The 243,793-nt window shown below is 39.8% G+C and overlaps 3 protein-coding genes, 1 long non-coding RNA gene and 3 pseudogenes across 7 annotated transcripts; 3 read left to right on the top strand and 4 right to left on the bottom strand.

Annotated features, from left to right (window-relative positions):
• Nucleotides 1-796: 796 nt before the first annotated feature.
• LOC109026233 (large ribosomal subunit protein eL39-like) lies at nt 797-1,213 on the bottom strand (annotated as a pseudogene).
• A 114-nt stretch (nt 1,214-1,327) lies between these two features.
• On the top strand, nt 1,328-28,725 carry PP2D1 (protein phosphatase 2C like domain containing 1). Of its 2 annotated transcripts, none has more exons than XM_063703650.1 (3): nt 1,328-1,534; nt 11,498-12,303; nt 27,789-28,725. In XM_063703650.1, the coding sequence occupies exons 2-3, from the start codon at nt 11,526-11,528 to the stop codon at nt 28,589-28,591; spliced, it is 1,581 nt and encodes a 526-aa protein (XP_063559720.1). In that variant the 5' UTR covers nt 1,328-1,534; nt 11,498-11,525; the 3' UTR covers nt 28,592-28,725. The 2 variants fall into 2 exon arrangements, with proteins under 2 accessions (XP_063559720.1, XP_018879775.3); XM_019024230.4 differs by having other exon boundaries at nt 1,330-1,534; nt 11,498-12,564.
• On the bottom strand, nt 5,338-10,983 carry LOC134758037 (uncharacterized). The gene is made up of 3 exons (XR_010132772.1): nt 10,857-10,983; nt 10,229-10,370; nt 5,338-5,498 (listed from the first exon to the last, which is right to left on the bottom strand). It is a non-coding gene; the product is annotated as an uncharacterized lncRNA (long non-coding RNA).
• Nucleotides 16,676-16,798, bottom strand: LOC115934074 (uncharacterized; annotated as a pseudogene).
• Nucleotides 28,726-28,803: 78 nt separating the features above from the next.
• Nucleotides 28,804-73,547, bottom strand: RAB5A (RAB5A, member RAS oncogene family). The gene is made up of 6 exons (XM_031009326.3): nt 72,988-73,547; nt 69,433-69,688; nt 38,270-38,421; nt 37,850-37,972; nt 35,614-35,707; nt 28,804-30,273 (listed from the first exon to the last, which is right to left on the bottom strand). Exons 2-6 carry the CDS (start codon nt 69,593-69,595, stop codon nt 30,158-30,160), a joined length of 648 nt encoding a protein of 215 aa, XP_030865186.1. The 5' UTR covers nt 69,596-69,688; nt 72,988-73,547; the 3' UTR covers nt 28,804-30,157.
• Nucleotides 73,548-77,355: 3,808 nt separating this feature from the next.
• LOC101144535 (heat shock cognate 71 kDa protein-like) lies at nt 77,356-80,261 on the top strand (annotated as a pseudogene).
• A 3,884-nt stretch (nt 80,262-84,145) lies between these two features.
• Nucleotides 84,146-141,353, top strand: EFHB (EF-hand domain family member B). Of its 3 annotated transcripts, XM_055383263.2 has the most exons (14): nt 84,146-84,336; nt 87,058-87,293; nt 99,976-100,038; nt 100,567-100,710; nt 102,129-102,309; nt 105,135-105,245; nt 114,770-114,899; nt 121,342-121,425; nt 122,004-122,071; nt 124,013-124,167; nt 132,227-132,434; nt 136,247-136,459; nt 138,129-138,310; nt 141,021-141,353. In XM_055383263.2, the coding sequence occupies exons 1-14, from the start codon at nt 84,174-84,176 to the stop codon at nt 141,192-141,194; spliced, it is 2,112 nt and encodes a 703-aa protein (XP_055239238.2). In that variant the 5' UTR covers nt 84,146-84,173; the 3' UTR covers nt 141,195-141,353. The 3 variants fall into 3 exon arrangements, with proteins under 3 accessions (XP_055239238.2, XP_004033760.2, XP_055239235.2); XM_004033712.5 differs by lacking the exon at nt 84,146-84,336 and having other exon boundaries at nt 86,030-87,293; XM_055383260.2 differs by lacking the exon at nt 84,146-84,336 and having other exon boundaries at nt 86,091-87,293; nt 136,247-136,437.
• The last annotated feature ends 102,440 nt before the right edge of the window (nt 141,354-243,793 follow it).

The following is a 243,793-nucleotide window of genomic DNA, read 5'->3' as shown; positions in this document are numbered from 1 at the left end:
AGATTTGGGAACTAAAGATATTAGTCAGGAGTGAAGGCAGGGGAAAGAGTGAAGGCAGTCCAGTCAAGATCTACAACTCTCAGGCAGTTACTTGAGACAGCAAGATGGGGTGGGCAGGCTCTACAGAGCAGATAGAGGAGGTGTCCTAGAGAGATGGCATGAGGTGCTGTAACACTGGGTGGGAAGACATCCCATCTGTGCAGTAAGGATAGTCTCCTAAAATGGCTATTTGAAAGTGCCACAAATTATAAAAATAATTGACAGTCACTCCTTTTACATTTTCATTTCTACTACATAGGCATAAGACAGTTTATTTATTTATTTTAAAGACAGGGTCTCGCTCTGTCACCCAGGCTGGAGTGGAATGGCACAATCATAGTTGACTGCAGCTGACTGCCTCAAACTCCTGGGCTCATGTGACTCTCCTGCTTCCGTCTCCTGAGTAGCTAGGACTACAGGTGTGTGCCACAATGCTCAGCTAATTTTTCTTTCCTTTCTTCTTTTTTTTTTTTTGTTGTAGCGATGGGGTCTCGATATGCTGCCCAGGCTGGTCTTGAACTCCAGGCCTCAAGCAATCCTCCTGTCTTGGCCTCCCAAAGTGCTGGGATTACAGACATGAGCCCCTGCATCCAGCAGTAAGACAGTATATATATATACTGTCTATATATATACACTATATATATATACTATGTATATATACTGTCTATATATATACATATATATGTGTGTGTGTGTATATATATATATATATATATATATATATATATATGCAGAGAGAGAAACGAAAGACCTCACATATTTATTACTGAACCCAGCCAACCAGTGCCTTCATAGCACACACAGAAAGAAAAAATATAGTCCCAGTGAAACATGTCCAATTGTCCAGATAGTGGTAACATTTTCAGCTTGATATGGTAAGGTGGTCGTGATCTTCACACAACATAAATATGTGCACCATCTCATGTGGAATTCCTTATAGACCCAGCTTGGTTCTTCTCCAATGTCTCCTTTTGAAGTTCTACTGATTTTATTACCAGTTTTCATCCAAATCCACCGGGGAATGGGATGATTTTGCTTTTGTTTCTTGGCCAGGAAACGCTTAATCCTGAAGGTTTTGTGAGAAGACATGGCGAGAAGCAGAGTCAAGCACACACCATGATGGCGGAGAAAGGAAGAGTAAGTAAGACGGTATATTTAACAAATGCTCCTTCTTTCAGAAATTCCAAAGTTTACTTCATACAACTTGTGATGTTATTGCTTCACAGTCCTTCTGAATCATAAAGTGAGTTCTGACTGAGGTTCCAGGTGATGTAGTGAACATTCCACACAGGGAGCTCTACCATCAAGTCAGGGGAATGCCCACCACCGCTATCATCACTATCACCACTACTTCTGCCACGGCCATCACATTCACCTCTACCTCCACCATCACCATCACTACTCAAGTTGGAGAAATAGAGGCCAGGGGAAGGGGATAAAGAGAGGGCAAAGAAAGGTAATTCCAAAGGAACATAAGCACCAATAATGCTTTAAGGTAAACTTTCTTAAATCTTTTTTGGATAATACGTATAGCCAATGAGTAATTATATCTACAGTATTTTTTTCTTCCACTTTCTTAATTATCAGATGAAACCTTGGCTTCCTGTTAAACTGTGTACATTGAAGAGTGATATATCCCTCTGCCTTATACGAAAGAGGAATTCCATTTGTCTCTATGCTCTTATTCTGATGTCTTTATAGTTAATTAATTAATTAATTAACTTCTTTTATTTATTTATTTATTTTGAGACAGAGTCTCGTTCTGTTGCCCAGGCTGGAGTGCAATGGCGCGATCTCGGCTCACTGCAAACTCCACTTCCCGGGTTCAAGTGATTCTCGCACCTCAGCCTCCTGAGTAGCTGGGACTGCAGGCGGCTGCCACCACGCCCGGCTAATTTTTGTATTTTTAGTAGAGACAGGGTTTCACTATGTTGGCCAGGCTGGTCTCGAATTCCTGACCTCAAGTGATAGGCCCGCCTCAGCCTCCCAAAGTGCTGGGATTATAGGCATGAGCCACTGTGCCCGGCCTATTTAATTTGTTATTATGAATGAATGAACATATGAATGATGCAATACATTCTAAGAATGGCCCACGTGTGATAGAGCTGTATTATGGCTGTCCCCGGCGTATGGAAAAATGAAGTTCTGATACAAGTAATTGACTTCGAATCAAAACACACTGTTGCGGTGCTTTATATATTGTCCCAATAGTCCATCAAGGCTCATAAAACTACATCCTTTACATGAATATTACCAAAAAATAGCAATTAAAATATTTTTATATATTTTGGCCAAAAGCACTCAAAGGCCTTGACAGACCCAGTTTCTTCCCCTACTTCTCTGCTTACCTGTCCATTTCTTTTGCTGGGTCCTCTTGCTTCTTCTGCCGGCTAACTGATCATTCTCTTGGATATTGCCTTGGACCCCTTGCTAATATGTCTCAGCTGTGAGTTTTCCTAGGTCATTTTCTTAGGTCTCATTACACCATTCCTAGCCAGATGAAGGGCTAGGTTCCCGGTTGGGCACAATAATGGGGCTTTGTCCTTGGCTCCACCTGACCTGTTTCATTCTGTTATTAATGACCTGGATGAGCATATGGACAGCACTGCAAACTTTTTCCCTCATAGCTTCAAGGGCAGGGTGCATCCTCATCCATCTGTGCATCTCAGCACCTTGCACGGTAGCTGGCCTATTGTAGGTATTTTTTATTTTTATATATTTATTTATTTATTCATTTATTTTGAGATGGAGTTTCGCTCTTGTTGCCCAGGCTGGAGTGCAATGGCATGATCTTGGCTCACCGCAACCTCCGCCCCTGGGTTCAAGCAATTCTCCTGCCTCAGCCTCCCCAGTAGCTGGGATTACAGTCATGCACCACCATGCCCGGCTAATTTTGTATTTTTTTAGTACAGATGGGGTTTCTCTATGTCGGTCAGGCTAGTCTCGAACTCCCGACCTCAGGTGATCCGCCTGCCTCGGCCTCCCAAAGTGCTGGAATTACAGCATGAGCCACTGCGCCTGGCCTTTTATAGGTATTGAAGAAGTCATTGGATTAGACTGTTGAGACTGAAGTATTTATGGGTGAGTTGATATGATTTGGAGATTGGCATTAAAATACTCCAGCAAAAATTGTGATAAAATTAAATAACAGGCTGGGCACAGTGGCTCACACCTGTAAATCGGCACTTTGGGAGGCTGAGGTGGGCAGATCACTTGAGGTCAGGAGTTCAAGACCAGCCTGGCCAACATGGTGAAACCCAGTCTCTACTGAAAATACAGAAATCAGCTAAGCATGGTGTCAGGCACCTGTAGTCCCAGCTACTCGGGAGGCTGAGGCAGAAGAATTGCTTGAACTCGGGAGGCAGATGTCAGTGAGCCGAGATAGCACCACTGCACTCCAGCCTGGGTGACAGAGCAAGACTCCACCTCAAATAAAATAAAATAACATAAAATAAGGTGGATGGGGATATAGATGAAACAGGAGTAAAAAAATATTGATGACAGTCGAAGCTAGTGATGAGTGTATGGGGACTTATTATACTCTATTTTGGTGTAATTTTTAAATTTTCCATTAAAAAAGGAAAAAAAAATCGTTGGTGAGGGAAAGCCATGAAGGCTTCCCAAAATTCAAATAGTTCTAGAAGTATTTATAATGTGGACATTTGTAAATAAAATTTTACTACAGGGATAAGTAGCTGTATCCAATACAGTTGTACGCTTCATGGAATTAAATACAAATAAAGTGGCAAAACATTTCAAATTTATCAGAGTTTTGCTTGCTTCTTTAATTTTTATTTATATTGCCATGTGTAAATCATGTATGAAGGTTGCTAAAGCCCTTTTGCCTATCATATAGTGCACTATTATTTATCATTTATCATAGAAGGCTTTCCTTCCTAGAAGTGATTTTTGCATAATTTACAGGATTCAAATTCTACTGGCTAGCATCTTAAAGATATTTACCCTGTTTTCTATGGACATTACATTATTTTCCATTCATTTTTAATTTACATGTATTTCTTCTAATTGTTTTATTTATACAGCTCACATTTTATTTTTAATTTAATATACTTTTTGTATTTTTTTGAGACAGGGTCTCAGTCTGTCACCCAGGCTAGAGTATTGTGGCACTATCATAGTAGCTCACTGAAACCTCAAAATCCTGGGCTCAAGCAATTCTCCCCGCTCATTCTCCAAGTAGCTGGGACTACAGGTGTGCACCACTATGCCCAGTTAATTTTTAAGTTTTTTGTAGAGAAGGGGTTTCACTATGTTGCCCAGGCTGGTCCCCAACTCCTGGCCTCAAGCAGCCCTCTTACCTCAGCCTCCCAAAGTGTTGAGACTTCAGGTGTGAGCCACTGCACCTGGCCAAGTTCATTTTCTCTTAAACCATGTAACATAGCTGTAACTAAGTGATGATATAAACAACTTACCACAACATCTTAGTAAATATGCATTACACAGTTCTCAAATACAGGTCGTTAAAACAATCCTCTCCCATTAATCTGATTGTTTCTTAATTAATTTTACATAGAACACATTTCTCCCTAAGCATTGTAATTTCATGCCTTTATGTAATGTATTTTTATCTGGCATAGTTCTCAGTGTCCTTTTCACTTAGGGCAGAATGAGCAGGCTTTTTTTTCAGTGTCCCCTAGGTACCACCAACTCTATCACCATTTACCTCATTTGAGGCTAAAAGCAACCTTGTGCATTTTACAGATAAGAAAGCAGAAGCTCAGAGAGATTAAATGACTTGATTGAGGTTATTCAGTTAGTAAATGAATTTTTTTTGTTTAAGAGACCTGGTCTCCCTCTGTAACCCAGGTGGAGTACAGTGGCGCAATCACAGCTCACTGCAGCCTCAACTTCCTGGGCTCAAGCATCCTCCAGTGTCAGCATCCCTGAGTAGCTGAGATTACAGGTGTGAGCTACAGCGCCCGCCCAGGGACAGTTTTTTTGTTTGGTTGTCTTGTTTGTTTTGAGACAGAGTTTCGCTCTTGTTGCCCGGGCTGGAGTGCAATGGCATGATCTCGGCTCCCTGCAACCTCCACCTCCCGGGTTCACGCGATTCTCCTGCCTCAGCCTCCCGAGTAGCTCGGATTACAGACATGAGCCACCACTCCTAGGTAATTTTGTATTTTCAGTAGAGACGGATTTCACCATGTTGGTCAGGCTGGTCTCAAACTCCCGACCTCGTGATCCGCCCTCCTCGGCCTCCCAAAGTGCTGGAATTACAGGCGTGAGCCACCGCGACCAACTTGTTTTTGTTTTTATTCAAAGTCTGAGACCGTAGGAGAAAGATGGCTGTGGAGTCGCACATTACCCAGGAGGAAATTAAGAAGGAGCTTCAGAAGCTGATCCCCACAAGCAGACAGGCCCGCTGCCGCCAGTAACAGCCGCCGCCACCGAATGGTCGAGTTCTCCCGATGAAACATACCGTCCAGCGTGCTGGCGACCTACACTTGGATAGATGCAACCTTGAAAGAACTGAGCTTAGTAAAATAAGTCTATCCAGAGGCTAGAAAGAAGGGCACACATTTCAATTTTATAGGTTTTTACAGATATTAAAAGATCTGGCTATCGAGTTAAGGAGATTGGCAGCGCCACGTCTGGCAGAAAGGGAACTGGTGATTCCACGACCCCTGCAGTCACAGAAGTTACAACTAGGAGATTATTCGGACATAACGATTACTCCCACTCCTTCAGGGTTCATGAGGTCGTATTATATTCTATTTCCTATTTCTTTTATTCTCTCTCTTTTTTTTTTTTGAGACGGATTTTTGCTCTTGTTGCCCAGGCTGGAGTGCAGTGGCATGATCTCGGCTCACCATCACCTCCGCCTCCCGGGTTCAAGCGATTCTCCTGCCTCAGCCTCCCAAGTAGCTGGAATTACAGGCATGCGCCACCACGCTTGGCTAATTTTGTATTTTTAGCAGAGACGGAGTTTCTCCATGTTGGCCAGGCTGGTCTCGAACTTCTGACCTCAGGTGATCCGACAGCCTCGGCCTCCCTAAGTGCTGGGATTACAGGCGTGAGCCACCGCACCCGGCCTCTATTTACTATTTCTTGAATGTATTTTTCAGTCAGTTATGTAAAGTAAACTTACATGCTTTTTCCTCCCCTGAAAAAAAAATCCTAAGTCTACATTTTTCACAACAGAGTCAGTCCTCCATATCTGAAGGTTCTGCATCTGTGAATTCAACCAACTTTGGATAGAAAATATTCCCAAAATACCTCCTAAAATAATAATACTAATAAACCAATACAACAATAAAATAATACAAATAAAAATACAGTATAAGAACTATTTACATAGCATTTACATTGATTATGTATATTCTATCAAGAGATGATTTAAAGTATACAGGAGGGCCCGGGTGCGGTGGCTTACGCCTGTAATCCTAGGACTTTGGGAGGCAGAGCTGGGCGGATCACTTGAGTCAGGAGTTCAAGACCAGCCTGGGCCAACATGGTGAAAACTCATCTCTACTAAAAATACAATATATATACGTGTGTGTGTGTGTGTGTGTGTGTATATATATGTGTGTGTGTGTGTATACATATATATGTGTATATATATGTATATATATACACACATACGTATATATATATTAGGCGGGCATCTGTAATCCCAGCTACTTGGGAGGCTGAGGCGAGAGAATTGCTTGAACACAGGAGGCAGAGGTTGCAGTGAGCCCAGATCACACAACTGCACTCCAGCCTGGGCGACAGAGCAAGACTCCGTCTCAAATAAATAAATAAACAAGTATACGGGAGGGCCGATGCAGTAGCTCACACCTGTAATCCTAGCGCTTTGGGAGGCTGAGGCAGGGCGGGTGGATCACATGAGGCCGGGAGTTCGAGACCAGCTTGGCCAACATGGCGAAAACCCATCTCTACTAAAAATGAAAAAATTAGCCGGGCGTGGTGGTGCACGCCTGTAGTTACAGCTACTATGGAGGCAGAGGTGGGAGGATGGCTTGAGCCCAGGAGTTCTAGGCCACTGCACTCCTGGGTGACAGAGTGAGGCAACATACAAGGAAGATGCAAATACTACGCCATTTATATCAGGGACCTAAGCATCCTTAGATTTTTGTATCCATGCATGGAGAGGGTGGTCTTGGAACCAATCCCCACAGATACCTAGGGATGATGTATATTGTTTTGTTTTTCCACATTCAAACTTCCTGTCCATGACCTAGCATTTACTGAAAACATCAGATTTTAGGATGGTATGCAAAATGGGTCCCTACTTGCCTTCAGAAAATATATTTGTTTATTTGTTTGTTTTTGTTTTTGAACAGTGTCTCGCTCTGTCGCCCAGGCTGGAGTGCAGTGGCTTGATCTTGGCTCACTGCAACCTCCACTTCCCGGGTTCATTCAATTCTCCTGCCTCAGCTTCCCGAGTAGCTGAGATTACAGGTGTGCCATCACACCCATCTAATTTTTGGGGTACTATTAGTAGAGACAGGGTTCCACCACGTTGGCTGGGCTAGTCCCAAACTCCTGACCTCAAGTGACCCACCTGCCTCGGCCTCCCAAAGTGCTGGGATTATGCGTAAGCCACTGCACAGGGCCAGAAAAGATCTTATATTCAAATTTATATTTGGAAAGATAGATAACATAATTACTATTGGGGCTGGGGTTTGTTGCCCAGGCTGGAGTACAATGGCTTGATCTCATCTCACCGCAACCTCCACCTCCCGGGTTCAAGTGGGGTGGGAAGACAAAAACATTCTTTTGTTTTCTACTTTGTATCCTTCTGCATTGAACTTAAGAACATGACGATGCATACCTTTTATAATAAAATATATTTCATTATTATTATTATTATCATATTGTCATTATAATTAAATGGGTTAATTTCTTATCTAACTACCAACTATCTATAGAATATCAATAGATACTCAACTGTTGAATATCTATTATGTATCTGAGATGTTTTAAGTACTTAGAGGCTCCAAGTATTCTTAGTGTCGTAGGCTCCATCCCTCATTACTCTAACACATTAAAAGGTACCCATCTCAAATACAATTTATATATGAATTGAGTTGAAGTTGACTAGTTTTTGTAATGTCACATTTCATAAATATTTATGGCTGGGCACAGTGGCTAATGCCTGTAATCCCAGCACTTTGGGAGGCTGAGGCAGGTGGGTCACCTGAGGTCGGGAGTTCAAGACGAGCCTAACCAACATGGAGAAACCCTGTCTCTACTAAAAATACAAAATTAGCCAGGTGTGGTGGTGCATGCCTGTAATCCCAGCTACTTGGGAGGCTGAGGCAGGAGAAACGCTTGAACCCGGGAGGTGGAGGTTGCGGTGAGCCGAGATTGCGCCATTGTACTCCAGGCTGGGCAACAAGAGTGAAACTCCGTCTCAAAAAAAAAAAATTAAAAAAAAAAAATATATATATATAAAGTTATTTATTTATTTATTTTTGAGACAGGGTCTCGATCTGTAGCCCAGGCTGGAGTGTCGTGATGCAATCATGGCTCACTGCAGCTTCCACCTCCCAGGCTCAAGAAATCCTCCCACCTCAGCCTCCTGAGTAGCTCGGACTACAGGCATGCATACCATCACACCTGATTTTTTTTTTTAATTGTTAATAGAGACGAGGCCTCACTATGTTGCCCAGGCTGGTCTCAGACTCCTGGCCTCAAGTGATCTCCCTGCCTTGGCCTCCCAAAGTGCTGGGATTATAGGTATGAGCCACTGCACCCAGCTAACTTTGATTTTTATCAAGTTTTAAAATATTTTGTAACCAAAGTATTTTTTTTTCTGACCTCTAACTTTTCATAGGCCCTTGAAAATATCTCATGCCCTAGAAATTGTACATGAAATGGATAAAAACGGCCCCAGGTGCCAAATACAGTGCTAGATGTTTCTGATAGGAAGGCGTATAAAATGATGCCTGCTTTCCAGAAATCTATCATCCAGCTCTACATCTTTTCTTTCCTATCCTCGCCCCGTACCTCTTTGTTGTAGTTTTTTAAAAAATTCTGTCCTTACTATCAATTCTTTTTCTTATTCTGCTGGGTTTTGGCATAATCCATTCATTTTCTTGTGAACTCTCTAATTAGAACACAAGTGTTTTAAGGCAGACGAAATGCAGTACAAAAGTAATTACAATCATGCATCATTTAACAATGGGGATACTTTCTGAGAAGTGCATTGTTAGGCAATGTCGCTGCTGTGTGAACGTCATAGAGTGTACTTACACAAACCTAGATGGTGCAGCCTACTAACAGCTAGGCTATATGCTATAGCCTATTGCTCCTGGGCTACAAACCTGTACAGTGCGTTACTGCAGTGAATACTGTAGGCAATTGTAACACATGGAAAGTATTTGTGTACCTAAACACAGAAGAGGTACAATAAGACATTGTACAAAGAATAAAAAATGCAACATTTTAAAATAGGGGACTTACCATGAATAAAGCTTGCAGGACTGGAAGTCCCTCTGGGTGTCAATGAGTGAGTGATGAGTGTGAAGGTCTAGCACATTATTGCACACTACTGCAGATGTTATAAACCCGATACACTTAGGTTACACTAACCTTATAAACAATATTTTTTCTTCAATAATAAATTGATCTTAGCTTACAGTAACTTTTTACTTTGTAAACGTTTAAATTTTTACAACTTTTTGATTCTTTTGTAACATTTGGCTTAAAAGACAAAAACATTGTACAGCTGTACAAAAAGTACTTGCTTCATATCCTTATTCTAGGGGCTTTTTTCTGTTTTTAATTTTTTGATTAAAATTTTAACTAAAATTTTAAATTATTTATTTATCTTTTGAGATGGAGTCTCACTCTGTCACCCAGGCTGGAGTGCAGTGGTGCCATCTCTGCTCACTGCAGCCTCCGCCTCCTGCCTCCTGGGTTCAAGCAATTCTCCCGCCTCAGCCTCCCAAGTAGCTGGGATTATAGGCATAAGCCACCACGCTCAGCTAATTTTTTGTATTTTTAGTAGAAACGGGGTTTCACCATGTTGGCCAGGCTGGTCTCGAACTCCTGACCTCAGGTGATCCACCCGCCTCGGCCTCCCAAAGTGTTGGGATTACAGGTGTGAGCCATCGTGCCCAGCTAAATTTTATTTTTATTAAAAAATTAACTAAAATTATTTTTAAATTTTAAAACTTTTTAACCTTTTTTTTAAAAAAAACAAAACTAAAATACACACCTTGGCCTACACAGAGTTGGGATTGTGACTGTCTTTCACCTCCACATCTTGTCCCACTGGAAGGTCTTCAGGAGCAATAACACACGGAGTTGTCATCTATGTTAACAATGCCTTCTTCTGGAATACCTCCTGGAGGGCCTGTCTGAGGTTGTTTTACAGTTAATTTTTTTTTTTAATATAAGGAGTTCACTCTAAAATAACAATAAAAAGTATACTATCATAAACACATAAGCCAGCCACATAGTAATTTATCATTATCAGGTATTACGTTCTGTACATACTTGTATTTGCTATACTTTTTTTTTTCTTTTTGAGATGGAGTCTTGCTCTGTCACCCAGGCTGGAGTGCAGTGGCACCATCTCGGCTCACTGCAACCTCCGCCTCCCAGGTTCAAGCAATTCTCCTGCCTCAGCCTCCTGAGTAACTGGGATTACAGGCACCTGCCACCATGCCCAGCTAATTTTTTGTATTTTCAGTAGAGATGGGGTTTCACCATGTTGGCCAGGCTGGTCTTGAACTCCTGACCCCGTGATCAGCCCGCCTCAGCCTCCTAAAGTGCTGGGATTACAGGTGTGAGCCACCGTGCCCGAACTAGTTTTTGTATTTTTAGTAGAGACAGGGTTATACCATGTTGGCCAGGCTGGTCTTGAACTCCTGACCTCAAGTGATCCGCCCACTTCGGCCTCCCAAAGTGTTGGGATTACAGGCGTGAGCCACCGTGCCTGGCCTTGTATTTGCTATACTTTTATTTGACTGGCAGCACAGTAGGTTTGTTGACACCAGCATCACAAAAACATAAGTGACATGTTGCACTTTATGACATTGAGACAACAATGATGTCACTAGGCAGTAGGAATTTTTTGGCTCCATTATAATCTTTTGGTACCACCGTTGCATATGGTCCATCATTGCCTGAAACATCATTATGCAATACATGACTGTATGTCCATATTAGAAATCAGAATCTCAGGTCTCAAATACATACTTTCGCATGTCTAAGGTAAAATACTGTGCTGATTTATCTGATCATTTGCTTAGATGTCTAGCTGACTTTTTGGAATTTTTGCCTAATTTATTTCAGGGAGACACAGGTCAATCACCAGTTAATTGAGTACTTACATGTTTTTTGAGAAATATGACTCAGAATATTTAATCCCAGGCTTATATAAGATGTGAGGAGCCAAATCAAATTGCAATGATAACAGCCTGCTTGAAGAGATTTTCGCTGCATCATCCTGGCATGTAAATATCTTTCATCCTGTTTGCAGAGTGTTTTGGAAATCAAGAGAATGGAATATGAAAACATCAACATTTGATTCAGATGAGGATATTCTACTTTTACCCAAAAGAAAACGTTTTAGAAAGAAAAAGTCAAGACCAGCAAGACACACCAAACGCCATGAAGAGGAGCAGGTCTATGAGCAAGGGACCACATTACCCTGTTCCATATGCAAGCACGAAATTGACCTAACTGGTATTTTTCTCCATAAGAAGCAACATGTAGCTCTGGCCACGCTGGGTTTCCAATGGATGGGTAGAAAGAAACCACAGCCCTCAGTGATTGCTGTTCAGAGACAGTTCATGATTTCTAAACTATTGTCATCTTTTATGTTCACTGAAAAAACCCTACAGAGCATTAATAATGCTTTTGAGCTGCTTTGGAAAAAACAAATACCAGCATACTATAAGATTTTTGATAACATTGACAGGAGTGTCATATATTCTCAAAAAATATGTCATCTGTTAATTAAAGGAGTGGGCATTTGTGAAGACAGGAATTCTACATGGAAAGCTGACATGAATGATAAATTCACTGTAGTGAGTAATTTTGGTAATAAACCTAATGTGTGTTTTTTTGGTTTGTTTGATGGACATCACGGTGCCTCAGCGGCAGAGTTGACATCAATGGAACTCCCAGTTTTACTTCTCCATCAGCTTTCCAAATTTGATCCTTCTTACCAAATGACAACTGATGAGCAACAAATAATCAATTCCTTTTACACTGTGTTTAGAGAAGAATACACAGCAATAGAAGACCTCTTTTCTGCCATAAACAAAACAGAAGCAGTGAGGTGTGAGTATGAGGACACACACAAAGCCTTTGCAAAAGCATTTTGGAGAATGGATAGGCTTTTAGGTCTTGGAAGAAAAGAAGTGTCCAGGGTTCAATGGAGTGGCTGCTCTGCAGTTACTTGTATATTGGAAGGCAAACCTAAAAGTCCTTATGCTCATAAGAATTGGAAAAGAAAAAATACCCATGATGGGTTGGCAGAGAGCTCCCCTTCCCAGGCGATGCCAAAAATAATTTCTGGAATATTACATGTTGCAAACACTGGTATGTACATTGAATAGCACCAAATAACACCTTTATGTTTTTGGTTCCTTGCAGCAAAACCCCTCATGCTTCCACAATTTTTTATTGTCTATTATTTAGTGACTTAGTACCTAGAAATTGCATTGATCAATATAAGAAACAACAAATAACCACAATTTAAATGCAGATTGCAGGCACAAAAATAATTGTAATTATTTTTTAAAGAGGCACAGATATGATATAATGTGACAAATACGTTAAAGTTTCCCAAAGGGGTAGCAACAGAGTTGTTGATAAGGATGAAAAGCAAAGTTACTACATATGCTTAAATCTGAACAAAATTAAAAACATTTTGTACACTTCCTTTTTTCAGAAAAATGGAAAGTTGTTTGCTCATTGTTAGTGTAGTTGTTTAAATTGGTCAGTTACTCTGATAACTGTATTTGCAATAGGTCATTCTCATGCTCACTGGCTAAGTAGCATCTATTTCATCTCAGAGAGAATAATAGTTCATGCCTCAGTTTTATGAGCGTGTATTCTCTTCTTTAAGAAGTTACCTGTATTGTTTAAAGGTTATTTCAGGGAGTTTAGGAACTCGCCAAAATGGAAAGCTCAGAGGTAAAACTTTTTAGCAAAATTGACATGAGTTCCACACTGAGTTCCATGAGATACTTAACTACAGTTCTACTACCCTTTTCATAGATAAAATTATCATTAATGATAGTGTCCACTTACTGAATATTGAATACAGAGTAATTTCCTCATCTAGTCTTACAATAACTTTGATATCTAGTGATATCTAAGTATTGTTAACCCAATGTTTCAGATGAGAAATTAAAGCTAAAAAATGTGAGATAATTTGTTCAAGGTCTCAGAAGTAATAGGAATTGGAGTTGGAAATCAGTCCTACCATATCACGTTACCTCTTAAGGGGATTGTTTCCAAAGCCTGAGGAGGCTGGGCCTCCGCGAGTGGGACTTTGTGGCAGAGACAGTGTTGCAAGGCCAGATAATCACAAAGAATACTACAAAAAATGTCAAGGTGCCAGAAAGTCAGCCTGTTTCTGATCCAACCTGGTTCTGAGCCTGAAATGTCAAGGGCTCCAGACTAAACAATACCAAGAAAGCTAAGTGCATGTCCACTGCCTCACAGTCTGTCGTTTCTCAGGCTCTGTGCTGAGGTTCCAAATAGTTCATAGACATAATCATTACAGATTTAAGGCCAATCTGTGAACTGACCCATATTCTTGGAATTGGGACCCCTATAGAAGATATCATTAATTATAAGTCTTTGTAAATTAATATGACAAATTATGACATATTCAATAAGTGGATACTGTCATTAAATGTCTAGACACAGCTGTGGGTGGTGGCTCACGCCTGTAATTCCAGCACTTTGGGAGGCCGAGGTGGGTGGATCACCTCAGGTCAGGAGTTTGAGACCAGCCTGGCCAACATAGTGAAACCCCGTCTTTACTAAAAATACAAAAAAAAAAAAAAAAAAAAAATTAGCCAGGCGTGGCAGGCGCCTATAATCCCAGCTACTCAGGAGGCTGAGGCAGAAGAATCGCTTGAGCCTGAGAGGCAGAGGTTGCAGTGAGCTGAGATCACACCACTGCACTCCAGACTGGGCAACAAAGAGAGACTCCGTCTCCAAAAAAATAAAAAATAAAAAAATGGCTGGGCACAGTGGCTGACGCCTGTAACCAGCACTTTGGGAGGCCAAGGCGGGTGGATCACGAGGTCAGGAGATCGAGACCATCCTGGCCAACCTGGTGAAATCCTGTCTTTATTAAAAATACAAAAATTAGCTGGGAGTGGTGGCGCATGCCTGCAATCCCAGCTACTCAGGAGGCTGTGGCAGGAGAATGGTGTGAACCCAGGAGGCGGAGGTTGCAGTGAGCTGAGATCATGCCACTGCACTCCAGCCTAGTAACAGAGCAGGACTCTGTCTCAAAAAAAAAAAAAAAAAAAAAAAGTCTAGACACACTGCTGATTGGTTGGTTCTAATCTCCAGGTCAAACAGTTGGATTTAATTTCCAGGCCTATACAATGGTGTTAAACTGTTTGCATCTAGGCATGTTGCATTTTCATAGAAAGACACATGGGTGAAAACAATTCAAATTGTAAAAGAGAGAACCTGAGGTCATGATTTAGCTACAAAAGTGCTTCTGTAAGAAAGAACTTTAAATGACTTTCAGCCATAAGAAAATAATTTTACACAAATTTTTCAAGAATTATTTTGTATTTTATAGAACAGGATTAATTATAGCAAGGGAATTAGGTTTCCTTGTTTAAAATTCATAATATATCAATGTCATCATGACTCTAGAATTTAAAAAAATTATTACCTTATAATGAAATATGAGTTCAATGATGAAGCCATTGAATACATGTTGAATTTGTGCATGTAGAAAAAGGTACTGCCAAACTCACATTCTTTTTAAAAATGTTGATCTATTTTATTGATACATAATAATTATAAATATTTATGGGGTACATGTGGCATTTTGATATATGCATATAATATGTAATGATCAAATCAGAGTATTTAAGATATTCATCACCTGAAATGTGTATTATTTCTTTGTGTTGGGAACACTTCAACTCTTCTAGCTATTTTAAGATGTACAGTGAATTATTGTTAACTATAGTCACCCTAATGTGCTATCAAACACTAGAACTTATTCCTTGTCTCTAACTGTATGTTTGCACCTTTTTTTTTTTTTGAGACGGAGTCTCACTCTGTTGCCTAGGCTGGAGTGCAGTGGTGCGATCTCGGCTCACTGCAATCTCCGCCTCCCGGGTTTAAGCCATTCTCCTGCCTCAGCCTTCTGAGTAGCTGGGATAACAGGTGCATGCCACCACGGCTGGATAATTTTTGTATTTTTAGTAGAGACAGGGTTTCACCATGTTGGTCAGGCTGGTCCCGAACTCCTGGCCTCAGGTGACCCACCCTCCTCTGCCTCCCAAAGTGCTAGTATTACACACGTGAGCCACCGTGCCTGGCCTATTTTTGTATTTTTAGTAGAGACAGGGTTTCAACATGTTGGTCAGCCTGGTCTCGAACTCCTGACCTTGTGATCCGCTCATCTCAGCCTCCCAAAAGTGCTGGGATTACAGGGGTGAGCCACTGTGCCTGGCCTGTTTGTACTTATTAACCAACCTTACTTTATCTCCTCCTGCCCCATCCCCAACCTTTCCCAATCTTTGGTAACCATCATTCTGCTTTACCTCATTGAGATCAACAATTTTTAGGACCCACATATGAGAGAGAACATGTAATGTTTGTCTTTCTGGTCTGGCTTATTTCACTTAACATAATGCCCTCAGTTCCATCCATGTTGCTACAAATGACAGAATTTCCTTCTTTTTCATGGCTTCATAGTATTCCGTTGTGTACATATACTACATTTTCTTTACCCATTCATCTGCTGATGGACATTAAGTTGACCCTGTATCTTTACTATTGTGAATAGTGCTGCATAAAACGTGGGGGTGCAGGTATCTCCTTGATATCCATTGGCTACATACTCAGTAGTGGGATCTGCTCACCATGACTCAAACATCTATCAGAACCCATCTCCAACATTGTTGATAAAATTTCAACATGATGTTTGGGGGGAACAAAAATACATACCATAGCAGGGCCTTTATTATGTTGAGATATGTTTCTTCTATGCCTAATTTGTTGAGAATTTTTATCATGAAGAGATGTTGAATTTTATCCGAAAAATTTGGGGGGCATTTATTGAGATAATCATATGGTATTTCTCCTTCATTCTGTTGGTAATGTGTCATATTTATTTTATTTTTAATGCTTTCTGTATTACAAGTCGTCACGGTGGGCTATTTATCATACTCAGTAGTGGGATCTGCTCCCCATGACTCAAACATCTATCAGAACCCATCTCCAGCATTGTTGATAAAATTTCAACATGATGTTTGGGGGGAACAAAAATACATACCATAGCAGGGCCTTTCTTCTGTTGAGTTATGCTTCTTCTATGCCTAATTTGTTGAGAAGTTTTATCATGAAGAGATGTTAAATTTATCAAAAAAATTTTTGGCCATCTATTGAGGTTATCATATGGTATTTCTCCTTCATTCTGTTGGTAATGTGTCATATTTATTTTATTTTTAATGCTTGCTGTATTACAAGTCGTCATGGTGAGCTATGGGGAAAAGTTTTCAATTAGCAATAATCACAACGTGGCTAAACCTCACTGGCTATGATACTGCCTCTGCACAAAGCTTCACATTTGTTGATTTCTGTGTGAACCATCCTTGCATCCCTGGAATAAATCCCACTTGATCATGGTGCTTTTTTTTTTAAAAAAAAAATATGTTGTTTGATTCAGCTTGCTAGTATTTTGTTGAGGATTTTCACATCTACATTCATCAGGGATATTGGCCTATAGTTTTCTTCTTTGTTGTGTGTTTTCTGATTTTGGTATCCAGGTAATGCTGGGCTCATGGAATGAGTTAAAAAGAATTCCTTCCTCTTCAATTTTCTGAAACAGTTTCAGAAGAATTGGTGTTAATTCTTTTTTTATAAGTTTGGTAGAATTCAGCAGTGAAGCCATCTGGTCCCGGGCTTTTCATTTGGGGGACTTTTTATTACTGACTCAATCCTGCTACTTGTTATTGGTCTGTTCAGGTTTTCTATCTCCTCCTGGTCCAATCTTGGTAGGGTTGTAAGTGTCTACGTGTTTATCCATTTCCTCTAGGTTTCCTAATTTGTTAGGGTATAGTTGTTCAAATAGTCTCTAATGATCTTCTGTTTTTTAGTGGCATCTGTTGTAATGTCTCCTTTTTCATTTCTGATTTTTTTGGGATTTTCTCTCTTTTTTCTTGTTTAGGCTAGCTAATGGTTTATTGACTTTTAAAATCTTTTCATAAAAACAACCTTTTGTTTTATTGCTCCTATGTGTATTTTTTAGTGTCTACCTTGGTTAATTCTGCTCTGATCTTTATTTTTTTTCCTTCTATTAATTTTGAGTTTGGTTTGTCCTGGATTTCCTAGTTTCTTGCAGTGCATTGTTACGTTGTTTATTTGGAGTTTATTACTATAAATTTCCCTATTAGTATCACTTTTGCTGCATCCCATAGGTTTTGGTATGTTATATTTTGATTTTCATTTGTTTCAAGAAGTTTTTGATTTCCTTTTTAATTTCTTCACTGACCCTATGATTGTTGAGGAGCATGTTGTTTAATTTCCATGTATTTGTACAATTTCCAGTGTTCCTCTTGCTATTGATTACTAGTTCTATTCCATTGTAGTATGAAAAGATACTACTTTTAAAAAATCACATATGTCTCTAACTTTTGAACAAATGGCATACAGTTATAATAACTTATATCCATGCCTGCTAATTGCAACATCTGTGCCATTTTGGAGTTGGTTTCAATTGATTGACTTTTCACTTATCGTGGGTGTTATTTTCCTTCTTATTGGCATGTCTGGTGTACTAGTTTCCTAAGGCTGCTGTAACAAGTTACCACGAACTTGGTGGCTTAAAACAGCAAACATTTATTCTCTCATGCTTCAGGAGGCCAGATGCCTGAAGTCAAGGTGTTCACAGGGCCATGCCTCTTCTAGGGTAGAATCCTTCCTTGGGTCTTCCAGCTTATGGTGGCTCCAGGCATTCCCTCACCCACAGCTGCATAATTCCAGTCTCTGCCTTGATTTTCACATGGCATTTTACTGTTCCACCCATGTGTCTCTACTCTGTGTATCTCTTACAAAGACATTTCTCATTGGAATTTGGGCCCGCCTGGATAATCCAGAATGGTATCATTTTGAAATCCTCAACTACAACCGCAAAAACTTTTTTTTTTGCCAATAGGAACACATTGACAGGTTGTGGGTGTTAGGAGTAAATGTGTGTTTTTGGATATATGGTCTTCAGCTTTGTTTTGGGATGAAATTACTTGGAAATAGTTTGATCCTTTTAGATCCTGTTTTTGTAATTTATTAGGCAAGTCCAGGGCAGTGTTGAGTTTGGTCCAATTATTCTCTACTACTGAGGCAAAACATTCCTAAGCATGCTACCTAATGATTCACGAATTAATATCTTTTCAGTCTGGCTGGTTGGAACAGGAATTATTCTCCAGCCCTATGAGTCCTCAGCAATGCTCCCTCTAATCCTTTTCAAATGTTTCTTTTCCCAGTGTTGTGGAGTTTCCTCACACACATGTATTCACCAGTACCCATCTAAACACTTGAGAAAGACTCACTTGAGAAAGTCCCTCGAAAGATATCTGGAATACTCTGCCTCTCTTTTTTTTTTTTTTTTTTTTTTTGAGACGGAGTCTCGCTCTGTCGCCCAGGCTGGAGTGCAGTGGCGCGATCTCGGCTCACTACAAGCTCCACCTCCCGGGTTCACACCATTCTCCTGCCTCAGCCTCCCGAGTAGCTGGGTCTACAGGCGCCCGCCACCACGCCCGGCTAATTTTTAGTATTTTTAGTAGAGACGGGGTTTCACCGTGTTAGCCAGGATGGTCTCGATCTCCTGACCTCGTGATCCACCCGCCTCGGCCTCCCAAAGTGCTGGGATTACAGGCGTGAGCCACCGCGCCCGGCCTCTGCCTCTCTTTTCTCTCTGGTATTCTGTCCTCGGCAAGCTCTAGCTGCATTGGTTTCCCTGGACTCTTGGCTCTGTCTCTTCAAAACAGATGAAAGTGTAAATCCAGTCACTGTTATTGTATCTTGACCAGAAAGATAAGAAATTCCATATAATATATGTTTAGGGGAATTATTTGAGAGATGTGTCATCCAGAGTACTGCATTTGCTCCTGCCTGGTGTCTGCCTGTTGACACTATCAATATGTACTAAGTGATCCATTTGAGGCTTTCAGACTACAAATACATGAAGGTTGGTGGTTTCACATTCTTTGTTTTGCAGAGATGGGGTGTTGTTATATTGCCCAGGCTGGTCTCGAACTCTCGGACTCAAGTGATCCTCCCATTTGGCCTCCCAAAGTGCTCTGATGCTTTGATGAGCTTTAATCTTCTAATGTATTAAACATGTGATTATCCTTTCCTCACAGGATTACAGATGTGAGCTATAATGTCAAGCCAGTTCCAAGTTCTTTGTAGCTTCCTTTCTTCCCTCTTTCTCTCTTTGGTGTAATTTGAAATAGTCATTTTTTCTGTAGTCTGTGTGGTGGCAACAGGCATAGGTTTATTTTTGGTTCACTGTTTCAGTGAGGCCATCATCCTCTGGGGTCCTAGCTTTGTTGTGGTGACCCATTTAGTCTTCCCCATCTTGGACAATCCCTAGGTTTTGTCTCCTGTTTCATAAACCTGTGATTTTTTTTTTTTTAAGACAGAATTGGGCCTGGTGCAGTGGCTCACTCCTGTAATCCCAGCACTTTGGGAGGCCGAGGTGGGTGGATCACAAGGTCAGGAGTTCAAGACCAGCCTGGCCAACATGGTGAAACCCAATCTCTACTAAAAAATACAAAAATTAGCCGGGGGTGGGCACCTGTAATCCCAGCTACTTGGGAGGCTGAGGCAGAGAATTGCTTGAACCTGGGAGGTAGAGGTTGCAGTGAGCTGAGATCGCACTACTGCACTCCAGCCTGGGCGACAGAGCGACACTCCGTCTCAAAACAAACAAACAAACAAACAAACAAACAAACAAACAAACAGTCTTGCTCTGTTATCCACACTGGAGTAGAGTGGCTCGATCTTGGCTCACTGCAACCTCCACCTCCCGGATTCAGGGTCCAAGTGATTCTCCTGCCTCAGCCTCCCAAGGAGCTAAGATTACTGGCATGTGCCACCATGCCCAGCTAATTTTGTTTTATGTAAAGACGGGGTTTCACCATGTTGGCCAGGCTGGTCTCAAACTCCTGACCGTAAGTGATCCAGCTGCTTTGGCCTCCCAAAGTGCTGGGATTATAGGTATGAGCCACTGCACCTGGCCACCTTGTGAAAATTTAATGTGGATTCGGCTCAATACATGGTCTCAGGTAAAAGCTAGTTTCTGCTCTTGGTATACCTGAATTTAGTCATTATTCGTCTTGAGTATTTTGCACTTTCTGCTATATTATCCAGGATATTTACTTGTTCTCAGTGGAAGGGTCAATCTAAGACCCAGACTGCCCCCATTACTGCTCCTTTTTGAGTGCTTTAGTGTATCTGTTATTCCAATATCTTTATGTCTAGATTGTACATTTGTTAATAATTCTTTTTAATGAGGCCCTGTAAACTACTTTTATTTCTAGTGTCCTAGCTTTCTGTCTCATAAGCTCACAGTAGATTCAGAGACCAGGCACAACTTTACCCACCATTTCACAACTTTACCCACTATTTCTCTATTATTCTTTTTCTTTTTCTTTTGAAATGAGGTTTTGCTATGTAGCCAGGAGTGCAGTGGTTATTCTTAGGCTCACTCAGAGGATACTGCAGCCTGGAACCCCTAGCCTCAAGCGGTCCTCCTGCCTCAGCCTCCCAAGTAGCTAGGCCTTCAGCCTCCTGCCTCAGCCTCCCAAGTAGCTAGGCCTTCAGCCTGCGCCACCACAGCTGGCTATCACAATTTTTAAACTGGTGGCCACCTGAAGCCCCCTTCCCTTCTCAAGATTGCCACGTGACTCCTTTCATCTAATCTTCAAAATCTGTGAGGAAAGGATAATCACATTTTTAATATATCAGAAGACTAAAGCTCATCAAAGCATTATACAAGGTTATATAACCAGCGAGTGAGCCAGGACTCCAGTCTTTCAGGCTTGAAGTCTGGTTACTTCAAATGAACAGTACTAGCTTTCTCCTGTTTTTAGGATATCTTCATTTTTATGTGGACCTTTCTGTCTTCATTCATCACTAATGCGGTATTTGCAAACCTAAGTTGTCTTTCTTTTCTAGATGTGATTGTTTCCATGGGTGTGAAAATGTGTTCATTTGGACTAGTTTAATAAGTTGCTTTTAAAATTATCCCCATCCCTACCGTTTTCCCCTAAAGTCTAATTCAACTCCAGAATCTCCTTCAATTTTGTGCAGGAAAAAAGCCAAATTCTTAACACTGACATTTTATATACCTTCCCTTCCCCTTCTCTGTTTTTTTTGACGGTGGTGCTGAGGAACTCTCACATGTTTACAAACCTGATTCTGAGAACACATTCAACAAATATTTCACACATAGTTGAGACTTGTGCGTAATATAGTTAGGCTTTAGGGGTACAATGGTGAGCAATGAACAATGGACATGAATTTCATGATCATACATCTATAAAACAAAAGGACATTTTGAACATCCAATGAAAGCTAGTTCAACATGAGTAAGACTCTTATGCTAACCATTCTTAGGAAGTCACAAAGCTCCTGTCCATGCATAAAATTAAACAAATTCAGCCTCTTTTGCTGAAACTACAGCACTGAAGAAAAACTGGATACAGACTGTTTCCCCTAACCTTATTTACATGCAATCCTAATTTACTTATGCTCCTTTACAATTGTAATTTTTCCTTTCCCCAGTAACTATTTCAATTTTCCCTAAGTTCCAAGTTACCACTGCCTACTGTCTTAAGCCTGTAATTCTACTTCGTATTTTCTTATAATTCTTTTATAAATGGGTCTGAACTGAAACATTTTTCATTTCCCCTCAATTTCTTTTGAACAGCCTCTCTACCTGCTTTTCTCTTCTTGGAACACTAAATAACCTCTAAGTGTCTACCTCTTAAATTAGCTTATTGAGTCTCACAATAACTTTGACAAATAACACTGCAGGTGAAAACCTGTTACTTAGTGAAATAAAGTGACCTAATGAAGGCCACATAGACAAAAGTTTGGGGTTAAAGTCTGACTGTCAGGCTCCTAAATCCTTCCACTCCCCATACTGTTTTTCTACACCAAACTGTCCTTATAACCCCTGGCAACGTTGTGCATCCTAGGTGTGTTTTTATTTTTCCTGCTTCACCCATCACGTATATAGGTATGTCTTTTTCTGACCACCACATAAAGTTTCTTTTCCTCTTCTCTCATTCTTTCTTTAAACTCTCTTGCTTTAATCAACACTAAGTCACCTTTCTGGCTTTATCTGAGAAAAACGTTGATATTGCCTACTCAGCTCTAGAATTCCCTGGTTGGGATTCCAGAGTTCACTCTGTAAGTTTACTGGACTTTTCCTTTTCACAAAAGTTGGTGATAACCCAGTAATTGCAGGAGGCAGCCACATCATTACCCTCTGCATAAGAAACACTGTACCTGACTATGCCACTTTAAAAAGGCTTGAGCATCATCTCAAAGCGGCTCTTTTTAATCCCCAAGATTATTGTTCCTAAACACGTTGCTCTTCCAGTAATCCTGTTCCATTTTTGTTCTGATAACATTTTCTGAAGAGCGCAATCTCTCCAAATACTGAAAGCTGTTACCTTTGTCTAGGAATTCATTTATGCTTAGATTAAAATTGTGTAGTGGTCTTCAACACAGTTCATTGCTTGGTTAGCTTTTCGCATTTCCTCCAAACAGATGTTACCAATAAACTTTTTTAAAAGCCAAATTGTCCTTTCTCTTAAACTATTGAAGGCTGGTTCCTCTCCACTTCTTCAGACTATGTGGACATAACAGTGATATTTAATAATCTTCCTCTACTTGCAGTGAGCCGAGATCGCGCCACTGCACTCCAGCCTGGGCAACAGAGCAAGACTCCTCAAAAAAGAAAAAATCTTCCTCTAATTTCCCATCTTCATGGGAACCTTTTGGTCATTATTCTGTTCAAGCTTTCAGTTTAATATAGCACTTGACTTCAAACACCCTGTTTGTAGCTGACAGCATATGCCACTCATTGTTACAAAATGAAACTATTGACTCTGCACATCTAGTTTTTTAGTTCGTTCCATTAGTAGTCTTCCTGATGAATCTCACCCTCTGCTTCCTGGGTTATATACACAAATAAGAAACGCTGGCTACTTCTTCTCCTTCACTTTTTCTTTCCTTCATGCACCATTCATACAGGTAAAGAATGTGCTGCTGGGTGCAGTGACTGGCACCTGTAATCCCAGCATTTTGGGAAACCAAGCATTTTGGGAGGATCGCTTGAGCCCAGGAGTTTGAGACCAGCCCGGGCAACATAGCGAAAGCCTGTCTCTATGAAAAAATGCAGAAATTAGCCAGGTGTGGTGGAACATGCCTTTAGTCCCAGCTCTCGGGAGGCTGAGGTGGGAGGATCACCTGAGCCCAGGGAGGTCAAGGCTGCAGTAAGCCGCGATCATGCCACTGCACTCCAGCCTGGGTGACAGAGTGAAACCCTGTCTCGCATAATCTCCCTTTTTAACAGGTAGAGGAAGAACTGCAACCAGGATTTAATGTCCTTTCTCCTAGAATATTTTATTGTGCTGAATCCAAAGGATGTTCACAAGTAATAAAATGGGCCAACATGTTATGTCCTACTCTGTAGCACAGGAAAAAAAAAAAAGGCAAATAGTGCAAAACGCTACACTTGTCAAGCTCTCTGCAGAGGTAACTAAAATAAAAATAACCTGTTTACCATCCTTCCATTGTAAGTACATATTTCTATTAAATTCTTTTCAAATCACATACTAGGAAAATAATGCTTTTTCTTTTTGCTAAATGGCCTTTGACTTGCCACATGCAAATAAACATTTACAAAGTCAATGGATTTGACTATTGTGAGCCAAACTATGTCCCTTTCGTTTTCAGAGCTATGGCCACACAATTCATATGTATGTACACACGTAAAAATTTTTCTCATTTAAGAGGTACTGAACCATATGTACTAACAATTCCATTTACTCAGTTGGCACATTAAGTGCCACTTCATGTTGTCTTGCTGATTCAGTAATAATTTATAATCCAGCAAGTCAAGATTTTACTGACTTATGTTCTGCAAAATCTAAGTCGAATAATCAACAGTAAGACAAGTTAACACACAATATTAATAACCAAACTATAAAGAAATGAGGGGCCATATAGCCTTTAGAACCACGTGTGTAAAGTTTCCAAAATGTTTTTCACAAACACCATCTTTTAGTCCCAATCCAGTAGCTCAGCTATTAAAAATTCCTATTATATAAATGAGACAACAGTTTCTGTCTATATCTGACACTAATGCTTTACCAATTTAGGCTTTTTTTGAGTCTCACTCTGTCGCACAGGCTGAAGTGCAGTGATGCGATCTCGACTCACTGCAACCTCTGCCTCCCGGGTTCAAGCAATTCTTGTGCCTCAGCCTCCTGAGTAGCTGGGATTACAGGTGTGCACCATCATGCCTGGCTAATTTTTGTATTTAGTAGAGACAGAGTTTCGCCATGTTGGCCAGGCTGGTCTCGAACTCCTGGCCTCAAGTGATCCTCCTGCCTCAGCCTCCCAGAGTGCTGCAATTACAGGCATGAGCCACCACACTGTGCACCAATTTAGGCTTTCCAATTATACCACTATACTAGTTGCATGGACCTCAACCTTTTTTTTTTTTTTTTTTTTGAGAGAGTCTTGCTTTGTCACCCAGGCTGGAGTGTAGTGGCGTGACTTCGTATTACTGCAACCTCCACCTCCTGTGTAGAGGCGGTTCTTGTGCCTCAGCCTCCCGAGTAACTGGGATTACAGGCGTGCATGTGCCACCATGCCCTATCGGGGGAACCACCCCCAATATTTCACGTAGGTTCTTTCCTATTTCCCTAAGTGTTGGTCAGTCTCAGAAATAAAGGGAAAGAGTACAAAAGACAGAAATTTTAAAGCTGGGTGTCCAGGGGAGACATCACACGTCGGCAGGTTCCGTGATGCCCCCCCAAGCCACAAAACCAGCAAGTTTTTATTAGTGATTTTCAAACGGGAGGGAGTGTACGAAGAAGGTGTGGGTCACAGAGATCACATGCTTCACAAGGCAATAAAATATCACAAGGCAAATGGGGGCAGAGAGAGATCACAGGACCTGGGTGAAATTAAAATTGCTAATGAAGTTTTGGGCATGCATTGTCATTGATAACATCTTATCAGGAGACAGGGTTTGAGAGCAGACAACATGTCTGACTAAAATTTACTAGGCGGGAATTTCCTCATCCTAAAAGGCCTGGGGGTGCTACAGGAGACTGGGGCTTATTTCATCCCTTATGTGCAACCATACAAGAGACATTCCCAGAGCGGCCATTTCAGAGACCTCCCCCTAGGAATGCATTCTCTTTCTCAGGGCTGTTCCTTGCTGAGAAAAAGAATTGAGCGGTATTTCTCCTATTTGCTTTTTTAAGAAGAGAAATATGACTCTGTTCCGCCCAGCTCTCAGGCAGTGATACCTGATGGTTATCTCCCTTGTTCCCTGAACATCGCTGTTATCCTGCTCTTTTTTCAAGGTGTCCAGATTTCATATTGTTTAAACACACATGCTTTATGAACAACTTGTGCAGTTAACGCAATCATCACAGGGTCCTGAAGCGACATACATCCTCAGCTTACGAAGATGACAGGATTAAGAGATTAAAGACAGACATAAGAAATTATGAGTATTGACTAGGGAAGTGATAAATGTCCATGAAATCTTCACAATTTATGTTCAGAGATTGCAGTAAAGACATGCGTAAGAAATTATAGAAGTATTAACTTGGGGAACTAATAAATGTCCATTAAATCTTCACAATTTATGTTCTTCTGCCATGGCTTCAGCCAGTCCCTCTGTTCAGGGTCCCTGACTTCCCGCAACAATGCCTGGCTAATTTTTTTGTGTTTTTAGTAGAGATGGGGCTTTGCCATATTGCCCCAGCTGGTCTCAAACTTCTGGCTTCAAGTGATTTGCCTGCCTCAGCCTCCCAAAGAGTGGCGATTACAGGTGTATGCCACCATACCTGGCCTTGGACCTCAACCTTCTAAGCCTAAATACGTAAAAAACTGTGGGCCTAGAATTGAACTCCTACAAGCAACTAAATGATCCCAGGTACAATATCATATTTAAAACCAGAATATTCTATGTAAATTTGGCTTCCTATTCCAGGAATTTTAAATCTCAAAGATGTTATAATATTCAAATATCATTAACCCCATCTCAGAAGTTTAATAACTTTCTATAAATCACAAATGATTTAATATCAAGAAAAACAATATGTAATTATATGTAATTTTAAAAATACGTAATTATATTCCTAAAAACTTGGGGAAAATCAATTTTTCCTAACTAAAAAAATTCAGTGGTTCTTAAAAAATACACCAAAAAAAGTTACAGTAATATATAACCACCCTGCAATCTGTTCAGATCATGTTTAAACTGTAAGATTTCAATGAAGCACACCATCACAGATTCATTTGAACCACGGACAAACTACAATCAACTTTTAAGATTTCAGTTTCCAACCAAAGGGTTTAACGTTGGCTGCCTATTATTCATGTAATACATTAATAACATATTTCTTCACAGGAATGATTTTTTTTTTTTTTTTTTGAGGCAGATTTTTGCTCTTGTTGCCCAGGCTGGAGTGCAATGGCATCATCTCAGCTCACCACAATCTCCACCTCCCGGGTTCAAGCAATTCTCCTGCCTCAGCCTCCCAAGTAGCTGGGATTACAGGCACATGGCCACCAGGTCCAGCTAATTTTTTATATTTTTAGTAGAGATGGGGTTTCTCCATGTTGGTCAGGCTGGTCTCGAACGCCTGACCTCAGGTGATCCGCCCACCTCGGCCTCCCAAAGTGCTGGGATTAAAGGCTTGGGCCACCACACCTGGCCGATTGACTTAAATTTTAGAATCTACACATTATAGCAACCTAGTTAAGACTAACATTAATAGTGACATTCTAATTTTTTCATCACCCATGACCTAAGTACATTCAAGTTTTAACTTGTACTGGTTACACAACTGTCATTCTGTTTTTTTTAAAAATCAAAGTTCGTGTTTTAAATTGAAAAAGCATTTATCTTAAAACATTTAAAAATCTGCTAGATGGAATATATGTTGGCTATAAAAAAGTTCAACTCATGACTCTGCAATGTGAGTAATATTAAGTCATTTCATCTCAAAATTTAGAAGTTACTTTGCATTATCTGTAATGTTAATACTAAATGTAATAGTTTCAAACACTAAAAGTTGCTTAACAATGAGGGATAAATTGACCTGTTTGAAATCTGTATTTACTGTAAATCATTCAGTAGTGATATACTACACATATTTAAACAGTACTTTTACATAGCCTGCTTTCTGTTTAGCATTGAAACACAGAATTTACTAAAGTTAGCAGTAGATTTTGATACAATTGGTTATCTCTAGGATAAAAATTTCTTCTTTTAAAAAATAATCTTTTAGGTAATGTGCAAGCAGTCTTATGCAGAAATGGGAAAGGTTTTTGCCTAACCAAAGAACATACTACACGAAACACAAATGAAAGAAGAAGAATACTTCAGAATGGAGCAGTCATTAGTTCAAACGAACCATACGGGCTTGTAGAGGGGCAAGTAAAAACTACACGAGGACTTGGATTTCATGGAAATCTCAAGCTGAAAAAATCCATTATCCCAGCACCTCAAACTATTTCTGTCCCTATAGATGACCTATGTCAATTCCTTATTTTAGCTACTAATGGACTTTGGGAAGTTTTGGATAAAGAGGAAGTTACTGCCCTGGCAATGACAACATTTCACATGTATAAAGAAACATACTGTCCTATCATACCTAACAAATCACCATCCAAAGGGCCTCTGCTTTTTTCAACCAGTGAACCAAACCTTACTAAATCACAGAGTAATATCCACGTATTGTTTCAGTATAAATCTGTATCTGAAGTATGTGTGTCAACTACAAATTCCAAAGAAAATTTATCCGATTCAAACTATTCTAAATACTGTATTTATAACCCTGAGAATGTAGAAACATTTCCAGCAGAAACGACTCATCGTAAACCTTGCAGTGAAAAAGTAACTGACAGACCAACTAGTGTAAATGATGTGGCAACAAACGAAAAAGAATCAGACACTAAGAGTTTCTATGAAGGCGCAGCTGAGTATGTTAGCCATGAACTTGTAAATGCTGCTTTACTGGCTGGCTCCAGAGACAACATTACAGTTATGGTAATATTTCTCAATGGAAGTGAGTATCAGCTTCTGACATAAAAAATAAAGTTCCAATTATCCAGAGCACCAAAATATAGTAACATAAAGCGATTCTTCAATGATCCAGCTATTAGGATGATTCATCAATACCATGCAAATAATTTTATGAACATAGTAAAGAAAATATAAAAGCGGATACTAGGTCATATAGTATCATTTATATATATTCACTGTTTTATGCCAAAAAAAAAGGAAAAGAGAAAAGCCGATACTTGCTTTTTATACCACTTTATTCCAACCTGAGCACCTCAATATAAAACTAAACACTGGTGAACCGTTTTCCTAATTCTGCATTATCATAAATGTACAAGTTCTCCTAGCAGTCCAACACTTAAATAGATTAAATCATCTCTGACACATGGTAGCTTTCATATAATGAAAATACCTAAAATAATTAGTGCAATATACTGAACTGATCAAAATAAAATGAACTTTGGAAAGGAAGGCTGCAAGATTGTTACTAACATATTGCAATACTTTATGTTACAAATTACGGGTACATTGTTTATTATGGTTCTAGCCATGGAGGAACAACTGAAGCCCCTTCCTGTCAAAGGGGGAGGGAGAAATAATTAGCTGTTTTAGTAACAGTACATTTTGTATACTTTTAAGCAACTCTTAAATATTACAGAAAAGTAATACAGATATGGAGACTACAATGCAGTACCCTATTTACAGTACAGCTGAAGATCGAATTTAAAATAATCAAGTTTGAATATACATAATTGTTAGTGCATTGACTATATTATGTCAAAAGGGAACAAAAGCCCCCTCCCCACCCCAAACAACAAAACCTGTGTAATGGCCAGTGGTGATTAATTAGAAATCACAGACACCTGGTTTATTTCATTTTTGTTAAAGAACTCACGTTTGAAAGGAACACTGTCCATTAAGGTGCATTTATTAGTTCTCAAAATTCCTAAAACAAGATGGGGTTGCATTTGATTTTTACCCCATTTAAAAAAAAAAGAAAACCGGACTGGGTATAATTAAGATACCATTAATACTCTTCCCCACCCCTGACCTTGTATATGTGGGATTATTTTCTTGTGGTTAATTTATTAAAATGTGGAATGTACATTTTAAATACAGGTACCAGGAGAAATGAACATTTGCCTGAATACTATGGCTAAGCATCATAAATAACTTTAGAATCTCCTTCTAAACAAAGAATGTTTTTGAAAAGCCCAAATTAGTAAGTTCCAATTTTTTTTTTCACAGGTGACTACTGTACCAGTGTGGAGAAATGGGCTGGTTAACTGTGTGGGTCCAGACAGTCATTTGTCTATATTCCTAGTGATGAGAAATTATTCCCCCTAACCTTCCAATGAAACAAGTGTCCACATAGTTCTCATTTTTCCCTATTGTTGAAACATTAGTGAGAGGGACCCATGCATGTTATTAAAAATTAAGTTCAAAACACTTAAAATAATTCTGTATTAGAAACTTGACTCTATCATAAGTCTCTTCTTTTGGAAGTCATATTGGGCTGGTTAAATGCTCCAATTCCATTGTTATTAACATTTAGGAAGCAGAAGACTATTCCAGCTAGTTCAAACTAGAGGTTTAGTTACTACAACACTGATTCCTGGTTGGTTGTGTGGGTTCGGTAAGGTCTACTCCTCTTCCTCTGGCAGAATTTGCTCCTGGATTTTGCGGTTCATTCTTTGGCAATTTTTTAGCTGAAAGAAAATGATCAAATAAATAGAATATTTGAATACTCATATTAATATCAGTTTCACCTGCTTATTTATAATTTTTCTTTCCAGTTAGGTTACCCCCAAAGTATCATATAACCATATGTTCATTCTTTTCAAATGTTTACTGAGTATTGAACGCCAAAACATTGGTTGCTGTCTTAGGGAGTTTGATTTCTGGGGTAATTGTGTTGGGGGAAGGGTAGATGGGGACTGGTTGTAGATACAATTAAAACTTAAGCCTAACTAGTGCTTTATGTAATTCTCTATACCGATTCACTCAATAATACCAGAAAAGTTCTATTTTATTTTATACTCATTATTACTTCTTTTTTTTTTTTTTTTTTTTTTTTGAGATGTAGTCTCACTCTGTCACCCAGGCTCACCTAGGTTGGAGTGCAATGGCGTGATCTCAGTTCACTGCAACCTCCACCTCCTGGGTTCAAGTGATTCTCGTGCCTTGGCCTCTCGAGTAGCTGGAATTACAGGCATGCCCGACCACACCCAGCTAATTTTTGTTTTTTAGTAGAGACGGGGTTTCACCATGTTGCCCAGGCTGATCTTGAACTCCTGACCTCAGGTGATCCACCTGCTTCAGCCTCCCAAAGTGTTGGGATTATAGGCGTGAGCCATGGCACCTGGCCTCATTATTACTTCTATTAAATAAAATCTAAGTCAATAAAGATGATGGCCAGCCAGTAAGTTTATAAAGAAGCTCAGCTCATATCAGCGTTCTCTAGACTGCCACAAACATTTTTTAGAACAAGTCAGGATACAAATACCTTTGCAATCATCACCCCAACAAAACTTGTCCTCTACTGTGCAACTAATTATCACCCTGAATTGTGATAGATCATATCTACTATTTCCTTCCTGGCTTCCACAGCCTTTGGCCTTAAAACATCTATATACATATTCTCTCTCTCTCTCTCTCTTTTTTTTTTTTTTTTAAGAGACAAGGTCTCACTGTGTCACCCAGGATTAAGTGCAGTGGTATGATCATGGCTTACTGCAGTCCTGAGTTCCAAAGTGAGATGGGGTCTCACTTTGTTGCCTAGGCTGGTCTTGAACTCTTGGGCTCAAGCAACTCTTCCGCCTCAGACTCCCACGTGCTGGGACTGCAAGCATGAGCCACCATGCTCGACCGCTTAGTTTTTAAAAGAGAAACTTACACCTTGCAGAGTAACCATCAGCTGCCTTCAAATAAAGGGGAAATAGATAGAGTTGCATTTTTGAGAATGAACAATTATAATCTATGCTTTGGGCAAAGGAAGGACAGATAACACCCAAGTTAGATGCCTGCATGTGTCAAAACTTAGCATACTGGAGGAAACATACTCACACACAAACATACCTTAGCATGCTAGTGGAAATACACTTAGACACAAACATATCCACATACATTTAGACATACTCAACACTTTGTTGTGATCTTAGTTTGAATGTAGCCTGCAGCCATACTTCTTTTCATTTTGGAGACAAGGTCTCCCTCTGTAGCCCAAGTTAGAGTGTGGTGCATCAATCATAGCTCACCGCAGCCTTGAACTCCTGGGCTCAAAAGATCCTCCCACCTCAGCTTTCCAAGTAGCTGAGACTACAGGGTGTGCACCACCATGCCTGGCTTTTTTTTTTTTTTTTTTTGGTAGAGATAGGGTCTTGCTCTGTTGCCCAGGCTGGTCTAGAACTCCTGGCCTTGAAGATCATCCCACCGTGGCCTCTCAAAAGTATTGGGATTATAGGAGTGAGCCACCTCAACCAACCTCATTTTCTCCTTTTATGGGCTGATGAATCCTAATCTGACTGACCAGTAGCTGTACCTAATCCAAATAGAATTATCCTGAAGACCTCATCTCCAAAAACTATTTCCTAATTTTATTTGAGTCCGATGAGTGTGGCTTGTCAAATTCAGACAACACTCTCAACTAGCAGTTACGGCTTTACTTCTGCCAAGCTCTATACAGCTAGTGGCTGTTCTCTGGAGTGTGCTTCCCACTGATTAAAAAAACTTACCTGCTGGATATACAGATGCTCCTTGACTTACCATGGGGCTACATCCTGATATATCCATCCTAAGTTGTATGTTTTTGATTTATGATTTTTTTTTTTTTTTGAGGCGGAGTCTCGCTCTGTCACCCAGGCTGGAGTGCAGTGGCACGATCTCAGCTCGCTACAACCTCTGCCTCCTGGGTTCAAGCAATTCTCCTGCCTCAGCCTCCCAAGTAGCTGGGACTTGGCACATACCACCACACCCAGCTAATTTTTCTATTTTTAGTAGAGACGGGGTTTCGACATGTTGGCCCAGCTTGTTTCCTGACCAACTCCTGACCTCAGGTGATATGCCCGCCTTGGCCTCCCAAGGTGCTGGGATTACAGGTAGTGAGCCACTGCACCCAGCCTGATTTATGATATTTTTAATTTATGATGGGTTTCTGTATGTAATCCCGTAGTAAGTTGAGAATGTACTAAATGCATATCACTTTCACCCCATCAAGTTATAAAATCGTAAGTCAAACCACTGTAAAGTTGGAGATTGCTGTAGTTTGTTTTAATCCATAAGATCCTTGATGTGCTAAATTCATTTTTTGAGGGGAGGCAGAATATTAAAGATGACTAAGAGTACTGATTTTAAGAGTGGCTGCACACACTGATCTCTATCAATCTTGGGGACAGACCACTATGGTAAGACTCTAACTTTACCATAGCTTTGACTCAGGTTACTCAGAAATTGAATACACTCTGCTTTGAGATCGGATTGCCTAGTTGCATTGTGGACCTTTTATCCTTTATTTGTTCTACACATTCCATTCTACATCAGCATCAATCATTTTTAGAATCCTAGATGCTGGGTTGGGCAATGGATTTGGGAGCCAGGAGCACTGAAGTTCAGAAAGAAAGCCTTCAATTGGGCCACTTCTCTGGGACTGGCTCTGGGCTGGTAGCATAAATAGCATTATAATGGTAAATCTCCAGTCAAATGTATTTACAAGCAAAGCCCCAGAAATGTTGAACACTGGTACCTGGGACACAAAATAGCATTATATATTGTATATAATAACAACTTAGGTTCCGGATTGAGTAATCAATCATGTATCCCTTTAGCATGTTTCCCTAAGTGTTTAAATCAGAGGTGAGTGAGATTAAGAGGATGAAGGAGGTAAACTAGAACGAGTAACTTTTTAGTCCTTGCATTGATTAGAGTTGTTATGAGTGCACTGTGTGATTTAAGTTACTAATCTATCAAAGTATTCCTTCATAACAAAAAAAAAAGAAAAAAAAATTTTACTAACCTAGTGAAGGAAATGGAAAGGCCACAATTCCATTTACAACATAGATTTTCTTTTAAGAAGTGAAACATTCTAATTTCAGAAAAAAACAAAAAACTAAAATATGTAGGCTGCTTTCTAACTCGAAAAATGACTTTATTAGCATGTTTGAATAAAAAGGTACAAACTAAAGCCCATCTGGTAGAGTTTAAATATTGTGAGAAAGGTTTACAGTGCAGGCTGATTTGAGAGGCCTATTATCTCATTGTTTCCTCTAACTTTTCAGATGTGATTCTGGGTGTCATCTGTCACATTTGTAAAATGAGTATATTATCACACAATCCTTCGCAACTGTGCCAGCACTTCCCTAGCAAACTGCAAACTTGAGTTTTTCAGGAAAACAGTTTACATGAGAAAAGGCAAGTCCTTTCCCATTTCGAATGAAGTACCATTAAACTCTGTCACCTAGTGAAAAATAATAAAAATACTTGCAACTTTTACTGGATTTTCATTATTCTCTGATTCAGCTATTAACTATTTATTTATGAGTTCAATTTAAGAATATTTCTTACTTGGGGTTAGGACTGTGAACACCCCAGTTAAGAATCAGTGCTGTAAAATGAAAGGTGTTATGGGATGAGAAGAGTGCTGGGCACATGAAAACCACAGATGGCAAACTTTGAGAACCACCAAAACAGACCCTTCAGGTAGAATCTATACATTAAAACCACTGGAAAGAGGAAAGGGTTAAAAAAAAAAATCCAAAACCAAAAAACAAAACCAACCTTTATTTTTGTTATAGAAAAAAGGAGGCTTATTACTACTCCAACTTCATTACTTATAACTGAAAAGCAATAACCATCAGTTAAAAGTACCTTAGGGCCAGGGGCAGTGGCTCGCGCCTGTAATCCCAGCACTTTGGGAGGCTGACGTGGGCGGATCACAAGGTCAGGAGATTGAGACCATCCTGGCTAACATGATGAAACCCCGTCTCTACTAAAAATACAAAAAAAATTAGCCGGGCGTGGCGGTGGGTGCCTGTAGTCCCAGCTACAGGAGAGGCTGAGGCAGGAGAATGGCGTGAACCCAGGAGGCGGAGCTTGCAGTGAGCCGAGATCGTCCCACTGCACTCCAACCTGGGTGACAGAGCAAGACTCCATTTCAAAAAAAAAAAAAAAAAAAAAGTACCTTAGGCTGGGTGCAGTGGCTGACGCCTGTAATCCCAGCACTTTGGGAGGCCGAGGTGGGCGGATCACGAGATCAGGAGTTCGAGACCAGCCTGACCAACATGGTGAAACCCTGTCTCTACTATAAATACAAAAATTAGCTGGGTGTGGTGGTGTGCACCTGTAATCCCAGCAATTCAGGAGGCAGAAGCAGGAGAACCGCTTGAATCCGGGAAGTGGAGGTTGCAGTGAGCTGAGATTGTACCATTGCACTCCAGCCTGGGCGACAGAGCAAGACTCTGTCTCAAAAAAAAAAAAAGTACCTTAAAGCAACAGCAAGAACATTGTCTAAGATCAAATGACCATCTGAGGTAATACAAAGTATGGATGTTGTTTTGTTTTCCTCTTTTCTCCTTACGCCTCTATGCTTTGAAATCATCGTCCTTATAATGTTTACATTAAAATAATTTGTCAATCTGTATACTTATGTGTCATGTTCTTCTGAGTTATATTTACCAATAATTTGATTTTTAAAAAGTATAATCTAATAAAAAAAACATATTTATCCAAATTTCCCAGCGAAACCTTTGCAAAATCTGTCTGTCTGAACTATTAGGTTAAGGTTAAGGCTTAACTCACCTGGAAGAAGCTGCCTAAACTGACAGTATTACAACCTAATAGGTAATCATCTTTCAAAGTTAACAATATTACCAACAAAATATTGTTTTGTGGAAGGGACTTAGAAAAGTGGTATAATCTCTCTCTCTCACACACACACACACATAAACATACACACAAACCCACCCCCAAAAATTTTTTAAAAAAGAGACAGTCAAACCAAATATGCTTCACACTGTTTTGCTTATATTGATCATTTAAAAAGATATTAATCTTACCTATTGCCATGAATATTTCATTTACATTCATTGATGTTTTAGCGGATGTCTCCATGAATAATAAACTATTGTCATCTGCATAGGACTGTGCTTCCTGTTTACAGAACAAAAAATGAGATATATGAGATATATCTCTTGGAAATACACTACACCTGCTTTAAACTTGTTATAGAAAAGGAGACTTTCTTATTATTACAATCTGATTCCTATAATCATCTATAATCAACAACTATATAATAAGCTACAACAGAGGTAAGAGCACTGTGCAAGATAATTTTATAATGGACTATTTCCTTTTTTGTCTGAAATTCTTGCATTATCCCACCCTGATTAATCTTTTCTTACATTAAATCTGCTTTCAAATACTGAGTTCCAGAGATGGGGGAGAATTATCTTATTCTAAATAAAACTCTCTTTGATCTCAATGGCAATGTTTATTTGCACTTACTATCTGCAATGAAGACAAAGGGAAACCAAATATCTAACACTGGCTTCAAACACTAAATGACACCCTCATATTTAATTTTCAATGACTTCTACAGCAATATTATAATCTTGAATATATCATAAATCATTCCTTTGAAAATTACATCACTGCCCTACATTTTTGTCATGCTTTTACAGTTTACATATATTATTACTTTTGATCCTCATAGCTGTTGTGAGGGGTAACCAATGATCTTTCCCACTGGACAAAGAAACAACTGAGGTTCCTCTGAACTGTTATGTGACAGGGCCACTTCTGACTGTAATTTAAGTGTTTTCTCTGCCACTCTTGTGCTGGGAAGGCAACAATTTTGGAAAGAGTAATGGATGATACTACATCTCACATCGTTGTCCTAAGAATTAAATAAAATTACAAATGTAACATGCCCAACTTAATACCTAATAGTGCAAGAATACATGGATTCCATCTACTGTCATCAAAAAAGAAAACTATTCCATCACTGATATATACAGAACAGCCACAACCGCCCTTCTAGTAGAGAAGCCAAAGAGCAAGAGAACAGGCACAGTTTTAAAAGGTCTAAGTATGCCGGGCGTGGTGGCTCACGCCTGTAATCCCAGCACTTTTGGAGGCAGAGGTGGGTGGATCACAAGGTCAGGAGATCGAAACCACCCTGGCTAACACAGTGAAACCCTGTCTCTACTGAAAACATACAAAAAATTAGCCAGGAGTGGTACTGGGCACCTGTAGTCCCAGCTACTTGGGAGGCTGAGGCAGCAGAATGGCGTGAGCCCAGGAGGTGGAGCTTGCAGTGAGCCTGAGATTGCGCCACTGCACTCCAGCCTGGGCAACTGAGCAAGACTCCATCTTAAAAAAAAAAAAAAGTCTAAGTAGAGGACTTGCTTTGTTTTTAAGTGATTGCACTTGCTCTATTTTGCAGCAGCAAACATTCTGAATTAGCAATCGTAACACAAAACTGGATTTTCTCAGCCTTAAAAAAATTTTTTTTAATTATTAGTTTTTAGCTTATTATTTTCCAACTCCGGATACAGACTGGCAGAACCTTTATGTTTGAATGCCCCTTTAAGAACAACCACATAAGTGTTTGCGTATGTACATATGTGGGGTACACACATGTGCTGATACATATTTGCACATGAGTAGAAGAGGGTTAGGACATAAAGTATGTGTGGGATGGAGGAATTAGGGCAGGATACAATCACTTTCTGCACTGTGAACAATGACTACATTTACTGTTTTTCTTTTTTATTTTGAGACGGAGTTTTGCTCTTGTTGCCCAGGCTGGAGTGCAATGGTGTGATCTTGGCTCACCACAACCTCCGCCTCCTGGGTTCAAGTGATTCTACTGCCTCAGCCTCCCAAGTAGCTGGGATTACAGGCATGCACTACCATGTCCAGCTAATTTTGTATTTTTAGTAGAGACATGGTTTCTCCAAGTTGGTCAGGTTGGTCTTGAACTCCCAACCTCAGGTGATCCACCCACCTCGGCCTCCCAAAGTGCTGGGATTACAGGCGTGAGCCACTGAACCCGGCCTTTATTGTTTAAGTCTACAAAATCTTTGGGTCAGTTTATATATTACAATAATCTATTTAAAAATTTAGGTTTATCAGAACCATTTTATTATATGTAGTACTTCATATTTGTTTTAAAAATCAGTATTTTCTATTACTTGCATGGTTTTAACATTATAACTAATTCAAGTGTTGACATGAAAGAAAACATACAGGAAAAAAGTGGCTTTCAAATGAGAGTTAAACTTAACATACCTGGAAATCTACTGCTCTTTTATTTGCTAGGTCGGCCTTGTTTCCTGATAAAGCTATTACAATGTTAGGACTTGCTTGCCTCTGAAGTTCTTTAACCCAATTTTTTGCTCTTGCAAAGGACTCCTGTTAAACAAAGAAATAGCCATTGGGCATAGGCTCAAAAAATGGTTAGGAAGCATCTTTGTGATACAAGGCTTTAAAAGACTGTCCAAAGTGACTGTGGGAAAGAAATTATTAGGACTATTGTATTATGAGACATTTTCATTTTTTTTAAAACCAGATTTTCTAATTCACAAAAGCTTCGGCAGAAAGGTCATGATTGACTATCAAAAAAAGATTTTCCAAAACATTTAATCAAAATTCTGAACACCAAAAGTGGGTACTCAAATTAGTTTCACTGTGGAATGCATCCATACTTACCTCATTTGTGATATCATATACAACTATGGCTGCTTGTGCTCCTCTGTAGTACATTGGTGCTAGGCTATGGTATCGTTCTTGACCAGCTGTATCCCATATTTCAAACTTTACTGTAGTGTCATCAAGACATACAGTTTGGGTTAGAAAAGCAGCTGAAAGAAAAGGACTACAATAAGTCAATCATTTTTCTCCAAATGTTTTCATAATATAGAAAACACCTGCTTGTATACATCTATCAAAATGTCACACTGTACCCCATAAGTATGCACAACTATTATGTGTCAGTTAAAAGTAATAAATGAGGGGGGAAAAAAAAAAGAAAACACCTAGAAACTTGACAGATTGCATACCCACAGTTGATAATAGCTTTAAATACTGGCAAACCTGTGCTTCTAAGCTATTTACATATATGCTTACATATAGGGCCTTTGAAGTGAAATCACAGATTGAAAAACTTCTGCATCTTAAAAAAGCTTGTTATAATACTAAATAAACTTAAGACTACATTTCTTTTCCTTCTTCTTCTTCTTTTTTTTTTTTTTGATACAAGAGTCTCAGGCTAGAGTGCAGAGGCGTGATCTCAGCTCACTGCAACCTCCGCCTCCCGGGTTCAAGCAATTCTCCTGCCTCAGCCTCCTGAGTAGCTGGGACTACAGGCATGCACCACCACACGTGGCTAATTTTTGTAGTTTTAGTAGAGATGGGGTTTCACCATGTTGGCCAGGCTGGTCTCGAACTCCTGATCTCAGGTGATCCGCCCACCTTGGCCTCCCAAAGTGCTGGGATGACAGGCGTAAGCCACCAAGCCCAGCGAAGACTGCATTTCAAAATTGCTCTACAATTAAAGAAATGCACTGATAGTCTTAAAAAATGAAGTTGGGGGAAACCCAGTGTGCTTAAAAGTACCATCTACACTGCCGACACGTCCTGTTCCATTTTACTAGTTTTTATTGGCGCACACTGGCAATTTAGTCCCAGTTCGTTACCACCATTGTTATATTATCTTCTTTTTCTTTTTTTTTTTTTTTTTCCTGAGACACAGTCTTGCTCTATCTCCCAGGCTGGAGTGCCTCCCAAAAGTGCTGAGATTATAGGCGTGAGCCACCGTACCAGGCCTCTTGCTATATTATTTTTTAAAACATTGTGACACTTTAATTGTGGTAGTCATTATTACCTTAACCTAGATTTAATTTGTTCAGTTGATTCAATATTTGCTCCTACCTTTCATTCCCTGCCATAAGAATTTTTTGGATCTGTACTTTCCCTGATTCTAATTTTAACACTAGGAAAGTAGCATTATAGGCCAGGCGTGGTGGCTCATGCCTGTAATCCAAGCACTCTGGGAGGCTGAGGCAGGCAAATCACGAGGTCAGGAGATCAAGACCATCCTGGCCAACATGGTGAAACCCTGTCTCTACTAAAAATACAAAAATTAGCTCGACATGGTGGCGCTCGCCTGTGGTTCCGGTTACTCGGGAGGCTGAGGCAGGAGAGTCGCTTGAACCCATGAGGCAGAGGTTGCAGTGAGCTGAGATCGCACCACTGCACTCCATCCTGGCAACAGAGACTCTGTCTCAAAAAAAAAAAAAAAAAAAAAAGTAGCATTATAAAATGATACAATATCGTTAAAATTAAAAGACCCACACACAGCCATTAGACCGCCCTCTGCTGCTGCTCTATCATTCACTGTAAATTGGTATGCTCCTCCCTTCCTTCTACGTTTAGCTCAAGGTGTGATATTCAAGCCCTATTTCCAAATTGGTATGCACTTGAATTACAATTTTCTAAAACTGTCATGTTATGCAAAAGAATTATGATATATTTCTCTAAATTACAGGAGTTTATCTAGTGATGTTGATAGAGATGTACTAACCAGTATCAAATGTGCTAAAGAAACAAAGTCTAATGAGATATATCTCTTTTACGTTACACATAACATTTATTTTTCATGCTCTTTTAGGTTAACTAGTTGCTGGCTTTAGTATCAACAACTAAAATCTTCTGAATTTTGCAAACAATACTGTAAACATCTTCATTTGGACCTAGATTCTAATTAATAGTTTTATGAATTCTCATTAATCACATTGTAAATATATTCTAATCCAGTTCAAACTTTTTTTTAACCAACAATTAGCAGAATTGTCCATTTTCTAAAATACTGTATTTATGGTAAAGGATATCCAGACAGCACTATGTCACTTTTTGAAGGTCACGAGAGGTTCTCCTGTAGGATCAAAAAATGTTTTTAAACTAAAATTTTAAACTAAAATTAAGTCCCTAAGACAGTACTCTTACCAAAAAGGAAAAGAGGAAAATAAGTCACAATACATAAGCCTTTTTTCAAGTATAGTTTGATGCAGACTTGCAAAAAAAAAAAAAAAAAGGAATTAAAATGTGCACAGACTGTTTCATTTTTCAGACATACTATGATCACAAAGTATACTAGTACTAAAAACATTCACTTATACGTCCATAAGTAAACTTCAGGCTCAGGGAAATAACTATAGTCGTCCCTCAGTATCTGTGGAGGACTGTTTCCAGGACCTCCCCATATATCATGAAGGACTGGTTCTAGAATCCCCAATGGATAACAAAATCTGAGGATGCTCAAGTCCCCGATATAAAATTGCAAAGTATGTGTATATAACCTAAGCACATCCTCCCGTATACTTTAAAGCATCTCTAGATTACTTATAATATCTAATACAATGCCTGCACATCACGTCATCCACATACATTCAACATAGTATTAAGTGTGTGGCAAATTTAATTTTTGCTTTTTGGAGCTAAGTTAATTTTTTCCTCCTTAATATTTTCAACTTGCAGTTGGTTGCATTTATAAATGTGGAACTTACAGATTCAGAGGGCCAACTGTATTAGAGATGTTGCCTTAAAGAAAATATGATACAATTCTCAAGCCAGTTAAAGACACAAGAGGCCACCATACATGTACACCATACATGTACAAAAATGCCAAATACAAAGAAATTGCAACAAATACATTAAGACAAACAAATGCCCATGACCAAGTACATTCTTTCAGAAATACAAAACTATTACATTAACAGGCTAATGAAGAAAAATCCATTTTATTTAAACAAATTACAAAAAGGCATTTGAGTCAATATCCATTCCTAATAAACACACGAGATTCTTCCTTATGGCAAAACAGGGCATCATTCCTAAATCTAGGAACAAAACCAAGGGAAATCATGCTGAACAGGAATGGATCCCATTCAGATTAACAAAGAAGATAATCAATTCATTCCTCAACTCTGCTTAGAAACCTTCCTTCATTCCACCCTAGTTAATATCTCCTACATCTGTGCTCCCAGAGTTCTCTGTGTAATAACGTTTCACACCTTTGATAATCATTGGTTTATATCTTTTTCTTCTCCTTGATTGGGAGTTACTTGAGCAATGACCACAGGTTAAGTATGCCTTATCTGAAATGCTTGGAACCAGGAATGTTTTGGATTTTTAAAGATTTTGTAATATTTGCATAATGAGATATTTTTGGGAAGGGATCCAAGTCAAAACATGAAATTCGTTTGTTTCACATAAAGCTTGTACACATAGCCTGAAGCTAAAATAATTTTGTGCATTAAACCAAGTTTATGTACACTGACTCATCAGAAAGCAAAGGTGTTAAGTGTGGAAACTGTTCACTTGTGACATCATATTGATGCTCGAAGAATTTGGGAGCATTTCAGACTTCAGATTAGGGATGCTCAACTTGTAGTAGCTCCTCTCTGTACCAACATTTAATATAAATCCTTGTTCATACAGATGTTCAAAAATGTCTACTAAAAGAAGGAAGTTCAAAAAGATACATGGAACCATTTAGAGGCTACTTCAGATAACATTTGAATGTAGAGAGAGGCAGCTCCCAAATGTGAAAAAATAGATATTTCACAAGGTATCTACTCAAGTTGTAACACAACCTCAAAAACAACATCAAGATATTTTTCACCTGATAACACTGTACTGGGCCAGGTGCGGTGGCTTCCGCCTGTAATCCCAGCACTTTGGGAGGCCCAGGCAGGTGGATCACCTGAGGTCACGAGTTTCAGACCAGCCTGACCGGTATGGCGAAACCTCGTCTCTACTAAAAATACAAAAACAATTAGCCAGGCATGGTGGTGCATGCCTGTAACCCCAGCTACTCGGAAGGCTGAGGCAGGAGAATCACTTGAACTCGGGAGGCAGAGGTTGCAGTGAGCTGAGACTGTGCCATTGCTCTCCAGCCTGGGCAACAAGAGTGTAACTCTGTCTCAAGACAACAACCACCACCACCACCACCATCACCACCACCACCACCACCACCACCACCGTACTACTGTTCATGTGGTATGATAAAGCATAATTTTGGGGGAGAAAAAGACCAACATTAGAGGCCAGGGAAAATCAGTTTTATAACAGACTTTAAAAAATGAAAAGTGCTACAGTACTACATGAACAGAAATATTACTGGAATAGTGTAGCCCAGTATAATAAACTCTTGATATACATAATACACCCTAAGACGTTCATGATTTCTCAAAGTCCTAAAGTTTTAAAATACTACTATAGTGTTTTTTTTTTTTTTTTTTGAGATGGAGTTTAGCTCTTGTTGCCCAGGCTGGAGTGCAATGGCGCGATCTCGGCTCACTGAAACCTCCGCTTCCTGGGTTCGAGTGATTCTCCTGCCTCAGCCTCCCGAGTAGCTGGGATTACAGGTGGCCACCACCACGTCTGGCTAATTTTTGTATTTTTAGTAGAGATGGGGTTTCACCATGTTGGCCAGACTGGTCTTGAACCCCTGACCTCTGGTGATCCATCCACCTTGGCCTCCCAAAGTGCTGGGATTACAGGCATGAGCCACCACACCTGGCCAAATTCCACTACAGTGTTTAATTTCCCCTATAAAACTCGGTGAAGTGTAACTGACATTTAGGTGACATCTTCAAATCCTCAGTGCTCCTAAAAATACATTACTAGTAATTTATAGTTACGTAAACAAATTCTGCCACTGAAAAGATAAAACTACTACATCAATACTGTAGCAACATTAACCAACCACAAACTTACCTGAATCTGTAAAACCACTTTAATTTATCCAAAACGTCTATTTTCTGGCTAAGAACCATCACTCTTAGACCGCTTCATTTTCTCTTCACTTCCATCACCAGCACTAGCAGTTGGTTTTCTTTTCGGGCCCATATTTCACAAAGAAACAGCTTTTATCACTTCGAGAGTTACTGTGTACGCGATGACAAGTAGAGAAAAACAAAGCTGCGTTGAGATGTGGGTGCTGGCCTGTCTGATAGGCTCCCTCTGAGCTACGTGATCAGCTCCTATTTGCAAGCCTGGCAGCAAGCAAGTAACATTTCAGCCTCAGCAAAACTACAAATTACTTTACCACAGACCCTGGAATCAGGTGAGAATAGCTGAAGCTTTAAATGTCAAATCTGCAAATACCAAAGGCCTATTATAATATGCAAGACTTAAACAGTAAGCCAGGGGAAGACACTGTAACACACTCGGCAAGGGAAAGGATATCCAAATTGATGGCATTAAACCAAAGATTAATAATTAAAAAACAAAGTGGCCGGGCATAGTGGCTCACGCCTGTAATCCCAGCACTTTGGGAGGCTGAGGTGGGTGGATCACAAGGTCTGGAATTCAAGGCCAGCCTGACCAACATGGTGAAAACCCGTCTCTACTAAAAATACAAAAATTAGCTGGGCATGGTGGCATGAGCCTGTAATCCCAGCTACTCAGGAGACTGAGGCAGAAGAATCACTTGAACCCGGGAGGCAGAGGTTGCAGAGCCGAGATCGTGCCACTGCACTCCAGCCTGGGTGACAGAGTGAGACTCCGTCTCAAGAAAAAAAAGAAAAACAAAGTAACTGCCACCCCATAACTAAAATGATTCTACATGAATTAAACAGAAAGAGGAAAGATACAAAAACTGAGAAACCATACAACTTCAAGCCCAAACTTATTATTTATCAAAATTGACAGGAAAGAATTGCTTTATTAAAATTGACCAAAATTCTATATAAGACTACAGATTTGATTACACAAAACTATGAAACTTCAGGTTTGCAAAACTTGTGTCATAACATCCATAACAAAGGGGCAAACCTAATGAGAAAAATTTCTACAATGGATGCTAAGTGATTAGTATTTTCAATGTGTAGAAAGCTATTATAAATGTTTAGAAAAACTTCAGAACCTCAGGGATAAATGTGTAAAGACAATTCACAAAAGAACAGAAAAGGAGACCAGTAGTCAATGAAATCATCCACATAGTAAAAACAATTTTTATCTCCTAAATTAGCATAATGAAAAAATAAAAATACGGCACGCATGGTGGCTCACGCCTGTAATCCCAGCACTTTAGGAGGCCGAGGCAGGTGGATCACTTGAGTTCAGGAGTTCAAGACCAGCCAGGAACATGGTGAAACCCTGTCTCTATTAAAAAATACAAAAATTAGCCGGGCGTGGATGTGGGCGCCTGTAATCCCAGCTACTTGGGAGGCTGAGGCAGGAAAACTGCTTGAACCCAGGAGGCGGAGGTTGCAGTGAGCCAAGATCGTGCCTTTGCACCCCAGTCTGGGCAACAAGAGAGAGACTCCATCTCAAAAAAAAAAAAAAAAAAAAAAAACCAAAACCAAAAAACACCAATTTGCAAAAAACCCAAGCACAGCTCGTGATTTCATACAACTCTGTTGGAAACGATTTTGGCAACATGTAGCAAAGGCATGAAAATGCTAATACTTTTTAACCTAATAGTCTCACTAAAACTCCAAAAGATAGTGTGAGGGCAGGAGAGTAGGTAGAACAAACTTTTATGCTCAAAGAATTTAAAACTATTTAATAATTAAAAACAACCTTGTTAGTGAAATGAAATCCATCATCAAGAATTGGAAGTAAGGCCGGGCACAGTGGCTCATGCCTGTAATCCCACCACACTGTGGGAGGCTAAGGCAGGAGGATCACTTGAGGCCCAGAGTTTGAGACCAGCCTGGCCAAAATGGTGAAACCCTGGCTCTCAATTAAAAATACAAAAATTAGCTGGGCATGGTGGCACGTGCCTGTAGTACCACCTACTCAGGAGGCTGAGGCATAAGAATACCTTAAATCCTGGAGGCGGGGGTTGCAGTGAGCTGAGATTATGCCACTGCACTCCAGTCTGGGTGACAGACTGTCTCAAAAGAAAGAATCAGAAGTAAAGTAACTTGTGGGGAAAGAATGTAAAGAAAACACTGGGTAGTTTGGCTAGAGCATAATAAATCAGATTTTCTGGTTTTCAAAAATTTGAATTGCAGTAAAAGGAAATTTCGATGCGCTATTTTTTTCAATTTTTGGTAGTAAATAAATGTGTATAGAGAAACAATAATATAGACTGTCATATTTGAGTACCTTTAAAAAAACAATCCCAATGTGTAAGTGAAAAAAATTACTAGTAACTAAGTATTAAGTAGCAATTAAATTAAAACTAAAAGGAAAGGATGCATGCAGTGACTACAGAGGGGAGAAAGGGTCTTGTTCAAAATTTCAGAAATAGAATGAGGCTTTGTGATAAAAAAAAAAATTCAAGTTAGAGATGGTTAGAATCAGGTACTAAAGTTATCAGTGAAGACAGAAATTGGTTCACTGGGAAAATGAGTACTAACAGCAGTAATCCGACATAACAGATTTTCTCAGACAGATAAGCATTAACTTCAGATGATAAAATTACACACAGAGAATAATAATACATAGCCGAAAACAGGAAAAATAAAAACTGAGGCCATTTTTATTTCCTATGAAAGTGTGTGTATACAGGAAGCACCCAGGGAATGGACTGCAGAAGCGACAGTCGTGAGGGTAGTTAGGGAAGAGTTACATTTCAATTAATGTGAGGAAGAGTAAGAAATAAAAGTAGAATAGGGCTAAGTATTACTCAGCACCCAGGAGGGAAAAAAGAAAAAATAAGGCACAGTAAAGCATACACACTGTGAGTAAATCCAAAAAGAAAATATTCCAAAAGCCTAACAACAAAATAAAAAATTATTATGTAGATAGCATACAGAAAGACAGCAATCTTCCCAAAATTAATCCATCTTAAGAGGTGATCTATACTAGTTTATCTACAATTCACTCTTAAAAATCAATGAGCATCTGATAAGGGACTGAAAGCTAGAATATATTAATGTAAGGAACTCCTACAACTCAGCAACAACAAAAAACCTGATTAGAAAATGGACAAAGGGCCGAGCACAATGGCTCATGCCTATAACCCCAGCACTTTGGGAGACTGAAGTGGGTGGATCACCCGAGGTCAGGAGTTCAAGATCAGCCTGGCCAAAATGACGAAACCCTGTCTCTATTAAAAACACAAAAATCAGCTGGACGTGGGGGCGGTTGCCTGTAATCCCAGCTACTCTGGAGGCTGAGGCAGAAGAATTGCTTGTACCCAGGAGATGGATTGGAGGTTGCAGCAAGCCAAGATGGTGCCATGGCACTCCAGTCTGGGCGGCAGACTGAAACTCCATCTCAAAAAAAAAAAAAAAAAAAAAAAAATGGACAAAGGACTTGAATAAACATTGATCCAACGAATATACACAAATGACCAATAAGAGCTGGGCACAGTGGTTCACAACTGTAATCCCAGGACTTTGGAAGGCCAAGGCAATAGAACTGCTTAAGTAGGCGTTCAAGATCTGCATGAGCAATATAGTGAGACTCTGTCTCTATAAAAAATTTACATAGCCAGGCATGGGGGTATGCGCTGGACTACTTGGGAGGTACAGGCAGAAGAATCACTTGAGCTCAGGTCAGGCTGCAGTGTGCTGTGATCATGCTACTGCACTCCAGTCTGGGTGACAGAGTGAGACCCTATTTCAAAAAAAAACCTAAATAAATAAATAAATAAATAAATAAATAAATAAATAAATAAATAAATCCAATAAGCACATGGAAAGATGTTCAATATCACCAATCATTAGGGATATGCAAATCAAAACCACAAATTACCACTACACTGCCACTAGAATGGCTATGATCAAACCAAGAGAAAAAGGTAAAGTGTGGGTGATCACGTGGAGAAACTGGAACTGCTTTGCAGCTGGTATGGAAAACTGTATAGAGATTTCTCAAATATATTAAAGATAGAATCACCATATGATCCAGCAATTCCTCTTACGGGCATACATCCAAAAGTAGTGAAAGCAGGAACTTAAAACACTATTTGTACACCAATGTTCACAGCAACATTATTCATAACAGCTAAAGATGAAAGCAACCTAAGTGTCCAATGATGGACAAGCAAGATGAAGTATATACACACAATGGAATATTATCCAGCCTAAAAAAGTTTTAGGGATATAGGAATAGCTCCGGTCTACAGCTCCCAGCGTGAGCGACGCAGAAGACGGGTGATTTCTGCATTTCCATCTGAGGTACCGGGTTCATCTCACTAGGGAGTGCCAGACAGTGGGCGCAAGCCAGTGGGTGCGCGCACCGTGCGCGAGCCGAAGCAGGGCGAGGCATTGCCTCACCTGGGAAGCGCAAGGGGTCAGGGAGTTCCCTTTCCAAGTCAAAGAAAGGGGTGACGGATGCACCTGGAAAATCGGGTCACTCCCACCCGAATATTGCGCTTTTCAGACTGGCTTAAAAAACTGCGCAACAAGAGACTATATCCCACACCTGGCTCAGAGGGTCCTACGCCCACGGAATCTCGCTGATTGCTAGCACAGCAGTCTGAGATCAAACTGCAAGGCGGCAGCGAGGCTGGGGGAGGGGCGCCCGCCATTGCCCAGGCTTGCTTAGGTAAAGAAAGCAGCCGGAAGCTCGAACTGGGTGGAGCCCACCACAGCTCAAGGAGGCCTGCCTGCCTCTGTAGGCTCCACCTCTGGGGGCAGGGCACAGACAAACAAAAAGACAACAGTAACCTCTGCAGACTTAAATGTCCCTGTCTGACAGCTTTGAAGAGAGCAGTGGTTCTCCCAGCAAGCAGCTGGAGATCTGAGAACGGGCAGACTGCCTCCTCAAGTGGGTCCCTGACCCCTGACCCCCGAGCAGCCTAACTGGGAGGCACCCCTCAGCAGGGGCACACTGACACCTCACACGGCAGGGTATTCCAACAGACCTGCAGCTGAGGGTCCTGTCTGTTAGAAGGAAAACTAACAAACAGAAAGGACATCCACACCGAAAACCCATCTGTACATCACCATCATCAAAGACCAAAAGTAGATAAAACCACAAAGATGGGGAAAAAACAGAACAGAAAAACTGGAAACTCTAAAACGCAGAGCACCTCTCCTCCTCCAAAGGAACGCAGTTCCTCACCAGCAACGGAACAAAGCTGGATGGAGAATGATTTTGACGAGCTGAGAGAAGAAGGCTTCAGACGATCAAATTACTCTGAGCTACAGGAGGACATTCAAACCAAAGGCAAAGAAGTTGAAAACTTTGAAAAAAATTTAGAAGAATGTATAACTAGAATAACCAATACAGAGAAGTGCTTAAAGGAGCTGATGGACCTGAAAACCAAGGCTCGAGAACTACGTGAAGAATGCAGAAGCCTCAGGAGCCGATGCGATCAACTGGAAGAAAGGGTATCAGCAATGGAAGATGAAATGAATGAAATGAAGCGAGAAGGGAAGTTTAGAGAAAAAAGAATAAAAAGAAATGAGCAAAGCCTCCAAGAAATATGGGACTATGTGAAAAGACCAAATCTACGTCTGACTGGTGTACCTGAAAGTGATGCGGAGAATGGAACCAAGTTGGAAAACACTCTGCAGGATATTATCCAGGAGAACTTCCCCAATCTAGCAAGGCAGGCCAACGTTCAGATTCAGGAAATACAGAGAACGCCACAAAGATACTCCTTGAGAAGAGCAACTCCAAGACACATAATTGTCAGATTCACCAAAGGTGAAATGAAGGAAAAAATGTTAAGGGCAGCCAGAGAGAAAGGTCGGGTTACCCTCAAAGGGAAGCCCATCAGACTAACAGCGGATCTCTCGGCAGAAACCCTACAACCCAGAAGAGAGTGGGGGCCAATATTCAACATTCTTAAAGAAAAGAATTTTCAACCCAGAATTTCATATCCAGCCAAACTAAGCTTCATAAGTGAAGGAGAAATAAAATACTTTACAGACAAGCAAATGCTGAGAGATTTTGTCACCACCAGGCCTGCCCTAAAAGAGCTCCTGAAGGAAGCGCTAAATATGGAAAGGAACAACCGGTACCAGCCGCTGCAAAATCATGGCAAAATGTAAAGACCATCGAGACTAGGAAGAAACTGCATCAACTAATGAGCAAAATCACCAGCTAACATCATAATGACAGGATCAAATTCACACATAACAATATTAACTTTAAATGTAAATGGACTAAATGCTCCAATTAAAACACACAGACTGGCAAATTGGATAAAGAGTCAAGACCCATTGGTGTGTTGTATTCAGGAAACCCATCTCACGTGCAGAGACACACATAGGCTCAAAATAAAAGGATGGAGGAAGATCTACCAAGCAAATGGAAAACAAAAAAAGGCAGGGGTTGCAATATAGTCTCTGATAAAACAGACTTTAAACCAACAAAGATCAAAAGAGACAAAGAAGGCCATTACATAATGGTAAAGGGATCAATTCAACAAGAGGAGCTAACTATCCTAAATATATATGCACCCAATACAGGAGCACCCAGATTCATAAAGCAAGTCCTGAGTGACCTACAAAGAGACTTAGACTCCCACACATTAATAATGGGAGACTTTAACACCCCACTGTCAACATTAGACAGATCAACGAGACAGAAAGTCAACAAGGATACCCAGGAATTGAACTCAGCTCTGCACCAAGCGGACCTAATAGACATCTACAGAACTCTCCACCCCAAATCAACAGAATATACATTTTTTTCAGCACCACACCACACCTATTATAAAATTGACCACATAGTTGGAAGTAAAGCTCTCCTCAGCAAATGTAAAAGAACAGAAATTATAACAAACTATCTCTCAGACCACAGTGCAATCAAACTAGAACTCAGGATTAAAAATCTCACTCAAAGCCGCTCAACTACATGGAAACTGAACAACCTGCTCCTGAATGACTACTGGGTACACAACGAAATGAAGGCAGAAATAAAGATGTTCTTTGAAACCAACGAGAACAAAGACACAACATACCAGAATCTCTGGGACGCATTCAAAGCAGCGTGTAGAGGGAAATTTATAGCACTAAATGCCCACAAGAGAAAGCAGGAAAGATCCAAAATTGACACCCTAACATCACAATTAAAAGAACTAGAAAAGCAAGAGCAAACACATTCAAAAGCTAGCAGAAGGCAAGAAATAACTAAAATCAGAGCAGAACTGAAGGAAATAGAGACACAAAAAACCCTTCAAAAAATCAATGAATCCAGGAGCTGGTTTTTTGAGAGGATCAACAAAATTGATAGACCGCTAGCAAGACTAATAAAGAAAAAAAGAGAGAAGAATCAAATAGACACAATAAAAAATGATAAAGGGGATATCACCACCAATCCCACAGAAATACAAACTACCATCAGAGAATACTACAAACACCTCTACGCAAATAAACTAGAAAATCTAGAAGAAATGGATAAATTCCTTGACACATACACTCTCCCAAGACTAAACCAGGAAGAAGTTGAATCTCTGAATAGACCAATAACAGGAGCTGAAATTGTGGCAATAATCAATAGTTTACCAACCAAAAAGAGTCCAGGACCAGATGGATTCACAGCCGAATTCTACCAGAGGTACAAGGAGGAACTGGTACCATTCCTTCTGAAACGATTCCAATCAATAGAAAAAGAGGGAATCCTCCCTAACTCATTTTATGAGGCCAGCATCATTCTGATACCAAAGCCGGGCAGAGACACAACCAAAAAAGAGAATTTTAGACCAATATCCTTGATGAACATTGATGCAAAAATCCTCAATAAAATACTGGCAAACCGAATCCAGCAGCACATCAAAAAGCTTATCCACCATGATCAAGTGGGCTTCATCCCTGGGATGCAAGGCTGGTTCAATATACGCAAATCAATAAATGTAATCCAGCATATAAACAGAGCTAGAGACAAAAACCACATGATTATCTCAATAGATGCAGAAAAAGCCTTTGACAAAATTCAACAACCTTCATGCTAAAAACTCTCAATAAATTAGGTATTGCTGGGACGTATTTCAAAATAATAAGAGCTATCTATGACAAACCCACAGCCAATATCATACCGAATGGGCAAAAACTGGAAGTATTCCCTTTGAAAACTGGCACAAGACAGGGATGCCCTCTCTCACCACTCCTATTCAACATAGTGTTGGAATTTCTGGCCAAGGCAATCAGGCAGGAGAAGGAAATAAAGGGTATTCAATTTGGAAAAGAGGAAGTCAAATTGTCCCTGTTTGCAGACGACATGATTGTTTATCTAGAAAACCCCATCGTCTCAGCCCAAAATCTCCTTAAGCTGATAAGCAACTTCAGCAAAGTCTCAGGATACAAAATCAATGTACAAAAATCACAAGCATTCTTATACACCAACAACAGACAAACAGAGAGCCAAATCATGAGTGAACTCCCATTCACAATTGCTTCAAAGAGAATAAAATACCTAGGAATCCAACTTACAAGGAATGTGAAGGACCTCTTCAAGGAGAACTACAAACCACTGCTCAAGGAAATAAAAGAGGATACAAACAAATGGAAGAACATTCCATGCTCATGGGTAGGAAGAATCAATATCGTGAAAATGGCCATACTGCCCAAGGTCATTTACAAATTCAATGCCATCCCCATCAAGCTACCAATGCCTTTCTTCACAGAATTGGAAAAAACTACTTTAAAGTTCATATGGAACCAAAAAAGAGCCCGCATCGCCAAGTCAATCCTAAGCCAAAAGAACAAAGCTGGAGGCATCACACTACCTGACTTCAATCTATACTACAAGGCTACAGTAACCAACAGCATGGTACTGGTACCAAAACAGAGATATAGATCAATGGAACAGAACAGAGCCCTCAGAAATAACACCGCATACCTACAACTATCTGATCTTTGACAAACCTGAGAAAAACAAGCAATGGGGAAAGGATTCCCTATTTAATAAATGGTGCTGGGAAAACTGGCTAGCCGTATGTAGAAAGCTGAAACTGGATCCCTTCATTACACCTTATACAAAAATCAATTCAAGATGGATTAAAGATTTAAACATTAGACCTAAAACCATAAAAACCCTAGAAGGAAACCTAGGCATTACCATTCAGGACATAGGCGTGGGCAAGGACTTCATGTCCAAAACACCAAAAGCAATAGCAATAAAAGACAAAATTGACAAATGGGATCTAATTAAACTAAAGAGCTTCTGCACAGCAAAAGAAGCTACCATCAGAGTGAACAGGCAACCTACAACATGGGAGAAAATTTTCGCAACCTACTCATCTGACAAAGGGCTAATATCCAGAATCTACAATGAACTCAAACAAATCTACAAGAAAAAAACAAACAACCCCATCAAAAAGTGGGCGAAGGACATGAACAGACACTTCTCAAAAGAAGACATTTATGCAGCCAAAAAACACATGAAAAAATGCTCATCATCACTGGCCATCAGAGAAATGCAAATCAAAACCACTATGAGATATCATCTCACACCAGTTAGAATGGCAATCATCAAAAAGTCAGGAAACAACAGGTGCTGGAGAGGATGTGGAGAAATAGGAAGACTTTTACACTGTTGGTGAGACTGTAAACTAGTTCAACCATTGTGGAAGACAGTGTGGCGATTCCTCAGGGATCTAGAACTAGAAATACCATTTGACCCAGCCATCCCATTACTGGGTATATACCCAAAGGACTATAAATCATGCTGCTATAAAGACACATGCACATGTATGTTTACTGCGGCATTATTCACAATAGCAAAGACTTGGAACCAACCCAAATGTCCAACAATGATAGACTGGATTAAGAAAATGTGGCACATATACACCATGGAATACTATGCAGCCATAAAAAATGATGAGTTCATGTCATTTGTAGGGACATGGATGAAATTGGAAATCATCATTCTCAGTAAACTATCGCAAGAACAAAAAACCAAACACCGCATATTCTCACTCATAGGTGGGAATTGAACAATGAGATCACATGGACACAGGAAGGGGAATATCACACTCTGGGGACTGTGGTGGGGTGGGGGGAGGGGGAGGGATAGCACTGGGAGATATACCTAATGCTAGATGATGAGTTAGTGGGTGCAGCGCACCAGCATGGCACATGTATACATATGTAACTAACCTGCACAATATGCACATGTACCCTAAAACTTAAAGTATAATAATAAAAAAAAAAAAGTTTTAGGAAGGAAATTCTGGCACTTGCTTTACAATATGGATGGAACGTTGAGGACGTTATGCTAAATGAAATAAGGAAACCACAAAAGTACAAATACTGTACAATTCTATTTATGTGAGGTAGCTAGAGTAGTCAGAGTCAGACAGAAAAAGGTGAATGGTAGTTGCCAGACACGGGAAGAAGGGGTAGTTATTGTTTAGTGGGTGCAGAGTTTCAGCTAGGTAAGATAAAGTTTTGGATAGTTACACAACAATGTTAAAAGTACCTAATACCACTCAACTGTATATTCAAAAATGGTTAAAATGGTAAATTTTGTGTTACAGATATTTTACCGCAATTTTAAAAAGAAATCTGGGTAAGGCGCAGTGGTTCACACCTGTAGTCCCAGCACTTTGGGAGGCCCAGGCGGGTATGCTGCTTGAGCCCGGGAGTTCGAGACCAGCCTGGGCAACATGGAGAAATCGTCTCTACTAACAAAAATACAAAAACAGGTGTGGTGGCGTGCACCTGTAGTCCCAGCTACTGGGCGGGGGTGTTGGTGGGAGAGGTTTGTGGCTCAGGCAGGAGGATCACCTGAGCCTGGGTGGCAGTGAGACCCTGTCATCCCATCCCCACCCCAACCCCTGCCCCAAAAAATAAAGGAAGGAAGGAAACAAATAAAAAAATCCATGAGCAACATCTAAAGGTAATAGTTGTGAAACGATTTAAAATCCTGAAGAATATTAATGATACACAGGGAAGATCCTGCATGAAGTCAAGAGTGAGGTAAAGAATAAAAATTAGCATTTCTCCAACACTGTCTAGGGTAAACGATATTGAGAAGTCAATGCTTTTTACTATCACAGCTTGACAGCAACCCTTACAGGACACCCAACTCTAAGGGAATCCACTAACCAGTACATAAGACAGTCAGCCACATGTCACCAGCTGAACATCGTCGCCCTAAGTTTTTTTTTTTTTTTTAAGACAGGGTCTCCCACTGTCACCCAGGTTGGGGCAGTGGTGTAATCATAGTTCACTGCGCCCTTGAACTCCTGGCCTCAAGCAATCCTCCCAAGTCAGCCTCCAGAGTAGTTGGGACTATAGGCCCACACAACCACACCCGGCTAACACTAGGTATTTCTAACATACTGATGCACATTGTTTGAAAATTAATCTTAGGGACGGGCACAGTGGCTCACACCTGTAATCCCAGCACTTTGGGAGGCCGAGGCGGGTGGATCACTTGAGGTCAGGAGTGGGAGACCAGCCTGGCCAACATGGTGAAACCCCATCTCTACTAAAAATACAAAAATTAGTCGGGCACGGTGGCATGCACCTGCAATCCCAGCTATCTGGGAGGCAGAGACAGGTGAACCCAGGAGGCAGATGTTGCAGTGAGCTGAGATTACACCACTGCATTCCAGCCTAGGGGACAGAGAGAGACTCCGTCTCAAATAAATAAATAAATAAAGTAAGTAAGTAAGTAAATCTTAGGAGTTTTGGCTAGGCATGGTAGCTCCCGTCTGTGTAATTCTAGCATTTTAGGAGGCCAAGGTGGGACCTGAGGTAGTTCAAGACCAGCCTGGCCAACATGGTGAAACCTTGTCTCTACTAAAACTACAAAAATAAGCCAGACGTGGTGACATGCGCCTGTAGTCCCAGCCTCAGGAGGCTGAGGCACAAGAATCGTTTGAACCAGGGAGGCAGAGGTTGCAGTGAGCCAAGATCACGCCACTGCACTCCACCCTGGGCGACTCCGTCTCAAACAAATAAATAAAATAAAATTAATCTGGCCGGGCGCGGTGGCTCACGCCTGTAATCCCAGCACTTTGGGAGGCCGAGGCGGGCGGATCACGAGGTCAGGAGATCGAGACCATCCTGGCTAACATGGTGAAACCCCGTCTCTACTAAAAACACAAAAAATTAGCCGGGCGTCGTGGCGGGCGCCTGTAGTCCCAGCTACTCAGGAGGCTGAGGCAGGAGAATGGCGTGAACCTGGGAGGCAGAGCTTGCAGTGAGCTGAGATGGCGCCACTGCACTCCAGCCTGGGCGACAGAGCCAGACTCCGTCTCAAAAAAAAAAAAAAAAAAAAAAAAATTAATCTTAGGAGTTTGTTAGTATTAAGTTAATGCCCCAAACCTGATCACCCTAGAATAAACTGATAAAGTCAGTATGAGCGCCTTCAGGGCTAAGACCCTGTGATTGCCTCACCAAGTGGCATAATCCTAAGAAAGTCTCTGCTCACCAGATTAGATTTACGTAACAGGAACGTACCAAAACTGAATTGGGAAGAAGAATGAAAGAACACATTACAAAAAACAAAGGGTATTTTTAAAAAAATGACAGGGTACGAGTTATTAACTAGAATCAGATAAAGGCTACCAAACAAGTATCAACAGAGAAAAGGTTAATGAAATTAGCTTAGCTTTAAGGGATATATAGATACAGATATATAGATATCTACAGGTAGGTAGATATATAGATATCTACAGGTAGGTAGATATATAGATATCTACAGGTAGGTAGATATATAGATATCTACAGGTAGGTAGATATATAGATATCTACAGGTAGGTAGATATATAGATATCTACAGGTAGGTAGATATATAAGTATCTACAAAAGACATTTTATCTATAGGCAACAGATACTTTACTGAACAGTTCAATAGTACTTCACTAAACTTGTCAAATGTGCAAGGATAGCGCCCAAGCTATTTTGCATACCAGGATTCCTTCCCTTCTTCTTAGTGATACCCCTTTTCTCCTGGTTCAAGAACCTAGCACATAATGCTTCCTAGCCCTCAAGAGAATCTTCCAGACCTTTAAAACATTACTGGCCTTCAAAGTGATTCTTTCATGCTTGGCAGTAAGCTTACATACTAAATGAATTTAAAAGTTCTAATATTTGGCTGGGCACAGTGGCTCACACCTGTAATCCCAGCACTTTGGGATTCCTGTCTCAGGAAGATTGCTTGAGGCCAGGAGCTCAAAACAAGCCTGGGCAACATAACAAGACTCCATCTTAAAAATAAATTAGCCAGGCATGGTGGCACATGCACACGTAGTACCATCTACTTGGGAGGGTGAGGTGGGAGGATCATTTGAGCCCGGGGGTGGAGGCTGCAGTGAGCCATAATCATGCCACTGCTCTTCAGCCTGGGTGACAGAGGAAGACCTTGTCTCTCAAAACAAAAACAAAAGTTCTGATATCTGAGAATTTTACAACATAATAGAAAAGAAGACTAAACAGCGAGGGAAAACTTTAAACTCCTATTAACAGTTAGAGGAAACCTGTAATCCCAGGATATAATTATCTATGCCAACCCCCAAAGAAATTGGGTGTATCTCTAACGGATAAAAAAGGATGAAGATTAGAATTCTTTCGATCCTACAAAACAATTTTATTAGGATAAAATTCCTTTGGGTTCAGTAATCACCTCTAGAAATTGATCTTACGAAAATAAGTCGGGGTGGGGGGTGAAATTCTAAGATATCCCCTATTAGGTGACTACCTAAAACAGCAAACAAAAAAGCAAACATTAAATGCCCAACAATGGAACAGTTAAAAAATAATAAAAAGAGAAGATTGCCAGATACTAAAATATGACAATATAGATGTACTGAGAAATATTACCATTAATAAATCAAATGGAACACAGTAGTGTGACTATTATAAAGAAATCTACATAGAAATAACATGAGGTTATGAATACTTCACAGAAAAACTAAACACAGGCTGGGCATGGTGGCTCATGCCTTTAATCCCAACACTTTGGGAGGTCAAGGTAGGAGGATGGCTTGAGGCCAGGAGTTTGAGGCTACCCTGGGCAACATGAGAACCCTTCTCTACAAAAATTTAAAAATCAGCCAAGTGTGTTGGTGCATACCTGTAGTCCCAGCTATTTGGGAGGCTGAAGTGGAAATATCATTTGAGCCCAGGAGTTCAAGGCTGCAGTGAGCTATGACAGCGTCACTGCACACCAGCCTGGGCAAGTGACACCCCGATTCAAAAAAAAATCAAAAAAGAAAAGAGAAACCAAACACAATGGGCTCTAAAAATATATACTGCAGATATACTGAAAATATGTGAGAAATTACTGCTTACTGTTATTTAGTACAGTACTATTACAGCCAAAGATATAACAATGTGCATATCTAAAACTAGAGAACTGATATTACTAATATGACCCATGCAAGGGAATACTGTTACAGCCAAAAAAAATGCGGATGTTCTTTTGATATAGATAGGTCTTACGGCAGACAGTACTTTTTTTTTGAGATGGACTCTCGCTCTGTTGCCCAGGCTGGAATGCAGTGGTGCAATCTCAGCTTACCACAACCTCCACCTCCCAGGTTCAAGCCATTCTCCTGCCTCAGCCTCCCGAGTAACTGGGACTACAGGCACGTGCCACCATGCCCGGTTAATTTTTGTATTTTTAGTAGAGAAGGGGTTTCACTATGTTAGCCAGGCTGGTCTCGAACTCCTGTCCTCGTGATCTGCCCACCTCAGTCTCCCAAAGTGCTGGGATTACACGTGTGAGCCACCACGCCCAGCCTGTAGATTGTATTTTCTAAGGCAGCTGCAACAAGACATTCTACACCACATTCTTCTTACAGTGTGATGTTGACACTCTTCCCTTGAATCTGTACAGGCCTGTGACTAGAATAGAACTGATGCTATCTATCTATGTGACTTCTGGAGCAAAGTCATAAAAGGCTACTACATGTAGGTGTGTTCTAGCTAACAGCCCCATCTGAGGTCCCAACCAATAGCCAGCACCAACTGCCAGATGTGTTGAGATGATTCTTGCCCCGTAATGAACTGCAAGAGCAAGGAAAAGATCAGAGTGAGAACCACCTACTAAGCCCACTCACCAGAACCATGGAGATGACAAAATAATTTTAAGTCTCTACATTTTGGAGGAGTCATTTGTGTCTCAGCAATAGATAACTAGAACAGCATTAAAGTGAAAAATAAAAAGTGTATTACAGCAGATCTGACATATTTCAAATTTTGTAAAAAGGGAGACAAGAATATATAGATTTGAGTATAGTAGTAACTTTGCAAGGATATATAACAAAGTAACATCATCTTTGGGAAAAAGAACTGAGTGGGCTAGACAGAAGATGAGGGGGAGATTTTTCACTGTAAATCTTATAAACCTCTTCAATTTTGACTCACATGAACAAATTAATGCATTTGATTAAAGTCAGTTAAAATACAGCGTGTGATACATGATGATGGCATAAAAATGAAAATGGTGGTGATAATTTAGGAATATGGACAATTTAAATAATTGTCTTATATTCTTTTGTTCTCAAAATACTTTCACATTATTTTCCTTAAGTGATACACAGCAAGAAGGCCCCTACCTGTCAAATACTACATATTATTTAACAGAACACTTGTCATGTGTACTCTAACTATGAGCCAAATTTTCTAGTCTGATAGGTTCTTGCAAGGAGAAATACACACATACACAGTACATTCCAGAACATGAATGGCATTTCAGAAAGATGTCTTTAATCCCAGCTGTCACCTAGTTGCAAAACTTCAAGCATATACTTAACCTTTATTGCTTCAGTTTCCTTGTCTATAAAATTAGTACCTCCCCATATAGCCATGGTAAGGTACAGATGAAACTTGTGAAAATCCTGTTTAACTTCTAGGAATGTATCGCATAACAAGTAATTACTGTAAGTGTCCTATCTTTAAATTATCCTTTATTTCCTAGAAGTCACATTTTTCTAAAATTTACAAATTACTTATGAATGCAATAGAGGAGAAAATTCTATTCATGTTATACCTCAAATAAAAATGATAGTAACTAGGTGGAATATATTCTGGCTCTAGTTTTATGCAAAGATAAAGAACAGTTTTTTGACTGAGAAAAGCTGAAGGTGTCTGATAATTATGCAGTGACTAGTCACGTATCAAGATTACCCACTTCTTCTTTGGGGCCCAAAGAATATCCAACAACTACTACTGCAAACACTTAAGGCTTAAAAAACCATGAATAACTAACCGGTTCTTCATCCTGCTTCTACCTTTCCTCAAACGGAGGATGAATGCTGTTTAGCAACACTTACTTCAGATATTCTGATTTGTAGAGCATTCTTATTTTCAAAGTCCAACATATGACTTCAGTAACACTTAACTTTCATTTTGAAGAATTTAGCAACTAGGTAACTAAAGTTTACATATACATCAAGGTAGCCAATGAATTAAAAGACAAAAAATGATGCCTGAAAAAGTGGCTTACGCCTGTATTCCCAGCACTTTGGGAGGCTAAGGCAGGTTGATTGCTTGAGCTCAGGAGTTCGCGACCAGCCTGGGAAACATGGAGAATAGCCATCTCTACCAAAAATACAAAATTAGCTGGGGGCAGGGGCACACATGCCTGTGGTCTCAGCTACTCAGGAGGCTGAGGTGGGAAGATGGCTGGAGCCCAGAAGTTGAGGCTGCAGTGAGCCATGATCATGCCACTGCACTCCAGTCTGGCACAGAGCGAGACCCCATCTCAAAAACAAACAAAAACCTTTAGAAGTACTCTTATTGCTTTTCTTACTCTCACACATCTTTATTCTCCTTCACAAAGAGGTTTGCTGAAAAGGCTTTTGATTTAACTCCAAATGATACTATCCTATCATAAATTTACTCAGCATACTTCATAAACAAGATTATGTATATGCAATGTCAGGTTATTATGGTATATGACCTAAAAAAGGGAGAAAGAAACAGTTTGCCAAAATTTCCCATGTTTCTATTAAGTAAGAATTCTTATTCTATTCTAAAAGCAAAATTTTAAAACACTTGCCATCCCACAGCCTCCACCAATTATTATTCAAAACCAAGTGTCTCTCATGTGCCTCTGAGTGTGTCTCCAAAAAGATCAATTATCTGGAAACCTTATATATTCAGAACACAGCCTAGCGCGGTGACTCATGCCTGTATCTCAGCACTTTGGGAGGCCAAGGCAGGAGATCACTTGAGGTCAGGAGTTTTAAGACCTGCTTGGGCAACACAGCAAGACCTCGCCTCTACAAAAATTTCAAAATTAGCCAGGCATGGTGGTGCACACCTGTAGTCCCAGCTACTTGGGAGGCTAAGGTGAGACGACTGCTTGAGGGGGCTGAGGCTGCAGTGAGCCATGATCGCATCATTGCACTTCACCCTGGGCAACAGAGCAAGACCCTGCCTCAAAAAAAAAAAAAAAAAAAAAAAAAAAAATCAGAACACAACCAGAAAGCTAGCAAAAGAAGAGTAAATGCAGCCAGAATAAATCTCACAAAGTCCATGCACTAAAGGTTATGCAAATTTACAGATTTCCTCGGAATGTAACTGAGACTACTTTCTATGTATATCTTCTTTCGGAGATTGATTTATATATACATATATATATATATAAATTAGTACATAACAGGAAGATCAGTTGGAGATTTAGGCTTAATTTTTAAAAAGTGGCATATAATATCACTTTTAAAAACCTTTAATATATAGCACCAGATTACAATGTTCACTCAATCTGTCTCTCAAACTATACCAAGAAGTCGTCCCTGATTTCTAGTTTTAGAATCATCAGAGATGATTTCTGGTTTTATTTTGATTTGCTTTAGACAACCTAATATTTCCCATATATAACAAATAAAAGCAGTAAATTAGTGAATCAGTAGCAGTTCACTAAGAGCTATTTGGCAAAATCATTCTACCAAACAGCTTGAATACTTCCAAAGCACCAGAGGACATCAACACATTAAGCACGGCAAGGCAAAAACTGATGCTCATAATGATTCCAAATCTTGAAATACATTTTAAGAAAACAAAAGTTAAATTGTATTGACTGTATTGTTTAATAAGAAGAGTACACAGTTTATAATAACATCTGCTCTACAAGAATCCTTTTTTCTTTTTTTGAGACAGAGTCTCGCTCTGTCACCCAGGTTGAAGTGCAGCGGTGCGATCTCAGCTCACTGCAACCTCCGCCTCCCAGGCTGAAGCAATTCTCATGTCTCAGTCTCCCCTACCTCAGCGCCCTGTCACCCAGGTTGAAGTGCAGTGGTGTGATCTCAGCTCACTGCAACCTCCGCTCCCAGGTTGAAGCAATTCTAACGCCTCAATAGCTGGGATTACAGGCACATGACACCACGCCCCACTAGTTTTCGTATTTTTAGTAGAGACAGTGTTTTGCCATGTTGGTCAGGCTGGTTTCGAACTCCTGACCTCAGATGATATGCCTGCCTCAGCCTTCCAAAGTGTTGGGATTACAGGCGTGAGCCACCACACCTGGCCTACAAGAATCCTTACCTAGTTCAATACTCTCGTGTTACAAATGTGTAAACAGAGTTCACATAAATGCTTATGAAAGCATGTGAGGATTAGAACCATGCATACTGACTCCCAGCTCACGGGAATGTTTAAGTAGCCACATATGATAATATTTTAACCTAAGAAATTGGGGAATAATTAAGACTACCGAAAGATTTTTTTAGGTTGTGATATAAATTTGAAATATCAAATCTCTACCAACTTCTCTGGGTAACAACCTCTCAAATTCTGAATACGTACTTTTTAGGAGAAAATATGATGCACAAAGATATTATTATTTTGCTTGAAACCAAATGATTAACTTCCACAAATTTTAACTATCAATGTATCAGAAAGTAGAATGAATACTTCAAACACACATTTTTTCTCACGAATCAAAAACCACAAGCTGGTGGTTTGGTCTCTAGGTCTTCTAACCTTTCTCAAAAGCACTTTTAACAATGTGCACATGCAAAAAGGTAAAAGCACATTAAATAAATGCACAGATTATAATTATACAAACAAGTCATTCTGAAGGCTAACAAGTGAAGGGCAATGGTAGAAAGCTTTCTACTACTGGAAAAACATGAGTTATTTGGATTTAAATTTTCTGGCTAGCTTTTCTGTTTAGGAAGTAACTTTATTCCCCCCAGCTTTATTAAGGTATTGTTGAAAAATAAAAATTGTTACGTATTTACAATATATACTTACGTATATTAATATGATGTTTTGATACATGTACACATTGTGAGGTGACTAAATCAAGGTAATTCAATATTGATCACCTCGCCTACTTACCTTTTTTTTTTTTTGAGACAGAGTCTCACTCTGTTGCTCAGGCTGGAGTGCAGTGGTGCTATCTCAGCTCACTGCAACCTCTGCGACAGAGTCTCACTCTGTTGCTCAGGCTGGAATGCAGTGGCGCTATCTGGGCTCATTGCAACCTCTGCCTCCTAGTTTCAAGCAATACTCATGCCTCAGCCTCCCGAGTAGCTGGAATTACAGGCGTGCGCGACCACGCCCAGCTAATGTTTGCTTTTTTTTTTTTAGTAGGGATGGGGTTTGGCCATGTTGGCCAGGCTGGTCTCAAGTGATCTGACCACTTTGGCCTCCCAAAGTGTTGGGATTACAGGCATGAGCCATGCGCCCGGCACTTACTATTTTTTAATGGTGAGGACATTTAAGAATTTAGCAGTTTTCAAGTACACATTATTAAGTAGTTACTGGAAAAAACTTTCTTTAATATATGCACACGTGTAGTACTTTAGCCCTGTAATTTCTCCCTCTGAGAAACTTTCACAAATAACACAGTTGGGCTGGGCACAGTGGCTTACACCTTTCATCCCAGCACCTTGGGAGGCTGAGGTGGGAGGACTGCTGTAGCCCAGGAGTTTGAGACCAGCTTAGGCACCAACAGTGAGATCTGTCCCTACAAAAAAATAAAAAATTAGCCAAGTGTGGGGTGCATGCCTATAGTCAGTCCCAGCTACCTGGGAGGACCACTTGAGGCCACGTCAAGGCTGCAGTGAGCTTTGACGCCACCACTGTACACCAGCCTGGGCAACAGAGCAGGCTGTTTAAAAAAAAAGGAAAAAAAACCACAAAATTTTTCAAATCTTCAAATTTTCTAAATCAAACGCTATGCACTAGGTGTAACAGCTACCATCTCAAGATAATACTATGTCTTGAGTATTAAGACATACTCATATTAAAACAACAAAAATATCAACAATGACAAAACGATTCAGCCAAAAGTTAACAGTGGTGATGGTAACTGTAATAGCTATAATTTAATAAACCTTTTACTGTGCCAGGCATTGTGGTAAAAACTTCAATCTGGATACAGTCTCTCTTAACCACAATAGTTTATTCTTTAGAATGACTTGGCCATAAATTGTTAGGTAAAATAGTATGTTAATAACTTTGAAATAAGCCTTGTTTTTCTTCATTTTAACAGTAACTTTTATTCCTGTTACAGGTTGTTTTAGAATAAAAACAACTAGTTGGCCATGCTAACCAATTTAGATGGATGTTAAGTATGTAAGTAGAAACAGCACTTCACTTGGAGTTAATAATTGCACTAAATTTCCTTTTTTTTGAGACGGAGTCTCGCCCTGTCGCCCAGGCTGGAGTGCAATGGCACGATCTTGGCTCACTGCAACCTCCGCTTCCTGGGTTCAAATGTTTCTCCTGCCTCAGCATCCTGAGTAGCTGGGGTTACAGGCACCCACCACCACGCCTAGCTAATTCTGGTATTTTTACCATGTTGGCCAGGCTGGTCTCGAACTCCTGACCTTGTGATCTGCCAGTGTGCTGGCACCCTCCCAAAGTGCTGGGATTACAGGCATGAGCCACTGTGCCCGGCCTACACTAAATTTCTTAATTAATTTTGTGTATTATCAGGCCTTGATCATTTGTGACAAGAAAGGAGAGCAGCAGTGGTACAGATGACTGAAAACTATGGGTACTCCCTAAGTAGAGAAAAAGCAGAATACTCTTGATTGGACAGAAGGATCATACTTTCCTAAAGATGTCTGGCAGGTGGCTAACAGGAAGGCATTCTCCTATAAAGAGATACAGATAACATGTAATGTGAGCAGTACATAATACATGTAATTCCCAAACTAGGTTAGTTGCATGAACAATTTTTTTTTTAAGACGGAGTCTCGCTGAGACACCCAGGCTGGAGTGCAATGGCATGATCTCGGCTCATTGCAACAACCTCCTCCGCCTCCTGGGTTCAAGCGAATCTCCTGCCTCAGCCTCCCAAGTAGCTGGGACTACAGGCGCACGCCACCATGCCTGGCTAATTTTTGTATTTTTAGCAGAGACAGGGTTTCATCACATTGGCAAGCTGGTCTCGAACTCCTGACCTCGTGATCCGCCCGCCTCAGCCTCCCAAAGTGTTGGGATTACAGGTGTGAGCTACCACGCCCAGTCAACGTTTTTAAAAATCTGACAAATACCACACCTCAAAAAAACCCCCCAATTATTCCATGTATGGGTGAATCAATGTTAGTACCAATGTAAAATCAACTGCTCAAACTTAGCATGCCATTAGAATCATCTGGAAATCTATATTAAAACCTAGATTGTTGGTCCCACCCAAATGTTTTGATTCAACACGGGATTCTGCATTTTAACAAGTTCCTAGTTAATGCAGCTGCTTCTGGAAGTGGGAATGCTCTTTGAGGACCACTGTTCTAAGCTAATGTACAAAAATCACAGAACCAGCAAGAGGAATGTTATCTTCATGTACAGTTCCATCATCTAAACTTTAGAGTTTATAACACATTTTTTGATTAGTGCATACAAAACTGTAACTGTGGTATGAAGCACTTTTCTCAGAAGATAAAAAAAGGATTGTCTGCTTGCTATTTCACTGCATATTCTAACCACTGAGGATTAATTTGTTTATACATATCACATAAATGTCTTCTTAAAAATAAGTATTTTTTGAGAGTATTTACTGAAGAGCTACCAAGCCTAGAGATGCAGTACCAAGTAAAGAAGGAAGACAACTCTCTGAGCCTACTGCTCCCTGCTAATCTCTGGGCTAACTTTAGACCAACAATAGAAACATAAATGTCATGCAAACTTTAAACCCATACAAACAAGCTAGAATTCTCTAAATTGCTATACCTACGGCACGCAATTTCATCAGAAGTGCTATAGGGGTAGGATGCATGAAGTATGGTGAGGCAACACGGATTCTTTTTTTTGTTTTGTTTTGTTTTTTTTTTGAGACAGGGTTCTCACTGTCACCCAGGCTGGAGTGTGGTGGTGCAGTCTCGGCTCACTGTAACCTCCGCCTCTTGAGTTCAAGCAATCCTCCCATTTCAGCCTTCTCAGTAGCTGGGACTACAGGTGTGTGCCACCATGCCCGGTTAATTTTCGTATTTTTTGTAAAGACGGGGTTTTGCTATGTTGGCCAGGCTGGTCTCAAACTCCTGGACTCAAGCGATCTGCCCACCTCAGCTTCCCAAAGTGCTGGGATTACAGATGCAAGCCACCGCGCACAGCACAACAGGAATTCGTAAATCAAGTTATTGTATTTAGGAAGAACCACACAAATTACAAAAGAAATCTTGATATTCTTAACGAATCCAGAATCCACAAATCAAGAGTGTAACATATGATATCCACCTTCGAACACAATCAAATAGAGATTAAAATTTTGAGTGCTTCAGAACAATAACTCATGTTAGGAGATATAAACAGTAAAGTGAAAAATTAAACAGTTGAGGCCAGGCGTGGAGGTTCACGCCTATAATTCCAGCACTTTGGAAGGCCAAGGCAGGTGGATCACTTAAGGTCAGGAGTCTGAGACCAGCCTGGCCAAGATGGCAAAACCCTGTCTCTACTAAAAATACAAAAGTTCACTGGGAGTGGTGGTGTGGGCCTGTAATCCCAGCTACTCAGGAGGCTGAGGCAGGAGAATTGCCTGAACCTGGGAAGTAGAGGTTGCAGTCAACCTAGATCACACCACTGCACTCCAACCTGGGCCACGTAGTGAAATTCCATCTCAAAAAAAATAAACCAACAGTTGAAATGCAAAAGAGTTGGTTGGCTTCATTTTTCAGGTAACTTCTACCACATGACAGTCAAAACAAAAATACGTATTACCTACAAGTTATGGCCCTTTCAGGTTGATCATGAAATAGCTCAAACCTTAAAATTCTTAAATGCTTTACATATACTCTAGTTCCTAAAGGTGAAGAGCTATGAGTACAGAGCATAAAAGAATAGTGTCCACAGCTATAATCATAATGGTACTGTCATACCTCCTGAATAGTATTCACATGGGGTCAGCACAGTGAAAAAGTATCCAATAAAGATTAACAGAAAGCTGGGCCAGGGGCAGTGGCTCATGCCTGTAATCCCAGCACTTGGAGAGCCCGAGGCAGGCAGATCACTTGAGGCCAGGAGTTCAAGACCAACCCAACCGACATGGTGAAACCCCATCTCTACTAAAAATACAAAAATTAGCCAGGAGTGGTGGCTTGCGCCTGTAGTCCCACCTACTTGGGGGGCTGAGGCATGAGAATTGCTTGATCCTGGGAAGCGGAGGTTGCAGTGAGCCAGGGCTACACCACTGCACTCCAGCCTGGGCGACAGAGACCTTGTCTCCAAAAAAAAAAAAAAAAAAAAAAAAGGATTAATAGAAATTTGGATGCAAATTCCTTTTTGTTTTTAAACAGGAAGCTCTACACATAGAAATGAAAATCTTTATGAAAAATTCATTAACGAAATCTAGACAATCTAACTGGTGTTACATGGAGATTATATAGAGATACACACATATCAGAGATATATTTATGATACACAGGATATGGGGTTACATTTTTCTTTTAAACATCCTTCTTGAGCTATCATTAGGAAAAAATAAACTTAGAAGTGCATTATCCAAAACAAGATAAAAATTCTAATCTTAAGCTCTTGCAAAGCTCCCCAGGAATTAAGTCCTATACTACAGTACTTCAGAGTTTTTATTGTTTTAATAAAATAATAAAGAGAGGGGAGAAGAGTAGCATATAGTAAGTCCCAAACCTATGTGGCCCAGGTATTTAACCCAGAATGCATATATACTTTGGGAAACGCTTCCATTAACAGTCAAATAAGTGGGTGGACATGATCTAGCAGTCTTTAAACTTTCCCTACTAGATGGGACAGTTAGCTTTGACCAAATCACTTCTGGAGGAAGCAAAACCTTCTTGAGAAGTAGTATTTCATTATTAAACTGGATATAATGTATTAACAATAACAACAACAACAACAACAACAAAATCACATGTGGATGTACTTTCAGGGAAAAAAAAAAATCACAAAGATGTCTAATATATTGTGTATTAACATTTTTTAAAATGCCAAGACTTCTGACTCAAAATAAAAGTTCCATGATGCTTTCTGATGCTCAGCCATTAGAAAAAACATAAAACATTCTAATATAACATTTTAACAAGATATACAAAGGCCAGGAGGTAGTAGACTTCTGTAACTTATCTTACTAGAATGGGTCTAAGATTATGAATAACATTCTCAAGTATATTTGCAGAAGAGCATTCACTAAATGCACAGTATAAAGTTTTGCTTCTGAAAGACAGATTCCAAGAAGTTGCCACATGCCAGTTGGTATCTACCTGTCTTATTTCCAAAGTTTGACTTTAATTTTACAGGATGGGGTTAAAATATATACACGAATACTTTAGAAAACAGCATTGCTTAATTATATATCACTTGCAAAATATTGTGAATCTCAAACCGTGTGGCTCTTGCCACACATCATCTAATTGAAAAGCATCATTTCACAGATGAAACACAAGCCCAAAAGAGGCTATCTTGTCCCACTGCTATGTAATTATAGGTTTCTTTGATTAAAGTCAATTTTTCTTAAGAGATGGGTTCTCATTATGTTGCCCAGGCTAGACTTGAACTCCCAGGCTAAAATAATCCTGCCTCAGCCTCCAAATACCTGGGACTGCAGGAATGCACCACCATGCCCAGCTAAAATTCAATTTTCCCATTTCACGTCCTCTCTTGACGATACTGTACTGTTTGTTGTCTCCTTTTCACCCTGCATCTTACCTTCCCCTCGTCTCTGTCCCACCATAACCACCCTTGTCAGTGCCTACTCTTTCCCTTCTTCTTTCATCTTTTTCTTCAGGTTCCATTTTCCTGTTATGTCCCTTTCCATTAATCACTTTTTCTCTTCCCTCAGCTTAGGAGCATTCTTACATGTGCATCTCAGCAGGGAGCACCTGTAATCACAGCTACCTGGGAGGTTGAGGCTGGAGGCTCACTTGAGGCCAGGAGTTCAAGACCAACCTGGAAACACAGCGAGACTCGACTCTTAAAAAAAAAAAAAAAAAAAAAACTTGCCTGGCATGGTGGCATGCACCCTTAGGTCCAACTACTTGGTGGGAGGCTAAGGCAAGAAGATCATTTGAGCCTAGAGTTTCAGGCTGCAGTCTGCAGTGAGCTATGATCCGGACACTGCACTCCAGCCTAGGCGACAGCAAGATCCCATCTCTTAAATACCAAAAAAAAGTACATCTAGCAGTATTTAATTACATTTAATTTTACAAATAAGTATAATTATTTACAAATACTTCAGTTATATAGATTAGAATTTAAGATTACCTTTTTTACTATTCATTTTAAACCAATATAATTGAGCACAAACATGTACTGTATTAATTTGAAGAAGCTTCTAGTTGTTAGCTAGAAACAGGTATCAGGTCAAATGTTATTACTTGAGACACTGATTCTACTCATGTTTTTTATCTGTATTTTAGCTACAATATAACCACAAGGGATTAACCAAACAATCAAATATAAAAACACATCATTTTAACAAAGATAAAGGCAAGTTTTAAAGCTAAGGTAAGCTGAACAGCTCTTCTTCACTCTATGACTTATTTAGCTATTCATAATCACACAATTGGAACATCAAAATATTTTCTGTCAATGTATGATTTGATTAAATGAAGCAGGGAAAAAAGAAAATCTCACCCCCAATGGTACTCTCTTGAAATTCATGAAATTGGCCTTTCACAAAACGAAGCACTAGGCTTGATTTGCCAACAGCGGACTCTCCCAGAAGTACTAGTTTGAACTGGCATATTTTATTTCCAGTATTTGGCCCGTTGGGTCTTGTTGCGCCTCGACTAGCCATGTCCAAATTTGAAATAAGTCCCTAATTTCAGACTCTTCAATGAACTTCCAGAATTCAAGGGGCCAATATTCTTCTTTCTGGAGGTAAAGAAACCTGTAAAGAAACAATTATGAATTAAATATACAAACCAGTAAAGCAAATTTACTATTAATCACTTTAAATTTTGCCTATAGCATGATTATCTTAAACTCTACTAGACCTTCAATGCCCTTTAGATTATGTCACTATCTTTTAAAGGAAATTCAAAGGTATAGGATGTGAGTCCAAAATTACTTTTTTTTTTTAAAGGCTAACCTCAAAGCTTCAACTTTGTGCCAGGCAGTGCTTTAAGTACTTAACTTCTCAACAATCCTATAAAATGAGATATTATTACAATCCTTATAAATGAGGAAACAAGCACACAGATATTAAGAAGCTTAATTGAGGTCACACAGTTATTGTCACAGAAGTGACAGAGCCAAGTTTCAAACCCAGGCAACCTGAGAGATGACTCGAGTTCAAGTTCTGTAGCCAGGCTACTTGGATTAACATTGTTTTAAGAAAAATTATGTTATTAATAAATGGGAAACTTTTAGAACAGATCCTAAAATTTAGTATTATTTGAAGTTTTCTGTTAAACGATGCATTTTTCATTTAATTAATCGTAATTGTGGACAACAAATATTTTCAGTCTCCCAGGTTTGTGTGCCTAACGGCAGACTTAAAACTGTTTCCTCATCTGCTCAAGCATACCATACACAGAAATGCTAACAGTTGTTCTCCATGTGGTGATTATTACTGACTTATTTACTTACACTAATTGTAACTTTTTTGTAGTCTTTAGATGAACAATATACATGCCATTTTTTAAAAAAATTTTTTTGAGAAAGGGTTTTGCTCTCTCACCCAGGCTGGAGTGCAGTGGCGTGGCCACAGCTCACTGCAACCTAGACCTCCTGGGCTCAAGCAATCCTCCTGCCTCAACCTCCTGAGTAGCTGGGACTACAGGCGCTCAGAACCATGCCAGGCTAATTTTTTGGTAGAGACACTTAACTGCTATGTTGCCCAGGATGATCTTGACAACTCTCGGGCTCAAGCAATCCTCCTGCCTCAGCCTCGCAAAGTGCTGGGATTACAGGTGTGAGCCACCACGCCCAGCCTGCAGGCCATTATTTTTTATTTAAACAACACATTAAAAAAATCTAGCCTGAATGGCGACTTCTATGCTAATTTTTAATCTCTAAGGAATTAGTGAATATTTGAAGAACCTTTTTCAATCCACTCACAAACCAATCTTAACAGTTTCCTTCTATCTTTAATCAAAATCCGAATACATGCTAATATATTAAACCTGATGATTCCCTCTCTAAAAACCCTGCTATATTTCATTTAGCTATCTCATATAAGAAATACGTCTTTCACAGTGGACACAGTGGCTTATACCGGTAAATCCCAACACTTTGGGGGTGAGGCAGGAGGACTGCTTGAGACCAGCCTGGGCAACACAGTGAGACCCTGTCTCTATATTAAAAACAAAAGAAAGAAATATGCCTTTCCCATAAAATGAGCTTATAATACGCTCTTCATAATGAATTCCCTAACATGTCCACGAGATCTTAGTTCTTAAGGCAATGAAACTACCTCCTTGCCTTAACTAAACACCAGCTTTTTAGAGTCCTTATCTTTTACCATTACATACTGAAATATTTACAGATTAACTGACGTAATATCTGAGTTGCTTCCAAATAACAAGATATAAATAAAAATGCCCCCTCCCCCACAAGCATACCAGATTTGGGGGTGTAATCCTGGCTATACCAATTTCCGTCTGGGCAAACTCTTTAATTTCCAAGTTTCTATTCCCATAATATCTAACTTGCATAGCTGATGTGACAATTAAATAAAACAATACATGTAAACAATCTCTAATATACATAGTAAGGATTGAAATTGCCAATAATGTGCTCCTTTGATAAGAAAATGATAAAATATCAATAGAACATCATATATACTGAAAATGCACCAATACATCTTCAGATATTACACACACAGTATCAATTAAAACATTTTCCATTTGTCTTTTTAGCTAAGAAAACAAGAAATTACTTATCAAGGACAATATGCTCCAAATTTCCACGGCACTTCCAAAATTTCAGGGAAAACATCAGACTCCCATTAAAAAAAAAATCAAACACGATTCTGATTTCACTTTGACTTTTAAGGTGTAAAGCTACTTAATTGTGGCTACTTCCCCTAAGGATCTCAAACAGGAAATAACTAAAGTTAATGGTAAATATACACTTAGCATAACACTAAGGTTAAAAATTACGTGCATTCATTTGTATTCACTGCTTACTGAAACTTGTTTTGCAAAACAAGAATTTTGCATAATATACATTTGTAATCTTTTGAAAATAACTGTTATTCATTCTATAGTTAAAATCCTTCTAAGGGTTCTTTGATCAAAAAATTGACTGGGCACTTATTTTGTGCCAGGCACTGTTCCATGTACTTTGCTTACACAAATGCTGAGTTATCATTTCCATTTTACTTCAGGAATAAAGTTTATGAGCAGTCTTGAGTATTCCCAGAGGTGTACAAGTGTTTTTTTCTTATTATGTGAAAGGCAACTGATTGAACGCTTTGATTCCATTTAAGCAAGACAAAAACCAAGTATGTGAACTACGACGTTCAGAACTTAACAAGTTTGAAAGTCTCAGAGGTAAGCAGCTTCCAGGGAAGATAACGCCAGAGCAAGTTCCATGGTCTCTACCCAGTGAAGGAGTTCAGCGGTCCTGTTATCTTGAATTTATTTAACGCTGTAGTTCACTACCTTCCAAACAGAAAACAAGTCTCTAGACAGCCTATTTTGACGAGCCTCCCACCCACCAACACTACTCATCTTTGGAAGTTGAAGGTAGGCGGAGCTCCCCACATTGACACCTGCAGTAGGCCCAGGTTCCTGCTTGGAGAGCACCTGAGTAGCTAATAGCCAACTACAGATCGCCTGGATAAGCAGCACTCGCCAGGTCCCTTGGCCTTTCCAACCTCCTCCCCCGAACCTGCCTTGCTTTGACCGAGACCCCCAGGACTGCCAGGACAGGGACCAGGCGGAACCGCGGCCTCCAATACACTTTCCACGGCGCCATCTTGAGAAGGAAAAGGGTGACACCCGTCGCTCCCTCAGTCAGTCCCCAAATCCCGGTCTCCAGAGCCCCTTGAGGATGAGTCACCAGGGATGGCAGAACAAGACGCCGGGTTCGATAGTTCTCTGGTCCAGGGCACCGCTGCGCGTGAGGGAGAAAGGGTGGGGGGTCTCAGTACCGGCAGGGCCGCGGACAGGCTGGGGACCGCGGATAACCTGGGGTCCAGGCCCCCGCTGCGCAGGGGGAGGGGCGGTTCGGTTCGGTTACCTGAGACCGCAGCAAGCCGAGCTGCGGGGCCGAAGCTTCCTGGCAGCAAGGCCCAGGCGTGGCCCGTAGGATGAGAGTGTATCTATGGCGGTGGTGGTGGCGGCGGCGGCGTCGCCTGCTCTTCGCGCCGCTCCCCTCACACTGGACTGTGCGGGGCTCGTGCCGTGGTGCCGCCCCTGTCGGGCTCCGTCTCCGCCTCTCGCCGCTCCGCCTTCCTCTTTCCTTTCTCCTCCTCCGCCGCCGCCGCCGCCGCCGCCAGCGCTGGAGTTCCGACTAATTCTTTCTCCTCCTCCTCCCTCTGCCTCCTCCCCCAAGGCCAGCCGCCGGCTCCTTCACGAACCAAAACACAAACACTCAAGTCCCACCGCCGGAGCCACTTCCGCTGCCCGGTGCCGGCCCCGCCGCCACGTCGCTGCACGCAGCGAACTGCGCCACTTCGTCACTTCCCATCATCGCCAGTCCGCCCGCTCCTTCCGCTTCCCCGCCCCTGCCCGAATCCCTCCCCGCCCAGGTTTGTTCGCGGGGCGGGAGGAGGCAGGATATCACGTGACCCTGCGAGTGGCTCAGATCCGAACTGGCCGCCTTTCTCCCCTTCCCCCACCCCAGGTACGCGGGGCCACGCCCTCTCCAGCGCCATTGTTATTTCGGCTGGGGGTCTCTGGGCTCCCGGCGGCCGGGGTCGGGGGAAATTCCTTTACTATTCTTTGGGGGAAGATCAAAATAACTTGTGTTTTTTTGTTTGTTTTTGTGCCCAGCCCTTGTGGGAGCGGCGAGGTTCCCTCACCCCAATCCTGGCATCTCGGCTAAGGGGCTTTATTAGAGGGAACTTGTCTAGCACGAGAGAACCTCCTCCCACAAAATGGCCCTGGGGTTGGGTAGATCGGTAAAGGCTGCTAAATCGCATTTACCCCAAGGAGGAAGAAAGGACCCTCCCTATCCCAAAAGCCGCCTTTAGGCGCCTGACAATAATAAGTCGCTTCTGTTAAGAGTTTACGTGGTTTTGGTAGGGGGCGAGGAAGGCCAAATCCTAAAATAGTGTCTACCTTTTATTCAGAATTTCCCTTCGCTCTTTACTGTACTAAACGCTTTACAGGAATTATCCCATTGAATTCTTACACTCGAGTCTTTCATTCTGAAACTAACTTGTTAATCGTCTGTTCCCTACATTCGAATTTTAGCTCCCCTTGGTGGTCCTCACCGCTGTAAATCTATGTCTAGCCCAGTGCCTGGCAGCCAAGTCTTCAGTTCTAGTTGTAGATATTTTATAGGTAAAGAATTTGAGACACAAGAGATTGAGTAACTTGTCCGAGATCACGGCTGTGTGGTGCAGAAGCTGGATTCTGATCTGCGGCGGGTTGGCTCCAGAACGTGAGTTGTTGAACACAATTCAGATGAAAGACAACCCAAGACGTTCGTTACCCTCCAGGGGGGACCTACTGAAGATGTGCTGCTTTAGTTGAATCCCACACCACAGTCAGTCTCCGGCGAGGCTTCAGCCACCACCCCCTCCCCAGCCTCCGCCAAAAAAATTGTTTTGATAATTTGGTGGAAGAATATTAAATTGATTTTCCTTCAGAATAAAGGCTACTTTTCAGTTTGCAGTTTACAATGTATAGCTCTGTTGTAAGGGCGAGAATATTGTCTTTGAAGTGTACCGGGTTAAGGTATCTTATGGGCGTACAGTCGGCGGCATTGTGCAATTAAGATGATTTGAACTTTGAACAGCCCGTCTTTCAGATCAACTACCTAGTTGCCAGAAGAACGTAATGTGTCATACGTAAATGATACCTGTGGCATTTTATTCTCAAGGAGTTGTTCAATATGAACTATTAATCATGGTAATAGCTCTGGGACAATCCCAGGAGGAGTCAGGAAATAGAATATGTGACATCAGTTTTGTCATGTCAACAGTATGCCCAAAACCAAACCTATTCCACTCCAAACCTGCTTCTGCTTAGAGACTGGCATTAACATCCTCCCAGTCACCCAGACTTGGAACTGCAGAATCAGCTTCACCTCTTTCTTCTCCTCACATACCATTGTTCATTCTATCAACAAATTATCTAATCCCCAAATTTGAAGTCTAATCCCAACGCCTGGTCCATGGTAGTGTTTATATAAACTGAAATTAATGCATACTGCTGCTCTTTCTGTCCATTCTTTACACTTTAGCCACTCTACTAAAAAATGTTCAATGCTATGTCATTACTTGACAGTCTAAAGTTCTTTAACTCTAGTCCCAACCCAAGTTTCTTTCATTCTATTTCTGTAGAATTCCTCTCCCCATACTCTTTATTTGTTCCCTGATCACACGTATCTAGTCTGTGTTCCCTGAATATTGCCTGTGTGTTGCCATCTTGGTATCTGATCACTTTATTTTCTCCACCTGGAACACTATCATTGCCCATAACTGCTGGCTCCATCTTAGCCAGGACACCAGTTCTTTTGGACTGCATCTGCAGATACTTCTACTGGATTCAATTATTATTTTTTCTGTAATTTCACAATACTTTGCCTTACTCTGTATAATGGCTGTCTTAAAATCTGCCTTATTTTAATAGCTAATGAGCACCTGGACTTTTCTCCTTAGCCTTTCATTGAATTATAAGGTTTTTAAGGGCTGTGACCATCTATTCATCATTTCAGTTCTTCACAGAAGACCCTTGACTGCTATAATAGGGACCCCCAAAGTATTGGTGAACTTAATTACATTTAGAATCACTAACATTAAGAAGACCTCACAACGAAAACATTTGATGCTGAAATTTATAAATTGCAAAAAACTCCCTATTTCATCGTTCCAGTATGTTGCTTCTTCACTCGTTCCTGTTTAGTGATTTTGTCTTCACCTCCTTCATGAATACTTTTCACAATATTTTACAGTTTAGTCATAATGTTTGCCTGGAAGAGTGCTGCCCTGGTGGCTGGCATTTCTAAAGATCCGGTAGTAGTTTTAGAGAAATTGAAATGCCACAGTAAAGCTCTGTTGTTTTACTGCCACTTGCAATATGTCTATGTTTTCTTTTTCATAGCCCCAGATAATTGAGGAGGACTGATAATTGTATATATTTTAGTGTCAAATGTGGAGTCCTACCAGTTGATAGAACTTGTTAAGGAAGGTACAAAATGGATAAATAATCACGAAGACTTAAACACTGTCTTTGATGCTTATACTGCCCTCAAATCTCTAAATACTCAATAACAAATTCCCAGTGGCAGGTGTCTCTCTACCACTCACAGGATCCCATAACCTTTTCCTTCTCTTCCAGGAAATCTTTCCACCCTTCTGTAGCAAAAGAATGAATCTTTGCATAGATGATAATGAATGGTTACATTTACTTTTAATTGGAACTGTCTGGAGACAATTCAAAATTTTTCCTGGAGACAAACCAACGGTAACTCTAACATTGGTGTAGTAGCAAGTCAGTGAAAAAAAGGCTGTGAAAACTTAAGCTAGTCATGTTTCAAAAGCTTGTGTCTTTGGAGGGCATCATTCAGGCTTCAGCTCAAATGTCATCTACCTAAGGGACTTCTAAGCCGACTAATTCTAAAGTGCTTTGTTACATATCGAAGTAGTCTGTTGTCTTCATAACAGCACTGTTTGATATGATATTATGCATTGTCTTCATAACACTTGGCACCATTTGATATGATATTACACATTGTTCCACTTAATGGTTATCTATCCCTACTAGAATATAAGCTCCATGAGATAGGGGTTGGGTTATACAGTCAGTCCATCTGCTGGTGATTGGTTCTTGGACACTCCCTTATTCCCCCACCATGTGGGTACCAAAATTTGCAGATGCTCTAGTCTCATGTAAAATGGTGTAGTATTTGCATGTAGGCTATTCTGTATGCTTTAAATCATCTTCAGATTACTTACAATAAGTAATACAATGTAAATGATATGTAAATAGTTGTATTTTTTTAATTTGTATTATTTTGTGTTTTTTTCATTTTTTAACTCAAATACTTTCTATGGAATACAGAGGGCTAACTGTATTCCCAACACTGACACAAAATAGGGAGGGACTCAATACCTGTTTGTAGAATGAATGAATGAATTGAATGAGCCCTTACCTGGATTTACATACTGCAAAGTCATTTGAAGAATTTATGGGGATTTATTGAATGCTGTGGCCACTTTTGGGGTTCCTATGTCTTTCTTCACAATCCAATCCGGCCTACATGCAAACAACCCTGTTTAAGGGATTTGCAGTTGGTATTCATCTTGGCACCATCTACTCTTGTGTGGGTGTTTTCCAGCATGTAAAAATAGAGGTAATTCCCAATGATCAGGGAAATTGAATCACTCCAAGCTATGTCACCTTTACTGATACCGAACAATCGCTCAGTGATGCCACAAAGAATCAAGTTGCAATGAACCCCATGAACACAGTTTTTGATGCCAAATCTGATTGCTGATTGGACACAGACTTGATTATGCTGTTGTCCAGTCTGATATGAAGCATTGGCCCTTCATGGTAGTGAATAATGTTGGCAGGCCCAAGGTCCAAGTAGAATACAAGGGAGAGATAAAAAAAACTTCTGTCCAGAAAGGTGTCCTCTAGGGCCATGGACTGGTACTGGACTGTGGCCTGTTAGGAACTGGCTGCCCAGCAGGAGGTGAGTGGCAGCAAGTCAGTAAAGCTTCATCTGTATTTACAGCTGCTCCCCATCATTCACATTACCACCTGAGCTCCCCCTCCTGTCAGATCAGTGGCAGCATTAGATTCTCATAGGAGTGTGAACTCTATTGTGAATTACACACACAAGGGATCTAGCACTTCTTATGACAATCTAATGCCTGATGATCTGTCACTCTCTTCCATCACCTCCAGATGGGACCGTCTAGTGGCAGGAAAACAAGTTCAGGGCTCCTACTGATTGTACATTATGGTGAGTTATATAATTATTTCATTATATATTACAATGTAATAATAATATAAAGTGCACAATAAATGTGCTTGAATTGTCCTAAAACTATCTTCCCCCCATCCTACCCCCTGCAACTTGGTCTGTGGAAAAATTGTCTTCCATGAAACTGGTCCCTGGTGCCAAAAAGGTTGGGGACAGCTGCTCTGTTATTCTGACAAAGATGAAGGAAATGGCAGAAGCCTACCTTGGAAAGAGTGTTACCAATGCTGTGGTCACCATATCAGCTTGGTTTAATGATTCTCAGCATCAAAGCTACCAAAGATGCTGGAACTATTGCTTATGTCAATGTACTGAGAATTATCAATGAGCTAACTGCTGCTTCTATTGCTTATGCCTTAGGCAAAAGGTTGGAGCTCAGTGAAATGTGCTGATCTTTGACCTTAGAAGTGGTACTTTTAAATTTTTATTTATTTATTTTTTTGAGATGGATTCTCGCTCTGTCACCCAGGCTGGAGTGGTGCGATCTTGGCTCACTGCAATCTCTGCCTCCCAGGTTCAAGTGATTCTCCTGCCTCAACCTCCTGAGTAGTTGGGATTACAGGTGCCCACCACCACGCCTGGGTAATTTTTTTTTGTATTTTTAGTAGAGACGTGGTTTCACCATGTTGGCCAGGCTGGGCTCAAACACCTGACTTCAGGTGATCTGCCCCCCTTAGCCTCCCAAAGTGCTGGGATTACAGGTGTGAGCCACCATTCCTGGCCTTTTTTTTTTTTTTTTTGATGGAGTCTCACTCTTGTTGCCCATGCTGGAGTGCAGTGGCGCAATCTTGGCTCACTGCAACCTCTGCCTCCCGGGTTCAAGCGATTCTTGTGCCTCAGCCTCCCGAGTAGCTGGGATTACAGGCATGCACCACCATGCCCAGCTAATTTTCGTATTTTTAGTAGAGACGGGGTTTTGCCATGTTGGCCAGGCTGGTCTTGAACTCTTGACCTCAGGTGATCCACCTGCCTCAGCCTCCCAAAGTGCTAGGATTACAGGCGTGAGCCATTGCGCTTGACCTAGAAGTGGCACTTTTAATATGTCAGTCCTCACTGTTGAGGATGGAATCTTTGAGGTGAAATCTACAGCAGGAGACACCCACTTAGGTGGAAAAGACTGACAACCAAGTGGTACACCATTTTATTGCCGAGTTCAAGTACAAGCTTACAAAGGACATCAGTGAGAATAAGAGAGCTATCTGACATCCCCATACTGCTTGTGAACATGCTAAGTACACTCTTTCTTGAGCAGCCAGGCTAGTATTGAGATCCATTTTCTCTATGAATGAATTAATGTCTATACCTCTTACACATGCCCTATTTGAAGAACTGAATGCTGACCTGTTCTGTGACACCTGGACCCCGTAGAGAAAGCCCTTCAAGACACCAAACTAGACAAGTCACAGATTCATGATATTTTCCTGGATGGTGGTTCTACTTTTATCCCCAGGATTCAGAAGTTTCTCTAAGACTTTTTCAATGGAAAGGAACTGAATAAGAGCATCAGCCCTAATGAAGCTTTTGCTTATGGTGCAGCTGTCCAAGCAGCCATTCTGTCTGGCAACAAATCTGAAAATGCTCAAGATTTGTTGCTCTTGTATGTCATTCTTCCTTCCCATGGTATTGAAACCGATGGTGTAGTCATGACTGTTCTCATTAAGCATAATACTACCATTCCTTCCAAGCAGACAGACCTTCACTACCTACCCTGACAAGCAGCCTGATGTGCTTATTCAGGTTTATGAAGGTGAGCATGTCATGACCAAGGATAGCAACCTGCTTGGCAAGTTTCAACTCACAGGCATACCTTTGGCACTCCAAGGTGTTCCTCACATTGAAGTCACATTTGATATTGATGCCAATGGCATCTTCAGTGTCTCTGCTGTGCACAAGAGTACAGGAAAAAGAATAAGATTACTGTCACTAATGACAAGGGCCATTTTAGCAAGAAAGACATTAAATGTGTGGTCCAGGAGGCTGAGCAGTACAAAGCTGAAGACGAGAAGCAGAGACAGGTGTCATCCAAGAATTCCCTTGAATCCTATTAATTCAACATGGAAGCAACTGTTGAAGATGAGAAACTTCAAGGCAAGATTCACGATGAAGACAAACAGAAGATTCTTGTCAGGCGTAATGAAATTATTAACTGGATAGATAAGAATCAGGCTGTTGAGAAGGAAGAATTTGAACATCAGCAGAAAGAGCTGGAGAGAGTCTGCAATCCCATCATTACAAAGCTCTAGCAGAGTGCAGGAGGAATGCCTAGGGGATTCACTGTTGGTGGATCTCCTCCCTCTGGTGGTGCTTTCTCAGGGCCCAACACTGAATAAGCCAGCCCAAGTACAGATGTAGCATTGTTCCACACACTTAAAACACTGAAGGACCCAAATATGTAGCAAATTCTGTGGCAGTGTTTTTTCTTTTTTGATCAGTCAATGTAGTTTAATTTTTCCCAGTTAAAATTTGCCTAAAAAGGCCTGTAATCGCATAAAAAAAGAAGTACATAGAAAGTAAGCCTTTAAAGGAATTGGAGAGATCATTCCAAACTGGGGCAGGAAATTGAGTTGTCTTCATGAGGAAGATGGTGTTTGAGAGATGTCGGAAGATGGCTGAGTCAATAGGGGCAGTGGGCCTTAAACTCCTGTAGAGGAGATACAATCAAATCTATAACACAAAGTTGTTGGAGGGTGCCAGAGTGTCATCCATGCCAGTTCAATATCAATTGTTCAGTTTTACAGTGGTTTATCAAAGCCTTTTTTAGATCAGACCCTGTGCATTCTATTAGAAGACTTGCTCTTCAAGGAGCGTCTAGTTTAGTACACAGACATGGAAACCCACATAGGTCATAGTAGGATAAATACTGTGTTACAAATAAGTTTGAGGTGCTATGGGAGCATGAAAGAGGGAGACCCATGGGCCGGGCGCGGTGGCTCACGCCTGTAATCCCAGCACTCTGGGAGGCCGAGGCGGGCGGATCACGAGGTCAGGAGATCGAGACCATCCTGGCTAACACGGTGAAACCCCATCTCTACTAAAAATACAAAAAATTAGCCGGGCGTGGTGGCGGGCGCCTGTAGTCCCAGCTACTCTAGAGGCTGAGGCAGGAGAATGGCGTGAACCTGGGAGGCGGAGCTTGCAGTGAGCCAAGATCGCGCCACTGCACTCCAGCCTGGGCGACAGAGTGAGACTCCATCCCAAAAAAAAAAAAAAAAAGGAGGAGACCCAACCCAGTTTGAGTGGCAAGACATGCTACTGGGAAGAAGTAATCCCTGGGTTGAGTCTTGAAGAGCATTTACCAGGCAAGGAGGGCAGAGGATGAGTTGGAATAAAGCATTCCAAGCAAGGGGGACAACAGGGGCAAAAGCAGAAAGTCATAAAGTAGGCTGGGCATGTTGACTCATGCATGTAATCCTAGCACTTTGGGAGGCCAAGGCAGGTGGATCACCTGAGGTCAGGAGTTTGAGACCAGCCTGACCAACATGGTGAAACCCTGTCTCTACTGAAAGTACAAAAATTAGCTGGGTATGGTGGCGGGTGCCTGTAGTCTCAGCTACAAGGGAGGCTGAGGCAGGAGAATCGCTTGAGCCCTGGAGACAGAGGTTGCAGTGAGCCAAGATTGTGTCACTTCACTGCAGCCTGGGTGACAGAGTGAGACTCTATCTCAAAAACAAAACAAAAGCAAACCAGAAAGTCATAAAATAGCCCAGTGTGTGAGTGGAACTACACGCCCTGGGTTGAGCTGTAGTACAGGCTGCAGTAAGGTGGCAAGCGTCAGGGATAAAGCTGAAGAGGTTGACAGAGACTGGATCACGGAGGTCCAATTTTTGCTTCTGAAGGTTCTCTCTGGCGATCCTTGGGGTGAGGAGAGACTGCAGTGGGCTAACATGAAGGCCAGTGTAAAGGTGATAGCAAGATTCCAGTTAAAATGTAATGAGGTCTAAATCAAGTCTGTGACTGTGAAGATACCAGAGATGTTGACCCACATCTCTTATTTTTTTCCTAACATTTTATGATGAACATTTTCAAACATTCAGAAAATCAAAGTAATTGTACTGTGAACACCCATATATCTACCACCCAGATTCTACAATTAGCATTTTACTACACTTGGCTTTATCACATATGTCCAGCCATGTATCAACACTTTATGCATTTCAAAATTATGAGCATGTGTACACATTCCTTTAAACATTTCATCATGCATGCCATTTACTAGAGTTCAATATGTGAACCTTTTTAAAGTTCAAATATCCATAAAATGAAGTAAATGCAAGCGTCTTAAGAGTATAATTTCATGTTTTGACAAATGTATATACCTGTGTAACCCACATCCCTATTGAGATACGGAACATTACTGTAATCTCAGAAAGTTGCCACATGTCCTTTCCCAGTCAATCACAGCCCTTTCTCCTTTCAGAGTTGGCCTTGAGTTTGGAATGTGTGAAAATAGACATTCCAGGTGAAGGGAACCTAGGTGGCTCCCTCTCCAGCAAAGGCATGGAGGCAGGTAACTAGGGAAGAACACATAAATGTTAGTAAACAAGTTCGGATGGATGCCCTTCAGTCTTCCACCTCTCTCCCTACTAAGCCCCATCTTTTTGGGTCAAAGCATAAAACATTGAAGTAGAGAGGAGTTGAGTCAAGGGACTGTCAGGCCCGCAGGAGCTAACAGTCTTCAGGGGAGGAAGAGACAGAAGCACTGACAGTCACAATTTAGTGTAACAAATGTTGAATGTTATCTTGTACCAGGGTCAGGGCTATAACCAAGGGAAGGGCAGAAAGTTAGGTAAACTACCACAAATATGCCACAAGCGTTTGTTGTATGTGTGTATGTCTGAGAGAGAGAAGTGATAAGGTGAGTGACTCAGACTCTTGGTACTGGAGGAGCTCAAAGGAAAAGAGAGAAGAGTATTTACCAGCCATGAAAAGTTTTCTGGAGGTAAAGTCTTAAGGGATGTTGACTGTTAAGTGTGGTAGACATAAAGATGTTTCAGTTACAGATAACAGAAAATGTGAGTCAAGCAGGGACATTGGCCCATGTGACTGGTAAGTCTAGAGTTATGTGAGTTTTAGGTACAGTTTGATCAGAGCTTTGGTCCTGATGATCTCAGTGCTGTCCTATTTTGTGTGTGTTAGCTTTGTCTTCAGAATACTTCTTCATGGTCACAATATGACTGTCTGTAGCAGTTTAAAAATTGAGCTGCTATAGTAAATTCTTGGGCATTCTCAATACTTGAGTATGGAACATGTGCATGTGGAAGGAAATAACATTGCACTTTATAAACACTGTATTGCAAATGGAAAATGCAATGTCTTAAATAAAACTATTTAAATTTGGCACCATAAAAAAAGAACTAAGGAGAAGAATATTTATATTAACCTTCTAGAAAGTTGTAGAAAATAGTTTTTTGTGTTTTTTTTTGAGACAGTCTTATTCTGTTATCCAGGCTGGAGTGCAGTGGTGCGATCTCGGCTCACTGCAAACTCTGCCTCCCCGGTTCAAGTGATTCTCCTGCCTCAGCCTCCCGAGTAGCTGAGATTACAAGTGAGCATCACAATGCCCAGTTAATTTTTGTATTTTTAGTAGAGATGGGGTTTCGTCATGTTGGCCAGGCTGGTCTTGAACTCAAGTGATCCTCCTGCCTCAGCCTCCCTAGTATACCCTTCTCACTTTTTATTTATTTATTTATTTATTATTTTGAGATGGAGTTTCGCTCTTGTCACCCAGGCTGGAGTGCAATGGCGCAATCTTGGCTCACTGCAACCTCCACCTCCCGGGTTCAAGCGATTCTCCTGCCTCAGCCTCCCAAGTAGCTGGGATTACAAGTGCCGGCCACCATGTCCAGCTGATTTTTGTATTTTTAGTAAAAAGAGGGTTTCACCATGTTGGTCAGGCTGGTCTTGAACTCCTGACCTCAAATGATCCACCCGCCTAGGCCTCCCACAGTGCTGGGATTACAGGTATGAGCCACTGCGCCTGGCCTTATTTTTTATTTTTATTTTTTGAGACAGGATCTCACTCTGTCACCCAGGCTAGAGTGTAGTGGCATGATCATATCTCACTACAGCCTTGAATTCCTGGGCTCAAGTGATCCTCCCACCTCAGCCTCCTGAGTAGCTAGGACTACAGGCATGTACCACTACACCTGGCTGATTTTTGAAATTTTTTGTAGGGACAGGTCTCACTGTGTTACCCATGCATGTCTTGAATTCCTGGACTTTTTTTTTTTTTCAGTCTGTCGCCCAGGCTGGCATGCAATGGTGCAATGATGGCTCACTGCCGCATAGACCTCCTGGGCTCAAGTGATCCTCCCACTTCAGCCTCTCAGATAGCTGAGACTACAGATGTGAGCCACCACGCTGGGCTAATTGAATTCTTGGTGTTAAGCAATTCTTCTGCCTTGGCTTCCCAAAGTGTTGGGATTACAGGTGAGTGACTATGTCCAGACTCCTACACACTTTTAAAAAAATATTTTTGGATTTTAAGGGGTTTTCATAGAGTTCTGGAATCCTGTAAATTCTTTTCAAATTCTGTTTTGCTTTTTTTCTTTTTTTTTTGAGATGGAGTCTCACTCTGTTGCCAGGCTGGAGTGCAGTGGTGTGATCTCGGCTTACTGCAACCTCCGCCTCCCAGGTTCAAGCGATTCTTCTACCTCAGCCTCCCAAGTAGCTGGGACTACAGGCGCCTGCCATCAGGCCCAGCTAATTTTTGTATTTTAAGTAGAAATGGGGTTTCACCATGTTGCCAGGATGGTCTCGAACTCCTGACCTCGTGATCCACCCACCTCTACCTCCCAAAGTGCCGGGATTACAGGCATGAGCCACTGCGCCCGGCCATTTTTTGTTTTTTATTTTTAAATGGAATCTCACTCTGTTGTTCAGGCTTGAGTGTCGTGGCACCATCAAGGCTCACTGCAACCTCTGCCTCCGGGTTTAAATGATTCTCTTGCCTCAGCCTCCTGAGTAGCTGGGATTACAGGCGCCGGACACCATGCCCAGCTAATTTTTATATTTTTAGTAGAGACAGCGTTTCGCGATGTTGGCCAGGCTGGTCTCAAACTCCTGACCTCAAGTGATCTGCCTGCCTCGGCCTCCCAAAGTGCTGGGATTAAAGGTGTGAGCCACTGTGCCCAGCCTAATTCAGTTCAAATTCCAAGCTAGGTGTTTCATATCCTATATGTGTAGAACATGACAAATATTTACCAAATATACTTTCATTAAAATCTGAAAGGTGAAACCTCAATTTAAAAAAAAATCTCCTACTTAAAAACAATGAAGTTTTAGTTTGCCACATTATCTTTAAAATACAATATGCCTTATTGTGTAGCATATCTCAAACTTTAAAATATTTAATTTAGGCCAGGCGCAGTGGCTCACGCCTGTAATCCCAACACTTTGGAAGGCCGAGGCAGTGGATCACTTGAGGTCAGGTGTTTGAGACCAGCCTGGCCAACATGGTGAAACCCCGTTTCTACTCAAGATACAAAAATTAGCCTAGCATGGTGGCTCATGCCTGTAATCCCAGCTACCCGGAAGGCTGAGGCAGGAGAATTGCTTGGACCCAGGAGGCAGAGTTTGCAGTGAGCCCAGATTGTGCCACTGCACTCCAGCCTGGGCGACAAAGGGAGACTCCATCTCAAAAAAAAAAAAAAAAAAAAAAAAAAAAAATTACTTTAAATGTGATTTAAAGCCTAGTTGTTAAAGTGTAAGTGTTCTCAAGGACTTTAAGATGTCTTTATGCCACAGTTGTCAAATATAATATTTCTAGAATTTAAAGTCGTTTTTTAGCACTAAAATACATGCAGGGCGGAGGTACTTGGACAAGGAAGGACCTAAAAAAAGTGTTCATCACCAGAAAGTTTATTTGTTGATCATCACCAACATTAAGAGGCCAATGGCCAGGAAGAAGCCAGTTGTTGAAACCATTCTAAAACGACTGCGTTGCTTGGGAAACCAGAGAAGTTGGTGAACATTTGATGCGCCGAGAGCCACATCACTCAAATTTTCTCGCCCTCCAAATCTAGCAAAGAAAAAGAGAGAGGAAGCAGAGATAGAGGGGAAGAAGGGGAGGGAGGGGAGAAAGGGAGAAAGGAGAGAGGAAAGGCAAGAGAGAGAGACACACAGAGAGAGAGGGAGAGAGAGAGGGAGAGAGAGAGGGAGAGAGAGAGGGAGAGAGAGAGGGAGAGGGCAAAGGAGAGGAGAGGGAGACAGAGGAGAGAGAAGGGTAGAGAGAGACAGAGGAGAGAGAAGAGGGGAGAGAGAGAGACAGGAGAGAGAAGAGGGGAGAGAGAGAGAGAGAGATTGAGAGAGAGAGAGAGAATGAGAGATGGGCAGGGATCTGTCCAAGCAGGACTTGAGCGCCAAGCCCCGCCCCTGTTTCCCAGGTAACCGGATAAACAGACTCCATCTTTTCCTCTGTGAACTCGGCTAGGTGTTAAGAGGCAGGCAGGAAGCAATGGACAGGGAGTCCGAGTGAGGTTGTGCTCTTTCCTGAGAGAGGGGTTCCGCAAGGGATTGGAGGCGTCCTTGTAGCCAGGTACAGCTTTTCCCTTAGAGATGAGCGCTCTTGGAGAAATGAGAATGGGGAGAAATCGTCCATGAACATGGAGATTGGACATCCCCACGAAGGAAAGGATGATTTAGGAGACAAGAGGGTCATCATGGGAACAAAATTTCCCATGGAGTTGGGGATCAGAGTAGGATTAGGAAAAGAAGATTCCCGATGCGGGGAGAGCCCTGTGGTTAGTAATAAGTGTGAGGGAAGGATGGCATCACCAGAAACAAAATTTCCATTGAGCAAGGGGCTTGAAATGGGATTAGAAAGACAGAATATTTCTAGGACTGTCATGCAGAGGGGTAGTTTAGGAGTCGACAGTGTCTCAGCCTCACAGGGAACAAAACCTTCTCTGTTGCCAGGAAGAATGGGGTTAGAAAATGAGAGTCTTCTTGCAGGATATACCCATGAACGGATAATACAGCCTCCTTTGGGCAGGGTGTGTGGAAGTTCACAGGCTGTAGGGAGCAGGAGAGCTGCTTTGGCTAGTGGCCCTGAAGGGGTAGAGGAATTAGTGGGAAAGCCTGCTTTGGTTATGGAACCAAGACAGGAAATGGAAGAAGAGTCTACCTGTGTTTTAATGAAACCCAACACAGAGATTAAGCCTCCTGTGGAGGTGGACATTGGACTAACCCAAGCCGAGGGGCCAGATGAGACTAAGAATACAGAGCCCCAAATGGGCTTGGTGATAGAACCTCCCCAATGCCAGTTTGCCCAACAACCTGAACAGAGAAAGGAGGCTGGAAACATTGAATCAGGAGTGGAACCTCCAGATCTCATCAGACCCATATACTCTGGGAAGTTTTTTGATCGGACCCCTTGCTGGCCAAGTGTAAGTTTTTTTCCACTTTCCGTAGGAACTAAACTGTATATAGCCATGTCTTTATTGAGATGATAAAGTGATAAAATTTGTTTTGGTTTGAAGAGACAAATCACAAAGATTTCATGAGATTCCTATATTTCTTGCCCCACTGGAATCTTTGCAGATGTTACTTAGATTTCTGATTCTCTGCCTCCCTTCCTAGATGTCAGCTTTGTTTTCTGTGCACACCGGTGGTTTGTTCTGATTTCTCTTTTCTCCTTTAACCTTCATTTCATTTTCCTCAAGCCTCTCACATATTGAAATACATGAAGATACATGCTGTGTCCTAATATTCATACTATGAATGGAAAAGAAAAGTGTTTCTTTTTCCATTCACTGTTTAGTCTGTGAGTTATTTGTTCTTTCAGCAAAGACTTGTGGTAGCCATTGTGCCAGGTACAGGACAAACTAAAATGAAAAGTACATGATCCCTACCTCTAGGTTTAGGCTCACTCCAGTAATGGAGACAGATAACTAAAGGAATAGTATACAGTTATCTAAATGAATAAAAACACATATGATTCTTCCTTCATAGAAGTACACTCTGAATACAGAGCTCAGTGTAAAGATTGCACAATTCTGTTTAGAAGAGATAGGAAAAGCTTAATAGGGAAAGTAATATTTGCGCTAACATCGAAAGGTGTCAGTATTTGTCTGAAGAAAGAATGAGGTTAGAGCATTTTGGGCATAAAAAGGTATAGAGCACAACCAAAGCTTCCTATGTTCGAGAGGCATAAACAGTTGTATTCAGCCAGCAGGGTGTTGAGAGATGAAGGTGAAGAAGAAATATGTAGAAGACATCTAAAGGCCCAGAATATAGGGATAAAACATATGGACACAGTATCAATGGTGGATCTTAATAAGGGTAAAAATAAATAAAATTTGCCTTTTAGAAAGATAATTCTGATATCAGTAGTTATGATGGACTGGAAGGGGGAGATACTGAATGACAAGTAGGTAGTTAGAACAACATTCCTAAGTTCTGATGGACTGGAATTAATGTAGAGTTAGAAAGAATAGAAAGGAGACTGCACTTTTGAGAGGTTTTTAGATGACATTTTAAAAAATTGCCACTCAGTTGTGGATCTATGTGGTGAGTAAGGGAAGTTGGTGGATGACTCAGGAGTTTCTGTGTTGATAATGATCTCTTTGGGTTTGGTGGCAAATGAATGTCCAGTGTTGGCTATCTTCAATATGAGATGACAGGTAAAGAAGCCAGGGAAACACTTGGTAATATGAGACAATTGATGCCCCATGGGTGTGAATGGGAGAAGAAAGTCAAGGCAAGAATCTTGGGGAACATTGACATGAGGTGGTCAGTGAAAAAGATGTCAATAAGGTGAGTTCTTGAGGGCAAGGACTATATCTTGTTCATTGTTTACCTTCATGTCATACCACAATACCTGGCTTATGGTGGTCATTCAATAAATACATGTTTGATAAATAGAAGGAAACCCGGATGATTAAATGGGAGAAAGACCAGTCGGAGAAGAAAAAAGTAAGTCTGAGACATTGGTATTGAGAAACATAAGAAAGTGTCCTTAAGTTATAATGTGAGTAAGAGATTCCACACACTGAAATTTGAGAATAAAACTCAGCTGAAGAGGTCACAGGGCTTCCACAGAATTTTGTCTGGGTTTGAAGACTTTTCCCCTTCAGACTCAGAATGTTCTTTTCTTCTTTGTCTCACATTGCTTTCTGGTTTCCTCTTTGGGTTTTCCCAGCCACTTTACTTGACCACACCGGTTCCCATTTCTGGATTGGTTCTGCAGTTTACAGCTTCTGATCTGATCTGATCTCACACACATGCAGACACCAGCTTCCAGTTTCCAGCACAGGCAATTCTAAAACCTCTGCTTCCTCCCACTTCTCATACCTTCCTTTCTAAATGTGATAGGACAAGAAAGAGAGTGTCAAGGAGAGAGTGACCAGCAGTGTTAAATCATCTCTGATAGGCCTTGTGCAGTGGCACTAGCTGTAATCCCAGCACTTTGGGAGGCTGAGGCAGGAGGGTTTTTTTGTTTTGTTTTGTTTTTTGAGACAGATTCTCACTCCATCACCCAGGCTGGAGTGCAGGGGTGGAATCTCAGCTCGCTGCAAACTCGGCCTCCCAGGCTTAAGCGATTCTTGTGCCTCAGCCTCCCAGTAGCTGGAATTCTAGGAGCATGCCACCACACCCGGCTAATTTTTTTTCCTTCTTTTTTTTTTAAATTTAATTTTTGTATTTTTAATAGAGAAGGGGTTTCGCCATGTTGGCCAGGCTGGTCCCCTACTCCTGACCTCAAGTGTTTGGCCCACCTTGGCCTCCCAAAGTGCTGGGATTACAGGCATGAGCCACCACGCCCAGCAGGCAGCAGGATTTCTCGAGGCCAGGAGTTTGTCATCAGCCTGGGCAACATAGCAAGACTCTGCCTATACAAAAAAGAAAAATTAGCCAGGTGTGGTAGTATGTGCCTGTAGTCCTAGCTACTTGGGAGAGGTGCGAAGATCATTTGAGCCCGGGAGTTCAAGGTTCCAGTGAGCTATGATCACACCACTGCATTCCAGTCTGGGTGACAAAATGAGATCCTGTCTCTAAAAATAAAGTAAAAATAAGATTAATTAACTTTAGACATTAAGAAATTACCAACATTGTTAGAACGACATAATAGAAAAATAATTCAGATTATAATATACTGAAGAGCGAATGGGTTATTAGAATCGGAGAAAGCTATCATGAAATTTTTTTCTGTTAAGAAGTATGACAGTGAAGAGAAAGAGTAAATATTCCACTTAGAAATCTTATTATTTAGTGAATCAGTGGAGGAGTTTGAGATAACACAAAGGAAGAGAATGGGTGGAACCAGATTCTAGATGAGTGGAAGGGAATGGAATTAGGATTATAGGCAAGAGGAGGGATTCTAACTTTGTTAGAAACAAGGCTTCATTTAAAAATAATTTTTAAGATGTTAAAATGTTTATTTTGATTATAACACAAGAATAATAACATTATAGAAAATTTAGAAAACAGGGATGAAAATGCCTATAATCTTATCACCTTCACACAATGCCTATTAGCACTTTACTGTTTCACGATTATTAATATTTATTGGTGGCTCACTATATTAATATGGCTATTCATAGACCTTTGCAGGTATTAATTCGTTTGCCCTTATTGCAACCTGTGAGGCATCTACTATTACTAAATCCTATTTTACAGGTAAGGAAATGGAAGCAAATTTAGGTAATTCGGCTAAAGTCATATAGCTAAAAAGTGGTGGGATTTGAAATCTCAAATTCCTATTTGAGAGCCTGAGTTGTTAATTACTCTATACTTTTTATGACACTTTTATCCAAATGCACTTTTATGTAGTTGTTATTATCGAGTGCAAAATTTGTTTTGATTTTTCATTTGTTATTTATAAGATTTAACTATTACTACAAAGACTTCAAAGAGATCTTTTAATGACAAAAAATATTTAAGCCAATTCTTTTTTTTTTTTTTTTTTTTGAGATGGAGTCTCACGCTCTCACCCAGGCTGGAGTGCAGTGGCACCATCTCGGCTCGCTGCAATCTCCGCCTCCTGGGTTCAAGCAATTCTCCTGCCTCAGCCTCCTGAGTGGCTGGAATTACAGGTGCCTGCCCCCACACCCGGCTAATTTTTTGTATTTTTAGTAGAGAGGGACAGGGTTTCATCATATTGGCCAGGCTGGTCTTGAACTCCTGACCTCGTGAAACACCCACCTCAGCCTCCCAAAGTGCAGGGATTACAGGCGTGAGCCACCACACCTGGCCAAGCCAATTCTTTAGTTAACTCTTTCCCTCTATTGTTGGGTATTTATTTTTTATTCTTCCAGAATTTTCTATAAAATAGTTTGTCAGCCAGGCATGGTGGCTCATGCCTATAATCCCAGCATTTTGTGAGGCTGAAGTGGGAGGACTGCTTGAGCCCAGGAGTTTGAGATCAACCTGGGCAACATAGTGAGACCTTGTCTCTTAAAAAAAAAAAAAAAAAAAAAGTTAAAAAAAAAGTCTTTTTATGTGTATTGGAATATTTCCTTAAGGATAGAGTTTCAGCAGAAGCCAAAAGCATGGGTCTTTTTCTAGTTTCTATTGCCAAATCTCTTCCTAAAAGATTGTAGCAATAAATTTTAAAAATCATAATAATTTGTTAGGCATTATTTTAATTTATGTTTCTTTAACTTATAATTAGATTGGAAATTGCTCCATATGTTTGTTTTTATTTTTTATTTTTTGTCCTTGTGTGTGGTCACCTTGCTGAACTCTTATTAGTCATAATTGCTTATCATTATTTCCTTTTTTAATGACTATTTTGCTTGTGTATGGATATTTTAGGTAGACAATCATATTGACACTTTTGTCCTTTTCTCTTTAGCATCTATACCTTTCATCTATCTCTATTTCCTACCTCACTGCATTGGCTATGATAAGAAAAAAAATACAATATTAAAAACAATGTCTTTTGGCCGGGCATGGTGGCTCACCCCTGAAATCCCAGTGCTTTGGGAGGCCAAGGCAGACAGATCACCTGAGGTCAGGAGTTTGAGACCAGCCTGGCCAACATGGCAAAACTCCATCTCTACTAAAAAATCAAAAATTAGCTGGGTGTGGTGGCAGGCGCCTGTAATCCCAGCTACTTTGGAGGCTGAGGCAGGAGAATCACTTGAGCCTGGGTGGCGGAGGTTGCAGTGAGCCAAGATCACACCACTGTCCTGGGCGACAGAGTGAGACTCCGCCTCAAACAAACAAACAAACCAACAACAAGGTCTCTTTTCTGATTTTGATGGGAATGATTCTAATGTTTCACTATTACATGTGATTTTGTGGGAGATTTCTGATATTTAAAGTTAAGAACACTTGTATCCATTTCCAGTTTGCTAAGAAAGTTTAAAAATCAGGACTAAACAATCTGTGAAAAGCTTTTCCCACATTTATTGAAATATATATTTTTTCTGAATTAAAATAGTTCATTTTCTAAGGGTAAACCATCTTCATATTTTTGGCCTAAGCCCTCCTTGTGATATATTATGTTCATAATATATCCCTGGATTTGACTTGCCAGTGTTTCGCTAGGATTTTTGTATTTGTGGTTCTCTGTAAATTTAGACAGTAGTTTTTCTTTTTGTGCTTGGTATTAGGGTAACGCTAGTATATAAAAAGAATTGAGAAGCTTCCCAGCTTTCCAACTGTCTTTATGCTTTCTTTATATGTTATGTATAGTATTAGCTACTATATTATTTACTATATATATAGTATATACTATATATATACTATAGTATTTGTTTATATATACTACAGTATTTATAGTATTATTTACTTCTTGTAAGCTTGGTTAAACTCAAACAGCTGAAAAAGGAAGAGAAGGCAATCCCTAACATCCTGACCAGGGGATGGGATGGTAAAGTATTTGATGCCCCTGAGTCTCAGAGTAGGAAGGAAGTGCATTTGGGTGAGGTTGAAACCCAGTGTCAAGCATGGCTGTGAGGAGAGTTTAGATGAAAATCCCCATTGTGAATAACCTGCAAGATCAATGCTTGAGGATAATCACTTTGCATCAGGGTGCATTCAGGGAACTGGAAGAACTTACTTTAATGAGAGATCTTTCCAGTTTTGAGCAAGGAAGAGCAGATACACCTTATTTCAGGAATACTCATCCTATGGTTTGAAGTTGCTGCCCAAAGTTGGTGTTTAGTTGCGGGTGAAGGTTTGCTCTGTTGGATTTATGAGACCCATCAGGCAAGTTCTTCTAGTAAAACAGTCATGGATGTGGAACCAGTGCAGGAAGGAAAAGTTTCCAAGACATACTGGCCTAAGGAGAGATTTCTGGTGTGTCCTTAAACAATCAAAAAGATTCTTGTGAAAGGAGGTCCTCTGTGTGGAGGCCTGGTAGCCCTTGAAAGGGCACTTGACTTTTGAAAAACACTGTCAGAGATCAAAATCTCTACAATGGTTATTTTCTAAGCTATCCCGAGACTGTCCCTTGATTTCCATCAATGCACTGACTATGGCAGAAACCTGGAGTTATTAAGACAAAACATCTGAAGCATACAAAGTGCATTGGTAAATGATATTGAGCCCTGGAATAGAAAGACGAAGAAGGAAGGAAAGCTTCAAGGGAAAGTTTACAAAAATTATAGTGTCCATGATAACATAGGGCTATGGGAGGTTGAGGCTGCAATGAACTGTGATGGTATCACTTCACTCCAGCCTGGTTGACAGAGTGAGATCCTATTTAAAAAACAAAAACAAGTCTGGGCGGAGTGGCTCATGCCTGTAATCCCAGCACTTTGGGAGGCCGAGGCGGGTGGATCACCTGAGGTTGGGAGTTCGAGACCAGCCTGACCAACATAGAGAAACCCCGTCTCTACTAAAAATACAAAATTAGCCAGGTGTGGTGACAGGCGCCTGTAATCCCAGCTACTCAGGAGGCTGAGGTGGGTGAATCACTTGAGCCCGGGAGGCCGAGGTTGCTGTGAGCTGAGATCATGCCATTGCACTCCAGCCTGGGCAAATGAGTGAAACTCTGTCTCAAAAATAAAAATAAAAAATAAAAAAGCAGGCTGGGCGCGGTGGCTCAAGCCTGTAATCCCAGCACTTTGGGAGGCCGAGGCGGGTGGATCACGAAGTCAGGAGATCGAGACCATCCTGGCTAACACAGTGAAGCCCCGTCTCTACTAAAAATACAAAAAATTAGCCAGGTGTGGTGGCAGGCGCCTGTAGTCCCAGCTACTCAGGAGGCTGAGGCAGGAGAATGGTATGAACCTGGGCGGTGGAGCTTGCAGTGAGCCGAGATTGCACCACTGCACTCCAGCCTCGGCGACAGAGCGAGACTCCGTCTCAAAATAAATAAATACATTTTAAAAACCCCAAAAAACAAAAAAAACCTAAAAAACCCAAAAAACCCATACACGAATAAACGCTGGGGCCACATAGATGAAAAATTACATAGTACCTGCATTCAAGGAGCTTAGAGACTGGAGACCAATAGACAAATGACTTTATGATATGACAAATGTCATGCAAAGGGGTGCCTTGCTTTTTCCTGTTCTATACTAGTAGAACCTGACGGCTATTTTGGGAATAGGTGGAGGGAAAGGTGCCACCTGTTAATAAATCTTGTGGGACCTTGCTAGTTATGCAGGCCCTGGTATTGGAGAAAATACCAGGTAAAAAGATTTACTTTGTATGAATTTGCAAAGCTAATCTCTGCAGAATTCTGGGAATTGGATGTTTTTATTTGCATAATGGATTCAGTGTCTTCTGGGCAGAAAGGGAATGGGTACCATCACTCCTAATTCTCTCTGAGATGTTTAGAATTGGGGATCTCTCTGAGTAAAACAGAGGGATCTTGACCAAGGGCAAGTGGGAGAGCTGTAACCATTAAGCTAACCCACATTGAGTTTGAAGAGTGGAAGGTGGTGTGATGATTATGGGTCTGTGGGTCTTGAGCAGCTGAAAATGGTCTTATATCAACCTTCCTGAGTTGACTTGAATCTTGGGACTCACTTGTATGATAAATGAAAGAGGTACTTGGCCATTGAAGGCTGTAACACTGGGGGTTGAGTGAGGAGGTGGCCAAGCAAGGTGTCTCCGGTGTTGTTAGGGACTGAGCAAAGAGGCAGCTGAGCAAGGAGATGGTTGGTGCAGTTTGGAGTTTGGTTACAGACAGAAAGCCTAAGCAGATAAGTAAATATATTTAGGACAATAATGCCAGGGTTATTTAGGACAATAACCCTTTTCTCACTGACAGAGAAAAGTGTTATAAATATGGAAAGGAGAATAGAATGAATCCTGTTGTGTTGGATTGTGATTAGAGGTATTCATATACATTTATGATATATCTATGTATCTATGACCATGGATTCTAACTACACACATTTAACTAGACAGAATATTATAGGATCAATATACATGCAAGTGTGCGGGGGTGTTTGTCTATTCATACATTTCCTAACTCTATTTTTGTTTTGAGAAGGAGTCTAGCTCTGTCGCCCAGGCTGGAGTGCAGTGGCCGGATCTCGGCTCACTGCAAGCTCCGTCTCCCTGGTTCACGCCATTCTCCTGCCTCAGCCTCCCGGGTAGCTGGGATTACAGGTGCCGGCCAGCACGCCCGGCTAATTTTTTGTATTTTTAGTAGAGATGAAGTTTCACCGTGTAAGCCAGGATGGTCTTGATCTCCTGACCTCGTGATCCGCCCGCCTCGGCTTCCCAAAATGCTGGGATTACAGGTGTGAGCCACTGCGCCCGGCCATCCTAACTCTATTTAAGAGAGCTTAGAAGTGGTATTTCTCTAGTAGCAAAGAGCACACCAAAATCCAGATCTTTATTTCTTTTTTTTTATTATTATACTTTAAGTTTTAGGGTATATGTTCACAATGTGCAGGTTAGTTACATATGTATACATGTGCCATGTACTATTCTCTTTGAAAAGAAATTAAGCTCCTTGGAGAAATGGCTGACTCTAGGACTTGCACAGGCAAGTACAATATAAACATGGAACATCCTCGTGAGCAAAAAAGTGAGAAGAATCCTAAAGAATCATGCAGATATAAAACAAACTTGAAGAAACAAGGTTGATGAGTCTTCCCCTAGACCAAACTGGTGTACATTGAGTATTGTATAAAATTACCATTGAATAAAATAGAAATCCACGAGTACATAGGGATGTAAATACATAAATGTGTGAATAAATAGTGAGAAAAGGCCTGGCGCAGTGGCTTATGCCTGTAATCCCAGCACTTTGGGAGGCTGAGGAGGGAGGATCACGAGGTCAGGAGTTTGAGACCAGCCTGGCCAACATAGGGAAACCCCGTCTCTACTGAAAATACAAAAATTAGCCGGGCGTGGTGGCATGTGCCTGTATTCCCAGCTACTCGGGAGGCTGAGGCAGGAGAATCACTTTAACCTGGGAGGCGGAGTTTATAGTGAGTCAAGATCACACAACTGCACTCCAGCCTGGGCAACAGAGGACAACTCTGTCTCAAAAAAAAAAAAAAAAAGAGAGAGAGAGAAAAGAAAACTTCCTTGCAGTATAATGCAATTAATAAATATAGAAAGAATGCTAAAATTAGAAAGTCCTCATTTGGCAACCATCATAGGAATAATGATTTAGGAAAGAATCATCACTAGTTATTATTTTTTTTTAAAGAGATAAGGGTCTCACTTTGTTGCCCAGGCTGGTCTTGAACCCTGGGCTCCAGCAGTCCTCCTGCCTCAGCCTCCCAAAGTGCTGGGATGATAGGCATGGGCCACCATGCCCAGCTCATCAGTACATATTAAAACAATAGGTGAAAAGTAGAAATTTTATTTAGATTATCATATTTAAATTCTAAAGAGTTATTTCTTCTCAGGTTGTCTTTTAAAATTTCTAATATAGTTTTATAAATGCAATAAATGCAACATCTTATATCTCTCAGGTAATCTCTTTTGTTTATTTACATTTTCCTATTCCCTCTATGTTTGTGTATGTTTTTTATTAGCTTGTTTTGCCCCTCCCTTTCAAATTGGAGTCTAATAATTCATATTAAAACATTAGGCAGGCTGGGCGTGGTGGCTCACGCCTGTAATCCCACCCCTTTGGGAGGCCAAGGCGGGCAGATCACTTGAGCTCAGAAGTTCAAGACCAGCCTGTGCAACATGTCAAAAACTCGTCTCTACAAAAAAAATACAAAAATTAGCTAGGCATGGTGGCCCACACTTGTAGTCCCAGTCACTAGGGAGGCTGAGGTGGGAGGATGGTAGAGGTTGCAGTGAGCTGAGGTTGAAAGGCAGAGGTTGCAGTGAGCTGAGATCTGCACCACTGCACTCTGACCTAGAAGACCAAATCAGACCCTGTCTCAAAAACAAAACAAAACAAATGAAACATTAGGTACTACAAAGAAAATTAGTAGCTGTGTGTGTGTTGCATGGCTTGTTTACCTTGGGGCTTTTTTTTTTTTTCCTTTTGAGACAGAGTTTCACTCTTGTTGCCCAGGCTGGAGTGCAGTGGCGCAATCTCGGCTCACTGCAACCTCCGCCTCCTGGGTTCCAGTGATTCTCCTGCCTGGGCCTCCCAAGTAGCTGGGACTACAGGCATGCGCCACCATGCCTGGCTAATTTTTATATTTTTTTGTAGCAACGGGGTTTCATCATCTTGGTCAGACTGGTCTTGAACTCCTGACCTTGTGATCCACCCGCCTTTGCCTCCCAAAGTGCTGGGGTTACAGGTGTGAGCCACCGCATCTGGCTGGGGCATTGTTATAGGGTGATGAAGAGATGAGGCAGCCTTTATTTTGGGAGAGTCCCGGATATTAATTTTTTTCTTCTAGGTTATTCAGATTTTCCAGAGAATAGTAATGTAATAATAGTTGAAACTTATATAGCACATAGCATGTGTGGACACTGTTCTAAGCATTTTATATGTATTAACTCATTTAATTCTCACAATGATCTCTATGAGGTTGGTACTGTTATCACCATCTCCATTGTGAGCAAATTGAGGCTGAGTAACAGGGTGACACAGCTTATTTATTGGCAGATATTTGAACCCAAGCAAGCTAGCTTCCAAATCTCTATTTATATTCATGATGCGCTACTGCCTTTCCTATACACTGCCCACTGGCTAGAGGGCTGGCTTAACTCCTGGCTGCTGGCTTTCCAGGGCCCAGTGGGAGAGGAAGCTAGAGGAAATGCATTACAGAAAGTATACTTTTACTTATTAATGCTCCTATTAATGCCCCGCTACCTTACCTTGGGTTTGATGTTTCTGGCTACAAAACCCCTTTGCAAAAACAAATCCACAGTTTGGCAAGAGGGGTTGAGAGTTTGTGTGAAGACAAGGATAACATAGGATGAAGAAGAACTGGGGATACAATTGCCCTGAATACACACTTTCAACCAATCTTTCTATTTTCATATCCAAGCTTTACCACACCTTCTTCCAAGTGTTGAACTCTTCCTGTATCTGTTGATGCTTAACTGCCTTCAGCTCAGAATAATCCATATGCAAAAGTGGCATATTTTTGGACAGCATATTCTGATTCCCTTCATAATTTTATTTTTCTTTTTTTGAGATGGAGTTTTGCTCTTGTTGCCCAGGCTGGAGTGCAATGGCATGGCCTCGGCTAGTGAGCCGTGCAACCTCTGCCTCCTGGGTTCAAGCAATTCTCCTGCCTCAGCTTCCCGAGTAGCTGGGATTACAGGCACGCACCACCATGCCTGCCTAATTTTTGTATTTTTAGAAGGGACGGGGTTTCACCATGTTGGCCAGGCTGGTCTTGAACTCCTGACCTCAAATGGTCCACCTACCTTGACCTCCCGAAGTGCTGGGATTACAGGTGTGAGCCACCTTGCCTGGCAGCCTTCATATTTTTAAAAATGACTTGAGTTCCTATCCTAAGTGTAGAGAGAGACAATATTCCCTGGTATTAGTGAGATTTCTTATAACTTCCAACTGAATTAAAAAAAATCTCACTATATCTCTTCTCCATCTTCTCAGTCTTGCTTTTGCCCAGGTTAGAACACAGAACACAGCTCCTTTCTTTTTTTACACAAAGTTCTTCTCACACAATGTAATTGTGTGGGTAGAATTTACTGAAGATACAGCATTAAGACTGGGCTGCTTCTTACTGTCTTATTTCCCATCTTGGCCCCCCCAGCCTCTCACCCTGTTGCTAGACCTTGGACTCCACACACTTTCTCAATTTATTTGTCATCTCCTTGATTTTTCCTTCTTAGTGTATCTAATCAGAAGTTGTTTTGCCCCTCCCTTTCAAACTGGAGTCTAATAATTCATATTAAAACATTAGACACTACAAAGATCATATTTTCTCCCATTTTTTTTTAACAAAGCAATTCAGTTTTCTGCCTGGCTATGTCTGTGGGCTTCCTCTTTTATACCTAGAGATGTCAGCAAGACAGTCTCTTAAACCCTAAAGACTCTCTCACTAAAAGGAATTCCACACTCAACACTTAAGATAATAATAAACTTTCACCTACCCGTATGTATTTATTCATATGTTCACCCACATCTACTCATTCAGCCATCCACTCCACTCCATTCTCAATTTCTCTGCTTTTGTCTGTTTGTTCTCTTTCTTTCTCTGTCGCTCTCTACTCTTTCCAGAGACCCAGAACACTATGGGAAGTTAGTTTCTTTCTCTCAGTTTTAAATTTTATTTATTTATTTATTTTCAGAGGCAAGGTCTTGCTCCATTGCCCAGGATGGAGTACAGTGATGTGATCACAGCTCACTGTAGCCTCGAACTCCTGGCCGTGAGAAACCCTCCCTTCTTGGCCTCCCAAAGATCATACTTCTATTTCACTGTTATATAGAACAATGAATAATTAACCAGTGATCTATGAGAAGTTTGTTCTGAAGGTTGAATTCCTCAACATGTCACAGAATTCCTGTAACTGGATGAATCACTAACAATGTTAGTGCTGTAAAAATATATGCTTACAATTTTATAAATGTTTATAATATATACATAGCATTTAATGTTTGTTACGTATGAAGATTGCTTTACATTTACTATTTGTTCTTCCTTTTTTATGTTAGTCAAAAGTAACTTTGTAGCCTCAGAGGCATAGGACAAGTTTGAAATAAATTTCATTCTTCAAAATGCTCCTCTTCCACCCTGACAATGATCAACCCATTTTTTTGCCCCAAAGGCAGGAAAAGTTATTCCAGTTGGTTACAGAGTTGCAACCTGCTTGACTGAAAAACTTCCCAGGGTGAGCACTTTCAATATACCTTTATATTTCTATTTTTACCTTCTATGTGAACATTAAGGAATAGGCAATTCAACGTTCCTTATGAAAGTGGTATAAACTTAATGTGGTCAATTTGGATTCTTTGCTGTATTTTGAGGCCTTCTATTGATTTTGTCCAAGAAAGTGAAAATCCCAGGCTTACAATTTCTAGCTCTACAGGGATTCAATTACAGGGGATTCAATTTATTTCAGTGGGAATAACAGTATGCTTTGTAACCTGGATACTTCCTGGTTGTTTTCTAAATACAACATTTAAAATATGTTGTTTAGGACACATGTTCTCAGGATCTGTGTCATGGAAAAAAATGTTGTTTACTTTCATTAATAAATAAATACATTTTAGGGGGATGTTTGTTATTTGGGGCTGTAGTTCCAAATGCATTTACTACATACATACACTTAAGGTTGTTGGTTGATTGGTATAGATCAGTCCTGTTAATATTTTTAGAAACTGTACTTAATACTATTTTCTTGCCTCACTCTTTGTAGCTAATTACTCCACCTGAGGCAAAAAAGTATTTCAACTTCAGATATCCACCTGCTGGAGTAGAAAGAGTATTTTACGGAAGAGCAAATGATCCCCAGATTGCACCTTATTTGACACATGGAATTAGATCTAAAATTTCAATACCGGTAAGTTATTTTCTTTTTTTCCTTGTACATTATTAATTTACCAAGGTGAAAATGCACAAATCAGGTATTAGTGAAATTCATCAGTTCCAATCTCCTTCCCACCCATATTTTTACTAGCCTTTTCTCGATCTGTCTTCCAAAAGCATTTATCTTGAGCAGTAAAAAAAAGCCAAGCAGCAGCAGCCAAGACAGTGTGAAGAAATTAATAGTTTAAGCCACAAACTATCTATTGTCCTCTCAAATGATAAAAGCCTAGTTGCATTCCATTTTCTCACAATAAAGAGAAATGCTGTCAGGCTGTGTTAGACAATAAAGAAGACTGTTTTGGCAGGGCATGGTGGCTCATGCCTGTAATCCCAGCACTTTGGGAGGCCGAGGCAGGAGGATCCGCTAAGATCAGGAGTTTGAGACCAGCCTGGCCAACATGGCGAAATCCTGTCTCTACTAAAAGTAAAAAAAAAAAAAAAAAGCAGCTGGGGCATGGTAGCAGGCGCCTGTAATCCCAGCTACTCGGGAGGCTGAGGCAGGAGAATCGCTTGAACCCGAGGGGTGAAGATTGCGGTGAGCTGAGATCATGCCACTGCAATCCAGCCTGGGCAACAGACCGAAACTCCATCTCAAAAAAAAAAAAAAAAAAAAAAAAGACTGTCTTGGTGACTTGCCTAGAGGCACTATAGAATACTTATATGGACATTGAGTAGAGGTGGAGTCAAAATGTTGGTTATCTGCTATTGATTGAATGGACAGTCTAGATTCAGAAGACCTGATCTCTATATCTGAAGAGAACTTTTGGAAGTCAAGTGGTTCTTGTGCTTTTCATTTTCACTTTTCTTTTTTTCTTTTTCTTTTTTTTGAGACTGAGTCTCACTCTGTCGCCCAGGCTGGAGTGCAGTGGTGTGATCTTGGCTCACTATAACCTCCACTTCCTGGGCTCAAGCCATTCTCCTGCCTCAGACTCCTGAGTAGCTGGGACTACAGGCGTGTGCCAGCACACCCGGCTAATTTTTTTTTTTTTTTAGTAATTATGGGGTTTCACCATGTTGGCCAGGCTGGTCTCAAACTCCAGACCTCAGGTGATCTGCCCGCCTCAGCCTCCCAAAGTGCTGTGATTACAGGCATGAGCCACTATACCTGGCACCACTTTTCTTAAATATTTGAGTCAAGTAACCTGGAAGCTATCATCGTAAACCTTTTAGTATCACTGAAACCTTTTAACTCATTAGAAAGTTCTTGTAGGTGTGTTTAAACTTCATAGCCAATTCTGACAGTTCATTTGAAGGTGAGCAAAGCCAATAATGATAATGAAATGTTTTCCCACAATTGTACAGTCTCCTCTCCCCAGCTATTGATTAGGGTTTCTGTTTTCAGATTTATACTTTTTTTTGTTGATATATTTGTGCATTGTATGATTTCTTTAGGCAAACACATTGATAAACCCACAGCCTATTACCACATTTCAACAGAAAATTAAAGATAAAAAAGAATCTATATATCTTAGCAATCGACGAGCACCATTAGGAAAATCTCATGATCAAGCACCAGGATTACCAAAAGGCATGGACACAATCAATACGACATTTGGGACAGCAGTCATCAGAGGTAGTAAAAAAAAATAAGGGGTGGGAAGGGGCTGGTAAAATAAGTCTCTTTGGAAAATTTGATTAAATATCTTATTTGTATGATGTTTGGTGATGGTGTAAACGATGACTCAAGAAGGAAAGATGGGATTGTTGCAAGAAAGTTACTCTCAGAACCAAAATCCTTGATGTGTATGTATGCAGAGGCAGGAAAAATTCAGGTATTGGAGTCCAGATACAGTGAGCATAGTAGGCATGGTGTAAAGACAGGAAAGAACTCAACAAAAATTGGCTCTGGGGCTAGCTAGAGAACTACAATCCCTTTGCCTTGGACATCCATTTGTGTGTTTTATTTCCATCAGTGCTTCACATGTGTTCATGACTCTGAACTCTTTATGCAACAGAGTTCATGGCACAGATAAGTATGGTAAATGCTGTATACCGCACTCCATTCATGCAGATCCGTGAGGTCTACCTGCATACTAACCAAATACAGAGCAGAGTGCATAGCTGACTTCCACTCTGATTTTGAGAGGGAGTAGAGTACCATCATTCAACAAATAACTCATTAGAGTTGATCACAGTCCATTCTTCCTTCTGAAGACCCAGGTTCCTGCCATGTTGTTGGGTGCCTTTCTTTACACCTTTCTCAGATTTCTCTCCTCTACTCTTTTTCAGGTTATCCCCTCCCTCTAGGAGTCTTACCACAGGAGATCTCAAATTCCATCTTTCTTTATTTTGTGGAGAAATTCTCTCTTTGTCTTTCCATACCCATTGAGGCTCTCTTCCAGGAACCTTAGCTTTGTTCACCGAAAGGCTCATTTGATTATTTTCCTTAAGGTAGTGACATCTACTCTGAAGATAGATTATACTTTGGAATGTAAAATCTGGAGTTGTACCTTATTGCATCATATCTGAAGTTTTTAAAAATATGACACATGAAAAATGTATTTTAGAGTAGATTAAATATCCTTTCCTTTTTATGTTTCTATATATATGAAACATATATATTTATATTTATAAACTATATATATTTATATTTATATAGAGGCTGGGGTCTCACCATGTTTCCAGGCTGGCCTCAAGCTCCTGGACTCAAATGATTCTCCCACCTTGGCCTCCCAGACTGCTGGGATTACAGGTGTGAGTGACTATTCCCCGCCTCTTCTTTTCGATAGGTTTAAGAAATCCGATGTATATGAACTGTTAGACATGGCATTATTTTAGGATTAGTTTATTTAATGTGGAAAGTATTCTCTAAGTGTGCCTCATTTAAATATATAAAAGAAACAATGTTTCAAAACATGTATATATGTGTATTATTAAGTGTAATGTTCATATATCAAAAAGAAGTTCTGCTTTACAGGATTATTTTGATTGGAATCATCTTCTGGTATTCTTAACTATTCGTTTATATAACTCAATTCTTAGCAGAAAGGCCAAAAGACAGGAAATTTCTTAATCTATGTTGTTAGGTCGAAAGGGAAGAGTGAAATTGTAAATGGAGTTACATTTACAAATTATTATCTAAAACAGTAAAAACAAAATTATTCACTGTACACAAAACTGGGTACCACTAGTCATGGGAATGCAGCTATTAAACAAACATCTTTTCCAGATTTAGGACCAGTAGAAGAATTTCTCCCTTATTCCAGTGATTTCCCTGGTACCTCTGGCTACATTGAGGATACAGATTCATTTTTTAAATTAATTAATTAATTAATTAATTTTTTTTTGAGACGGAGTCTCACTCTGTTGCCCAGGCTGGAGTGCAGTGTCATGATCTCGGCTCCCTGCAACCTCTGCCTCCCAGGTTCAAGCGATTCTCCTGCCTCAGCCCCCCGAGTAGCTGGGATTACAGGCGTGTGCCACCACGCCTGTCTAATTTTTGTATTTTTAGTAGAGACAGGGTTTCACCATGTTGCTCAGGCTTGTCTTGAACTCCCGACCCCAGATGATCCACCCACCTCAGCCTCCCAAAGTGCTGGGATTACAGACCTGAGCCACTGAGCCCAGCCTGGGAATACAGATTCAGATCAAAACAGACACAGGATGTATGCTTCCATCTAAAACTGCCAAAATTTACACCATGGCTACCCCACAGGGCATTAGGGGTTCTAATTTGTGGTTCAGATTTGTTTAGATCATCTTGAGAAGTCTGCAGCAAACTAAAATAAAAATTGTACAGAGATTCTCAGGATCAGGAATTTAACTGTGCTTGGAGTATGGCTTACCACAACTAAACAGTTAACTGATAATATAGTTTTTTTTTGAGATGAAAGTTTCGCTCTGTCGCCCAGGCTGGAGTACAGTGGTGCCATCTCGGCTCACTGCAACCTCCACCTCCCGGATTCAAGTGATTCTTCTGCCTCAGCCTCCTGAGTAAAGTAGCTGGGACCACAGGCACGTGCTACCACACCTGGCTAATTTTTGTATTTTTAGTAGAGATGGCGTTTCACCATGTTGTCCAGGCTGGATTTTTTTTTTTTTTTTTTTTTTTTTTAGTAGAAATGGGGTTTCACCATGTTGGCCAGGCTGATCTCGGACTCCTGACTTCAGGTGATCCACCCTCCTTGGCCTCCCAAAGTGCTGAGATTACACACGTGAGCCACTGCTCCCAGCCAGTGATAATAGAGTTCTAATATGCTCTGACTTCTAGGGGATGAGCCAGGTCAAGTGGGCTTCCCTTTCTTGATAAATCATTTATGTTGGCTTTGTGATCTCTCGGGATGTCTATGTAGCCTTGCATCCAGCATACCTAATTTCTCATTTGTTCTAGTCAATATAAACGTATTATAAATAGGTTAAAAAGTGACTTGGAACTGATTTTATTAATTCTTCCTTCAGAATACTCTGCTAAAGATGTGGTGAATCCACCAAAATCCTATGAAGAAGTATTTCAAGAAGGAAATGAAGGACATGATTTGTATGTTGTTTCTCACAATGATTATTATGCAGGTAAGTGTCCTCTGATGCAAAATGGGCCTGAGGATATGGGACTCTCGGATTTGTGAAGAGGAATAAAGGAAATTAGTACATAAAGTTAAATGCCTGCCATGTAATAGGTAACTAATACAATATTATTCATAAGGTCATAAACCATGATAGCTGGGAAAACCTGTACTGCATATACTTACAGTTTTTAAAAAATTTTTATTTAAATTTTTTTTTTTAGACAGGGGTCTCTGTTGCCCATGTTGGAGTGCAGTGGTATGATCATGGCTCATTGCAGTCTCCACCTCCTAGGCTCAAGCAATCCTTCCACCTTAGCCTCCTGAACAGCTGAGACTACAGGTGTGCACCACCACGCCTGGCTAATTTTTTGAGTTTTTAAATAGAGATGAGGTCTTCCTATGTTGTCCAGGCTGGTCTCAAACTCCTGAGCTCAAGCGATCCTCCCACCTTGGCCTCCCAAAGTGCTGGGATTACGGGCATGCACCACTGCACTCAGCTCAAGACTTATTCTAAATGCTTAATTTTATATTAAGAATATTGGGTGATGGTCAAGTTCACAAATTTTTGAATCAGATCAGGTTCAAATCCTAGCTCATCCATTTACTATCTTTTAAAATTTGGGCAATTTACTTATTTGATCATTATATATTCTTATCTCTTAAATGGGTATAGTAATATAGTGAGGATTGAGTAGATGTCAGATGCTTAACATAGCACCTGGAACAGAGTTAAGTGCTGATAATTATTAGCTATTATTATTATTATTATTAGCAATCTTGTCTTAAAGTTTCATGTCTAGTAGCATATTACTAGAATTATTCCATAGCACAACTAAAAAGGCATTAGATGTTTATAGTGCTATAAAATAAAACTCAATTGCCAGTATGTTGATGCTAAGTAAAGTCTTGACATAATAAAGGATTGAGAAGTAGACTGATACATGTCCTGAGAAAGCCCTATGTATTGTGCATGGTTTATAAACTCAGTCTTGTGAAAATATTTTATTCACGTTTGAAAAAGTTTCATGTCTATTGCACAGTCTAATCCAATGCTCTTTAATTGTTTTAAAAGAACTTTGGTCTGGGTGTGGTGGCTCACGCTTGTAATCTCAGCGCCGGATTGTTTGAGCCCAGGAGTTTGAGACCAGCCTGGGCAACATAGTGAGAATCTCTATCTACAAAAAATAAATTAAAAAATCAGTCAGGCATGGTGGTGCGTGTCTGTAGTTCCAGCTACTTGGGAGGCTGAGATGGGAGGATTGTTTGAGCCCAGTAATTCCAGGTTGCAGTGAGCCACGATTGCACTACTGCACTCTAGGCCTGGGCAGATGAATATCCAGTTTTCCCAGCACCATTTATTGAAGAGACACTCTTTTCCTCAGTGTATGTTCTTGGCACCTTTGCCAAAAATGAGTTCACTCCAGGTGTGTGGATTTGTTTGGATTCTTTATTCTGTTCCGTTGGTCTATGTGTCTGTTTTTCTCCTAGTACCATGCTGTTTTGGTTACTATAGCTCTGTAGTATAATTTGAAGTCAAGTAATGTGATTACTCTAGTTTTGATCTTTTTACTTTGGCTATTCTGGATATTTTATGGTTTCATATACACTTTAGGGTTTTTTAAAATATTTCTGTGAAGAATGTCATTGGTAATTTGGTAGGGATTGCATTGAATCTGTAGATTGCTTTTGGTAGTATGGACATTTTAACAATATTGATTCTTCCAATCCATGAACATAAAATAGTTTTTGATTTTTTGGTGTCCTGCTCAATTTCTTTCATCAGTGTTTTATAGTTTTCATTATAGAAATCTTTGATTAAGTTAATTCCTAGATATTTAATTTTATGTGTGGCTATTGTGTTTAATACATGGGATTACTTTTTAAATTTCTTTTTCACATCATTCACTGTTGGTATATAGAAATGCTACTGATTTTTGTATGTTTATTTTGTATCTTGTAACTTTACTGAATTTATCAGTTCTAATAGTTTTCTTATGGAGTCTTTAGGTTTTTCTAAATATAAAATCATATCATCTGCAAATAAGGGTAATTTGGCCTCTTTCTTTCCAGTTTGCATGCCCTTCATATCTTTCTCTTGTCTGGTTGCTCTAGCTTGGACTTCCAGTATGAAGGAAGAACTTTCAGTCTTTCCCCATTCAGTATCACACTAGCTGGGGTTCTGTTGTATACGGCTTTTATTATGTTGAGGTGTGTTCCTTCTATATCCAGTGTGTTGAGGGTTTTTATTATTACAGGCATTAGCCACTGCTAATGTTGAATTGCTACTATTATTATTACAGGCATTAGCCACTGCTAATGTTGAAGGGATGTTGAATTTTATCAGATGCTTTTTCAGCATCAATTGAAATGATCATATGGTTTTTTACTCTTCATTCTGTTGATATGATATATCCCATTGATTGATTTGCGTATGCTTAAAAATACTTGGGTCCCAGAGATAAATCCCATGAGACTTGCAAATATTATCTTAAACCCATTATTTTAACCTGATAACAACTTAACACTATTTGCATAAACAAACAACAAAGAAAAATAAAATAAAACTCTATGCCTTAACTTTCTCCCCTTAACTTTTTAACCCTATTGTTTCTATTTATATCTTATTATAATCTCTATGTCTTGAAAAGTTGTTGTAGTTACTATTTTTGATTGGTTCATTGTTTAGTCTATCTACTCGGGATAAGAGTAGTTTGGATACCACAGTTATGGTGTTATACTACTCTGTGTGTTTCTGTGTGCTTACTATTATCAGTGAGTTTTGCACCTTCAGGTGATTATTCATTGCTTATTATTATTATTTTTCTTTCTGATTGAAATTGAAGTACTCCCTTAAGCATTTCTTGTAGGACAGGTCTGGTATTTATGAAATCCCTCTGCTTTTTTTTTGGCCTGTGAGAGTCTTTATTTCTTCATCATGTGTGAAGGATATTTTCAGCAGATAAGATATACTATTCTAAAATAAAAGTTTCTTCTCTTCAGCACTTTAAATATGTCATGGCACTCTCTCCTGGACTGTAAAGTTTCCACTGAAAAGTCTACTGCCAGATTTATTGAAGCTCCATTGTATGTTGTTTCTTTTCTCTCACTGCTTTTAGATTCCTTTCTTCATCCTTGACCTTTGGGAGTTTGATTATTCAATGTCTTGAGGTAGTCTTCTTTGGGTTAAATCTTCTTGGTGTTCTATAACCTTCTTGTACTTGGATATTGATATCTTTCTCTAGGTTTGGGAAGTTCTCTGTTATCCCTTTGAATAAACTTTCTACTCCTATCTCTTTCTCTATTTTCTCCTTAGGGGCAATAACTTTAAAAATAAAATTAAAAAATAAAAAATAATAATAAATTTAGTCTCACTATGTTGCTCAGGCTAGTCTCGAATTCCTGAGCTCAAGTGATCTTTGCACCTTGGCCTCCCAAAGTACTGGGATTACAAATGTGAGCCACCATGCTTGGCAAGGCCAATAACTCTTAGATTTGCCCTTTTTAGACTATTTTTCTGTATCTTTTAGTTGTACTTCATTCTTTAAATTTTTTTTTCTTTTGTCTTCTCTGATTGTATTTTCAAATAGCCTCTCTGCAAGCTCATTAACTCTTTCTTCTGCTTGATCAATTCTGCTGTTGAGAGACTGATGTACTTTTCAGTTTGTCAATTGAATTTTTCAGTTCCAGAATTTCTGCTTGATTCTTTTTGTTTTTGTTTGTTGTTGTTGTTTTGTTTTTGTTTTTTGAAACGGAGTCTCACTCTGTTGCCCAGGCTGGAGTCCAGTGGTGTGCTCTTGGCTCACTGCAACCTGTGCCTCCCGGTTTCAAGTGATTCTCCTGTCTCAGCCTCCTCAGTAGCAGGGATTACAGGCACTATCACGCCTGGCTAATTTTTATATTTTTAGTAGAGATGGGGTTTCACCATGTTGGCCAGGCTTGTCTTGAACTCCTGGCCTTAAGTGATCTACCGACCTCGGCCTCCCAAAGTGCTCAGATTACAGGTGTGAACTACCACGCCTGGCCTTTGCTTGATTCTTTTTAATTATTTCAGTCTCTTTCTTAAATTTACCTGATAGAATTTTGAATTCCTTCTCTGTGTTATCTTAAATTTATTTGAGTTTCCTCAACACAGCTATTTTGAATTCTCTATCTGAAAGGACATATAGCTCTCTTGCTCCATGATTGTTCCCTGGTGTCTTATTTAGTTTATTTAGTGAGGTCATATTTTCCTAGATGGTGTTGATGCTTGTAGATGTTCCTTGGTATCTGGCATTGAACAGTTAAGTATTTATTGTAGTCCTCACTGTCTGTGCTTATTTGTACCCATTCATCTTGGAAATGCTTTCCAGATATTTGAAAGGACTTGTGTGTTGTGATCTAAGCTGTATCTGCTTTAGGGGGCACCCCAAGCCCAGTAACACTGGTTTTTGCAAACTTGTAGAGGTACTGCCTTGATGGACTTGGACAAGATCTGGGAGAATTCCCTGGGTTACAAGGCAGAGGCTCATGTTCTTTTCCTTTACTTTCTCCTAAACATACAGTCTTTCTCTCTGTTCTGAGCCACCTAAAGCTGGGGGTGGAGTGACACAAGTACCCCTGTGGCCACCACTGCTCACTGTATTGGATCAGACTTGAAGCTAGTGTAGCATTTGGTCTCACCCAAGTCCTGCTGTACTCAACCTCTGGCTGCAGCCTATGTTCACTCAAGGTCCTGGGGCTCTACAATTAACAGGTGGTAAAGCCAGCCAGGCCTGTGTCCTTCCCTTCAGGGTGGTGAGGTCCCCCAGGCCCTGGGTGGGTACAGAAGTACTGTCTGGGAGTCAAGGACTAGAGTCAAAAACTTTAGACGTCTACCAGGTATTCTACTGTATTGCAGCTGAGCTGGCACTCAAACCACAAGATACAGTCTTTCCCACTCTTCCCTCCCCCTTCCAAAGACAGAGGAACCTCACTGGGTAGCCACCGCCACCTCAGGCCATGAGGAATACTGCCAGACTACCACCAATGTTCTCTTAAGGCCCAAGGTCTCTTAAGTCAGCTTGAAGTTAATGGCCTGGGACTTACCCTTCAGGGAAGTGGGTTCCTCTATGGCCCAGAGCAGGTCTAGAAATGCTATTCAAGAGCCAAGTCCTGGAATCGGGAACCGCTTGGTGCTCTGCTCCGCTGTGGCCATGCTGGTACCCAAGGTGTAGGACAAAGTTCCCCTTACTTTTCCCTCTACTTTTCTCAAGCAGAAGGAGTTTTGCTCTGTAGCTACCACAGCTGGTAATGTGCTAAGTCTCTTCTGAATCCAGGAAGTCTCAGAGGCTTACCCAAGGCCCTTGATATACTACCTGGGCCCTGAATAACTGCAGCTGGTTATTCAGGGCCCAAGAGCTCTTCAGTTAGCAGGTGATGAATGCTGCCAGGATTGGGTTCTTTCCTTCAAGGCAGTGAAGGAAAGACACATCCTTTTGGCCCCGGATGTGTCTAGAAATGTCATCTGCAAACCAGGGCCTGGAATGGCAGCCTCCTGAGTCCCACAGTGCCCTATCTTGCTGTGGCTGAGGTGGTGTCCTAGATGCAAGGTGAAGTCTTCCCTGCTCTTCCCTCTCCTCTCCTCAAGCGGAAGGAAGGGGTCCCTTTTGGAGCCATGAGCGGAGCTGTGCAGCCTGGGGTTAAGGGAGGGGTGATGCCAGCATTCCCTTGGCTGCCCCAGCTGGTGTCCCAGTATGACATGTATCTCGCCACCCACCCCACCCCCAGTCCACTGTCTCTGGGCCTGGTTCTGCTCTGGGAGTCGCCTAAGAGTTCCAGTCCTTATGGCCTAGACTGCCTTTCAAGTTTACTTGGAGACACAGAGTGCTGTAGCCCTTGGTGGCGAGGTTTGCAGGCACTCAAGTTTGGACTACTGGGATTGGCAATTCCTTTTCTGGTGGGGCTGATTTAAATGCTGCCTCTGGGGACAGGCATCAGCTGAGTTTCGTTCAGTTTTCCATTCTGCTCTAACAGGAAAGCACTGAGTTTGATACCTCACAATTGCTGTGTTCTCCCTGCCCTGGTGCCAGGAGAAGCTCTCCCCATCACTCTGCTGCTGCCGGGGTTGGGGAGGGGTGGTGTCTGTGATTCAAAACTATTTTTTCTATCTCTTGAGTGCCTTTTTTTTTTTCAGTGCTATGAAGTTAAAATCAGGTACTATGAGTTGCCCACCTGATTTTTGAGATGGGCACTCATACCTGTGTAGATAGTTGTCAACTTGGTCCTTGTGGGGGGTGGGGGGCGGGTGTGGGTCTGGGACACGGGACTGGGACATGATCAGTGGAGCTTTCTATTCTGCCGTCTTGCTCCACTTCCTCTCTCTGAACATTTTTTCTAACCCCCATCCATTCAGCCATTAAATCATTAATCATTAAATAAATGGGATAATACTCTCCATGCTTTTAGGGAGCCTGCTCTATATATTTTAAATTTTTTACTTAAATAATATGTAGATAGCAATAAATATGGACCTACAACATTTAAAATACACTTAATACTTCAAAATAACTTAATTTTAATCATTACTAAAGTGATAGATAATTTTATAAAATGAAAGCTATACAGAAATATACAATATACAAAAAATTCCCACAATTCTCTATCTCACACAGAACTTTCTTTCTTTCTTTCTTTCTTTCTTTCTTTCTTTCTTTCTTTCTTTCTCTCTCTCTCTTTCTCTCTCTCTCTCTCTTTCTCTCTTTCTCTCTCTCTTTCTCTCTTTCTCTCTTTCTTTTTTTGAGATGGAGTTTTGCTCTTTCGTCCAGGCTGGAGTGAAGTGGCCTGATTTCGGCTCACTGCAACCTCCGCCTCCTGGGTTCAAGCAATTCTCCTGCCTCAGCCTCCCAAGTAGCTGGGATTACAGGCGCCCGCCACCATGCCTGGCTAATTTCTGTATTTTTAGTAGAGACGGGGTTTCACCGTGTTGGTCAGGCTGGTCTCGAACTTCTGATCTCAGGCGATCCATCTGCCTCAGCCTCTTAAAGTGCTAGGATTACAGGCGTGAGCCACTGCGCCCAGCCGATGATATGTTCATAGATGTTTTTCTTTGCACTTTTATATATATCAGTATGTATGTTCATTTTGTTCCACATCGTATATACATTTTTCCTTTTGCTTTTTTTGTCTTATGAAATATTTTGGAATGTCTTTTCATGTCAGTATCTACATTATATTTTCACTATTACAAAAACATATTGTTTATATACCTTTGTAAATGTGATTGGCTATTTCCTTAAGTTACATTCCTGGATTTCTGAGAAATTTTTACTCTTAGAGCCAAACTGTCAGCTCAAATTACTGCCCAATTTGCCCTTAGACCCAGAGTATGAGAATATCCATTTCTCCACACCCTTCCCAATAATGAGCTCAGCCAATCTTCTTTATTTTTGCTTAACTAAGAGACAGTTATAATTTCTTGTTACTTCAATAACAAGACATTTACTGTTTTTATTTACATTATTTGAGTTACTAGTGAGGCTGAATATCTTTACTCCAACATTTCTTACCCTCTTGGTTGTTCTCTAGTTTCAGTCCTACTTTCTTATCTCGAAATAGAAAACTAACACCACATCAAGACTTGAAAAGAAAAAAGCACAGTATTCAGTTTTAAATAAAAAGACTCCTCTGTTGGTTTCTCAGCTCTCAATCACCCTTTGAATGTTTCTAATATGAGGTAAATGAAATATGAGGGTCGCAATGTTCTGATGATCGCACCAAATCTCAGTGAGAACAAGTGCAAAACACCAAACCTCTCAAATCTTAGCATAGTGGAAAGTGCTGCCAGAGACCTAAATCATTGCCATACCTCCCTTGATCTTCAGGATTTCCATAACAATGGTGGAGACCCTGCAGTTTTTCATCATTGATATCTCTTTTTCCCATACAATGTCCTTACTTACTTTCTAAATATTAAAGTTCTTCACTCATTTTAAGAATTGAGCTACATATTTTCTATAAATTTTGAATATTAACCCTCTATCAGATACATAGTTTGCAAATATTTTTTTCCCAACTTATAGGTTGCCTTTTCATTTTGGTGATTGTTTCCTTTGCTATGTAGAAGGTTTTTAATTTGATGTAGTCTCATTTATTTATTTTTGCTTTTGTAGTCTGAGCTTTTGTATCTAAGACATCATTGCCAAGGCCAATGTCAATAAGTTTTTCCTCTATTTTCTCTTCTATGAGTTTTATGGTTTCAGGTCTTAACGTTTAGGTTTTTTTTTTTAATCTATTTTTAGTTGATTTTTGTGTATGGTGTTGCATGTGGAAATCAGGTTTCCCAGGACCATTTATTGAAGAGACTATCCTTGCGTCCTTGTTTCTTCTTGCTGCCCTTGTTGAAAATTAGTGCATTGTGTATGTTTGGATTTATTTCTGGGCTCTCCATTCTGTTCCACTAGCCTGTATGTCTGTTTTTATGCCAGTACCATACTGTTCTAATTACTACAGCTCTGTAATATAATTTAAATTTAGGATGTGTGATGCCTCTAACTTTTTTCTTTTTCCTAATAATTACTTTGGCTATTGAGAGCCTTTTGTGGTTCTATATAAATTTTTAAGATTTTTTTTTCTATTTCTGTGAAGAATGCTATTGGAATTTTGATAGGGATCACATTGAATCTGCATTTTGCTTTGGGTAGTGTGAACATTTTAAGAAAATTAATTATTCTGATCAATGAACATGGAATGAATATCTTCATTTTATTTGTGTCCTCTTCAATTTCTTTCATCATTGTTTTATAGTTTTCAGTGTACAGGTCTTTTACCCCCTTGGTTAAGTTTATTCCTAAGTATTTTTTTATGCTATCATAAATTGAATTATTTTCTTGATTTCTTTTTTGTCTAGGTTGTTATTTTTTATAGAAATGCCATGGATTTTTATGTGTTGATTTTGTATTCTTTGACTTTACTTAATTCATTTATTAGTTCTTTTGTTTTTTGAGAAAGAGCCTCACTCTGTTGCCCAGGCTGGAGTGCAGTGGCACGATCTCGGCTTACCACAACCTCCGCCTCCTGGGTTCAAGCGATTCTCGTGCCTCAGCCTCCGAAGTAGCTGGGATTACAGGTGCATGCCATCACGACCAGCTAATTTTTGAATTTTTAGAGAAGACACGGTTTCACCATGTTGGCCAGACTGGTCTCGAACTCCTGGTCTCAAGTGATCCACCAGTCTCGGCCTCACAAAGTGCTGGGATTACAGGCATGAGCTACTGTGCCCAGCCAAATTCATTAGTTCTAACGGTTTTTTGATGGAGTCTTTGGAGTTTTTTACATATGGCTTTTCAAATATTAACACAAGGTATTGTTGTGTGTAGCATCCCATCAGTCTCCCAGCTCACATGGGGGAATGCTTCTGTCATCTGTAGCTAAATCTGTGCAGTTTCTGCACTGTTACAATTTCATTTTTTGTTCCATTCTCATTTTCAGTGTCAATGAGAACATAGTGTGCATCGTGCACAATAAGGTTATTCGTGTTGCTTAAGTCATAAGTCTTCCTTTCTTTTTCCACAGGAGAGGCAAAGAACCGAAAGTATAACCCATCAAGTTTCCGTAGGTGTAGTGTGTATGGAGTACCAACACCACATTTTAATGATGGACGAGCCATGGCAAAATCTCTATATTGGCTCCATGAACTACAAATGTAAGTTTAATTATACTGTGCCCAGGAACAAGTATTAGACATTTGGACTTAAAGAAAAGTTGATTTTTAAACTTTATTTTTTGAAGAGGTAATAAAATGATATGGTTCAAACAAGATGATTAGAAAAAAATAGAAAAAACAGTGTAATGTATTTCACTTCTGACACCCATCCTATCTAGTTCCTACAGAGGTAAAAATGATACTTTTTTTTTTTCTATCTTTATTCCAAAGTTGCAAGCAAACATAAAGACATATATGCGTGTTTTAACTCTCTGGGATCAACTTTATTTGTGTTTCTTAAATATAATGGACTTTCAAAACTCTACCAAGACAATTGTAATTGACTTGAAATTTATTTATTTATTTATTGAGACAGCATCTTGCTCTATTGCTCAGGCTGGAGTATAGTAGGGCCGTCATAGCTCACTGCAACCTTGAACTCCTGGACTCAAGCTATCCACCTCAGCCTTCTGAATAGCTGGGAATAAAGGCATGAATAACCATCCTGTCTTGACCTGATATTTGTTATTCAGCTTTGTTGAATAGTTATTTGGGCACCTGAGCATCACTCAAATTTTTCAAATTGTGACCTTTTTATGTCTTCATTCTGTAAAGACTACTTCCTTAGAAAACAAAATTGGGTCATTAGTTTTTCATTTCCTGCGTTATATTTTATATCCGAGCCAACACGTAAACTTTGGAAGATTGCTCATAAAAGTCTAGATATCTTGTTATGCTTAAAAAAATCAGAAGATTGTGGATACTGGTACCATGGTTTGAACGTTGTAAATACTGGTGCCGCCCTGCCCTCCACAAAAAGATATGTCTATGTCCTGATGCCCAGAACCTATGAATGTTACTTTGTGTGGAAAAAGGGTCTTTGTAGATGTAATTAAGGATCTTGAGATGAAGAGATCATTCTGGATTATCTGAGCGGATGTTAAATCCAATGATCAGTATCCATAGAGGGGAAGAAGAAAATTTGATACACAAGTGGAAAAGACATGCAGAAGGGAAGGTATGTGAAGATGGAGATAGATATTGGTGTGATGTGCCTATAACCAAGGAATGCAAAGTAATGCCAACAGCCATCAGACTTTGGAAGAAGGAAAGAATGGGCTGGGTGTGGTGGCATATGCCTGTAGTCCCAGTGCTTTGGGAGGCTGAGGTGGGAGAATGGCTTGAGCCCAGGAGCTTGAGGCCAGCCTGGGCAACATAGCAAGACACCATCTCTAGGGAAAACAACAAAAAAAGCAAGAAATGAATTCTCCCCTAGAGCTGTTAGAGGAAATGTGGCCTTACTGACACTTTGATTTAAGACTTCTGGCTTCTAGGACTGTGAGAGAATACATTTTTTTACACCATCAGTTTTTGGTAATTTCTTATAGCAACCACATGAAACTAATGCATGGGCCTCGAATTCATATTTGTCAATGATAGGGGTAGATTTGTTCTGACCTCTGCCCTCTTTAAAGGAGACAATGGCCCTCTAGGTTTCCGTAGGCCCAACATGCACACAAACTTAGCATTACTGCAGGTATCCAAGCTGCCTCACTCTTGCCTATTTTGTCTCTGTGACAATAACAGCTCTCAGTTATAGAGGCAAAATTCTGAGCACTTTATATATTATTAGTTTAATTCTACTAAGAACTCCACAGGATAGGTGTATTATAACTTTTATTCTTCCCATTTTACAGGTGAAAAAGCTGAGGTACAGAGGGGTTAAATCATTTGCCTAAGATCATGCAGCTCAGACGTATCAGGGGTAAGAATGAAACCCAGGCAGTGTTGGCTCTAGAGGCAGCCCTAACCACTGCACCAGATCTATAGGCACTTTATTCTTGATCACCTCTTTATGGGCTTCAAAAATGATTTCCATTCCTCTTTCACTCCTTTATTTTTTTATTTTTATTTTTATTTTTTTTTATTTTTATTTATTTATTTTTTTTTTGAGACGGAGTCTCGCTTTGTCACCCAGGCTGGAGTGCAGTGGCGCAATCTCGGCTCACTGCAAGCTCCGCCTCCCAGGTTCACGCCATTCTCCTGCCTCAGCCTCCCGAGTAGCTGGGACTACAGGCGCCTGCCACCACGCCCGGCTAATTTTTTGTATTTTTAGTAGAGACGGGGTTTCACCGTGTTAGCCAGGATGGTCTCGATCTCTTGACCTCGTGATCCGCCTGCCTCGGCCTCCCAAAGTGCTGGGATTACAGGCATGAGCCACCGCGCCCGGCTCACTCCTTTATTACATGAGTTTCTGATACTCGAATTATTCAAAATAAGGATGGTAAAACACACACATAAAATAAATTTTTACAGTATCATAGTAACCCTGTATGAGATAGTTTTTATTTAGGATATGGATGAAGCATTTACATAATAAATATTTCTTAATTATTTTTATTAAAATGGTTAAACTATGTGTAAAGTATGAAGATATTATTTAAATATTTAAGGACTACAGCTATTTATAATTAAATATAATAAATAAATTGATACTTGAAAGGAGACAAATATGGTTTATCCATTTTCAATGGGTTAGAAATATAAACTTGCTATCAGTTTGTAAAACATATGAGGTAAACACATTAACGACAATGTGGTCCTCAAGAACATCCTAAGAGCAGAGCAAATATCAGTGATTTAGTGTTGCCACAGAAAAAGACACAAAGTTTATAAGGGCAAACAGTGTGCAGTGCATGCTTCCCTCCAACTTGTCTCTACTCCCAAGAGGACACTGTTTATGGAACAGTGTTTTATTTGATCATACATTTTGTATTTTTTTTTTTTTTGAGATGGAGTCTCCCTCTGTCACCCAGACTGGATTGCAGTGGCATGATCTCGGCTCACTGCAACCTTTGCCTTCTGGGTTCAAGCAATTCTCATGCCTCAGCCTCCTGAGTAGCAGGAATTACAGGTGCGTGCCACCATGCCTGGCTAATTTTTGTATTTTTAGTAGAGATGGGGTTTCACCATGATCGTCAGGCTGGTCTTGAACTCATGACCTCAGGTGATCCGCCCGCCTCAGCCTCCCAAAGTGCTGGGATTACAGGCGTGAGCCACTGCGCCCAGCCCTTTTTGTATTTTGAAACTTAATTGGAATGTTATTGCTAGCAGTAGAGAAATTCTTTATTCTTTTGGTTGCAGTTTAAAAAGAGCTCACTACTTCATTCAGTTTGATTTCTGTTACAAACGTGGAGTCAAGAGTGTTAGTTTACATTTTGAGGCATCTAATTTTATATGCACGATTTAATGTAAATTTGGTTTACTCTCAACTTTTATGGGATATATTTCCTCTGTAAAAGAGGATCTCTATTGGCTGGGCATGGTGGCTCATGCCTGTAATCCCAGCACTTTGGGAGGCTGAGGCAGGCAGATCACCAGGTCAGGAGTTCAAGACCAGCCTGGCCAACATAGTGAAGCCCTGTCTCTACTAAAAATACAAAAATTAGCTGAGTGTGGTGGCACGCACCTGTAGTCCCAGCTACTTGGGAGGCTGAGGCAGGAGAATCGCTTGAACCCCGGAGGTGGAGGTTTCAGGAGCTGAGACGGCGCCATTGCACTCCAGCCTGGGTGACAGAGCAAGACTCTGTCTTAAAAAACAAAAACAAACAAACAAACAAAAACGATCTCTATCTATATTTTGCTTGTGACCTTTGGTTTGAATAATCAAACCAAAGTCAAATCAAACTTTGGTTTGAGTCATCAGATGTAGGCATGCATGTGCGAGTGCATGTGTTTGTGCGCATGTGTGAATGAATGAATTCACTGGCACACAAAGAGCTTTATCTGAGTTGGTTCGTGAATGCAACTCACGATTGTTGTGTAATGATGTTGCAGTTATTGATATTCTGACATACATGGTTGCCCACAGATACTTCCTGATTGTTGCAGAAGCATACTCCAGGCAGTTCTTGACTAAAAAGAGTTGGCTCTGTGCCTTACAGTTCTTTTTCTTATCATCTCTGCATGTTCCTAATTACGTACCTTGGAGCTGATTTTTTTTTTTTTTTTGAGACAGAGTTTCACTCTGTTGCCCAGGCTGGAATGCAGTGGTGTGATCTTGGCTCACTGCAACCTCTGCCTCCTGGGTTCAAGCGATTCTCCTGCCTCAGCCTCCCAAGTAGCTGGGATTACAGGTGCCCACCACCAGGCCTGGCTAATTTTTGTATTTTTAGTAGAGACGGGGTTTTGCCATGTTGGCCAGGCTGGTCTCGAACTCCTGACCTCAGGGTGATCCACCTGCTTCGGCCTCCCAAAGTGCTGGGATTACAGGTGTGAGCCGCTGCGCCTGGCCTGGAGCTGATTTTTAGATTGTTAACTCTGTTTGTTCAAGTTATAGCCCTAAACTGCATTGATTTATTCTGACTCCACCTACATTCTTCCCCCTGCCAACAAATGGGAAGGAAATGAAGAAACGAGATGAATTACTTACGTTTCTTCTTTTGTTCCTCCACAGAGTGTCACTCTTCTCCAGAAATTTATTCAGCTCAGTAGTTCAATAGTACAGGAGATACTTTGAAAAGCAAATGGAGTTTTAAGAATGTAATGTTCATTGTCTTTAGTCTTAGCAAAACAATAGAGAATTTATTAATTTTAATGTTATTAAATAGTAGTGTTGTAATTTTACAGGTTTCAAAAGAAATTTTATTCATTTAATCACAACAGTAGAAGTAACAAAATTATTTTACAGAAAACTGGCAAAATAAAATTGCTCATAATCCTGTTCACTTTAATTCAACCATTATTATCATTTTAATGTATTTTTTCCTAGCGTGGCTCCCTATGTAGATTTTTGCATAGTTTTTACCAGAGTGCAATCCCATTTTATATCCTGTTTTCCACCTAACATAAAATAATTATATATTGCTGTATATGCCAGCATTGAAAATGCATGCAGTGTATTCTTATTAATGTGACAGAATTTAATTACCCCCCACAACTGAACATTTTGATTCTTTTCTTTATTCCGTTGTCATCAATGAGGCTACAAACATTTTTTATACATATAACTTTTCTACATTTTTTTTTTTTTGAGACAGGCTCACTTTGTTGCCCAGGCTGGGGTACCGTGGCATGATCTTGGCTTACTGCAGCCTCTGACTCCCAGGTTCAAGTGACTGTCCTGCCTCAGCCTCCCAAGTACCTGGGATTACAGGCGTGTTCCACCACACCTGGCTAATTTTTGTAGTTTTAGTAGAGATGGGGTTTCACCATGTTGGTCAGGCTGGTCTTGAACTCCTGACCTCAAATGATCTGCCCACTTTAGCCTCCCAAAGTGGTGGGATTACAGGTATGAGCCACCGTGCCCAGGCTCTTTTCTACATTTTTAATTGCTATCTGGATTATATCATTATTATTGGTTCCCAGATGTGGATAAAAGGGCATGAGTGTTTTTATGCTTTTTGATTCATATTGCCCAATTATTTTCAAAAGAACTGTAGGAATTTGCACTAGCAATCTGTAAGTGTTTTACCATATTTTTTTGCCAAAGTTAGATATTCTTTCTCTCTCAATATGCTTATATATATTTGCTTGTTTACTAGGTTAGAAGTGGCACTTTGTTATTCTTTTATTTTACATTTATTTTATTACTAGAGAGTATTATAAATTCTCCATGTATTTGCTTACTAGATGTGAGTTATTTGTTTATATCCTTTGGCTATTTATTTATTTGATGCTAAATTTTTTTTTTTATTTTCATTTTTTGTAGAGATGGGATCTCACTATGTTACCCAGGCTCGTCTCAAATTCCTAGCCTCAATTGATCCTCCAGCTTTAGCTTCCTAAAGTAATGAGATTACAGGCATGAACCACTGTGCCTGGCCTGATGCTTAATTTTCTTCTAGCAATTTTACGAGTTACACTTACTTTATTTTATTTTTTTTGAGACAGGGTCTCACTCTGTCACCCAGGCTGGAGTACAGTGACGTCATCTCAGCTCACTGCAACCTCAGCCTCCCAGTCTCAAGCGATCTTCCTAGCTCAGCCTCTCGAGTAGCTGGGACTACAGGTACATGCCACCATGCCCAGCTAGTTTTTGTATTTTTTTAAGAGACAGGGTTTCGCCATGTTGCCCACGCTAGTCTCAAACTCCTGAGCTCAAGCCATCTGCCCACCTCAGCCTCCCAAAGTGTTGGGATTACAGCAGTGAGCCACTGTGCCCGGCCAGGAGCTACACTTACAATAGTGATATTAACACCTTGTTTTATTTACTAAAAATATTGTTTGCTTACCTTATTCATTAATCAAGGTTTATTTTATTTTAGTGTAAATGAAAGAAAAATGAACACATAAAACTTTCTTTTTAGCAGAGAGTTTCTTTTGAAACTACATTTGTTCCTTGAAGGCCTAATGATACTATGGTATTCTTCACCTTATGTGTATTTGGCAGCCAAGAATACTTTAGGTAATAGAGATACCTGATAATGTTCTAATTTTGCAGGAAAAGAGGAGCTAAGTTTGTATCCAAAAGAGCAGATGATTTCAAAGAAAAGTTTCAACATAAACTTGGAAGAGTTTTAGATCCGTAAGTTAATGATTAACTTCAAATTGATAGTTTCTTTGCATAGAATTTAAAAAATACTCTTGTGGTAACTGTTGGTGTGCCTATTAGATTCTATCTATTAAATAAGAAAATCATTATTTTATTGTTAATCAGTTAATCTGTTAATATCTATAGAATTTGGGATTCCAGGAAAGCAGTGAGTTCTCCAAAATGCAGAAGGCACTGGAGAAGAGAGAGGGATAATTTTGCATAAAGCATTATTTCTGTGATATCAGAGATTTAACTTACTGTGTTTATATTTTTCTTTGTCTTTCCTGTCTGTCTGTCTTGCTCTCTATTTATACTTCGGTAATTTTGCTTTGAATGTGTTCTGTTTTTTCTTTGTAATTCTGGGCTCCTGAAAGAGGGTGAAAACATTCAGTCATTGTTAATGCAAGTGGAAGATCAGACAAAAGATCTATTGGAGAACTTTTGTTTGATCTTCATAATTTGGTTATGAGATAAAATATGGTCTACTAAGAACATATGGCAAACATATTTTAAATTCCAGAGATGCCATGTGGTGGGTATTTTAACTAAGGATTTGTTTTCTTTGATAGCATTGCAGAAACAATGAATGTTCCCCCAGACTGCACATTTGGAGCTTGTCTCCGTCCTGAGGAATATGGTAAATATACACACTTTCTCTGTAAAAAATCCCAAACAAACAGCAACAAAATCCCCACAAAGTTATGCAGTTAAGCTCACCATCTCCTTATTTCAAAGCTCCTAATTTTAAAGACTTAAAATGTTGCATTAACATTAATGAGAAAAGTGTATAACACAGAAATAAATTTTTTTTCATATTATGTTTGAAATAGGTACAGTTGGAAGCCCTTGTAATAAGTACTGTAAGTGTAGTTAAGGCTTTGAATTTTATTTAGGAAAAATAAATATGGCCTATATTAAACAAGCCAAAGTGAAATGGGGCAGCTTTTTAATTAACTTGGATATTGTCCTAGTCCTAACTTCTCAAAGTGTGGTCTGCAGACTGCCAGTATTGGCATCCCCTGGGAGCTCCTTAGAAATGCAGAATCTCAGGCCCCATCCCAGAACTATTGAATCAGAAACTGCATTTTAACTATATTTCCAGGTGAATTTTAAGCACATTCAAATATGAGAAAGCACTGTACTCTACAACCACATAATTAAGAACCACTCTTTTCCTACCAGCCAGCCCTAGCCAGTCAGTTGATCAATCAATCAATACATAAAGTAGCAGAAGAAACTTACTTGGATTTTGTCTTTATTTCTAGGCAATCTAAACAGCAGATATCCAAAGGGAAACATATGCTACAGCTTATCAGGATTGGGCTGTATATCAGTGGTTTTCAAAACATGGGCTGCAGACTACCTGCATTAAAATCATCCAGGGAGTTTATTAAATCTGCACATTCCTGGGACCCATGCCCTAGATATTCTGATTCAGTAGGTTCTTATATACACTAACGTTTAAGAACCACTATGAAAAATGTTTTGGCTAAAGTCAACTCATTGACAGGTAGAATAAATATTTATTGAGCTTATGCAAGACAGTGGTTTGGAGCACCATTAATTACTACATTAGGAAATTGTATTTGGGTTCTGTTTTTACACAAACTACTAATGTTTGGTGGATGCCTATCCATCTTAGAGGCTTTAATATCTTTTGAAGAGGGTAAGGGATGATTAGGAAACCATCAATTAGCTTGAAAAAGAAGTAGGTAGTCATGGTAAATTCTGCCTGTTTGAGGGCAAGCTTCATGCTGGTGGGTGCTCTGTCTTGCTGTCTGTTGGATCCTCAGGGTCCAGCACATAGGACATCTTTCATCAATATTAATAGCATGAATTGATGAATTAAAAAAGTAAGAGAAAGCTGAGAGTCCTGGCAGAAAGATGGGAGATGTGTGTAGGCCAGGGAAAATGAACAGAGGCAGGAGGTCTCCTCTGGCAATATCCACCGAGCCGCCACATCTGGAGCAGCATGGTCAACTCTAGTTGGGGTGTGGGTCAGGACTCTTAGTTAATGGAGCTGTGAAGGGAGGCAGGCCTCTAGTGCTGGTGGTGGCATGAGTGGAAGCAAGGCTGAGAAATGGGAACTTGGTATGCAGACTGACGGCCAACTGGAAACTCACATAGGAGAGGGTAGATAATTTGAGTTTAATTTTTACAAGGCTCTCCCAGTTTAGTCAGTTCCAAGGCACACTGAGTGGTCCCCACCTGGAATCAGCCTTAGCTTTCAGATCCTCAGCACTGTAGACAAATGGCCAAGAGGTAGTCAAGCAAGAACTTCACTGTCTAGGGAAAAGACTTGACAGTTGAGTGCGGTTGGTGATGTCCACACAAAATTCATTCTTTTAGATTTTCTTCTGGAGCAGAGAGGTAACATAAAACAGGAATATTAATTTTTATCAATTAATTTATGTACTTTAGAGTACATAAGGATTTTCTGACATGCTGCATAATCATGTCAGAGTTAGATGTTTCTTTCATTCACAGAGGTTGCTAGATCTCTCACTTTTTTTAAAAGATAGAAATAATATAGAAACACTTTAAATTTATGTAAAAAACTTTTTTCTCTCTTCAATAGGAGTTGGTGATCTCATCCATAATAGACTTCCAGATGAATATCTTCGAGGCAAGGATAGACAGCGAGCCCTGATTGCAGCAGTTCGGCATCACCTGAAGAAAGTTAATTACCAAAAGTTTGACACTTTGCTGGCAGCCTTCAGGCACTATGACAAGGCCAGTAATGGGGGAGAGCTTTTTGGTAATGCATGGGCTTACAGATCCCAGCAGTTTGGTGTAGATCAGGGGTCAGCAAACTATAGCCTGTGGGCCAAATCCAGCCCACTGTTTGTTTGTGTCAGTAAAGTTTTACTGGAACACAATCATGCCTGTGTTGTTTTCAGTATTGTCTGTGGCTGCTTTTGCACTATGAATGCAGAATTAGGTAGTAGCAACAAAAACTGTATGGCCTTCAAAACCTAAAATATTTACTATTTTCCCCTTAACAGAAGACATTTGCTGACCCCTTTTGTAGATTATTGGTTGTCAAAGTGTAGTTCCACTACCACCATCACTATCACGTGGGAACTTGTTAGAAATGCACATTACAAGGCCCATTTCAGAAAATACTGAGTCAGGAACTCCGGGGTGGGACCCAGCAATTTTTGCAAGCGCTGTAGTGATTCTGATGCACATTCAAGTTTGAGAACCACTGTTATGGATTATTAAACTGCAGTGTGCTGGGAGCAAGGGGCAATGGGTAGCACTGGGGATCCCTGGGGAAGACTTGACAATCTACACCTAAATCTGAATATGTACACAGAGTACCTGCATTCTAGGTCCAAGTCAAGCTTAGAATGTGTTTTCCCTGGGGAGCAGGGTGTGGTTTTAGTTTTGAGAGTGTAAGATCATTCAATGTTCAAGCTACTCTAAATTTTATTCTTTGAAAAAAATCAGATCAATCTAGGGCTACATAATTGCCTCGCATCATTTTAGGCCATCACAGAATTGTTTTTACCGAGCTGCACTGCCTTTAGCTTATGCTGAGGAGCACTATAAGAAACTGCCATTGAAACGTGGCATATTTTTTGTTAGTATGCCCATGAGGCTTTTATTTTTGTCAGATGCATCTTCCTTATAAGAAACTCAGTCTTGACAAAGGAAATAATTGCACTTCATCTAAGTATCTGATGACTGGTTTTTATCTCATGGATAGCATGTATTTTGTATTGATTATGCACACCTTTTTACTTTGGTTACCAGGAAGCTTGGAGCCAACTCAATAAATAATGGTAGTCACATGAATAAGAGAACCTGCCATAATACGTAGTGCCCTGCTTTTAAGAATTCTTCATTTTAAATGTAATTAAAGGAAAGATGATCATCTTAATAGCTGTTGATTATCTAAGTAAACCACCAGGCATATTCCTTTTTTTTTTTTTATTGAGACCGAGTCTCGCTCTGTCGCTCAGGCTGGAGTGCAGTGGCACCATCTCGGCTCACTGCAAGCTCTGCCTCCCGGGTTCTCGCCATTCTCCTGCCTCAGCCTCCCGAGTAGCTGGGACTACAGGTGACCGCCACCACGTCTGGCTAATTTTTTTGTACTTTTAGTACAGACGGGGTTTCACCGTGTTAGCCAGGATGGTCTCGATCTCCTGACCTCGTGATCCACCCGCCTCGGCCTCCCAAAGTGCTGGGATTACGGGCTTGAGCCACCGCGCCTGGCCCAAGCATATTCCTTATGATAAATTAGGCAGGGAGGAAATTACTGAGAATTATTTAATGCTGATATGCCATATATATATATATATATATGCTTATATATAAATATATGTTGATATATAAATATAAATTATATATATATTTATATATTATTTATAATATATAGATATAAACATTTATATATAAAAACTATATATATATATATATATTTTTTTTTTTTTTTGAGACAAAGTCTTGCTCTTGTCCCCCAAGCTGGAGTGCAATGGCGTGATCTTGGCTCACTGCAACCTCCGCCTCCTAGGTTCAAGCGATTCTCCTGCCTCAGCCTCCCAAGTAGCTGGGATTACAGGCACCTGCCACCACACCCTAATTTTTGTATTTTTAGTAGAGACGGGGTTTCACCATGTTGGACAGGCTGGTCTTGAACTCCTGACCTCAGGTCATCCGCCTGCCTCGGCCTCCCAGTGTTGGGATTACAGGTGTGAGCCACCGCGCCTGGCCTTGATATACCTTTTAATAGTTAACTCAATATGCACAATGTAGCATTCAGTCACCGTAAGGAGCTTTTTTTCTGAGAGGGTAATAAGATGTGGGTCTAGTACAGCTGTAGGTTAATTTTTGATTATTTAAATCTTATATTATTGGATGCCACATTTAATTTAATGGAAAAACAAAACACAACAGAGCAAATAAACTATGATTTTCTAAATGAATCTTCTTGGCTTATGAAATTAATTCTGTTATTTATTGAGTAATCATAATACATCAAGCATTATTCCAGATAATGTGTAGACATTCCATTTAGGGAATGGAAAATCTAGAGGGAGAGTTACACATTGGGTAGCAGTAGCGTGCTACAGGTGGCTTGAGAGAGCATACTGTTAAATTTGCAGCAAGCTTACAAGCCAGTTGACATCACAATGGTAGCTAGAAATTACCATGATGAGAGTATGAACACCATGGAAAGCAGCCCCTGCTACAAATCAGGGCTTTTTTCCACCACACTGCCAAAAAGCCAGTTGTTGAACATATGTAACACAACACTGAAGTAGAGTGAGGCCCAAGTACTATGATAAGCTCAGAGTTGCAATCAGGGATTTTCGCTCCTAGCTATCATAGACTATGTAATTCATGACAGATGTTCTTAGCAATGCAAGTCAGCTGATGATTTTCTCTTTTAATTAATTGTCTAATTAAGGATGTGTAGATTTGTGCTCACTTAAGCAGCACATTTGTTGTCAATATGTAAACATTGTTAACTTAAAACTAGAATAGTTTCCTAAAATAAATTTTGCTGCTAGGCTATAGGATTCTCAGTTAGGTTCAATAATTGTGTATAGTCCTTGTTTTTGGAGGGGCTGCATGAGGTCAGTAAGTCCAACCTCCTGTCTGTCCACGCCACCAGCTGATGGTATTTGCTCACCTTGTGGAATGACTGCAAATGGGGCTGGGGAAGATACCCAAAGGTGTTCAATGTGGAGGTGCAGGAACTAGGGTCGCTCTCTGCTGTTTCCAATAGATTTCTTGGTAAAGTTGAGGTGGATGTCATTCAAATTGTGGTCAGAACTGCCTGGCAGTCAGTTAAAACTAAGGTGTCACCAACAGTTTGAGAGAGCTGCACTAAGGCATTTTTCTTTATGATGCAGTCTTCAGGAGTGGGCTAAAAAACAAAATATCATGATGTCCCTCACTCCCCTGAACATCCTGGGTCTAAAGTGTTCTCTCTCCAAGAGCTCGGTTGCTGCTCTCCCCCTATTGCCACAAAATCAGGGTATCCCATTCCAGTAGCTATAACTTCACCTTTTTCCCATTTACCTCCTGTTTTCACCTAGAACTTTTGTCTGGAAAGGTCAGGCATAAAAGAGAATAAAACAGATCTCTGGAACTTTTCTAAGAAATCCCTGGTCCCTCTTATATCTGACCTTTCCTAACAAAAGGTCTAGGTGAAAATAGAGAATATGGGCTGGGCATGGTGGCTCATGCCTGTTATCCGAACACTTTGGGAGGCCAATCACCTGAGGTCATGAGTTCGAGACCAGCCTGACCAACATGGCGAAACTCCATCTCTACTAAAAATACAAAAATTAGCCAGGTATGGTGGCACATGCCTGTAATCCCAGCTACTCGGGAAGCTGAGGCAGGAGATTGCTTGAACTTGGGAGGCAGAGGTTGCAGTGAGCTGAGATCACACCACTGCGCTCCAGCCTGGGCAACAAAGTGAGACTCCATCTAAAAAAAAAAAAAAAAGAAAATAGAGAATATGATTGGGAAAAAGGTGAAGTTATAGCTACTGGGATGGAACATACTGATTTTATCTTATTATTTTATTTTATTTTATTTTATTTTATTTTAGAGATGAGATGAGATTCTCACCTGTTGCCCAGGTTGGAGTGCAGTGGCACCATCATAGCTCACTGCAGGCTTGAACTCTGAGCCTCAAAATGATCCTCCTGCCTCAGCCTCCCATGTTGCTGGGATTACAGATGTGAGCTACTGCTCCCAGCTCTCACACTGATGTTTGAGAGGTATACTCAACCAAATGGTTATTATCCTTATGATCAAGGATTATGTAAACCCAACAAGAAAATCAGGAGGCTGAAATAGAATTAAATTTGAACCTCCTAGAATCCTTTTTATGCCTGGTTGCTACCAAAAGGGCGGACCAACCCTACTGGCCCGGGATTGCTGTTGCATGGTACTGTTGCACCATGTCCAGGAATGGTCATGGAAGTAACGCCAATTTTCAAAATAAGTCTTTATAACCCCTGCCCCTTTTATTCTGATTATTATTCAGGAAGCAGCTGAGATAGAATGAGTCCTTTCTGGGGACAGCTGCATTGAGTGACCAAACAGCTTTACTAAGATGTGGGCACCAGGAGCTGGTGAGAGAGGTAGACAGTTTTTGAGAAGGCCATTCCAATGCGCAATAATACCATATGACAATGGATGGTAGGGAGTAAGAAAGCTTCATTGAATACCTTGACTAATAGCTCATTGCTGAATAGCTTTTGTGCTATAGGGTGCACCCCATTGACAGACTGAAAATGTTCCAGAAAGCAAAACGCACAACCCAGATTAACTTAACTTTATGGGTCCTACTGTTGGGACTAGACCCATATGATTGGACTGGAATGGCAATTCCATAACTTGAATGTGTCAATATTGGTGTGGCACCACCAATAGCTCTGAGGAGGGAGGGGTCAGAGGTTCACTGTAGTCAGTCTGTCAGGAGCATGAGGGAGATCCCTATGTGTGATGTGTCCTCTCTCACCGTAAGACAAATGAGTCAACTTCTGGCAGTCACAAGTTTGGCATGTAGTGGTGGCTTCTGCATTCGAAACATGGAGTTCTTTACCTTGTGCTCTGTGTGTAATGGGGGTGTGTTGCCATGTATGTACAGGCAGCAATGTTGGCAATCTGGATGGTTCAGGCTTGATCAGCAGCTTGATTCCAATCATTCCCATGCTTATGGTGAGTATCTACATGAACTACCCAGATAGTTCAATCAGTAGCCATAATTTTTGTCCTATAGTTTGCAGTCCCTTAAAGGGGTGTCTTTAATCTGCTATTTTATTGTTTTCCAAGTGGCCAACCAAATAGGTAGGCCACAGTCAACAGCCCAAGAGTCAGTAAAAATATAACAGGTTTATCAAGGGGAGTATTTGCCAGAGCCATGAGAATGGCCTTTAGTTTAGCTCAGTGAAGACCACCAGGTTTCAGCTCAGCCAGACTATAAGTGAAACAGGCCCAGGCATTTAGAGGAGGTTCTGTGAATTGAGGGTCCTCTTGAGCCAGTGGCTTTGCTTCAGGTGACAGAGTGGTGAATAAATTTTTTTTTCTAAAGGATCACTTCTCGGCTGAGTGTGGTGGCTCACACCTACAATTCTCGCATTTTGGGAGGCTGAGGCAGGAGGATAGTTTGAGGCCAGGAGTTTGAAACCAGCCTGGGTAACATAGTGAGACCCTATCTCTACAAATAAACACAAATAATTAGCCAGGAGTGGTAGTGCCAGCTACTCAGTAGGCTGAGGCAGGAGGATCACCTGAGCCCAGGAGTTTGAGGCTGCAGTGAACTATGATTGTGCCATTGCACTCCAGCCTGGACAACTGATTGATAGCCTGTCTCAGCAGCAGCAGCAGCAGCAGCAGCAGCAATAACAACAACAAAAATATTGCTACTCTTTTACACGTAAAGCTGAGATGTTACTGGGGTTGGGCTGGCTGCATTCTTGAATATGCCATTTCCATTTGACATATGAGGCTTGTTTGCTCCTTTTTCATTTTGTTAGTCATTGAGTCCAAGTTGGCCGACCTCAAAATGATTATTGGCTGGAGAGTCAGAAGGCCTCCTTGGGTCCAGTGTTCAGTTTCCAGAAGAGCTCAGTGACAGGCTAATAGCTGCTTTTCAAAAGAGGTCTACCTGGTAATTATGTTAGGGAGGCAATAAGTCCTAAACTTCACGGTGCACCTCCAAGTGAAGGTTGCCTTTCTTTTCCAGAGGCTCTAATTGGCAAAACCACCAGTTATAGACTTGTAACTCAAAGGAGTCATTAGGGTTATGGGGTCCCAAAGGTAATAACAATTGTCTATACCTGGCTCTTCTTGATCAGGATAATCCACTCTGTCACGTATGAACATTCACTCTACAGACATGGAAAGCATCAATACCAATTAAACATTCAGCCTTGGAAGCCGTAGCAATAATACATGGTTATCTTTAATTCTTCTCTGCAAACTCTGCCCAAACCCCATTAACTGAATTCGGACATCCTTCCCTACCATCCTCTCCCAGGACTGACTATGATGATGACTTTGGGAACTGTATCCAAACCATAAAAATGTGAGAATCTCACCCCACTGAACAGATGCATCCCTCTTGAAGACCTGGAGCCCTTGGTCCTACTTCTAATCATCTTTCTCCCTAAAGCAGATGAGATCAGGGCTTGGGGGAGGGAGGGATTAAGGATGCAGAGGGAGAGAATGGCTTTGCACTAGTAAGTAAGAAATATTTACTTTGATTTTGAGTGGCATGGTGGTGGCATGGTAGCTCCATGAAACAAACCACCAGTGTTTTCAGTGCACACAAAGCCCTGCATATTAGGCGGTAATTTATCATTGACAGCATCTGTTTCAGTTTTGGGGATCTCTTGATTCAACAGCCACATCCCACATTGCTTTTCAGCTAGGATGAGTGTGGGTTTGCATTTTTGGTTGTAGTAGAGACTTTTGTTTGTTTTTGAGATGGAATTTCGCTCTTGTTGCCCAGTCTGGAGTGCATTGGCGCAGTCTCGGCTCACTGCAACCTCCGCCTCCTGGATTCAAGCGATTCTCCTGCCTCAGCCTCCCGAGTAGCTGGGATTACAGGCATGTGCCACCACGCCGGCTAATTTTGTATTTTCAGTAGAGACGGGATTTCTCCGTGTTGGTCAGGCTCCCAAAGTGCTGGGATTACAGGCGTGAGCCACCGTGCCTGGCCTGTAGTAGAGACTTTTATAAAGGAGTCTGCTTTAATCCAGGGCATTTGCAGCTGTATTGTCAAGATCATATGTTTTACGTTCTCATTCTGTTTGAATACAAGGGTTAAGTAGGGAAGTTTTCCAGGGCTGTGGGTCTGACTGCAAGAATTTATAATTCATCGAGTCAGTTTCTCATTCTCCAGGGGATTGCCTCCATCAGCATTGTAAATCCAGTCCTGGGCAGTAAGAGCTTAAATACTACGCAGTGACTCATTTATGATTCCTCCTGGGAGTTATTTCCTCTCAGGGAAGTCTCTGTGAGGGGGCCAAAGCTCCCTTATAGCAGGCAGAATCCACTGCAGAAACAAACAAGAAAACTGGGACCTTTGCCATCATCTCTGAATGGATTTAAGGTTGGCTTGATAGACTGCAGGAGGGACTGAGTGCTAAGATGTCCCAGCTGTTGACATTCTTCCTTAACGAACATTGTGTGCTCTGCCCCTTCATCTCCCAAGTGAATCAGCCAGTTTCTGCTGAGAGCCCTTACACATTTCCCTCTGTTCATACTCAGTGTAGGTACTTCTGTCTTTAACTGCTGTCTGAAAGGAGGTGAGACTTTTTCCCTCCACCCTCCTCCCCCTACTTACCAGAATGAATCTTAGTGTTACTTGTTTCAATGGGGCTGACCATCAGATTGGTAGCATTTCCCTCTTGCCCACAGGAGTGTTATGAAAACCAGACCACTGTCTCTGAACCCACCTCCGTGAACTTGTCCTGCAACTATCTCCCCAATTTCTCCTTAATAACAGGCAATGAAATGAAGGGCCATTTATTGCCAGGTTAAAACACAGAAGGTATTAAAAACTTTGTAAGGATAAAAATTGTAGAGAGCTGTCAAAAGTACACACCTATTGGTCATATGAAATTTCAAGCCTGTATCATGGTAATAATGCTCTACCACGGTCTAACCAGCGTATTTGACTCCTCTTCTGTGAAAATTGAGACAAATTTGAATTTATGTGATGAAGCTATTTCTTTTTTCTTAAACTAAATAATGTTGCCTACTCTGCTCTTGAAGACAACTCCCATTTTATGTTCTTTTGCTTCCTGTATAACAGAAGGGAGATGGGATGATAGATAAAGCCGAGCTGCAGGAAGCTTGTGACCAGGCCAACTTGAGTTTAGATGACAAGCTCCTGGACCAGCTATTTGACTACTGTGATGTGGATAATGATGGCTTCATTAACTATCTGGAATTCGCAAATTTTCTTAACTGGAAAGACAAAATGCTTCTTAAAGAGTATGAAGAGAGGGTCATTATTAAAGGTATTTAATTTTTGAAGGTTTGATGAATTATTTTTTTTAAATTTAAAATTTATTATTATTATTTTTAATACAGACGAGGTCTCACTATGTTGCCCAGGCTGGTGCTACTTGCCCTTGAACTCCTGGGTTCAAGGGATTCTCTTGCTTTGGCCTCCCAAAGTGCTGGGATTATTGGTGTGAGCCAGCATGCTTAGCCATTTGCTGAATTCTTAAATGGACTTCTGTATTTTAATTTTTCTAAGAGCTCAGCTATATTCAACTTTAATATTATATGAAAAATAAAAGTATACATTTATACATAGTTTTTATTTGCTTGTTTATGCATAGAATATCTGTAGTAGTGTAGGAAAGAATCAATAATGTTTATTATTTCCAGGAAGAGGCAGTTGGATGGCTGAGGGACAGGGTGGCAATGAGATTCACTTTTTAATCTATATTTTTGTATCTTTTGAGTTTGGAACCATGTATTATTTATTCAAAAAAATTAAAAGCACAAAACTTACACTGAAGCTCAAAATATAAAAGACAGTTTCTCAGAAACCTGTTTAAAAACGATTATCTGAGTAGTTAGTTCCCTTTCCCAGGAAACATACAATTTGACATAAAATTAGATTTAAAAAATTTTGTATAAAAAGGAAAAACAGCATAATCTTTACTTTTGATTCAAATGTTATAATGTTTACATCAAGCTTGTCCAACCCTTGGTTCAAGACAGCTTTGAATGCTGCCCAACACAAATTTGTAAACTTTCTTAAAACGCTGTGAGATTTTTTTGTGATATTTTGTTTTTAAGCTCATCAGCTGTCCTTAGTGTTAGTGTACTTTATGTGTGGCCCAAGATAAGTCTTCTTCCAGTGAGGCCCAGGGAAGCCAAATGGTTGGATACCTCTGGCCTACATTTTATCTTTCTGTATCATTACATATATAGATATACATATATACATATGTGTATATGTATATATTTTAAGCATGTCTAAAATAACACTGAACATACTATATAAGGCTTTTCAAAATTGAACTTTCGCATTTCTCTTCTTCTTCCTTTTTTTTTTTTTTTGATAGGGTCTTGCTCTGTTGCCCAGGCTGGAGTGCAGTGGTGTGATCTTGGCTCACTGCAATCTCTACCTCCCGGGTTCAAGTGATTCTCGTGCCTCAGCCTCCAGAGTAGCTGGGATTATGGCAGGTGTGTGCCACCATGCCTGGCTAATTTTTTGTATTTTTAGCAGAGACAGGGTTTCACCATGTTGCCCAGGCTGGTCTCGAACTCCTGGCCTCAAGTGATCCTCCTGTCTTGGCCTCCCAAAGTGCTAGGATGACCGACAAGAGCCAACATGCCCAGCCAGCTTTCATATTTCTAAGGAATGAAGAAATGCTTTTTTGGTTTCTATGAACTACATTTCAGTTCCCTCATGCTGACATATTATGATTTACTAAACCATTTCTTCACTCTATGAAATTTAGGCTGTTTCTAGATATTTTAAAAGTGATATGCATAATGCTATAATGATCATATCTCAAACAGCTTTTTATTTCTCATTTCTTATGAATGTTATTATTGTCTCAGAAGTAACTCTATTTTCATTTTGCTTTTCTAAATGATTTTACTGATTTGCAATTTTATCAGCTAAGTCTGTGAGGTTTTACTCCAATCTCACTACCATTGAGTGTTATTTCAAACAAAAATTCTTACATTGTTGTACTTTAGTTGGTTTATAATAATACCTCATTTGCCTTGCTTTTTTTTTTTGTTTGAGACAGTGTCTCACTCTGTTTGCCCAGGCTGGAGTGCAGTGGTGCAGTCATAGCTCACTGCAGCCTTGAACTCCTGGGCTCAAGTGATTCACTTGCCTCAGCCTCTTGAGTGGCTGTGTTGCCCAGGCTGGTTGTGAACTCCTGGCTTGAGGGATCCTCCCTCCTCAGACTCCCAATATGCTGGGATTACAGGCATGAGCCACTGCATCCAGCCTACCTTAATTTTTGTATCTTAATTAGTAGAGGTTCAACTTTTTAAAAAGATATTTACATTTTTATTTCCTCTCGGGATGTCTCTCTTCTAAAAAGTGGAGATACTACTATTTTCACTTTTATTCTTGGGTCATGCCTTTCTGTGAAGTCAAAACCAAATTTTGGTCTCTCTTGATGATGCGAGCCCTTATGGGTTAGCCTTTCTATTCTACCCACTAGGAAAGCATCAGAATCTTCCCTACCTAATGAAGCTTTTTATAGAAAACAGCTCTACTCCAGCCCTTTTATAAACAGGGGTGACAGAACTTCCTTCTTGGCACAACTCATGAAGTAGTGTTAGAAAGCAAAAGCTTATTTCAGACCAGATAATTCTTCAAATTGTTTCTGGTTTTTGGATGCTGATTTCTTCAGCCATTTTAAATGGAGTTTTTGAGGATTTTCATCTTCTATGATTTTAGGGTAGAAACTGTCAAGTTTGTAGTCAGTAGGTCTAGAGGGGGCCCAGGAATGTTCTGCCAAAATTTTTCTGATATGAAATTCTATCTTACTGTTGACTTTTGGAGAAAAGTGGGTAAGTAATCTTTCAATTTTTTGAGAAATTCTTTTTCAAACTTTGTCCAGATTTCTACTTTTGGTGAGGTGGAGGGTTAGAGGATCTGGAACAGTGGGCCTGAGAATTTTCAGAGCAGCAATTGGCAGGAACTGAGTGTGGGGAGAGGTGGGGTTGCGGTGAGGAATGTGTTCTTCAGAGAGGTAAGTCTTTTCTAGTTTGCCACGGTATCCACCCTTCTCTAATACCAGCAGGTCACTTGCCTTTGCAACCCTTACTTGGGCTCCCGCAGAACCTTTAGAATTTTTCTAAAGATGGAAACACCACAGCGCTCTCTAGTGGTATATATGTAGTAACCAGCTCTGAAAAAGATAGCAGGAATTTATTCCTAAATTTCAGAATTGGCTCAGCAAAGCAATCTGCAAAAGAGGACAGAGTCTTACAACTTCAGTTCTATCTCAGGGTTTTCTTTTGTACACTGACTTGTCAGGAGTTAGTTGTAGAAACAGTTCTTGAGCTCACAGTGAGTTCTTATCATCTCTCTTGATGTTGTAGTGCATGCTCCCCCCAGTCAAGTAGATGTGGAATTTTCCACTACAAGCATGTCTTGTCTTATTTCTCCCTAGTTCATAGTGCTAGGAAAAACTCTGTAGTTCAAGTTAAATATTAAAATACGCTTTTTTTTTTTTTTTGAGACGAAGTCTCACTGTTGTCCTCCAGGCTGGGGTGCAATGGCGCAATCTCGGCTCACTGCAACCATTGCCTCCCTGATTCAAGTGATTCTCCTGTCTCAGCCTCCTGAGTAGCTGGGATTACAGGCGCCTGCCACCATGCCTGACTAATTTTTATATTTTTAGTAGAGACAGGGTTTCATCATGTTAGCCAGGCTGGTCTCGAACTCCTGACCTCAGGTGATCTGTCCACCTCAGCCTCCCAAAGTGCTGGGATTACAGGTGTGAGCCACCGTGCCTGGCCGCTCTATTTTTTTTTTTTTTTTAAGAAAAGAAATGAATGGATTCTATGTTTACATTTGGTCTCTCATATTTCAAAGCTTTATTCTAGAATAAAGTGAGTGGAGTAGCAGAAGAAAACATTAGGCCATGTTCCGATTTCCTGGCATATGACATTGGCCTGAACTTACTCTTCCACAGTTGGGTGTTGGGTCAGTGGAGGGGTCATGCCAGCTGTTTCCATTAGCAAGAAGAGACTAGATGGGAAAACTTATCCTGTTACAGAGCAGCAAGCACTAAGTAGTAATGTATTCCTGCATTTTTTCTTTCATTTATTTTCCTTAAAGGTAGAAAACCAGATTGTGTAAACCCTACTGAGGCTAATATTGAAGAACCTGAACCAACTCTCCTCATAAAGCCAGAAGATATTGTCTTAAAAGAAGCAGGAAGCACAGAAAAGACTCTCCGGACACTTCTGAGACCAAGTGATAAAGTTTCCAACTACTATAAGACAACTTCTTCTGAGATCAATGCAATTGTAGGAGCCATTCCTTCTACTTGTATGTCACTTATTTGTCAAGTTTTAAAAGCATCAACAAACTGTCCTCTGTCTGTCCTTGCATTGTCCCCTGCCTTTCTCCGTTAGACTAAGTTTCCCAAAGCTTTGTACCTTGCATTTAATTCATATTCTAACTACCTGGGGAGGAGAGGCCCACATATAAATGTTGACTGAACGGAATTGCCAATGATGACCAAAGTAAAATGATTCTTTATATATTAATGAAATGGAAACCATTATAGATCAGAACATTGAATGTTATACATTGTAGTAATTCAGACTCCACCAAGTATTAATATTAGACGATTTTAAAACCATATGATTCTTAGCTCCATACATATCTGCCTTCGAATATTTAAAGAGCTTTTACATAACATTTCTCTGCATATTCATTCCCCATGTGTTAGTTTGCTGGGGCTGCTGTTTCAAAGTACCACAAACTGGTGTCTTAATAGAATTTTATTGTCTCACAGTTCTGGAGGCTTGACGTGCAAGGTGTCAGCAGGATTGGTTCCTCTGGTGGATTGTAAAGGATAATCTGTCCATGCCTCTTCCCTAGTTTCTGATGATTTGCTGGCAGTCTTTGGCACCACTTGGCTTCTTCAGCATCACCCTGATCTCTGCCTTCATCTTCACCTGGTGTTCTCCCCATTTTCATGTCTGTGTCCAAATTTCTCCATTTTACAAGAACTCTAGCCATATTAGGTTAGGGGCCCACCATACTCCAGTATGACCTTATCTTAATTAATTATACCTGAAAAGACCTTATTTCCAAATAGGGTCACACTCTGAGTTAGTGGAGGTTAGGACTTCACCATATAAATTTTGGGAGGAGACAATTCAACCTATAACATCCATATATCAATATGAAGCATGATGAATATTGGTGATTTAGAAAAACTATTTTATGTTGATCAAGATCACATCCTTGGAATAAGGACATGATTGAGGATTTACATATTTTTCTCAACTGGATTTTTATAGACATGCTATACATTCTAGAGTAATGAAATCTTGTTACTCTCGTTAGACTGTGTTGTCCAATAGAAATAAAAGTGAAGTCATCTATGTATTTACAAACTTTTTAGCGTTAAACAAAACCAGGCTGGGCATGGTGGCTCATGCCCATAATCCCAGAATCTTGGGAGGCCAAGGTGGGAGGATCAATTGAGGTGAGGAGTTCAAGACCAGCCTGGGCAACATAGTGAGATCCTGTCTCTGCAAAAAATACAAAAATTAGCTGGGCATGGTGGCAAACTCCTGTAGTCTCAGCAACCTGGGAGGCTGAGGTGGGAGGATCACTTGAGTCCAGGAGTTCAAGGCTGCAGTGAGCTGTGATCATGCCACTGCATTCTAGCCTGGGTGACAGAGTGAGACCCTGTCTCAAAAAAGAAAAAGAAAAAGAAAAAAAAGTCATGTTAAAAAAAAGAAACAGGTGAAATTAATTTTAATACTATATATATTCAAAATATTATCATTTCAATAACTAATCAATATAACAATTGTTAAATATTTTCCTTTTTTGTACTAAAATGTTTGAATTTTACATTTGGAATACACCAAAATTCTTCCTAGCTACATTTTAAGTGCTCAGTATGCACATGTGACTGGTGGCTACTGTGTTACACAGCTTTGTTTTAGAATGTTTTCTTCCCTCATCAATGACCTAGGTTACCCCATTTGTGGTGTTCCAACCATTCGATCTGACATTCCTGCTCCCCGAATTCGTCGCATCAGTGACAGAACTAATTATGGTGAAGAAGGTAGTGCATATTCACTACTATATCCTACCATTTTCGCCCAGAAAGGAGTGTTTGAAAGAGACTTCTTCAAGACCAGATCAAAAGAAGAGGTATAGCATATAAGCATACAAAAATGGAAATGTTTTCTCTATCAACAACTACTATTTTAGACTTTTAAAAACTTGAGTTTTTATATTTACAAAAGTCTACAGGATCCCCAAGTATAGGATTCTTGATGAATAATCCTCAACTTGGTTGTGACATCTGGTACAATTCTTGAGGTAGAATTTATGCTGTGACAGAAAGAGCAAATTCATATTTTACATTCAATATGGTCCACGTAAAGAAGAAAAATATTTTTCTAAAACATTTAATACTATTCTAGTTGAGAAAAGGAACAGGATCAACCCCTTCCTTATGTAAGCATCCTGATGGCCTTGGGCCTCTAGAACTAAGAGTGGGCATGAGGATGATCACTTTGCTACCCTTCTTGTCCACTGGTATCATATGTCTCAGATTATCTGTGACAAGCATTGATTTAAAATATTCTGTCTTGTTGCCACAACACAGGTAAGGTAATACATCTGTCTTATTTATTTATTTATTTATTTATTTTTGACTCAGAAAACATGATGCCCACATCCGAGATGTTCCTCTTCCTAGATGAGTTATAAAGCTAGGGTTATAAAACCAGCTAGGTCTGAATAGCCACTGGGGTGCTGAGGGCCAGAGATTGATAGCAGTGCTCAGTTAGACTAGCCTGTCTACATCTGTGCTTATGGAAAGCAGGTGTAATTCAGGGAGTACTTGCTTCTTCAGAACCTTCATAGCTGGAGCTAGAAATGATATAGGAAAAGACATACGATGTCTTTTCGGACTTCAGATGAAGGGTTGATGGCTTGGAAATGTATTAAATACTAACCGAATTAATGGCAGATGCATCCCAGCAATTCTTTCACACAGAGGCAGGACAGAGAGGAAGGAGAGACAGAGGCTGTTGTTTGCTTACTGGCCCCAAAGTAGGAACTTGGTATCCTTCCTGCGGGTCAAAGAAGAAGACCTTCAGATTGTGTTTTCACTTTCCTCAATCACTCTGAAAGGCCTATGAAATAGAACTTTAGGGTTTCCAAAAGAAACGGAAATCTCCTGCTTGTTTCATAACCCCTAAAGGAAGTCATCCTTTAGGAAGTCATCCTTTTAACTAGGAAGTCATCTTTTATCCCACAATTCTAGACAAAAAGTAAGAAGTCAAAGACCTGCTTGGAATAATAATGTTGACTTGAGGATGGATAGATTTCAGTAGACATGTTAGGTAGTCAGCATACTACTGATAGAATGCCAAACCACTGGAGCAAAGCCTCCAAGGAGTGGGGAAGGAAGCAGGGGAGAAGGTCTGGGATGCTCAAGACTGACTCAAACCATTCCTGAGCTCACTCTGCAGGGGCCTTTTTAAACTACCAGTGGGTGGGGAAAATAGCAGCTATGCATAGGGGTATTGTGTTTTTGCTTTATAGCTGCAGTTGCTAGCAGCTCTGCTCTTCTGAATTTCAGAATTTGATTTGTATTTGAATAGTACTTAATTTGTATTTAATTACACTAATTTCCCACAAGGGTACATCATTTCTAGGGGATTTTTTAATTGTTCAGATTCTGTTTTAATAGATGTATTCTGCAACTATTTTATTTCTTTGGCTATTCGCTTCTAACCTTTTCATTTCCCTTTTTGTTTTTTTTTCTGAATGCTTCATAGTAAATGCTTCTTTTAAATTTAGTTTCATTTTAAAATTTTGTTTTCACATATTTTATTCCCACTACTCATTCTATTGTTTCTTCCCGCTACTAGTTCTTACTTTCCTTTCCTATATTTTTCTTAAGACATAAGAAGCATGTTTTCCCCCGCCTTCATCTGTTTTAATAATTATCACTGTAGAGAGATTATTTGTAACCAAAGGTTGCTGGTTTTCAGTGTGCTTGGCTTTTAGTGTCCTCTCTTAATCATGGGTACACTATCTGCCATTTGCACACATAGTTAAAGTTCCAACAGGCCATTTATAAATGTTTGTATTTTAAAGAATACAAAACTTGGCCATGCCTAAAGGCTCATGCCTGTAATCCCAGCACTTTGGGAGGCCGAGACGGGTGGATCATTTGAGGTTAGGAGTTCAAGACCAGCCTGGCCAGCATGGTGAAACTTCATCTCTACTACAAATACAAAAAAATTGGCCAGGTGTGGTGGCACACACCTGTAATCCCAGCTACTCAGGAGGCTGAGGCAGAAGAATCGCTTGTACCCAGGAGGCAGAGGCTGCAGTGAGCCAAGATCACACCACTGCACTCCAGCCTGGGCAACAGAGTGAGACTCTGTCTCAAAAATAAATAAATAAATAAATAAACAAAACTAATGTTCAAGTGGCTTAGGTGACATACACAAGACCAAAATGACAATAAATGACTGAAATGGAACTCAAACCTAGCAAGTCTTCTTTATTTTTTTCACTCTTTTTACTTGAATTTTGCTACCTCTCCTTAAAATAATGAGACATTTAAAGTTGAAAGTAACTTTATATATTGGCTAGTGTATTTGAACAGCCTCATATTCATAATAACAAAATTATTCCTGAGCTGACAGTATTAGAATTTTGATATTTTCTCATTGTGTATATATACAAGCACATGCACACACACAAATACATACACACACATACTTTTCACACATACTTTTTTGGAAAAATATCCATAGTCTTAGATGTTATAAAGATATTTTTCATTACAAGTTTTAAAACATATAAATCATGGTCTATTTTAAATGCCTTTTTCTAGATTGCAGAGATATTGTGTAACATTGGTGTCAAACTTTCTGATGAAGAATTTGAAAATGTATGGAATCTTGCAACAAAAAAGCATCACAGAGGAGAAGTTTGTGTTGAGAACATCAGAAATGTTCTAGATGAGCTACGGCATGCAGACCGGATCAAGTATAAAACACCCATGTGATATTTTTGGACTTCATTCATTCAAGCAAAAGAATTATTAACTCTGTGTTTATCTAAAATGTTGAATCCATTCTGGTTTTAGATATTATGTTAGAGTTCACAGTGGTAAGACTCATATGCCTGTATGTGTTGCTAATAAATTAGATTTTGGATTTTAAAATTTATTGTTTTCCATAAAGCACCTAAGAGCTTGACAAGTGATTGAAGAGTTAACATTCAGCCTCAGCAAAGACAGTTCAGAATGATATTAGAAGTTTTGTAGGCCTAAGAATTCCATCCATTTTAGTTGGCCGTCTGGATTCATAGTGTGATTTGTGATGCCAAGTTTAATTTTCTTTGTTGGTTAAGCCAATTTGAACTGCAATTTCTGTCACAGGTGATCAAAATGTAGTAACACACCAAGAGTAAGGAGATTCATGTTTATGTAGTGGACTAAAAGCTAGATCTTGTGCATGGAACTACAGGTGATTTTTTTTTTTTTTTTGAGATGGAGTCTCACTCTGTCACCCAGACTGGAGTGCAGTGGCGCAGTGTTGGCTCACTGCAACCTCTGCCTCCCGGGTTGAAGCGATTCTCCTGCCTCAGCCTCCTGAGTAGCTGGGACTACAGGTGCGTGCCACCATGTCAGGCTAATTTTTCGTAGAGACGGAGTTTCACCATATTAGCCAGGCTGGTCTCGATCTACTGACCTTGTGATCCGCCCTCCTCAGCCTCCCAAAGTGCTGGGATTACAGGTGTGAGCCACTGCGCCTGCTACAGGTGAAAAATTTTAAGAAAAAAAAAAAAGGGGATCTTGACTTCCTTACATTTCCTTTTCTATTAAAAAGTTACTTGTCTTTTAAAAATTAATTCTTTAAAAGAACAAATGAAGAATACAGCTAGAGGAGCTCTTTCCATATATTAAAAACCACAAATTTAAAGCTTTTAAGACAGCAAAAACAAGACAAAAGAAAACATTATAAGGTTTGGGGAATAAGCAGTCTTTTCCAAATGATTTCTAAACTCATGCTTTCTTAACACATTTGGCTTAAGTCATCAAACTATGGTCAAGCAGGCATGGGGCCGTTGCCCTTAAGGGAGGAGATAAGCCATCTTTCAGGATGGTCCTGATTCACTTTCCTAAATCTACTCTAAAAGTACCAATTGAGGTTCCTTTGTGTATCCTCCTCCTACCACTGGTGGATTCTTTATATTTTGTCCCTGGTAGGCTATAAAATGGGTCAGAACTGTACGTTTTCAACATCAAGGAAACTCCATTGACAAATAAAAAAGTTATCATTTTATTCTATTTCTCATTCCAACTTATGCCCAGTCATGTTGTCCAACATAGTGTATAAGGGATTCTACAATGAGAATTCTACAATGAGAATAAATGAGATACTCTGGTAATAAAATGTCAACATAAAGATGATAAACATGAAGATGATAAAATCTGAATAAACTTTCTAGTGTCAAATTCACAGGAATAAATAATACCCAAATGTTAAATTTCCTTGCCAGTTAAAATCTGAAGATAAAATTCAAAGTAATTCAAGACTGAAATCAAATTATCTAGTGTCCAGTGAGTTAAAAATCCAAGGAAATTCTCTCTCCCTTTTTTCTGCTTCTGCCTAGTTTCAGCCAAGGTGTTTGGAAGACCTGGGGAGAGGTGTGTTTCCTTTAAGCAGCTGCGTCTTGAGCTGCTTCTCACTGGGAAGACCATAGGTCCATCCTGGCTCTTAAACTCATAGTCACTTAACTGAAGTGACTCAGCGGGCTGAGCTTCAATTTTAGGAAGTCAAAGATGTAACAAGGCATACAAGATTTCATAGCTCCCACCAAATTTAGGAAATAAGCCAATTCTTAGCTCTGAGAGCAGTTATCTCAGAGCAATTTTCTCAGTGAAAATTGTGTTTCTACAACCCAGTATCTGTATGTCACTGAAGCCATAGAAGAAATTATGTGATATCTGAGTGAAGGAGAGAAATGGAGGAAACCTTGATTTGAAACTTACCAGGGTGCTCATATGTGTACATTAGCTAGAATTTATGACCTATGGACTTAAACTAATTTGGAAGAAATGAAGTTAATTTTGATACTATGCATTTACTATATCTGGCCTAAAAATCTACTTTATGTATACTGTCTTCTCTTATTGGAGCACGACATTTGAAACATTATTTCCTTCATGCAATTTAGAAATTTTGGACGGAAGCCCAGTCATTACTTTTTTTTTTTTTTTTGAGATGGAGTCTCTGTCACCCTGGCTGGAGTGCAGAGGCGCGATCTCAGCTCACTGGAACCTCTGCCTCCCAGGTTCAAGCGATTCTTGTGCTTCAGCCTCCCAAGTAGCTGGGATTACAGGTGTGTGCCACCATGGCAGGCTAATTTTTTGTATTTTTCGTAGATATGGGGTTTCACCATATTGGCCAGGTTGGTCTTGAACTCCTGACCTCAGGTGATCCATCACTTTGGCCTCCCAAAGTGGTGGGATTACAGGCGTGAACCACTGTGCCTGGCTGGTCATTACTTTTTATTATGAAGTATCTGTCTTCCCTACTCAGCCTATTCTATACTTTTCATTATTCTTTGAGGTGCTAGGGACTGAATAGAGTGCAGGTGCTGTTTAGCAGTCTATTGTCAATATTCTTTTCAAGTGCACCCCTTCAATTCTGTGCCTAGGAATTGCTTCCATTGCTTCTTGTTTCGGAATTGCCTAGGATTCAGAAACATACCTCTTGTTGAAGTTTTTTCTATGAGTTAAACCAGCTAGAATCAAAGTGGCACAGGTGATGGAAGTGATCCTTGAGCCACATGAATTTAACTTTAGCTGATTGAGGGGTTTGCTCCCTGCCCTGAATGCAGGATGGCTTTGGGGCAAGGGACCTAGTGCTGCTTATCTGGGCAAACCCTGTTTAAAAGTTTGAGCCTTTTAATAAAAATTAGGGTAGCTAAACTGACATCATTTAAAAGCTTCACCTCTTGTTGTCTAGAAGATATGGATACATGGGGGCAACCCCCTTTGGGTCCCCTCCCTTTGTATGGGAGCTCTGTTTTCACTCTATTTTACTTTATTAAATCTTGCAACTGCACTCTTCTGGTCCATGTTTGTTACGGCTCCAGCTAAGCTTTTGCTCGCCGTCTACCACTGCTGTTTGCCACTGTCGCAGACCCGCCGCTGACTCCCATCCTGCTGCTGACTCCCATCCCTCTGAATCTGGCAGGGTGTCCCCTGTGCTCCTGATCCAGCCAGACTCCCATTGCCACTCCCGATCGTGCTAAAGGCTTGCCATTGTTCCTGCATGGCTAAGTGCCTGGTTTCATCCTAATCGAGCTGAACACTAGTCACTGGGTTCCACGGTTCTCTTCCATGACCCACGGCTTCTAATAGAACTATAACACTCACCGCATGGCACAAGATTCCATTCGTTGGAATCTGTGAGGCCAAGAACCCCAGGTCAGAGAATACGAGGCTTGCCACCATCTTGGAAGCGGCCCGCCATCATCTTGGAAGCGGCTCGCCACCATCTTGGGAGCTCTGTGAGCAAGGACCCCGGTAACATTTTGGCGACCACGAAGGGACATCCAAAGTGGTGAGTAATATTGGACCACTTTCGCTTGCTATTCTGTTCTATCCTTCCTTAGAACTGGAGGAAAATACCGGGCACTTGTCCGCCAGTTAAAAACAATTAGCGTGGCCGCCGGACTTAAGACTCAGGTGTGAGGCTATCTGGGGAAGGGCTTTCTAACAAACCCCAACCCTTCTACTGGGGACGTTGGTCTGCCCGGAGCCAGCTTCCACTTTCAATTTTCTTGGGGAAGCCGAGGGCCAACTAGAGGCAGAAAGCTGTTGTCCCGAACTCCCGGCAGTAGCCGGTTGAGATCATGGCACAGCCAGAAGTCTCTACTCAGCAGTCACCCATGCGTGCGCCCCTACCTTTCCTTCTGAACCATGCCTCTTGGGTCCTGACTGGGACTTTCTTGAAAGTGTAGCCCCAAAATTCTCCTTACCTCTGAATCTACTTCCTCTGATCCCTGCCTCCTAGGTACTAATGGTTCAGACTTTCATTTCCTCTAGCAAGTTGTATCTCCAAAGGGATCTAAGGAGGCGCTACGCTGCGTCCTTAGGCACCTAGGCTATAACCCAGGGAGTCTTATCCCTGGTATCCCTTCCGATTTAGGTACACAGCTCTCTCCATGGGCAGTTACGTGGGACCCATTCCCCACCACCCTTGCCAGGGCCCCAAGTTTGTAAGGCTGAGAGAGAGAGACGGAGAGAGAGAGAGATGGAGAGAGAGAGACAGAGAGACAAAGAGGGAGTCAAAGAGAAAAAGAAAGAAAAACAGAAATAGTAAAAAAAAAAAAAAAAAAAGTGTGCCCTATTCCTTTAAAAGCCAGGGTAAATTTAAAACCTGTAATTGATAATTGCAGATAATTGAGCCAGAAGCCCGATCTGTTGTTGTCAGTGTAAATAAGGGCGTAGCAAGTCCTTAACCCAGTAACCCGCGGATGGGCCAAGTGCATTCAGTCGGTAGCGCAACTGCTTTGCTAAAACCAGAAAAGTAACTGTTAGAGGAAACCTCGTTGTGAGCACACCTCATAGCCAAAAAAAAGCAAAAAGGTAGCTTACTAACTCAAAAATCTTAAAGTATGGGGCTATTATGTTAGAAAAGGATAATGTAACTCCAACCACTGATAATTCCCTTAACCCAGCAGATTTCCTAACAAAGTATTTAAATCTTAATTACCACACAAAGGTCCGACCAGACCTAGGAGGAACTCCCTTCAGGACAGGACAGTAGATGGTTCCTCCCAGATGATTGAGGAAAAAACCACAATGGGTATTCAGTAATTGATAGGAGACTCTTGTGGAAGCAGAGTTAAAAAATTGCCTAATAATTGGTCTCCTCAAGTGTGTGAGCTGTTTGCACTCAGCCATGCCTTAAAGTACTTACAGAATCAAAAGACTATCTTAATCCTGACTCAAAAGGTTAGCTACACCCTCTCTGAAATGAATTTGCATAAGAACTGTTGTTTATGGGAGTGCATCTTGATGGGGCAGCTGGGTTGTTATGAAATACTCAGGAACCCAGCCCAGCTCTAGGACTCACCCCTGAGTGCAAAGGCAATGTTGGCCATGCTGGTAAAGGACCACTAGAATCCAGCAGCCCAGACCGCTTTCCTTGTGGTCAAGAAAGGCAGGAAAACAGATGCAGGACTGCTACATTGGTGAGCGTAACTAATCCGATAAGCAGAGGTCCATGGGTGGTTACGCACCCTGGAAAGGAACTCACCTCTGAGCACAAAGGCAATGTTGGGCACGCTGGTAAAGGACCACTAGAATCCAGCAGCCCAGGCCCCTTTCTTTGTGGTCAAGAAAGGCGGGAAAAGGAGTGCAGGACTGCTACATCGGTGAGCGTAACTAATCAGATAAGCAGAGGTCCGTGGGTGGTTATGCACCCGACTCTCTAGGACTGATGCTCATCAGAAAATGACTAGGGGTGCTGGCATCCCTATGTTCTTTTTCCAGATGGGAAACATTCCCCCCAAGGCAAAAATGCCCCTAAGATGTATTCTGGAGAATTAGGACCAATTTGACCCTCAGACTCCAAGAAAGAAACGACTTATATTCTTCTGCAGTACTGCCTGGCCACAATATCCTCTTCAAGGGGGAGAAACCTGGCCTCCTGAGAGAAGTATAAATTATAACACCATCTTACAGTTAGATCTCTTTTGTAGAAAAGAAGGCAAATGGAGCGAAGTGCCATATGTGCAAACTTTCTTTTCATTAAGAGACAACTCGCAATTATGGTGTATGCCCTACAGGAAGCCCTCAGAGTCTACCTCCCTATCCCAGCATCCCCCCGACTCCTTCCCCAACTAATAAGGACCCCCCTTCAACCCAAACGGTCCAAAAGGAGATAGACAAATGGGTAAACAATGAGCCAAAGAGTGCCAGTATTCCCCGATTATGCTCCCTCCAAGCAGTGGGAGGAGGAGAAATTGGCCCAGCCAGAGTGCATGTACCTTTTTCTCTCTCAGACTTAAAGCAAATTAAAATAGACCTAGGTAAATTCTCAGATAACCCTGATGGCTATATTGATGTTTTACAAGGGCTAGGGCAATCCTTTAATCTGACATGGAGAGATATAATGTTACTGCTAGATCAGACGCTAACCCCAAATGAAAGAAGTGCCGCCATAACTGCAGCCCCAGAGTTTGGTGATCTCTGGTATCTCAGTCAGGTCAATGATAGGATGACAACAGAGGAAAGAGAACAATTCCCCACAGGCCAGCAGGCAGTTCCCAGTGTAGACCCTCATTAGGACACAGAATCAGAACATGGAGATTGGTGCCACTGACATTTGCTAACTTGAGTGCTAAAAGGACTAAAGAAAACTAGGAAGAAGCCTATGAATTATTCAGTGATGTCCACTATAACACAAGGAAAGGAAGAAAATCCTACTGCCTTTCTGGAGAGACTAGGGGAGGCATTAAGGAAGCATACCTCCCTGTCACCTGACTCTATTGAAGGTCAACTAATCTTAAAGGATAAGTTTATCACTCAGTTAGCTGCAGACATTAGAAAAAAACTTCAAAAGTCTGCCTTAGGCCTGGAGCAAAACTTAGAAACCCTATTGAACTTGGCAACCTCGGTTTTTTATAATAGAGATCAGGAGGAGCAGGCGGAATGGGACAAACGGGATAAAAAAAAAAAAAAGGCCACCGCTTTAGTCATGGCCCTCAGGCAAGCAGACTTTGGAGACTCTGGAAAAGGGAAAAGCTGGGCAAATCGAATGCCTAATAGGGCTTGCTTCCAGTGTAGTCTTCAAGGACACTTTAAAAAAGATCGTCCAAGTAGAAATAAGCCGCCCCCTCGTCCATGCCCCTTATGTCAAGGGAATCACTGGAAGGCCCATTGCCCGAGGGGATGAAGGTCCTCTGAGTCAGAAGCCACTAACCAGATGATCCAGCAGCAGGACTGAGGGTGCCGGGGCAAGCGCCAGCCCATGCCATCACCCTCACAGAGCCCCAGGTATGCTTGACCATTGAGGGCCAGGAGGTTAACTGTCTCCCGGACACTGGTCTGGCCTTCTCAGTCTTACTCTCCTGTCCCGGACAACTGTCCTCCAGATCTGTCACTATCTGAGGGGTCCTAGGACAGCCAGTCACTAGATACTTCTCCCAGCCACTAAGTTGTGACTGGGGAACTTTACTCTTCTCACATGCTTTTCTAATTATGCCTGAAAGCCCCACTCCCTTGTTAGGGAGAGACATTCTAGCAAAAGCAGGGGCCATTATACATCTGAACATAGGAGAAGGAACACCCATTTGTTGTCCCCTGCTTGAGGAAGGAATTAATCCTGAAGTCTGGGCAACAGAAGGACAATATGGATGAGCAAAGAATACCTGTCCTGTTCTAGTGAAACTAAAGCATTCTGCCTCCTTTCCCTACCAAAGGCAGTACCCCCTCGACCCGAGGCCCAACAAGGACTCCAAAAGATTGTTAAGGACCTAAAAGCCCAAGGCCTAGTAAAACCATGCAATAGCCCCTGCAATACTCCAATTTTAGGAGTACAGAAACACAACGGATAGTAGAGATTAGTGCAAGATCTCAGGATTATCAATGAGGCTGTTTTTCTTCTATACCCAGCTGTACCTAGCCCTTATACTCTGCTTTTGCAAATACCAGAGGAAGCAGAGTGGTTTAAAGTCCTGGACCTTAAGGATGCCTTTTTCTGCATCCGTGTACATCCTGACTCTCAATTCTTGTTTGCCTTTAAAGATCCTTCGAACCCAACGTCTCAACTCACCTGGACAGTTTTACCCCAAGGGTTCAAGGATAGCCCCCATCTGTTTGGCCAGGCATTAGCCCAAGACTTCAGACAATTCTCATACCTGGACACTCTTGTCCTTTAGTATGGGGATGATTTAATTTTAGCCACCTGTTCAGAAACCTTGTGCCATCAAGCCACCCAAGAGCTCTTAAATTTCCTTGCTACCTGTGGCTACAGGTTTCCAAACCAAAGGCTCAGCTCTGCTCACAGCGGGTTGAATACCTAGGGCTAAAAGTATCCAAAGGCACCAGGGCACTCAGTGAGGAATGTATCCAACCTATACTGGCTTATCCTCATCCCAAAACCCTAAAGCAACTAAGAAGGTTCCTTGGCATAACAGATTTCTGCCGAATATGGATTCCCAGGTACGACGAAATAGCCAGACCATTATATACACTAATTAAAGAAACTCAGAAAGCCAATACCCATTTAGTAAGATGGACACCTGAAGCAGAAGCAACTTTCCAGGCCCTAAAGAAGGCCCTAACCTAAGCCCCAGTGTTAAGCTTGCCAATGGGGTAAGGCTTTTCTTTATATGTCACAGAAAAAACAGGAATAGCTCTAGGAGTCCTTGCACAGGTCCAAAGGATGAGCTTGCAACCTCTGGCATACCTGAGTAAGAAAATAGATGTAGTGGCAAAGGGTTGATCTCATTGTTTATGAGCGGTGGCGGCAGCAGCAGTCTTAGTATCTGAAGCAGTTAAAATGATACAGGGAAGAGATCTTACTGTGTGGACATCTCATGATGTGAATGGCATACTCACTGCTAAAGGAGACTTGTGGCTGTCAGACAACCGTTTACTTAAACATCAGGCTCTATTACTTGAAGGGCCAGTCCTGCAACTGCACACTTATGCAACTCTTAACCCAGCCACATTTCTTCCAGACAATGAAGAAAAGATAGAACGTAACTGTCAATAAGTAATTGCTCAAACCTACGCCACTCGAAGGGACATTTTAGAGGTTCCCTTGACTGATCCCGACCTCAACTTGCATTCTGATGGAAGTTCCTTTGTAGAAAAAGGACTTTGAAAAGTGGGGTATGCAGTGGTCAGTGACAATGGAATACTTGAAAGTAATCCCCTCACTCCAGGAATTAGTGCTCAGCTGGCAGAACTAATAGCCCTCACTTGGGCACTAGAATTAGGAGAAGGAAAATGGGTAAATATATATACAGACTCTAAGTATGCTTACCTAGTCCTCCATGCCCACACAGCAATGTGGAGAGAAAGGGAATTCCTAACTTCCGAGGGAACATCTATCAGACATCAGGAAGCCATTAGGAAATTATTATTGGCTGCACAGAAATCTAAAGAGGTGGCAGTCTTAAACTGCCGGGGTCATCAGAAAGGAAAGGAAAGGGAAATAGAAGGGAACCACCAGGCGGATATTGAAGCCAAAAGAGCCACAAGGCAGGACCCTCCATTAGGAATGCTTATAGAAGGACGCCTAGTATGGGGTAATCCCCTCCGGGAAACCAAGTCCCAGTACTCAGCAGGAAAAACAGAATAGGGAATCTCACGAGGACATACTTCCCTCCCCTCCAGATGGCTAGCCACTGAAGAAGGAAAAATATTTTTGCCTGCAGCTAACCAATAAAAATTACTTAAAACCCTTCACCAAACCTTCCACTTAGGCATTGATAGCACCCATCAGATGGCCAAATTATTATTTACTGGGCCAGGCCTTTTCAAAACTATCAAGCAGATAGTCAGGGCCTGTGAAGTGTGCCAAAGAAATAATCCCCTACACTGCAGGCCATACATTTCAATCCCTGTATCTTTAAGCTCCTTGTTAAGTTTCTCTCTTCCAGAATTGAAACTGTAAAACTACAAATCGTTCTTCAAATGGAGCCCCAGATGCAGTCCATGACTAAGATCCACCGCGGACCCCTGGAACGGCCTGCTAGCCCATGCTCCGATGTTAATGACATTGAAGGCACCCCTCCCGAGGAAATCTCAACTGCACCACCCCTACTATGCCCCAATTCAGCAGGAAGCAGTTAGAGTGGTCATCGGCCAACCTCCCCAAAAGCAATTGGGTTTTCCTGTTGAGAGGGGGTACTGAGAGACAGGACTAGCTGGATTTCCTAGGCCAACTAAAAATCCCTAAGCCTAGCTGGGAAGGTGACCGCATCCACCTTTAAACACGGGGCTTGCAACTTAGCTCACACTCAGCCAATCAGAGAGCTCACTAAAATGCTAATTAGGCAAAAACAGGAGGTAAAGAAATAGCCAATCATCTATTGCCTGAGAGCACAGCAGGAGAGACAAGGATAGGGATATAAACCCAGGTATTCGAGCCGGCAACGGCAACCCCCTTTGGGTCCCCTCCCTTTGTATGGGAGCTATGTTTTCACTCTATTAAAACTTGCAACTGCAAAAAAAAAAAAAAAAAAAAAGAAGAAGATATGGATACATGGAAATACTCTCTTCTTTAAAATCAGATTTTTACCTCAGCTGCTTTTTACTGGGTCATGGCAACCTGCCATTAGCTCAGGTCACTGCCATCCACGGAGTATACCTAGTGCTCTAGCTGCAATTCACAGTTAAGTTGCAGCAGGCAGCACCCAGAAGTCTCCTCTGCCTGTTGTAGGCCTGCTGGCTGGCATTGGCTGCTAGATGTCTGCCTGAGAACTTCACCAAAGCCCTCTTGGATCTTTATGAAGGTTGTCTTTCCTAATGTTTGAGCAATTGGTAGCTTTCCAGTTTATCTTTCGTTAAGGCTAGCATCTCTGCTGTTTACTTGACGTTATTTACATACACCGTCCTGTTACGGAAGAAGCAGCCTTTAATGTGTGAACCTAGCTACCATAAGCCACAGTCATCCTTGAGCAGGGCTCAGCAAAAAGCCAGTGGTCTCTGAAACCAGATGCACTGCACCACATAGACTACTGAAAAAAAGAGTTGTATGTCTGAACATGGTGCTAAGGATGTTGAAAGGTGCATGATGCTAGCAACTTTTTTTTCACATAGAATATCAACATCTTGTCATTTACATTTCTTACCTTTGGCTGTGTTAATAAAGTGTGAAGAATGGTAATTTCAATCAAGTTTCATGCTTCAGTGATTTCTAACTCATCATTTCGTTTTTTCTATTTGCTATGATACCTCCTTCCCAAATTGTATCACATCATATACGTAATGTTGATTTCTTGATTCCCATTTGCAAAAGTTGTAGTTCCTAGCATGATGCAGTCTTTCAGCCCTCATACTTACTTAGTTAAATTGCAAAGTGCTTAGTAATTATGGATCACCAATCAGACCCCTCCTGAGAAGCAAACTGAGAGCATTTTGAGTAATAAATTTGTCATTCACTGACTTATGACCTTATAAAGACATCTAACCTTACAAAGCTGTGGCTTTTATATTTATAAAATGGAGATAATGGCTGCCTTTTCAACTTGTAAGTTTATTTGAACAGTTATGGAGATAATGGATATGTAAGTACCTAGCACCGGTTTAGCTTAGTAAATATTAATCAAGGCTCCTAGTTCAGGTCTCAGCTCATCTCATCCACTTCTAAGTAACAGTGTTTCTCCATCTATTTATATAATCATTACATTGACCTCTTGTTTTTTTTTCTCATCTCCATAATTCCTGTTTTTCTTAATTGGTTGTCCTTTGTTGATTTTGATAGATTTGACAATTCCCATTGGCTTATTGCTATCATGGCATTTCTATCACTTGTTTCAGGCTTTAAGCACAGCCTCTCATTCTATTTTTTTTTTTAAGCATGCACACAATCTGCTGGGATTTTTATTGTGATTGCATTGAATCTAAAGATCAATTTGGGGAATTTTACTTTTTTTTTTTAAAACAATGTTTTGACTTCCAAACACTAAATATGGTACATGTATACATTTATTTAGCTTTTCTTTATTGCTTTTTAGTTTTCAATGTTGAGATATTGTACCTCTTGCATTCGATTTATTCCTAGGTATGTTTTTGATGTGATACATTTAAAAATTGTGTATCAATTTTTAAATAGGGTTATTGAGGTATCATCTATACACAGTAAAAAGCACCCTTTTTAGGGTGCAATTCTAAGAGTGTTGACAAATGCATATAGGTTGTGTAACTACCATCACAAACAAAATGAAGAACTGTTCCATCACTCTCTAAAATTCTCTTGTGCCTTTTTGTAGTAAATCTCTTCTTCCCCATCCCAGCCCGTCATAACCACTGATCTGTTTTCTGTTCCTATTGTTTTGCCTTAAAAAGAAGCTCATATAAATGGAACCATGGAGTGTGTAACCTTTTGAGACTGGCTTCTTTCACTCAGTACATGTTTTCAAGATCCATCATGTTATTGCATGGATTAGTAATACATTCTTTTTATTGCTGAGTAGTATTCCACTGCATAGATATACTACAGTTTGTTCATCTACTTACCATTTAAAGATGTTTGGGTTGTTTCCAGTTTTGGGGAATTCTAAATAAAGCAGCTATAAACTCTCATGTATATGTTTTGTATGACCATAACTTTTCATTTCTCTTGAAAAAATACCTATCAGGTGGGATTGCTGGGCTATATGTTAACTTTATAAGAAATCAGAAGATGGTTTTCCAAAACAGCTGCATCACTTTGCATTTTCACCAGCAATTCATGAGTATTCCAGTACATCCTTACCAGAATGTGGTATTGTCACATATTGTCAGTTAAAAAAATGTTTTAAGCATTCTGTAGGTACACAATAATAGCACATAGTAGTTTTAATGTGCATTTCGGTAATGACTAATGATGTTGAATGTCTTTTCATAAGCTTATTGGCCATGTACCTGTCTTCTTTGGTAAAATTTCTATCTTAGTATTTTGCCATTTTTAAAACTGGCTTATCTTCCTATTACTGAGTTTTGAGAGATATTTCTGTATTCTGGATACAAGTCATTTATCAGATATGTGTTTTGCAGATATTTTCTCCTGTCTTTAGCTTGGATTTTTATTTTCTTAACAGTGTCTTTCAAAGAATAGAAGTTTTAAATTTTGATGAAGCCCAATTTTTCATTATTTTCATTAATGGATCATGCTTTAGCTTACTTCAAAATCTCATAGATTTTTTTTTTGTGAATGTTGAGTTATTTTAGCACTATTTTTTGAAACAGTTATTCTTACATTGAATTAATTGCCTTTGTACCTAGGCCATAAATCAATTGGCTATATTTGTATGAGTCTATTTATAGACTCACTATTTTGTTCTATTGATTTATGTGTTTACACTTTCACCAGTACCACACTGTCTTCATTACTATAGCTTTAGAATATGTCTTAGAATCAGTGTGAATCCTCTTTGTTCTTTATTTGGAATTATTTTGGTTGTTCTAGTTACTTTGCTTTTGTTTTATTAGTTTTAGAATCAGTTTATTTATGGCCAGGTGTGGTGGCTCACGCCTGTCATCCCAGCACTTTGGGAGGCTGAGGCAGGCAGATCACGAGGTCAGGAGATAGAGACCATCCTGGCTAACACGGTGAAACCCCGTCTCTACTAAAAAATACAAAAAATTAGCCGGGCATGATGGCGGGCACCCGTAGTCCCAGCTACTCGGGAGAGTGAGGCAGGAGAATGGTGTGAACCCGGGACGCAGAGCTTGCAGTGAGCTGAGATCGCACCACTGCACCCCAGCCTGGGCGACAGAGCAAGACTCCGTCTCAAAAAAAAAAAAAAAAAAAAAAGAATCAGCTTATTTATTTGCATAAAAATCTTTCCTGGATTTTTATTGGGATTGTGCCACATTTATAGATCACTTTTGGGAGAACTGCCTTCCACCGTACCTATTCAATTTCTGGAACATCTGTAATTTGTCACCACCTCTCCATTCACAGGCATTCTCCTTGTTTGACAGTGCTTCACCTATGCTTTGATGATTTTTTTCTACTTATAGTCCATTCTATTCCAGCCTTTACAATCTTGCCACTACTATACCTTAAAACTTTCAGCAGTTTTCCCATTTTTTAGAAAAATGTACATTCTTAGCCTAGCATCATAAGGCCCTACAGTGTTTTCCTCTAATGCTTCTTTTTGACCTCATTTCATATCACTCCCTTTCATCTATTCTTTGCTGCGGCAAGAACTGAACTATATGACGTTTCTGTGACTGCTATCCACTATACTCATATCTTCCCCTGGAAATACTTCCATCCTCCTTTCCCCACTTTCTACATGCCTACATTCTACATCTTCTTTAAGGAATAGTTCAAAGTTTACTATTGTTACAAAATTTCCCGGAATCATTCTCTGGCTACAAAGAATCTGTCTTTCCTTTGAACTTGCTTAGTTCTCTGTGCCTTTGTGAGACAACAATTACTTTGTATTTTGTCTGATAATTAGCTATATACTTGCCTCTTCTATTTAATTTATAGTATACGTTTTCTGAGGACATAATCCAAATTGACAAATTTCTAGATACACATTACCTGGCATGGAGTAGTGCTCCATAAATCTTTGGGGAACTAATGAAAAAGATATACAGACTAAACAGGGACAATAGTATGCAATCACTCACAGAGTATTGGAAGAATAAAGATTGGCCCATCAATGCCAAGTCCCGACTTAAGCCATCTATCACCTATGTAAAACTTAGTTGAGAAGGTTAAGCCCCGCTCTTTCATTTGCACTGGAATCTGGGAATGGTTCTGCACTCTTAATATTTCTGGGGTCATTAATTCAACAGACGTTTATGGAGCACTTACTCAAGTGAAGAGGTATTTTAAGAAGGAGGGAGAAATCAACTGACAATGCTATTTGGAGGTAAAGATGAAGCCTGAGAATTGGCCATGAAGTTTGACAATTGGATGTTACTGGCAACCTTGACAGGAGCTCTTTTGATGCCAGTAGTGGAGTCACAGTTTCATGAAAATGGGTTCACAAAAGTTTAGGAGGTAAGTAGTGCGTATGATGGAGAACTCTAACAAACTCTGCTATGAAGAGGGCAGAGAGGGCCGGGTGTGGTGGCTCATGTCTGTGATCCCAGCACTTTGGGAGGCTGAGGCGGGAGGATTGCTGGAGCCCAGGAGTTTGAGACAAGCCTGGCCAACATGGCAAAACCCCGTCTCTACTAAAAATACAAAAATTAGCCAGGTGTGGTGATGCTCACCTGTAGTCCCACTTACTAGGGGGGGCTGAGGCATGAGAATCGCTTGAACCTGGAAGGCGGAGGTTTGCAGTGAGCCTAGAGTGTGCCACTGCACTCCAGCCTGGGCAACAGAGTAAGACACTGTTTTTTTTTTTTTTTTAAAAAGAGGGCAGAGAAAAGATGCTTTTTAAACATATGAGATTTTATAGCACAATTCGTGTTGATAGGAATTGTATAGTTGAGGAGAATAAAGGAGTAAGAGGAAATAATTACAGGAGCAAATTCTTGAGTTGGGAAAGGGGTTGGGATACAGTGTAGAAGTGGAGGGGTTTCTTTGGAACAGCTGTCAGTTGTATAAGAGGACAACAGGATGGCAAGTTGTATATATAAAAAAGGGTTATCAGCTGAGAGTAAGAAAGGAGGAGGGTGTGTTGAGGGCTGGACGAAAGGTGAGGAAGGAGAACTGATTTAGAGAGTGAGGCAGTGACTTGACTAGAAAACATAGTAGGACTGCAAGCCCTCTTGAATTTTTTAATTATAAATTTAAAATGAGATTGGTCACTTGGTTTTGTGTTTTTCTTCAGTCAGTTTTTTTCTTATGCAACTACTAGACTTTGGATCTGGAATAAATGGAGATTTATATTTGACTAGGGCTGGAATTTTACCTGTGGAATAAAATGGTGGGAGGGAGGCACAAAGTTGAATTTATGCAAGGAAATAGTTCTAGTGACGTGACATGGAGACTAAGATCTGTCAAGAAGAAGTTCAGAAATGAGATGGTACTGAAAAAATGGCAGGGATAATGAACTGGGCCATTGCTATGGGTCAAAAGTTGTAGAGGAATACTATAAAAAATAAGCTAGAAAAATAAGAGTTGGTGATCAGAGTGGAATGCCTGCAAATGAGATTCTGCAGGTGGTAGAGATGTTGGTAATAAAATTTAGGGTGTGATAATGGGCCTGAGTGACTAAAGTAGGTGGAGAACAGGTTCATTAAAAAAGGGAGTTCAAGAAGTGAGAAGTCTGATGTTAAGTAGATGAATCACCTACAGGGACACTGATACCACCAAGAAAGATGACAGGGAAGGTAGCGGAGAGAGAGAGAGACCCAGGTTATGTATACCTTTGAAATAACGATGATAGCTATACACACTATTATTTTAGAAAAATGCATATACGTGTATACTTTTGACCATGTGATATTCAGTCACCCTATCTCCCACAGATCTCTAGACCAGATGAATACTCAAGTAGCTTCTAACTTCAAAATTTCAAATTTATCCTCAGGTAGATTTACTACCTGCCTCTGTCTCCCATCCATCCATCCATCCATCCATCCAGCCATCCATCGGTGTGACTAATTGTTGCTTATCTGTGCTTTGGTTAAATACCCTTTTTGGGAGAATATTGTTCTTTGAATGGCGTGGCTAAGAAACGTGATTTACCATTTTAACGGTAGGGGGCAGCCTAGCATTTCCAAACTTAGCGATGAACCTTAGCTAACTGTGTGGAATAGCAGCAGCTGAAAAGAGAATGTTAAGCTAGAGGAAGAAGTCTACCACAACGCTTTGCAAAATCCAGGATGATCTATGCACTTTCTTTCTTAAAATTATTATTTGGTGGCAGAAATTAGGCTGAAAAGTCACATTTTAAATAGTACTAGCAACCTAGAGAGGAGGTTTGCTTGGATCATAAAGTGTCATCTGTTAGAGAAAGAAGTAAAACAATGTGAAATACTCAGATGAGATATAAATAAATATTCAAATATATCACCATGTTCTCACCTAAACTATGTTTCCATAGTGTTCAGGATAGTCTCGTTAATAGTAGAATATATTGAACCTATAAAAAGTTTTAAAGACTACTGTTTCCTAGCTCAGGCAAATAAACTTAATACATTTTGTTCACAGCATGGTTAACCAAGGAACTTGTTGGAAATATTATATGGGCCAATAAAGGGTAATTTTATTTTATGTAGTAACCACTTATGAAAGCTCACCATGGCTTGACGTGAAGAGCTGGGCTAGTTAGAGGTTAACACCCCAATCATAAACCAACAATGAGGATAGACTTGAAAGGCATTTCTTCTATTATAAAACATTTACAGTAATAACCTTGTAAAAAATAATGGGATCTATTAAAACTCATTTATTTACCAGCTAAGTGGCAATTTCCCATCACTCAAAATGCTAATACTTCCTCCTGAAACCCTAGGGATAATCCAATTCATGTGTGTTCATAAAAAAACCTGGTTAAAATAAGCAGGTGATTCTGTTTTAATAATATCTGTCCTGCCAGCAATAAGACAGTCTCAGCTGCAAATAAATATATCAACAAACAGATTTTCTTTAAAGCACATGGGATCTCATATCATTCCCAAATTAGCCAATTAGCATGATGCTATTGGAAAAGCTAATTAAAAAGTGCATTTAGACTAAGAAATGTTTCCTGAGAGTAATCTGGAGCTTATAGCTCTTATTCCACCTGTAATTACTCTGCCAGATTTTCTACTCTGTAAATAGAGGTGAACACACCTTCACCTGAGCAGAGGGAAAGTCTTTTTCATTCTCTTGGAGTAAATTATATATATTAATACCTTGAAGTGATTAACATACGCTTATCTTTTTAAAAAGGCACTCCCCATGCCTAGTCTCTCAGTTGTTAGGTGGTGGTGAACTAGTAATTTAGACAGACTAAGAATGCTCTTTTGTCCAGAGATCCAGCCTGTAGTTTGCCCTGTTAGAAATATTTTCATGATTAGAATTTTTGGTCAGCGGTAAGTTAATCATCTTCTGTAGTAAATATACCTATCTGAATTACTGAGATTTACAGATAGACTAGCACATCCATTAATGAAAAAGAGTAACAAAAACTAAAAAAAGATTTACAGATATAAAAATTTTGCTAGGAGGAAGTATGAATTGGGGACAATAGGGAATGAATAAATTTGTATTTGATATCCTCTAAGTTAGTGTGTTTTAAATTTTAATGTGCATATAAATCACCTGTAGATCTTGTTAAAATGCAGATTCCGATTCAGTATGTCCAGGGTGGAGCCTGAGATTACGCATTTCCAAAGCGTCCAGGTGATATGATGCAGCTGCTCTGGGATCTCACTTTGAGCGAGAAGGCTTTGAGCTTTGTGACATTTATGTGACTAAGCTCACAATTATTCACACTTGTGATGGTTAATAGTGAGTGTCAACTTGATTGGATTGAAGGATACAAAGTATTGATCCTGGGTGTGTCTGTAAAGGTGTTGCCAAAAGAGATTAACATTTGAGTCAGTGGGCTGGGAAAGGCAGATCCACCCTTAATCTGGTCGGCACAATCAAATCAGCTGCCAGCAAATGTAAAGCAGGAGGAAAAATGTGAAAAGGAGAGACGGGCCTAGCCTCCCAGCCTACATCTTCTCCCATGCTGGATGTTTCCTGAGCTTGAACATCTGACTCCAAGTTCTTCAGTTTTGGGACTTGGACTGGCTCTCCTTGCTCCTCAGCTTGCAGACAGCTTGTTGTGGGACCTTGTGATCATGTAAGCTAATACTTAATAAACTCCTGTCTGTCTATCTATCTATCTATCTATCTATCTATCTATCTATCTATCTATCTATCATCTATTCTATTAGTTCTGTCCCTCTAAGAGAACCCTGACTAATACAGATATTGGTACCAGTAGAGTGGGGCATTGTTGAAAAGATACCCAAAAATGTGGAAGTGACTTTGGAAGTGGGTAACAGGCAGTTGTTGGAACAGTTTGGAGGGCTCAGGCTCAGAAGAAGATAGGAAAATGTGGGAAACTGTGGAACTTCCTAGAGACTTGTTGAATGGCTTTGCCCAAAATGCTGATAGCAATATGGACAATAAGGTTCAGGCTGAGGTGGTCTCAGATGGAAATAAGGAAATTGTTGGGAACTGGAGCAAAGGTGATTCTTGTTAAGTTTTAGCAAAGAGATTGGCGGCATTTTGCCCCTGCCCTAGAGATTTGTGGAACTTTGAACTTGAGAAAGATGATTTAGGATATCTGGTGGAAGAAATTTCTAAGCAGCAAAGCATTCAAGAGGTGACTTGGGTGTGTTAAAGGCATTAGTTTTAATAAGGAAATAAGTGCATAAAAACCCAGAAAATTTGCAGCCTGTCTATGTGATAGAAAAGAAAATCCCATTTTCTGGGGAGAAATTCAAGCTGGCTGCAGAAATTTGCATAAGTAGCAGGGATCCTAATTTATTATTATTATTATACTTTACGTTCTAGGGTACATGTGCACAACATGCAGGTTAGTTACATATGTATACATGTGTTGTGCTGCACCCATTAACTCGTCATTTAATATTAGGTGTATCTCCTAATGCTATCCTTCCCCCCTTCCCCCACCCCATGACAGGCCCCGGTGTGTGATGTTCCCCTTCCGGTGTCCATGTGTTCTCATTGTTCAATTCCCACCTATGAGTGAGAACATGTGGTGTTTGGTTTTTTGTCCTTGCAATAGTTTGCTGAGAATGATGGTTTCCAGCTTCATCCATGTCCCTACAAAGGACATGAATTCATCCCTTTTTATGGCTGAATAGTAGTCCATGGTATGTATGTGCCACATTTTCTTAATCCAGTCTATCATTGATGGACATTTGGGTTGGTTCCAAGTCTTTGCTATTGTGAATAGTGCTGCAATAAACATACGTGTGCATGTGTCTTTATAGCAGCATGATTTATAATCCTTTGGGTATATGCCCAGTAATGGGATGGCTGAGTCAAATGGTATTTCTAGTTCTAGATCCCTGAGGAATTGCCACACTGTCTTCCACAACGGTTGAACTAGTTTACAGTCCCACCAACAGTGTAAAAGCGTTCCTATTTCAAGGAGCCTAATGTTAATCCCCAAGACCATAGAGAAAATGTTTCCAGGCATGTCAGAGACCTTCACGACAGCCCCTCCCATCACGGGCCTGGCTGCCTGGAAGAAAAGTGGTTTTGTGAGCCGGGCGCAAGGTCCCCGTGCTGTGTGCAGCCTAGGGACTTGGTGCCCTGTGTCCTAGCTTCTCCAGCCATGACTGGGAGGGGCCAACATACAGCCTAGGCTGTGGCTTCAGAGGGTGGAAGCCCCAAGCTGTGGCAGCTTCCACGTGGTGTTGAGCCTGCGGGTGCACAGAAGTCAAGAATTGAGGTTTGGGAACCTCCACCTAGATTTCAGAATATTCATGGATACGCATGGAAGCCCAGGCAAAAGTTTGCTGCAGGGGCGGGGCCCTCATGGAGAACCTCTGCTAGGGCAGTGCAGAAGGGAATTGTGGGGTTGGAGTCCCCACACAGAGTCCCTACTGGTCACTGCCTAGTGGAACTGTGAGAAGAGGGTCACCATTCTCCAGACCCCAGAATGGTAGATCTACTGACAGCTTGCACTGTGCACCTGGAAAAGCCGCAGACACTCAATGCCAGCCTGTGAAAGCAGCCGGGAGGGAGGGGCTGTACCCTGCAAAGCCACAGGGGCAGAGCTGCCCAAAACCATGAGAACCCACCTCTTGCATTAGCATGACCTGGATGTGAGACATGGAGTCAAAGGAGATCATTTTGGAGCTTTAAAATTTGACTACCCTGCTGGATTTCAGACTTGCATGGGCCCTGTAACTCCTTTGTTTTGCCCAATTTCTCCCATTTGGAACAGTTGTATTTATCCAATACCAGTACCCCCATTGTATCTAGGAGGAAGTAACTAGCTTGCTTTTGATTTTACAGACTCACAGGTGGAAGGAACTTGCCTTGTCTCAGATGAGACTTTGGACTGTGGACTTTTGAGTTAATGCTGAAATGAGTTAAGACTTTGGGGGACTGTTGGGAAGGCATGATTGGTTTTGAATTGTGAGGACATGAGATTTGGTGGGGCCTGGGGCAGAATGATGTGGCTTGGCTGTGTCCCCACCCAAATTTCAGCTTGAATTGTATCTCCCAAAATTCCCACGTGTTGTGCGAGGGACCTAGGGGGAGGTCATTTAATCATGCAGGCCAGTCTTTTCCGTGATATTCTCATGACAGTGAATACGTCTCATGAGATCTGATGGGTTTATCAGGGGTTTCTGCTTTTGTTTCTTTCTCATTTTTCTCTTGCACTGCAGTGTTAGAAGTGCCTTTTGTCTCCTGCCATGATTCTGAGGACTCCCCAGCGATGTGGAACTATAAATCCAATGAAACCTCTTTTTCTTCCCAGTCTCGGGTACGTCTATCAGCAGCATGAAAATGGACTAATACAATACTCATAGTTCATATAGATGTTTTTCTATTTACACTCCAGGTGTGTGCACATGTGTTCTCTCCTACTCTCTCTCTCGGTAATATTCACTTTGTTTTAAAAAATAAACTTTTAACTTTAGAACAGCTTTAGGTTTACAGAAAATAGTGCCCTACACCCAGTTTCCCCAATTACTAACTTCTTACTTTAGTAAAGTACATTGGTTACAATTAATAAACCAATATTGAAATATTATTATTAACTAAAGTCTATACTTTATTTACATTTCCTTCTTTTTTTGTTTTTAAAATTTTATTTAAATAAAAAATGGATGACCTTTATAGAGTGATCGATTGATTTGTTAACTCAATGGGTGCACCACTTTATCAGATTCAGGACAGTAATTGGGGTTAGGGGAGAAAAATCTAATGGAGAAGGCAGTCAATCCTGAGAACGAGTGGTTGGGAGGAGTCAGAGGAAAAAATTTCAGCGGGGGAAAAGTACATAAAGTTAAGGCTGGAGATGACACAACATAATACTACTATCTACCCTATTTGTCCTAGTTCATTTGTCTCCCATTACCTCAGAAGTAACAACACCTTTACCATGTACTTAAAACTCCTTTCCCAACCAATCCCCCTAATCCACTCTCTGGAGGATCTTGTATCGTACATGATGATGAAAATGGAAATCATCAAATGGAAACATCTTCAAATCCTGGGATCCGCCCTACAAATTTATCTGCTCTAGGGCAACCCTTGCTCCCTCCTTTATGTCACAGAGGAAGTTTCTCCTTTCCTATGTGGGGAAGGAGATAGGGAAGCTGTGTTCTAAATCAATCCACTCTCGCCTCTTCAGAAATCTTGTCACTTTAGGAAAAGACTTCATGACCAGGAACTCAAAAGCAAATGGGTTATCTCTGAATTGTATATTTTAAATTTAGGTTTAAAATTTTTTTTATTTCAATAGTTTTTGGGAAACAGGTTGTTTTTTGGTTACATGGATAAATTCTCTAGTGGTGATTTTTGAGATTTTGGTGTACCCATCACCAAAGCAGTGTATCTGTCACCCGATGTGTAGTCTTTTATCCACCACTCCCACTCTTCCATCCAAGTCCCCCAACTCCATTATATAATTCTTATGCCTTTGCATCCTCACAGCTTAGCTCCCACTTATATGTGAGAACATACGATGTTTGCTTTTCCATTTCTGAGTTACTTCACTTATAATATAAGGGTCTCCAACTTAATCCAGGTTGCTGCAAATGCCATTAGTTTGTTTCTTTTTATGGCTGAGTAGTATTCCATGTTGTATGTATATCACATTTTCTTCATTCACTTGTTGGTTGCTGGGCATTTAGGTTGGTTTCATATTTTTGCTATTGTGGATTGTGCTGCTATACATATGCATGTGCAAGTGTCTTTTTTCATATAATGATTCTTTTTCTTTTTTTTCTTATTTTCACTATTTATAAATATAACCTTTTTTTATTATTATACTTTAAGTTCTAGGGTACATGTGCACAATGTGCAGGTTTGTTACATATGTATACATGCGTCACGTTGGTGTGCTGCACCCATTAACTCGTCATTTACATTAGGTATATCTCCTAATGCTATCCCTCCCCCCTTCCCCCACCCCATGACAGGCCCCGGTGTGTAATGTTCCCCTTCCTGTGTCTAAGTGTTCTCATTGTTCAATTCCCACCTATGAGTGAGAACATGCGGTGTTTGGTTTTTTGTCCTTGCAATAGTTTACTGAGAATGATGGTTTCCAGCTTCATCCATGTCCCTCCAAAGGACATGAACTCATCCTTTTTTATGGCTGCATAGTATTCCATGGTGTATATGTGCCACATTTTCTTAATCCAGTCTATCATTGGTGGACATTTGGGTTGGTTCCAAGTGTTTACTATTGTGAATAGTGCTGCAGTAAACATACATGTGCGTGTGTCTTTATAGCAGCATGATTTATAGTCCTTTGGGTATATACCGAGTAATGGGATGGCTGGGTTAAATGGTATTTCTAGTTCTAGATCCTTGAGGAATCACCACACTGTCTTCCACAACGGTTGAACTAGTTTACAGTCCCACCAACAGTGTAAAAGTGTTCCTTTTTCTCCACATCCCCTCCAGCACCTGTTGTTTCCTGACTTTTTAATGATCGCCATTCTAACTGGTGTGAGATGGTATCTCATTGTGGTTTTGATTTGCATTTCTCAGATCGCCAGTGATGATGAGCATTTTTTCATATGTCTGTTGGCTGCATAAGTATCTTCTTTTGAGAAGTGTCTGTTCATATTCTTCACCCACTTTTTGATGGGGTTGTTTGTTTTTTTCTTGTAAATTTGTTTGAGTTCTTTGTAGATTCTGGGTATTAGCCCTTTGCCAGATGAGTAGATTGCAAAAATTTCCTCCCATTCTGTAGGTTGCCTGTTCACTCTGATGGTAGTTTCTTTTGCTGTGCAGAAGCTCTTTAGTTTAATCAGATCCCATTTGTCAATTTTGGCTTTTGCTGCCATTGCTTTTGGTGTTTTAGACATGAAGTCCTTGCCCATGCCTATGTCCTGAATGGTATTGCCTAGGTTTTCTTCTAGGGTTTTTGTGGTTTTAGGTCTAACATTTAAGTCTTTAACCCATCTTGAATTAATTTTTGTATAAGATGTAAGGAAGGGATCCAATTTCAGCTTTCTACATATGGCTAGCCAGTTTTCCCAGCACCATTTATTAAATAGGGAATCCTTTCCCCATTGCTTGTTTTTCCCAGGTTTGTCAAAGATCAGATGGTTGTAGATGTGTGGTATTATTTCTGAGGGCTCTGTTCTGTTCCATTGATCTATATCTCTGTTTTGGTACCACTACCATGCTGTTTTGGTTACTATAGCCTTGTAGTATAGTTTGAAGTCAGGTAGCGTGATGCCTCCAGCTTTGTTCTTTTGGCTTAGGATTGTCTTGGCAAGGCGGGCCCTTTTCTCATTCCATTTGAAATTTAAAGTATTTTTTTCCAATTCTGTGAAGAAAGTCATTGGTAGCTTGATGGGGATGGCATTGAATCTATAAGTTACCTTGGGCAGTATGGCCATTTTCATGATATTGATTCTTTCTATCTTTGATTGGATACCCAGTAGTGGGATTGCTGAATCAAATGGTAGTTCTCCTTTTAGTTTTTTAAGGAATCTCTACACCGTTTTCCGTAGTGGTCGTACTAGTTTATATTCCCACCCACAGTGTAAAAGTGTTCCCTTTCCACCACATTCATGTCAACATCTATTATTTTTTGATTTTTTAATTATGGCCATTCTTGAAGGAGTAAGGTCATATCTCATGGTGGTTTTAATTTGCATTTCCCTGATAGTGATGTTGAACATTTTTTCATGTTTGTTGGCCATTTGTATGTCTTCTTTTGAGAATTGTCTATTCATGTCTTTTGCCCACTTTTTGTAGGGTTGTTTTTTTCTTTCTAATTTGTTTGAGTTCTTTGTAGATTCTGGATGTTAGTCTTTTGTCAGACACATTGTTTGTGAATATTTTCTCCCACTCTGTGGTTTGTCTGTTTACTCTGCTGCTTATTTCTTTTGCTGTGCAGAAGCTTTTTAGTTTAATTAAGTCTCATCTATTTATCTTTGTTTTTGTTGCATTTGCTTTTGGGTTCTTGGTCCTGAAGTCTTTGCCTAAGCCAATGTCTAGAAGAGTTTTTCCAATGTTATCTTGTAGAATTTTTATGGTTTCAGGTCTTAGATTTAAGTCTTTGATCCATCTCGTGTTAATTTTTGTGTAAGATGAGAGATGAGTATCAGTTTCCTTCTTCTACATGTGGCTTGCCAAATATCCCAGCACATTTGTTGAATAGGGTGTCCTTTCCCCACTTCATATTTCTGCTTGCTTTGTTGATGATCAGTTGGCTGTAATATTTGGCTTTATTTCTGGGTTCTCTATTCTGTTCCATTTGTCTGTGTGCCTATTTTTATACCAGCACCATGCTCTTTTAGTGACTATAGCCTTGCAGTATAGTTTGATGTCAGGTAATGTGATGCCTCCAGATTTGTTCTTTTTGCTTAGTCTTGCTTTGGCTATGCAGGCTCGTTTTTGTTTCCATATGAATTTTAGGATTACTTTTTCTAGATCTGTGGAGAATGATAATGATATTTTGTAGATTGCTTTTGGTAGTATGGTCATTTTCACAATATTAATTTTACCCATCCATGAATATGGGATGTGTTTCCATTTGTTTAAAAACCCATCTATGATTTCTTTCAGCAGTGTTTGTAGTTTTCCTTGCAGAGGTCTTTCACCTCCTAGGTTAGGTATATTCCTGAGTATTTTATTTTTTTTGCAGCTATTGTTAAAGGGGATAAGTTCCTGATTTGATTCTCAGCTTGGTTGCTGTCGATGTATAGCAGTGCTACTGATTACATCAATTTTGTATTCTGAAACTTTACTGAATTTATTTATCAGATCTAGGAGCTTTTTGGATGAGTCTTTAGAGTTTTCTAGGTATACAATCATATCATTGGCAAACAGCAGCAGTTTGACTTCCTCTTTACTAGTGTGGATGCCCTTTATTTTTTTCTCTTGTCTGATTGTTCTGGCTAGGACTTCCATTACTATGTTGAATAGAAGTGGTGAAAGTTGGCATTCTTCTTTTATTCCATTTCTCAGGGAGAATGCTTTCAACTTTTCCCATTGAGCATAATGTTGGCTGTGGGTTTGCCATAGATGGCTTTTATTACATTAGGGTATGCCCCTTTTCTGCTGATTTTGCTGAGGGTTTTAATCATAAAGCGATGCTGGATTTTGTCAACTGCTTTTTCTGCATCTGTTGGGATGATCATATAATTTTTATTTTTAATTCTGTTTATGTGATGTGTCACATTTATTGACTTGAGTATGTTAAACCATCCTTGCATCCCTGGTATAAAACACACTTGATCATGGTGAATTATCTTTTTGAAATGCTGTTGGATTTGTTTAGCTAGTATTTTGTTAAGGATTTTTGCATTTAAGTTCATCAAGGATATTGGTCTGTAGTTTTTTTTTGTTTGTTTTGTTTTTTTTGTTGTTGTTGTTGTTATGTCCCTTCCTGGTCTTGGTATTAGGATAATATGGGTTTATATAATGATTTAGGGAGGATTCTCCCTCTATTTTTTGTAATAGTTTCAGTAGTACCACCTCTTCCTTGATTGTCTGATTGAATTCAGCTGTGAATCCATCTCCAGGAATTTATCCATCACCTCTAGGTTTTCTAGTTTGTGTGCATAAAGGTATTCATAGTAGCTTTGAATGATCTTTTGTGTTTCTGTGGTATCAGTTGTAGTACCTCCAGTTTCATTTCTAATAAAGCTTATTTGGCTCTTCTCTCTTCTTTTCTTGGTTAATGTTGCTAATGGTCTATCAGTTTTATTTATCTTTTCAAGGAAGTAGCTTTTCATTTCATTTATCTCTTGTATTGTTTGGTTTGTTTCAATTTTATTTATTTCTGCTTTGATGTTTATTTTCTTCTGCTGGGTTTGGGTTTGGTTTGTCCTTGTTTCTCTAGTTCCCTGTGGTATGACCTTAGATTGTCTATTTGTGCTCTTTCAGACTTTTTGATGTAGGCATTTAATGCTATGAACTTTCCTCTTAGTGCTGCTTTTGCTGTATTGCAGAGGTTTTGATAGGTTGTGTCACTATTATCGTTCAGTTCAAAGAATTTTTAAATTTTCATCTTGATTTCATTGCTGACCCAAACATCATTCATGAACAGATCATTTAATTTCCATGTATTTTCCTGATTTTGAGGGTTCCTTTTGAAGTTGATTTCCAATTTTATTCCACTGTGGTCTGAGGGAGTACTTGATATAATTTTGATTTTCTTAAATTTATTAAGGTTTGTTCTGTGGCCTATGATATCATGTATCTTGGAGAATATTCCATGTGCTGATGAATAGAAGATACATTCTGCAGTTGTTGGGTAAAATGTTCTGTAAATATCCATTAAGTCCATTTGTTCTAGGGTATAGTTTAAGTCCATTTGTTCTTTGTTCACTTTCTGTCTTTATGAACTGTCTAGTGCTGTCAGTGGAGCATTGAAGTCCCTCCACTATTATTGTGTTGCTGTCTATCTTATTTCTTAGGTCTAGTAGTAATTGCTTTACAAATTTGGGAGCTTCAGTGTTAGATGCATATGTGTTTTATTAATTTGGGCACTCTAGTGTTAGGTGAAAGATTGTGATATTTTCCTGTTGAACTAGTCCTTTTATCATTATATTTGTCTTTTTTAACTGTTGCTGCCTTTTAATTTTTAATTTTTTTTTGTTTTTTAACTGTTACTGCTTTGAAGTCTGTTTTGTCCGACATTGACATTAACATTTAACTGCTATTGCTTCGAAGTCTGTTTTGTCTGACATTGACTAGCTACTCCTTCTCACTTTTGGTGTCCATTTGCATGGAATATCTTTTCCTCCCTTTTCTCTTACATTTATGTGAGTCATGTGTTAGGTGAGTCTCTGGAAGAAAGCAGATACTTGGTTGGTGAATTCTTATCCATTTTGCCATTCTATATCTTTTAAGTGGCTCATTTAAGCCATTTCCATTCAATGTTAGTATTGAGATTTGAGGTACTATTCTATTCATCATGCTAGTTGTTGTTTGAACATTTTGTTTTTCTTTTTCCATTGTGTTATGTTTTATAGGCCCTGTGAGATTTATGCTTTAAGGAAGTTTTATTTTGGTGTGTTTTGAGCTTTTCTTTCAAGATTTGGAATTCTTTTAGCATTTCTTGTAGTGGTGACTTGGTAGTGGTGAATTCTCTCAGCATTTGTTTTTCTGAAAAAGACTTTATTCCTCCTTTATTTATGAAGCTTAGTTTTGCTGGATATGACATTCTTGGCTGATAATTATTTTGTTTAAGGTGGCTAAAGATAGAACGCCAATCCGTTCTAGCTTGTAGGGTTTCTGCCGAGAAATCTGCTGTTAATCTGATAGGTTCCCCTTTATAGGTTACCTGATGCTTTTGCCTCACAGCTGTTAAGGCTCTTTCTTTTATGTTTACCTTAGATAGCCTGATGACTACGTACCTAGGTGATAATCTTTTTGTGATGAATTTCCCAGGTGTTCTTTGAACTTCTTGTATTTGGATGTCTAGACCTGTAACAAGGCCAGGGAAGGTTTCCTTAATTATTCCCTCGAAGACATTTCCCAAACTTTTAGATTTCTCTTCTTCCTCAGGAACACCAATTATTCTTAGATTTAGTTGTTTAATGTAATTCCACACTTCTTAGAGGCTTTGCTCATTTTTTTAAAAAATTCCTCTTTTTTTGGCTTTGTCAGATTGGATTAATTTAAAAGCCATGTCTTTGAGCTCTGAGGTTCTTTCTTCTATTTGTTGGCTTGTATTCTTGAAACTTTCCAGTATATTTTGCCTTTCTCTAAGTGTGTCTTTCATTTCCAGAAGTTGTGATTGTTTTCTATTTATAATATCTATTTCTCTGGAGATTTTTCATCCATATCCTGTATTATTTTTTAATTTTTTTTGAGACAGAGTCTCACTCTGTCACCCAGGTTGGAGTGCAATCTTGGCTCACTGCAGCCTCCACCTCCTGGGTTCAAGTGATTCTCCTGCCTTAGCCTCCTGAGTAGCTGAGATTACAGCACCTGCCACCATAGCCAGCTGATTATTGTATTTTTAGTAGAGACAGGGTTTCACTATGTTGACCATGCTGGTCTTGAACTCCTGACTTCAGGTGATTCACCCACCTCGGCCTCCCAGTGTGCTCGAATTACAGGCATGAGCCACTGTGCCCAGCCAGCTTTTTTGTTCATTTCTGTTTATTGATGAATAACATTCCATTGTCTGGATGTACCACATTTTCAACTATTGAAGGCTATCTTTGTTGCTTCCAATTTTTAAAAGAATGTTAAATAACATAATATTTACTACAGAACATTCATTCATATTATATTTTATAATATTAAAGAATACTTTGTTTCTTTATGTAATATTTTAATTTTTTTCATTGACAACCATTGTACATATTCATGGTAAACATAGTGATATTTCAATGCATATAATGTACAGTAATCAGATCAGAGTAATTAGCATATTTATCATCTCAAACATTTATCATTTCTTTGTTTTGGCAATGTTCAACGTTCTACTTGTAGCTATTTGAAACTACATAATAATGTATTGTTACTTATAGTAATTCAGTGGAATAGAACACTGAAACTTATTCCTCCTATCTCACTGTAATTGTATCCCTGAAAAACTTCTCCCTATCCCTCCCTTCTCCCTACTCTTCCCAAACTCTAGTATCCTCTGTTCTACTTTTAACTCACATGAAATCAACCTTTTTAAGCTTCCATACATAAGTAAAAATATGCAGTGTTCAATTTTCTGTTTCTAGGTAATGATGATGTTGATGATGATAATGATGATGATGATGATGATGATTATTATTATTATTTAAGACAGGACCTCACTCTGTCCCTCAGGCCAGAGTACAGGGGTGTGATTATGGCTCACTGTAGCCTCAACCTTCTGGGTTTAAACAGTCCTCATACTTTAGCCTCTTGAGCAGATAGGACTATAGGCATGCACCACCAGGCCTGGCCACCCTGTCTTTTGTAGAAACAGGGTCTTCCTCTGTTGCCCAGGCTGGTCTCAAATTCCTGGGCTCAAGTGATCCTCCCACCTTGACCTCTGAAAGTGCTGGGATTACAGATATGAGCCGCTGTGTCTGGCCTTATTACTTTACAGGCCCATCTGTCTCAGTATTTCTGGCTTATTTGACTTAATATAATATCCTCCAGTTCCATCCATATTGCCATGAATGACAGGATTTTATTCTTTTTTTTTTTATGGTGGAATAGTATTCAATTGTGTATGTGTATATATATACCACTTTAAAAAATCCATTTGGTCTAGATTCCTCCTCTCTGGGCAGGGCATCTCTGAAAGAAAGGCAGCAGCCCGAGTCAGGGGCTTATAGATAAAACTGCCATCTCCCTGGGACAGAGCACCTGGATGAAGGGGCGGCTGTGGTGCAGCTTTAGCTGACTTAAACGTTCCTGCCTGCCAACTCTGAAGACAGCAGTGGATCTCCCAACACAGTGCTCGAGCTCTGCTAAGGGACAAGACTGCCCCCTCAAGTGGGTCCCTGACCCCCATGCCTCCTGACGGGGAGACGCCTCCCAGTAGGGGTTGACAGACAGCTTATACAGGAGAGCTCCAGCTGGCATCTGGCGGGTGCCCCTCTGGGGCAAAGCTTCCAGGGGAAGGAGCAGGCAGAAATCTTTGCTGCTCTGCAGCCTCCGCTGGTGATACTCAGGCAAACAGGGTCTGGAGTGGACCTCCAGCAAACTCCAGCAGACCTGCAGAAGGGGGCCCTGACTGTTAGAAGGAAAACTAACAAACAGAAAGCAATAGCATCAACATCAACAACAACAAAAAAGCAACCACACAAATACCCCATCTGAAGGTGACCAACATCAAAGACCAAAGGTAGATAAATCCACAAAGATGAGGAAAAACCGGCGCAAAAAGGCTGAAAATTCCAAAAACCAGAATGCCTCTTCTCCTTCAAAGGATAACATCTCCTCACCAGCAATGGAACAAAACTGGATGGAGAGTGACTTTGACAAATTGACAGCACTAGGCTTCAGAGGTGGGTAATAATAAACTCCTCTGAGCTAAAGGAGCATGTTCTAACCGAACGAAAGGAAGCTAAGAACCTTGATAAAAGGTAACAGGAGCTTCTAACTAGAATAACCAGTTTAGAGAAGAACATAAATGACCTGATGGAGCTGCAAAACACAGCATGAGAACTTCGTGAAGCATACACAAATATCAATAGCTGAATCCATCAAGCAGAAGAAAGGATATCAGAGATTGAAGATCAACTTAATGAAATAAAGCAAGAAGACAATATTAGAGAAAGAAGAATGAAAAGGAACAAACAAAACCTCCAAGAAATATGGGACTATGTGAAAAGACCAAACCTACATTTGATTGATGTACCTGAAAGTGACGGGGAGAATGGAACCAAGCTAGAAAACATACTTCAGCATATTATCCAGGACAACTTCCCCAACCTAGCAAGACTGGTCAACATTCAAATTCAGGAAATACAGAGAACACCACAAAGATACTCCCCGAGAAGAGCAATCCCAAGACACATAATTGTCAGATTCACCAAGGTTGAAATGAAGGAAAAAATATTAAGGGCAGCCAGAGAGAAAGGTTGGGCTACCCACAAAGGGAAGCCCATCAGACTAACAGTGGATCTCTCTGCAGAAGGCCTACAAGCCATAAGAGCGTGGAGGCCAATATTTAACATTATTAAAGAAAAGAATTTTCAAACCAGAATTTCATATCCAGCCAAATTAAGCTTTGTACATGAAGGAGAAATAAAATCCTTTACAGACAAGCAAATGCTGAGAGATTTTTGTCACCACCAGGACTGCCTTACGAGAGCTCCTGAAGGAAGCACTAAAGATGGAAAGGAAAAACTGGTACCAGCCACTGCAAAAACATACCAAATTGTAAAAACCATTGACACTATGAAGAAACAGCATCAACGAATGGGCAAAATAACCAGCTTACATCATAATGACAGGATCAAATTCACATATAACAATATTAACCTTAAATGTAAATGGGCTAAATGCCCCAGTGAAAAGACACAGACTGGCAAATTGGATAAAGAGTCAAGACCCATTGGTGTGCTGTATTCAGGAGAACCATCTCGCGTGCAGACACACATAGGATCAAAATAAAGGGATGGAGGAATATTTACCAAGCAAATGGAAAGCAAAAAAAAGCAAGGGTTGCAATCCTAGTCGCTGATAAAACAGACTTTAAACCATCAAAGATCAAAAAAGACAAAGAAGGGTATTACATAATGGTAAAGGGATCAATGCAACAAGAAGAGCTAACTATCCTAAATATATATGCAACCAATACAGGAGAACTCAGATTCATAAAGAAAGATCTTAGAAACCTACAAAGAGACTTAGACTCCCACACAATAATAATGGGAGACTTTGACACCCCACTGTCAATATTAGACAGATCAACAGGACAGGACAGAAAATTAACAAAATTAGTATTCAGGACTTGAACTCAGCTCTGGACCAAGTGGACCTAATAGACATCTACAGAAGTCTCCACCCCAAACCAACAGAATGTACATTTTTCTCAGCACCACATAGCACTTATTCTAAAATTGACCACATAATTTGAAGTAAAACAGTCCTCAGCAAATGCAAAAGAATGGAAATCATAACAAACAGTTTCTCAGACCACAGTGCAATAAATTAGAACTGAGGATTAAGAAACTCACTCAAAACCACACAACTACATGGAAATTGAACAACCTGCTTCTGAATGACTACTGGGTAAATAACAAAATTAAGGCAGCAATAAATAAGTTCCTTGAAACCCATGAGAACAAAGACACAATGTACCAGAATCTCTGGGACATAACTAAGATCAGAGCAGGGCTGAAGGAAATAGAGACACAAAAAACCCTTCAAAAAATCAATGAATCCTAGAGCTGTTTTTTTTGAAAATATTAATAAAATAGACTGCTAGCTAGACTAATAAAGAAGAAAAGAGAGAAGAATCAAATAGACACAATAAAAATAATAAAGGGAATATCACCATTGATCGCACAGAAATACAAACTACCATCAGAGAATACTATAAACACCTGTACACAAAAAAACTAGAAAATTTAGAAGAAATGGATAAATTCCTGGACAAATACACCCTCCCAAGACTAAACCAGGAAGAAGTCAAATCCCTGAATAGACCAATAACAAGTTTTGAAATTGAGGCAGTAATTAATACCCTGCCAACCAAAAAAAAAAAGCCCAGGACCAGAAGGATTCACAGCCAAATTCTACCAGAGGTACAAAGAGGAGCTGGTACCATTCCTTCTAAAACTATTCCAAACAATAGAAAAAGAGGGACTCCTCCCTAACTCAGGTTATGAGGCCAGCATCATCCTGATACCAAAACTTGGCAGAGACACAACAAAAATACTGGGAGTGTAAATTAGTTCAATCATTGTGGAAGACAGTGTGGCAATTCCTCAAAGATCTAGAACTAGAAATACCATTTGACCTAGCAATCCCATTACTGTGTATATATCCAAAGGATTATAAATCATTCTATTATAAAGACACATGCACATGTATGTTTATTGTGGCACTGTTCACAATAGCAAAGACTTGGAACCAACCCAAATGCCCAGCAATGATAGATTGGATAAAGAAAATGTGGCACATACACACCATGGAATACTATGCAGTCCCAAAAAAGGATGAGTTCATGTCTTTTGCAAGGACATGGATGAAGCTGGAAACCATCACTCTCAGCAAACTAACACAAGAACAGAAAACCAAGCACCACGTGTTCTCACTCATAAGTGGGAGTTGAATAACGAGAACACATGGGCACAGGGAGGGGAACATCACACACTGGGGCCTGTCGGGGGTTGGGGGGCTAGGGGAGGGATAAAATTAGGAGAAATATGTAACGTAGATGACAGGTTGATGGGTACAGCAAACTACCGTGGCACGTGTGCACCTATGTAACAAATCTGCACATTCTGCATATATACTCCAGAACTTAAGGTATAATCCAAAAAAAAAGAAAAAAGAAAAATTTCAGGCCAATATTCCTGATGAACATGGATGTGAAAATCCTCAATAAAATACTTGCAAACCGAATCCAGCAGCACATCAAAAAGCTTATGCACCACAATCAAGTCAGCTTCATCCCCAAGATGCAAGGGTGGTTCAACATACACAAATCAATGAATGTAATCCATCGCATAAACAGAACCAATGACAAAAACCATGTGATTCTCTCAATAGATGCCAAAAAAGCCTTCAAGAAAGTTCAACACCCCTTCATGCTAAAAACACTCAATAAACTAGGTATTGGTGGAACGTATTTCAAAATAATAAGAGTTATTTATAACAAACCCATAGCCAATATCATACTGAATGGGCAAAAGCTGGAAGCATTCCCTTAGGAAACTGGCACGAGACAAGGACGCCCTCTCTCACCACTTTTATTGACATAGTATTGGAAGTTCTGGCCAGGGCAATCAGGCAAGAGAAAGAAATAAAGGGTATTCAAATAGGAAAAGAGGAAGTCAAATTACCTCTGTTCACAGATGACATGATTGTATGTTTAGAAAACCCCATAGTCTCAGCCCCAAATCTCCTTAAGCTGATCAGCAACTTCAGCAAAGTCGCAGGATCCAAAATCAATGTGCAGAAATCACAAGCATTCCTGTACACCAGTAATAGACAAAACAGAGAGCCAAATCAAAGGTGAACTCCATTCACAATTGCTACGAAGAGAATTAAGTACCTAGGAATACAACTTACAAGGGATGTGAAGGACCTCTTCAATCAGAACTGCAAACCTGCTCAAGGAAATAAGAGAGGACACAAACAAATGGAAAAAAAATTCCATGCTCATGAATAGGAGGAATCAATATCACGAAAATGGCCAGTTGCCCAAGTAATTTATAGATTCAATGCTATTCCCATCAAGCTACCATTGACTTCCTTCACAGAATTAGAAAAAACTACTTTAAACTTCATATGGAACCAAAAAAGAGCCCATATAGCCAAGACAATCCTAAGCAAAAAGAACAAAGCTGGAGGCATCACACTACCTAAGTTCAAACTATACTACACGTCTGCAGTAACCAAAACAGCATGGTACTGGTACCAAAACACATATATAGACCAATGACAGAACAGAGACCTCAGAAATAACACTATACATCTACAGCCATCTGATCTTTGACAAACCTGACGAAACAAGCAATGGGGAAAGGATTCCTTATTTAATAAATGGTGTTGGGAAAACTGTTTAGCTAGATTCAGAAAACTGAAACTGGACCCCTTCCTTACACCTTATACAAAAATTAACTCAAGATGGATCAAAGATTTAAACCTAACACCTAAAACCATAAAAACCCTAGAAGAAAACCATTTAGGACATAGGCATGGGCAAAGACTTCATGACTAAAACAATAAAAGCAATGGCAACAAAAGCCAAAATTGACAAATGGGATTTAATTAAACTAAAGTGCTTCTGCACAGCAAAAGAAACATCATCAGAGTGAACAGGCAACCTACAGAATGGGAGAAAATTTTTGCAATCTATTCATCTGACAAAGGGCTAATATCCAGACTATACAAGGAACTTAAACAAATTTACAAGAAAAAACCCATCAAAAAGTGGGCAAAGGATATGGACAGAACCTGCTCAAAAGAAGACATTTATGCAGCTAACAAACATATGAAAAAAAGCTCATCATCACTGGTCATTAGAGAAACGCAAATCAAAACCACAATGAGATACCATCTCATGCCAGTTAGAATGGCGATCATTAAAAAGTCAGGAAACAACAGATGCTGGAGAGGATGTGGAGAAATAGGAATGCTTTTACACTGTTGCTGGAAGTGTAAATTAGTTCAACCATTGTGGAAGACAGGGTGGTGATTCCTCAAGGATCTAGAACTAGAAATACCAGCAATCCCATTACTGGGAATATACCCAAAGGATTATAAATCATTCTACTATAAAGACTTGCTCATGTATGTTTATTGTGGCACTATTTACAATAGCAAAGACTTGGAACCAACCCAAATGCCCATGAAGGATAGACTGGGTAAAGAAAATGTGGCACAGATACACCATGGAATACTATGCAGCCATGAAAGAGAATGAGTTCATGCCCTTTGCAGAAACATGGATGAAGCTGGAAACCATGATTCTCAGCAAACTAATACAGGAATAGAAAACCAAACACTGGATGTTCTCAGTCAGAAGTGGGAGTTGAACAATCAGAACATATGGGCACTCTGAGGGGAACATCACACACCAGGGGCTGTTGAGGGGTGGAGGGCAAGGGGAGGGATAGCATTAGGAGAAATACCTAATGTAGATTATGAGTTGATAGGTGCATCAAACCACCACAGCACATGTTTACTTATATAAGAAACCTGGATGTTCTTCACATGTATCCCAGAACTTAACGTACAATAATAAAAAAAGAAGAAAACTAGTTAGAAAAACAGGAGTATAATAGGATATACAAAAAAAAAAAAAAGAAACAAATCCATTTATCTGTTGTTTGAAGCCTAAATTGATATCATATCTTGGCCTTTTCTGTATTTATTAAGACAATCATTTGGTTTTTGTCTTTAGTTTGGTTTATTTGATGAATCACATTTATTGCTTTTTGTATGTTGAACCACACTTACATCCCAGAGATGAAGCCTAGCTAATCATGGTGGATTAGCTTTTGATGTGCTGCTGGATTTGGTTTGCAAGTATTTTGTTGAGGATTTTTGCATTCATATTCATCAAGGATCTTTTTGTTTTTTTAATTTAAAAGTAAACTTTAATGTCAAAAATGCAAACTTGGGGAGGGCAGAAAGATCACACACAAGGCTGCCACTTCACACTTGGAGGGTTGCACAGCAGCCGGGCAGAGGCGCTCCTCACTTCCCAGATGGTGGGGCAGCCAGGCAGATGTGCTCCTCACTTCCCAGATGGTGGGGTGGCTGGGTAGAGGCGCTTCTCACTTCCTAGATGGTGCGGTGGCCGGGCAAAGGCGCTCTCCGCTTCCCAGATGGTGGGTTGCAGGGCAGGGGCACTCAGCACTTCCCAGACTTTGGGGCAGCCAGGGAGAAAGGTTCCTCACTTCCCAGACAGTGTGGCGGCCAGGCAGAGGCACTCCTCATTTCCCAGACGGGGTGGCAGCTGGGCAGAGGCACTCCTTACTTCCCAGAAAGTGGGGTGCCCTGGCCTGACATTTTATTTTTTTGTTGTTTCTCTGCCAGGTTTTGATATCAAGATGATGCTGGCCTCAGAATAGGTTGGGGAGAAATCCTTCCACTTCAATTATTTGGAATAGTTTCTGTAGGAATGGTACTAGTTCTTCCTACATCTGGTAGAATTTGACTGTGAATCAGGTCCTGGGCTTTTATTTGGTTGCTAGCCTATTTATTATTACTGATTCAATTTGAGAGCTCCTTATTGGTCTGTTCAGGGAGTCAGTTTCTCCCTGGCTCAGTGTTGGGAGGATATATGTGTCCAGGAATTCATCCATTTCTTCTAGGTTTTCTAGTTTGTGTTTGTAGAATTTCTGATGGTTGTTTTTATTTCTGTGGGGTCAGTAGTAGCATTCCCATCATCATTTCTAATTGTGTTTGTCTCTTTTCTCTTTTTTTCTTAATTAGTCTAGCTAGTGGTCTATTTTATTAATTTTTTCAAAAAACCAACCCCTGGATTTATTTATTTATTTATTTATTTATTTTGTCTCCAGGCTGGAATGCAGTGGTGCAATCTTGGCTCACTGCTACCTCCGCCTCCCGGGTTCAAGTGATTCTCCTGCCTCAGCCTCCTGAGTAGCTGCGACTACAGGCACATGCCACCATGCCCAGCTAATTTTTGTATATTTTAAAAATTTGAGACAGAGTTTCACTCTTGTCCCCAGGCTGGAGTGCAATGGTGCGATCTTGGCTCACTGCAACCTCTGCCTCCCAGGTTCAAGTGATTCTCCTGTCTCAGCCTCCTGAGTAGCTTGGATTACAGGCGTGTGCCACCATGCCTGGCTAATTTTATATTTTTAGTGGAGACAGGGTTTCTCCATGTTGGTCAGGCTGGTCTTGAACTCCTGACCTCAAGTGATCTACCCGCCTTGGCCTCCCAAAGTGCTGGGATTACAGGCATGAGCCACCGCACCTGGCCTGAGCAATTCTTTATCTTTTGGAGTCTTAATGTATTCCTAGCCCTAGGAGTGATTTAGGGTGGGTATTTTTAATAGAGACGGCTTTCACTGTGTTGGCCAGGATGATCTCGATCTCTTGACTTCATGATTCACTTGCCTCAGCCTTATTGGTCTTTTGAATGGTTTTTTGTGTCTCAGTTTCCTTCAGTTTTGCTCTAATATTTGTTATTTTTTGTCTTATGCTAGCTTTGGGTTTGATTTGTTTTTGGTTCTCTAATTCTTTCAATTGTGAAGTTAGGTTGTTAATTTGAGATATTTCTAACTTTTTGATATGGGCGTTTTAGTGTGTGAATTTCCCTCTTAACACTTGCTTAGCTGTGTCCTGGAAATTCTGGTATGTTGTATGTTTGTTCTTATTATTTTCAAACAACTTCTTGATTTCTGCCTTAATTTCATTATCTACCTAAATGTCATTCAGGAGCATGTTGTTTAATTTCCATGTAATTGTATAGTTTTGAGTGATTTTCATTGTGTTGACTTCCTTTTTTATTGTGCTATGATCTGAGAGTGTGTTTGATATGATTTTGGTTCTTTCACATTTGTTGAGGGTTGTTTTATGCCTAATTGTGTCAATTTTACAGTATGTGCTATGTAGCAATGAAAGAAATATATATTCTGTTGTTTTTGGGTGGAGACTTCTCTAAAGGTCTATCAGATCCATTTGGTCCAATGCTGGATTTAGGTCCTGAATATCTGCTAATTCTCTGCCTTGATGACCTATCTAATATTATCAGTGGAATGGTGAAGTCTCCCACTATTATTGTGTGTGAGTCTATGTCCCTTTGTAGGTCTGTAAGAACTTGCTTTATGAATCTGGCTGCTTCTGTGTTGGATGCACATATATTTAGAATAGTTAGGTCTTCTGTTTGAATTGAACTCTTTACTATTATGTGATATCCTTCCTTGTCTTTTTTTTTTCTAACTTTGTTGGTTTGAAACCTGTTTTGACTGAAATTAGGATTGCAACCCCTGCTTTTGTCTGTTTTCTATTTGCTTAGTAGATTTTTCTCCATCTTTTTATTTTGAGCCTTTGTGTGTCATTATGTGTGAGCTGGATGTCTTGATGACAGCATATCACTGGGTCTTGGTTTTTTATCCGGCTTGCTACTCTATGCCTGTTAAGTGAGGGCATTTAGCTCATTTACATTTAAGGTTAGTATTGATATTTGTGGATTTAATCTTGTCATTGTGCTGTTAGCTGATTATTAGTTTGGCTTGTTTGTGTGGTTGTTTTACAGTGACATTGCTCTATGTGTTCAAGTGTGTGTTTGTAATATTAATATCAGGTAGTGGTCTTTCCTTTCTCTATTTACTGCTCCTTTCAAGATCTCTTATAAGTCAGGTCTGTTGGTAATGAAGTCCCTCAACATTTGCTTATCTGAAAACGATCTTATTTCTCCTTCACTTAAGAATCTTAGTTTGGCTGGATATTAAACTTTTGATAGAAATTTTTTTCTTTAAGAATGTTGAATATAAACCCCAATCTCTTCTGGCTTGTAGGGTTTCAGCTGAGTGGTCTGTTCTTAGCCTGATGGGAATTCCTTTGTAGGTGACCTACCCTTTCTCTCTAGCTGCTTTTAACATTCCTTCTTTCATTTTGACCTTGGAAAATCTGATGATTATGTGTCTTGGGGTTGATCTTCTTCTATAAATCTTGTAAGACTTCTCTGTATTTTCTGAATTTGACTCTTGGCCCCTCCAGCAATGTTGGGGAAATTTTATGGGCTATATCTTGAAATACGTTTTCCAAGTTGTTTGCTTTCTCCCTTTCCCCTTCCTGGATGCCAGTGATTCCTAGGTTTGACCTCTTTATATAATCCCATAGTTCTCAGAGGTTTTGTTCATTCTTTTTTTTAATTTATTTTTTGTCTGACTGTCTTATTTCAGAGAACCAATCTTCAAGTTCTGATGTTCTTTCTTCAGCTTGGTTTATTCTGCTGTTAATACTTGATGGTGTTGTGAAGTTCTTGTATTATGTTATTCAGCTCTGTCAGACCCATTAGGTTCTTTTTTGTACCAACTATTTCATGCTTCAGTTCCTGTATCACTTTATTGTGATTCTTATTTTTCTTGGATTGGGTTTTGCAGTCCTCCTGAATCTCAGTGATCTTCATCTCTATCCATATTCTGAATTCTTTTTCTGTCATTCCAGCCAGTTTGACCTGGTTAAGAACTCTTGTTAGAGAACCTGTGCAGTCATTTAGAGGACATATGACATTCTGGCCATTTGAGTTACCAGAGTTCTTGTGCTGGTTCTTTCTCATCTATGTCTGTGATTGTTCCTTTAACTGCAGTGTAGATTGAGTATAGTCAATAGACTTCCTTTCTGGATTTTTTCACTGGGCCAAAACTTTTGTAGGGTTTTATTTGAAGTTGACTTTTTGTCTCTGGTTTTAGATGAGGGTATGTTAGTGAGGTATTTTTGGTGTTGAAGCTTTGGGGTGTGATCCAGGAGGTAACACTTCAGCTATTGGCCAGTTGGTAGACTCTTGTTTGGTTGTGTGGCTTCCATATGTTTCCTCACAGTTGCAGCCATGTTCCTTCTCAGTGCTCTGAAAGTGTGGCCCCCTCTCCCCCTTGAGTACTGGCTGTAGTTCACAACTTGGCACTCTTGGGCTGCCTATTGCAGCTCTAGGGTGATCTCAGTGTTTATGTTCTTTCCCCAGCTTAGCAGCAGCAGAGAAAGAGATCTTAGTAGTGATTGTGGCTGAGGGTTGTTTGCTTGACTGCTGGGGGCTCCATCCCAGAAAGATGCAGGTTAGCAATCACTCAGTGCTGTCAGCTCAAGATGAAGAGTTTGTACTGTGGGCCCAAGCCAGGGGTTCCCTGTCTGGTGATAAGCCATGGGGGGTGTGTGGGACTCATGTGAGATGGATTGGTCTCCTCTCCTTGGGCTGACTGCAACTTGTTGGAGGTGTGGATAAAGCATTTATGATGTTTGTTCCTTTGTTAGTTCAAGGGTGGCAAGGGCAGTTCGACTGCAGAGGCAGTGGCAGAGAGGCTTCCAGTTGCCCCTGGAGGCTCTGTCCAGAAAGTTGCTGTGTTGGTACTGGCTCTATAGCTCTTGTGGTGGATGGCTGGAGGCCCAGGCCTGGAGGACCTGCCCAGTGAGAAGATATGGGAACAGCCACCCATGTAACAGTCTAGCCAATTTTCATAGGGCTGCTGTGGTATGCCTGGGACCCACTCCAGTCCCAAATCACCTTGGATTTTCCAGAACCTGGTGATGTCACCAGTGAAGGCTACAAAACAGCACAAATGGCAGCCTGTCTCTTTCTCTGGGAGCTTTGTCCCAGGGAGGTACAGACCTGTTGCTGGCCCCATTGCTGGCTTCCAAAATCTTGCTAGAATAATTTGACTTTGATCTAGGCTAACAGTGACTGTGAGACTCCATTTACTTACAAGACATGTTGTGATTCCAAAGCTCCTAAAGTATGAAGAAACTTGCATCACTGACAGGATAAAATGTGATAATCAGGAAGGTGACACAGTGATGCTTGGATTTAGGTTGAGATCTGAAAGATGCTGGCCTTATCTTAATGAAGAGGGTGGGAAGAACATTCCAGCCAAAGGCATAAACACATGCAAAGGGGCTCAGAAGGGGGAAACACAAAGCAAAGGGAACTGGAGGGCACTGGCATAGCTGGAACATAGAGGAAGGGAGCATGGTGATAGGTGAAACTGAAGAGGTGGGCCAAGGTGAGCCCTCACCGGGTCTTGTAGGTCATGTGAAATAGTTTTGTCCAGATTCTAACAGAAATGGGCAGCCTCATATGTTTGAGGATGGGGAAAGAGTTTGAGAGAATCACATTTGAGTTCAGAAATAATGATTTTGGGTACAGTAAGGAAAAGAGATTGAAAGTGAATGGAAGTTTAGTGTGTGATGCTTACATTTAACCCTTAGTGAAGGCTCTCTTCTTTGCAATAAGGATATCCCAGAAAGACTGAGGCCCACTTTGGACCTGACTATCTGAAAGGGAATAGTCCTCAGGTATTGAAAGAACAGAGTGTCAATGTGCCAGGAGGTCACTTGGTGGATCCTAAAAGTAGCATTTGGCATTTTTGTAATATATTTCATAAGACATTGCTTGCCACTTTTTTCCTCCTTAAGTGAGCGGCTAAAAAGCCATGCTTTTGAATGATATTTTTATAGCACAGATGATAATGCTTTCTTTAAATTCCCACCTGCCTTATTTTAAAATAAAAACCTACTGAAATTCAATGACTAGGTCTGGTTTTACAGTAAGAGAAAGGTAGGATGCTGTCTCAGTGATTGAATTTTCTATGGTTGATCTTTTTGCAGATGCCCTGTATCTGGCTTTTAAAATTTCTCAGGAGTATTTTATTTTTAAACTCTAAATATAGTGTCAAAAAGAGTGACTTACAAATGGACCTAACAGACATTTATAGAATATTTCATCCAACAGCTGCAGAATACACATTCTTTTCATCAGCACATGGAACATGGAACACTCTCCAGGACAGACTATATGTTAGGCCACAAAGTGGTCTCAACAAGTTAAAAAATGTCAAAATTATATCCAGAATCTTTTCTGATCACAGTGGAATAAGACTAGAAATCAATACCAAAATAAACTTTGGAAACTTTAATTTCCATGTACAAATACATGGAAATTAAACAATATGCTGCTGAACAACCAATGGATCAATAAATAAGTTAAGTAGAAAATTTAGACATGTCTTGAAGCAAATGAAAATGGAATACAATATACCATGACCTATGTGATACAGCAAAAGTGGTACTAAGAGGGAAGAAGTTTATAGCAACAAATGCCTACATAAAAAAGCAGACTTGAAATAAACAATCTAACAATGTACAAGGAAATAAAAAAGCAAGAACAAACCAAAGCTCAAATTAGCAGGAATAATAAAAATCAGAGTAGAAGTAAATGAGATTGAGATAAAAAGTACAAAAGTTTAAGCAAATGAAAAATTGTTTTTTGAAAACATAAACAAAACTGACAAACTGTTAGCTACACTAAGAAAATAAGGGAGAAGATCAAATAAATAAATAAATCAGAAATGAAAAAGGAAACATTACAACTGACACCACAGAAATACAAAGGATCATTAGAGACTATTATGAATAACTACATGCCAAAAATTTGAAAACCTAGAAGAAATGAATAAATTCCTGGACTCATACAGCCTACCAAGATCGAACCATGAAGATATAGCAAACCTGAGCAGATCAATATTGAAAAATAGATCAGGATAGTAATAAAAAGCCTCCCATTAAAGAAAAGCCCACAACCTGATGGAGTCACTGCTGAATTCTACCAAACATTTGAAGAGGAAATAATACTAATTCTTCTCAAACAATTTACAAAATTGAAGAAGAGGTAACACTTCCAAATTTATTCTATGAAGCCAATATTACCCCGATACCAAAACCAGACAAAGACACCACAAAAAAAAACAAACTCTAGGCGAATATACCTGATGAAACATTGATGCAAATATCCTCAACAAAATACTAGCAAACCAAATTAAATAAATTAAAAAGATCATTCACCATGATCAAGTGGGATTCATCCTCAGGATGCAAAAATAATTCAACATATGCAAATTAACAAATATGATACAACACGTGAGAAGAATCAAGGATAAAAATCAGATGACCATTTCAATAGATGCAGAAAAAGCATTCAATAAAATTTAACATCCCCTCATGATAAAAAAACCCTCAACAAATTGGGTATATAAAGAACATACCTCAATACAACAAAGGTCACACGTGACAAACTCATAGCTAACATCATACTGAATGGGGAAAAGTCAAAAGCTCTTCTAAGAACTGAAACAAGTCAAGGATGCCCACTGTCACCACTCTTATTCAACATAGTACTGGAAGTCTTAGCCAGAGCAGTTAGATAAGAGAAAGAAATAAAAGTATCCAAATTGGAAAGGAAGAAGTCAAATTATCCTTGTTTGCAGATGACATGATCTTATATATAGAAAAACCTAAGGACTCCACCAAAAAACTTTTAGAACTGATAGATGAATTAGTAAAGTTGCAGGATACAAAATCAACACACAAAATCAGCAGTGGTAACTCACAAAATCTATATGCTTACAGCAATCAATGTGAAAGAGATATTAAGAAAGCAATCCCATTTGCTGCAGCTACAAAAAATACAACATGGGAATATATTTAACAAAATAAGTAAAAGATCTCTTCAAGGAAAACTGTAAAATACTGATGAAAGAAATTGAAGAGGATACAAAAAATGAAAAAAAAACCTATCGGAAGAATTCTCATTAAAATATCTATAGTACCACAAGTGATCTACAGACTCAAAACGATTCCTATCAAGCTACCAATGTCATTCTTCACAGAAATAGGAAGAGCAATCCTAAAATTCGTGTGGACTCACAAAAGACCCCAAATAGCCAAAGCAATCTTAAGCAAAAAGAACAAAGCTGGAGGCATCACACTACCAGATTTCAAATTACACTACAAAACGATTGTAACTGAAACAGCATGGTACTGGCATAAAGAGACATAGACCAATGGAACAGGATAGAGAACCCAAAAATAAATCCATGTACTTACAGCCAACTTATTTTTGACAAAGATGCCAAGAACGTACATTGGGGAAAAGACAGTCTCTTTAATGAATCTAGGACAGTCTCTTTTATGAATGCTGGGAAAACGGGATATCCATATGCAGAATAATGAAACTAGCTCTCCATTTTTCATCATATACATCATATACAAAAATCAACTCAAAATTGATTTAAGACCTGAAACTATGAAAGACCTGAAACTATGAAACCATTGAAAGAAAACTTTGGGGAAATGCTGCAGGACATTGGTCTGAGCAAAGAGTTTTTTTGGATAAGACTTCAAAAGCATAGGCAAGAATAATGAAAGTAGACAAATAGGATTATAGCAAGCTAGAAAAGCTTCCGCATAGCGAAGGAAACAATTAACAAGGTGAAGATAAAACAGACCAAATGGGAGGAAATATTTACAAACTATCCATCTGACAAAAAACTAACAGCCACAGTATATAAGGAAGTCAAATAACTCAGTAGCAAAAACAAAAATATAATGGAATATTATTCAGCCATAAGAAGAATGAAATCCTGTCACCTGCCACAACCTGGATGGAACTGGAGGTCACTAGTTTAAGTAAAATAAGCCAGGAACAGAAAGACAAATATTGCATATTCTCACTCATATGTGGGAGCTAAACAAGTAGATCTCATGGCAATAGAGAGTAGAATGGTGGTTACCAGATACTGGGAAGGCAACGTAAGGGGATGAAGAGAAGTTGGTTAATGGGTGCAAAAATCCTGTTCGATAGAAGAAATAAGTTCTAGTATTTGAAATTAGGGAAATTGTAGTAAACAATAGCATGATTTATAACATACATTTTAAATTTACTTATCAATTTATAACACATTTATTTAAAAATTTATAACAATTTATTGTATATTTCAAAATAGCTAGAAGATAAAAATGTAATGTTCCCAACACAAAGAAAAGATAAATATTTGAGGTGATGGATATCACAATTACCCTGATTTTTTTTTTTTTTTTTTTTTTTTTTGTGACGGAGTCTCATTCTGTCTCTCAGGCTGGAGTGCAGTGGCTCGATCTCGGCTCACTGCAACCTCCACCTCCTGGGTTCAAGCAATTCTCCTGTCTCAGCCTCCTGAATAGCTGGGACTACAGGTGCATGACACCACACCCAGCAAATTTTTGTATTTTTAGTAGAGACGGTGTTTCATCATATTGGACAGGCTGGTCTCGAACTTCTGACCTCAGGTGATCCACCTGCCTCAGCCTCCCAAAGTGCTGGGATTACGGGCGTGAGCCACTGTGCTTGGCCCAATTACCCTGATTTGATTGTTACACATTGTATACACGTATCGAAATATCACATAGCATTCAAAATATGTACAACTATGATATATTAATAAAATACAAAAAAGACTGACTTCTAATACCTACCGGAGATTTAAAAAGTTTCTTTTTAAATTTTATTTTTATTTTATTTTATTTTGTTATTTTTTGAGACAGGCTCTTGCTCTGTTGCTAAGGGTGGAGTGCAGTAATGTGATCTTGGCTCGCTGCATACTCAACCTCCTGGGCTTAAGCAATCCTCCCACCTCAGCCTTCAGAGTAGCTGGTACCACAGGTGTGAGCCTCCATGTTCATTCTAATTTTATTTATATTTTTTGTAGAGACAGGGTCCCACTATGTTGCCCAGGCTGGTCTCAAACTCCTGGGCTCAAGTGATTCTCCCGCCTTGGGATCCCAAAGTTCTGGGATTACAGGCATGAGTCACCATGACTGCCCCTCTATTGGTTTTTAAATTGGCTTTAAAATTAGCATAAAATAATATAAAATTGATTAATGGCACCATATCATCCATAATAAGGTCTTATTCAGTGAATTTTTTTTCCATTTTTAAAGCTTGCTTCCCTCCATCGCCTATCCTTCCTAGTCCATGATGCCATATCTGCTCTGTCAGCCCAGTAACCCATTTAATTTATTTTTATGTATTTAGTTAAAACTTATATAGTGCTATACGAGCTAGGCACTATTTTAAGCCATTGGCAAACTTTAGAAATCTGGTGAATACTGTAGATTTCTTCGGAAAATAATGTTTTTAAATGTGTAAAATAGAATATATAGGTTTATAAAGTAAAGCAAATATGTTGAAATAAATTTATTAGATCTCAAGATATTGTGATATAAAGTATACGATTTTTAATAACACATTAAAAACAGTGTTAGGTTAAATAACTGTCATATTTTAAAGTAAAGATGAAGATAGATGATATTTTGAGATACTGAAACACCTCTAATGTGATGTGAAAATATCTATGTTTCTATTCGTAGCAGTCTTAGGTACTGCAAATGATATTGAGGTGTGTTGCCTGTATTCATAATTGAAGGAAGTGTTAAACTTCAGTTAATTGTAAAAATAAAAGCATGTTTTTTTCCATTTGATTTGTGGACCAACTCTAGGTTAAAAACCTTTAGGTGGAAGAATTCCATTTCTGCTAAATGAACAGTGTCTGTGTAATCAAAGTTCAAAGGAATGTGTATGTAGTTTGGCTATTGGGTACTAGGCTTAGTGTCACCATACCTGGGTGAAAAAATAACTCATACAACAAACCCTTGTGACACAAGTTTGCATATATAACAAACCTACACATGTACACCTGAATTTAAAATAAAAGTTTTCTTTTTTTAAAAGGATTATAGTTTGGTATTAAGGGAAATCAAAGTGTATGTTTACCATGTTAGTAACAAATAGAAGTTGCAAAGAGTACAGGGAGGATGTATTTTTCTACAGAGAACATATTATAATAGGACATAGTGGGACCTCAAAATCATGCTAACTTGACTCTGGGTAGCAGGGTTGATTTAAACTAATAAGAAATCTAAGAAAAGAATCCTGAAAAATATTGGTTGAATTAATTTTAACTACAAGAGAAGAGGACAAATTGAGTATTCATAGATAGCAAGCATTTTTTCATTTATTTTGAAAAATTTGAAGAAAACAGTGTCTTTATATTATACATTTTGTTTTAAATGAAATGCTCCAGGACGCTTGGATTCCAATCTTGATGAGACATACAGGTTTTGTTTACTGTCGGACAAAATGTTGATGTTAGTGGTGGAAAGAGCAAAGATACCTTCTTGGTAGGGCAGCTTAATTTCATGATCATATTGATAGAGAGAGCTTCACATCCCTTGATTCTATTGTAAAGAATAATTGAGGGCTTTAGATCACCCACTTGAAGTTTCAGACATAGAGCTTGCTGCTTAGTGACTGGAGAAGCCCTACAACTATGCTTTAAACAATCCTTTCAAACTTTTTAAATTGTGATGCTCAAGAACAAAATACATTTTATGTTGAGAGGCAGTATACACACCCATATGAATGATGCAAAGATTTCACAAAGCAATACTAACCTTTAACGATTTGGAATGCACTGATATTTTCTATTTTTGTTCATTGTATTCCATTTATTTTTTTCTATTTATTCCAGGTATGTCATATAGTTAAAGTTCCTGCTTGGTACCAAAGGGCTCCCGTTAAAATGTAATGGCTTTTAAGGGGCTATCTGCTGTTGAGTATTTTCCTGGGGACATTTTAGAGCAGTGATTTCCAAGTCAAGGGTTATAGTAAAAATTATATATATATATAAAATATATATATAATATATATACACACATATACATACATAAATATATATACACATAAATGCATTTAATATATTCTCTATTACACATATATGTGTGTATATGTGTATAGACTTTTTTTTTTTTTGCTATTGATCTCAACCAAGAATTGAAAGCCACGTTTGAGACTAATTGCAGAGCTTCTCGAATCATTTAGAAGTAAAAAGCAGCAAAATGTGGCCCTGTTCTTTTCCTCACATTTCCAGCAGGCTGACTTTGTGGCTTAATCCATCATGCCCATGTAATGAAGCCTCCATAAAAACCCAAGGGGACAGGGTTTGCAGAGCTTCTGGATGGCTAAACACGTGGAGGTTCCCGGAGGGCGGCACACCCAGCAGGGGCAAGGAAGCCCTGAGCCGCTTCCCCCATAGTCTCCCTGTGCATCTCTTCATCTGTATCTTTTGCAGTACCCTTTATAATAAACTGGTAAATATACATAAGTGTTTCCCTGAGTTCTGTGAGCCACTCCAGCAAGTTAATCAAGCCCAAAGAAGGGGATGGGGAGCCCCCATTTTAAAGCCGGTCAGAAGTTCCAGAGTCCCGGACTTGTGACTGGTGTCTGGGGGTGTGGGGTGCAGTCCTGGGGACTGAGCCCTCACCCTGTGGGATATGACCCTGTCTCTAGGTAGATAGTGTTGAAATTAATTTGGAGGACGCTCAGCTGATGTCCACTGCTTGGTGTTTGAGGAAACCCCCCCACACATTTGGTGACAGAAGTCTTCTTTTGCATTAGTAATTGTTGTAATGGTGTTAGAGTTTAGGAAAAACCTGGTTTGCGTTTATCAGGAACACGGGAATACAGGAATGGAGGAAGAGGGTACCTTGAGGACTTGTAGGCAACTGGGACATTTGAAGTTGTAGCAGGATGAGGTTTCAAGTTTGTGGGTTAGGCACACTTTTCTGTAATGTGTTACCCCTGACAGCCTGATCTCTGTAGCTGAACAGCATCATTTGGCTCCTTTCTCTGCTAAAAATACTTAATTTTTTTTTATTTTTACTTTTTTTGAGACAGGGTCTTGCTCTTCACCCAGGTTGGAGGGCAGTAGTGAGATCTCGGCTTGCTGCAACCTTTGCCTCCCAGGCTCCCAAGTAGCTGGGACCGCAGGTGCCTGCCACCACACCCGGCTAATTTTTTTATTTTCGTAGAGATGGGCTTTCACCGTGTTGGCCAGGCTGATTTCAGAGCACTCTTGAGCTCAAGAGATCTGCCCACCTTGGCCTTGCAAAGTGCTGGGATTACAGGGGTGAGCAACCAGCCTGGCCCCTACTTAATACTTAAATAGATAAACACCCGCTACGTATTTCCTTCATTCCTTTATTTTGTCCAGTCACGTTATCAGCATATCTCTTTCTTTACTTTCACTGTGCACCTTTTTTCAAGAGATCTACATTCATTGCTCCTTTCTCATCACATGTCCTCCTGTAATCACGTTTCTAAGACAATTTCTCTACTGAAACTGTTCTTTCAGAAGTTACTAAATTCTTTACAAAGAACTAAATTTAATGTCTTAAAACATTTTATTATGGAAAACTTCAAAATGTACAGAAGTAACAATAGAATAATGAGCTATAATAAATCCATCAACCAACTCTGACAATAATCAATATATTACCATTTTTTTTTTTTTGAGATGGAGTTTCACTCTTGTTGCGCAGGCTGGAGTGCAATGGCACGACCTCGGCTCAACGCAACCTCCGCCTCCTAGGTTCAAGGGATTCTCCTGCCTCAGCCTCCCGAGTAGCTGGGACTACAGGGGCCCACCACCATGCCCAGCTAATTTTGTATTTTTAGTAGAGATGGGGTTTCTCCATCTTGGTCAGGCTGGTCTTGAACTCCCGACCACAGGTGATCTGCCTGCCCTGGCCTCCTAAAGTGCTGGGATTACAGGTGTGAGCCACGGACCCCAGACCCATTCTTTTATTGTATTCATCCTCTCTACTCCCGTGACATTTTCCTTAATTCACCCCCTCTTTGAACTTCTTTGAAGTGTCTAATTCAAGTAAATAAACTTTCTTTCTTGAAGTTCCTTCCTAGATTAACTTCTAAGACTTGCCTATCCTGGACCTTTTCTTATATTTTGGATTATTTCTTCTTGACTGGAAAATGGCAAAATGTGGGAGGATGAGTTCAAAACCATCCTGGGTAAGATCCTGTCTCTTAAAAAAAAAAAAAGCAAACAATAAATATCAGGGGGTCATAAAAGCTTTATTCAAAATTGCTAAAAACTTAAACTAAATGTCTGTCAACAGAAGAATAGATAAAAAAGTGTAGTATATTCATATAGTGGAATTTTATACAGCATAAAAAGAACTACTGGGCTGGGTGCAGTGGCTCACGCTTGTAATACCAGCACTTTGGGGGGCCAAAGCGGGCAGATCAGGAGGTCAGGAGTTCGAGACCAGCCTGACCAACATGGTGAAACCCCATCTCTACTAAAAATACAAAAATTAGCCAGGCGTGGTGGTGGGTGCCTGTAATCCCAGCTACTCAGGAGGCTGAGGCAGGAGAATCGCTTGAACCCAGGAGGCGGAGGTTGCAGTGAGCCGAGATCAGGCCATTGCACTCCAGTCTGGGTGACAGAGCAAGACTCCATCTCAAAGAAAAAAAAAAAGAACTACTGATGCATGCAACAGCACAAATGAATCTTAGCCACAAAGGGTTCATACTGTATGATTCCATTTATATGAATTTCAATAATAGGCAAAAGCAATCTATGGAGTTAGAATCACAGTTAGCTCTGAGAGGCAGTATTAACTAGGATGGTTCAAGAGGGAGTCATCTAAGATGTTGGAAATGTTCTCTATTTTGATCTGGATGGTGATTATATGAGTGTATTAAGTTTTTTCTGTTCTTTCACATTGTTTAAATGGAATCCAAAGTGTGGATTCTTTGGCCATAGAAATCAGAACTTTACCTGGGTGGTGGTTATGCAGGTGGATGCAGGTGGATACGTATGTGAAAAATCATCAGATGGTACACTTCAGATGAGATCTGGTTCACTCACGGTGGTATGGCTGTAGACGAGGTTGTATACTTCAGATCTTTACACTTTATGTATCTTATAATGTAATTTTTTTTAAAGATTCCCTTGTCAGAGAAGACTGTGGCAGGTGATTAATGTTATAGTTAACATCTGAAGATAAGGCCTTAGGCTCCAAATTCCCAGGAGCAACTGGAAGTTTGCATCCTGAAGTATTTTTTTTTCCTTTTATGAATCTATCTCATCTGAAATGCCAATTTACAGAAAATAATAAACATAGGATTATAATACCAGAATTGGAAGACTATGATTAATTCTTAAAATAAGACTAAAGGCCATGCAAAATGATTTGTATTAAGCACTCAGTAAACATCAGGGGTTTGAGACCTTTGCAACAGTTTTTTCCTTAGTAGGCTGGGAGAGGTTGGGATTCTGTGTCCCAGGTGGGAAGAGGGCATTGGTGTCATAGAACTAGTTCTCTATTGGAAGTCTTGACATTTCTGTTCATTTGAAGTCTTTCTTGATGGCCTCAGTGATGACTGCTTTGAGGCATCTCATGTAGACTTTAATCACCACCTTCACAAGAGCCATAACCGCAGAAGCTACAGACACAACAGCACACAGATAGTCACTGCCCATTTAATGGCCTCCCAAAGGCAAACAGTCTTTTGCCACCCCTGGAAGCCAATTCAATGCTCAATCTTCTATTTTTATTCTGCTATTCTCACCTCTACTGGCATTATCCTGGAGGTTCTCACTTATTTCCACTCACAAACTAGCATTTGAATAAAATGTACCATCTCTTTGCACAGCATACTCTTTTATATTGAAATGGCTGGTTTGTAAGGTAGCATCTTCTCACATGCACATGGCAGAAAGGATATTGCAGAAACATACTAGAAGTATCCTGAATATTAGTCCAGATATTTTGTTTGTCCAACTTGTTATACTAGATAAAACAGTAGCTGCATTTACATATGTAGAAGCTAGAATTCTTCCCTGAAAGATAATGGGATTAAACAATGACCCCTTTTCTTCTCTGGAATGGCTCTCCATCTGCCTAGCTGCTTTATGGAATTGTTAATACTTATGAAAATATTTTTATTTCTTTCAAATTATATATATAATAATTTGTTTGAACAGATAATACATGAATATGGCTTAAAACATCACATAAGTCAGTGAAAAGTTTATTTCTTTCCTGCTCCTGATCTCTGTGCCTGTCTTTTTTCTTAGATGCACCTGTGGTGACTGGTTTCCAATGCAGCCTTCCATAAACATATCCAGCATATTCAAGAATCTATATATACCTGTCCTTAGTGGTGCTCAATTTTGTAATCTAAAATTATAAACTTAATTGAAGTATTTACATAGAGATACTTTGTCAGTGAATTTAAGCCAGCATTTGAAAATCTGCTAAAGTATTTTCTAAACTTCAGTTGTGTTGGATTTTTCTAGCTATCTTTTTTCTTCTAGGTGTTCTAATAAATGCCATTGAGTAGCAGGTAATTGCCTAATTACCTGGAAATTCTTTACCAGTCTTTAAGTAATCTAAAGCTCCATTCTAGACCCTACAAAGAGAATATGCCCAGTATGGAAATTAGCACAATATATATTTCTTGGGGTGTAAATATTACTGCCATAGGAAGCTTTAAGCTGTAGCTAAAGATAGGAATGAATGGTTAAAAGTGGAAGAAAAGTCCGGTTATAGTCTTTTTCTAAATTATAGAACACTAGTTTGTTGAAAGACTCTTGTAACTAACTGGGCGATCACTTATTGAGAGTGTTCATTACGAATTAAGCAACCTTTTTAGTTTCTTACACATATCATGTCTCCTCTGTGTATAATAACTCTGCTGAGTAGTTTTTGTCATCTCCAATTTATAGACAAGGGATTTCATACAAAGACTATTTGTTAAGTCACAGAACAGGAATGTAGTTTAGGCTCATTAAGATTAGAATCCTAGTTGGCTTTATTCCAAAGTTCATACTTTTTGTTTTTTTCTCTCCTAATTCATGCTAACATTCAATTCATAACTTTACTAGTTTCCAAAGCAGCTAAGGACTAGCCTATTTCATGTAGGAGAATGAACTCGGACTAGGTTCTGAGTTGCTTAGAATATATATTTTTAAATTTATATTTTCAAACAACTTGAGACTTATAAAATGTTATAAAAATAGCTCAGAGAGAGCAAGATGGCAGATTAGGAAATCCCAGCCCTCACTCCTCCACAAAAACAATTATCAAATCAACTACCCACAGATGAGGATAGCTTTGTGAGAGCCTAGAAGTGCAGTTAGGGGGCTGCAGTAGACCAGAGGAGCACAGATAATGGGGATGGCCACAGAGAAAGAGTGAGGAAGAATTCTGCCTGTGTTGCCCATCTCCTGGGCCAGCATGATATTAAAAGGAATTCCCTTGGCCATGAGTAATTCATGTAGGGTAAGAAGGATAGTAGGGTACCTCAGCAGCCTGTGCCACTGAGGATCCCAGCAGCCCTAGCCACTGCTGCAGAGGACTCTTTGGGTTTCTGCTGATGTGGACCCCAGCTGTTGGAGCTGTCCAGAGCCAGAGCTGCTGTGTCCTGTGAAATCAGAGCCTCCAATTGCTGCCGCTTCCCACCTCTGGAGTCAGAGTTGCTACTTCACCCTTATCCTTGGTCAGGCTATGTATGCCTGCACCTGGGGATGGGCACTTAGCACCAAGCACATTCCTGTACACTGGTCCTGGTGCCCACCAGTGCCACCATGCATGTGTCCATATGCCCACTGGACTAGGTGCCTACCGTAGCTGTGCATGCACAACTACAGGACCAGGCACCTGCCAAAGCTGAGTATGTATGCCTATAGAATCAGGCATATGCTGCAGCTGTACCTGCTACCCAGCAGACTGAACCCTTGTGCCCCAACTGCCACAGAGTGCATGCATACCTGTGGACCTACTGGCCAAGGCTTCTGCTACAAACATGTGTGTGCCCATGAGCCCGGCAGACCCAACCCCTGCGTGTCCCTGGAACTGATGTCTCCGGACACAGATCCAGACCTGGAGCCACTGTGCACTTTGCCCAGCTGGCACTCTCACAGCTACCCATGGGAAGAAGTCTTTCCCTACCTAGGCCAGTCCTTGAAGTTTGGAAGGGGTACCCGATCCCTTCTTTGAATCAAAGGTGACAACATAAGACTACAGCAACATAAAAACTAGAGAAACATGACACCACCAAAGGAACATCTCTCTAGTAACCACGCCAAATAAATGGAGATCTATGAATTGCCAAACAAAGAAATCAAAATAATTGTTTTAAACACTCAGCAGGCTACAACATCTACTCATAGATGGCTCAATGAGATCAGGAAGACAATACAAGAACAAAATGGGAAGTTTAACAAACAGATAAAAATCATAAAAAAGAACCAAACAGGAATTCTGGAGCTGAAGAATACAATGACTAAAATGAAAAACACAACAAAGAGCTTCAGCAGCAGACTTGATTAAGCAGAAGAAAGAATATGTAAACTTGAAGACAGATAATTTGAAATTGTCCAGACTGAGGAGAAAAGAAGAAAATATAATAAAAGAGTGAAGAAAACTTGTAGGATTTATGTGACTCCATAAAGCCTTAAAAAAGAAGAAAAATCCTGCCATTTACAACAACATAGATGAACTTGGAAGACATGACACTGAGTGAAATAAGCCAGACACAGAAAGAAAAACACTGCATGGTCTTACTTATATATGGAATCTTACTTATATATGGAATCTTCTTGTAGAAGAAGAGAGTAAAATGGAGGTTACCAGAGGTGGGTAGGGGAAATGGGGAGACATTGGACAAAGGGTACAAAGTTTTAATTACATAGGGTAGATAAGTTCTAGAGAGCTAATGTACAGCACAGTGACTATAGTTAATCATGCTGTAGAGTATACTTGTAATTTGCTAAGAGTAGATCTCTAGTGTTGTCTTTCTTTATTTTTAGTTTTTGAGACAGGGTCTCACTTTATTGCCCAGGCCGGAGTGCAGTGGCGTGATCTCAGCTCACTGCAACCTCCTCCTCCCAGGCTCAAACAATCCTCCCACTTCAGTCACCCAAGTAGCTGGACTATAGGTGTGCTCCAGCTAATTTTGTATTTTTTGTAGGGATGGGGTTTCACCATGTTTTCCAGGCTGGTCTCCAACTCCTGGGCTCAAGTGACTCACTGGCCCTGGCCTTCCAAAGTGCTGGAATTGTAGGCGTGAGCCACTGTGCCCGGCCTAGATCTCCAGCGTTTTCACTACAACTGCCCTCCCACCTAAAAAAACAAGGCGACTATGTAAGATGATGAGTATGTTAATTAGCTTGACTATAGTGATCATTTCATCATATATATCTATATATATGTAATCAAAACATCACATTGTACAACTTTAAACGTGTAATTTTTATTTAATTTTTTTTAGGAAGTTCAGAAAGTTTTTTCTGCTCTTCATCGAGATTTTCCTGTTAATATGTTGCATAACCACGGTGCAATGCTTGAGATCAGGAAAATAACATAGTTGCAATATTAACTAACTTATAGACCTTACTTGAATTTTTCTCTTGTTCCACCAATGTCCTTTTTCTGGTCCAGAATCCAATTCAGGATTCCAAATTACGTTTAGTTTGTTTTATCTCCTTAATCTCTCCAATCTATGACAATTCCTTAGCCTATTTTTGTATTTTATGACCTTGCACTTTTGTGGATTCCTGGTCAGCTATTTCATAAAATATCTCTCAATTGGTGCTTGTTTCATGTTTTCTCATGTTTTAATTAGGTTATACATTTTTATCAGGTAAACCACAGAGGCTATGTATTTTTCTCAGCACATCATATCAGGAGATATATAATATTAATATTTTATTTTTGTGATGTTAACTTTGGCCACTTGGTTGAAGTCATGCTTGCTAGATTTCAACACTGAAAAGTGACTATTTTCCATTTTGTAGTTAGTAAGTATCTCATGGGGAGACATTTTGAGACTACAAGCTTAGCCAACTTTGGTTCTAGACTTATGGCTACCAAAATCTCAGCCAAAATATTTCTGCATTGGGTATTCGGGGCCAAGGCCTAAGAATAACCACTGGTTATTCTATGTTGATATATTTTCCTAAGGTACTTTGATGGAAAGAATTAGTTGGTTTAAGACAGGATTTGATTGTTTCCAAGTCCCTTGACTTAACACTGTCATCTTATAACGCTTTCCAATTCCCAAATACCTTTAAGGTTTAGTAAAAATAATATACCTTCCACAAGTCATTTGATTTTTGTGGGCCTTAGTTTATCGACCTATTTGGATAGATGGGATGAAAAACCTTAGAGCCATCTTTCCTTACTCATTCCCCCTGCTAGTGAGAGAGAATTCAGTGGAATCAGAAATGGAATGAAGCATATACTTGGAGAAGTAAAAGAAGTTTCCCAGAACAAAAGACAGAAAGGGCCCAGTGAGCAATACAAATATGTATTTTATGTCCATATTTAGGCATATTGCAATTAAAGTTCAAAATAACAAAGATGATTTGAAAATATTATGTATCAAACACGGTTTTACTTACTGGACAGTATGTAGTATAGGTTGTGCATTCATTTAACACAACTTTTAAGCATTTCTTGGGGGCCAGGAATTGTGTCAGATGACTAGGGATTTAGAAACATATGAGAGATGATTGGCATAGTCAGCTTTGGCTGCCATAACAAGATGCTATAGACTTGAGGCTTAAGCAATAGAAATTTATTTCTCACAGTTCTAGAGGCTAGGAAGTCTAAGATCAAGGAGCAAGTAAGGTATGTTTTATTCTGTGGTCTCTTTTCTTGGCTTACAGGCAGTGCCATCTTGCTGTGTGCACACAGCACAGACCTCTTCTTCATGCATCGGGGGAGAGAGAGAGACAGACAGAGAGAGAGAGAGAGAGAGAAAGCACTTTTGTGTCTCTTCTTATAAGGGCACTAATTCAATCATGAGGGCTCCAATTCACTTACCTCAAATTACCCCCCATCTACAGATATTGTCACCTTGGGGTTTACAGGCTCAATATATGAATTTTGGGGAGACACAGCAATAATCGTTTCCTTAAACTCTTTGGGGGCAGCAATAGACACGTCAGTGAATAACTGCAACTACAGGCTAACAAATGGGACAATAGAGTATACACTTAAAAAGATGGGGCAGCACAAGAGGGCAATTAGCCTGGTCAGGAGAGACCAATGCAAATATTTCCCATCCAGCTAAATCCAGAAATTCAGAAGTAAAAAATAATACTAACTTTTTTTTTTTTCTTTTCAGAATGCAGTTCTTTAAATTGCTCTGGTAATAAGCTGTGGGCGTGAAAAGACTGGTGGCAGGGAAAACACAGGTGTGAGGTATGTTACTGAAGTCTAGTTACTAGGGTTAATGTGTGGTTACTGGAGTGATGCACAGAGGTCCACATGATTTCTGGAAAGCTTTCAATCATAAGCAAGTCATGAAATCACAGACTAGGGAAATAAACCTAACTATGTTTCGGTTGTATCTCCAAGGAAAAAAAAGGAGCAAAAAATTTATGTAGAATTTTAAGGGAAGAATACATTGTTTCTTTTATCTTTTTTATTTTTTTGAGTCAGAGTCTTGCTCTGTCACCCAGGCTGGAGTGCAGTGGCGTGATCTTGGCTCACTGCAACCTCCGCCTTCTAGGTTCAAGCAGTTCTCCTGCCTCAGTCTCCCGAGTAGCTGGGATTACAGGCTCCCGCCACCACGCCTGGCTAATTTTTGTATTTTTAGTAGGGACGGGGTTTCAACATATTGGCCAGGCTGGTCTCTTGGCCAGGCTGGTCTCGAGCTCCTGACCTCGGGATCCACCCACCTCAGCCTCCCAAAATGCTGGGATTACAGGCATAAGCCATGGTGCCTGGCCCGCATTGTTTCCTAATAGTGTGCTTTGAGTTGACCTTACATGGCTTCTATCTACAAAGGGGCTACGCAATGGGGTAAGTTGAGTTAGTAATAAACACAGTGAACCCTTTTGTTGTTGAAATCTGTAAGTAAGATGGTATTTTGTTAAAACTTTTTTGTTATTTAGCTGTTGATTATTAAAAGAAAGGTATCACCAGTACTGGAAATAATTTAAAGTGTTTTTTTTTTTTTTTGGCAGGGTCTCACTCTGTCACCCAGGCTGGAGTGCAGTGGTGCAAACTTGGCTCACTGCTGCCTTGACCTCCCTGGGCTCAGGTGATCCTCCCATCTCAGCCTCTGGAGTAGCTTGGACCATAGGCATATGCCACCACGCCCAGCTAATTTTTGTATTTTTAGTAGAGACAGGGTTTTGCCATGTTGCTCAGGTTGGTCTCGAATTCCTCAGCTCAAGTGATCCACTCATCTCGGCCTCCCAAAGTGCAGAGATTATAGGTGTGAGCCACCATGCCTGGCTAATTTAAGGTTTTATAAAATAACTTAGCTGGAGACTAATACCCCAACCAGTTTATACAGGGAACTAATGATAATAATTAAATAAATTGCAAATATGGATATAATTGAAATAATGAGACTGTTCTATCACCTGCAGCTCTCTACATAAGTCCTAGCATACTGGTTCTATTACCACTCATGTTGGTAAGAAAATGCTAAAGGGAACTGGATGTATTCGATTCCACATTGTTAGAATAGATTTCCATGATGGTTATAAAAAGACAATTCGACATGGTGGAATGAAGGGGTAAAATTAGCTGATGAGGGGTTGTGCCTTCACAGTCCAATCTAATTTCAACAAACAAATGCATAAGTGATTGTTAATAGCATAAACAAAATTCTAGCATTACATCATGTGGCACTTATGGTGAGAGGGTCATTTGTTTTCCATCTTTTCTTAGGTTCTTTGATTCTAAGGTCTATGTTTGTTTGTTTGTTTCTGGGTACCACAGATGTGTTCCTAGGAGGTAGTCATGTTTGGATATAAACTGTTAGCCATTTCCACCTTTTCAAGAATAAGTTGCTCAAGTTATCTAGCTTAGAAAACAGAGTGAACTATTATGCATGTGACAGTGGACAGGCAAATCTTGCTAAGAAAGAGTGAGGGATATGGACATGAGACAATTCTTTGGGAAACAGTGGAGCAAAATTGCAAACTTTGGCTTTGATGCCACCTCCTCTTTCTGAACATACCTCCTCTCCACAGTCATCACATCCTGGAATCTCATGCTACTTAATTCACGATCAATTAATTGACACATATGGGTGACAATGTGTTTTTCTTCCTAAAAGCATATATGCCTTTTAATAATAAAGCTATTGTAACTCAAAAATGCATTGTTAGTAGACTTTAAGGAAAGGGTCTTGAATAGAAAATCTTTAGAAGATCTAAGGAAGGCCAGTCATAGAAACTTCAGCTGGAATCCCTTGGCAGGCATAAGGAAATTCAAAGGACAGGGAAGTTGTGTGTGCTGGAAAGAGAGGCTGATAACAAAAATGGTAATATTGAAAAGATAAATATGGTAGGCTACACCAGTGGATGGAGGTAGAGAGAAGGGGAACCAAGGTAATGGCATTCAAAAAATAATTGGGTTTAGTTCTAGAGATTGCATGGCAACTCTTATTTTCAAACTTTTGAAGAACAGGGTAACAGTCACCTCTTTGAAATTTTATGTGATACATAGCTTGGATTCAAGAAAGTAATCATTCTAGGCCTCGATCCCCTGAGGCCTTCTGAGGAGATACCAGGCTAACTAGGATTCAGTCTTTTCTTCCTCTCAGTCTTTAGTTCTGGCATTTTTCATCAACATATGTGTCGTTTGGGTATTCTAACCACGAACGTTAAAAAAAAGTTTTTATTGTAGAAAATTTCAAGTGTACACCAAAGTAAAGAGAATTGCCTAGTGAACCCCATGTACCAGCTTCACGTGGTTTCAACAATCATCAGTATTTGTTAGTCTTGTTTCCTTATTCCCACATAATGCTCTTCTCACCTCCTTTTTAAGCTGAAATATTTTGAAGCAAATCCAAGACAGGATGTCATTTTACCTGTAAATATTTCAGTAAAACAATGGCCATCTTGACTTAATAAACATAGATATAGAAATTGGAATAAAAATATATTTAAGTTCTACTGTGTTCAGAACTCTGTGCTAAGCACTTTGCCTGTGTTATGTCGTCCTTTCACCATCCAGTGAGCCAGGCTTAATTGTTCTCACTTTTCTAATGGGGAAACTGAAGCCCCAAGAGGTCCAGTAAATTGCCAAAGATCACATAACTAGGAAGTGATGCAACTGGGATTCAAATTTGCTTTAACTCTCAAGAGCTTGTGCCCTTAACCGTTGTATACAAATGCCTCAGCAGTACAACATACCTGTCTTCTGAAAACAGGCCCACAAGGAACTCTCTTGCATAGGTGAAAGAATGACTTTGCATAACACAATTTATTCTATTGCTTAGTGTCCTTAAATAAATCTCTTCTTGACTGAGAATTGTTGAGCAGAAACAATACTGGGTTTGGAGTCAAATGGCTTTAGGTTGGGCACGTTGTTTCATCACGTTATGGAGGCGAGACTTCGGGCAAGTTACCCAGGATCTGAGTCTCAGTTTTCTCATCAATTACTGTGAAGATTAAATGAGATACTAGAAGTCCTAGAACAGTTCACTGTATGTAGACTGGAATCAAGTATATGTTGGTACTCTCCCTCTACTTTTCCTTTCATCTATTCCCTACACTTCACTGTGAGTGTGCTTTTCCCTCCCCTCCTACGACCTTTCCTCCATCCTATGTTGTGAGGACTATATTTATATTCATATGTCCTAAATTTCCTCATTTAGCATGATTTTGACTTAATTTCCACTCCTTCATTAGTTTCCAAACACATTTTGAAACGGCTGAGACTGGCTATTACCTTGTGTTAATTTTACACATTCTTCTCATTGCATTTTTAAATGTAAGCTGCCTCAAACACTTTCAGGAAGTCAGCAGGGTACAAATGACCAGTCTCATTATTTATTGCCACATTCTGTAAAGGATTATAAGGTAGTATGTGCTGCTTAAGCCATGGCACATATTTGTCATCAATTGTGTTGTCAATTTCAATTAAGCTGAGGTTATCTGACGAATAGATTGGGTTGGCCAGGGGAGGGGAGGGTCATATAGGCTGATGGTTGTTTTGTCAGCCTGGCATATTCTTCAAACCAATTTACAAGGCTGCTTTAATTACCTTGGCAGCTTTCCTTGGAACCCTCTCCAAGTTCCTCACATTAAAAAGTTTTCTCATCAGCACAACCAAAATTATCAATGATTAAAATGTCATAAACCTCCCAGCTCTCTGCTTGGCTCATGATATGGATGAATGCTAAGGTTTTATTGTCGGAGATGTCAAGCTGATTCTCTGGTTGCCATTGGAAACAGTTTAAATCTCTTAAAAACATGAAATAAGCTCTTCAGGTCAATACAGCGTATTCATATTGTGACTACTGAATTAATAAAATTAGATTAATGAATCTTTTTAGAGAGTTACAGGGGCTTTTTGTTGGAAATTGATGCATTATTAGTTGGCACTGGGAAACTTACATAAAGAGATTAGACATCAATGTATGTTGCATGACTCAAACACATGTAGAGTTAAGTGTAATTTTGACTTTGTTGAGATTTAGGGAATATAAATAAAAATGAGTACATGTGCACTGATACATACACATACACAAATGCACACACACACACAGACACACATTTACAGATGTTCCTCACACTCAAGAATAGCCATAGGAAAATTGTAATTTTATTAATTTAATTTATTTATTTAACATTTTTTAAAAAAAATAGAGGCAAGGTCTCCTTATGTTGCCCAGGCTGGTTTTGAACTCTTGGGCTCAAGTGATCCTCCCTCCTTGACCTCCCAAACTGGTGGGATTACAGGCATGAGCCCTCACTCCCAGCTGGAAAAGTGTGGTTTTAGAGTCTGTGGGAAGATCTAAAGTGGGCGTGGTAGTGGCCTTGGAATTACAGGACAGAGGTGTAGATATAATAAAGGAGAAATGGGGAAATTTCTATAATTTCATGTGAGGCAAAGCAAAATGGGAATGGGGCAAGGCTGGCATGGGAAATGTTGACAGGAGGAGGAAACAAGCCTGCTGGCTTGTTCGGGCTCCAAGGTAGTGTTTCCTGCCTGGCCATCATTCCCTGGCTTTCTAAAAGACTCAGAGAGATGAGCCCCAGAGTGTGGTAGAGATAAGGGAGTAGGGAAAAAGATAGTGCATCAGTTAACTATTGCTGTGTTACTAACCTCTCCAAAGTTCAGTGTCTTAAAACAACACCCACTGATTATTCACAATTCTGTGGGTCAGGAAATCTGGGCAGGACCCAGCAGAGTTAGCTTGGCTCCCCATATTGACTGAGCTCACTCATGCAGCACTGTTCATCTGAGGGTTGGGAGAGGCTGTACATCTAAGATGGTCTCACATACCAGGGTGTGGTGTTCCCTTCTATCCTCTGGATTGCTTTAATCCATCTCCACCTGGCATTTCTATTCATGCAATCCTTCTTTCTATTAGGATAGCTTAGGATAGCCCAGAGTTGTTGTTGTTGTTGTTTTGTTTGTTTGTTTGTTTTTGAGACAAACTCATGCTCTGACACCTAGGCTGGAGTGTAGTGGTGCAATCACAGTGCACTGAAGCCTTGACCTTCTCGGATCAAGCGATCCTCCCTCCTTAGCCTCCCCAGTAGCTGAGACTACATGGACATGCCTGGCTAACTGAAATTTTTTTTTTTTTTTTGGTAGAGATGGAGTCTCACCATGTTGCCCAGTCTAGAGTTCTTTACTTGTGGATTGGGGCAGCAAGCAAGCAGAAGAGGAGTTGCCAGTTATTTTTTTTTTTCCTCCCCGAGACGGAGTCTTGTTCTGTCACCCAAGCTGGAGTGCAGTGGCGTGATCTCGGCTCACTGCAACCTCTGCCTCCCGAGTTCAAGCAATTCTCCTGCCTCAGTCTCCTGAGTAGCTGGGATTACAGGTGTCTGCCACCATGCCCAGCTAATTTTTGTATTTTTTGGTAGAGACAGGGTTTCACCATGTTGGCAAGCTGGTCTCGAACTCCTGACCTTGTGAACTGCCCGCCTCGGCCTCCCAAAATGCTGGGATTACAGGCGTGAGCCACTGTGCCTGGCTTGTTGCCAGGTTTCTTAAGGCCTGGGCCTGGAACTGGCACAGTGTCATTTTTGCTGTGTTCCATTGGTGAAAGCCAGTTACAGTGCCAGCCCAGATTTAAGGGAAAGGAAAAAGACTTCACTTCTGGATAGGAGATATGGCATGCGGCTACAGAAATTATGGGTGGTCATCTTTGCAGATAATTTTCCACAGATGGCTGCCCAAATACATTACAGTAAATGTCTGGTGTCTTTGGCTCTTGGTAGGGAGCAATGGCAAACTTTTCAAATCTCACAGTGGTAGATGGTGATATTCTGATTCAGTTTCCTTTTGTTGGGAAGGTGGTCTAGGAGGAAGAGCACTGGTTTTGACTTTAGCTCTGGATTCTGGTCCTTAATTAGCCATTCATAAGTTGTATGCCCATGGACCCACTTCATACTCTGTGAACATTACTTTCCTAATCTCTAGTTGGTAATAAATGTTACCTGCCTCCTAGGGTTGTGTTAAGATGTACTGAAATTACTTACACAGTATCTAGCCCAGTGCTTAGTCAAAATAAACCCTCCGTCATACTAATCTCCTTCCCTCCACATTTGATCCAGGAGAGGCATAACTGACTGCTCATAAGGAAGGTGACCATGTAGTTTATCTAAACCAGGACACTTTTGGAGTGCTATGAATAATTATGGAGGTGCTAATAATAATTATGCCAGACAAGAGATGTAAGCCAGGAGTGTCCCAGGTAAACTGGGTCCTCCTGGTCATAAGTAACTGCTGGATTGGGGCAAGGATAGGGCAGTAGTGGTTGCCTTCAGTGAGAACTTGGCAAGGTCTATTTGTATTAAATATGTGCTATATTAAAGGCCTCATAAAACAGACAAGAAACCTCACAAGAGGAAATCAGAACTCAGAGTAACTGCAGAACAATGGTGGCTCACGACTGTAATCCCAGCACTTTGGAGGCTGAGATGGGTGGATCACTTGAAGTCTGGAGTTTGAGACCAGCCTGGCGACCATGGTGAAACCTCATCTCTACTAAAAACACAAAAATTTGCTGGGCACAGTGGCACATGCTTATAATCCCAGCTACTCGGGAGGCTGAGGCAGGAGAATCGCTTGAACCTGGGAGGCAGAGCTTGCAGTGAGCCAAGATCACGCCACTGCACTCCAGCCTGGGTGACAGAGTGAGACTCCATCTCCAAAAAAAAAAAAAAAAAAAAAGAAATCGTTTGCCTTCTATTACTCTGAGTTTCTTTGTCAGCAAAGATGTATCTTGTGACAAATTTATCTTCTGTGTGAGGGTTACAAAAAACTTAGAAGAAAATCTACTTGAAAGCACCCTCTACCCCCTTCCTACTCCCCACTATTTCTCTTTCTGGATCCCCTTTCAGTCTCTGCATTACTAAATGTATAATTCCAAGAAAGAATAATTGAGAGTAAGGCCATGAGAATTCATGTTGTCAGTCTGGTACAATGGGAATGAAGCAGCAAAGAGAAAAAATTCCACCCCATACAGAACCACTTAAAACATGGTTGGTAAAGAAAAAAATCAGACCCATGATATTAATAGGGAATTGTTTTGCTTTGAGAAGTCTGTAGGAATGATAGGATCTTGTGAGTCCATAATAGAGATGTAGACATGACAAGCAGAAGAATAAAATAAGTTGGAGCTGAATAAAAATGATCATGATTGCATGTTATCATGATTTTATGTCCAGATGGTTATAATGTTAAATATTGATGCAGGATTTTTTGCCCCTTAGTTCAGCTAGGTCTGGGTTCTTGTCACAACACCAGGAAGAAGTAGGCACATGGACCCTCAAAGAATGAGTGGAATAGAATTTATTAAGTGAAAGGAAAGCTCTCAGCAAAGAGAGGGGTCCTGAAAGCAGGCTCCGGGTTGTCTCCTTCACAGTTGAATACCAGGGGTTTTATATAAAAACTGATGGGGCTGGGTATAAGGCGTGAATTCCTGGTGGCTCCACTCCCTCCCCACAGTGCACATGTGGTCCCTTAGTCTGCTGTGGGGATGTTCAGGCAAGCCCCATGTGCAAGTTCCCTTATCTGCACAAAACATCTGGTGCAAGCACTTGTGGGGTGGGTCGGAGATTCTCCAAGGGCACTTCCCTTACTGTCTGACTAAAGCAAGCTGGCTAACTCCTTTCAATATTAGTTCCATATCTCTCGACTATAATTCATATCAACTGTTAATGTCTTTTTGTACTCGTACAAAACATAATGGGCTCAATCCTAGATTAATTTCTGCAGCACTGTTTTCCAAATTTAAGAAAAACAAGAAAAATATAATTCCCTTGGTGATGGACATAGAAATTATATATTAAGGTCCCACTGTGTGTTAGGCTGTCACCAGTGCATCCTCACACATAGTAAACCATGTTTTTATGATGCAGTCTAAAAAGTAATCAATTTATTCATCTCCTTTATGAACAACACAAAAGTTTTGGCACATTAAACATCCCTCCAACATCCCCTCATTATTGTTTTCTCCCATGTTATTGGTGCCCAATATTTTGATTCCACATTGCTTTTAAATATAAATTATTTACACTTTTTGCAGTTAATTGTAATAATGATAATAGTGATTTATATTTAAGAATATAGTTTGCTGATTTTCTTTACTCCTTACTTCTGGGTTTATTTTTCTTCCTATCCAAGTATATGTAGCTTTCAGTATTTTGTTTGGCATAGGTCTGTGGATTCAAATTTTTTTAGTTTCAGGTAGGTTGGAAATGTTTTTATTTTTCCTCTCAGTCTCAAAGGATGTTTTGGCTTGGTATAGAATCCTAGGTTGAGAGCTACTTTTCATCAAGTGTTTTAGAGATTTTTATTGTTTCTGGCCTTTATTCAGTGATGTGCTGGTAAATGTTTTCTGGAGGCTGGAGAAAGAACTCTGGTTTGTAGCATTTATCAATTTCTATGGTATAAATACTCCCACCATAGCTGATTTTAAACTACTGACATTTTAATGACTGGTTCACAAAATTCCTGGAAATTTCTCAGTTGGCTGTTGTGAGTTGGTGCAGGCTGGCTCCAGTATGCCACAGCATTTATTGTTGCTGATTCACTGATGTTAGTCTGTTCATCTTTCTACTTTAGGTAATAGTCTTTCTTCCTGGTAGCTTGTCAGGCTTTCTTTTACTATTGATGTTTTGTAGCCTTAAAATGATGTTTAGGTGTGGGTTTACTTTTATTTATACCACTTGGGACCCAGTGTGCCTTCTTCATCTAAGGACCCAAGTCTTTCGTCAGCTCTTCAAAAATCCCAGCATAGGCTAATTGTGACGGCTGACACCTGTAATCCCAGAACTTTGGGAGGCCGAGGCAGGAGGATTGCTTGAGCTCAGGAGTTTGAGACCAGCCTGGGCAACATAGCAAGAACACATCTCTACTAAAATTTTAAAAAGTTTAGCCCTGCATGGTGGTGCATGCCTGTAGTCACAGATACTTGGGAGGCTGAGGTAGGAGGATGACTTGAGCTGGAAAGATGAGGCTACAGTCAGGTATGATCATTCTACTATCCTCTAAACCGGGTGACAGAGAGAGACCCTGTCTAAAAAATCCCCAAATCCCAACATAATGAAACAGTCATTGCCCCTTCCCGCTTCTTTCCCTCAGGAGTTCTGATTTGATGTAATTTGGAGTATCTAAGTCTAGCCTCCGTGACTTTTGTTCATATTTTCTATATATTATTCTTATGTGTTTATTTTGGATTTTCATTCAGTTTATTCTTTAAAATTTACTAATTCTCTTTTCACTTTTGATGAATTTACTATTTAACATGCTTACTAAATTTTTTATTTTAATGATTATACTTCTCATTTTGAGATTTTATAATCTACTACTTTTTAAAAAAATCTGTATTTCCTTCATAAATTACTGTTCTTATGATCTGAAAGCTTTTAATTATACTTATTTTAAAGTCACTTCCAGATTTCTCAATTAACTCTGCTTGTCTAGTTTGACTTCCACTTTTTAGGTCTGTGGATTATGTCTTGGCTATGGAATAAAATAGTTAATATTTATTGAGTGTTCATTGTGGACTTTATGTGTATTAACTCTCTTAATCTTCTCCACAAAGGTGGTTGCTATCATCCTCATTCTGTAGTAAAGAATACTGAAATGTTGAGAAGTTGAGTAACTTGTATAAGATCTTGTATGAGTAACTTGTATAAGATCTTGTATAAGTAACTTGTATGGGAGAGGCAAAACCAAGAATAAGTGAAGATTCAGAGTGTCCACTCATAATCACGATTGAAGGCAGGCTCCCACGTGTCTTTTTTTCTTAATGATCTTTCTATTAAAGCATGAACATACATATATAAAAGTGCAAAAATTGTAATGGAAGAGCTTGGTGAATTTTCACAAAATAAACTCAACCACATGCAGACTGAAAAACCAAACAACAGGCTTCCAGCATCCTGGAAACTCCCTGTGTATATTTTTCAGGTGTTTTCAGCCTTGGATTCACTTATTAATCCTAGTAATTTGTCTCTAGATTATCTGAGAATAATTTCAGTTTCTCTTTTTAAAATTCTGAGCCCTCCCCCCCCCCCCTTTTTTTTTTAACTCTGTCTTATGGCTAGGGACTCCTGTACTAATGTTGGATAAAAGTAATTCTTGCAGGCACCCTTGTCTCATTCCCCAATCTAAGGAAAAAGGTTTTAACATTTCATCATTAAATATGTGGCCTCTTGTGAATTTTGGGTGGATACTGTTGGGGCTCAGAAAACAATATCCTGAAATGTGCCACTTTGTACTTTACACTGAGAACACTGGGGGAGCAGCAAATGAAGGGAAGGCCTTTTTCTGAACTTTGCCTATCTACCTAAAGTCCAGATCCTCCAAAAGACATTCAACTGTTGTGAATCTCTTCCCCAGGTGTCTCACTCACCATGGGAAATTGATGCATATCGCAGGAAGGAAGGTGACACCACACCCAGAGCCCAGAGGAGCGTTGTCCCAGGCTATTGTTTATACTTTGGGCTCATTCATCTCCCCTAAAAAATCATTTACTCTTCCTCTAAAATTGCCTACATCCCTCACTTTCCTCTCCCCTGTGGAGAGAGTATTTAAGCTTCAGCTATCTGGTGCTTCTTTGAGTTTCTATACTTTGTGTGACTCCGTGTGCTTACATATTAATACATTTATATGCTTTTTCTTTTATTAATCTGTCTATTATCAGTTTGTTTTATGGACTCAAATTCTTGAATATTCAGGGTATGAAAGAACACCTTTTATGAATCTCGACAACACTCTCAAATTAAGGAATTTCATTCCTATTCCCTGTTAGGTAAAAGTTTTATCATTAATGGTTTCTATTACATGTCTGTTACTGCTGTAAGAAATTAATACTGATTTAGTGGATTAAGCCAACACAAACTTATTATCCTACAATTCTTTAGGTAAAAAGTCTGACACAGATCTCATGGACTGAAAATCAAGGTTTTGACAGATATATTCCATCTGGAGGCTCTAGGAGAGAATCTGTGTCTTTTTTCCAGCTTTTACAGGTCACTAATATTCTTTGGCTTGTTGCCTGTCTCCTCCATCTTCAGAGCCAGCAATGTTCAATCTCTCACCATTCTCCCATAGTCACATCTCTCTCTAACTACAGTCAGGAAAGGTTCTTATTTTAATCAGCCACATAATTAGGTTACCACATAATTAGGCTGGATAATCCAGGGTGCTCTCCCCATCTCAAGGCCTTTAACTTATTTGCATTTGCAAAGTCCCTTTTGTCATGTCAGGTTTTGGAGATTAGGATGCGAATATATTTGTGGGGGCATTATTCTACCTGTCATAGGGATGTTGCATTTTTTTACATTTATAAGCTGATAAACTTAATTTTCTCCTTTATTCTGTTACGTAGTGAATTACATTGACTGATTATTACATATTAGACCAGGCTAGATTACTATTCCAGTTTTGTTAGAATAAATGAAAACTTGATAGTTATATGTTATCTATTTTATATTATTGTATTTGATTTGGTAATACTTTATTTAGGATTTTTATATCTATATTATGTGAGAGATAGCCAGTAATTTTCCTGTCTTAAAATTTCTTTGCCAGGTTTTTTAGTATTAAGATTTGTAGAACTCAAAAAAATGATTTGGAAAATGTTATTTTTTTCCCTAGAATATGGGTGAGTTTTGTAAAATTATTGCTATTTCTTCTTTCAATGTTTAGAAGAATTCACTAGTAAAGATATCTGGGCCTGGAAGTTTTTTTTTTTTTTTTAATTTCAACTTTTTTAGATTTAGAGGGTACATGTGCAGGTTTGTTATATTGGTATATTGTGTGATGCTGAGGTTTGGGGTACAATTGATCCTGTCACCCAGGAAGTGAGGCTAGTACCCAATAGTTAGTTTTTCAATCCTTTCCCTACTCCCTCTTTCTCTTCTCTAGTAGTCCCCAGTGTCTATTGTTGCCATCTTTATGTCCAGGAGTACCCAATATCTAGCTCCCACTTAAAAGGGATAACATACAGTATTTGGTTTTCTGTTCTTGCATTAATATGCATAGGTTAATGGCCTCCAGCTGCATCCATGTTGGTGCAAAGGACATAATTTTTTTTTTTATGGCCATGTAGTATTCTGTAATATATATGTACCACATTTTCTTTATCCAGTCTACCACTGATGGATGCCTAGGTTGATTCCATGTTGCTGCTATTGTGAATAGTGCTGTGATGAACATATGAGTGCATGTGTCTTTTTGGTAGAATGGTTTATTTTCTTTTGGATATATACCCAGTAATGAGATTGCAGGCTTGAACAATAGTTCTAAGTTTTTTGAGAAAAATTTAAACTGCTTTCCACAGTGGTTGAACTAATTTACATTCCCACCAACAATGTATAAATGTTCCCTTTTCTCTGAAGCTTTGCCAGCATTTGTTATGTTTTGATTTTTTAATAATAGCATTCTGACTGGTCAGAGATGTTGTCTCATTGTAGTTTTGATTCACATTTCTCTGAAGATCAGTGATGTGGAATACTTTTTCATATGTTTGTTGGTTGCCTGTATGTCTTCTTCTTCTTTTTTTTTTTTTTTTTTTTGAGACGGAGTCTCACTCTGTTGCCCAGGCTGGAGTGCAGTGGCACGATCTCAGCTCACTGCAACCTCTCTCTTCTGGATTCAATCGATTCTCCTGCCTCAGCCTCTGGAGTGGCTGAGACTACAGGCGTGCACCACCACGCCCGGCAAATTTTTTCTATTTTAGTAGAGACGGGGTTTCACCATGTTGCCCAGGCTGGTCTCGAACTCCTGAGCTCTGGCAATACGCCCGCCTCAGCCTCCCAAACTGCTAGGATTACTGGCATGAGCCACCATGCCTGGCCTTGCTTGCTTTTTAATGGGGTGATTTGTTTTCTTCTTGTTGAATTGTTTATATTCCTTATAGATTCTGGATAGTAGACCTTTGACGAATGAATACGTAGTGAATATTTTCTCCCATTCTGTAGGTTGTCTGTTTACTCTGTTGATGGTTTCTTTTGCTGTGCAGTAGCTCTTTAGTTTAATTAGGTCCCACTTATCAATTTTTGTTTTGTTACAGTTGCTTTTAAGGGCTTAGTTATAATTTTTTTTCCCAAGGCTGGCGTTCAAAATGGTATTTCCTAAGTTTTCTTCTAGAATTCTTATAGTTTGAGGTCTTACATTTAAATCTGTAGTTTATCTTGAGTTAACTTTTATACATGGTGAAAGGTAAGGGTCCAGTTTCATCCTTTGGCGTATGGCTAGGCAGTTACCCCAGCACCTATTGAATAGGAAGTCCTGTCCCCGTTGCTTATTTTTGTCAGCCTTCTCCAAGATCACATGGCTGTAGGAATGCAGCTTCATTTCTGGGTTCTCTATGCTGTTCCATTGGTCTATGGTCAATTTTTTTTTATAGTATAGGTTGAAGTCAGGTAATGTGATGCCTCTGGCTTTGTTCTTTTTGCTTCAGATTGCTTTGGCTTTTCAGGCTGTTTTTTGGTTCCATATGAATTTAAATTTTTTTTCTAATTCTGTGAAAAATTGCAATGGTAGTTTGAAAGGAATAGCATTGAATCTGTAGATTGCATTGGACAGTGTGGCCATTTTTAACAATGTTGATTCTTCTAATCCATGAGCATGGAATGTTTTTCTATTTGTTTGTGTCATCTATGATTTCTTTTAGCATTATTTTGTAATTCTTGCAGATATCTTTCTCCTCCTTGGTTAGAGGAGGAGAAAATACCTAGGTATATTCCTAGGTATTTTTTTGTGTGGCTATTGTAAATGGGATTGCATTCTGGATTTGGCTCTCAGCTTGAATGTTATTGGTGTATAGAAATCCTACTGATTTTTGTTCATTGATTTTGCATTTTGAAACTTTACTGAAGTTGTTTATCAGTCCCAGGAACCATTTGGTGGAGTCTTTAGAGTTTTCTAGGTGCAGAATCGTATTGTCAGTGGAGGTAGTTTGACATTTTCTTTTCCTATTTGCATGCCTTTCTTTCTCTTGCCTGATTGCTCTGGCAAGGACGTCCAATGCTATGTTGAATAGGAGTGGAGAGTTGGCATCCTTGTCTTGTTCTAGTTCTCAAGGGGAATACTTCCAGCTTTTCTGTGTTCAGTATGATGGCGGCTGTGGGTTTGTCATAGCTGGCTTTTATTATTTTGAAGTTTCTTTCTTTGATGCCTAGTTTTGTTGAGGGTTCTTACCATGAATGAATGTTGCATTTTATCGAGGCTTTTTCCATGTCTATTGAGATGATCATATGGTTTTTGTTTTAAATTCTGTTTAAGCAGTGAATCACATTTTTTGATCCATGTATGTTGAACCAACCTTACATCCCAGAAATCCCAGAAATGAAGCCTATTTGATTAATGTGAATTAACTTTTTGCTGTGCTGCTAGATTTAGTTTGCTAGTATTTTGTTGAGGTTTTTGCATCTATATTTATCAGGGATATTAGCCTGAAGTTTTCTTTTTTCATTGTGTCTTTGCCAGGTTTTGGTATCAGGGTGATGGTGCTGGATTCACCTTTGGTTAAGGACCATTGCTGGTGAGCTAGTGTGAACCTTTGGTGGTGTCACTACATTCGATTTTTTATTACGCCAAAATTCTTGCTTGGTTCCTTCTCATCTAGAGACACAGGCACTTCTAATTCTTGAATCTATTTTCTTATGGATAGAATTTTTTCTTTTTCTTTCTTTCCCTATAATAATATTAGTTTGTAAAATTTCCCTTTCCCTCCCCCCTCCTCCCTCCTCCTCCCTCCTCCCCCTTCCCCCTTCCTAAGAGGGTGTGACTGTAGAGAATGCTGAGTAAGGTCCTTTGATTTTGTTACTACAGCACTATGCACTTCTGTTCACAGGTTTTATATTGGGCTGTGTGATTGGACCTACAAGCCAGTGGATGGTGCTTAGAGGTCAGAGCTTATAGGTCAATTTGTTGGGTATATACTTGACCCTTGTTTACTGGGAGAAGCTCTCTGTTGCTTCAGGCAATGGGCTGATCCAAGGAGGGAACAGTGGTCTGAACTCCCTGCTCAGTCCCAGGGGTTGGTTGGGAGCAAGACGGGCAGGGCTGGACTGGGCAGGCTCACCTACAGGTCCCCCAGTTGCAGGCACAAGCACTAGCACTGAAGGAGAATCTAGTGGGCAGCCACCAAGCACCCAGAGGTGTGCCTAGGCATGGAGCTGGGAATCATCCTCAGCCGGAAGTTCTTGGTGCAGGTGGTGTGGGTTGAGGAGATGCAGGCGGTGTGGTTTTGGGAGGCTAAACTCTTAATCCAGGAGAGTCAGAGCTCCAGATGCCTGGAGATATGCTTGGGTGTGGAGGGTAGAGGGCTCTGCTGAACCACAATCTCTGCACAGAGAGGATGGGGCAGATGAGGCTGCTGATCCAAGTGAGTGGGGGCTTCAATTGCATAGACATCTGCCTGGGCATGGAGCAGAGATGGGCCCCCCTGCACCTAGATCTTTGCACAGGAAGGGTGGGGTGGTCAGGCTGCCAATCCTGGTGAGCAGGTGCTCCAGATGCCTGGAGATCTGCCTGGGTGTGGAGCGGAGAGTGCTCTCCTCCAGCAGGATCACTGCATAGGAAGGGCAGGGTGACTCAGGCTGCTAGTCTATGTAAGTGGATGCTCCTGATGTTTGCAGATCTGCCTGGTTGTGGAGTGGAGAGGACTCCACTGCACAGTGATCTATGCACAGGAAGGGTGGGATGGCTCAGGTTGCTCATCCAAGCATGTGGGTGTTCTAAATGCCTGGAGTTCTGCCTGGGGGTGGAGTGGAGAGGGCCCTGCTGCACCACAATCTCAGGCGAGTAGGTTGAGGCACCCAGCAATGACACATACAGACCAGTTCCAGGTCACCAAACTGGCCCAGGCTGCAATTCTTATCACCTAGGAGAAATCACAGCTGTGGCGGATATCCTGCCCCAAGTCTTCCATGGGGGAGAGCACAATTCCAGTGCCTACTGCTGAGGGCGCTTTCCACAATTCTGGTTATAGAGGCCCCTACTCTATTCCAGGGCAGGTGCTCCAATCTCCAGCTCAAGACTGAAATGCCTGTGCAGCCATGGGGCCCAGTCACCAAAGAATGGCTGGTTTATATGCACTCAGATTAAAAATGGTGTCCTGTTCTCTGTCCTGGGACTGGGAAAATGTCTGCAGTTTTTCCCACTATTTTTCCCTCATAACATCTCCAAGACTCTCCCCAAGTTAACTACAGGGCTTGGAAGAAACAAAGTGCTCTCTCTCAGCTTTGGACCCCCAGTGGAAAGGTGAGTCACAGAGGGAGAGTCTCTTCCTCTCTCATACTGGGGCTTCATTCACTTTCATCAGTTGGATACCTGTCATGGCAGCTGTTTGCCTGTGTTCTCTTTCCTATGATCTGGGGTGTCCTTTGTGATTTTGGTGCATTCCCATTTTCCTTCTTGCATGAAAGCTCACATAGTTGATTCTTATGTGTGATCTTGCTACTTTCAAGGCACTGAGTCGTGCTAAAAGCCCCTAATCCACCATCTTGGGAAAACTGGAGATTTCTTTTGTGAAGGTTTTTATAATAAGATTAATTTCTTTTATAGATATAGGCTATTCGAATATTGTATTTCTTCCTATGTCAATTTTTTAAATTGTGTTTTTCTAGGAACTTTATTACTTCATTAAAAATTAAAAATTTATTTGGTTCGATTTGTTTATGATAGCCTCTTCAGTTTTTAAAGTCTGTGTGTTTCATTCCTGACTACTGTAATTTGCACTTTCACATTTTCCTTTATTAATTTCCCCAGAGGCTTATCACTTTCATTGATCTTTTCAAAGAACTAACCAAGGTTTGACTTTGTTTATTTTCTGTAATATACGTATGTTTTCTATTTCCTTTATTTTGGCTCTTATATCAACTATTTCTTTTCTTCTATTTTCAGTTTGATTTTCTGCTCTCTCCCCCTTTTTTAACTATATGAGATGGATACTTAAGTAGTTGACTTTCTTCTTTTCCAAGTTATGCATTTGTAACTGAAGCTTTTTCTCTCAACAAAAAATTACCTGAATTCTATATGTTTTTACATGTCATACTGAGACAGCCAGGTGGCAGATGGGAGGGGGTCCCTGGAGAAACTCCAACCAGCCTGCCCACTGCGGTGGAGCCTAGGGAAGTTCACACCGTTTGTAATGGGGAGGAGCCTGGCCCCTCCTCTTCCTGTGTGGAACCTGGGATTCAATCAGCTGGGCGGGAAGTGCTCTAGCGGAGAGACTCAGGCCTTGTGATAATCCCTGTTTCCTCCTTTTTTTCCCTTTTCACCCAATAGAACCCTGCTTTACTCACCCTTTAAACCATCTGCAAGCCTAAATTTTCGTGGCTGTGGGATGGGCAAAAACCCTGTCTTTAGCTGAACTAAGGAAAAGCCCTGAAACAATATTTTCATTATCATTTGGTTAAATATGTTTTATAATTTCTATTATATATATTTTTATTCATGTGTTATTTAGGATAATATTTAATTTACAAATATTTTGAGATTTTTTTCTTTGTTATTGATTTATAGATTAATTTTATAAATAGATCCTGATTGATATCAATGCTTTGTCATTTGCTGAGAGTTGCTTTATGAACTAGCCTATTGTTTATTGGAGTAATTATTCTATTTTACTGAAACATTCCACTTATGTTTGAGTGCAGCGTTTGTTCTAGCTATATGTTGCTGAATAACGTCAACAACTTTAGTGATTTAAAACATTTATTTTGAATGCAAATCTGAAATTTAGGAAGAGTTCAGTAGGGATAGTTTGTCTCTTCTCCACACGGTATCAGCTGGAATGGCTTAAAGGCTGGAAGCTAGTATACGTCATTCATGAAATTTGTTCCTTTTATCTAAGTAGTTGAATTTATTGACAAAAATTTATCTGTGTGTTTTCTTTATTAACCTTTTAATATCAGTGTGACTGTAGTAATGTACCCTGTTTAATTCCTGAAATTATTTTTGTGTCTCCTCTCTTTCTTTGTTGGTCTAACTGACTAGAGCTTTTGCGATATTTTTGGGGTTTTCAAAGAACTATATTTTTGTTTTACTGATTTTTTCTATTAGTTTTATGTTTTCAATTTTATTGATTTTGGTTTTTATCTTTATTATTTTTTTCCTTCCATTTGGTTTCATTTGGATGTAATTCTCTCTCTCTTCTTTTCTCATTCCTTAAGGTGGAAACTTAGATTATTTGTATTGAGACGTTTCTTCTTTTTTAATACAAGAATTGTAAAGCTGTAAATTTCCTTCTAAGCACTGTTTTATTTGCATCTCATAAATTTTGATATGACATATTCTCATTTTTACTCAATTAAAATATATGCTAATTTTCATTGTGGCTTTTCTTCAAACCATAGTTTTATTAGAAGTGTGTTGTTTATTTTCCAGATATTTGAGGATTTTTCAGATATCTTTATTAATTGATTTGTAGTTTAATTCCATTGTGGCCAGAGATATTTTGTATAATTTTATTTGTTTTGTTGTCCAGTGTCTTGGTCCATTTGGGCTGCTACAACAAAATACCAAAAAACTAGGTGGCTTATAAATCAATATAAATTTATTTTTCATAGTTCTAGAGGTTGGAAAACACAAGATCAAGGCATCAGCAGATTTGGTGTTTAGTGTCAGCTACTTTCTGATTCATAGACAGCCATCTTTGCCTGTGCCTTACATGGCAGATGGGGTGAAGGAGCTCTCTGGAGCCTCTTTTATGTGGGAACCAATTTCATTCATAAGTCCCCTACTATCATGACCTCATCTAATTTTAATTACTACCCAAAGTCCCACCTCCAAATTCCATCACACTGGGGCTTATATTTCAACATGTAAATTTTGGGGGATATACATTCAGTTTATAACACCCAGAATACGGTGAATGTTCCATGTGCACTTGAAAAGAAAGTGTATTGTGTTAAGTTGGGTAGAGTGCTCCCTAAATGTAATTATGTCACATTGGTTGGTAGTGCTAGTCAAGTTTTTCTATAAACTTGCTAATTTTTCAGTCTATTTATTTTGCTGATTACTGAGAGAGTACTGTCAAAGTCTTCAATATAATTGTGTTTGTCTATTTTTTAGTTATATTTGTTTTGTTTTTTCATTTTGAAACTTTGTTGCTAAATGCATATAGATTTAGGATTTTTATGTCTTCTTAGTTGATCCCTTTATTATTATATAACATCCTTCTTCTCTGATAATATTCCTTGTTCTAAAGTCTACTTTGATATTTTTAGTCACTCTAGCTTTGTTATGGTTAGTATTTTGGGGGTATATATTTTTACATCTTTTTAATTGCAATCTTTCTCTGTCTTTGTATTTAAAATGAATTTCTTGAAACAACATGTAACATTGCCTTATAATTGGAGTATTTAGTCCATTTACATTTAGTGTAAATGATGATATATTTGAATTTACAAATATACATCTCTTTTTACAATTTAATTTGTTCCTCCTGTTTTATGTTCCCCTTCGTTTTCTTCTTTTGCCCTAATCTAGTAATTTTTTTATTGGCTTTTTCATTGAACCTTATTTTGCTAACATTTTAGCAGTTACCCTAGTAAGTCCTTGACTTAATCATATTTCATATATAAGTACTTTTGTCATTAACCTGACAATGCTAGGACTTAAGAATACTGTAACTCCATTTGTTTTTATGTTATTCTTGTCATGCATTTAAAATTTACATATATTTTAATTTTTAAAAGAAAGTTATTCTTTGGGAAGCTGAGGTGGGAAGATTCCTTGAGGTCAGGAGTTTAAGACCAGCCTAGTGATACTACGTGTCACAAAAAAATAAAAAAAATTAGCCAGGCATGGTGGCCCATGCCTGTAGTCCCAGCTACTTGGGAGGCTGAACTGGGAGGATCGCCTGAGCCCAGGAGGTCAAGGCTGCAGTGAGCCATGATCCCTTCACTGCACTTCAGTCTAGGTGACAAAGTTAGACCCTGTCTCAAAACAAACAAACAAACAAACAAACGGTTATAATTATCTTTTTGTTCAGTCAATTTACTCATATATTTACTCTTTCATTTATTCTTTATTTTTATTTTATGTTTCTATCTGGAATAATTTTCTTTTCTTTGTTTTGCTGGCAAGTTTGTAGAACAATAAAGTCATTTTCTTTCTGTCTAAAAAACTCTTTAGCATGAAGCATGAATGTGCTGACAATAGATTTTTTGTTTTTGATTTTTTGTTTCACTTTTGAAGGATATTTCACTGGGTTTAGAATTCTGTGTTGGAAGTTATATTCTTTTAGAACATTAAAGATTTTATGATTGTCTTTTTGCTTTCAGTCTTATTTTCTACTTTGAAGGTAGTATGCCTTTTTTTCATGGTTGCTATTATCCAAAGTAATTTATTGTGGAAAATTTCAAGCAACTGTGAAGTTTTACAGAATATTATAAGGAACCCCATGTATCGATCATTCAGCTTTAAAAATTATGAATTTGTGCTTAATCTTCTTTAATCTCTATTCCCAACTACTTATTATTGTGAGGCAATTTCTCATCAACTTATCATTTAATATTTCAGTATGTATCTCTATTTACTAAGAGCTCATTTTATCTTTAAAAAAAGACATAACCACAATACTATTATCATGCCTAAAATTAAGAATTCCTTAATACGATCCAATATTCAATTATTTAAATTATTTGAAAACAGCAAAAATAATATCTGAAATCCACACATATGTATTTAACATTCTTAACAGATATTCAGCATGTGTGAGTGCATGTGTGTGTTTGATTATCTTTTGGTTTGAATATGAAGTCAAATAAGTCTATTGTTCGGATTGGTTGAGGTATCTTTTAAGTCTCCTAATAGACTTCCCTCTCTCTTTTCTTTTCCTTCCTTCCTTGCTTCCTTCCTTCCTTTCCTTCCTGCCTGCCTGCCTGCCTGCCTTCCTGCCTACCTCCCTGCCTCCCTGCCTTCCTGCCTTCCTGCCTTCCTGCCTTCCTCCCTTCCTGCCTTCCTTTCTCCCTTCCTCCTTCCCTCCCTCCGTTCCTCCTTTCCTCTTTCCCTCCCTTCCTCCCTCACTTCCTTCCTCTTTCTTTCTGTAGTTTGTTTGTTGAAAAAACTGGATTATTTGTTTTGTTGAGTTTCCTACATTCCACAGTTTGCTGAATGCATCCTTTTCTTTCTTTAACAGTTTCATTGTTTTCTGTATTTACTGTGATGTGGTAGTTGGATGTAGATTCAAGCTTTTTGCTTTGGGCAAGAATACTCTAATGATGGAGGTGGGTTCTCTCATCAGGAGTTACAGAATCTCTGGTCATCTTTTTTGTGATGTTAGAAACCATAGAGAACATATAATTAATTAAAGGTTGCCAAATGTGATATTCCATCATTATTTTTAGTTGGAATTTTACCTACTATATGGTAATCCCGTGGTACAGTTTGTACAAGAAAGACAGATAAATGTTTGATTTTTCCCCTTATTATATCAGTTTTTAAAATAATGAAGTGCTCTACTCTTATTTTGGTCTAATGTTACACAATGCAGTTATCTGCATTGACCCTTAAATTGTTCCATATTTGCCTAATGACAGTTTTTGAAAAAGTTACTCCTAAGCCATTTTGACACAGTCCTTGTTTTGTTACTATCTAAAATAATTACATGGTTCTAAAATCGAAGCTACAAAATAAGTTGTATTCAACAAAGTCTAGCTTATATCCCTATCCCCTCCACTCATTTCCTTTCTTACTCTATAATCATTTATATTTGTATGGTTTTCATTTTAAAAAGTTATATAGGTACGTGTGTGTATATATGTAAAATATATTTTCTTTTTACCTTTTCTTTACATCCCTTATTTCTTAGATTATCAGTAACACACTATATAAATTTTTATTTTTTCACTTAATATATTGTAGTGATTACTCCATGGAGAATATTCACAATTCACTATTATAGCTCCAGAGTACTTCATTGTATGGAGACACCACAGTTTATTCAACCACTCCATTACTGATGCACATTTGGGTTGTACGTAGTCTTTTCCCATTGCAAATATTTCTGTCATGAATAGTCCAGGTTGTATGTCTTTTGTCATGTTTTTCACTCTATTTTTGGGTTGGATTCCAGGAGTCCATGTAATTTTCTTAGGTATCATGAAATTCCCCTTCATAAAAGTTGTACCATTTTGAATTCTCATAGGCAATGTATGAGAACAGTTGTTTTTCCACAGCCTCACCAACAGAATATGTTGCAGAATGGTTGGATATTTGCCTGACTTTTATTTTATTTTATTTAAAAAATTTTAAAAATAGAGATGGGGTCTCCTTATGTTGCCCAGGCTGGTCTCAAACTCCTGGGCTCAAGTGATCCTCCTGCGTTGGCCTCCCAAAGTGCTGGGACTGCATACATGATCCACCTCACCCAGCCTTGCCTGGCTTTTAAATAGTTTTCTTTCTATTTGTTTTTTAGTAATTTTACTACGGTGGGCCTATATATGGGTCTCTATAGATTTATTTTGTTTGGGGTTTGCAATGGTTCTTCAGTCTATGGCTTCATGTCTATCATCATTTTTGGGAAATTCTCAGCCACTGCCTATTTAAATATTGCTACACTCACATTCTCATTCTTCTCCATCTTTGGGGCTCTAACTGCATATTAGTTAGACCTTTTGTTGTGTTCCATGTGGATCTTGTGCTCATTTTCCTCTTTCTATCCTTTTATCCTTTGTGTTTTATCCGGACACATTTTTCAGTTCACAAATTATCTCTTCTGCTGTATCTAATCTGCTTTTACAGATGCTTAGTTCTTAATTTGAATTAATGCATTTATCAGTTCTAGAAGCCTTATTTTTTATGGATTTTAGTTCTTTAATAATTTAATCATCTGTTTTGTTAAACACAGTAATTTTAAAGTCTGTGTTAAATAATCCCAATAAATGGGTCCTTTGTGGTTTTATTTTTTCTAGATATTCCTGGTCATTTTTTACTTAATGATGACCATTATATATGAAAAATTATAGAAGCTCTTGAGGATGCAATTTTTCTCTAAATAGGGTTTATGCTATTGTCTGGTGTAAGGCAGACAGAATAGAAAGGCAGGTAGAATAGGTATAGGTTTCATTAATTCTGTTAGGAACTGAGTTCACTGGCACTCAGTTCAGGATGCACTTCTTGTGAAGCTCTGTAACATCCCTGCCGCTGGGGTATGGCCATTTTAAGGTCCTGCTGAGAGTCCAGATGAAGTGTTTACTGGACTCTTATACTTTTTTTGGTCTTGAATTCTAATTTTCTTTCTTCAGCACTTGAGACTGCCCAAAATTCTTTCTTTTCAGCATCTTTGTATTTAGCTTCTTAGATTTTTGTCTTATGCAGCATAAATATTCAACAATTGCCTTGGCTGAAAACCACCATGTGTTAGTCTTCTCTTCATTCCTTTCTCTTCAGGATCTTGGCCATTTAATTATTGGCTGCATTAGGATGTGCAAGGTCTAATTTTTGTCTCTTCGTCCCCATGAGTTTGCCATAAGCTCTGCTTTTGTAGTTCTCTTTCTGGATTCTGATGCCATGCAAAGAATTTGCAAATGCCTTGAAGGTAAAAGTGGGTGGTTTGCTTGGCTTACTTCTCTGTAATCCTGATGTCTCAAGTCCTAGTTGCTTTGGTAGCTCTCTGATACCTTCAAATAGATTTTTTTAGAGAGGTATCATATTCAGTTTTCTAATTATTCTTGGAGGGAGAGTTGTTCCTCAGCAAGCTATTGTATCACACCAAGAAGGTAAAGTCACCTATGTATTTGTTCAGCACCTGAATTTTATAACATGAATATCTTCTATATTTTATAATTTCTGTGAGCTCTTTAAAGGGAGTTATCTTATATGTATGTGTATATTTGTGTTTGTGTGTAGGGGGGTCCTGCATATACTTTTAGTTGTAGAGACCTTTCTATGGGGTGGTTTCATTTTTGCGTTTCCTGGGGCTCTATGGCGTAAATCATTTTTGTATCAGTCATCATGTTTGTTTCTGTGATTGGAGCTTCTTCATATGTGGGTGGTACACATGTGATCCTTACCCATGTGTAATTTAAAATTTAGTTTTTCTTGGCCTGGTAGGGTGGCTCATGCCCATAATCTCAGCTCTTTGGATGACCAATGAGGGAAGGCAGCTTGAGGCCAAAAGTTTGAAACCAGCCTGGGCAACATAGTGAGAGCTCATCTCTAAAAACAATTTTTAAAAAAAATTAGCCAAGTGTGATGTCACACACCAGTAGTCCCAGGTACTCAGGAGGCTGAGGTGGGAGGATCCCTTGAGCCCAAGAGTTTGAGCCTGCAGTGAACCATGATCGTGCTATTGCACTGCAGTCTGGGTGACAGAGTGAGACCCTGTCTCAAAAAAAGAATTAGTTTTCCTCAGATAAGTCTATCTCCACTCATGACTTGAGTAGATGACTGATTTTTATTGTAATTTTCAGCTAGCAGGTTGAGATCTTGTGATCTTTGTTCACTGAATATAGAGTATTTTCCTTGTGTCTGGACTCTGTTGATGAAATCAGAGTCTGGGTCATGTGAACAAATGGTGCAATATATCACATTTTCAAAACTCCATTGACACTTGATGAAAGCAAATTTATAGCCATTATATGGAAACACTATTACTTATAGAAAGTAATAAACTACAGAATATATTACCTACAAGAGAATTATAGGCTAAAAATAGAAGTGTACGACAGAGTATTTATAAAAGTATTAGTAAAAGTGGGAAAATTAATAATAATAAATCTAATATACATGAACATTTCTAGCTTCAAGGGTAAAATATAGGAGTGAAATCCCTGTTGGAAGTATAAGACAAAGGAAAAGAACCATAAGTTGTTAAGTCATTATACATGCCAGGTACTTTATTCATTTTATTTCTTAAACAATCTTATCAGCAAAATGTTGGTTTCCCCATTTTACTAATGTGGAAACTGTGACTTAAAGTAGCAGCTCATTTAAAGTTACAAAATCCCTTTGGAGGCAGCATAGCCCTAAATTCAAGTCCTTTCAGTCTGATCAATATATATGGGGTAGAAACTGGGGTTATAGGGCTAGAAGACAGAATAGGTCTTTGACATCGTAAATGGATGAAACGCCCATTTGGCTTCTCTTTTCCTGTTTTCTTCTGTCATGTCATATCTCATTTTGTATGTAATAATCTGTCTGCCACTCACTCTAGGCTGTGGGTTCCTTGAGTGTAGTGACAGAATTATATCCATCTTTGTATCCTTAGTGCTTAACATTGTGTATGATGCATTAGGTGGATAAATAAAGTAACAGCTAGTAATCGCTAGATCCAATGTTCAAATGGAGATCCATCTTACAACATACTTGTGCTGTTCCCCTTAATCCAGGGAGCCATGGAAAGAGGAGAATGTGCTAGGAGGAACTGCCTAATGAAATATGCCAATGACATACTCCTCAGTGTATAAGCTGTGCATCAGCACCAATAGGATGAATCATATTTCATTTTGATTTTAGAAAAGGTTAGCTTTGATAACATACAAATAATTTTTCCCTTTACATCACATTTCTTTTACTGAATAATGGGAAATAAAAATGATGAATAGTGATATAAATGGCTATCTTCTCTAATTCCTTTTCAATTTTTTTTGCCTTTAAATATCTTTCTCTTATTACTTAAAGCACAGTGGCTTAACAGTGATATAAATGGCTAACTTTTCCAATTTCCTTTAAATAGTTTTGCTCATAGATGTAACTCTTTTATTATGGAAAATACAGTAAATTCTAATGGTTGGTTAGTATAGTTTCCATAGCAAGGTTTGAAATTTTTTCATCGTTAACTTAGAAAGACTTATTTTGACAGCTTCTTCTGAAGTTGGTGGCAGTACTTAACATATAGGCAAAGCTGGTATAACACAGGAGCCCCAAAACACTGTGGTTTAAAGAAGAATGTCATTTGAATAATTTAAGTCTCACAGGAGTTTTGAAGAGAGTGGTCTAGGCAAGGACAGCTCAGCTCCACACAGTCATTCATGGACATAGGTCTCTTGCATCTTGTGGTTCTTCCGCACCCTAAGGTCTTGTTTTCATCTGCCTGGTCAAACTAAACCTCAGGCACAACAGAATAGGAAAGAGTGGCACTTCCAACTAAGTTTTTCTCGTAAGTAAGTGAAACTAAGTTGAACATTGTACTTTTTCTGTTCATCTTAAATTGGTAACAACAGTCATATGGCCACACTTAGCTTTAAGGGTGGTCAGGAAATACAGTGTTAATTGGACAGCTATTGCTGAAATTTTATTACTGTAGAAGAACAGGGTAACAGACTTTGCTAGGCAATTAGCGGTCTCCACTACTAAAGGTAGTACTGGAATTGACATGACAGAAAATGAGTTTTGGGGGTGGGTTCTGGAAAATCTTTGGTATTGGTTATTTATAAAAAATGACTTAATATGGCTAAGCTGCTTTCCAGAAACTGAAAATTTACACATTTTAATTTCCTAAGGAGAATTTATTTAGTTAGTTCCGAAAATCCATCTCTATTACACTTCAAGGTAGCTGGCATAATATAATTCCCATCTCTTTTTTATAATTTTTAAAAAACTTAAATTGATATATCATAGCTGTATATATTTTTGGAACATATTTTGATGTTTTGATGTATGCATATAATGTGTAATCCTCAAATCAGGGTAATTGGGATATCCATCACCTCAAACCTTTATCTTTGTGTTGAGAACGTTACAATTCTTCTGTTGTAGCTATTTTGAAACATACAACAAATTATTTTTAACTATAATTTCTCTACTGTGCTATTGAATACTAAAAGTTATTTCTTCTGTCTAACTGTAATTTTTAATCCCATTAACCAATTTATTTCCATTGTCTTCCTCGCCTTCCCTTCTCAGCCTCTGGTAACCACTATTCTACTCTCCACCTCCAGGTGAGTGAGGTAACTCACACTTATGAGTGAAAACATGCAATATTTGTCTTTCTGTGCCTGGCTTACTTCATTTATAGTATGACTTCCAGTTTTATCCATGTGCTGCAAATGACAGAATTTTATTCTTTTTATGGTTGAATAATATTCCATTGTCTACGTATACCACATTTTCTTTATCCATCCATCTGTTGATGGATACTTAGGTTAATTTCATACTTGCTTATTATGAATAGTACTGCAATAAACATGGGTGCAGATATCTCTTTGATATACTGATTTCTTTTCTTTTGGATATATACCCAGCAGTGAGATTGCCGGATCATATGATAGTTCTAGATGGAAACTCCGTACTGTCTTCCATAACGGCCGTACTAGTTTATTTTCCACCAACAGTGTACGAACATTCCCCTATCTCTTCATCCTCACCAGCATTTGTTATTTTTTTGTCTTTTTGGTAATAGCCATCCTAACTGGGGTGAGATGATATCTCATTGTCTTTGTAATTTGTGTTTCCCTGATGATTAGTGATGTTGAACGTTTTTTTTTTCATGTACCCATTGGCCATTTGTAGATTTTTTTTTTTTTTTTGAGACAAGGTCTTGCTCTGGTGCCTAGGCTGGGGTGTAATAATTCCATCATGGCTCATTGCAGCCTTGACCTCCCAGGTTCCAGCAATCCTTCCACCTCAGCCTCCCGAGTAGCTGGGACTATACACTTGTGCCAGCATGCATGGCTATTTATTATTATTTGTAGAGGAAAGGTGTAGAGGAAAGGTGTCCTGTGGTGTCAAGGCTGGTCTCAAGCTCCTGGGCTCAAGCAATCCTCCCGTCTTGGCTTTTCAAAGTGCTGGGATTACAGGTGAGAGCCACCATGCCCGGCCCTGTTTGTATATGTTCTTTTGAGAAATGTCTATTCAGGCCTTTTGTACACATTTTAATTCTTTTCCACTAATTAATCAGAGATATATTACTTGCCTTTTGCCCATGACCATGTCTGGTCAGTTGGATGTATATTCCAAAGCACAGACACAAGGAGTCTTGCTTTGCTAAGTGTTAAAATGATGGCAGAATGACTTTCTGAGCCATTCAGGCTGGAATGTGATTTTATTTAATAGAAATTTATCAAGTGCTGCTCATTGAGGATAATCCTTTTGACACAGGCTGCTATCAGGCATTCTTGCCTGGTCATTTTATGCTCTTCAAGTGTTGTGTTAAGCCTTCTTAAATATGAGTTGCTGGAATAGAGCCCTTTGGGGCCCCTGGTTGAGTCTAAAGTGATATTTATGTTATGTCGTAAATTGCCCAAATTGTCTTTATGGTTTTAAAAATGTTAACTTGCAGGGGACATGTGGGAAATCTCATTAACTTCTGTTCAATTTTTTTGTGAACCCAAAGCTGCTCTAAAAAATAAAGTCTAATAAAAATAAACAAACACTAGTTTGTAGATGGAAAAACATGAAAAGTAAAGAGGTAATTTTATTTTGTAACCAACCCTAGTGTATAGCATGATTGGGTTGGGGTATTTGAAATGTCTGGTGATAATGTTCACAGACAGACCCAATAATTTTGTGTTTAGTCCTCAAACATTCTGGTATAAATAAGAGAATAAATGCTTGTGTATTATTGGTTTTGAAACTGGTCTGGCTAAACTAGACCCTTGTTACTTGAAGCACGGCCCCTGGACCAGCATCATCAGCATCATCTGGGAGCTTGTTAGAAATGTAGAATATGAGGCCTTGCTCCAGAACTTCTAAATCAGAATCTGTATGCTAACCATATCTGCAACTGTTTCTATGTACATTTGAGCTTTGGAAGCACTGCACTAGAAAATCAGACATCTAATGAAGCCTGGTTATCTAGTTCCTTATAGGACTACCTCAGATTTACTGCTCCACAAATAAAATACCTCCATTGACCCTAGTCTCCTTGATATTTTAAAAACATCATAAAGCCCTGTGGTCCATCATATAAGTAACTCCTTTTAATTTAACCTGGTTTAATAGTTCAAGCTGACAAAAATGGAAATGCAAACCACAGGCTGAGAGAAATGATTAACAATATAGATATTTCACAGTGGACTTCTATCCAGAACATATAACAAGCTCTACAACTTGATAATAATAAGATAGACAACTCAGGAAAAATGGGTAAAATATTTGAATAGACACAAAGAAGATATTTGAATGTCAATAAGCACATCTAAAGATGCTAAACATTAGTCAGCACAAAAATACAAAGTAAAGTCACAATAAGATTCAATTTGGATGCCTACTAGAATGACTAAATTTAAAAGCATTATCAATGCTAAGTGTTGAAAAGGATGTGCAGCACACAAACATTGCTATTGGGAGTATAGAACGGTATAAACGTTTTTGAAAAAGTTTCATTTCTTAGAATGTAAAACATATGACAAAGAAATTATACTTCTTAGGTATTTACCCAAGAGACAAGAAATCATTTGCCCAAAGAAAGACTTTTACACAAATGTTCATAGTAGTTTTATACATATTAGTTGCAAACTGGATATAATTCAAATGTCCATCAACAGGTAAATGCATAAAGAAACTGTGGTTTATCTGTATAATGGAATACTACTGAACCATAAAAAGTAATAAACTACTGACCCATGCAACAACCTGGATGAGTCATAAAAGCGTTATGCAGAGTGAAAAAATTTTATCTTCAACAGTTACATACCGTATGATTCTATTTACCTGAAATCCTAGAAGAGAGAAATCCTTTCCTTAGTGGCAAAAGGTAGATAAATGGTTATCTGGGGTTGGGGGTTCAGAAGGCTTGACTGCAAATGGAAGCAAGGGAATCTTTTGGGGTAAGAGAAGTATTCTATATTTCAATTATTGTGATAGTTTCAAGTGTGTGTATGTGTATAATTTGCTAAAACTCATGGAAAAACACACTTAAAATGGGTGCATTTTATTGTATGCAATTATTAATCAATAAAATTAATTTAAAAAATCCCAAACAAACCTCAACTCTTAACTGCCAAGCTTTACACCTATCCTCCAGGGAAGTCTAATTCAGAGCAAACTCATGCTACTCTAATATTTAGCTTCTTTTTATCTTCTAGCACCTAGGGATTTCTCTTTCCTATAAAGCTAAATTAAAAAAAAGAAAGAAAGAAGAAGAAAAAAAAAAACCTAAGGATGGTTATGTTTTATGTAGCACTTCTAGACTTTTTGTTGGCTAGGAAGAGTTTAAATACTATTTTAGTCCATTTTTTTTGAATCTCCAATTTCTGTGAACATTGTGGAAGTATGTGAGTAATGTAATTTTTTTCCTAACCACTAGACACCCAGGGAATGTGACTAATGTAAATCTCTTCTCCTTATCTTCTTAAAATCTTTTAATAAAACCTGATTTCTTACTATTGTCTTGTGCAGTGCTGAGTTCTGTTTACTGGTGAGGGTGAAGTCAAAATTTTCCTAAAGAAAACTAGGTGCATACAGATGACAGGCAGATGTCTGGAGAGCTAAATGCTGAAGTGATATATCACTCAAGACTCTTACAGAAGTGTCCTAAAACTTTCTAGATGATTTGAAAACAATATGTCTTCATTGAGGTCTCATGACATTTCTTAAAAATGTCCTATTGAGCTTTTTGATGTGCTGCTGGATTCGGTTTGCCAGTATTTTATTGAGGATTTTTGCATCAATGTTCATCAGGGATATTGGTCTAAAATTCTCTTTTTTTTTGTTGTGTCTCTGCCAGGCATTGGTGTCAGGATGATGCTGGCCTCATAAAATGAGTTAGGGAGGATTCCCTCTTTTTCTATTGATTGGAATCGTTTCAGAAGGAATGGTACCAGTTCCTCCTTGTACCTCTGGTAGAATTTGGCTGTGAATCCGTCTGGTCCTAGACTTTTTTTGGTTAGTAGGCTATTAATTATTGCCTCAATTTCAGAGCCTGTTATTGGTCTATTCAGGGATTCAACCTCTTCCTGGTTTAGTCTTGGGAGGGTGTATGTGTCCAGGAACTTACCCATTTCTTCTAGATTTTCTAGTTTATTTGTGTAGAGGTGTTTATAGTATTCTCTGATGGTAGTTTGTATTTCTGTGGGATCGGTGGTGATATCCCCTTTATCATTTTTTATTGCATCTATTTGATTCTTCTCTCTTTTCTTCTTTATTAGTCTTGCTAGTGGTCTATCAATTTTGTTGATCTTTTCAAAAAACCAGCTCCTGGATTCCTTGATTTTTTGAAGGGTTTTTTGTGTCTCTATCTCCTTCAGTTCTTCTCTGATCTTAGTTATTTCTTGTCTTCTGCTAGCTTTTGAATGTGTTTGCTCTTGCTTCTCTAGTTCTTTTAATTGTGATGTTAGGGTGTCAATTTTAGATCTTTCCTGCTTTCTCTTGTGGGCATTTAGTGCTATAAATTTCCCTCTACACACTGCTTTAAATGTGTCCCAGAGATTCTGGTATGTTGTGTCTTTGTTCTCATTGGTTTCAAAGAACATCTTTATTTCTGCCTTCATTTCATTATGTACCCAGTAGTCATTGAGGAGCAGGTTGTTCAGTTTCCATGTAGTTGAGCAGTTTTGAGTGAGTTTCTTAATCCTGAGTTCTAGTTTGATTGCACTGTGGTCTGGGTGCAGCACACCAACATGGTGCATGTATACATATGTAACAAACCTGCACGTTGTGCACATGTACCCTAGAACTTAAAGTATAATAATAAAAAAAAAGTCCTATTGAGGGCATACTTTAAAAGTGGACTTTTAGTTATTTTTTGTTTTAAAATATTTTTAATTATTATGGGTACTGTATTAATTTGTTCTCACATTGCTGATAAAAACATACCTGAAACTGGGAAGAAAAAGAGGTTTAATTGGACTTACAGTTCCACATCGCTGGGGAGGCCTCAGAATCATGGTGGGAGGTGAAAGGCACTTTTTACATGGTGGGAAGAGAAAAACATGGGAGGAAGCAAAAGCAAAAATCCCTGATAAACCCATCAGATCTCGTGAGACTTATTCATTATCATGAGAATAGCATGGGAAAGACTGGCCCCCATGATTCAACTACGTCCCCCTGGGTCCCTCCCACAACACGTGGGAATTCTGGGAGATACAATTCAAGATGAGATTTGGGTGGGGATACAGCCAAACCATATCATTCTGTCCTTGGCCCCTCCAAATCTCATGTCCACACATTTCAAAACCAATCACGCCTTCCCAACAGTCCCCCAAAGTCTTCATTTATTTCAGAATTAACCCAAAAGTCCACAGTTCAGAGTCTCATCTGAGACAAGGCACGTCCCTTCCACTTATGAGCCTGTAAAATCAGAAGCAAGCTAGTTACTTCCTAAGTACAATGCAGGTACAGGTATTGGGTAAATACAGCCATTCCAAATGGGAGAAACTGGCCAAAACCTAGGGGTTACAGGGCCCATGCAAGTCTGAAATCCAGCGGGGCAGTCAAATTTTAAAGCTCCAAAATAATCTCCTTTGTATCCAGGTCTCACATCCAGGTCACACTGATGCAAGAGGTGGGTTCCCATGGTCTTGGACAGCTCTGCCCCTGTGGTTTGCAGGGTACAGCCTCCCTTCTGGCTGCTTTCACGGACTGGCGGTGAGTGTCTGCGGCGTTTCCAGGCACACAGTACAAGCTGTCAGTGGATCTACCATTCTGGCCTCTGGAAGACGGTGGCCCTCTTCTCACAACTCCACTAGGCAGTGCCTCAGTAAGGACTCTGTGTGGGGGCTCCACCACCACATTTCCCTTCTCCACTGCCCTAGCAGAGGTTCTCCATGAGGGCCCCACCCCTGCAGCAAACTTTTGCCTGAGCAGCCAGGCGTTTCCTGGCCTGAAACCTAGGCAGAGGTTCCTCGGCCTGAAATCTAGGCAGAGGTTCCCAAACCTCAGTTCTTCTGTGCGTCCACAGGCTCAATACTACATGGAGGCTGCCAAGACTTGGGGCTTCCATCCTCTGAAGCCACAGCCTGAGCTCCTCTACATTGGCCCCTTTCAGCCATGGCTGGAGTGGCTGGGACTAAGGGCACCAAGTCCCTAGGCTGCACACAGCAGGGGGACCCTGGGCACAGCCCATGAAACAACTTTTTCCTACTGGGCTTCTGGGCCTGTGATGGGAGGGGCTTCCATGAAGGTCTCTGACATGGCCTGGAGACATTTTCCCCACGGTCTTGGGGATTAACATTAGGCTCCTTGCTGCTTATGCAGATTTCTGCAATCGGATTGAATTTCTCCTCAAAAAATGGGTTTTTCTTTTCTACTGCATTGTCATGCTACACATTTTCTGAACTTTTATGCTCTGTTCCCCATTTGTTTTATTTTATTTTATTTTATTTTATTTTTTTGAGATGGAGTCTGGTTCTGTCGCCCAGGCTGGAGTGCAGTGGCGGGATCTCAGCTCACTGCAAGCTCTGCCTCTCGGGTTCATGCCATTCTCCTGCCTCAGCCTCCCAAGTAGCTGGGACTACAGGTGCCCGCCACCGCGCCCAGCTAATTTTTTGTATTTTTAGTAGAGACAGGGTTTCACCGTGTTAGCCAGGATGGTCTCAATCTCCTGACCTTGTGATCTGCCCACCTCGGCCTCTGAAAGTGCTGGGATTACAGGCATGAGCCACCGCACCTAGCCTTTGTTTCCCTTTTAAAACAGAATGCTTTTTAACAGCACCCAAGTCACATTTTGAATGCTTTGCTGCTTTGAAATTTCTTCTGCCGGGTACCCTAAGTTATCTCTGTCAAAGTTTCACAAATCTCTAGGGCAGGGGCAAAATGCTGCCAGTCTCTTTGCTAAAACATAACAAGCCTCACCTTTGCTCCAGTTCCCAGCAAGTTGCTCATCTCCATCTGAGACCACCTCAGCCTGGACCTTATTGTTCATATCCCTATGAGCATTCTTGTCAAAGACATTCAACAAGTCTCTAGGAAGTTCCAAACTTTCCCACATTTTCCTGTCTTCTTCTGAGCTCTCCAAACGGTTCCAATCTTTGCCTGTTACCCAGTTCCAAAGTTGCTTCCACATTTTCAGGTATCTTTTCAGCAACACCCCACTCTACTGGTACCAATTTACTATATTAGTTTGTTCTTATGCTGCTGATAAAGACATACCTGGAACTAGGAACAAAAGAGGTTTAATTGGACTTACAGTTCCACATGGCCTGGGAGGCCTCAGAATAATGGTGGGAGGCGAAAGGCACTTCTTACATGGTGGTGGCAAGAGAAAAATGAGGAGGATGCAAAAGTGGAAACCCCTGATAAACCCATCAGGTCTTGTGAGACTTATTTGCTATCACTAGAATAGCATGGGAAAGACTGGGCCCCATGATTCAATTACCTCCCCCTGGGTCCCTCCCACAATATGTGGGAATTCTGGAAGATACAATTCAAGTTGAGATTTGGGTGGGGAACACAGCCAAATCATATCAGGTACATAATAGTTGTATATATTTATGAGGTACACGTGATGTTTTCACACAGGCATACAATGTGTAATGATCAAATCAGGGTACTTGAGGTATTTATCACCTCAAGCATTTATCATTTTAACAATGGACTCTCAATCTCCTTACTTGACTACACCATTTCCCAACTCTATACTTTTTGCATTAGAGAAGGCTTCTCTAAAGAAGTTCATCCATTCCTACCTTTGCATGTTTGCCCTTCCTTATGTTTCAAATAATTGTTCCTTTTCATGCATTTGATGAATGTATACTTGTCTTTTCAATTTCCCTTTATCTAGGAAGCATTGGTAGCCAACTACAGAAAAAGTAAGTTGCCTCTCTCTATATATCCTATAGCATCTTGTATACAGTTCCATTAAATACCTTAACCCATATTAACATTTCATTTATATATCTGTCTTTCTTACTACACTATGAACATTTGGAGGAAAGAAAATGCATTCTAAATGTTTTGCCTAACACTGAGCTTGGCACATAGGTAGTTTTTGATAAATCCATATCATTGAATAATAATATTCCTTTCAGAGCTTAGGGTAAAGCAAAGGATTGAACTTTTAATAAACTAGTGTATTTCCTTCTAATAATAATAAAAGGGTACATAAGTTATTCTCCTATTTCTCTGTCAGAAATTCAGAGCAACAGTTCTGATAAACAATTCTACAGCTTCTTGGCATTCCCTTGTTTACTTGTATCTGTCTTCGGTCCAATTTTAATCATTTTAAAAAATCTTATTCTGCCTGTGTTTTTTAATGGAAGCAACCTCAATTTTTTTTAAGACATAAAGAGTTAATAAAAACTGAAGAATACCAAAAGGATGGATTCAAGGGAATGTGCTTAGTAGGAGCATCTTAGAATCAGAAAGAAGTGGGAGCAGTATCTTCTCTTTTTTTTTTTTTTTTTTTGAGACAAAAAAATTTCACTCTTTTGCCCAGGCTGGAGTGAAGTGGCAGCATCTCTGCTCACTGCAACCTCTGCCCCATGGGTTCAAGTGACTCTCCTGCCTCAGCCTCCCAAGTAGCTGGGATTATAGGTGCCTGCCACCATGCCCAGCTAATTGTATTTTTAGTAGAGATGGGGTTCACCATGTTGGCCAGGTTGCTCTCAAACTCCTGACCTTAGGTGATCCACCCACCTCAGCCTCCAAAAGTGCTAGGATTACAAGCATGAGCCACCGCACCTGGCCAGTACCTTCTCTTTAATGTCTCTGAAGGAGGGGAGAACATTCATTTTATATCCATCAAAAGCAGAGAGAAACTTCCCCAAGCAATTGATTAGGTCCTTAACTGGAACCAGTTTAAGGAAAGGTATGGAGATTCTCTGATTTATTGGGTGTGTTAGTACATTGTAGAGTCAAGTTTGAATAATGTGATTCAACTATTTTCCAGATGCCTTTGAATTCCAAGAATGTCTAATAAAGTTAACAGCAATAATTTTCAAGTGTCACATTTTTCTAAAGCTGTAAGGCAATTTTACATTTGAAATACAATTGACTTTCTAAACCCCAAGGGGAGGAAAACATAGTAAATTAGACACCGAAATGAAGTCAACTTTGTGATCTTTATTTCTTTTTATATTCACTTGTAAACACACAACTTCCAGTATTTGTATACTTTTCTTTAGGGTGACCTATGAACACATAGGATTTCTTGCCCTACTGCACGGTCTCTTACATTGTCTCCTTGAAACCCCATGGAAGCTTCAACTGCTTAATTCTTCACTTATCTTCTAGTCTAGGGAAAAGAGTCAGAGAAACAGGGGCCTTCATCTTCAGGGTTTCAAGATAGTAAATCAATTATATCGTGAATTCAAGTCTTTGAAAGTGTATTTACTGTATCTTGAGTTCCCCAAAACCAAAATTGTGTCACTTCCTCAAGTCTGACCATTCCTGCACTCTAGTCTCAGTGAGACCTTTTCCCTTGTTCCACCTATTCCTAAAAAAAAACCCAACTGGTTTTGCTTAAATAATATGTAAAGGTGTTATGTAAATCTGGACTGGGTAGGAAGAGGGGAGTGAGAAGTAGGGCAGGTCTAAGATAACTAGGAAGTTACTTAGAGGTCACTTTTTTTTTTTTTTAAATAAATCTGCCTGGACATACACTGTGAGCTAGGTGAGAAACTGTAAGTCCCAGAGTGTGATAGGGGAGAGGCTGCCTCCAGGATATACACCCTACTGAGGAACCTGCTAATCTAGCCCATGGGAGAAGGCTTTAATGCTACCTAGCACTGAAACTGATTTAGGGAGCAGTGGAAAATATAAAAGTAAAAGCAGCAGTGGGAAGAGCTTTGCAGGCACTTCCAGTCTCCATCGAGGATTGAGGGAAGCTATCCCTGATTCTATGTCACAGGGGACCTCGCTGAAGCCTCCTAGCTAAGTCAGGCAATGGTCATAGGTTGAGAGAAGCTTCTAACTGAAATTCATAATATAAATCTTGAGTTGGGACAAACTGTCTTGGCTAGAAATGAGGGGTGAGTGGGAAGTACGCTGCAGCCATGAGTGCAGGAGCTGGGTGCCTTGTCTCTGTGGGCAAACTGGGAGGGGCATGGCCTGAAAGCCAGAATTGCTTTCTCAGTGAAGAAGACTCGTGGTTTTGGAGCAGTTCTGAGTTATGAGCATAGACTGCCTGGGACTTAGCTAGCTGCTGCTAGTGGAGCACCATGAATGTGAGGCCTCCCTCACATGGGAGCTGGGTAGGGCCTACTGCTACCTGCTACTTCCCACTCCCTCCACAAACTCTTCTGTGCAGCAGAGGCAGCTGTGTTCCTCCCTGGAACATTACCCCAGTGGCCAGAGAACTGTCCCCAACACCCACAGGGGCAACTGCTTGCCCTGCATGTGAAGAGCCAGAGTGCAGGCCTGACTGACCCAGCCCCAACCTGGCTTTGCCCTTCTACCTGCCCTGGTAGCTTAACACAAAGGAAAGAAACATTTGAGAGCTCTGTAGCCCCACCCATCTCTGGAGAAACCAAAGTACCTCCCCTAAGTAATGTAAGGTCATTTGGTTTGGATCTGTGTCCCCACCAAATCTCATGTCAAATTGTACTCTCCAATGTTGGAGGCCAGGCCTGGTGGGAGGTGATTGGATCATGTACATTACTTGGGTGATGGGTGCACTAAAATCTCAGACTTTACCTCTATACAACTCATCCATACAACTAAAATCACTTGTACTCCCAAAGCTATGAAGATAAAAAATAAATAAATAAAGCTGCCTGAAGCTTTGCTAAAAGCTTACATACATGATAGTTGGTACAACCTTACCTTTAGAGTCTAGCCTGATTTCCACTCCCTGGAGCAGCCTTAAGGCCATTTCATAATTTCATTGTCTTCTTATACCTTATATTCTAGGCCAGGGGTTGGCAAACTACCAACCCAAATTTTTATATAGTCCAAAAATTAAGAATGGCTTTTACATTTTAAAATAGTTTACCAAAAATCAAAAAGAATAATATATTTTGTGACATATGAAAAATCATGTAAAATTCCAATTTCAGTGTCATTCTTTATTGTCTACAACTGCTTTCATGCTAAAATAGCAAAGTTGAGAAGTTTAATAGAAACTATAGGGTCCACATAGGCTAAAATGTTTACTATATGGCCCTTTACAGAAAGTTTTTGCTGATTCTGGGCCTAGTTCTTCTCTTGGCTTCTGTACTCCCTTGTCCACGTGGGCTGTTTCTAATTTTCCCAAGGACATCCTAAATGTGCAAGCACATTCCGTCATTGTTTTGACAAAAAAGGTCATTCCCATAAAGTCTTTTTAGATTCTTAAAGGGTTTACTGAGTTTTGGGGGAAGGAAATAAGCAGACATCACAGAACACACTGTACATTTTTGTCATTTTGCTTGCAATACCCCTTTTTTCCTCTTTTCTTTTCTTCCCTTCTTCATCTAAGATAACCAGGAATTTCCTTCATGTCACTTTCATGAACTCTCAGGTTTCCTGCAGGTCTCATCATCCCTGAGGCTGGTGTAAAGAGAAATTGTTTCCAAAGCCAGTGCTGTTCCTGAAAAGGATCTGGTGAACACAATTTTCTCTACTTCATTATAATGGGAGGACAACAGTTCTCTAGGGATTTTAGTTGAGGCTCAGAGCCTTCTCTGGGTGCTAATGACTTTGCGTTCCAATACTCATAAACTGGATCTTGGTTGGATTATGAAGTCTCTTTTAAGGTTTACTTCAACTATGTGTTCTTTTAGAAATTAGACCTCTGAATGGTCTTTCAATTTTAGTCTTCTTTTTTTTTCTTTTTTTTAATTATACTTTAAGTTTTAGGGTACATGTGCACAACATGCAGGTCAGTTACGTATGTATACATGTGCCATGTTGGTGTGCTGCACCCATTAACTCGTCATTTAACATTAGGTATATCTCCTAATGCTATCCCTCCCCGCTCACCCCACCCCACAACAGGCCCCAGTGTGTGATGTTCCCCTTCCGGTGTCCATGGGTTCTCATTGTTCAATTCCCACCTATGAGTGAGAACATGTGGTGTTTGGTTTTTTGTCCTTGCAATAGTTTGTTGAGAATGATGGTTTCCAGCTTCATCCATGTCCCTACAAAGGACATGAACTCATCATTTTTTATGGCTGCATAGTATTCCATGGTATATATGTGCCACATTTTCTTAATCCAGTCTATCATTGTTGGACATTTGGGTTGTTTCCAAGTCTTTGCTATTGTGAATAGTGCCACAATAAACGTACGTGTACATGTGTCTTTATAGCAGCATGATTTATAATCATTTGGGTATATACCCAGTAATGGGATTGCTGGGTCAAATGGTATTTCTATTTCAAGATCCCTTAGGAATCGCCACACTGACTTCCACAGTGGTTGAACTAGCTTACAGTCCCACCAACAGTGTAAAAGTGTTCCTATTTCTCCACATCCTCTCCAGCACCTGTTTTTTCCTGACTTTTTAATGATCTCCATTCTAACTGGTGTGAGATGGAATCTCATTGTGGTTTTGATTTGCATTTGTCTGATGGCCAGTGATGATGAGCATTTTTTCATGTGTCTTTTCGCTGCATAAATGTCTTCTTTTGAGAAATGTCTGTTCATGTCCTTCGCCCACTTTTTGATGGGGTTGTTTGTTTTTTTCTTGTAAATTTGTTTGACTTCTTTGTAGATTCTGTATATGAGCCCTTTGTCAGATGAGTAGATTGCAAACATTTTCTCCTATTCTGTAGGTTGCCTGTTCACTCTGATGGTAGTTTCTTTTGCTGTGCAGAAGCTCTTTAGTTTAATTAGATCCCATTTGTCAATTTTGGCTTTTGTTGCCATTGCTTTTGGTGTTTTAGACATGAAGTCCTTGCCCATGCCTATGTCCTGAATGGTATTGCCTAGGTTTTCTTTTAGGGTTTTTGTGGTTTTAGGTCTAACATTTAAGTCTTTACTCCATCTTGAATTAATTTTTGTATAAGGTGTAAGGAAGGGATCCAGTTTCAGCTTTCTCCATATGGCTAGCCAGTTTTCCCAGCACCATTTATTAAATAGGGAATCCTTTCCCCATTTCTTGTTTTTGTGAGGTTTGTCAAAGATCAGATAGTTGTAGATATGTGGTATTATTTCTGAGGGCTCTGTTCTGTTCCATTGGTCCATATCTCTGTTTTGGTACCAGTACCATGCTGTTTTGGTTACTGTAGCCTTGTAGTATAGTTTGAAGTCAGGTAGCATGATGCCTCCAGCTTTGTTCTTTTGGCTTAGGATTGACTTGGCAATGCAGGCTCTTTTTTGGTTCCTTATGAACTTTAAAGTAGTTTTTTCCAATTCTGTGAAGGTCATTGGTAGCTTGATGGGGATGGCATTGAATCTATAAATTACCTTGGGCAGTATGGCCATTTTCACAATACTGATTCTTCCTACCCATGAGCATGGAATGTTCTTCCATTTGTTTGTATCCTCTTTTATTTCATTGAGCAGTGGTTTGTAGTTCTCCTTGAAGAGGTCCTTCACGTCCCTTGTAAGCTGATTCCTAGGTATTTTATTCTCTTTGAAGCAATTGTGAATGGGAGTTCACTCATGATTTGGCTCTCTGTCTGTTATTGCTATATAAGAATGCTTGTGATTTTTGTACATTGATTTTGTATCCAGAGAGTTTGCTGAATTTGCCTATCAGCTTAAGGAGGTTTTGGGCTGAGACAATGGGGTTTTCTAGATATACAATCATGTCATCTACAAATAGGGACAATTTGACTTCCTCTTTTCCTAATTGAATACCCTTTATTTCCTTCTCCTGCCTGATTGCCCTGGCCAGAACTTCCAACACTATGTTGAATAGGAGTGGTGAGAGAGGGCATCCCTGTCTTGTGCCAGTTTTCAAAGGGAATGCTTCCAGTTTTTGCCCATTCAGTATGATATTGGCTGTGGGTTTGTCATAGATAGCTCTTATTATTTTGAGATACGTCCCATCAATACCTAATTTATTGAGAGTTTTCATCATGAAGCATTGTTGAATTTTGTCAAAGGCCTTTTCTGCATCTATTGAGATAATCATACGGTTTTTGTCTTTGGTTCTGTTTATATGCTGGATTACGTTTATTGATTTGCATATGTTGAACCAGCCTTGCATCCTAGGGATGAAGCCCACTTAATCATGGTGGATAGGCTTGATGTGCTGCTGGATTTGGTTTGACAGTATTTTATTGAGGGTTTTTGCAATGATGTTGATCAGGGATATTGGTCTAAAATTCTCTTTTTTTGTTGTGTCTCTGCCAGGCTTTGGTATCAGGATGATGCTGGCCTCATAAAATGAGTTAGGGAGGATTCCCTCTTTTTCTATTGATTGGAATAGTTTCAGAAGGAATGGTACCAGTTCCTCCTTGTACCTCTGGTAGAATTTGACTGGGAATCCATCTGGTCCTGGACTCTTTTTGGTTGGTAAGCTATTGATTATTGCCACAATTTCAGGGCCTGTTATTGGTCTATTCAGAGATTCAACTTCTTCCTGATTTAGTCTTGGGAGGGTGTGTATGTCCAGGAATTTATCCATTTCTTCTAAATTAAGGGATCAGAGGTTGTTCTTTCAGATGCATTTAGCTACTAAAACCCATAATTACAGCAGTCTAATTTTTTTATTGTACAGTGCTTAGCAATTTGGTTTTTAATCAAAACAGCACACTCAACTTTAGTAAGAATGGTGTGTCAGTGATCTGTTGTTACATGGAAAGATTGCCTGATGAGTAGCAGGGATTATTAAAATCTGTAGTGTTGTCTGAAATTCTGGCTGGAGTCCTGATTGAGACTGATTATAGAGAATATTTATCAAGCTTTTCTGAGGGCTACACTGTCTCTTGGTTGTGGTTTTAGAAGGGAGTTCTTCTTGGGGGCATAATTACAGATAGTAAAATATGTATATAAAATATGTAATTTTTCTTTCTGCATATAGAAAGAAATATAGTAACGACATTTTCATATTATCATAAATTTCAGTCAAGATAGAATTGTAAATTCTACTCCAAACATGTGAAATCATAGATTAAATATAAAAGATATAGGTGGGCTCAATATGTAGAGGAACATCTCTATGGGCAGAAAAAAATCAAAGGTTTAATTGGATTTCAAAATGTGGATTTGCTGGGCTTTGGGTGAACATGCATACAGGGGTTGTAAGGGGTTCACTGCTTAAAGGCCTCTGCTCTGGAGAAGAGACAAAAAGAGGCTATTGTGGGTTGTGACTAATAGAAGTTTGTGAGTTCAGGGAATTAGAATTCGGTCTCACCAGTAGGAACTGAACCAGCCTCCCACTGGTTCAGTGAGTGAACTAGTTTTGCCATATTTCTTCAAATTACTCTGGGGAAAAGACTGAACTATCAGTATAAAACTGAAGGTCTGAGTGCAGTCAACCTGGAATGGAAAGGAGTGAAGAGAGAAAGACAGACTGGAGGAGACAGAGAATGAGAGCAAATGAGCCAAAGCTTCCATTCAAAGAATCTGAGACTCAAAATTATACAATAAATGAAGAAATCTTAAGCTAAAAATGATGGTAAAGTAAATCAACAATCAGATGAAAAATTAGTCCAGATTTTTTAAAAAGCACAACGAATTCAATGTCATAAGGCAGATTGACAATTTTAGCTATATTAAAAAGCCGCTGTATCAGTAGTGGCAGTTAGATAGGATTTGACTGCTAAAGACTAGTCACAGCACCCCAAATGACAATGCTTTTAAATCTATAGTATTTTTTTGTTTGTAGTAGAATGATACAGCAACAGCATTAAAATAAAGATATGCATCACAACTAAAGGCAGCCTGGCAGCAAGCGACCTGGAGTGGCCGGGTGCAAACTCTAACTGTACTCTGTCTGATGGGTCATAGCAGGATACATGTTAGCTCTCAGATAGGGAACCACTAACATGTGTATGAAATATCTCAGAAACAGGGATCCCCTAATGGAGTCTCAGACTGGACTGCTTCTACTTTGCTGGTAAATTAGGCGTATTATTTCCACATAACAAGCTCCTGTGGCAGAGCTCTTGTAGGGATCTTAATGAGACCAGGTTCAAATAATGTGTCTCACTATTATTAACAAACATGCTAAAAAGCTCATATGCATTACTCCAAAACTCACTTGGAACCCATGCTTACAAAGCAATACTATTCATCAATTCATTTAATACCTTCACCAGAGATCAATATATGCAGGTAATTCAGCAAAACAGTTCAGACCAATTCTAGGCCTGCTGGAATTAATCCTTACAACACAGCCACCACAAACAAAGTCAAAAGACCAATGACAGAGAAGGAAAATGAATTACAACTTCCATTGTAGATAAGAGGTTAATTTCCCTAACATATAAGGAATTTCTACAAATCAATATTGGAAAGACTAACAGCCCAATTGCAAAAAGTCAAAAGACATGGACAGATACATTACAGAAATGAAATCACTGCAACGTAAAAATAAGCATATGAAAATATATTCAACCTCATTCATGGTAAGGAACGTACATATTGAAACTGCACTGAAATGCCATTTCTCACCTATTATGTTGGGAAAATTCAAAAAGTTTGAGTAAACATTGTGTGGGCAAGACTATCAGCTAACTAACCACTCCTCTTATAGCTGGGCAGAGTCCTTTCTTGAAAGGTCATCTGAGCATCACATTTTATTGCCTACTACAGTCAGATGTCTCTAAGATAGGATTTTTGCCTCCATAAACCCTTATACAGAGTTATTTTCTTCATACGTAAATCAGTCAGTGTCCTCTCATTGTTCCTAGCCGCCCATTTTAACATCTCTATTCCTTGCTCCTTGCATTCAAGGTTATTGCCTCATATGCTAATCCCTTCACCTGGAATGCAAGAAATAACAATGCCAATGAAAAGTTAAGAAGATAAAAATAAAGATATTCTGGATACAAGTTACAAGATGAGTGGTGTGGAATGAGTGTGTGTATGTGTGTGCAATATTCAAAGTTTCTAATACTAATTGGGATAATGATAAAAATCCAAATACATAAATACTTTATTTTTTTAAATTAGCAGTAAAAATCCTTAAATAACTACATAGGATTGATTTATTCACTCTCTCTTCAAATATTTATGGAATGATTCTTTTCGATAAGCTTGCTAGGTATTGTTGGGGAATAGCAATGAAAAAGAGGCCATTTTTTCTTTGAGCAGCTTATGCTAGTGCCTATAAGGGAAGTAAAATGCATACATAGATAATCTGGAACAGAAGTTGGAAATCTTTTTCTGTGAAGGGCCAAATAGTAAATATTTTATGCTTTGCCGGATGTATTGGCTCTGTTGCCACTATTCAACTCTGCTGTTGTAGTGCAAAAACAGCCACAGGACAATATGTAGACAAATGGGTGTGGCTGTGTTCCTTAAATTTTTAAAAAAATCTCTTCCTAGGAGAAAGAAACTAATAAGACTTTATTTATATACAAGTGGTAGGTTGAATTTGATATATGGGCCACAGTTTGTTCACACTTGAAAAATATAAAGTAATAATTCCATTTGAGAATTTCCAGGAAATAGGAATTTAGAGAAAGGAGAGCCTGCATCTACCTGGTAACAGTATAAAAAGACTTCATGGGGGTGATGATTTAACCTGGAACCTCATTGTTGTGTATAATATCAACTTTGGGGTATGGTAGGGAGAAAGGTGAGGATGAGGCAGGAAGGATACTCTTGGTAGAGGAAAAAATGTAAGCAAAAGGGTGGTGGAGTTGGTTAGCAAATGGGTGTGCAGTAGCGACTCGGTTTTAATGTAATAGCTTGCATTAATTAAGTAATGGTAACATAGGTGGAAAGAAAGGTTTCAGTCATACTAAGAAAGGCTTTACAATCAGGCAAAGAGGAATGAATTTATTATGTAGTCAACTTGGGTGGGTTGATGGTGGGCCATTGAATCAGAGAGTGGAATTGCCATTTCTGCCTTAGAAAAGTTAATCTGGTGTTCTGGGGGACCTGAAGCTTAAACAAGTAGTGGATATGCTTCAAGAGAAAGGATACAATATTATGAATTTGACATTAGGTATAGGACCTAATGGAAGGGGTCCATGTAAGTGTTGGACCCCAA

The sequence above is a fragment of the Gorilla gorilla genome, chromosome 2 (assembly GCF_029281585.2).
Source record: "Gorilla gorilla gorilla isolate KB3781 chromosome 2, NHGRI_mGorGor1-v2.1_pri, whole genome shotgun sequence".
Lineage (NCBI taxonomy): Eukaryota > Metazoa > Chordata > Mammalia > Primates > Hominidae > Gorilla > Gorilla gorilla.
This window is presented reverse-complemented; position numbering and strand designations above follow the sequence as displayed.

Bases quoted from the DNA above. Each gene is read 5' to 3' on its own strand.
- RAB5A (XM_031009326.3), bottom strand. From the start codon at position 69,595: ATGGCTAGTCGAGGCGCAACAAGACCCAACGGGCCAAATACTGGAAAT. The intron at 37,973-38,269 runs GTAAGTATGGAT...TTTGTTTAACAG, and splicing joins TATATGATATCACAAATGAG to GAGTCCTTTGCAAGAGCAAA. The intron at 30,274-35,613 runs GTAAGATTAATA...ATTTTCTTTCAG, and splicing joins TGAAATATTCATGGCAATAG to CTAAAAAATTGCCAAAGAAT.
- PP2D1 (XM_019024230.4), top strand. From the start codon at position 11,526: ATGAAAACATCAACATTTGATTCAGATGAGGATATTCTACTTTTACCC. The intron at 12,565-27,788 runs GTATGTACATTG...ATAATCTTTTAG, and splicing joins ATTACATGTTGCAAACACTG to GTAATGTGCAAGCAGTCTTA.
- EFHB (XM_004033712.5), top strand. From the start codon at position 86,505: ATGAACATGGAGATTGGACATCCCCACGAAGGAAAGGATGATTTAGGA. The intron at 100,711-102,128 runs GTAAGTTATTTT...TGATTTCTTTAG, and splicing joins GATCTAAAATTTCAATACCG to GCAAACACATTGATAAACCC. The intron at 122,072-124,012 runs GTAAATATACAC...TCTCTTCAATAG, and splicing joins TCTCCGTCCTGAGGAATATG to GAGTTGGTGATCTCATCCAT.